Source organism: Anguilla rostrata, chromosome 3 (assembly GCF_018555375.3).
Source record: "Anguilla rostrata isolate EN2019 chromosome 3, ASM1855537v3, whole genome shotgun sequence".
Taxonomy (NCBI): domain Eukaryota; kingdom Metazoa; phylum Chordata; class Actinopteri; order Anguilliformes; family Anguillidae; genus Anguilla; species Anguilla rostrata.
Window position 1 is genome coordinate 35,552,392 of NC_057935.1, and position 288,358 is coordinate 35,840,749.

The following is a 288,358-nucleotide window of genomic DNA, read 5'->3' on the forward strand; positions in this document are numbered from 1 at the left end:
TATAATCTAGGCCACAGCTCTAATTGGGTAATAGAGGGGATGGGCGGGGCTTGTCATCGTTCATTGTACTTACTGTTTGTGGTTTTGAACAGCTCAATGAAAATACTGTTCAGTGCAAGATATTTGCTGTCAAATTCACATACCACACATTGACATCTATGGTGTTAAACCCACTTAAGAACCAAATATGCGACGCAAAGGGATCACAGCAAACAAGCATCCATCTTTGTAGTGAGACCTCGTCAGTGTGACAGCTATCCAGCTGGAACCATGACAGATTTAATAGCTAAAATGCTCATGAAAGACGTGCTCCCCGTAAGTATAGTATATGGCAACGAGTTTCGAGACCTAATGCCATTTATTCAGCCTGGATATAGCCTAATCCTGTGTGATATACTGTTGTGCAAATAACCATCACAGCTCAACTTGATTGTAGTGAAATGGCCACCTCTCTGCGTACCGTTCTAATCAAGCCCCACAGTTTTGTGATGGCCATCTACGTACAGAGAGAATTACCTACGGAGTCATATGTGACTATAACTTGCCACTTCATTGAAGGTTGGGTCATGTGTTAACCTGAGCAGTAAGCTGAAGAAGCATACAGTCATTTTGGAAAAAAATATAGGGATGTACACCTGAGGGATCAATTGGAAAGTCAACTGTAAGCCAGGTCTAATCACCCAATCAGGGCAAGCCAAATTGCACAAGCCATTCATTAATTCTTTCTGTAGTTCAAGTCAAATTAACATTAAATGGAAAAAATAAATCACAGAACCAATTCCAGGATATATTCAAAATAAATAAATCTTTATTAATGTTTCGCTTTAGAAGTCTTCCCCATGCATCCCAGGTCACAAAGCTAAACAGATTACCTTTATTACAATTATATCAATTTACAAATATCCATCAGTTTATATACATCAATTAGTATAGCAAACAAATATAAAGTAGAATTAACATCTTTGTGAAAGACTTCCTAAAAAGAAAATAGCAGGGCAATTGAAATGCCTCAACACTTTTTTAGCTCCACAGCTAAAAATAACACCAGCTCATTATTAAACTCACAGTTGAAAGATACCTAAACTGAATCAGGAATAATTTCGATTAACAATTTCAGGGGTTACTTTTTATGCCTCTAACACTTTTACAACTTTTATTGCTAAATTCACTGACTGCCATGTTGCAGAAATCATAAAAAAGCTATGAATATATTTGTTATACTTTGTATGAAGGGTCCTACATTAGAAGTACATAAACTGCCATCATGCGAATTACATAACACCTTAAATAAACTATCAACAAGACATGCTAACTGATTAAGACTTAGGATCAGAAAATGCATGACTCAGGTCACAGTATGCACTCTCAAAGAATGACAATACTGTAACCAAAATGCCTCAATGATCACTGATGATGTAATACACTTTATAACAGTTTATGCAAGCTAGCATTCACAGAGTGTTCACATAGTACTCACAAAAGTGTATAATGCATTATGCATGCGGGACCCTTCGTAAAAAAAGTAAATTCAGTTCAAGATGAAGACAAACTGCTGAGCTGTGAAAGCTTTAAAAGATTTGAATCCAGGCCAAAGTTTATGATGGATTTTAAAGGCATGGAATGATTAGAGAAAAACTAGGGACAATGTGGTTGTCCGAATGGACTATCAGTAAAACTAGGGACAATGTGATTGGGACAGGTTTTAGTTTTTATCCACATTCAAGACCACTATCAAACACTTCAGTGGGTAGTGCATCCTACTCCATGTCATTCTCCAGTGTATTAACCACTGTCATTCATGCCAACCTTACAAAACAAATAAGTTCATTCAAAATATATACATTTAAGTGACATTAGTGGTGCTTTACATTTGAAAATTCTCTTAGAAATGTGAATTTTAAAAATATGATTTTAAATAAATATGTTTATGACAAAAAGAAAGACAAACAAAAACAAAAATTAACGTTTAAAAATGTCCTGAAAACAGTAGTTACGAGTAGGTTCAAGTTCCAAGTGAAATGCATTGCGTTCCCAGGCACCGTACAGGGATTGGATTAGTAGGCTTAGTTACAGTAGATAGGCGCTCCATACACACTTGTACACACATTTCACCCAGGCAAAGTCTTTTTGAGCTTGTTCACATTAAGCCTCCTCAACATGCACTCAACCAGCATCACTTCCTTAAATACAATCCAAGAACGTCCACCACCGAAGAGAAGTAAAAAGTCTTCAAAAGGATGAGACCGTCCAAGAGCAGGAACACACTTTCCACCTTCTCCATGGTTAAACTGGATGGATAAGTGTAGCACGGCAGAGTACAATGGTATTAATCTATTGAACTGCTAGGTGCGTGATGCACACCAGAACTGTTGGTGTCATGCATTTTTGTGCATGCCCACATGCATGTATGCATGCATTCATGCATCCATGCACAACCACACACACTTGCACACACACACCAGTGTGGGGGGAGGAAGGCGGCTCTCCAGTGCAGGCTTTCACCAGTGTTCAGAGCATTTGTTTTATCCACAGGGACACTTTATGAACTGTAAGGGAGAGAGTAAAAAATATATATAAATGAGCTTGGTGTCGTACTCAATGTAACCTGTGCATAATCATTCCACATTATAAATATTTTTGGACATTACTGGGGGAATTCACTACCGATTGATGTGGAATACCTGGAGGTGTGTTCCTGTATATCCACACCTGTAACATTCATTATACCACCACATGGTGATGTCCATTACCTTGCTCACAAGGTATGCTCCTGCGTTGCCGCGGGTGATCTCCTCGGTAACACAGCTGCCAGAAGATCACTCACAATCTCCTGCCGAATTTCCTCTGTGATACTGCGCTTCATCTGGGGAGTTAAATAGGCGGCCAGAAATGGAGGGTAAGGACTCAAGGTACAGCTAAACCACATATGTTCCAGATACCCACCTGAAACATGACACCTGATTGTGCACAGCTCTAGTGAATTCTAACAAACTTGGCTCTAAGCATTTCAGGCCACCAGATGTATCACATCATCCCTAGTCGGATATAACACTGGGAAACAGGTTCCTGGGAATTCCCGCCCAAACCATTTCCCGTTTCCGGAGAAATAATTGGAAAACAACGGGGAGGGAGTGCTGAATCAACAGGGGTCGTCAAACATCTGATTGAAACAACTGACAAGGAGGGGAATCTTGATCAGTGCATTCCAGTATCTGTAGGCATTGTCATGCAGTTTTTCCCAGCGTCTGGTGATATGGTTGAAAGGCTTAGGCCTATCAGCTACAAACCACACAGCAGGCTTAAGGACAACAGTTACCATCCAGAACTGCTGGAAAACCATGGGGAAATCACTGAAATGGCAAAAACAGGGAAAGTCGTGGAACTGCCAAAAATGGCAAAAATCACATAATCGATGACACCCACAACTTCCGAGACAAATGCCTAGCCATACTAATGACTACTGTATTCAGTGAATGATTGTGGCTGTGTTAATGGCATAAGCCGTTCGGAAGACATTTTAGAGGTTGTTCCTGAGGAGGGGACAAGCAAATCTGATCAGCCCGTGAGTTTCAGTTAACATTCGTTAAGACTTAAATGTGGTGGCCTGGTGAGCTACTGAAATTGACACTGAAGGACATACTCACATTTAACAAAGAATATGTACTGGAGTATTTCAACCATTAACTATGCCTTCATTCCTCTACCCTGCAGGACAGAGAAGCACGCAGGTGCCACTGGCTTTGATTTAAATTAAAAATAAAGTCATAATTTTAAAAAGTACTGAATGTAACAAAGGTCGCACAGCTGGTGACCAATGCTGGCCTTTTCCTGATAGGCAGCAGGGTGCACACTATCCTTCATGAGGTCCATCTAGGTGCCAGTTTCCCTTGCCTCTTTGTGCTGTTGTACATGTTGTATAGGAATGAGCCAAGGAGGTAGTGAAATTGTAACAAATTGACTTTTTGCGGTAAAGGTTGCAATGGATAATCAGTAGAGGATGGTGGTGGATTTCTACTCTCGCTACCTCACCTCCTTAATGAGCTGCTGTAGCTGGGGGTTCTCCACTGCTCCTCCCTCTCGTACTGCTCCTGCTCCTCCTCCGTCCTCAGGTGAAGGACATATGGGCGCGGAGTCCGCCCTCTGCGGGGGCCCCGGCGTCTGCTGCCGTGGCGGTAAGGTGGGGGTGAGGCTGATGGAGGTCCGGTACACGTCCAGCCTCTGCGGGGAGGGGCAGTCGTGCGCAGAGGGGCCCGGGGGCCGGCTCGGCCTGGCAGGGCCGACCGACTCGGAGGAGCAGCTGGACGCCAGTGGTGGGACGGAGCTGGCCCTCCCCTCGAACCCTAGCTCCACCTGCAGGGACAGCTGCTCCCTCAGGAGTTCTGTCACCTGGAAACACACCACACACACCTTACATCCAGAACAAAACGGAGCCCGAAAGGGCCGGAGCTCAGACCCTCGGCCCTGTCGCATGAGCGCAGACTGACAGATACTCACCGGCTCTGTTACATTCATGGGAGGGGTACTGCACCGGCTGTCCAAGCTGTGACCTCTAGAAAGTCCCTGCAGTGGATCAGATGTCACAAACTGGTTTAGACACAAGCTTAATAATTCACCAACACAACCTGCACATACATGCTGCAGCTAAAGTACACGCACACCTCTCATGCACTTTCTTGTTGCTATTTTTCACTTTGCAGGACACATGGCACTACAGAGAAGAGCTGGTGCCAAATGGAGGAAAAGTGTTGAACTCGTCTGTTGACAAAAGAGCCTGGTGAGTTGATGAGAGGACCGGCTGATAACTTAAGCCCAACCTGCCACTCCTGGGACCAGATCAATTATGCCTTGGTGAGAGCCTTTATTGGCTGAACAGGTTTCTCCACAGTTCAGTTATAGCGATTTCTGATTTCATTCATAGTTTCAGTGCTGTTGTTAAAGAAAAGATGCATCTTCTGTTTTTGCCTTCTAGTGCTGTGAGGCCCTTGTCTAAAATTTACCATAATTTCCCTTGTCCCTTCCCTTGTGTCCAGCACTTGACCTGATGTAAATTGGTAAATCCTACTGACGTGAAATATGGTAGGAATATTCAAAAGACCCATAACTTCCATTTCGACAAACAACTGGACAGGAGGTGATTACATTTTACTATATACGTAGGAGACAAAAATATTGGAAACACCACATTAACTTTCACTTGGAAGTAATGAAAACACAATTGCAAATGCAGCTACACAGGCAAGTCATTTAAAGTTCAGTTTAATTTTTGATTAAAAAAGATAATATAAAATAATATTTTTATAAAGCATCACACCAGTCATCCTACTTAAAACAAAAAAAAAACTATGATCTCCCAGAAAAAATATTTTTTCAAAAGCTCAAACGTATGGACATGAAAAAATGCCAAGTGACCAAATCCACATTTTTCCCCCCCTTGTAAACAATTTTTGACTATTTATTTTCTATACTGACAGTTATGGAATGCTTGGTCATATTTCTATTCATAGCACCGCCTGTCAATCTGAGAGAGCGCAGGCAAGGCCCACAGCTGAACGGCAGTCATAGTGCCTGAAGCCAACTCCTCTCTATGTACACTGCTCACCTTTGCCTGTGCTAAGGGCATGCTATGCAGAGCTAATAAAATCCAAACCTCCTCCATCATTTAGTTTTCATTGCCAAAAGTCAAATGGGAAATGGACCATAACAAAAAACCCATATTCTATGCATGTACAAAAACAGACGTTTGTATTCAGAACTCAGATGAAATATCAGATGGCTACATTTATGCCCTGTGGTGTTGCGCCTCCGTCCAATAATTCTGGTCGGAAAAAAATAAATAACTGAATACATAATTAGGAGTAATTTTGGGGCTCTTTTTCTGTACCCTCTGCCTACCCATGAATCTGTTGGCACTGGACTCTTACCAAATGGTCACAAACTAAATGCCTCAAGTAATTAAAAGCAACAATGATGTTAACAGGAAAAGCAGAAAGAATCCATCCTGGATGGACTGTATTCACAATAGCAAATCAAGACCCTGATCCAACTTTCATAAAAAATGATACATGACATAAGAAAATCATATATGGATATCGCATTATGGACATACGATACATTTTTCTAAACTAAAACCCACTATAAAAATTCTGAAATCTGGCAGAGCTCTTGGAGTGTGAGTGATAGCTGTTGCAGACACTCACCACAGGATGGCGGTAGTGGGAGGCGCGCAGCTGCTCATCCAGGAAAAGCAAACGATCCTCCAGCTGCAGCTCCAACTCCTGCAATTCCTGCCTCACTGCAGTACGCAAGCTCTGCAGGTGCTCAGCCTCCTGTCTGCAAACAAGAAAACAGACAAAACACACATGCACGCACACACACCCAAACACAGATGCACGCACACGTGCACACACACACAGTTTCAGTCTCCAGTCCTCAACTATAAACAGTGCATACACATACAGGGAAACATGATTCATGGGAACTGTTTGCTTTACAAATCCCAGACAAAAATTTTCTATACAGGCAACAGATTTGTATGCAAATGTATCCAAATGCTTAGTTAAGATTAAATTTCAACCACAAAAGAAGTCAGGACTACGCAGTATGACATAGAACAGTAATACAGAACCACAGAGAGAAAGCTAGAAAAACCACAAAGCCAGCAAAGCTAGACAAACACACAGGGAAGGCTTTCCATGTTTGAAACCCCACCTGTCCTCCTCTGTCAGGTGCTGATAGACCATGTCCTGCTGTCTGAGGAGGGCCAGCTCCAGGTCCATCATCTGCGTGCGGAACACATTCAGGTTCCTCTTGATCACTTGCAGCTCTTGAATGGTGTCCTGAGAAGGGGGGGGGGGGAAGAATGTCTGAAGAAAGTTCCTTCAGACAACGCCTCACACTGGCTGTATACAAGCTACTACACACTGTGCGTCTCAAACTGGCTATGATATGAGGGGAAAGCATGCAATTTGGTTGCAGTGCTCCTTGTACTGTTAACACAGCAATGACATAAGGAACTGACTATGCTGAACCATAATCTTAATCATATTATCTTGCTGTACGTGGAGCATAGGTGACACATCAGACACAGGGAACGGGACGAAACGCAAAAGGCACACACCTCATACAGGGGCTGAACTGCTCTGTGGGGGTTGAACAGAGGGGTCACCATGTCCTCACTCCGAGATGAACCCTGCGCCCAAGGGAACAAAAGAACTTGTCAAGAGGGACTCACACGAGCTCAACAGATGAGGTTACAGAGAGTGAATGGCTGTCACTGAGCAGACAGGTTTACCCAGAGTGCATCACTGTCATGGAACAGGCAGGTTTATCTAACGAGACTCGCATTAGGTTAATGGGTTCTGTTAGCTTCAAATGTGCTGTCGTCCAACAGACTGATTTACTCTATACTGGAGATTTGCTGCAGCTCAACAGACTGGGTCTGAAGAATTGCTTGCTGTCAGAGGTAGAAAATCCAGAGCTCAGAAAGCAACAGCCCTGCCATGTGTGTCCATGTTCTAACCATGGACTCTAATTTGACTAATTAGTTCTACTTCCTGCCTGGCAAAAAAGAATTGTGCCTATGAGCAAATGCAGGTGATTGGAACAAAATATTGGGGAGGACCTTTTACTTTCTGAATCTGGATTTTCCACCTCTGCTTACGGTCCTGATAAGTTTACTAGGAGTAACTCACGGTATAACCGGAATACATTGCACTTTACTTTACACTGGGAAAGGGAGTAGTGAAATGGAAACAGACTTCCACACTGGCGTGGCAGGAGAGATCTCTGGAGCACCAGCAGCAAGGACGTGTGCACCAACGTGCGCTTCCGCTGGTTACGCACGTGTGTGCGTGGTTTCAGAGGTAATCTGTACCGTGACCGTACGGACCGGCCGGGTCAGGCTGACGCTCCGTCTGGCAGGACGGCACGCTGCTGGGCGGACTCACCTGGGCTAGGTTCTGGACCGCGCTCCGAACATCATGCAGGACCCGCTTGAGCTGCATCTCCGTGCTGGACGGGGGATGGGCGAGGCGCAGGGGGGCCACTGGCCCGCAGGGTGCAGGGTAGGCGGGGCAGCAGTTTGACGAGCACGGGGCGACGTACGGGCTGCTGAAAGGGCTGTTGCAGTGGTTGCTCTGTGGGATGCCGTAATGGTGAGGGGCATTGTGGGGGTGGCCGAGAGGCGAGCTGTAGGGGGCTCTGTGGGGTTGGCCAAGAGGCGGGCCGTAGGGGGCATTGTGGGGATGGCTGAGAGGTGAACTGTAGGGGGCACTGTGGGAGTGGCCAAGAGGCGGGCCGTAGGGGGCATTGTGGGGGTGGCCAAGAGGCCAGCTGTACGGGGCGCTGTGGGTTTGGCCAAGAGGTGAGCTGTAGGGGGCGCTGTGAGTTTGGCCAAGAGGTGAGCCGTATGGGGCGCTGTGTAGGTGCCCCACAGGCAAGCCGTAGGTGGCACTCTGGGGGTGGCTGAGAGTTGAGCTGTAGGGGGCGCTGAGGGAGTGGCTGAAAGGCGAGCCATAGGGGGCGCTGTGGGCAGACAGTGCAGGCATGCTGCAGGTGCTCCAGGAACGGGGCAGGTCACACAGAGGGCGCTCAAGCCAGTCAGGGGGAGTGCTGTGCAGGGAGCAGGAGGAGCGGGTCAGATGGGCTGGAATGTGCAGGGGGTAGGGGGGCATCCTGCTGGGGGGGATGTCCTCTGCCCGCAGCTCTTCGGGGACTTCCCTAGCCTTAGGGGTGGCATTGATGACGAGGGTGGAGCGACAGGGCGCCCCTTCCTCGTCCTCCTCCTCCTCTTCCTTCTCCGCAATGGATCCCGTGCCGTCCTCCCCTTCATCCTCGGGGGTGTAGCGGTAGGAGTATGAGGGCGGGGTGCAGTGACGAGCGCTGCCCGGGCGGAGCTCGATTTTTACGGACGACACCACCCGGGAGGGGCTGAGCAGGGGGTTGGGCAGCGAGCTGGACCGCCTCAGCGGGTACCTGTCCCGGCCCATTTGTAAGTCCCGGACCCTGGCCCAAACCAGCGCACCATGCTCCTCACACGCAGGGGCCGCCTGAGGGGGCCAGCATGGAGCTACATGGGGCCTGTCTTGCGTGTCCTCAGGGCCAGGCTCCGTAGAGCTGCTGGTCTGAGAAAGAGGCTCTGCTGGAGAGCCCGGCCCCTCGGAAGAGCTCGGCTCTACGGGCTTGTGCACGTGCGTGGGGTGAGGGATGTACTCAGGGATGACCTCCTTTACCTCTTCCTCAACAATCTCCTGCTCAACCACCTTCTCCTCAGCAACCTCCTCCTCACCCACGTCCTCCTCAACCACCTTCTCCTCAACAACCTCCTCAACCACATTCTCCTCATCGGCCTTCTCCTCAGCCACATTCTCCTGAACAACCTCCTTCTCCTCAACCAGCACCTCCTCTTCCTCCCCTTTAGGCTGGCTTTGATTCCCACTCAGCAAGTCAGTGTTCAGTTCCCCACTGCTGTCTGGACCAGCGGCCGTTTGACCTTCCTCTTCTCCCTCTGGTTTCTGGAATGCGTGGTGGTCCAGCATCGGAGCGCTGTCTGAGCCAAAGGCTGTTAAACCCTCCTCTTCTCCCGGAAACTTATGGAAGATGGGGTGGTCCACGGCGAGAGGTGTGCTCAGTTCCCCTGCGTTAGACGTCACCGTGGTCTCGCTGTCACAGCTGTCTGAGCTCTCCTGTACCTGAACACCACACCGGACAGGATACACACACACAAAAGACAAAGGTCTCCCTTTAAAGACATTATTTATTTAAGCACTACCATATAAACTGTATGGTTCATCAACATGTTTCCTGATGGTCTCAGAAGATATACAGTGGCAGTCCAGCCCCAAACATGCTCACACTTGAGCAAGTGATAAACAGACAAAATGCAGTCTACCTTCAGATGGTTAGCAGAGCCATCTGTGGAAGGGTCCTCAGCAAATCCGCTGCTGTCCGAATGCTGGCTCGCCATCCTCTGCAAGAGCTCTGCAGAGTAAGAACCAGCACATATAAAAGGTCAGCACAGGGACAGGTAACAGCTTCGCACAGGTGAAACAAGTGCACATAACAGCTCTGCAGGTGAACTACCATACAGGTTAATGACTTGTCCACCTCTGTGACATTACTTCAAAATGCGAACATTACTTGAAATGCGAAACATGAAATTTATGTTAAACAAACTTATTGTGTATCAAAATCAAAACATAAATAAAAGTAGTGTGTATGATGTTGTTGCATGATCCTCTGTTTCTGGTCCTCTGACACCATTGACTGAACCTTCAAGAGCCTTTCCCACTTTTACCAGCAGAGGGCATAGTTGCATTTCTAAAACCTTTGTACAAGGTTTCAAATATTTCTGCAATACCACTTCAACTGACATTAAATGATTCATATAAGCATCAAGTTATGTGCTGAATATTGTTATCAGACCTTCCATTTTACAAGATTGCAGTTTAATAAATCAGCTGTTTTATTCTTAGAAGTGCTCATACAAATTCTAGGATTCTAAGAAATTATCATGATTAATGATTATTATCACAACTTAAATCATAAAAGGCTACCACAGGAAATCATTTTTTTCTTTTCTTCTGTTATATAGTTCTTATTTTAAGTAATTTCATTTAGTACATTCTGGGAACAGAGAATTGTGATGGAGCATCACAATGGAGCAATGAATGCCTATAATTTAATTTTGTTTTGTCACATGGGCAACTTTGAAATAGTTGGGACAGTAATCTCTAAAAAGGGCTAGCAAGTGTTGCTTTCATCCCAAATTAAAATCAAGATAAAAGAAAAGAACCTTCTCATTCGTTATTCTTTTCTACAGATTACAAACGGCTTTCCCCTGTACCCCAAAACTCACCGTTCCCGTCTTTCGAAGAGCTGCTGATCCCGGCAGGGCCCTCACCCTCGTTGCTTTGTACCTTGAGACGGCAGCAGCATTACTCAGCATGTTATCATTAAGCATTAAGCAAATCATAAAGCAACTTCCACGCAGGAGAACTCCCTGTACATTCCCATGTCCTAGCATGCATAATCAAGAGAAACAGCGGCGACCGAAATAGGCTTTTAAATCTGCCAGGAGCGCACGTTCTTTAACGTACTTGGGGCAGTGTTTATTTTAAAAGAGTGCTGCACTCAAGAATATGCAATTCTGTGCATAAAAGGAGAACAGCTACCAAATCTTTACCACAGGGAAGCAGTGCACTGAGCTACTGTAAGTAAGTATAACCAAGTATAAGTAAGTAAAACTAAGTATGAGCAAGTATAACCAATTATGAGTACGTAAGTATAAGTAAGATGGATCTGGAGCGATACCTCTTCCATTTCAAACGAGTCCTTTGCCTGTGAGAGGAGGTGGGAGATGCAGGGGTGGGGTCGGTGGGTGGGGGGCTCTTTGGCGGGCGTGGAGGTCACTGCCTGCTCTTTGCCCCTGTCTGTATCAGGGTCAGCGGAGAGGCTGGAGTCCTTCGCGGGGTTGGAGTTCGGCTCCTCGTCCTCCTCCTTGTCGCCGTTGAGCAGGTCGCCATTGGGCGGGTCGGCGGGCATGATGCCCGTCGGTCCCAGGCGGGACTCCTCAGCCTCGGTCACGGTGGCGAGCGACGGCAGGTCCTTTGTCCTCGGCGACTGCTCGTGCCCGCTTTCGCCCGGCCCCTTCCCCCGCTCCGCCTCAGGATGGGCGGAGGGCCCTCCGTCGACCGATGCGTGCAGGTTGCGCCTGGTGAAGGTCTTCTTCAGGATTTTGGCGGCGTTCAGGGCAGAGTTGTTCCTGTTGAGTGGCGGCGGCTCTTTGTGCTCTGTTTCGGTGCTGCCAATCTTCTGCACGGGGGTGCCCGAGACTTGGGAGTACAGCGAGGAGAAGGCGTTGGCCACGGTGGTGAGCACTTCTATCTGACGGAAACGACCTGCAGGTGAGGAGAGAAGCACTGTATAAACTACACTGCATAAAATCAGCACGTCAGTGAAAGAATGAACAAATGACAAAATTCACAAATTAAAAAATTATGAAGATAGCCGTTAATTCCCAGCCGACGCAACATGGAGCACTGTGAGGGTGCCCCCCTTTCCTGCTTTCTCTTTGCAGAGAGTACAAACTGAGTGGAGCAGGCTGGAGGACTTCAAAAGAAGCCCCTTCAACGTCAAGCTCCAACTGGAGATGCTGTTAACACTGTGCCCTAAATGGGTGTTCTTCTTTTGACCTCTCCACAAGGGGAAAACGAAACACATACAGCTGCAAGCACAACTTCGCGGGCAGGAACATCTCTCCTGACCTTTCCTTATCTGTTTAACTCAACATTCTCAGTTAAAATGCAGATCTAAGCAGAGTGTGAAGTCAAACACAAAAAAAACTCTCGAGGAAAAATGTCTGGATGGACGTCCTGTACCTTCCCTTACAAGGAGCTATTCAGGGATGGTGAATAAATCTAAAATACTTTTAGCAGGAGATATTTCATAATAGGAAACTAATTCCTCTACATTCGAGACTCTTCCTGAATAAAACAGACAAAGTATGAGGCTGTACTGCAAAAAAATATCACGGTACAATGAAGAAAACTTCTCATTTCCATGTTGTTTTATCATCTTAGAGTTCAAAAATCTTACCCCAGAGCATGTGGCCCTGAGAGTACGAGCAAAGAAATGTAGAAACAAAGAAACTGTGAACTACAGAAGGCTTTACTTAAAAAAAAAAAAAAAAAAAAAAAAAAAGATTCAACCTGGTTTAAAGATACGATGCTTCCCTGACATCAGGGAAACAAGGGCCCAACAATTTGACCCAACACTACTGAGGCATCTGTGTGAACAGTAATCTGGGGAAGGTTTTCTTCTGTATTCTAAATGCCCGAAGACAGGCCTTCCTTACTGAACACAGTGTCTTCAGTAAGAGTCTCCTCCTAAGTAGGTTCCTCAGTAAAGCGTCTTTGTGACAATGTCTGTAAAAATGTTATTTTACTAAATTAAATTGGGACCGATTCGCTTTCTTCACTGCACTACTATAAATCATAAAAACACACTATAAATCAGAATGAATAAACATGCACCAAAAAAAACTTTGCTTGCTATATAGGCTTCAAGAAAGCATCTGATTCAATTTTGGCACGAGGGCCGATGCTACAAAATACATTTAACCCCTTAAAGCCCAATGGCTAATACGACAATAATGGAAATGACGACACCAAAACACCCCTCTGAGTCATAAGTAATCAATTCACTCTTTGTACATAGGCTTGGAAAAGTTCATACGTCATTTCCATTGAGTTGAAATCATATTTCAGGAGCGCTTGAAAACAAGCATTTCTCTGTATGTAAATAGAATTTCAAATGTGAATACTGCTGTCTTCGTAAAACAGCAACTTCTTACCAATTGTGAAAAAAATGCTCAGTTAGACATTCCAATGCTGAGGAAATTGCCAGAAAGCAAGCTACTACCTGAAAAAAATAATCTACCCTCTCTATGACCTACTCTTGTGACTTTTACCCCTGCTTGGAAACCCTGTTTTTGTTACAGGAACCTAACAGTCTTGAGTTCTTCAACATCATTTCCACAACTTTCGAAATAAGTTCATGGCTTCCTTCTAGATGAAATAATTGCTGAGATATTCTATTGCGTAATCAGCAACTTGCAGAAAGACAGTTATGCAGAATGCATGCGGTGCAGATTTGTGCACGCACCATCTACTGTTTATAAGGGCCCTGTGCACCGGCGTATGCATGAAAAGCCAAATCATGGTAAGCAAGCTTAAGAAGAAGACTCTCAAGGAGGTATTGAAGGAATTGAAGAGGGACAGTAGCGACAGTGATAGCAACTGTCACTCTGGACTGGAGAGTTTCCTCCTTGTAGAAGTAGCAGCATACAAAGACGGCTCTTTAGGACTTATGAGCCTAAACTTCTTATATTTCCTTTGTACATGATACTATTAGTAGTGTTACTATATTATATAACTTCATTTGTATTAGTATTTCAGTCATCTTTCAGGTTTTAGGCCCACAAAGTTTGTTATTGCGATTATGCTCAGCAGCCTTGTTCGGCTTCTGTGTGCTCCAGTCCTAAGTATGTGCTTTATGTAGCCAATTATTGCATTATGTGTCTGCAAATGTAGGGCTGTGTATTTAACAGACTACCATCCATTTCTGCATGTCCATGCGTGCCGTTACAAACACCAGGTCTGTGACATGCCCTGTTCTGCATCTGTATCCAGTAGCATGGCAAAATACAAACCTTTCACTTATATATTTATTTCTGCTGGATTTGTGCTAGTATTGCATATAATACATATTTCCATTAGAATTAATTCAAAAATATTTTAGTGTTAACTAGCAAATATCGGCTATATGGATGTGAAATATTGAATTCACTCAGTCAGCAAGACTACAGTAACAGGGGAAAAACCTCTGTCTGAAATTCTACATGCGGAATTCAAAAAAACATTGCACAGGTAAACAGGAACACACCACATAATGCATGCATAGCTGATTGAGGCAGCTATCCAACTCATTCAAACCCGGAAAAGGGCACATTTTATTGAGCATCTAAAATAAGACCAAACAACTGAATATTACTTATATTAGAATATTCAAAGGCTCTAAAATCCAACTCGCTCAACTGATTCTGAACCTCTTACACAATTACAAACCTATACCAGTGCTAACCAGCTTCAGGTCAGCGCAGCTTCACAGCAATTGACAACAGAGAATATACACTGGCAGAGTCTGTCAGAGACACACAACAAAGACAGGTCCTGGGCAAGTACAGGCTCAGTGACAACACCCTAGCAACTGAACAAAGGTGGGCATTAAAGTTGTGGTTGCCCAAAGATGAGCATTTATGTGGTCACTAAGACAAGAGAGGTGGAGACAGAAATGCAGTTCTGCCAACACTGAGAAAAATACATTGAAATAAGAAGAATCATTCCAGTTAGATTTTCAAAACTTGAAAATAACTTCCCAGACAAATGAGGAAAAGCTGAAAACCCCTTTAGGAGAACAGCCAACAGACTTATTTGCAACAAAGTAAGTTTCAGCCTGTCACAACCTGAAGGACAGTGAATAATGTCTCGGCAAGACGTACCGCATAATCACTATTAGGAAATACTGTATAATATGTTATACATGTAATGATCATTTATATAATTGTATTTTAAAATCCATCTATAAACTGAGACTTGTCTCTTCAATTCCTTGAATGACAATGTCCCTAGGTTAAACAGTTTACAGTGCTTGTTTTTCCTTCTACTTAAAACTAATTGGATATAATGCTTTGACAATATTTACTGTAAGCATTACAAGCCAATAAAGCACACTGAAATGCAAAAAATGCAGTTGAAAGAGAGCCAGAGAAAGCAAATAAAAGAGAAAGAGCAAATTAGTTACTGCATTTCACTTTTTCTTCCCTGTTCCATTTAAATAGTTTTCTTTCACAATATGTATAAGCACTTTTGAGCTTGTACTTGAGAGAAGGAAAGAGCAAGTTGGAAAGCAATGGAGGGAGAAAGAGAGAAAGTAAGAGTGCGAGAGAGAAAGAGGAAGAGAAAGAGAAGGGGAACTGTAAAGGAACTGGGATTATGTAAGAGAAGTCAACATGGTGCTATGAGAGACGTTCGAGGAGCTCAGGGCATCACTGTCTGATTCTAACAACACAGGGACTCCAGTTTCAAACCCTTACTGGACTGAAAATATCTTCAGACATGAAAGTTCTCCTTAAGCTGCCCTGCACGCATTTGTCAGAGCTGTGTGCATCTGCACAATGCCTCATTAGGCCAGCCAGCTGAAACAGAGCACTACAGAACAGCATGTGCTTCTGCCCAAAACACATTCCAAAGGCCTCCTACATCCAGACAACTGAGATGGGACAGGCTTTAGAGACCAAAGGAGGGACGGTGTGACGGGCACACTGTGACATGCACACGCACAGCAACGAACAAGAAGCGGGAGATTGTCCGCGGGAGACTGTCGCGAGACAGCGCAGCGACTTTCATTCCAGCCGGAGCTTTCACAGAAGACAAAGCGCGGTAGCGCACCATGGAGCGTTCCCCCCTCTTCCCCTCCAACGCACCCCTCCCCGTCCGAGATGAGCTCCCCGCTCCGTCACGTCGCCCCAGGCCCAGGCCCAGGCCCAGTTCGCATGACCCGTGTCAGTCATGCGAACGCCGGACGATAACGCGGCCCGTCGGTGACCTGGCAGGTGGGCCCGGCCCTCTGCAAGTCCGCTCTACTGCGCCGCCAGGCAGCCGCGCTCGCCCAGGGGCGCGCGGGGGGAGGGTGAAACAAAGCCACCCTTGTGTGAACTCGCTCACTCACGAGAGAGCTGTCCCCGCTCGCTCCCGGCAAACAGCAAAGGGCCCTCTGATCAGCGTCCTGAATGAGAGGCGCGAGGGCAGCCTTTCCGAAACGCCGGACTGCAGCGAGCGGCGACAAGCCCGCAGGCCTGCCCAACCACTTCCTCCTTCCTCCACTTTAGCATTTACAGTACAAGCGCCCAGGGACACCATTTCCTGGGTAATGAGGGTGTGCCGGCAGCCCTCGGGGCGACGCCGTTGGCCAGTCACGCGGACCACGTACTTGTCAGGGCGTAGTTGGGGTTCTCCAGCTCCAGGCGCTGCAGCTGGGCTCCCAGGTACACCTTGATGTCGATCCCTCTGGCGTGCGACATGGAGTTGAAGAAGCGGGAGGGGATCTTGGAGGCGATGTCCGGCTCCTCTCTGCCGAAGCCCAGGTTGTAGAGGATCTCCTCGGGGTCCTCCTCATAAAGGTCCAGCAGCTCGGAAACGCTAGCACAGGCAGGCGGGGGGGGTCAGGCATCAAATAAAGAAAATAGGAATAAAGTAAGTCAGAAGGTCTCCGAGCGGGGCCGGCGGGAGGGTGTGGGGCAGACTTCACCCTTCGCCTCACGCTGTTCCCCGCACCCTCACCTGGACACGGTTGTGTTGCTCTTCCCCGAACCCGTGGAGTTCATGCTCCTTCCCTTCTGCTGGAACTGGGTCCGCTTCTCCTTGGCCAGCATCCCCAAACTGTGGGAGAGAGAGCAGAGGTGAGCGGAGGTCAGGTGCAGCCAGGGACGGTGAGAGGCTGGGGGTTGGAATTTAGGAGCTCCACTTACTGTTGCATCTCTGATGGAGTCCCGCCAGCCCGGAGGTGGTTGGCTGGAGAGGCAGAGACAGAGGCAGAATATAACAATCATTCAGAAGAAGAGAGTTTGACTGGACAACTTATACAGAAACAAACTTTGTTAGATTTTTATGACCGTTTCTTGCCGTTCTATGGTAGCATAAATGCATTAATAAAGCAGGCACATAGGGGCCTGCATAGGGCCAATTCACTGCAATCTTGATTAATTATAGGACTTGCAGATGCATCCTCGTTCCCACAATTTCCCAATTACTATTATTCCGCAGCCAGGAGGGAAGTGAAATACGTGCTTTAAAAAGGAAACCCTCTTAGAACAGGGGAAAATGAAGAGCTGGAGGCTAAGCACTCAAATTCAGCTATGAGACTGCAGATTACAGACTATGGACCAAATGGCCCAGATTCTTATAATGCTTTCATCACAGCACACATTCAACACATTCACCATAAAACATTTACCTAAGTATCTTCCAGAGCAAAAGTGAAATTCAGTTGCCAAGAATAACTTCAAAACCTCTTCAGAAAGCCCAATTTTGAAACATTAACTAAAAATAATTATACTCGCCTATACAGCACCACACGGGTTCAATTTTACTACATAGCATCCAACTTATCTAAAATAACCAGGTGTAAAGGTTCGCAAGATTTGTTCCAAATGAATGGTAGTTTATAACAGACTTCATCTCTGCAACACAAATCTGTCTGAGTGGCATAATATATAACAGGTAAGTTAAACAGATAAAGCCAGGTTTTATCTGGCTGATGACTTAAAAGCCGTTTGTCTTGAAGAACTCAAACTGTAGGTTGAGCAGTGCAAAATAGCACAGTTCTGGCAGCCATGGTGAACAGAAATGGGGGGCGTGTGCTTGGAGAGTCTTGGAACTAAACCCATTCAAATGGGTCCAACTTGCGTCTCTCCCCAAAAAGGGCGGGACATCTCTACTGCTGCCAATCAGCGTTAGCCCTTGTGTAAGCCAGTAACGAATAGGCAGCCTTTTACGTACAGATGACTGTAAAAGCAGGTTGTTCCTGCCAGGCAGAGTGCCTGCCTGTGCTTGCTGCAAGCGGCACGTACCAGCAGGACTGGAGGGGATGCGTGGGCGGTGACGACAGGAGAGGACTGGTGAGGACGGCCCACACGCTATCCTGTTCCATACATGCAGGACCGCCAGTCTGAACGCAGCCCTGCCTTTACAAATCCCCCGGTTCTTCCTACACCGATAAACACGGAACGCATGCACCAAAAAAAGACCCAGAATGTGAAACGAGTGTGAAATCAGACTGTTCTCACAAAATTTCAAACCAATTTCAGAGTGGAAGTTACCGTAAGCTTCTCCGGCAGCTTTAAGACCAGCGTTATCACCCAACCCTTATTTATCCCTAACCCAAGACCCCCTGATAGGGATGAGCCTAACCTAGTCCATAGACTGACTGCAAGTGCAAAGTGTAAAGAGATAAGAACAAAACCAAATCTAACTGACTCACTCTTCCAAAGCCATGCCACCACTGAGCTCTTCCATGGGGTAACCTGTCTTCTGAATTCACAGCAAGCCTCGTGAGGAGCTGGCATTGTTGTATTTTTTTTTCCTTTCTTTTTCGTTTCAAAGTTTGTTCAGGTTTGTTCTTGAGTGAGCGAAAATGAAATGAATAGCAATCCAAATAGTAAAAGTTGTGACGCAAAAATAAACAAAAGGTATGTACATAAGCAAGCAGTAAATGTTGTCCCTCAACTTGTCAAAGAGCAACAGGGAAAAACCTAGGAAGCAAGCACATTGCACAAGAACCACCAACACACCAACTTCAAAAATCCCTAACACGCCTTTTTTTGAGTCATGAGTTCACCTTAATAAGAAACCCTCTGGGAAAAGATTGCCTCAGCTATGTCACTTGACTACCGTAGGGTGCCAAAAAACGTTTTTGTGTTGCGTTTCTCAACCGTTCCTAGGAATAGGCCACATATTTGAATAATTTCCTTCTTTGCCCATGGGCAACCACTTCAGCCAAAACCATTTATTTTAACAGGAATAGAAATTAGTCAATCAATTCAGAATTCAGTGATCATTTGATTCAAATCCGACAGGAAAATACCCAGCTTTCGTGTTCACAGAGAGACTGACACATGCACACACCCACGCACAAACAACATACACACACACACATACACAGGACCATTTCTGACCATTTTGGTTCCCTAAGACAGATACCCACTGATACTTCAAAATTCCCCAACACGCCTTTTTTTGAGTCATGAGTTCACCTTAATTAAGAAACCCTCTGGGAAAAGATTGCCTCAGCTATGTCACTTGACTACCGTAGGGTGCCAAAAAACGTTTTTGTGTTGCGTTTCTCAACCGTTCCTAGGAATAGGCCACATATTTGAATAATTTCCTTCTTTGCCCATGGGCAACCACTTCAGCCAAAACCATTTATTTTAACAGAAATAGAGATTAGTCAATCAATTCAGAATTCAGTGATCATTTGATTCAAATCCGACAGGAAAATACCCAGCTTTCGTGTTCACAGAGAGACTGACACATGCACACACCCACGCACAAACAACATACACACACACACACACACACACACACACACACAGGACCATTTCTGACCATTTTGGTGCCCTAAGACACCCACTGATACGTTATCTGCACTTGTTACTAGAACTGTGTTAAAAATCAATAAAATATTTTATTAAAACACACATAATAATGAGATGTAGGTTGGTTGAAATGGGTGTCATGGTGAATTATGTCATTTGGACACAACAACTTCACCTGTGCCTTGTGGAAACACCTGCAGCTGACTACACATATACATAACAAAGTATGTACGACAACACAAACCCAAAGTTTCTTCTCATCCACCCTATTTAAATGGGTTGAACAACAGACATGTTAAAAGACATGGATAATGATCATTACAGGGCCTACTGGAACTTGTCTTTACTTGAGCGCCTTTCCACAAAACTTTACTTTACTTGTATTTACTATTTATCATCAAGCGCCTTTCCACAAAACCATAGCATTCCTTTCACTTTTACTGCAAGGAAAATATCTTACATTTAAAAAATGACTACACAAAATACAGATACTTGCATAAATACAAAAGCCCTTTAAGTACTAGAAGCAAAACCGCCATTAGGAAAGTTAGGTTGGGAACCATGAAGTGATATCAGGGCAGTTGCACTTCTAATTGTCGCGATTAAGGTATTCCGAGCGTGTTTTAAACCTAAAAGTTAATATTATAAATGCAGTCGTATTAATGTAAAAAAAATATATATATATATATGAAGCTGAATGTTTTTATTTAGAAAGTTTATAATGCACATTTTTACGGGACTTAATAGGTATTTCGGCGTTCAGGCCTCTCGAAAAAATAAGAAATTCAAACATGCGTTTGAGGTGGTCGATACACGTGTTCCCCGCCCAACACGCAAATGCTAGGCGACTGAACTCTAAATCAACAACATTCTAGTACAAACTTGGTGTCACATCATCATCATCAGGTACCGCTTAGGTCCCCTGTGCTAAAACGGGCCTGCCCACACGCACACACACAGGCCAAGCCCCAACTAGATGTGGAGATCAGCACAGTCTGACTGCAACAAAATGCTCATCAAACAGTGATGTCATGAATGAGCGCATAACACCTAGTGCCACAAGCTTTGATCGAACCCGTAAATCCACTGATAAAAACCCAAGGCAGTGCAGCAGAAGGAACCTAAACTTTAAAAGAATGGCTCCTTCACACACAAAGTGGAATGCCCCTTAACCATACTAATAAACCAGGACCGTGACCGGGCTCAGAGGAAAGAGTCCCAGACGGCCAGTATCTCAGGGCCACTGCTCTACAGTTATGCAATGGACGAAAACCATGATGAATAATGAAAACCAGTTCTTTCTGGACTTGGCCCCAAGCACATGTCTGTCTAAATACTTCCTAAAGAAGAAAGCCTCATTTTTTTCATTAATACATAGAAAGCACAATAAGATGGAATGGAAAGTAAATTTATGTAATGTATGTTTTATATGACAAATGCCCAGGGCCTGCCCACACCCCCTATGGTGGTCACCCATTTCAAAGAGAAAACTGGAAATACGGCTATACTGAAAGGAAGTGCCTAAAACTCACCCTCCGCTCCCAGGGACAGGTCATCCTCAAAGCTGCACGTGTTCTTTACTGTGCCTGTAGAGTACACAGAAAAGCATGGTGAAACACGGTAGCAAAAAAACCATTCACTCGGATATTTTCAGCAATAGTCCTTGATACTTCTTCTTTGAGAGTGAAAACTCACAATGTTCACATTTCACAATATTAAAAATGGAAAAAAGAACACATTCAATGGTTATGAATATTCTATATCTTCTCAATGTACTAAAAGCAACACATTCCAAGACAAATGACTGGTGACAAATGCTTCAGAAATGTACTTATTAATGATTGACTCGTTTTCATACTGCTATTTCCAAGTCTTACCTAAAGGGCCATTGAACAAAAGGAGACCCCATTTAGTGTAGGAATACCATGATCTGGACAGGAAAAGCGATACTTGGTCTTGACTATGTGTAAGTCCTGGTAAGGATAAGACTCCCTTGCTCCACAGTGCTCTTGTCCATTTTGAAGTAAAAAGTGGAGAAAGCAGAGAGAGTTTTACAGGACATTTCCTTATCTCTCAACTGTTGGTGTGTGACACTGAGCTCCAAAGTTCACTGGGCTCTAAGGTGCGATAGGGTAGTCTGTGTGTGTGTGTGCGTGTATGTGCGTGTGTGCGTGTGTGCGTGTGTACGCATGTGTACACGTGTGTGTGTACATGCTCATGTGCTGCTTGTGTTCAGCAGTCAAAATGCATCTACAGACACCAGCACCATTTCAGCATTCTGTCCAATGCAAATCTCAAATGACCACAGGAGGGAAAAAAAAAAACAAAAACAAAAAAACACACGTACACACTCTCCCTGGTTGGCAGTGTGTTTCTGTGCTAGGGGAAGCTCACCCTTGGTTGGTGTGTTACTCTGTTCGTCCAGAGAGGCCCCCAGGGGAGTCCTGCAAACAGAGAAAGACGTCAACATCCACATCCCCCGCAGTCCACGGTCACAATCTCACTCGTTCTCTCTCACACTCTGTCTCTCCTTCTCTCTCTCCCTCACAAAAATACACTCATGGCCCCACTGAACACAAGCTCCCGAGTGCCCAGACAGCCGTTCACACACTGCAGCCCTGACAAAATGCCCCTGCGATCTGCACTTCTGGTTTTATTCAGAACATTCCGGTTTAAGCGGGTCAGGGTCGAGCGGCGTGTGAACGAGACACGCGCTTAACATCTGCTCCGGAGCCTGGGAGCCGCGTCACTAACAGCCTCGCTCATTCACCTCAGCGCGAAGTGATCAAAACCTTGACACCTACAGAGTCTGCCTCTGGAACTCCCTCCCCAATGCTGCCTAGCTTGTTTTGTCTGTTTCAGAATGCTGTGCTCTCATGCTTGCTAATAAGTGCTTACCCTCATTGTAGACCAGATTTCAAACACCCCACAGAATATTCTTCGCTCACATTCAGTTTCACTGTCAGAACAATGCGCATGCTAATGTTGTATCAAACTCTCTGTAGCATGTCTCCATGGTTTTCAGGCCCTTGGGTGACTTGTCTATAGACACAGGCCACAGTTTGTTCTTAATCTACGCTGGCAGCGAAGCGCAATTAAGTGAACATGAATTCACGCCACTGATACCAGGGATCATGATCACGTCACTTCTTGTCTGGCAGGTATCATGTGCACACAAGTCTTGACGTCGCGGGGACTTCTACAGCCAACTGTAGATTTGACTAAGAAAACAAGCTCCCAGCGTGTTTGTTGAGCACACGGCCACAATCAAGAGGGAGAAAAACATATGATTAAGAACTGATCTAAACTATTTCAGAGGCAAGAACCGAGCTCTCCGCTCAAGAGCCGGAAAGAAAAACATGCTTTGCAGGGCCAAAAAAAAAAAACGTACAAAAACGCACCTTCCGCTGAACTCACAATAACTGGGCTGTTTTCAAGCCAGGAGAAAGCTAGAACACAATCAACCACCGAAGGAACTCTGACCTCGACCAAACCGGTTGCTAAGGAATAAAACAGCGGCGTGGCTCAAATGTGAGCAGACTGAGGGGGAAAGCAATAACTCAGCCACGGTGGACCAAAACGAAAAAGTCTCACCAGCATCGAATAGGGGCCTGAACGCCAGCCATCCCTCTTTGTTTCAGAGAATAACGGAGCCTCTAATTAAAAAAGTCACTAGTCCTCACAAGTGAAGACTTCCATGAAAGGGCCCCTTTCCTCCTGATTCACATGACAGTCAGATGTGCAAACTGGTTAGTCACACAGAGCACATCAACGTGAACTTAAAACAATTTTTGAATAAGAATTCTTAATATTGACAAAGCCAACCTCCAGGCTTCCTTCTATGCCAAAACCTTCCTTTACTCACGATGGCAGTTTGAGGGAAAATAAACAATACAGGATAATACTTGATTTGACCCTACCTGCATTCCTTCAGCCAACTTGCGATCTTGTTAGGTATCCGTCCTAGCGAAAGAAAAAAAAAATCACGAAAAGTTTTCACAAAGGAAGGAGATTATTCCACTTCCACTCGAAAAAAAAAAAAAAAACAGTCAGAATAAACCTGGAAAACAGTTCACCAATTTCTTTTCTCCCCTGGTGAATAGAAGGGAAAGGCTTTGTTGGAGATTTAAAGTGGTTTGTCATGGCTTGCATGGACCTGCATGAAGCTGGCTGTCAGAGAGCCAAAGCACTCTAATTTCCCCCCCTGCTCATCCTCCGGTACTTCACCAGGATCCGGCTTTCAGCATCCGACCGGGGCTCCGAACCTCTCAGCGCGCTCTTCTGGAGGCTCGGGTTTCTCCCCGCGCGCGGGGGCAGAAGCGGGACGGAAAAGCTCGTACCTGGTTCCTCGGCGAGCGGCACTTTGTGCGCCGCAGGCTCCTGCGGCGGCTGCCCCTCGGCGTGCCCGTCCTGGGACTCCGACGCCTGCCAGGAGCCTCGGCTGAGTGCCCAGGCCTTCCTCTTCATGGTGGCAGCCTTCCAGGGGTGCCCGCGGCCGGCCGACCCACACTGCTCCATCCCTACTGCTCCCAGGGCACTACTACAACCGGGGCTGCTTCACCTGCAGGGCGGAGGTCCATGCGTCACATGACCCACCTCATTACAGGCCCCGCCCAGTCCATAGCCCACCCCTTCGCTGTGCTCCACGAGCAGGTTAAATCACTCATAAGAGCAGTTATAAGCCACTCTTGTCACTCTTGAGTTGGGAACCCGCTGATTAATTCATGAACTTTTAAAGTGAAACCCCACAACAGTATAGAGTTACCTCACACAAAGTGTACAGAGGTGTGTTCTGCCACACAAGAGCGTACAACCATGCCATTTACCACACTGCCAATCAAGCAATAATCATAAAGCAAAACATTCATCAACAATCATACAACCATTTCATTTGAATGCGAAAATTGGCACAGTAACGACATCTTGGATAAAGAAAACTGAACACTTTCTTCAGGAAATGCAACCGGATGAATAACATGCGACACGAATAATACCTCGAAGGTTCTTGGCTGCGCAGAGAACAGATAGACTGAACGGTCCGGTAATGAAACCCACGGAGAAACCCTGGCTGAGATGGTGGGAGTTAGAAAACAAGTAGAACAGGAAATGTCTGTTTAGTTAAACGATTACAAGCTGGTGCGGAGTCATTTCCTGTTTTGGATCAGGGTTTTCTGAAGAAAATGGACAAACCCGTTAAAGTGGGATGGATTTATCATTCGACTGTGTAATCTCTAGGGTTCAGAGGGCTATTTTTAGGCTTTTCCCCATTTGCAGAGGAGCTGTTCTAAATAAGCAGAAATGCAAAACAAAGTGGTCTCTTTGGTGACAAAATAAATATATTAGGCTTACGCAAATGCCACAGCAACACCTGAATTCACAGACAGGAAAAGTCTGTAAATACGAAGAAATAAAAAATGGGATTCACAGACAACTGTCCATGAGGCACATAGCCCATCAGCAAGAATTTGGCTGAACAAAATGCCATCTAGTTTTTAAAGGGTACTTTTAAAGATCACATTAGGGTTTTTCTTGGCTCAAAACAGGACTTAGGTGGTGACTTTGTGTGACAGTGACTACGGTCGGTCTGGCTTGACTGCCACTATTCATGCAAGATTTAGAAACGCCAAACCACCAGCGCACAAGGAAAGCCTGCCATTTTCCCTTGTTTTTCCTGATGCATTAAAGCAATTACAAAAGGTCAAAGTAACCTGGCTGAGGTGCTTTACCTGTGTCAACTGACAAGGTGAGTTCCTTTGAGCTGGGGAAACAGAGCATGAGCGTGTCGTCACACACCTGAGCGCACTCAGGCAGAAAGTTAAAGCTACATTAGGTTTCACTGGTTCAGCTCTCCCGAGACACACTTCGCTGCAGGGCCAAGGATCTGAAGAATGAGGAACCATAAGAGCGTCACTGTGAAATGTCAGTTATCAGGGTAGACTACAAACAGTGAGACTCTCTGGTCTAGGGAGTGTCTGTCCCACTTTAGGTCTGGCTTCAATATGTGCTACTATAATTGAAAAGCCAGTACAGATCTTTGGTCCTTCATCATTATGAGTAACTAATATAGTCTGACATTTACACTGTGCCTCTGCTCCATTTTAACCCAAGTGTGTAAGTAACTAATGTAAATACAGAACACCTCATGTCTCCCCTCAACATTAGGCCCTGGTGAGCAAGGCACTAGTATAAACACAGAGCTGCTCCTGGTCTACATTCTATTTTAAACTGAGGGACGCATTCTCCTTTAAAAGGGAACAGGACAGGAATGGCCAAGTCTAGGGAAAGCGTTAGAAAACTCCTGCACAAAACTGAAGATATGAACATGCATACACCGCAACACTGGCTTGTGCCCACCAGAAAGTACCTCTATGCCAGTGGTTCTCAAACTCTGGTCCTGGGATCCCCTGTGGGGATGCTGGTTTTCATTACAGCCAATCTCTAGCTCAATTAAGGCTGTTGAACACATGTTAAAGTTTAATTTTTTCTTTCAACTTGTTAACGTAATGCAGGTTTGGCTCATTATCATGTCTTTGAATTCTTAATTATTTACCAAATGGTTAGTTTTAAAGGCCAGCTGTCCACACATTCATCTATTAGGAACCTGTCGATTCCCCTCAGCCTTTAATTAGGTCAGTTAATTTATTTTAAACTTCTTTTTCTGTTTTTACAATATAGCACAATGTGACTGGGACCTTTATTCTTCATGGCATGCATCGCTATTTTTTTCCATAATGTGGTTTAAGAGGATAAATAATCCCTGAAAACATGAAAAGTACCGAATTACAAAAAATGAACAGCTTGTTAAAATTCTGGGATTACAATTGTGGTTGGAACGAAAACCAGCGTCCCCAAGACTGATTTTGAGAACCACGGCGCTACGCAGAGGTATGGGTTACACACTGGATGTAAAAGTAATCTTGCTACACTGGGGTCTTCAGAGGGAGGGAGAAAACAGCTGTGAGATCAGTTATAGTCTTCATCCAGGCGGCCCAGCTGTGAGGCTCGGAACAGCAGCCAGCCTGATAAGACTTGGCACTGTAAGGTTGCATCTGGACACAAAGGGTCACAAATTGCCACAGCGCGCTGCTTTAAATAGGAGAGCCGGATATAAATTGCTGGGTAATGTGTTCGCTGCTGCTCCGACACCCTCTGAAATCAGCGACCAAGAACGTCTGGCCAGGATATGATAAATAAGTGTGAGGAAAGGAGGGGGAAACAGAGAGTGGGAGGGAGAAAGAAAAAGCAAGAATAAAAGGAAGTAAGCAGTTTGGCAACTCTAGCCAGTATAAATGAAACAGCTAGGTGTGTGACTAATTGCACATTTTAGAAAAAAAAGATTAGGTTAGATCTAGAGAAACACATTACCAATTTTAAAAGTACATTACTAATTTAAACTGTAGAAGTTGTAGGGAATTCTATGCACATTCTGGAAGCTTCTGGTTTACTTTTCCTGTATGCGTATAATTGCATACAGTACTGACAGTCAGAGCCTACACTAGGGAATACTGCGCAGTAAATCGGCAAAGTCTAACTGGAGACATGACACAATGTTCACATTTTGTTCTTAAGCACACTACTACACAATACCAGATGTTTGCTTATTTTTGTTTACAACTAAAAAAACGACACAGCGGAATCAATGTATTTTTAAACCCAAACATTGTGAGTCAAAACCAGCTGAGTCGTCATTTATAAGCTTTAAAAAATATGTCCATTAGAGACAATATAAAATGAAAAGTGCTAAAATGTTAAATGTTTTTTAAATGATAAATAATGAGTGTTCAGATAATCGGTGTTTCACCGACAAAGATTACAGGTAACCAAGGTACCGTAATCACATCAATAAAACAGACATGCCTTCCAGTAGTCTGAAGGTGGGCGTGTGAATGTTTTTGGAAGGGAGTTCTGACCGAGCCGAAGCAGAGACGGCTGGCGCGGCGAGAGCTCTGACGCAGGGCAATGTTAAGTAACAGCGGACTGCCGATCCCTTCCCAGACAGCTTCCGAAACACAAAGCCAGGCGCAGACCTCAGGAACGGTGACCGAGGGAGGCAAACACCTGGGCACCAAGTCTCCCCCGAAAAACAGTCAGGCTCCTTCCTGAATCTCGTCGCCTCTCCAGTTGTGAAGACGTGCAGAACGTCCGCATACCATTCCAAGCGAATCAAACCGATCCTTTTATTATTATTTCTGCGACCCACATCCTTCAAACCTCTCTTGGCCCCAAAATGTTTTGAAAGGGAGCTATTTTTAAATGCTCTATTGCTCCCCTCTTTCCTCCCCCCCCCCCTCATTCTGCAGAGCTGAAGATGTACAGGTTCCCACATCTCCAGCCAAATCCGGCCCACCATCTTCCGCAATCCGCACGTCCCAAACGTCCAGCTTGACCCCCGCGACCCTGAGCGAGGCATCCCTCGTGACGAGTGGGCCTAAAAATAGCCGTGAATGAATCGTCCCACATCAGCTCCGGGAGGAGGGGGGAGGGGGGGATTATGATGGGATCTGGGGGCGTTTTTTTTTTAACTTGTGCACGAGACCGGTAAAGGACTGCACCCGCGCGGAAGAGCCTCAGGGAATGGTGGAGAGCCATGCCGTGCGGCCCGAGGGCCCCACCTGCTACAGTTCGTGCTGGCGCCGTAACACAATCGCCAGAGCGGTTCCCCTTTCTGGCTCACTGAGGGCTTATTCATCGCAAACACCCCTGACCTTTATCAGATTCACAAACGGCTCGCAATCTGGACCCGCGGCTCATAGAAGCCGCTGACGCACTGGCTCCCATTGTAACATTGTTTGCAGAAAGCGGAGCTGGACGTCGCCCAGCGGGAGCGGAGGACGGACACCTTCCTGTGCACTGCCCTCCTGCACCCGACCCCACCCCGCCTCCACCCCAGGGCTCAAGCTGGTGTGGACTCTGAGCGGGCAGAAAACCACGGGCACAGCTGCACCCGAGGGCACCTTGACATGCCCAATGCTCGACTGTGATTAGAGGGAATCAAAGGAGCAATTTGCACGCTGCTCACATGCCCTTGAACACGACCCAAGTTAGTCTACTCCTCCTACTGAAGCCATACTCCAAACAGGACTTAGTCGGGCTTCATCACAGCCGAATAAAAAATAAATAATTTTAAAAATGTGCTGGAATGGAAGTGTCCCATCAGCTATGGAGAACCCACTTAGACATCAAGGGTTAGGAAACCCATCAGCGGCAGGAGAGGAGCAGCCGGCATCCATCACTGCCGTTAACAGAACTGCACTTCATTTCACAAATGTGGCATGTTGCTTATAAAAACCACACATCTGGTCCAGTTCCTATTTTGCATTTCCACCACAGTTTAAACAAAGAATCCGGTGTTTGACGCGGCCACAAGTGACCCGTGCTTCCATGATAAATCCCGTGACAGCTGTGCTAGCTTGGTTCTCAGGGTCCTCCAATAGAATGTATGGAATACCCCTCCTGACTGGCAAAGGATAGAGATGGACCCTGGTTTATAGGGACCTTCAGAGACCTGCTAATGCATGAAAACCTGGCTTCGGCTGAGTGGGTTAGTGAGCCCTTGCAACTGAGCAAATACTAAGGTTTAGCAGAGGATAGAACATTCCTACTACATGGAAACAAGGTCCTCCTAAATCTCTGATTCAGTCCTAGGCTGTTGTGCATGTACCAGCAAATGCCTGTGAGTGAGTGTGTATAAGGATGTACAGGTCTGCACATGATTTTGGATGCATCTATGCACATGTAAATCGGTTTGCACCTAAGCATTCTTTTGCGCATACAGATAAGCGTGCACACATATCAGTGTGTGTGTGAGTGCGCGCATGCAGGTGAGAAAGCTTGTAAATGCATCACAGACACAAGAGGTCCAGATTAAACCTTGTTCATTCGCTTTATCAGAAGGCAACACCAGGCTTTAGCTCTTCAGCCCCGCAGGCACAGACACAGGCAGCAGGGCATGCCACACACCATTGTCCAAACCAACCACTAGAGCACTTTCAGAGACTTACCATGAGGCTAACTAGGGTACTGCAATTTACAGGACGCTGAGAAAGATGACACAAAAAATAAAAATGCAGAGCAGTCATTTTAATCACCATTTAATAACAACGCTACCTGGTAGTCAACACTGTTGACTAAACATATCCGCAGATTAGATGTAAGATGGTCTATGGCACTGTCGATTTCTCATTTTTGAATGTTGCATGCATGGTGTGCGCTAGACTGTTTCTGAAATGTCTCACAGCACTGTGATGCTTGGAAAACACATCGGAATCCTGTACGGAACTGGACATTCTGTGCCTGGTGAATTTTCGCACCTTTCTCATCCAAGGCTCTGCCTAATCATAACAGGGCCTGTGGACAACTGAGGCTGTGCCAAAAATATGCTCTGGAACAGGATAATCAAACTTAGTCCCAGCAGCAGCTCGTCAAGGTACGCCACCCAAGGAAAGAGGCTGTACCAGCCCTCTGCAACACTATCGTTACCTTGTTTAATCATTAAACCTAATGAGGTCAGTGTTACCTGGGCCCGGATTTGAGTACTTCTGACATCACAATGCAATAAACCAGGTCAAGATCACATTCAAATGTAGCCTCAATGGTATACAACACTGTGAGAATCCTGACTGGATAAAACATACGGATATAGGCTATTGTGTTTATGTAATTCAATGGCAAAAACTATTCTTTTCCCTCGCACGCATGCACGCTTCTGCATTCAATTGTATTGAATACAAAAATCTATTTATTTGAATACAAAATAGCACCTGAGGCAGTTCTTGAACAAAATAATGTCTTGTGTAAAGTAGTAATGCATTGTGTTGTGTAATGAATTGTGAAATTTATACCTGAAGATTACAAATTTCCCGAGGGACAGGGCCCAGATTGACATATTGTACCAAGCACATACTGAGGCCTTGTACAGCTGGCTCATAAACATAAATTGGTGACTACTTCACCTTTCAATTTATCCAGAAGAAGCAAGACTTGGTACAATAAGCCAAGTAGTCATACGTTCATCCACACATGCTGAGTGTCTCTATTCACCCATTAATTTCATTCCACCTCTGAGGCATGTGGAAAAACGTTAGGCTACACTCATTTTCCCTACATTTAACTCAGGAAAATGGCTGTATTTGGTTACAGTTGATTGACAACACGGTAAAATAAAAGTGAAATGACACACTGGATTCACTTTACTGAGATGACCATTTTGTTAGACCGATCCCTGTCTATATCTCCTCTCATTGACATCTGAAACATTTCCATGACCTTATGAATGACCTCAGCAACAAAATAAGTGAAATCAGAATAAAAATTAAAACAACAATGTAGGGGAAATAACTATTTCAACAAATTGATAAAGGCAGTAATTCCACATTATCTGAAGTCATCTGCAGGGTCATTTGTCTCTCACTGTTCCTTTTGGTCTTTTTCTGACTACATACACTCTCCAGATTCACTCTGTCCAGAATTATGGATAACCATAGAACGAGGACACTATGGAGAGCTTTGCAGCCAGATGATGCGAAGCCATTCCAGGAGCAGAAATAATCAAGGCCTGTCTGGTCACTGCAATGAACTGGCAGTGAGAGGTAAGCAAGATTAATTTCCTGTGGCCAAGAACCCAAGTTGCCCACCATATTGAAGGCTCTCTCTCTCTGACTCTCTCTCTCAATTCAATTCAATTCAATTCAAATGTGCTTTATTTGCATGACAAGTAAACTTGCGTTGCAAAAACAATCGGACGTACAAAATGACAAACAGACCCCTCCAACTAGGAGAGGGGAAAAAGAAGAAAAAACAAAAGAGTAACAACCCCCATACACATGTGCAAGTAGAGATGCCCGCACACATGCACACACCCAGTTTGAAACTTATTTAGTTTGTGATATAACAATTTATGAACCTATAAGTATTAATAATGATCACAGATGCTATTGTGTACAGTACTTTTTAGTCCACACCCTCTCTTAATTTATGGCAGGCAGAGACATTCTGAGCAGTCGCCTCTACTGCAGGGTTGGAAGGGTTGTAAATCTGGGGTGTGATCTGTTAGCGCTGCAGAGGTCCTGTTTGCATTGAAATCATAGCCCACTGCAAAATATGCAAGGTGATAGGTAGAGTTTCCCTTAGGTTTTTTCTTTTCTTTTCTGGAGAGCTGGCTCATAAAGCTGATACATTGAGGGCCCCTACATTTCTGAAGTTACTTGAGGATGGGTGGGGGGGGACAGGGGTATACCATTATTAATGTAAATACTGGGTATGGCCCAGTGCCACTTTGTTTGGTATCATAGGCTATTGGCCTATCTTGGAAGGTGAACAAGAAATGTCCTAATTATAAGTAGAGCTAGCTAGTTAAGGTAATAAAAAATGAAGTAGCTGACTGTTGCTAATGGTAAAACCAAAAAGGGAAGTCAGCTATAACGCTAATCTAAATCTGATAGCTGATAGTTATCTTATACATAAACTTAGTAAGCAAATTACTAACAACATTCAGCAATTCAAAAAAGTGTATGGATTCATTTCACCAAATAACAAACCACGTGAAGCATAGCATCCAAAATTTCCATAGGAAAACAAAACACAAGGTTGAACTTTGCAAGCTAATGTTACAGCTAACCGGTATCACTTAAGTTGAAATAAAATCATACCATTTGGCCAGTCGTAGTTCTGTGTGTAATAAAGACATAATTTTAAGCTGTTGCTTCATGTAAAAGGCCTGCTAAAAAGGACTAATAATAAATAAATGCTTGTGCATCCCTGCCATAAGTCCTCCATCAGAAAGGGCTTTCAGTGCTGGCGGCAATGTGGTGACATGTCATCCGTCAGCACTCATACCTGAAGCCGCGGGCAACTTTTAAGAGTGAGAGTCAACTACATGCAGAATGATTGATTACTTTTTACTAAATTTACAGAGGATAAATTCCTTGCACTTACACAGTTTAGCAGAAATCATTCAACTGAAAATTAAGTTGAGAGAAGACAACACTGAAATATTTTATTTTGTCATAAAAGATAGTTTACACTGATCACTTTATATATCTGTGTTGATTAAAAAAAAGAAATGATTGGATAATAAAACATTTTTTTTACATTAGCTTTGGTGCAGGAGTTAAAATAAAAATATTATGAGTCAAGACTTAAACTTTCTGGTTTTATATAATCCAAAGTATGATTCTGAATTTTGAAAAATCTATATTGTAATATTGTATTGTTATTGCAATAATGGTGCAAAATATTGTGATATGAATTTTATGCCACATCTCTCACCCCTACTTGTGGATATTTTTTTGAATCCGCAACAATGAGAAAAAAATGAATGCCAACAAATGTCAAGACAACATTAAATATGTTGATCTGGGAGTATCCGTAGCGATTGATCTGACGAAAGCCAACAAATACGTTATACAACACAAGCTAATTACAGCAAATATCAAATCAGAACTTAACATTAAAAAAGTCAATCTGCTTAGATAGCTAGCTAACATGCTTATGTTCAGCTGTTGGCTGGCGTTACTTTGGCAGTTACAATCAGGATGAGAATTGATAGGTCATAACACTTAATAAGATACATTACTTTAGGTATGCAAAAATGTAGGGACCCTTCGTGAAATGGCCTGTTTTGTTTAATCACTAAATCAAAATAAGTTAAAACAACTGCAGGATACAAACTTAAACATGACATAGTTCTGCTCATTTTAATGCACACTTAAAAACGATTGGCTGAATGTTTAATTCAGAAAATAAATTGCAATTGTGCATCAAATTTAGGTGCGCTTCCAGTTGATCCTTTAATACTTTTAAGATGTCAAAACTTGACTCAAGAACTTAAATTAAGTCAGATGAAAACTCCACAGCTTGATACTCTGACCCTTACTATCAACAACCATGGGATCCTCTAAGCAGCTAACTGAGGACCCCGTTATTCTTTGGGGTTGTGTGGTTGTGAGTGGCACTGGAAATCCTTGGAGCTAATCTCTCATCAGTAAAGAAATGCATGCACACAATATTCTGGATATTGACATTACTCCGAATAAGACAGTATTCCAAATATGTTTACATGGCCAATTATAAATTAATTTTCTTTTCATACTCTCGTTCACATGCAGCCGTGAATAGTCCAAATAAGCATAAAATGTCCACATTACGTCCCTTACAATCTTTATTTACCTTTCAAAAAAAATTTTAAGTCGGATGTTGTGTCTTCTTTGCAGGGCCTTCCATCTTTGCATCCTGTGAACTGCTAGCTGTCTGACTCCTATTAAAATGCAATAGGTAGCCTAGTAACAGCAGTGCTTACCGAAAACAACACCCTCAGGCTGTGCGTGTTGCAAACAGTCGTGAAAACCCAGATTGAGATGGATATCCGGAACAAGATGTATACATTCCCAAATAGCTCTCCAATAATCCAAATATTATCATGTCACATGTATTAATTAGAATATGCCATATTCAAAATAAGGCCTTATTCTGGGTATTTAATCTGAATATTCTGCTTGCATGACCCATATATTATTCAGGATATTGTCTTATTTGGAATAATATGAGTGCACATGTAAATGTACTCAATGATCCAAAAATACCACAAAATCAACCATGACTCACTACTAATTAACTACATAAAGGAGCAAAGGTTTAAGGTGTTGAAATGACCATCACAGTCCCCAGACTTGGATATAAATCTGTGGGGGGATCTCAAACATGCAGTCCATGCAAGAAGACCTAAGAATATTTCTGAACTAGAAGGGTTTTGTTGGGGAAAAAAAGTTCCTAAAGCAAGAATAACATAACATAACATAACAATGACGAGAACAGGCCATTTAGCCCAACAACTGCCATTGTCCTAATTAAATTGTACCTAGTGCTATGATTACCAGCAGGCTAGATAGTATCTAACACTATATCAACCCTGGTCTTGAAAACCCCCAATGTTTCTGGCTCTACTAAATGACCTGGAGTTCTGTTCCACACACTGACTACTCTTTGTGTGAAAAAAAATGATACTCAATGTCTGTGCTAAATTTACCTTTTGCTAATTTCCATTTATGTCCCCTTGTTCTACTAACAGAATTCAACCTGAAGAATCTCTTGTAGTTCACTTTGGTAATCCCATTTATGAATTTAAAAGCCTCAGTCTAGGCTAGAAGAGATTAAGTATCTTGAGTCTTTCCTCATATCTTTCACACCAGGAATCAATTTGGTTGCCCTTCTTTGAACCTTTTCCAGAGCCTCTATTTCTTGTAGTAAGATTCCCCAGAACTCCACATAATATTCCAAGTGTGGTCTAACAAATATATTACATAAGTATAACTTATTTGGATTTATACTCAATACTTTTGGCTATATATCCCAGCATCCTGTTGCCCTTTCTTCTTTTTCTTTTACTGCTACCAGCAAATACAAAGAACCTGAAAGGCTTTGATCAACTATTACTCCCAAGTCTTTTTAAAATTGAGCACATTCTAATTTTGTTCCTCCCATAAATAATTCTGCCATCCTACATGTAGAGCTTTGCATTTAGCTATACTGGACTTCATTTGCCAGGTTTCCACCCACTTCTGGATTTTGTTTACATCTTCGTATATTACTTTAGTAGATTCCAAACTGGGGTCTTCCAGTTTTGTATCATCTGCACATTCAACTAAAATACTTTCTATGTCCCTGTCTTACATGTTCTTTAATATTGGCATTATATTACCTTGCTTCCAGCCCTCCTGTATTTCTCCAGTTTCTAAGGACTGTCTAAAAATACCTGGCAGTGGTTTAAAGATGATTGCACCTAACTCTTTGAGTACCCCTGGGTATATGCCATTATGGCCTGCTGCCTTATTTGTTGTTAGTTTATGTCATTTATCCAGTACTTCTTTATCCTCTATATCAATATCTTCCAAGACATTCTGAATTCTGAGTACTGAATATGCCTTCCAGTCTATTAGTAACCTCCTCTTTAGTAAATCTCTCAAAGCTATTTAATACTGTTAGCTGGCCGAAAGAAATGTTTGGAAGCTGTGCAAAGTAGGTGTTACCAAGTACTGACAGATGGGGTACCCAAACTTTTGCACATGCTACATTTATGGTTTTATTTCTTTTCAATCTGTAAAATTTAGCAAGAAATGTAATTACGTATTAATATTTACAAAAACATGTCTTTGTATTTATTTATTTGTAATTTATTCACTGCAGAGGTTCTATTAACAACTCTTTACTCTGTAAAATCAACACAATATTCAACCAGGGGTGCACAAATATTTGCACATCACTGTTTCTGTTGTTAACTGAAGTTATACAGGAGTTTTGGTTATTCTACAAATGGCCAGTTAAAATGTTCATTTAAACAAGAAAACTACTTGGCTTAGGCTCTTTCAGAATTGGCTTTGTCAGTCACCATCAACGCACAGTCTGTCACTGTCTCAATAAAGTGCTCTCTCAATATTTCATTCATTCTTTCATTTGAAAGCCTGGACTTGAAAAAACTACAGCAAGTGCTTGGCAATGCAGTTCAAAGGTTTGCATGTCAAATGAAAGTCCTAGAATGAAACACACATACTACAGTTTCATACAAGTGTGAGATGGATATTGAGTAGCAACACTCCTGAGTCTTTGGGCAACAGTGAGCCATAACTGTTTAATGGTAAGGGAAGCAGTGCCAGGTTGCCAGAATCAAGGGCTTCCACAAATCATGCACAGATACGAAACTTTTGGATTAAAGATGCCTGCAGGCATAACACAGCCAATGTCTTCAAAGTGAATAGATTATGTAATAATTCAACTGCAAAAGAATCCCCCCCCCCCCCCCATAATGACTATTTTGGTAAACAAGTGGGCAAGAAGAGTTCCTAAATAATCCAAATTGTACTTATTTTGGAAATGCCTCTCTCCCAATTAAATCAACAGTCCCAAAAGTTATTCCAAAACAGAATTGATAATTCACAAATGTGCCTCTCCAAACAGCCTCCTCATGAAACTATAAGAAACGGTCAATGATTCCGTCTCTCTCCTTTACAACCAGGAATGGCGGAAATGGCTGCTGTCTAACAACTCCCAGGTGGAATGCGGAGGAACATGTGACAGTTTTGCGGGTTCGCCAATGTTAGCTCAGCAAACACTCATCTGCCAATCAGGGAGAGCCACTCAAACCTGAATGATGTCACAGGGAGTCAAATGTTGGCCCAAGACTCAGTCCTGCAGTTTACTGAAGGCATGGTTGCCCCACTTTTAAACTTTGCTGGTCAACACTGACAAAACAGCAGGAGGAAAAGTGCCTCGTGACATACAAGCATGTGGCTATAGTTCTGCACCCAGTCCCAGCCTCTTTGCTCCCTATCGACTATTTCTAGCAGATGCTCATTTCCTCATTCCAGATCTGAACAGGATGCACAGAGGTCAGTGCACAATATACATTTTTTTAAATAACATACTGGGATCATTACTTCAGTGCCAAAATAATCACAAATAATTGTATTGTACAGCAATATGGCCTCTGTAGCCAGCAGTTTCTGAAAGAACTCTGTGTTTAATTAAGGCAATTTACCCTTTTATACCGATTCCCTGACACTCCCATCATCACAATATTTCAGTGTGGTTAAAATACCTCATTGCTTGGTCGCCATCAGACTACTGATCTGTTTCTGGAATGCACGGCTGAGGTACTACCAAAGGGGATCATGGCAGTGAACAACAGCAGACGTACCTTGCTTCTGCTGATTTTACTTTATTTCAGGGATGAAGACAGAAGGATATGCAAAATCTTAAAAAATAGCCAAAACCATAATTTGGCCAATTATCACCAAAACTCAAGCTTAAGCCACTGTAAACCTACGAAATGAGAACTCTCATGAGTTATACAGCCTGTTTATATTTGCCAGCTAAGACAAGGATAAGCCTTTGTATGTCTCTGCATCATTCCTTCTTAGTTCAATGACAGAGGTTGGAGGTCAAAGGTGTGGGAGTGCATCCCTGTTCCCTGTCTGACCTAAAGCACATGGTCTTTGCAGCCAGCAGCTTTTGAAAAAGATTTCACTTCTATCTGCTATAACCAAGCACGACTGGCAGCTGTTTGAACCAGAGGTCAGCGGTCTGTCACAGAATGTAAATAAACAAATGCAAGAACTCTGCCACTTGCCTCTCTTTACACAAAGATGAGAAGGGAAACAAAACCAATGTGGTTCATTCAGTGGGTATGACTCATGAATAACTTAATCCTTGAATTTTGTTCTTTTAGGATGTTTCTCAGAAATGTTGCTGAGAAGCCATTGCAAAAAACAGAAGAAATGGCTAATACGAACGAAAAGTTCGTATCTGTGCGTGCACGTTTCTGTATTTAAACCGTATGCCCTCGGCAGCCGATAGGTCATATAATTTCCGTATGGGCTCTTATTTCAGCCAACTGGTCAAATAATTTCAATATGTCCTCATATTTGAAAGGGTAACACATACAGTAATGAAGGCATCAGAAAGGACACCAATTCCCATTAATAAACGCAGTCTCATATTATGTCATCGTATTATGAAGAGTGGTTTTAAAAAGGGCGTCTCCTGGTTTCACGCAGATGATCCTGAGAAAAAGTAATATGTCAGTTACTAGCTTTCGCAAGAATGGTGATAATAAACCAGGACCCTGAATCAGAGCCGTACTATGGGATACTGTTGGTAGCCTACTGGGCTCTATCCGCTTCAGGAAAAAAGGATAGCTACTCAAACAAAAACCTTCTGTTCGTCCCTACTTCTAATTGACGGCATTATATCAGGATCGGATCAGCGTTAATAACATCAAAAATTCCGTTTTCGGTTCAGGAGTTTAAAGCAACGTAAAAGGGCATCATATGAACACAATGTCAACAAAACTATATTGCAACACGTGACAGTACAGGCAGCGAAGAAACAAAGCACTGATAACAATAAAAGTAATCACGACAACAAAACAAATTCCGCTAGTGTGCAACACTCACAACTGCGCATGGCTCCACGTCTCTACATTTTATCGATAATTCAAACCTCAAACGAATACTCTTCAGAAGAGTGTTGGGAATGCAACGGTAGGTCTGTAAATGGTAAAGATCCCTCTCAATGTGGACTTTTTGAATTGTTCCTATAATACACGCGTGATACAAAAGAAAATGAAATAACTAATGGTAGCAATAAATACGGTTTCCTTAAAGTAAAATAAAGCGAGACATTACAAAAGAAACACACGCAGAATGACGCCTCTCTAACGTCTAACATGCAACGCCAAAACGTTTGGCTTACATAAAAGTAAATGGCCTTACCATGGTACAGAAATCAGTGGAGGGTTTCGATGATCATACAGCAGCAACTTCGTAGGATCTGACAAACTTCGCCGAACTTCATAAAAGAACAAGGCTTCCGCTTCCGCCTGGAACACAAAGTAACATAACAAGTAAGGGCGAGTCAGTGCAGCCGTCACAAACTGGAATAATCGCTTCCCCAAATCAGCCTGTGCTGCAACCCACTGGAGAAAACAAGGATATTGCACGTATAGCAGAACACTAGCCCAACAAAATAATATATTTGATATGTGAATAAAATAAATGAATCAGAAATGTTTGTTTAAAGAAACAGTCTCGTTTAAGAACATAAATTCATGGATAGCGCCACTAATTTCAAACTAATGCTATTTTTATCTAGCCTACTGAAACATATAATAAAAATATCCGAGCAGCAGTAGCCTAGCGCATGTGCAACCAGTCGTTTTATTTTTACAGGAGTAGCTGCTTACTGTATATGTTGCGAGGATTTTATTTAATTTTACAATGATTGTGTATTTTCCTTTTTCGTTTTTAGCTATCTGTTCATTTAAAACTTTTTCAATGAACTTAGGAAAATTTTACCAGTTTGCATCACTGACTTGGACCATTTAACTTAAATTAAAGAAAAACTGTCAGTATTAAGAGTTTCGGATGCAATGTAGTAATGCTTCATGAGGTCTGCCCATTATAAAAATCCAATTACATTGTATTCAAACTGGCAGCGGTGAAGCTTAAAAGTACACATAGCTGGAAAAAACAATGACCAACATAAGCAGCTCTAGGTTTGTGAAACAGCTAGTAGCCGGTAGTTGGTAGGTATAGTTACCAACTACAGTTGGATGCTGGTAACTAGCTAGAGCTGTGATTGTGGCAACAGCTGGCAACAAAAACATTCAGCAAGTACATTACATCTCAATAACAGTCAAGACAACTACACCTCCATATATATTTTGAAAATGTACTGTTAAGGTTCTAAATGCCGGAGCTAAGTAGCGGTTTTCTTTCAAACAAGCGTAAACAGAACTCTAAAATGCACAGAACTCCCGTACAGGCTAAACATGTGAAAATATGCAACCCAAGATGTGATTACAAAACTAAAAAATGTGCTTGAAATGAGATTCAATGAACCCAATGACATTATAAGCTACCAAAAAACGAATGTTTGAGCCTGAATAGCCTATGTTAATCGTTTAACTAGCACTATACTCATGGTATAGGCTACTTTTAATTTCATCTTCATATGAATTTTATGCTGTGCAGTATTTTTTTTAAACTCATAAGTCAAGCAAAAATGCTTAGAGGAAGAACAATAATGCCGCCCTGCTGCAAATTCCAGCAAGGGCAATCTCTAGACCATGGTTTTGTTGTTCTTCCTCTAAGCATGTTGCTTAATTTATGAGTATCTACCTAACATCATCTATGAATATACTATATTTTGACTTAAGCTTTAGTTGACATACTTTAAATGATATGTGTGTTACAATAGGTTTCCAATTGCTTGTTTTAGACCCAGGCCTACTCGAGTTACTAAAATCACTGTCAGACACACATCTGGTGTCATTTTAAGTTGTTTCCACAAGAGGACACCATTGCATTGTTCTTTTGATAAAATTACCAATGGACTGTTTTAAGTGCAGTGTAATATCTAAATATGCACAGATCCATATGTCGAGACAACCAAACTTAAACAAAACATTTTTTAAACAAATTCATGCACCTCAATAAAGATTAACTCATTGCAGATAATATGAAAAGTGGAGCAACGACTGTTCCACAATCTGTGATAAAGTTCGCGTTTGCTCACGTTAATAATGATTCTTATTTTAATCATAGACAACATACGCCTAATAATTATAAATGCAATGGGCCTATTGGTCAAAATATATAGTTGTTTTCCGTATGCTCTGTTAATGTACACGCGAGTGAAGTGTTGTAGCAAAAACCCTCACCATGTTATTGTCCTCCGAGTCTCAACGGAATTTTAATTAAAATTCATAGTTCGCTATGCAAACAGATGGCCCCGTATATTGTGTTACATGGAACAAATTATTTGTTTTGCCATTTTCCCCGAGGATGCTTAACAATGTGATATATGGGGTGGGTGCCAATTTTATGAAGCATGTTAAATAAAGAAAATAATCGTACAGTGACTTATTTTCATCCATAACGGCTATATGGCTAATGTAACAGGTAGAGCAAGCACTAATCCGATGTACAGCATTCCACGAATAATTATACAGAAACTGATATGTTGTGGCTTCGTAATAACTTGTGACTTAAAAAAAATCTGTCCTCGAATCGCCTGTTGCCAGTTTCAGTTTCCACCAGCTGTTTCGTTGTTTACAATTTAGAGCAATTGGGGCAGGTAGACTACCAGCGTCTGATCAGCCATAGTGCTTCTACAGTGTGAGTGAGACGAGGGATGCGCTCAGACCACTTGCTCTGGCCCAGTCTCGAACGCAGTCTGCAAGGGAAGTGTCAGAATTCTGTACAGTCCTGTCATCACTGCGCCATGAACTGGTGCTTTTTCCAGGTAAGCAGTGTGGCCAGGGGCGTCGTAATGGGGGGGAAAAGGGGCCCAGAATTTTGTGCTACACCCCTGAGTGTGACACCCAGTTGAGAAAAATAAACACATGCCTACTTTGCACCCAGTTGAGGAGAATAAACATTTACCAATTTTTTCAGTAGCCAGTGTCTATTTATTTGCATGCGCAAATTAAATTAAATGGCATGAATATCTTCAAAAGAAACCAAAATATAGAATGCTTTCCTTTCGTTCAAAGATTAATATTCCTATCCGTAACTGATTGTGCGTCTCTCTCTCTCTCTCTCTCTCTCTCTCCTGTGGTTAGTTTTTTGATAGTCTTTCTCTTTATGTTCTTTGTCTATTGTTTTTATTTTTGAAGTATAGCAATTTTCTGTGTTGGAAATGTCCCAATAAAAGAGGTTTTTAAATAAAAAAAATCTCTCTCTCTCTCTCTCTCTCTCTCTCTCTCTCTCTCTCTCTCTCTCTCTCTCTCTCTCTCTCTCTCTCTCTCTCTCTCTCTCTCTCTCTCTCTCTCTCTCTCTCTCCCACCACAAGGTGGCGCTTTGTCCTAAACACTGACAGTGAAAACACATTTTCTAACGTCATGCTAATATAGCCACGACACCTAAACTGATAACTGAATTATCGATAAAACAATACATATTTATTAATTTGATGAAAACTTGCTTTATGCAACCTAACTACAACCCGGTCTGGTCTACAACGAATTTATGGCAGTGGCCGGAAACACCGTTCAGTGTTAAATCTAGTAAAATGGTCAGCGTTAAATGTTGTCTTACAAAATAGGCCTACAGTTTATCCATTAGATTTATATGTGCTCTGTTAGAGTCGAATTGACATTGGACATTGTATTGCGTACATTCATAATTATATTATAGACTGAACTTTAAAAAAGTGTGGTGCAAAGAAAAGTGTCAAAATTTATGTGAGCATGAACATAAATTTAAGATAAAACTTGGATTGCGTTATGTATTTCCCGCAGACTTTTAGTTTAAATTGACTGAACCCATATGTATCTTACTATAAAGGCGCATAAGTAATGCAGCCTATGCGGAAAAAAGACAATAGTAGGCTACAATATAGAAGGTTAAAATTATAATTAAGATGGGCTTGTTTATGCTAAAGAGGACAGTGCGGCAGGTGTGTGCAGCAGGTGGCTTTACTTTCAATGCAAAGCCGCTTTTACCTGCGATTTTCTTTAATATTGAAACCGTATTCCACCCTGAGCCGCATTTGGGTTGTGGGCCAAAAATAATGTCTGTACCTCTCTTCCAGAATGATTTATTCCGCGAAAATACCAAAGAACTAATCAGCAGAGTAACTAATTAATACAAATCTGCATTTTTGCATAAGCAATTAGTGCGATGAGAGCGCAATGAAATGGGGAGCTGGCTCCGTTTAATCTAACTGCTTATTCAAGCGGAAAGGCATTGGGGCGAGACACTAGGTCCCTGTTTTGGGAAAATGTTTTTTGATTAGGAAGAGGAAATGAAAGGTCAGATCATCAATATTTAAATCGCACCGAAACGGGTCTGTGTTTGCAACTAAACTTCGTCCTTTTTCACAGTAGTTAAGTGGTAAATATCGCAAGACAGAACTCAGTGAAACAATGTGAAGGACGTCCTACACGCACTCAAACTCTAGGAACACATGTTTGTCTCCGCGCTGAACGTGTTGTCACGCTCTTGTCATCAGTGGAATGGCATTGTCCTTCCATACTCCTGTGGCATAAAGTCCCATGCGCGTGTTGGAATAGCCAACGTTGATCTCTAATCTGCTCATCTTGTGATTATACGAAGGATAGGGAATCCAGTTTAGTGTTCAGTAAGTACATTATTAATATTGCTATTGGCCTACTTTGCAAAATAGACTAAACGCAGGCATCGAAATAAACTTACCCTTTTTACCCTTTACTTTAAATTTACATAATTTAAAATATGTACATAAAATATGCCCCGTGTATTTTCACAGAGGCCTATAATAAATCAATTAAATATTTTCCGTCACACCAACGTCTTATACGTGGTTTTACATAGGAGTAAGGAACCGAAAAGACTTTCTTTGATATTTATTTATTTTGGATTATTGTCACCGGAAATTCACAGTAGGCTATAAGTCCATTACATAATAATAATAATAATAATAATAATAATAATAATAATAATAATAATAATAATAATTCAATGTATTAAATGTGAATACATCTATTGGCAGAAATGTCGTATGGTTATTTTCATGCATTGTTGTTACTACCGTAGCAAATTCCCCATTTACACTCAAAACAAGTTTTCCATCTAAACTGCTGAGTGTAAAATGTTGAGAAAATTATTTCTGCTGGCCGAATGAATAAATAATTCTTGCTGAAAATTAACAGAGGGAACTGTAAAAAATCACAAAACTTAGTCACAGAACTTCCTCAACTGCCATGTGCTAAGATGCAAAAACTATGTTTAGTAGCTCACAATCATTGGATTCCAGAAGTAACATAGTGATCTTAATATATTAAATGTGTCAATAAACTGTACCGTGCGTACAGTCCCATGCCATAATTAAATTAATTTAATGTCGATGCGATCGTCCATTCAACGAAAGTCGCTGTCGGTGGTGCTGAACTTCTTCACTGTAACTTTAACGCGACTGATACTGTTTGCTCAGCGACAATAACCAGGACAGAGACAAACAAAACATGAAAACCTTTTGCTCCGGGCTGGGAGATTGATCAGGACAATTTGTCGTGTTACTAGAGATCAGTTGTTTTCCTGCTGGTCCACAAAACGCTGAGTTACTGTGGGTACTTCACGGTTACCAGGTTATCAACATGCGGACTTGCACCCTCTTGTATTTAAGCCGGGACATTACCACCAAGTTAAATATAGATGAATCACAGCTAAATAAACACTGCGTGTGGCATTTTTCATGCCTGACCAAGCACATACAGAGACCCTTCTCTCTTACCTGGAACTCGGCGCAGCTGAACTGAATAACAAAGAGACCTTGAAAATAAGACCTTATTGATAGAACCGCGGAATAAATATTAATGAATTTACTGTTAAACTCTGAGTAACTTTTGAATAAAATTCTAAAAGGAAATATCAAAATTTTTTATCTATTTCCTCATTGTTTAATTAATTATTTTAAACTGTTATCCCCCTCCCCACAACAATTAAGAGATTTTAATCTGGCAGATTTTGTTTTGTAGTCATCTGAAACGCGTTTATTAATTTCATCGCTCCTAGGCATAATTTTGGTTTTAGTTCATTTTACAGTGCGCCCATTTTGTTATTGGCCGTCCGCATTTCTTGGCTTCATTTTGTCGTAAGCAGATGGATACAGTGATTGATATGTGCGCGTTTCATGAGAAAAAAATAATCACCAATTTGGGTTCATACTTTTATTTCATTGATACAAATAATCAATGAAATTTGTTCAATTATAAACCCCGGGTCTCACAACTGCTTCTCTAACATAAGTTAAAATCAATTCCTGATTTCTGTCTTTAGGCCTATTGTCTGGTGTTCACCACTTGTTTGGTGGCTGTTCAACGGTCATCACGTCGATTTCACCCAGATATTATTAAATTGAATAGAAAACACCAGATTTCGGACGTTGGATCAGGCTAGTGAGCCGTGAAATAGGCTTTTGTTAGTGCGCGTGCAGCTCGCGTGCCGACCTCAAGTCTGAAAAGAAGGGACTCATTGCTGAGTGGGGCTCAATCCAGACACTACAACTACTGTGTCCAGTGGAGAGCACGCACAATTAGAAAGATTATCGGTGACAGCGACTGGACAATTCCAAACAAGCTTAAACCAGTGCTTAGTGTTGTCTGACCCACTAGCCTACCTTCAGTTTTTTATTTATTTTTATTTATTCCAGGCCCAGGTTGTAACCATAATTTACAAACCACATTATTATTATTATTATTATTATTATTATTATTATTACTTAACAACTATACATCTCAAGCAGGTCTCTTTCATAGATTTAACCAATTAACCTCAGGCTGATTAAACTAAACTGATTTTCTTGTGATTTTTGTATAATAGAGGAAGATTTGCTTGTGAACCTTCATAAGATGATACAAATGTCTACACAATCACGGGATAGAATGTAATAGTATATAGCGCGAGAGATGACTTGGATTTGTTATTTAAGAGAACATGTCCCATGTTTCAAGGGTTAATTTGTCCTACGGGTACAAACAGGTCCGCGGAGTCTCTAACTAGCGACAGATGGCCACTTTCTTTTGGCCACAAAAGGATGGAATAGAGAGCTCTGTTGAATACAAATGGAATATGTCACGTGACGCTGGGGGCCGTTTGCCTGACGTAGTTGACCATATGGCGCGTGCCAGAAAAAGAGGTGGAGCCTGCTGTCAGTCATTGGTGCAAGGGTATTAACCGCAGCAATAGATACATGCTCATCTCTCAGCATCAGCAGCATCACTATATAACCTGAGCATCCACCGCGCGCCCAGTCACAATACTCCCAAGGACCTGTCACGCACCCAGAGGGGCATGAACCGCTAATAACAAGACATTCTGCAAGAAAGAGGTACTTAGTCAGTTTATCTGTCTGCATCTTTATAATATCATTAATACTTATTTTCAGTTTAGTGTTTTCCTCATTGTAGCCTACATGACACTGTATGGAGTTAGATGTGCGCACTGATTTACTTTTGTCTATGTTCTTAAGGAATAGTGATTCGGCAGCCAAGTTCAGTAAGCATGCTTTCAAATATTGATTTGTACAAAGTGCGCCAAAGAGAGATGTGAAAGAAATAAGTAGGCTACTTATATGCTTTCTGTTAAACCGCTAATTAGTTTCTGGACAATAAAAAATGTATTTTATAAGATTGTTTGTTTAAACAAATTTGCTCAAATGTGTAGTGTATTATTAGCACTAATGTAATATTATTATATAAGCTTTATCATTATTGTAAATATATCTTAGTACATTTGCCTCTCAGACAATGCAATTGTCTCTCAATGCAGTTACTTAGGAATGTGCATCCTATGGTATTATGTATGATATACATTTCGATTTTAAGACGATGTCACTAATATTAATTGTAAAATAATTGTTTTCCACGAATCAGATACATTTTTGCCCACAGCCTTTGAGTGCAAGAGTTATAGATTCATCTACTTACAATCAAATCAAACAAAATTGACACAGCAGAATACAATGTATAAGCAGTTGAAGTGTACATAATAATGTACGTTATTATCTTATTATAGTGTAATAATCGATACATCGAGTGTGTGTTATTTTCTGCGTAAACGAATCCGTACCAGGTATAGCCCTTTTAACGTATGCTGTCATTATCTTGACAGAGTTTGATCATGACGAAGTCATACAACGAAGAAAGTATGATGCCAGAGTCCAAGAGCACAAACTGGACGGATGAATGTCTGAATTCCCAAGAGGAACACGACATGGAAAATGAAAACGGTGAGCACGAGGAGATGAGCAAAGATGGTGAGGACGAGGATGAGGAGGCGCTCAATAGATTGGAAGATGACGAAGAAGAGGAGGACGAGGAGGAAGAAGAAGGAGACGAACAGAAACCGAAGCGACGTGGACCGAAGAAGAAGAAAATGACAAAGGCTCGGCTTCAAAGATTCAAACTGAGGCGCATGAAGGCTAACGCACGTGAAAGAAATCGCATGCACGGACTAAATGATGCGCTTGAGAGTTTGCGTAAAGTTGTACCCTGTTACTCTAAAACTCAGAAGCTCTCAAAAATAGAAACCCTAAGGCTGGCGAAAAACTACATATGGGCTCTTTCCGAAATCCTGAGATCGGGTAAAAGCCCGGATTTAATGTCCTTTGTGCAGGCCCTATGCAAGGGATTATCTCAGCCGACCACTAATTTGGTAGCAGGCTGCCTCCAGCTGAACCCCAGAACTTTCCTTCCAGAACAGAGCCAGGAAATACCCTCTCATATGCAAACAGCAAGTGCTTCCTTCACTGCCCACCCATATTCCTATCAAACTCCCGGTCTTCCTAGCCCTCCTTATGGTACAATGGACAGCTCCCACATATTCCACGTCAAGCCGCACTCTTACGGCAGCGCACTAGAACCGTTCTTTGAAAGCGCTCTCACAGACTGCACTAGTCCCTCATTTGACGGACCACTGAGCCCACCTTTGAGTGTGAATGGGAACTTCTCTTTTAAGCACGAGCCTTCGTCAGAATTCGAAAAGAACTATGCCTTTACCATGCACTACCCAGCAGCTGGTCTGGCGGGACCGCAGGGTCACGCCTCCCTTTACGCAAGCTCCGCGCAGCGCTGTGAGATACCGATGGAGAATATTATGTCATACGACGGACATTCTCACCACGAGAGAGTTATGAACGCTCAACTTAATGCTATATTTCATGATTAATTAATCCAATGAAACATTCATGAAGACTTTTTTAAAAGCGTCCACGCATTCGGGTATCAATGATGCAAAAGTGCAAATATATCGCGTTTAAAATTATGTATGTATTTATTATTGTTACTGCCTTTGGGAGATATGGGAATTCATATTCCCATTCACTTTATGTATCATACCCTATAGCGCTTCTATATTAAGGTCACAATGGAAAATTGATGTGGCCACGTTCAGAATGTGTTGATCCTATGATTCATATAACAAAATCACAAGCAATAATTAGGAAACTATGCAATTTTTAATCGAATAATGGGCCAATTAAGAAAATAAAGATATATATTTTTTTCAACCAGCATTTTAGTACTTATCTATCCCATATCGAATTATTTTGTTGTGATTTTGTACAGAATTGTTAATTAACTTTTATAAGATCAATTACATACTTTATCCCATGCAACTCCATTAATGTTTTATATAGAGGAACCTGTTGTTTATTAAAAAAAAAAAAAACAATAATGATGTGAAAGTAATAATCAAATTATTTAACCAGCAAATTATTTAACCACTGTTTAGAAATCAGTTATGTTGCCTTGGCACTTCTTTACCGTAAATTCACGCAAGGTTGCACAACACTGACTAATTCATTACCCCCAAAACGCTGCGAAACAAATAAATAAACAGCATGACTATCATGCACGACTATCATCCGGAAGTTTTATCTCCTCTAGCCTATTTCTTTGACCCGTTCATTCCCAATGCGCTTTATCTTTACATTGGTCCAATGGGTGTGCCCTTAATCCAAAATGATCCCAAAACAGAAATTAAAGACTGGTCCTTTAAATTTCAGATTAATTTGGGACCTGCGACTGGCCAGATTAAGCAGATTCAATCCCATGAGAGTTGCTTAGTAGGCTACATATAGGAATGCTCCACAAATAGCGCAATAGATATTGCATGTACCACAGTCCCAACAAAGTGCTGTTTAAAGTGTGACACTGGTTCAACTTGAATAAATTTGTACTGTACATTTGTCTGTAAACCTGTATAGTATGATGTATTGCCACAGTGCATTGAGGCTTTATATTAAACATCTCCGATTTATTTATGTTTCAGATAGTATTGAACTTTTGGTTGCAGTTATCTTTCAATGTGAATTCTTAGTGTATGTATTTCCTATGGGATTCTTGTTTTTATTTTTATTTTGATAGCTCATAAAGGCGTAACTTATTATTTGTAGAATAAAGTCCCTTGTTATTATTTTGCCCTATTCGTGTGAATCTGTCAATTGTGTGTTAAAACGATGTACCTTTTAGAGTAGTTGATTCTGGAAACATTTATTTTAGCAGATCCAATCAAATCATATTCAGATGTATTACAGCGCAGGCTAAATTATTATAACATAGCTGAGTCATTCCCCTTAAGAATGACTATTTGGGAAGGACACCACGGCGTCACAGGTGGGTTAGAATCTACAGTCATGTCAGTTATGTCAATCTAATAAAACAAATACAGTATTCTATCGGTAAACACGTTTAAAACTCGAACAAATGGGGACAAATGGACAATAAATATTAGATTATTTTTTTATATTAGAGAGGAAAAATATTAAGCATCAGTGATATGTTCTGTCCTTGACAAGAACTCGTCAGTGTCGCGACTTTTCTGTAGTTCACTATCAAATACTACGTTGATAGTATCCATCATGCACATGATAGATCCGAATTCGGTAGGCTATCCGGAGAATATATTCTTTGGCAACATTTCTTCCCCTTTGGCGGTAGTTTAAATCATATTAGCATAATCTGACCCCCCCCCCCCCCCCCCCCCACACACACACACACACACACACTGGCCGTGGTCCTGCAGCGAGAATAGCCGTGATTTTCACTGAGATGCGGCTTTCTTCCCTGAAAAACTGAATTTCTTGTTGTTGCAGTAATAAAATCAATGAAGACAAGACTTGCTACCGGCGATTTAATTAGGAAAGATAGTCTCATGAAGTAGATAAGATGTTAGAAAACTTTAGTATAAATGGAGGTGTAAAATATTAATGGCAAATGCAGACACACATTTACAGATGAAATGGATAAAAAAGAATAAAATAATACTTCAGCTATTTAAACCGGACTATGCCGTAATATGCAATAAGCCGGGACATTAAAGTTTATGTTTGTCTAGCTCAAGGACAAAACGAACGGTTTTCTGCCGCACCATGGATTGCTGTAGTCGTTCAAGAGGCACGGGCATGCCACCATCTTTTATGCAAACCGAAGGAGGCACAGATGTTACTTCTGCAGGGGAGGGTTTAATTTATGAAAATGATCTTATTTATGCATGAACACTCACTGCATAACTCAGTATTTTCATCAGATGGGGAAATATACAGAAGCAATGCCAATGTTCGCAACATATTCTGTAAATGCATTCCCCTTAAGAATGACTGTTTGGGAAGGACACCATGGCCTCACACATCATTTTTCATATGTCATTATTTCAAGCGACTTTCGCCACTACAGGACCTGACCGCAGGCAAAAAAAAAAAAAAAAAAGCACAACAGTGATGAAAACATAACTTGCAGTCATCTGCATCATTTCTGATTTTATTGTAGACTCATAAAATGTGGCATATGCAAATGCCATATATCATCTCGAAGTTGCTTTAGTCGTCCCGATGTGCCACTATTGTGATACAAAAAGTTTTTTAAATCTCCTTTAAGTTATTTCAGTTTTTTAAACTCTCGGTGAAAGGCAACTCATTGCAAATCTTTGGTCGTAATGCCCAAAATACAAGCACACACAAGGCCTCAGTAAATTAACGATGATACATTATTCTAAAGCATTATTGCAAAGCACGCGGATAGATATTCGTCAATGTAATTAGGCATACGAAATAACTGTAGCCTATATTAGGCTTATGTGTAGCTTAAATAGATAAATACATTTAAAATGAATTCTGTGTGATTAGACAGACTAGTCAGAAAGCCCATCGCGCCGTGTGTTATTGGTCATGTATCAAACACTTTTCAGGCTGGGGGCTTTCTTTGGCGTAGGCCCACCATGGTTAAGAATCTGTTGAGTGTCTATATACAGTAGTTACTGAATATGTTTTTATTTTACTGTTTAGTTCTTACAATAATGTGCACGTTGAACCTTTAACTGTGATATTTTCGTTGCCACAACGCCACGTGCGACATGACAAATTAACTCACGTGTTATTGTTGGTACATTTGCTTTGCAGAAAAAAAAGAATATATATTCTGGAACTTCACATTGGGATAAAGTCATATTACTTGAGATTGTTTGTCATAGAGTATTTTTACCGTTACACTGTGGGATTTCAATCAGGAACTCTCCATGGTGCTACGAATCTTAGGCTATTATGCTGTTCTGTGGGGTGACACATTTATAAATATTGAATTCACAAGCAGAGATTCAATTTAAAACGATATCCTGTAGTTTACCTATTCAGTTTGACTTTCGGTCAATTACGCAACAGAACTTTACGAGTGGGAAGTTGCGCAGAGGCACGTTTTGTGTCTGTTCAAATGCATCTACTGTTAATTGTGCTATAATAATAATATTATTATTATCATTATTCATTTAGGCCTATTGTTATAGAAATCATTAACAATGATCATATACCAATTCTTGTTATTGCACACTTTTTGTTTTAGCAATGTTTTTCGCGACTTCTAGTAGTTTCAAAACGCGAAATGCCTCTGGGAAAACTAAATTAAAATGTTTTCCTTTTATCACCATTCAAGACCCCGAAGAAGCATTATTATGAAAATGCCATTTTAATTAGGCTAATTTTAGTGGCCGGCTGCAAGCGGTCTGCGTAACCTTAAAAAACGAAATATTTTATTATGAATATTTTTTTCCCATATATTTGTTTCAGCATATTTCATAGTTAGACTAGAATTGTTCTGCACTGCAACCATAAGCCAAAAGGCTACGTAGCTATACAGGTAATACGTGTGTGACTGTGAATGGGCCGAGACGAGGAAAACAGATTATGAGGCGCGTAACCAAAGCTGAGTACTCACTTCGGGGACGCGCACTACCGAAAGCCTAAACACGCAGGCAGGCCCAAGAGGAAGTTTCAAATAGAACCATGCAATATCCGAAAAGCCGCGGGGGCGCGCTGACCAGCTAATGAATACAACAAGGCTAATTGTGGAAACAACTGTTTGCGGCAAACATATAGGCTAAATTATGTTCGAGTCCCCGCGGAAATCGGTAAAGGTCCTGAAATCTAGGTCGGAGAGTCAAGAGGAGTTACACGAAATGCAACTGGTATATCCTATGAGATCTGACGACCGATACCAGAAGAAAAAGAAAAAGAAGCAACCAAAACATAAAAGGGAGAAGCGGGCTGTCTTAGTTCCGGAAACTTGCGCCGAAGAGTCGCCAGCGACAGTGTCCGAGAAGAGGAGAATAGGAGAGAAATGCTCTGCTATCAGTACGGATGACCCGATAGTCAGGGGTATATTTAAAATAGAGAAAAAAAGCTGCGACGTAGTTCTGACTGCGACAAGGTTAATATGGACTCAAATTCAACCGGAGACCCCTACAGGTGGGTTGCGCTTTGTTTTTACTGTTTCTATGGCAATCAGTGGTGCAGCCATTTTTTGTTCTGTGACAGCAGGACGGCAGTGTAACCAAAATAGACAAACTAGGGAAGACATATTTGGCACATACAGGGTTTACTAATCAAACGATTTGCTAAGAAATGCACATTTGCTCATTTCTCGGAAAAGGAGATTGTATTAGTAACTGGTTAGTATCTGTACAGTTTTGCATGCGTTAGAACTTAATGGCGTTCAAGGAAAAACAGCATGGGAACCCTTGTGTAGGTTACGTTTGCGTGCGTGTAGAGGGGGGAGAAGAGACACCAGGGTTAAGAATGTGCTTCATAACTTAGAACGTGATTTTAATTATACCGTCAGTGTACAGTTTAACGCGGAATGTCAATTATCTGGTAAGGTTCAAGTTAAAACGGTTTATTACGTCCAGAAACATGTCCATATTGAGTTGAACCATTCCCCAACCAGGCACCCTAACCCTCACTCCGAACGAACCTTCTGAAATCTCTGCTCTCTCATATCTTGAAGTTTACTCTGTTATCCTTTTAGTTATGTTCACAAGCGTAATAATAACCCCACACAAGATACAGTGGCCTCTAATATGAATTATTATCAGTTTAAACCATTGATAAAGATGTCCAGAAAAGGCAGTGTCAAATACTCAATAGGAGAAAATTGGAAAATTCTATTATTTTATAAATAAATAAAAAAAACAAGCATTCTGTTTTCCTCAGGGGATGCCACAATTATTCACAGCCCTGTTTTCAGTATTTACTGAACGCTCCTTTTGCAATGATAAGATGTCAGAGTTGTCTAGTATATATATATATATATATTTATATTATGAGATTGATGAACATGTTGTGGGGATTTCTGCCATTACTCCATATTTAATCTTTCATGATCTTATTGAATACAGATCCTTTGGTCTGTGCTTGTGGACTACCCTCTTCAATTCAAACCTCAAATTTTAGCCCGGAGACTAAGATATCTATTGCAAAATGAATCAAAACTAATTTTGTGGTTATTTAACCATTCCCTGGTTGATTTTGAGGTATGCCTGGGGCCAATGTTTTGCCAGAAGATCCATTTGTGGCTAAGTTTGAAATTCTTTATGGAGGCTTCTGGGTTTTGGCCAAAGTGTGTTGGTACATGATAAAGTTCATGCTTCTAGTCACCTTAACAAGAGCCCCAGCACCAGTAGATGTGATCCAATCCCATGACATCAGAGATCCACCTCCATGCTTCACTGTAGGTATGACATCCTTTTCTACATAAGCACCCTTCTTCTCATGCCAGATCCAACACTGGTGTGCATGAAGAGCAAGACCAATGTTGAACTTCGATTAGAACTGGATGTTGTGGTCAAAGGAGACAAAGCAGAATCTTTTGGTCACACACAACTGCTGGGTTTGGCATTGGAAGAAGGGTGCATATGTTGAAATAGCATCACAGTCTCCAGACCTGAATCTGATTGAAGATTTGTGGTTTGCATTGAACAAAGCAGTCCTCAAGTGCAGACTGCAGGATCTGATAGATGTTGAAGGATTTTTGTAGCGAGGAATGTTTAAAGATCCCCCCAATATATACATTAATCTCATAAAGCACTATAGTATGACTCAGTAGAGTTATTCTTGTGAAGGGAGTATGCACACCAAAAGCTAAGAATAGGGTTGTGAATAACTGACACATCTTTTTGTGAAAAAAATAATTCTTGTCAAACAAAATCTTTTTTTTCTGACCCGTTATATTTGCATTAATTTAAAAAAAAAAAAAATTGAGCATGCAATATTGCTCATTACTTGTATTGCTTATTTTATACAGCCTTCTTTGCACATCTTTATCAAGAGTGTGAATAATTTTGGTGGGAATTGTAGATAAATACATATCATTATGAGATCATAATGGCATACTTTTTTGGTCAGAAGCTGTGCGTATTTAAATATATTATAAATTATTGCGCTGCCTAATACATAAAAATACGGTCTAATTATTATCATTCCCTTTGGTGATGTTTCTCTCAGTATTATAGTAGTCTGTCAAGTAGTTACAAAATAAGATAATAGGATTCAAGATGGAGGGGCTGGCGTATGTAACATCCCCATTTATGTTGACATAGTGGAGTGTAAATGAACAGCCATTTGATATGAAATGAATACAGAAGAGGCAACACCGATATTCTTCAGTAAACACAGGGAGCCTCAAAAATATTGGTCCAGCGTTACAGGAGGTAGACTATAGGTTGGGGCATGAACAAGTTTGGGCGATCATTTTACCAAATCAGCTAACATGGATCATGCCACTGGAGTTGACATAGGTCAGCAAAATTATTTCCATTTGAATGACAACAATAACTTAGCAATAGTGTAGAAAATGGAAAAGCCTAACCTACCTTGCTTGTCCAATATTTTTTTTTAACTGCAATTTTACACTAATTTGGGCTGTGGTGGGCCCTCTTTAAAAATGTGCTTTTTTTCTAGCCTGGTTTTAACACATTATTTTAAATTGCAATTAAGAATTTATGAATTTTCAGCAATATGATTCAGCTTTGAACATGCTCTGAATTTCTGTACATTAAAAACATTACATATAGCTTGCTATTGTAAGTTGCTCTGGATAAGATAATTTAAGAATAGAAATAAAATTAAAACCAGCAACAACTATAATATATTATTATTATTATTATTATTATTATTATTATTATTATTATTATTATTATTATTATTATTATTATTAACTTCCTTGTCTTAGGGATTAGCCTTTGCTTTTGATTATTAGGGCTATCACATTTATCAGTTGTTTATTTTAAGTAGCTACATACATGTCGTTCAACTAGATGTGCCCTCCTCCTCTCCCCTCATGACTTTTTCTTATGGTCCATATGCACCATGAAGATTCCAGTCCTTGCCAATCCAAAATGGTTTCCTTCATGTTGATGCCAACATGTATGCATGTATAGCAGTAATCTATTGATTGTAATATATTGATTTGGCTCGATGTCGGCCTTTTTTCTTTGTGAGCGCTGTTTGCTGCATTGTGTTTACATGGATGTCCATTGAATATTTGAGGAACTTCTTTTATGAAAGCACATGTATGATATGATGCAAACCAGACTGAGAAGGGGAGGGTGACAAGGACCAGGGTGCCAAAAAGTCGTGTGTAGCAGATGTGCTGGTAATAGACACCATCCGACTGTTGTGACCACAGTGAACGGGGCATCTGTCAGTCTTTTGGACATTTAGCAAATGTCTGAGTGAACAATACTCCCTGTCTGCTATGTTACGCAAAGAAGAACATATAAATGATGTGCAAGCTTGCATAATCCAGTATACAGTAATTGCAAATCAAATAGCCATTCATAAAACTTTCACATTTTTATCGGACCATGTACAGTTTCTGTGGCTTTTTTTCTCCAAGTTTGAGTTTTATTGAGGAGCCCCTTAATAATTTTTTGCCACATTTGTGCTTTGTATCTTTGTTCTGATTTTGGACAGTTTCCTGTGGTGAGCTTGATCGTTCTAAGTGAAATCACTTCCAGTTTGTTTCCAACACTTTGCCTTGTTATCCGTCCAAGTCGAATTTGGCGTGGAACTTCCATAATGTCCGAAAAAAACAAAAACTGTAGTGTGGTTCATGGATGTCCATGTTGTAATTTAGTATAATTTTCCACAAGAAAACAGCATCTGAGTCACGTCTGACCTTTCAAAGCATGACACACATTGACCTGTTGTTTTTGCTGCATGTTTCTGGAGTTATTCTGGTTCTAGTCTCAGCATTGCTTAGCATGGGTGAGGTTTTTATTTTTTCCTAAGCTTTACAGACAGATTTTCCTGTCTTTGATGCAGGCCAATGTTATTAAGCCAGCACTCTCATTACAGAGCCAGCATCCGTCAAATAACCCCCTATGGCCTTTACCAAATGCTATCACAAAACTGCCAAAAACTGACTGGGAAGCATTGATAAGCTGTGGTTTTCTATTTGACGGTTATGTGACTCTTTTCTGCCTGGGGATAACTTATCCTAATAGTGTCCTCTATCCCTCATATTAAGTGGAAATTACAGTGTGTTAGAGAACATTAACCCTTGTGGTAAGTACGTATTCGATAGGATGATTCAATAATGACCTTGAAATAAATTCTAAATACTTTTTTAACAGAAAGGTTCATTCAAGTGTAGTGAATCCTCTAATTAACTGAAAAATTGAATTGTATCGTGCTAACGTGTAGCTAATGTCTGTCTCTGCTGGGATTCAGGTCAGTGTCATATATCTTGGCTAATGTAAAGTAAATTGGGCAGTAAGAATCCTTACTTCCGCTGCTTTCCATGGAGCAAGCACAAGTATGTTTACTGTGCAAAACACTGCCTCAGACTTTTTAAGACTGTTCTGCCTGACCGGTTAAATCAAGACTGACACTACACTTAATGAAAACACAGATTTAGTTTTTGTAAGTCTTCATAAAACTGCAGGTTTCCACCCACAGCTCAGGTTTCAGTGTTTTTATTACGGCACTTGCAGCGGCCAGCTGGACCCTTACCCTTACTCCTACGTCTCCGTTCTGTGCTCCGGGCTCCTACTCATGGGCATCCATTCCATATTCCTCCCTCCCAGATTTCTTAAATAATTTAAAGGTTGGCCTGTAATATTTTTAAATATTTTCCACACACTGCCTCACTGCACACCCCCTGACCACAGAGAGCAGAGCAGTGTGATTAATGGGTTAGTGGTGTGGTGTCAGTCTGACCGCTACCACCACAGGTTCTCTGCAACCATGGGACATGGAGCAAATAAGTACCACACCTAAAGCTCAGTTTCAGCTCACCAGTCCCACTTTAGGCCTCTCTATTGCGAATATCCTATGTAAATGCTAAAAATGAGTCCCAAAATTATGAACATCAATTGCCATTTATGAAAGAGGAACAGATGTGTAGTACATCACAGTTTTTTCCCCACATATAGGGCTATTAAATGTAGCAGTTGAAATACAAAATGCACACTGGTCACATGGTTAATATATTAATGATTGGTACTCTAAATCTAGATTGTATGTACAGTATCTGCGGCTGTTGCTCATGTTCATATCCAGCCTGGAGGTTCAAAATATTTGGCCACTGATGTCATTTAAAAAAAAAAAAGTATATTATTACTCTGAGCAGGATGTTGCAGTAGGCCTATGTTAGCCTCGCGAGCCAGTCTCTTTTACCACTTCATTCAACAGAGCCTGGCCGATGCCTTGACGTTCTAGGCATATCCAATCAGCGTGCAGAGGGGCTCCTCCCATTTTCCCCGGAAAGTACATGCATTCGTCCAGACTAGGCCTATATTAACTGCAGCCTTGATAATTTTAAAATAAAATATTTTCTGAAAGTCCTAACTGATAAGCAGCAGGTTTAGATTAAAATGACTCGAAAGATGGATTGTATTGTTTCTTTTGTAAAGAGTTTAGTATTGTGAATTTCCATTATATAATTCACTGAGATGGTATGTGCCGTGTGGCCAAGAGTTACGCAGACTTACCAGTAGTTTACCAGTTTTACAAAATTAAAAGTCATTATTAGATTTTTCCACACATTTAGTAGTGTCCATATTATTTAACAATTCTGCGATATTATTTGTAAAGCTTGAACTGACCAGTGAGAGCTACAGTATATGTTGCTCCTAATCCCAGTTTTATCAAGTAGGCAGAAAAATGTAAATCTCGGTTTGCCACACAGTGTGTTTTGATCCTCTTAAATTACAGTGGTGATAATCAGCTTAGGTGTTCAAAATTAAACAATGTGTTTCATAGAAGCTTCCAGTCAGACACATGTAGAAGTGATGAATACAAATTCATTTGCCGTGATTTGCTCTGGCCTAGATAGTCCGTCTCTAATGTAATTACGGAAAAGGTGTGAGCTTTTCCGACTTCACTGAGAAGGAGACAGATGAATTTGATTGCACTTCCGTCTTTTCACCCTTTTTTACACTTTAAGTTTGAACTGAGCCAGAGAGTGTCGTGTTGCTTTGAAGTGTTCAGTGGACCAATGAGACCAGTAAGGCCAGCTCCCCCGCCGTCTATGTCCTGCACAGCCTCAGATTTCACTAACTAATTGCACCGCAGAGGTTATTTGATCTCCTTTTATGGAGTCCGGGGAGAGAAAAAAGTGACAAACATTTTTCAGTCGTTTGGAAGGGGGGAGGGGGGGTGGGGGGCGCTCTACATGGCATGAGCGGGTGAACTCTGCCGCAGCCTCTGTGTCGCCGGCGAATCTGTGCCACACATTGGTGTCACCGCACCACTTTGACTTCCCTTTAATTCAGTCAAAGGATTTGCGCTACACGCTACCTTGTGTTCCTGAATTGTCGCTCTCACATTTTACATCCATGTCAGTTGTTTCCACATTTTGAACCTTACTGGCTGACACAATGTAGTATAACAGAAAAGTAATTGCAACAGGACAACCCATGCAAAACATTTTATACTACCAATAAAGATAAGAACTTTCTATATCCAGAGAAGAGAAAAACAGTTAGGAGTCTGTTCTCTACTCCTCATCCCTCTGCCTCTGATATCTGGTCTACAACCGCTTTCCTTCTCCCATTTTTTTGTCGAGGGTGCATTTCAACTCGCAGAAGTTATGCTTTCTCCAGTATGTGAGAAGCAAAGAGATTTCAGAGTGTTGATGAAGTCTCGCAATGACTTTCAAAGTTAAATGACTGATTTGATAAGTTAGCTTTTTTTGTAGCTAGCTATGTAATGCCTGCATTGTTTTACACCTGTTCCCCTATTTTCTCCTGAATTGGAATGCTTGGTTGCCCTGCAGAGCTGTCAGCCACAGTCGGCAATGTGCCGATTAGATATAAGACTGTAGGGCCCATCCACGCACTAGAACAGTGTCTAATCAGGGTGAGCCACTTTGATTCTTCTCTTACATTGATTACTTGTACAAAATAAAAGAATTAATAAAAAACATAAATTAATAAATAGATGATGTGTCAGGCATTCATATATGGCCTAGCATATTTATCAGATCAGTGTTAAATCAGCTCTTACAGTGCATATGGTTTCTGTTGTACTCTATTAGAGTTGAATTAATACTGGGCATGCTACCTTGTATTTCCATTTTAATACGCTTATTTTTATAAATACAGTTATTGATTTATAAATTTCTGCATTTATTTCATATATATATATATACACATATACATATATATTTTGGGCCTCCACATTATTTCTGGTATGGGAAGATTCAGCTGGTAAAGCATTGTTTCATTATTATCCTCAAGGGAAACTCACTGTCAGAACACGTAATGCTATTTAAAAAAAACACCTGAGACTGGGGTGAGATGCACAGGGACAGGTGGGAGGCTGCAATTAAAACACGCAGAAAGAAAAAAAAATAGTCTATTTTGCCGAATTAATATTTAGTCCTGAATTATCACTCATGCATAATAGAATATTAATGCTACTCTCTGGTAAACATCTACAGTACATTTGTTTTGTTTTGACCTAAACATATGTTCTAATAAAGCTAAGCATGTCTTGCTTTTCCATTGTTGCTAATAAACAGTGGCTAATAAATGGCTCAGATTTGCCTTACATTTTAATTGTCCGTACTATACACGTTTTTGACCCGATGCCACTCACACCCATTCACAGATATGTGTAGCCTAGCTGAAGTTCCACATTACAAAGTGCACATACGGAGAGCTTGCTTGTGTCCAACAGTAAGCCTTACACTTAAAACACTGCATCATGACACAACCCAGTCTTGTGCTTGCCCAGACTATGTGGCTCACCTGGCAAGTTTTTCATTATTTTATTTTATTTTTTATTTTTTTTACCAAGTGGACCACTTGGGACTCAGGGAGCCCCGTTCTCGAAGCAGTTAATGGCACTAAACTGTAATTATCTTGATGGGACTGTAAGTGTAGTTTTCACAGTAAGAGCATAAAAAAGCAACCCTGTTCTGGTTGTTACTGTAAATGAGTGCGCACAGCACCGGTCTGGACACAGGAAGCAAACAGAATGTGTTCCGCCTCCCTCCTGGAAAGCGGCGATAAACGGGAATGGCGGGTTTCGCGCGCATCAGGCGGGGCAGGCAGGCCTTCACAGGCACAGGTGGAAAATATGGTCTCAGGGGCCATACTGAGAACCACATGGCCCCACACACAACATGGGGCAAAGAGCAGCATGCGGACCTGGCAGAGAACTGCTCGCACTTGGACAGCTTTCAGCACGCAGCATTAGCTTCATCCGCGAGAGCACCGTAGGTATCGACAGCGGGCTCGGACGTGAGGAGACAAAGACGGATCCACCCGGACGGGGAAAGTGTGCTGAATACAGACATTTTAAAGTTGCTGGTGTTTCAGAACTGGAGACAGCATACAAGATGAGACAAGTTTATGAATACATAAATAAATAAATAAGCCTGCACTGAATGATGGCGTTCATATTTATTAAGGATATGCCTGACACTTTTTGGGAGTATGAACATTATTCTCTCTTAAAGATCATTATCTCTACGCCATTCTCCATCGTGAACGTAGTGTCATACTGTGGATATTAGATTACTCGCATGTTTTAGATGGGTTTTGAATTGATATGTTTTGTCCATTCATTAATTGCATGATGATATGAAGCCCCGCAACCCCCCCCCCCCCCCCACCCCCATGGCTGCCGCTTGCTGGAGCGGCACTGAGGAGGAAGCTTGTATCCATCTGGAAGCAATAAAGTTTTCTAACAGACTGCACTGTTTTATTTAATCTCAGGACTGCTCGCTGTGGCCCAAATGAAGGGCCGTTCCCATCTCGTCAGTTTAAATCAGCCTCATATCTGCGCTGAGCTGACACCCGCCAGGCAGGAGACCACTGTTTGCTCATCAGTAAAGCCAGGATCCGTCTCACTTAGATAAGCAAGGGAGGCTTTGTGCAGTATGTTACGTGCCGTATATACACGTGTGTGTGTGTGTGTGTGTGTGAAAGAGAGAAAGATATTTTTCCTTGTAAAATTTATTTTGTTAACTGGGTTCTATTTACTAGTTCACCAGATTTGCAGTGCAGCCTGTGAAACATAATATCAGTAGAAGCAACTGAAGGTTTTCTCCTGTTTGATTAGGAGACATTAATATGCAATTGGCATCTTTGGCTCCTATTCATTTTCTTTTCTGGCACTGTTTTGTACCATTGTGCTGCAAAAGCACATCTTGGGTCTTTTGTACTAAAACAAAAAATATTAAAACACTACTCTCGTGTGAAATACAGTCTGTAGTGTAAAGTATACTTTGCACATATAAATCTAGCCCTTGTTCCACACTTGAATATAAAGACATTTGTGGTTGTTGTACATTCACCGCGGATTGCCTGCGTGTAATTGCGGACTATAGCGATAGATAAGACCTTTGGAGCAAAACAAGACAGAGTGTCATGTAACCCATGGTGTCTTCTGACATGTCCTATCGATCCTGTTCATTGTGTCTCCTGCACATATGGGGGAACTTCTGTCAAACTGAACTTGTCTGCCCTGTACCAGACACACTCGGCAAGCAGGGAGATCAGCTTTCCCAGGGCTGAGGCACAGGGCAAAAATTAAAACACTCAACACCTGAGCCACACTCCTTGACATCAGAAAAGAGAACAACCTTTTACGTGAAAATGTAAACAACACAACCTAACTAAGCAATTCTGTCACCTACCCATCAGCATTACATCAGCCGATCACTGACAATTTGTCCCATGATATATGCTGTTTTTATATGGATAGGAATGGATGTGTTTCTAAGCAGGATTATTATGATTTTAAATTATTTTTAAAAATTTTTAAAGTATTAGCTAAAAAATATACAGCTTGTTGAGTTTGATGATCACCACAATTTTTTTTTCATTGACATAAAATATAACATTTGCAATAATAATTCATAAAAATAAAGATGACTGGTGATTGAATTTGAATTGAATTTAGGCTTTAGCTTTTTATTTCAGTGAAAAAAGAGGAGTGCAATATACAGCCTTTCAGAATTAAAAAAACATTTCTGAAATAAATAACTCAAAGGCTGTAAATTCTGAATAAGAAATCAAGAAACCGACCACCTCCAATCACATTGAGTTCTGAATGTGGCCTTAATATGTTGTGGTCTAGTTGTAGCATAGGCCATGATCTTCCATTTACTTTTGTGTGTTAGCACATTCAACACATTCACTTGTATTTATAATTTACTGAATTGTAATATTAAGGATTATTAGCACTTATGAAGCATCAACTGTTCTTTCTTATGTTGGTGATAATTCAAAGGATTCAAGTACATTTTCCTGATTAAACACCCTGTTGTTACTGGTAAAAATGTTACTATACAATAACAGCTTGTTATTACTGTCTGTAAAATATATCTGTTTATATTTTTATATTATTCACTTTACAGTTATGTCATTAGGAATGCTCTTGGCTAACAGCAGTAAAATGTGAATGAACTGCAAATACAACCATCAGTGGTTATAGAGGGAAGGGGCACAGTTAAACATCTGTCTTGCTGCCATAGCGTGTATATTAGTCTGATTGAATGGGTCACAAATCTCACTTAAAATCATGTGACATAAAGCACTTACACTCAGGCATGCTTAAAGAGAGCTCCAGTTCTGAAATCCAAATTTAACCATATGTCCAAAAGTCTTATGTTCAGTTCTACAATCTCCTGTATTACCCTAAATCTGATTAAATTTGATCCAAACAGTCTTCACATATGCTGACCACAATCTCTTGTCTTCCTGCTTATTACTTGATAAAAACCCCCTCGGGGATTTGTTTCCACCACCTGTGCAAGTCTTTTTTTTTTTTTTTTTCTTTTTTTGCTATTGTGTATTTTTACATTGCTGTATTTGTTATTTTTTCACAAAAAAAAACGATTTAAATTAACTGAGCTAAACTGAAATACTGCTCTATTCAAATTATGCGTTTTACCATCGAGGATGCTTGCAAACATCCAAGCAACCTAAAAGAAGTGGCATTTAAAAAACAATGAAAAGTTTAAGTAAAACTGTATGGTAATAAAAAATAAAATGTTTTCTTTAAATGTGCACAGAAACTGCATGATCATAAACAGTCGTAATATAATTATTTGGTAATGATTGTGGCCAGATGATGACACAATAACAAGTACAGGCATAAGATATTGAAAAATAACTCGATGCAAGCCATACACCAGGCAGAAACTAGGTAAAAATAAGAATAATAAGAAATGCAAGCTGTATAAAATCTTAACAAGATGGCATTATGACATGCAGTAGAAGGATAGTTGTGCTAAACCTGAATGGTATTGAACTCGGACTTTGGACTGCACTCTGATTCATTACGTCTGTTTCATAACACTTCCTCACAGTGTGGGGTGCATTCAAACTGAGTCCTCTGAAGTGTGGGGGCAAATTTATACTACTTTATTTCCCAAATAGTCCCCAAACACTGGACATTTCCTCTTTTTATTTGAGCACAAATGGAAACACGGGGAAGACTTCATCTCGGATGGCGACGTCTGAAAGGGTGGACATGTGCAAAAAGTGCGAACACAATTAGCATCAAACAGATAAGTCCCCCTCTAATCCTGTTTACGGTCCGTGTCAGGCAGATGTGCCAAGATTGATTCGGACAGGGTGCCGGCTTACTGTAGTGTGGAGGAGAAGGAGGAAGGGGAGGAGGGGGAGGGGCAGACGAGGCTTGTATGGGGGGCGGGGCAGGGAGTGATCCTCTCTGCCCTGTTCTATTCACCCAGTCTCCCTGAGCGTCCTTTTCCTCTACGCTATACTTAAAACAGGAGTGTGTTGCTCGTCGCTGTCTGCCGAATGCTCCGTCAAGGGAGATCATCTTCATTCCCTGTAATTAAATGGATTCTTTTGTTTTCCCGAGACCGCAATGGGAAGGGCCTCCATAGATAAATAAATAGCAATATATCCAGAACCATGGCTAAACCGTAGCCTGAACATGAGCAGGTGGCGGCGGGTATCTTGCTAAGTAATGTGAGAGGACAGTTAATGTTCTGAAACACGGAGGTGCGACCAGGGCGCCCCTAATGAAGAGAGGGTTCTACATGAGGAAGTGCAGACATATTTAGTGCTGGAGTCAGGGTGTGTGTGGAGCCTTTAATGCCTTCTTGAAAAGTGCTGTTAATGGAGTTTAATGGGAGGCAATATTATATTAATTGTTTTCAGCAGGAAAGTGATGGAGAGCTGGAGACCCAGAGTCGCGACAGCACAGACTGGCATACCATCCTCTAAAAAAAAAAAAGTTTAAACATGTCTAATGCTGAATTTGTTGGTACTAATAAATATTTTCAGACATTAATCTGGGTCTCCATCTCTCTCTCTCTCACTGTCTCTCACACATACACACATGTACACTATTGTATTTACAAACCATGCAAACGAAATATAACTGAATGTATTATATACACACATAGACACACTAAGAGACCTGCGGTACGTAAACACGGAAACATAAACGCACGTACCCACGCACACACAGACCACAGGTGCACTCATGTTCAGCCTGCTGTCTGACTCTTTGCACGTCTCTGTGTTGCTGCAGGTGAGTCGGACGCTCGCAGGCACGAGGAGCACTTGGAGCTGAGGGAGGTGTTCGCGGTGAAGGTGAAGAGGCGCCGTTCCATCGGTCAGCAGACGGGCGGCACGCTCCTGGGCCTCACTCTCTTCCGCTGTGTGAGGAAGGGCCCCAAACTCAAGGACGAGGCCCTCCACCTCAACAACCTGAGTGCAGACCACTGCGAGGTTTGGTTCAAGCACCTGAAGGAGATCATAAATGGTACGAGCTTCTCCACACCTCACCACAGCTACACCAATCAGGACCAAGATGTGGAGATACCAAGTACAGAACAATTCCATGTATCATGAAAGGTTTAGTTGTGTTTATCTGAGTATAATATAAAACCCGTAAGTATTTTAAAGACTGGAATGTACACTATGTGAGACTGCTTTAAATGCATTTCTCATTTTGTCATGCTCACATTCTTTGTGGAGGTTTGAATTATGGCCTATGAACTGTAAAATGCATCAGAGCAAAAGCTATGAGTTTCTAGTTGAGTTATGATCCAAAAACCTTTGGTGCTCTTTATTATGCTGCTCTTTATTATCCTTGAAATAAGTATATGTAAAACATGGCAGGTCCTAACAAACCCATCTCACAAAAGCTAAGTTACCGCTGCAGTGTTTTTTCAATGTTGTGGTTGTGAGAAACCTGCTTGCTCTGATGGGCGTGTCACTGTGCGGTGTTTCTGCGGCGCAGCAAGCCACGGGCTCTGGCTGCCAAGGCCAGGCATGGACCGCAGGGACCCGCCGGAGCTCAGTGGAAGAACAGGTTGGCTCCAGCCACCCTGGAGTTTTGTAATTATCTGTCCTTCTACAAAGATGACTGCCAAGAGAGGCGGGCATGCCATCCAAGGGCCACTGTCCCACCAAATGTGGCAGGTGTCCTCCTCCTGACCCCGAGAGGGTCAGCAGCCGGAGAGGGGGAAGATGGGTAATGGCCTGGTTTGCAGCAACAGTGCATTGTGGGAAGGGACCCATCCTCTGGGTCACTCGAATGTCTCAAAACGCACGGGATTGTCAGAAGACAGAGCATGCATCTTTAAAGGAGCTTTTGGACAAGACAGGGTCTTAATCTATGTTAATCCCAGTCTTAAAACACTGCTGTTCCTCAGATTCATTTCCATAGATTAAGAAATTTCTGGGAATCCTCCCTTGAAGGCACCTGACATACTGCTCATGCATGAATTGGCTGTTGCTGCATTATTGCCGTGTTGCTTAACTGAGTCAGCACAGCTAATGCATTGCAAAGTAGCCCCCCTGGTTTAGTGCTATCGCTTAGCAACCCTGTTGCTCATGGGGAATTAAAAGATGTCATTTCTCATTCACCCACTCCAGCAGTAGCACTTGTTTGGCCTGGCTGTATTGTATCTGTAAGCCTTCATCCCTGCAGATTCTCCTCAGGGAAAGGTACAGTAGAAGTTGGTCAAATTCAGCACTTTTGTCTCGGGCTGTCAGTGTGAAAGTCCTGTCCTTTGGTGTGAAAACGGCACTCTAGAGTCGCGGCTACGTAGCTCTGTACGTGAATGTATTACCATAATTAAGATCTGATGCCTAAAGAGGCCCAGAAGGCCACAGCTTAGACGTATTTATTATCAGGTTGAAAAACGCACAAATGTAAGAATCAATGGCATGTCTGAAAAAACACTATGAATACACCTATTTATATTTACGTCACATTAGTTATCAAACCAGATAATGAGCCTGAAATTCTGCCTGATCGATCGCGTCCATGTCGGCGGACACACAACTCGGAGACATTTGCAACCCCCGGAAGCGCCGAGGACGTCCAGCGCTCCTCAGCTTGATGGACGGGGGGCGCACCTCTGAGCGCGAGGTGATGCGAAAGAAGCACCCTTCCCCCGCTCGCCTTCGTCATAATTATCTGCCTGTTTTCCTGAAACAATCAAGGCCTGATTAACAAAGACATGCCGGCACCTTGCACTACATTAGGTTCCCACATTAGCCGACCTGGGAAACGCGTCGCCCGCGCCACATGTCACCGCGCATGAACGACCGCTTAAATTATACCTTCATGTCCCCTCACAATGGCAAATAAAAGATGGCGCTCCCTCTCCTTCCGTCCGCGGGGGGGATTATCCCTGTTGTTTTATAGGCCGTTAAGCCCCCCCCCCCCCCTCGCCCCCAGGGGACATTCGGTGTGCTGGGTCCCAGGAGCTCCACCAGCCTTCACCTGTTACGCCAGTCCGGCGGGCGCAGGCCCGCGTTTCCCAGGGAGCCTCAAATAGCGTCGCACAATGGAGGGTGTTTCCCAGCTGATGTTCTCTCACAAAAGACTTCGATGTTGGAAAGGAAAGGTAGAAGAGCTCACCTTTTCTCTTTTGAGAACAGGAAAACGGTTTCTGAATGGTGGAGCTGCTCCTCGGCGTTGGTGGATCTTGACGCTCACCTGACGCTTAAACACGGTTACTGCCAACAAAATCAAACCGGTACCGGTGGCACCCGCACGGCTTGAGTTGATCTCCCTCAGCGCAATGCTGAACTCCATTTTCAGAGATTGATGGGCTCGTTTCTGTCGGGCCGATGCAGTCTTCACACTTTTTCCACCTCTGATTGGGCCTAATAACATGCCATGGTGCATGGTGCATTTAAATGATAGGAGTAGGCCTTGTTATCGTTTAGGTGGACAGCCTTAAAGGAGACAAGGTGCAGAGTAAGAAAATCTTTCATTTCTGCAGCATCATCTTCAAATTCATGTGTGGGTTGGAATAAGGCATGGCTTTCAGCTCCGTTTGTTATTTTAAGAACATCTCTGTTAGTTAATGGGACAAAATCCATGCTTGTGTTTACAATTATTGGGTCATAATGCCATTTGATGTTATTACTCTGCATTTGTGAATGTGTATTTAAGATATTTCCATCAGTGCATGGGCAATATCCACCAGCAGCCAATATCCACTGGCAGCAGCTGTGCGGACACACAGTGCTCTTTGCTTATAAATGAGGTCACGTGGTTTCAGCACCTGATTACAGAGCGTTACATATTAACAGGCAGATTTTCCATTAAGTCACCTGCTGTATTCATGGTGATGGTTCCTGACCACATCCTGTTAGCTGCTATCAGCTCATGCAGTTTGGATGATGGAAACTTGTTCAGGCAGCTCTGAACAGCAAAGGGGGCCCAATAGCTATCGAGACCCTACATAAGCAATAAGTTAGGAAACAATAATGCAAAAACCAAGAAGGTCCATCTTAATGAGTATTTTAGTTTTACATTTAGACTTAAAATCTTATTTCTGTTTCTTTTTTTATAAATAAGACAAAAAGATTGCAAATCTGTTTTACCCATTTCAAGATTTGGCCATGGGGTAAGACAATTTCAAGGAAAAAGTAACTTAAAACAAGCTAATATTTTGTACTTGAGAAAAAAAAAAGATTTTATTTCTCATTACCAGGCTAAAACGCTTAAGACCAGACTTTTGCTGTGAAAAGATAAGGAGATTGCGACTGAAGCTGAGTGAATGAGAAACGGCTTGAGAGGAGTAAGAGAAGTAACAAGGGAAAGAAGCTGTGAGAGAGAATGAGACTGTGACTGGGAGATATGGATGAGCTTGAAGGAGTGAACAAGTAGGGGAAGGAGAGAGAAAACAAGTGGATGAGGGTTGGATGGATGAGACAAGTGGCTGAGAGGGAGAGTAAAGTAAAGAGTTGAGGGAGTTAGAGGAACGGAGAGAGGAGAGAGTTAAGGAGTGAAGGAGGAAAGGGAGCAAAAGAGAAAACTGATGGAAAGAAGGGGGGTAGAGGGAGCAAGAGAGTGAGGCACGAAGGAGTGGGGGAGGGGGTGATGGAGGGAAGGGGGGAGAGAGGGAGGGAGGGAGGGAGTGAGGCCGTCTGTTTGAGGAGCTCTCTGTGGAGGTGGAGGAGCTCGGCAGATGTCCGTCTCCGCAGCGGAGGTATCGCAGTGCTATTACTTTCTCAGAACTGAGAGCGTCAGTTTCTCATTCTATTCCCAGAAGACCCCTCTCATTTTACCGTCTGTCAGGCCTAGTTTCGCGTTGGAGGTGTTGACTGCCATTACGCTGCCACAGGACTTCAGTATCTGTGAGTCCACACCTCCTGAGCTGTTCCTCAACATGAGAAACAGCTCTAAGAACACATAAATGTATGATAATTTCATCTTTTCACAGACTAGTAAATGCCAAACTATTAGGCTCTGCTTCTGGAAAGTTCTGGTTCAAAGTAGACAATTCAGTTGGTGTAAGTATGAAGCAAACCAATTTTTATTAAAGGTGAAATATCAGTATATAATTGCATTATTATATTTTTAACGGTTTTAATAATGTGTAAAGCATCAGCTGTTTAAAGACATGCTCCATTAATCTTCCTGCTGATAATGGAGACTGGAGCCAACAGACAGCAAACACTAACCGTTACACATGACAGACTGGGGAGTAATGTTCCAGGTTTGCTTTAGTTCACTCCAGAAGTACAATAAGTACAATTTAGTGCAGCGTCTTTTTTTGTCTCAGAAAATATTTTTTGTAGTTTTTATAGTACTTGCTTTAAAGAAAGTGGAACATTGACATTCTCATTGTCTGACTACCCAGCCACCTCATTTCTGTGAGAAGGTTCTGAGAGAGACACTATGCCATGATATCGCACACCCTGCCCTCACCCCTGCCCGCTTGTGGGGGCAATTCTTGGGCTCCCCCACCGCTAATATGCACTAATGCCAGTTCCTGACACAGGGCCAGATGCCCGGGTTGGCAGAGGATCTGAGGAAACGTCTGGGTGTTCACCCCCGTACGGAGGGTACATGCCCAGGAGGAGGAGTAGGAGGAGGAGGAGGAGGACGCTGAAGACCCCAGGGAGCCCCCACCTCCTGTATGTCGCAAAAATCCCTCCTGGCTACCCCACCCTGCCCAATCCGGCTCTCCGAGGCCCTGACCTTTCCCACACCCTGAAAACCTGGCCCGAGACTAGGAGGGCTCCTGGTCGCACCGCAGCTCGCTAACCGAGGATGGTCACGGAAATGATGGGACATCTGCTCTTGAGGATTACTGAAAATCGAGTGCATGTCAGCAAGGTTGTGCAGTGCATTGCTTTCTGTAATGTGCTGTATGTGATGTTCACCTCCGTCAGTGTACTCTGGTCTGGTGCAATGTCTCTGACAGCGTAATGGAGCTTTCTCCTGTAGGTATTTTCTGAGCAGCATTCAGAGAACAGTTAACAGTTATCAGAACCATGAGTGCCTATTTGTACTGGCTCATTGAAAAACAAAATCCTAATTACAATCCCATCTCCTTCGATTAAAGGGAGGTTACTGGCAAAATGGAAGGGCTTCATTTTCAGGTTTGACCTTCAATCGACCAATATGACAAGTGTCATCATCCTTTGGTGTTTTCCTAGGTATGATGGGAAATGTAGTCCCTTATGACAAGTGTTTCCCCCATCATCAGGGTAACCCTCAGCAGGGTTTCACAGCAGATATGGGCTCCACCCAAGCCACTGTTCCTCTTTCTCCCCCCCATACGATAGGAAGGCTGAACAGATGTGTTTACAGCACCATGTGACATTAAGCTGCCCTAATGGTCCTCTGGAGTAAAACTGTAATCGGACAATGAGTCACCTAGACACAGCACATCCCATCAACGGAAACCAGAGCCCACGGGCAGGTGGCTGCAAGAACCCTCAGAAATTCCAAATGTGCTGTTCATCCTTATAACTGACACTGTCTTCTGGCGGGTAGCGATAGGAATAGTTTTTGTTGGAATACTAAGTGCAAGGGATCTTTGTGCAGAATCACAATAAAATCCTTAGGACTGTTCACATTTAAGTTATTCCCCCAAAAAACGGACACGTAGACAGATTGTCAGTCGGGATTTTGATCGAGTACTATATGAGAGTGTTTGGTCTTTTTAAATCTTTTACCTTTATTTGTTTTCACTGATACCTCATGCCACCTGAGCAAAACCGCGGCCAGAAAAAACCAAGAGAACAGCGAGATGATCCCCCCCGAACCCCCCCGACCGCAAACCGCTTCCCCCTGCCTGGCCTCAGCGGAGGGCTGCCTGTATTGTATTTCAGCGGCTTCATCGGGCACTGATAGAGAGCGCAGAGACCCGGCTCATTATGGACCCGGGATTAGGTACCATGGTAACACCTGGCTGCAGCTGAGCACCTCAGTCAGGGGGTGGAGTTCCTTACTCTGGTTTGCACTGGGGTCACAGTGGAAACACTGGAATGTATGCACAAACATCAACCTGGCCTCACCGTTTGAGTCATTTGGCTTAATTAGCCATCATGGCACCCTTGTAGTTAAACTGCAGAGGGATTCATCAACAGCACAGTACACACCCATCTTATTTTTTTAAGCTATGGATGCTTTGCTCTCTAGTGCAGGGTGTCAAATTCCAGTCCCGGAGGGCCGCAATGTCTGTTGGTTTTCAGTGTGTTTCAGCAGGAGTGATTAACTTAAGACATTGATTGGCTAAAGAGTCACCACACCTTGTTCCCAAGGCCAAAATTAACTGCTGAATGAACGGGAAACACAAATGCCTGTAGACACCGGGGCCCTGCAGGACTGGAGTTTGACACCTGTCCTCTGGTGCCAATGAAGTATGTAAGCATACTATACTTGTATTTTGTGAAGTTCTTGTAGTCAAGCTGTTATCTGTATCTATATCTGTACGTCAACCCCACCTCCACCCACCCTTCACCTCCTGCTGAACTCTGACTCCTGGACTCTCACTTGACCTTGGCGATATTGGCAGTGTGGTGTGCTCATTGGTTAGTTGAAGTGAGAACCTTTATGGGCAGGATTAGGCTTCCATGGACCAAAGACACCAGAAACACCTGAACATGATTTCCTCCACTTGTGGAACGGAAGCCTCATGCTGTGAGGAAATGAGCGGCTTATTGAAGCATAAAATGTGTGAGAGTCTCTGGCACCACATGCTGGGGAGAATACGGAGGAGCTTGTTGCTTATGCACGTTTGGGTAAGCCTGTGTCCTCTGCAAGGTCTTTTCAGGGGGCATTAGTGTTCGCTTCTCCCCTCTGTGTCGCAGGTTACCAGGACAGGCCCAAATCTCTCAAAGTGTTTGTGAACCCCGTCAGCCACAGGAAGGAAGCCTACCAGCTCTACAGGGATGAAGTAGCGCCGCTCTTCAAGCTGGCCGACGTCAAGGCCGATGTCACCGGTAAGCCCCACCCCCCCCGTTCGGCTGGCGCGCCCGCGAGCGCGGCTCGAGTCGGCGCATTAGCGCTCTGCTGGGACGCGGCCGGCGCGCGAGTGTGACGGGCTCCTCCCCCTCAGACAGAACTCCCGGGTGAGCGCCATTATCTACGGCGGAATGTCTGCCCTCAGGCTCCCCTCCAGCCCTGCCGACAGCCCCCTCCCCCCACGGCCACACCGCAGCGCAGAGGGGCTCGCGATGTGCGGCGTCAGGAAAAACACGCTAGTCAACACTTCCTAATATCTGACTCAGTTAGCACATGAACAGCACTTTTCTGTTATTTGAATAAAAGGTTTGCTCAGTCTGGCAGAGTATTTAATTTAGCCAGTTTATTAGCCCTACAAACACCACCGTATCCTAGCATCAGCACCATGTTAGGTGGTGGTACTATAATATTGTGAGCATGCAGTGGTACCTGTGTGGCTGTAATATCACGGTGTGGAATGTCTAAAGTGTTCTACGCAGATAAGAGTAGGGTCTGCTCTTGGGGAAACTTGACCCAGTGGGAGGAGCAGGTTCCATCTGTTGTGATGAGGGGCGGGGGGAGAGGGGGGTGGTGTTGAGGTAGCAATCCCAAACCCCCCACCTCGTGGTCCCACCCCCCAGCCCCAGCAGGCGGGTCTCACATCAAGAAGATCCCACAATCTGGGCACTAATGAACTCCACTACCTGATTCCAAAAGCCATTTGAACAGTAATATAATCTTCTCTCTGGTAATGCACTCCCAGGGGTAGTGGGGTGGTCGAGGTGGAACCATTAAAAGGTGCTTTGCCTAATAGAAATTAAAGATCTCATTCTAGGATCTGGCCTCTACAAATGGAATTAGAATTGAGAAGACACTTCACATTTGGCTTGAACTACAGAATCATGATGGCTTAACTTCAGTAATAATCCTGGTTTGTGGGAATAAGCCTGTTTGATTTCCATCTATTTGGTGAGAAAGTATTTATGCATTGACAAATTCTGTACATTAAATAAAAATTAAAAGCTGAATATAGGCCAGTGCAGTTTTGCATCTGCAATACATTTCTGTACACTTAATATTTCTGTTCTACTCTGGAAGACCTCTAGTATTAAATTATTCCTAATTTTGAAAGCCGTATATGAGATCACAAGCATTGCAGTTAATGTACATTAACTGCATTTAAAAATACATCTGTCCACTACAGTGGGAGGATAGCAAATTAAAATATCTGTAATATGTGTCTTTATTGCAGCAGATGCTTTCTACACAGTGTTGTTCCTTAATAAAACCATTAACTGCCTACAAATCACTTCAGTCATAGTTTTGATTGACAGATTAAGCGTTAAATGAGGTCCCTTTCTGCCACTGTGTCGGTCATTATTTTTACTGTCAGACACTCCCCCTGCAGGTCAATCACACAAATTGCATGACCAAATGGGAACAATGATTTGTGAAATTAGTTTTCGTATCTGTGAGTCACTGTCGTATATCCAGTCATGTATATACACTACACTATACAATTTAATATATAATACAAAAATATGAGTATTTATATTTGTAATGGAAAATGCATTGATTGTGCATGATTTTGATCTATGCCTGTGTTTAGCTCCCTGTTCATTTTCCTACATTTTGCTGTGTGAATACAGTAATGACTTTCCAGGTTTCTCGAGGAACGTACTGAAGTGGATGAAATGTGACCGCTCTAGCACAAATGCCTTTTCAACATCACTGATGTCAACACCAGTGCCCCCTCAGAGGACGGTCACTTAGAATCTAAATCTGTGAATCACGTGCTCTTAGTCAATGTGTGGCGAACATATCACACTGCTTGTGTGAATGTGAGTGTGTGCGTGCGTGTGTGTGTGACTGAGAGTGTGAGTGTGAGTGTGTGAGAGAGTGCGTGCATGTGTGCATGTGTGCATGCATGTACCTTTCATTACATGCATATTTTCTTCAGCAAAAAAACATCCATCAAATCAAATGACCACTGTTGACAACAGTCAGTTTGAACTGCCAATATTATTGGATGTAATTCACAGTTGCTGTTGCTCTGTATAAATAGAAAGCTGAAATAAACTGAGATGTTTAAAATGCTCAGTATAGTTATTGTTGCTGTCGTAGATTATAATAGCTGATGATTATTACAAAAGTTAATCTGGTATTTGGGACAGACAGGCATGAGAAATTCATGTTGTCTTGCCTGTACTGAGGCACATTCTTACACTAGAAGTCCATCTGCAGGTGTCACATCAGTCATTGATAATGTTTGATGGGTGCAGCTGGAGCCTGTCTCTCTGGTGGAGGTGCACTGGAATACGTGAAGCGCTGTGCGGGTGCCATCTGCGACATGCCAGCCCCCCTCCCCCAAAACCCCCGGCCCTTTTCCGAACCTCGCTGGCTTTCTTCTTTCGAGAGGTGTGGAAGGGGAGCCCGCCCGCCCACCACCCCCCCCCCCCCCCCCCCCCCCCCCCCCCCCCAACGCTCTCTGTGGCCAGAGCTTGACCCCTCCAAAAATCCGCTTTTTTTGAAGAAGGTCCTCCCCAGAGAGGATTTCGGTCGTTCCATGACCCTCTCCACATGAAAAAGGGTCCAGGGCACACTTATGACCGCGGTAGATGGCATCGTTGACCCAGTCTCGTTTTTGGAGAAATGATGCCATTCCATGCCTATACTGGCTGTTTGTACAAGTCCTCCTCCCTCCATTAAATATGCAAAGAACAACACAAATATAAATTCTGCTTTACAGCCAGCACCATATGCTCCCTTCCAGCCTCTCTGCGGGCACTAGTTAAAGGTGCAAAAGGCAGTCGCTGCCAGCCTTCTGATTTCACTGCTCTTAAGTTAAGGCACACTCTCCTCTTCTCTTCCCCCAGTTACACAGAGGAAGGGACACGCCCTCTCCGTCCTGAAAGAATGCAAGTTGGATGATTATGACGGGTAAGTCGTCTGCGCTCTCTGCTTGAAGGCTGCGTGAGACTCTCCAAGCGCTCATTCTCCGTAACAGTGTAACGCATTCAGCTTCTCCCCATCAGTGGAGTCAAAGCAAGCTGATTCTTGAAACTTCAGCCTGTTTCTTTTCTTGTTGCTCGGCGCCGGTCAGAAAAAAGAGAGATGTACGTTTACCGAAATGCCAGTGAAGCGCAGTAGCAGATTAAAAGCGAGCTTCATTGGGCCGCGATGCGAGCGGAGGGGGGCGCGGAGCAGAAGCCGAAAAGACGGATCCCGCCTCCCCGCTCTGCCCTTTTCTCCTAAGATGGCATTTAGCGGTGATGAATAAAGCAGGGTTCGGGGGAGCCGGCGAGGTTTAAAAATGAGTGATAATGCTTTGATTAAAATATTGAGCGGAGCTGCCCAGCAGTGCGGGCCTCGCTGAAGGAGCTCTCTCCGGCACAGCACGGCAGGTGGCACTTTAATTACCTATTTGGGAAGCGGTGATGAAGTGCCTCCGTCCTGAGGACTGCTGGCGCCGAGCTTTCCCTCGCCACACCGCCGCGCCCGCTTTAAAGCGCCGTTAGAACCTGGCGAACGCTTCCGGGCCCCGGGTACCGAGCGTCTGCCACGCCGTCCAATGGTGGAGCCACCCCCCACCCAGACTCCTCCCCCTGCCTGGACCCCCTCCCCATCTCCTCAATTGGAAGACCGACTTGCCATCGACGCACACCAGTGTGAGACTTTGTTCAGACGATGGGGTGGGGACGAGAGAGAGGGACGAGAAAAGAACAAACTATGCAGGAGCTAGCAGTGACGGAACAAAAACTACAGGTTCAGAATAGTCATAGCTGAGGGGTGGCACGGTGCAAGCCACGTTAGCCGTTGTTGAAGAAATCGGACTGAAAAAAGCTTGAGTCTTTGAGTGTAGACTTTTCACCATGGAGCCCCCAGGGCACTAATGTGTTCCTGCATAGACCTGCTGTCTGCGCAAGAGTGATCCGGTACGTCAGATTGGTTAGAGGCCCAAGGTCAAGAGGTGAGGATTGAGCCCATTATTCTCCTCTCAGTGACGATTCCTCTCCTGCTCCATTTACGCCGAGTACCTCTTAGACCACATTATGGTTTGTTCCATATACGGCCAGTCCAAGAAGCAAAGGATTTTTCTTTCTATTTCTGTTCTGACCAAAATTTCCACTAATGGTTGCCTATGTGAGAAATGCCTGCTGTGCTGATTTCGGACTTGAGTGACCAACTCTTCAGGGGATACAGATGGTCAAAATTGACCTATTTAAGACTGTCACATCTTTGTCCCCAAGTGGACTAGAAAAATGTTTAAACAGTTTTAGAGCTGAAAATTGAGCTTTTAAAAATTGGGTCACTTGTTTCCGTTTGACTTTATTTCATTATGTAAATATGTTCTCTTTACATCTTCTGTGAGTTTCATGTTGTGGAGGCCAGTATTAAATGTGGAGGGAAAATGAGCCATGACAACACACACAACCTGTTGTTGAGCAGGTATCCCAAGATGCTAAGATGTACAAAATGCATGGTCAGATTGTCACTAGTGGTGGTTCCTCATGAATTTGCCCATCTGTGGAAAATATTTTTTGTGCATGAAGACATCAGATATGGTACAGCATGTGCAGTGTAGAATATCTGGCAAATTTTGCAATTAAAAACAATTTCTTGCCATTTGACAGTACTTCTGCAAATCCAGATTATTCTTGTATTGTATGAAACCCTTGTTTGATTAATGAAAATATTAAATAAATAAATAAATAAATAAATAAATAAATAATTTTCATAAGTAATGTATCACAGTAGTATTTAAAATATAAACACAGACTATAAAATTTACTAATGACTTAATGACAGTGACGATCAGCTACTGATCTGAATCTTTTGGTGTGTTCCGGGTCTGTGGTGAATAGTTTGGTAATGAAAATGATTTTTGTACAATACTGCACAGAATGCAAATGTTGCACAAAATGATTATTTTCAATTCATGGCACAACCTCTTAATTGTCTGGTCAGGATCCCTGAGCTACTTAACCTGAAATACCCTTTTCAATGTTTGTAAAACAGGATCATTTTTAAGATGAAAAATTAGAGTCAATATGAAAGCCAAACAGTTTATTAATTTTTCATAACATTGGCAAAACTGTCAGAGTGCAATTAGTGCACACAAAAGCAGAATGTTTTTATTTATTCATTTATATATTTATTTTTATCAACTGCTACCGTGGTTACTCTTACAGGTTACTAGCTCTTTTTAAAAGGCAGTATCATAATATTTTAAGTAATATACTCGAGTGAAGTATAATGGCATATTGCTTAATTACTGAAAGTAAAGAAGAACATATTTATGAATTGCAACAGGTAAAAGTTTTCTGTACATAATATCACTTTTCTAATTTAACAATGTAATATTGGAAATGTAAATATATATTAGTTGGGTAGACCTGTCAGCCGCTCCTAGCTGAACAACAGCTTCACAACCAGAGGCTGCTACCATTATTTGGAGTGGTTTGGAAACCTCCACCATCTTGGCGCTGAAGATATCATGGACTATAGTCTGTCATAAAGTGTGAAAAGATGTTCAAATTTAAATGGATTCTTAATGACACATCATATTTCACATTTCTTTTGACATCCTCACATTGTCAGTATGAACTACTTTAATGATACTGGCAATTAATGTGATGACAGGTTCACTGTACAAATTTGATGTCTGCTCATTTTAACATACTATTCTGTTTGTCACATATTTTGCATATAATTTCACAAATGTGAAATTCCAAAGTAAGGGTTTTGATTTGCCTATAGGACAGCCACTGACAGTGTAGTAAAAGGTACCGCTAAACACACAATTCTTCAGTAATAGATTTAAATTTTTGAATACTCTCCTGCAACATAAGTTCTTTCTAAATGTAACATGTTTTTTTTTTGTTTAGCATTTCTCAATCAAGTAAAACTATATAGTGTCTACTTTCTTTACCACACAAGAACATGTATCACAATGACAATGTTAAAGTGGTGCCACGACTGCTGCCGTCACAATCATTCTAGTCACACATTAATGTTAATTATCAGCACCTCAAATTAAGAGCTCTTATTTATACATGATTTTTACTGCCTTCCCGCTTCCTGGTGATGGATGGGAAATAGAGTGCTCGACTTGTTAGCAGAATGTATTGCCAGTGCCAGAACATTAGGCCCGGGGAGATAAAGCTGATTGGCTTCCAGGCGTTGCAGGGACAGTGGGCAGCTCTCATTTTGCCCAAAGCCCTGCTTCGCTCCTCTACGCCCGCATACCCTGCAATTTAGCGACACCGCAGCAGTTGCTGCAGCAGCCAGTCGCTGCAGAATGTCACATTCTGGAAATAAGATTTAATTTATTATTGGACCATGCTGTCTTTATGTTGAAGTTTGCCGTTTGTTCAGAAATGGCAATGTGGATATGCTTAATTGCCCATATGACAACCTACTACTGTGACAAATTCATAGTTGGAGATTATGAATGTGATTATTAATGTAATGAATGTATGCTCAAACTGCCAAGAGACCAAAAAAAAAATAGCATTGTTATGTTACTAGCATGGCTTAAAGTTCTCCGGCACAATGCTGGATTTCTGGCATATAGCTGTTTTAGATCAACAAAATATATTCTTGGCTTGTATGACAATTTTCAATAATGCAGCGACAGCCACTGCACATGGATTTTTTTGTTTAGGGTGTCTTAACCAATCATGCCATCCAACGCAATATTCCAATGGTATGCGAGGGGCATAGACATGCATATTTAACTAGACAGGCAAGCATACGGGGGTATTATTGTGTCAAAAATAAATAAATGAATAAATTTAACTGATCCACAAATAAATGTAGCTGACCCAAAAAAATCATAATAATTCGGTAGATATATGTTTTGTAAAATGTATAACTAACCAATATGTCTTGAGTTACATCACTACTTGAGTTACATCACTCTCACTACTTGAGTAATCACATTCACTGTTTCAGCCTGGCATTGCCTACTACACAATTTTGAATGGGTCCAGTGGTAGGTGGAGTCGGTGTGTCCATCTCATTTGCATAAAGTATGAAAATACATTTGTACAAATGAATCTGTACAGCGTAGCTGCGCCTGGCTCATGAAACTCAGATCAAACTGTCAAACTGGGTGTTGTGGATGAAATATGAGTGAAGATTCAGAAATTACATGGGCTATTTCTTACCTCAAATGTTTTCAGAAACATTTCAGTGGTCTGTTTAAGAAAGTTTATGAACAGGCTGCCATCTTTTTACAGTTTGAAAAAGATTGGGCCAAAACCACTCTAGCCAATTTGATTGACATCTACTTGATGTAGTAATACCTCCACAGAGGTACTCTGATATCAGGATTAGGGTGGGGCCATAGTGGAATGTAGAAAGCATATTTAAAATGTTAGAGGGCAGCGCCAAGATGTTTTCTACCAGTTTTTTCAGCCAAATTATATTATTTAAGAAATGTTGAACTCACAGCATGGATTAAAATGTGTCATTGTAAAGTAGGCTGTTACACGCCAGTGTGACACCACTGGGAGGGAGATGCGGCAGTTCTGGGAAACACCGTTGGTTGCTGCATGGAGAGAAAAAGAGAGAGCACACCCACACAAACACAAAATGAAATAAACTAACATCTTCACCATTCCCCCTCATGGGTTACAGGCAAAAACAATAAACTAAAACAACAAGTTTACAAAGACATTACAAAGACAAAAGAAAGTAAAACGGCACTGCCACTTTCCAGTGTGCTGCCCGTAGCTGGCCCGCTTTCCAGCCGGTGCCAGCTTTTCCAACTTTCCAGTGGCGGTTTAATTTTTGATTTGTGCTCCGTTAAACACTCTTAAACACTTTGTTAAACCAACACTAAACAAAGCCACGAAAATCAACAATTTTGTGTGAGCTCCTGGTCTCGGTCCCAAACTGTGGAGAGCAGCACACCTTTATGCACCTGGGCTGATTAGCTAACGCAATCCAGGTGCTTGTGCTGTCTCCACCAGCCGGCGCAGCCGAGACCAATCTGGTTCACCACCGGATCGAATGCAGCATAGGCCTACAAACATGTTTATAAATTTTTTTAAAAGGATCAAAATATAAGACAGTTTCTTAGGTTAGCAGCAGAATAATTTTACAACCCCAAAGGAATGAAGAGACTGTGCACCTCTTTGAAAATTTTAATTAAATTTCACTTGTTGACCAGGCCTTTAGAGGGCGTAATTTAACTTTATTTTGTATGCCATTAGTCATTTTTCATAGCATTCATGTTCTATGCATTTATTTCATTCATGTTAATAATCTTAACTAGTGTATAATCTTTATTCAGCATAGAAATGTTGCACTTAGTTTTTTTTCTTTTTATTAGTTGCAGTAGTTCAATAAAGGATGCTGTATTCGTATATTCACATTCAATTAATGATAAATACTGATATTGCATGCCCCCCCCCCCCCTCCAACAGAATCAAGGGGCAACAGAATTTCAGAATTGATCCATTTTTTTCGAAATTTCATCTATTCAATATGCACAAAATGCGATATCTATTCATTCCTAGAGGCCATGGAGCTGAAGTAATATAATTGCGAATTGGTTCGGGTTTGTTGAAATTCATTTCTGAAATGAGACTGATCAGCTTTGTCCCACAGTGTTCATTTATCACTAATGTGCTTAAACCAGATTAGTGGGATCAGCCTTACTGAAGCTTGATTTCCTCCCTTCGTGGAAAAAAGTCAATTTTCCAATTATTATGCATGTTTCATGCAGCCCTGATAAATCCACACACAATAGTCCATTGTACTACATGTGATAGGAATCATAGTCTTTTGATTAACTGAAATTGTTGTAAACAACAGTAATGTACATGACACTTGCTGCTTTATTTTTGTGGCCAGGCAGTGAATTAACATATTTGTAGGCTACATGTGAGGTGTGTGAGTGTGTGTGTGTTTGTGTGTGTATGTACATGTGTGTGCGTGAATGTGTGCATGTGTTTGTGTGTGTATGTGTGTACAGTATGTCAGTATGTATTTGTCCATGGTGTGTGTGTTGTTCTGGCCCTGCCTGACATGCTGTCCTGCTCTCTCCCACAGTGTGGTGGTTGTCGGGGGAGATGGCTCCGTCGCCGAGGTGGTCCATGGGCTGCTGCTCCGGGCCCAGATGGATGCTGGGAGAGACACAGACTCCATCTTCACGCCTGTCCGAGCAGCACTTCCTCTCGGGGTAATACCAGCAGGTGAGGAGAAAGGGTGCTGACTCACTCACTTTCGCAGCTGTCCCCAGTCCCCTCTCCGACGGGCCTAAGTTTGGGGCGCGTTTTCGCACGCATGCTTGTGAGTACGCATCCCACTGACTCGAGAGGTTGTGGTGCAGGCAAGCTAATTTTAGCCATTAGGAACATAGAAGATCTTTATAAAGACTTGGTCAGTCTTTATTTCAGAGGAGCTAAAGTCTTTAATCGACTTCCTTCCCATTACTTTGACCTTTGCCCCAATCTGTGTAAAGAAAAATGTCAAACGTCACTTAATTCACAACTTTTTGCTTATTGCGTAATAGGTAACCTGTGAACTACAAAGTAATCCAAAACAATACGTCTGTGTTGTTAAGGAAGCCACTCGATAAACCCTGAGGGGTTTCTTCGGTCTTCCTTGGACAGCTCTTCATGACCATAACAACTCATGATTACTTTTAAAATGTATAAGTCCACTGTATATTTTGCATTTTTTTCTTCTTTTTGTTTCCTGTGCTAATTAAATAAATAAATAAATAAATATAAGATGAAGTGTTTCATAAGAGCTTGATAACTTAGTGAAGCGGTTGCATTCAAAACCAGGTCACATTCTGAAGCTCCACTCCTGATAAACAAACACAGACGAAGTATATGATTATCAAATTGATTTAATTGCAGGCAGCTGAGATTAAATTGTAAGGTTATGTGCAGAGTTAATTGCTCACAAGTGCATCTGAAACAGAGACGCACTTCAGCTTGAGTCTGCCTCCTTGTAAAACCGTGAGCATTCATTAGGTTAGCGTCCGCGTAATCGTCGTGGCTACAGAACGCTCTGACATTTTGACAGAAACGTTGAGGGAAAAATAGGCAAAGGCTGCAAAGCGGTCCTGTTACAGAAGCAGAAAGCGAGGAGGGTTTAGGGGGGGGCTTTTATTTTTTTGGGCCAACAATTTGACCTTCACTTGTCATTTCAGGTGCAGCGAAATTGAGTGCCGTTGTTAGGAGAGATGGAAGCCCTCCAACTCCGCACTCCCAGTAAATTGGACGCGCTGAGGTCACTGTTTCTCTTCATTAGCGCACGTGTTCCCCAGGGATTATTTGTAAACAGTTTCCCGTCACAAAAACAGGGAAGATGCCGTCCTCCCTTAAAATAGACGCTTAATAAAGGGATCAGTCTAACCGGCTGAGATAGCTGCTCTAGTTCCCGCCTCTCCACCTTTGTTGAGGCAAATATTTTGTGTGGACGTGTTTTTTAACCAACCATTTCCTTGTTTCAATTCACAGTGGGAATGTAAAATAAATGTTGATGTAAAAAAAATTATAATGAACATACATTATTATTTACAGCAGATACAACAGTTATATACTCCATCTCATATTTAAGAGCCTCAGTTAAGTGACAGTTGAATGCTATGAAACCTAACTGCAATTTTTAAATATTAAATTTGTTTTTGCAAATGGCTTCATTAAGCTCTTTGTCCATCGTCGGTTTAAGTGAGTGATCTCTACACAAGTAGCAATGGAAATATTGTTTAATTGAAGCAGGACTGCCCAAAAACTATTACCACTTACTCAGTAAAATGGGACTCAATAGGATTAGAGTTTAAAAGAACAGATATAACATTATATGTATAACACAGCAAACATACCTAATCAGTGCTGGAGTTTAATGTAGAGGATAATTAAAAACTTGCAAGCATGCTGTATGCAGTATGGTATATATGGCATATAAATTGAGCTTCCAATTAATTTGCCAGGTCTGAAGCATTTCACAGGGACTGTTAATTTCTTTGATATTTCAGGCAAAGAACCAAAATGTTGGTGCAGTTTTTATGAGACTTTCAGATATGCTTGACTAGCAAGTCATTTCATCACATTCATCTGCCTGGGTGTGGGAGACATTAACAGCCTTATGAATATTCATGCTGTCTGCTTAATTAAGTTAATTGTTCTGCAGAAGTGCCTGCACTTCCAAGGACGTTTTTTTTTCCTCCCCCCCAACCCCCCCACCCGCAAATTTCTGCATGTTCACTCTCACCATCCTTCACGCGGTACATGGGTGAGCAGCACGTTAGTCCTCTCCCTAGAGCGACTGGCAGGGCCGGGGGGAGGGGCTCCGTTTTGGGCAGGGAAAGGAATAAAAAGGATTGTGAGTTTAGTGTACTGGGTGGAAATGCCTTATTTTCTGTCTTGGAACTAAAGCTCGACTGGTATCTGTTGCTTATCAACTAGAGCAAACAAACAGAATTATGGGTACCATATCGTATGCTTACCTAATAGGAGTAATTTAATCATACCCTGTTTCTGCTATTAGTAATAAATGTATAAGATAATTCAGTTAGCATTCACTGATTAGATGTGTTCATTATACTGTATTTGAATCCATGGTAAATTTAACTGATTTTCAAATAATGTTAATGGTTATGGAACATGCCTTGCACATTAACTAGTAAATATAAACATATTTCATTAAGCTAGAATATTAATAAAAGCCAGAAAGTGTGTGAAATGATGATCTTGGTTTGTGTTTGTAAAATCTCTCAATGCTAAATTTTCAATCCTTAGCATCCCCAGTCAGCTTAGACTATCTTCAAAATGGACACAAAGTCCTGGACAAAGTATTTCAGGACCAGGCTTGGCACTTTTGGTGTTCGTAAGCCAAGTATTGTTTCATTTTCGACCAGAATTCGTCGCTTCAGGATGGCAAGTGCTTGAGCGCATACTCAATGTGTAGATTTTTATAAACGTAATACAATCATAAAAGGTTATATATTCACGCAGAAAGTAAACATGCTATTAAAATACTAATTTATTGATTGGAGCTACACATTCCATTGTTTTACAAGAAGTAAAACTATATTGTTACAATAAAATAAATAAGCTTTCCTTTCTAGCAAATTTTAGTATTGTTTTTTATTTTTAATTTGGTGGTGTACCGTAACACTTCAGTGTGGAGTTTGCATTGGCCTGGATTCATTCAACATTTGCCCTTGAATTGCCCTTAACTCACAAATAAAAGCAAGTTTTCCTCTCACCAGACACAGTTCAGGTAGTAAAGCAGTCACCGAAATTAACCCTCTGGAGCCGTTTGAAATTTTGAGTCGCAGAAGAGCTGCTGCATGAGAGATTGGACTGTGTGCATCTGGAAAACGGGAGCAGGGGAGGAGCCAGTTCATCGCCCCCTCGTGAACTCATTTACAGGCATTTGTTCTGGTTACCTGTTAATGTGAGCAAACAGAACAGGGAGATAGCCACATGAAAGGAAATGCCCGCTCACCCGGCAAGGGCAGCCCGCTCTCTGCTGTTTGTCTCCGTCAGTAATCAGTACAAATACAGACACCTGTTCTTTCCTCGCCGCTGCCAGGAAGGTAAATGAGTTTAATTGGTGTCTGACAGTATTAAGGTAAATTGATGCCTTTTAAAACAAGGTCCATCTTTTTTACTCATTAACTCTCCTTTACTTATTATGTACATTTTCAAAATGTGCTTTTTATAAAAAGTTATATGCAAATGAAAAAGAAAGAAAAAGACAAGGTGGCTTAAGGTGTGCTGTGATATTTAGAAGTTGGTACATGTGACGAAATTTGCCTCATACCACATGAAGTTCACGCCTCTCTCTCTCTCTCTCTCTCTCTCTCTTTTTCTTTTTCTGTCTCTCTCTCTCTTTGTAGGCTCCACTGATATTGTTGCCTGCTCCGTTCATGGAATAAGACATCCTGTCACAGCTGCAATGCATATCATCATGGGTAAATCCATTTGTCCTTGCTGTGCGTTAAATGCAGTTCCTAAGGGTTTACTAAGCAACACTATGCATTATGTTCATATATCTGTATGTGTGTGTATGTGTGGAATCCATATTGAGACATTATGTACCAGCAAACTATGTACAGTTTGGTTGAGAATAGCGATGCATGACATCATTAGAATATATATTTTTTAATTGCTAATGTGCAATAAGCCTCTTGCAGCATCATTCATTCATGGCTCTGAACTGATTTTTGGGAGCTCGCTCCTAGTTACATTAGTGTAAATGTGATTGGTGTTTATGCTTGAGGCCGGCAAGTTGTCATTTCCCGCTCGTGTGAAGCAGTTTTCGCTCCGCGCCGGGCTGAACCTCGTGTTAGGTGCAGTCTGGTGCTTAATTAGGTCCCTGGATGGGCGCGAGTTCCGGGCCTGTCTCGTGAACGCTGGATGTGGGAACCGCTGCTATGGAGAGGAGCGTAGTCCCAGGGGAGCAGGGGGGCTCAGATGTGAGGGGGACGGCCCTGGCTCGCGCTCTTTTGTCCTCCCCTGAAAAGGAGCTTTCTTACAGTTTCCCTTGACGTCGAGCCTGTTCTTGTGCACAGCGTCTCTCATCGTTAATTCATTCATTTTTTAAATGTATTTTTTGTACACAACAAATTGTGTCCATTGTGTTGACTGTGTAAACTCTTCCAGGCTTTAGTACTGTATGACTAACGAGTCCTTCTGTAGGGATCTGCATGTAGCAAGACTTCCCCAGCAAAAAGCTAAGCAGTGAAATAATGTCTCAAGGAAATTAAAAGGAAGAGTTAAGGGTTATGTTAAATTATGGCTGCTACACCTATCCTGCTCCAGAGCTGCCGCCAACTGCTCATTGAATCACTTTTCTGTGTGTCTTTTTAATTCTGGGCCTGAAAATAAAGAAGGTTAGGACTGGTGGTGGGCCAGCTCTATTAACACCGTTATGAGAGATGAGAGATGTTCTGTTAACGATGAGTGGAGAGATGTTCTGAGAAAAGCCAGTGAAATGAGTGATGTCCACTTAACAGTGAGTGAGACACAAGATGTCCTGTTAACAGTGAATTGGATGGTTGATGTTCCATTAACTGTGAATGAGATCTTCTGTTTGGGTGAACAGTGAGTATAAGTGGGTGATGTTCTGTTAACTGAGTATAGACAGGTGATGTTCTGTTAACACTGAGTAAAGACCGATGATGTTATCTTAATTGAGTTTATAGACAGTTGATGTTCTCTTAATTTTGAGTGTAGACATGTGATGTTCCTTGTACAGCATGAGCGTGCCCAGGGATTATAAATTTAGTTGGTTAACTTCTCTAGTTTCACATTTTGTCGGTCACATTGCAAGATTTAGAGTATTAAAATCTGTGCAGCCTAACTGCCGATCAGTCTGTACCGAGTGTGTCTGTTTTATCTCACGTAAATAATTAGAAAGCATTTCACTACTCACAGTCTGCCTCACTATCTCTGCCTTAATCATACATTGCACCACGAAAAGTGTAAGCTTGGATGAAAGCGTACATCAGAGGCTGCTTCCTTTGTCTTAAAATGTACCTTCTCGTCGCTCGCAGGCGAAAGAATGTAAATAAAAATAATGGCATCACACAAGACATCTAACAGGAGCGGGGTGGGGTGTTTATCCAGCAGGGGCCAATCTAGGGCGTATTAAATTCTAATTAAGCGAACTTTACGCATGTGAAAAAGGCCAACTGGCGGGATTTTCTGGCCTTCATGAATAATGCATGAGGCGCGAGGAGCCATATATGGGTGGCACAAAAGGAGGTCAGGAATGCGGGCGAGCACAGGGGACCGCTCTTCCCTCGGCACAAAGAGCAGCCAATAGGGCCACCAGGCCCATGGGTGCGCTCCAGGGGCCCCGGCTAGTGAGCAAGTTTGAGCCATTTAAAGAGGCCGCCTGAACTCCCAGTGCTGCAGCTCGACGGTCCTTGCTTATCCCCCAACCAGTTGATGCCAGTCCTCTCAGAACTACTGGGAAAGGTTCAAACCTATAACAGGTAGAGCTTCTTCAGTCATTGATGTGTAAATTCTCAGGTAACCATGGTTACTGTACAAGACCTAGATGTTCATTGAGTAAATTTGTGGATGGATGCGTTTATGTTGTGACAGGAGTATGATTGTATAGTGGGGGGGGGGGGGGGGGACTGTTAATTGGTGGCTGGGGAGAAGCTGGCATCCACTGGCATTGTTGAGGAGATTAATAATGTTCTCCTGGCCCCCTCCCCCACCCCTATATAAACTACAAATTATGGACAGATGGATTAATGAATGGACAAGAATATAGGTAGATTATGCTACAAATGCAGGAGGGATGGATGTGGCATTGAGTTGACATATTCAGGGGGGATGATAGATTGATTGACAGAAAGGTGTTGGTGTGGTGTTGGCTGTACAGACACAGGAGGGTTGGATAGATTTTTTGATGGAGGAATAGGTGGAGTGGTGTTGGGTGTACAGATCTAGGAGGCATGTCTTTGTTCTTTGTTCAGGGCACCACCAAGCCGTGGATGTCTGCAGCTTCAGCTCGCAAGGTCAGCTGCTGCGTTTCGGATTCTCCGCCATGTTTGGCTTTGGCGGACGTACGCTGGCGCTGGCCGAGAGGCACCGTTGGATGCCACCCAGCCAGCGGCGGGAGTTTGCCATGATCAAATCACTGGCGAACCTGAAGTAAGGCCGACCAAGTTTCAACCTGCCCTCTCCCTTCGCACTGACACGCACTGTCACCTCCCACCACCGCACCACACTGACCACACCCACTCCAGCTTTCTTTGTCTGTCTGTCTGCCTCAGGCCTGCCCCACCCATCGACAAAAGTTGGGTTCAAGGTTTCCGTGTTTATGCCACATAGTACAGAATCTACCAGAAAACGCCCATTTGTCCCCAGCCCGTCTGACTGCTGAGCTCCCTTTCATCTTAGTTTCTGTTTTAACTTGCCATATTAGCAAGTCAGACATACATTTGTATTTTATATTTGCCAAAAATGCATACAAAGGAAAGAATAATGTATATTAAAGTATAATGTAAAATATTAGAAGGAGGAATAGTATGTAAATCAAACAATTAATTAGATAAGAAAATATATAATTAGATACTCAATTAGAGATAAATTAGATATAAAGTAATGCACCAAAGTGAAAGTTCAGGAGAAAGATCTGCAGTGAAAATGTGATTTACTGCTTTTTCATAAGTGTTCTTTCTGCAGGCCTGAAGACTGCGAGGTATCCTTTCTGCTCCAGAAACAGGCACAAGGAACAACGCAGGAGCCAAAATGGTAGGGGACAGTAAGCTCTCTCACAGCCACCCGTGCCCCTTTCCCCTGACTCTTCTCGGCCGCAAAAACTGCCTTTATTTCAACAGCATTGTAAGCATACCCCCTTGCCGATGTACCCCTTGGGTACAGACCAAAAGAGCTCAAATGCGGAAGGTCAGCCTGTAAAACCAGTTTCTAAATGACTCGCTTCCGGAACTCTAAGCATTTTGTAGCCACCTCAGGTATTTTTCTTTCTATGGTCAGATTCGTCACGCAAACATTTTCATATTTTCTGCCATCATTTTCATTTTCATTTATTACTATTCATGCCTTGACAAGCAGTTGAATCATTGATATTTTCATAGTGGTTTTTAAAAAGCTGAAGACTGAGAAGACCGTAATTGGACTACATAAAAATCAAACTGATACCGGGCCTCTCTTGCAGTGCGGAAAAGGTGACGGACATTGGAGGCGGAGCCTCAGGTAAGTGCAGAACCCTTTACATTAAATGGACTGCATTTATATAAATGGACTGCATTTATATAGCGCTTTTATCCAAAGCGCTTCACAATTGATGCCTCTCATTCACCAGAGCAGTTAGGGGTTAGGTGTCTTGCTCAGGGACACTTCGACACGCCCAGGGTGGGGATTGAACCGGCAACCCTCCGACTGCCAGACATCCACTCTTACGTCCTGAGCTATGTTGCCCCTTACATTACATTACATTTATTTGACAGATGCTTTTATCCAAAGTGACGTAAAATAGGTGCATACTGAAGGTCATTGGAACAACTACAAAACACGGGTCTGATAAGGTACAATACTCATTATGCAACAGTTATTCATAGCCATGAACACATTAAGTTCAGTTCACACAGTAAGCATAGGCTAGGTCAGATAGTAATGTTATGTCAAACTAGGAGTTATGACAACAAGCTACAACATCAACACAATGATACAAGTGCAATATAAGTTTTGAATGGAGGTACATGTAACATGACAGTGATACAGGAGGTACAGTACTTGTGTGATAATATGAAAGTACAGGAACAAAGTAGAAGGATACAAGTGATAAGAGTGATCTTGGATTGAGAATGCCCTGCAGAGTGGTGATAGTGGTGGTAGAGATACGTCTTCAGACCGTGGCAGAACCCTTTATTACAGACTGCAGTTTCTCCAGGCCTTTTCTCACTGGCACCCTCTCTGTGTGGTCTGGTCTAGAGGAAGACAAGGAGTGGCAGACTGTCCAAGGCCTCTTCCTCAATATTAGTATCATGGCGATACCCTGCATCTGCTCCATGGCTCCCAGAGGACTTGCTCCCACCACCAGGTCAGCCATTTTAGAACTGCGGTTTGAGGTCAAAGTCCCAGTTGCCACCAGGGCCACAGCACTGTGAATCCACACTGTAGCATCAATCAAAAACCTAAAACTGCCATTTTGTGTGTCTGCATTGTATTGTAGCATTAAAGTCTGAAAACCAGTATACTGTGTGTCTGTAGCAGAGCCTGAAGCTTAGTGTAGAGCCCGAACACTAAGTGCTAAAGACAAGTATGTAAGGAATATCTGGTTGTTAAGGCCCTGAAAGCGTGTCACTGTATGTATGGATTGTTGGATGGTGTTAAAAACCTACAGTGGCACAGCAGGTGTACAGTATGTGTGCGGGTGGCAGTACAGGTCTGTATATGTGCGGATGGCAGTACAGGTCTGTATGTGTGGAGATGTTGGTACAGGTCTGTATGTGTGCAGATGGCAGTACAGGTCTGTATGTGTGCGGGTGGCAGTACAGGTCTGTATGTGTGCGGGTAGCAGTACAGGTTTGTATGCGTGGAGATGTTGGTACAGGTCTGTATGTGTGCGGGTGGCAGTACAGGTCTGTATGTGTGCGGGTAGCAGTACAGGTCTGTGTATGTGAGGATGGCAGTGCAGGCCCTACTCCTACAGCAGGTGTGTGTGTGTGTGTGTGTGTGTGCATGTGTGTGCGTGAGTGTGAGTGTTTGCGTGCGTGCGTGCATTGGCGTTTGTATCCGCCACTTTGTGTGTGTCACTAAGCCCCAATACCAGGTTAGTGTGCCTGAGGCTGTCTGGATTAGTTTAGACTTCCTGGATTATAAATCCCTGTCAGACTGTGGCCTGGGTGTTCTGCTGAGGGGGGTGTAATTCTGTGGTCTGGAATCAGTGGCAGAATCAGACTGCCCAGGTCAAGGCTTCTAACTGGACTAATCAGCAGGTAATTACTGTGATTAAACCGAGTGGTCATTGGGATTAGCGAGCCGAGCATCTGTCCACTGCGCTCTAGTCATGCAGTGTCACGCAGCTCCACAAAGACACACAGACGCGCTGCTGATCACCTCCCAGCAGAGCGCGTAGTGCAGGGCTGCCGTCACCCGGGACTGAGCCCAGACCCCATGAGGGTGTAAGCAGCGCACATCAAAAGCCTGCTCACCAGCCTGCCTCTGCATATTCATTTAGAGGGTCACAGTGAGCTGGAGCTGCAGTCAGCAGGCATAGAGTGGGAGGTAGGGTACACACACACACACGTGCACACACTCACCCACATGCACACACACTCACACACACACACACACTCACAGACATGCACACACACACACACACGCACACACACGCACACACAGCTAAAGCACTTAAACAGCATGACATGGAACCATGGAGACAAACTAGATGAAGATCGGTAAACATTGCAATTAGCAAAGAAAAGGTTTAATCTATTCTATGATAATGGTATTCTATTGGTAATGTCAGTATGAGACTCTCTTTGAACCCTGTCCTGTGATGGCCCCCACTGCAGGCTGGACAATGGTGGCATGGCCCTAATTGCAGTCGGAAACACGTCCAAATCAGAGTTCATCAAACACCTGAAGAGGTACAGCAGTGTAAACAACGAGGTGAGGCGTCCTCATGAGCAAGGCCAGCCCCTTGACTGAATCCTCAGGTGATGGCAGTCTTGATGAGCTTTTCAGATTAAGCACATCTAGTACACTGTCAAGACTAATTATTCACCGATTTTCAGATCCCAGTAAAACACTTTTCAGACTAATGCAGATTAGCCTCTTTCCCAGCTGGCCGGCCTCCTTATCGCTAAGAGCGCCATTCAGTCCTATTCTCCAACCTGGATTCTATATATACACTCTCAGTGTAGGAGGTGGCACGCTGTGGCTGGAAGGAGTGCAGTGTACCAGTGTGTGTATTTTAAACCAGCGTGGGCTGGAGATGTGCGTTTAGATTGTTGGATCTCAGAAGTAACAGTGGGAGATGATTTCTACTCAAGCTGACAGCTTTCCTTGAACAATGCAGAATTCAACCCAATTTCCACTCAGAGACAGAAAGAGGAGAAAGTACTACTGCATGACTCACTGGTTGTTTAATATTTTGCTGGTTGTTGAGTAAAATTTTTGAGGATGACTATCACAATAGAAAAAAGATTATGCTGTAAGTCAGACATCCAGAGAAAGCAAAGTTCAAAGTCAAAACTAAAATTAACAATGTATAAACAGCGAAACAAGTTTGGAGTGGTAGGTAGTAAATAGGTAGGTGTTGTCTTTCATTTAAACACAGTTACAGTACCCTTTTTACTGTAAATGCTAATGTAAGCAAATGCATGGTGCAGTTGTCAGTGAATGGTATTATTACTTGCTAATAGGCTAAACCTTGACCTGACAGGAAGTCAGGGGGTCAGTAGGCCCCCCGCTGGGCTGGTTCAATCAGAGGGCCAATTCCAAAGTTAACCTTTAAATTCCCACGGCCCTCAGGAAGTCTTTGCGCAGTGGCATAATGTCACCAAGCAGTCAATCATGGGGCAGAGGCAGGAATTGGCAATTCCTTCCAAATTCATTTTTTAATTCTTCATCAGTTAAAGACTGTTACCTTACCTTTAACAGTGAATGGGATGCCTACACTATGTGGGGCACAAGACATTTGGGGGTTCCTTCTCCTTGGGACTATAATTGTGCTGGCAGTATACTGTTTGTCAATTCCACACTCAAGGACATTGTACTGAAGTGTCCTAAACAAGTTGGCTATTCTGACATTGTTCATGGAGGTGTCAGGGATGCTGTTCCCACTATGTTCTCTTCGGTACACTAGAAGCAGCCATTGGTTTTACCATCAGCTAGGGGTTATTTCCGGGCTGAGGTGATTAACCTCATCCCAGTAATAGCCCATAATACAGGGAGCATGTCTTTTCCGACTGACTGAGGATTGGCTTAAGGCTTAAGGGGTATCTCTGTAACACAGAGTAAGGTACCTTTGGGACAAATGAGGTGTCATTTTACCGAATACTGTATTGCTGTTCTTCAGCACCCCCTAGTGGTTACAAAGATTAGACATCAACACAAACTAACTCAAACCAGGCCCTGGTTTAATTATATATATATGTGTGTGTGTGTGTGTGTGTGTGTGTGTGTGTTTGTGTGAAATGACTGTTGACATTACGTATGATATTGAGAGCCTTTCTTTATTTTTCTCCCATAGTTCAGTTTCACCTTTGTGGAAACGCACTCTGTCCAGGCAGTGAAGTTGCGGCCTCGCTTTCGAGGCGGCTGGGCTGATGAACCATCAGAGGAGAACGGGGAGTTTGACTCAAAAAACAGGCCCATAATCTCCTCTGAGGGAACCTACCCCTGGAACATTGATGGTGACTTGCTGGAGCTCCCCTCTGAACTGCTCATCAGGTAGGGAGTGCCCATGGAGTTGTGGGTAATGGCAGTCAAAAATGACCACACCCCAGTGACAGGCCATTGGTCTACTGCATTTTTGCTGCTTCTATACTATCCACACTATTAAGTGATTATTAAGTGGTTTTGGAGACCACACTTACACATTATGATCTGTTGTATTCAAACAATTGTACAGTGAGTGTCAGACATCATCCCGCCTACTTGCTCAGCTGAAATGGGGTGTCTTTTTCTGCAGGGTGCACCCTCAGCTTATCACACTTTTTGGGGTGAACATGGAGGAAACCGAAGAGTCCCCGATCAAGTGCAGCTGCATTTAAGCCACTGTCTCCACGGCAACTAACCAAAGGCTTTTCTAGGCATAATAGACTTCACATGCCCACTGCTGTGCACAGCTCAGCTAAGGTCATTACACTGTGAATATCAGGATGTCATAGTAGACAACACACTGTTTGCATACACAACATGCAGTTCATTTAAATGCAAAGGCAAAATACAACCTTCAGACATTCCAGTGCATACAAACTCAAAGCTAAATTGAATGTAATCTGTAAAACATAGCATTGTTTTTACAAACCTTTAGTTTTTCACAAATCACACTTTATGAAGTACAAAATATTATTTAAAAAATAAAGCTATTAGATAAAACCGAAAGCAGAATGTGTCGAATGTGTTGAAAAACAAAAAACATCTTGAAGAAGCTCTGAAGAAAGTTTTACTATCATTATTATTTCCGGGTTCAGACCTCCTAAACTGCAAAATTTGGATAACATAGTTTAATTTGCCAAAATCCACTCCCTTTGGAGAATGTGGATATGCTGTTTACCATACTAAAATCCCCACATTTACATTAATTTCACAGAAGAGCGGCCAGCACAAAAACATAACTTTTGCATGGATACACAAAAATCTTATTTTCTTAAACACTTGCAGACACAACACAACAATAGCTTTACAAATGATTTATTACCTTGGCTTTATAGAGTGTACATAGTTAAAATAAATAAAAATAATTGCATTGTCATTTCTATGGTCCATTAAAGGTAGGAACACGTCAGTGCCACTGTACACATGATTCTACCTGTTCTTAATACTGTCTTAATTAGAGACAAAATGTGATCCCTTCATTCACATATGTATATCCAGTCCTGAAATCACTGGTGAAGTCAGGCAGGGGGGTTGCTGTGAAAATACTCCACTGAAAATCACTCGGCCTTTTCCTGTACTGGTGGAAGCAAGTTCAGTTGCTGGCTAGGAAGGTGTCTTCTGCTCTGCCCCTGTGTTGTAAATGGGCCTCCTGCTTTGCAGTGACAGCGTGATGCTTTCCCCACAGGGGCACCGCACCACCAGCACCGCACCGCGGCACCCAGCTGCGGCGGCACAGCCTGGCACAGCACGGCTGCGGCACCCGTTCCCTCGCACACCGCACCGCTCCCACGCGTTACAAACAGGGCCTTTTATCCGTCTGTCTCTGTGCTCGTCTTCACGCTCGGTTCACCTGTCATCTCCTTTACCTTAGTAAAAACAGGTTTTACTCCACTTATGCAAAACTGAGAAAGAAGGCATCTGAGTGAACTTATGAAATCTAGAAAAACCGACCAGTAAACCCAACAGAGTATGAACCTGAACGTAGCATGAAGAATTGCGCATTTTAAATGGTGTCCTACCAAACTGAGGATCCAGGCAAGGAGGGTAATCAGACATAGAAGCCAGTAACAACACTGACAGAGTTACAGCGGTCATTGGCTGAAATGGGAGAAACTGTCCAGAGGACAGCAATCAGTGTAGCACTTCATAGATCTGGGCTCTTGGGGAGAGCGGCAAGGTGGAAGCAACTTGGAGGCCATCATTAAGCCAAGCCTGGGGCCTCGTTTATAAAATGGTCTTATCAAATTATATCGTAAAAGGTGACTTACACTGAAAACCATGATTAAGTCCTTATTTATAAGATCCCAGGTTGACATGAATATCCTATTTCTATGTAAAATTTACAATAGACATTAATTACCTGCTGGTTATGTGGAGGTACACCAAGTTTGAGCGCTACACACAAATCCCCAAAGTGAGCTATGTGCCCACTCTAAGAATAAAACTTAACTGATAGTCCATGCTCGCTATGACTTATTCCCTTATTTAGAGGGAAATTGCTGTTATTGGCTGCATTCACAAGACAGTTCATTCCAAAGCAATTTCACATGCGTTCACATTGAAGTTCATTTGAGATTTTTATATCACGCGTTTGTAAGATACAGATACGGCATTTTAAACCAACATTAGCAGCTTTTTGTCTCAATTATTTTTATAAATCAAGTATTAGAACAACTTGGGAAATCATTTTAAGTTTATGTTTAAGTCAGAGAATCTTTGTATAAATTAGGCCTGTGGATCTTACCAGAAGGCATTTGTGACAGATCCTGATGCCATGTGTAAAAAAAGATGTGTGGCCTGATGAAACTAAAATTGAGCTTTTTGTTCTGAAAGCTCATCACCCAGGTAACACCATCCCTACCATCAAGCATGGCAGTGTCATGTGTGACAGTGTCATGCTATGGGACTGCTTTTCCAGGGACTGGGAAGTCTGTCACTTTCGGGGAAAAGACAGAAGGAGTGGAACACAGGCAGAGAACCTGTTTCAGTCGAGAGGAGATTTCAGATTCGGGCAAAGGTTCGCTTTCCAAAAGGACAATGCCCATTGATAATCTGTGGCAGGACCTGAAGGGACCTGGAACAAATTATCGTGATGGAAGGGGGAGGAATCCAGATTTGCAAAACTCACACTGACATATACAAGAAGACTCAGAGAAGTAATTGCTACCAAAGGTGTATTTGCTTAGTACTGACATGGGGGTGGAAAAGAAGATGCAAATGCTTTTTGTAAATAATACATTTAAGTTTTTCAATTAAAAAAAAGGATTAAGAAGAAACAATATATATTTGCACCATCAAAGTGCAAAGGGAAGGCACTTTCAATACCCCATATAGAACCCACCCTGCTTAAACCCCATACTGACATTTTATGAAGCAAAAACATGTAAAATTCACATACAGTACAACATTTTCAAGCTCAGTCATTTACAGTAAAGTGCATTTGGTCCGTACTGCAGCCAATGCATTTAAGATAGGAACTTAATCCAACTAAGGCTTTTCTACTGGCACTTTGAGAATAAATACTGTAAAACTGTAAAAAATGTTTTCAAGTAATTAACTTTCAAGCTTTATGCTAAAAAAAATTTCATTAAATTATCATTTTGCAAACACAGTCTACACATTTTGGAAACCTAATGTAATGTCTAATATAATGATTTTTTTCATTGTATGACAACAGCCAAAGGGCCCACTGCCGCCTTGTATTCTTTTTTGAAAATGGATTTTGCATTTCGATCCAACAGGGCAAAATCTGCAATGTTGGTCTTGCTGAAATGTGTCTCCAGGTGAAGAAGCTAAATTACAGATAGAAAATTCTTCTCTTAGCTATCATTGTGCTCCTTCCTCCCACAGTGAAGACATCCATGGTCATTCAGCCCCTGCTAGGACAGCCAAGGTGCAGCAGACTTCATCTTACATTGAATTTCTATAAATACTTTGAATGTGTTTCTTCATTGTCAAAATTCATATCCTTCACCCGTGTCCTGAGGTTCATCGAGCAAGCTGGCTTGCATCAATATTATCTTCCTGTTAAAGAAACCAACCTGTGACAGAATGAAACATTACTTGCAGTTAGGGGTGTAATAGAATTTTGTGACACTGACAGACTAACAGACATTCAGTTATCAAATGACAAGCTCAGAAAGAAAAAGCATGGCAACAACCACAGATAAATGAGAAAGTAAAATTGTACATACTGTAATATTTGTAACTATTTAATAGTTTTTGGGACCCTATTTACATTATAATTTATTTAAAAATAAAGGCTAATCCATGATGACTTGATCATGTCTTTTTTTTGCTTTAGAAATACTGCAGGAACCCTGCATATTCAAATGGCTAATTCCACACCGTAGTTACACTAGTCTTGAAATAAATAGTGTCGTTGATGAAACTATTGTTTTTGATCAAACAGATTTCTGGGAAACTGTTAATGGTGTGCAAACCCACCTTCTTGAGGCAGATTACAAGAAATGCCAGTGTTGCACCCCCGGTGAACAGACTCGTTACCAGGATGACAGCTCTGTCATGAACTGACATCTGGCCACTATGGCCCCTCAGAAAAACCTGCACCATTGGGAAAAGTATTATAAAAATGGAATTGGCTGTTCCATAGCAAAGCAAACAGGCTAATATGATTCAACCCTTACAGGCAAGAGGATTTTTCTGATTTTATGAAGCAATATAATTCTGTAAGTACTCTAGTATGGTTGTTACTGCCTCTGAATTGATGGTGAATGCGATGTGAGTGGTGGGCCTACAAACACTTGTTGCCTATAATCATTTGCTGTGACTATGACTATTAAACAACAACAACAACAATATGTAAACATTGAAGGCATACTGTCCTAAGCATACAGTAAGAACCCTGGACTTGACTTTCATGAGTCTCTCCAGGCTCATCACTTACACAGGCAGCCTTCTCTTCCTGTAAGTCCAGGACATGCAGGTCTTTCATTGGTGATGCAATAGCTGCGCTCTCTATCGTAACAGCGATCTTTCCCTGAAACCAAGAGGCAGCATTAGGTTTTCACGTTAAATTGGTCGATTAATGGTGTTCAAGGGCTCTACCCCAATTCTGTGGCTCCGGCCTATAAGAGACTCTATTGTACTGCAGAAACTGCGCAGGCTCTTACTGGGTAGTCCTGCAGCACCGTGGGGTTCATCTCCACTGCCACCAGCACATTGGCCTCTTTCCCCACGTCCATGTCTCCTAACATGCACGTGATGTACAAGCACATTTGGTCGTTCTTCATGCAGTACTGAAGGAAAGAGAGGACATTCATTCAGACCTACTCATTAGTGATGAGAATGCTCCAAAGGTTACAGTCACAGCCAAGCTGAGAAAGGAGAGTACAATACTCACCATATGCCTTTGCCTTTGTTCAAAAGGGGGGAATACCAGGTATTCAAAGATGAAAGGTTTTGTCATTTGATAATAATCGTCAGTTATATTGGTGGAATTTTTAATGTCACAGCTCCCAAGAGACGTCTAGAATATAAACACAAACTCAGAATAGTCGCAGAACCCATTTAAATATGGATGAAGAAATACAGTATATGACTCCCCTATTGAAAACAAATAGAACTTCAGGAATATACATTTTGTTTACTGAGTACAAACAAATATGTAGATATATTTCTACCTTTCTATTATTTATCTATTTATCATCTACATACCAAGCTACCAAACTAATGTATGACATAAACCATAACATGCAAATGGAATGGCATATCAGGGGTGGCATATATTCTGAAGTGCAATATATTGTTATATATGCACTGGCATTGAGTGGAATATAGCTTGTATCGCTATTATAACAGCCTTAACAAAGGTTCAGACAAGTGCAATACTGTAATCATCATGTACAAAATATTAATGTCATACTGTATCACAGAATTTTCACTTGTGTTGAATCATTGTGTTTTCTTGTGTAACCAACTTATTCTTACCTTTACATGCAAAATGTTGAGTAATATGTGTTGGTATGGTACCATATGTCTGGGGATATCTATTTCAACTTTGGCTCCTAGAGCTTTGCTCGGCCCAACATTCACAACCTGCCAACACCAAAAATCATAGCAAATATGTCATACAGCAATTGAGGAATGACTACAGAGCATTGACATTTTAGCCGCCAGTGATGACAGCCATAATGCTTTTTGCAATTGGTGCATAAGGTACGCAGTAATACAACAGAACAATCCACAATAATTCTCCTCTTTTTTCCATGTGAAATGTTTCACATTGGCAGTGCGACATTGTTTATTCCCCACCATTTTCGTCTTTGGTTTGCAGTCATCATTGACCCAAGGCTATAGCACATGTATCCCTGAAGACTGTGCACTCCTCCAAAGCAACTGCTTGCAAGCCAGTGACTACTTTATATATATTTTACAGGCCACAAAATTATCTGTAATGGTCTCTAATACAGAAGTAATTAGGCAGTTAACTGTCTCGTGTAAAACTACCCTGCCTTTGGTGGGATGAGGCAGACTGTGCTACCCTCCAGGTCACAGTCCAGCAATGACATAACCCAGGCCTGAACCTGTGACTACATGGCTTTGCATGAGGAGTGACCTTTACTGAAATGAACTGTTGCAAAACCCAAGTGAGCCATTTGGAAGCCTATGTATCCATTACCCTGCAGCTACGCAGTGTGTGACCTGACTGAAGATACTGTACTTTGACAGTGCTGTGTGTGATGCTGCAACCTGACCAGCATTTATCACAGATATGATTAATCCTTTTTCTGGCACATCCACTGGGCCCATTGCAAGGCTTGGTCAGAGTTACCTTGAAGGTAAAATTGAACTTCTCTGTAAATCCAACACTGCTTGGCTTATGTCCAAAAATGAATGTAGATGGGGTAACAAATCTGCAGGCAAAGAAGAGGGGACAAGGCCATTTTAACTCAGACAATATGGAGGGTTATGAAAGACTGCAGAGAAAGACTGCACATGCCACCATGCTGTGATCATTTCAGAAGCAACTAAAAGCCGCATCTGTGCAGTGTAATCTTTTGATGGTTGAGAGTGGTTTCTGTGGTTCCACCTCATAATTACTCATCTCTTTATCAAAAGTAACCCAAGCCTGATCTGAATGTTTGTAGATGTAGCCGTTCTTATCTCTCTCCATCATAGGCTGAGCCATTCTCAAACATACTACTTAGCAACAAATAATTAAAAACCACAAAATAAAGGAAATTTTATTTGGTAACTGCAGGCACAGCAATGACCAATGGCCTAGCAGTGTGATGTTCTGTGCAAGGACCCAAACACAGACCAGGGAAATCCAAAAAATGTTGTCTTTATTCAGTCCGAGGTTCGAAGCCAGGTAATCAGAGAAAGGACGGTGCCGAATCGAGTTTCCAAAGAATTGTGATAAACAGGCAAAAAATCAAAAACCAGGAGATCAGAGCGGCGAAGGTACAAAGGGACAGGCAAAAGAGAAGTCAAAGCAAAGCAAAGGTCAAACCAGAAGCAAACAAACCAAAAAGGGGCAGGCAAACTCGAAGTCGTTCAGAAGGGGTGTCTCAGGAATCTCGATAAACAAAGGCTTACTAAATATCGGCACAATGAATTCGATCAACGTTCTGACCGGGAGCTGGTGGAAAAGTCTGACATTTATACACTGGGGAAGGTAACAATCAAGGAGGGGTTAAGTGAGTGAGGGCAGAGTAACAAACAACATCCAGGTGAAGAACATTAGGATAACTAATAAAATGACAGGGGACTGACAAAACGCGGACTGGAATCACATAGACAACAATGATAATAGACGGCCTGGGTTTAGCAGGTAAAAACGCGTGCAGAGAGAGAGAGGTGCAGGCAATTGCAGAACTCAGCGTTAGAGCAGGCTAGAAAGAAAAGGGGCGGAGCTACAGCGCAGCATGGAAAAGGGGAGAATGGTTAATGTATTAGTATAGTGATCTAAACTATCAAAAACCCAAAACTAGAGTGTGTTAGTCCATTAGTAATATTCACAGGTTAGTATATTAATGAGGTTAGTACTTTACAATCTATAAGTTAGTAAGGATTAGTAGAAATTAGTAAAACTAGATATAAGCAGGAAGTAAGTAAAACGAGACTGGAAAGAAGGGGGGGAAACCACGAAAACCCGAATAGTGAAATCACACAAATACAGGGGAGTGAAGCAGCTCAGGGAACACAGACACAGAGACAGTACTGGGGAGACAAGTGACCGGGAGATACAGACTACAACAAGCAGTATGCAAGCAACACCATATAAATATTTTTTCATTATTTTATTTAAGGGTGTAATGGCATGTATTCATACCAAAGTATCAATGACACTTTTGTTTCAGATATGTATTGAGAATGACATTTACTTAATTGAATGTAGCTACAATAAGCAGCTCCTGTAGCAACTCCTGTAGCTTTCTCCATTCAAGTATCTAAGCATTGTTGTGGTACAAATATACTGAATAAATTATAATACAAATAACAATGTTTCAAATACTGCAAGTAAGATCTAATCTACTGTGTCAATTCTACTGATGCCTGTATAACATGCTTCATGATCCCAGAGTTCCTTAGTTCTCTTAAATGCATCCTTCATTTATTAACCTTACTTGACCAGATTGGTCAGCTGAGAAAATATTTCTCAGTTAGAGCAGTTCAACTGAGAGAGGGAATTTGACCAGGGCACTGCAGCTAACATTTCAAATCTTTCCTTAATTAACATCATTTTAATGACCCAGACCAGGGCTCTGGTGTCAGTTTCTCAATTTTCCATCTGAAAGGGAGCGACTCCTACAGCACAGTGTCCCAGTCGCTGCTGAGCACTGGTTTTCTGCTTGGTCAACAGGGAATACCGCCCCTACTGGCCCACCAATTTTACTTCTAGCAGCAAATGAATTTTCCCAGAGGTCTCTTATCCCAGTAGGAAGGAAGACCAACTGTGCCATCAGGCAGAAAAGGGCTGCAGGGTGGCGTGGCTGATGGCTGGTGACCAGATATCTGTGATTATGTCAATAAGTTTCAGTCATGCAGTGATCCATGAAAACATGGACCATCTGTCTGTGGACACTGCTGCACAGCAGGAACACAGCACTGTTGAAAACATTTTTCATATAATGTCATAGTTAAATTCAGTTTTTTGTCAATCTTTGAGTTTCTAAACCATAATACCAAACAGTTATAATAAAGACAGTGATTTTTTCCCTCCCTGAAACCAAAAGTGAATACAGTTTTTAGGGAGAAAGCTGGTGAATTTTAGAGAACATTAGAAATATGTTATGGGCTAAAAAAAATGTTTTGTACATAAATAGTGCTTTTTTCATTTTTGTATAAGATAAGATTATATATTGCTTTAAACAGTAAAATCTCAACCATTCTGATTCAAAAGCAGTTTCTATGAGTCTAGTTTATAGAAACATGGACGAGAAGTATTACTCTAAAAGTCATAATTTAGAGCCTGCATAACCCATTCAACAAAATATGTTCTGCACAAACAAGAAATTACAAATAAGAAATTTAACAAGCATACTCCTTCAGGATAAACAGCTTACCCATGGGTAGTAAGGTTGACACCATATCTCAAAGGTAACATCAGTCTGGCAAAGTTATCATGGAGAAGGTCTTCATTTTCAGAACTCCGACTGAGAATAATAACATTCACAAGATTTAAAACCAGGGAAACTGTATGCATCACAGTGTTAACTGTGTGTAATTACACAAGAAATAAAGAATGATTTAAAAAATAACCAATTGAATTTTGGTCAAGATGAGTGAACATGCACTTCCATATCCAAAGCAGAATTAACAAAGATTAACACACACATAATTAATTTGACCAGTTATGATGGCACCTGCATTACTCAAATGACCTAGCTTCATTCATTTATATCATAATGCTCATCTCTCAGGTACCCCCAAAAAGTATTTGTTCTCCCTAAAAGCAGCAAGAGAAAGTTGGTTGTCACCTGACACAAACCACATCTGTTGACACTCACCCCATCGCTGAAGTAAGTGCTAGCTGCTTAAGTCCCGAACATTAGTGTGATTTTATGTGACCTTAGAATGTCACATCCCTATTCTACGTGACTTGTGTAATGGAAGTAAGAATTGCAGGTATAACATTACAGTTATCTGACTTTCACTCAGACCTCAGCAAGTGGCTTTTAGAAATTCAAGTTTAGTAAAATCTGAATGAACAAAATGTGTATTAATAAAATGTTCACAGATCAAATTCTCCTATAACTAAATACCCTATAACTAGCTACATTAATAAACAAGCATGAAACCGTGCAGACACACGGCGCATCTGTACAAAGTGTCACGAGTAAAACTTGGCTAACTATATATCTAGCTATAGCATGTCCTCACCTCTGTAACGCTATTTGTTGTCCTCCGTGTGTCCATACATCTGTATCGGTGGTACGTGATAAGTAGGTTAACTAAAGTATGCGAAACGCTAACATGTTACGGTTAGCTAAAGTAACGTTAGGCGATAAAGCTGTGCTTAAAAATCTCGTGCCGTTCGAACTGGTGATTTTGGGAGATGCACCTGCGCATGCATCGTACTAAATGAAGAACCACCTGCACATGCGTCCCACAGGTCGTCCGTGAGTGAGTGAGTGAGTGAGTGACCACAATTTGCCATGCATAGCAGTTCCTGCGCGCCGTGGGACAAATCACTACTTCCATGTAAGAATTTAAGTCATCTATGACACAGAATTTGGGCCTTTCTCAGATCACACAAATCTTTTTTCCCCACCAAATACTGCCTGAAACACTTGTCTTGGTCATAATTTTACACAGAAGTTAAAAGAAACTGGAGCACTCCAAGGTACATTTTCAGCAATAATGCAGCAAATGAAGAAGCTCTGCACTGTTACTTTTTTGCTGACCCTTGTGTAAGATTCAACATGCAGAGGAAGGACAGTATTTACCAGGTAGCGTTGACTGTGATATTGAGGTCTCCTGCATTACTGCTGTGATTAACATCCAGCAGAAAGCTGACAGTGTGCTAAAGGCAGAGGGAAATGCACCATTAGAGTGAGGTCTTCTGGACACTGACACATACCAGGATATCTTTCAAAGGAGAAGAGTCATTTTGTACATACTAATTTCTTTCCTGTCTTGGTTACATGCATCATGTGCTGTAATGATACTGTAATTGCAGGGCTCAAGAAAACCCAGCTAACAATTATGGCTTCCAGAATATTCTTGGAAAGATATGGCAAATGCTCCCAATGTGTAAATTTGTCTGGTCCCCTGGATGTTATTAACTCAATCAGGTGCCAATGTATTAGTGGTTGTTGAGGTAAGACTACCAATACTTTCTAAACTACATTTGTAAAATGTCTTGAAAATCCTGAAAGGCACAATATTATTATAGAAGCTATGGCCCAAAATTGTACATGCTACACAACCCCTGCATGGAAACACAATGTGAAAATAATGGGCATCATAAATGGATTGTTGCAGAACTTATTGTTGGGAGCCTTGGAACCATGTCTGCAATTCCAAAATAGGATGAATAGCAAATTTCAGACAAAAGGCACAGTTCACTTAAGTAATGGAGCAACCATATTTGCATATGTTAGCATGTATTATACCTTTTCCAGAGAGGTAATAAACAGGTTCCCCACACTGCAGTCCAGCCCTGTGAAGGCTTTGTCTTCCTTGGTGAGTTCACAGCTCACATACTTCAGCTCCTGAAATCACACCGGTATCTTCAGTTGGATGACTCTGCATGCAATCAGTGCATGAAGCAGCAAACATCAAGTTCAGGACAGCCTCCCGTCTGAGCATCTTTTCAGAGTGTACTTTACCGCATCAAGAACTTTGATAAAGAACAGGTTGCTGGGGAACCTCAGGTAAATCCTGGGGAGGAAGGCGTCATCACCGCTGTTGACCAGAGTCACGTTCAACATGACCGTCTTCTTCTCCCCCAGCGCAAAGTACTGCACATTTTTGTGGGACCTAAGGGAGAGTTGTGACATGTTAGAAAAGAGAGGTGAGATTTCTGTGTATCAGAGAGAGGTTTTGAAGAATGCCTGGATCTCTTTCCAAAGTTGCTTTAGACCGGAGAGGACACACTGGAGAATGAATATCCCTGTTAGACACAGACATGACTAGAATTTCTGAGCAGTCTACTAGAGCATTTGTCACAGATCCCCTCAGAGACTAAAGCTGGCATCTGGACAGGATGCAGAGGGTAAGAAAAGACAGCCTTTCACAATAAAACCCAAGTAAAGCTATGCACAGGAAGCTTTTCATCCTTCCCATTTAAAAGACAGAGATAATGGCAGCACTACGCTGCAACTGCTTTTTAGAGGGACGGTGGGCCTGTGTTTACTCAGACACAATGGCAGTGTTTACTGCCATTTCCATACCACCAGGAAGGCTGCTGCTTCTCAGCTCAAAACACCAGGTGTACATCTGCGAGTATGACATGCAAATACACACAAGCATGCATGCATGCACACATATATTCCTGACTTATGAATAATCAGACCTGATGTTCCTAGCACAGTGTAGAAAGAGATTCAAACAGCAGTTCATTCTAACGGCAAATGTCTACATATTCATAGTCAGGTATGTATTTATATGCTAAGAAATAAAATCTGAGATAAAAACTTTACTGTTAATGAAGACAAAAAATAAATAAATAAATATATCACATAACCAGAGTTTGTTAAAACTGTTTGAAGACATTTTTTAAATTATTAAAGCAGAGGAAGTGGGGCTCTAGAACAGCTCTGTTAGTAAAAGGACTTGCCACAGGTGCAGGTTGGGCCCTACAGCTAGACATTGTATATTTGAGCCCAAGCTATGTAATTAATTGTCAATGGTAAGCCTGTGAGTCATGTTAGTGAAGTGCTAGGGTCAACTGGAAGAAATGTTCATCTCCCACTGATGACAACTGAAAGTAGCATTGGGGTCAATTCCAAATCCAAATTATGAACTGGAAAACAAAAATGCTCACTATAGGTATTTTTTAATTGGTGGTAAAATGTCACATTTGGCTGCCAAAACTATTATTTAACTGGCTATTTCCAGTAACAGCTGGGTCTGTAGTGACCAATTGCACAGACTAAAGTCAACCCCACAGAGGGAGAATGGAAGAGACGGGACATACTGTGGCAACACCAGGCTTGCAGAAACCTGCAGGTTCGTTGAACAGTTGACCCAGGCACAGTATCGGGCAAATTCTGTCTGTGAGAGAGTAGATAAAGCATTGTACAAGAGTCCTAAAAAAGAGTTTGATAGCCTATTCTCAAGCTAACATGTCAAACCATTATCCCGGTTACACCACCCAAATCGCCATTGATAAATTAATGACCATAGTATTAAGCACAGATGACAATTGACAGCAATGTTTACAAGCAACACTCACGTGTTAAATTCAGTCCAATTGTTTAGGACAGCAAATACTGTACAGGGGATGAACATCTAATTTGCACAGAAAAAAATACATAAATATATAATAAGGGTATGCAGGTATATTCAAAAAATGATACATTAAATAAAAGTGGTCGGTGTCAATATACACAGTTCAAATGAAAATGAAAAAGCATCAGAAGTATGAATGTCAAAACCTTTTGCATGCATTACTGGAGAATGTGGCTGCTTTTGTTCACCCTAGAGCCATGGTGGAAGATTTCTGCGATTCTTACTAGGCCCTTACCCAGAAAACTGGAGGAAAGTCTTGCACAGAAAATTGACTCCTGCTGCTGTTCCTACTTGGAAAATTTCTGGAACATTTACAGGTTAAGATGCATGAGTGAAAGGGGCTTATAACTAGGGATGCACCGATTGATCGGCCACAGACCATTATCGGCCGATAATACTGCAATTGGTCATTGGTCGATAGTATGAAAACAACCGATGGTCAGCTCTGATTATGTCCTGTCAATCAAAAGGAAAAAATAGTCTATTGTTGATTTGTAATTCAAGAGGTGGTTTTCATTTTCTTGTCAGACACAAAATAATGCTTGTGTCGAAAGTGCTGTGACAGTAACAGCGATAGATTTCGCTTTCATTCACCTCTGTTCAGAATGTAAACTAGTCAGGCATTTTTCGTGGTAAGAAAATTTTACGACTATGTGAGTCTGGCCAAAACAAGAAAAAACTCCAACATGGGGGACGGACAACCAAGTATTAAACATTTTTCTTCTATGTTCATGATGTGCTAATATAGGGTTAGAGGATGCCAACATTAAAGTTACAATCTCGAAGATTTCCGTTTCGTTCTCTTTGGCGGTACCAATGGCGAGAAGCGGTAATTGCAGGTGTGTTTTTGGACCTCAATTCCCATAGATCCAACCGGATCCAACCAGTGTCGCCTGTGTGACGTCAGTCAGTTGGCACCTGGGCCACACCAACTATTACATTAATTATTTACTGAATAAAAAATGGTTGTTATACAAGTAACGTTATGTACATACTCATTCATTGTCTAACATTAGGCTAACTTAAAGGAGTACCATGGTGATTTTCACACTTTCTCGGTTTTATGTGCTATTTGCACAAGAGGCATTGAAGAAACACAATGAGCAAAGTATTAAATATGTCCGTTCTGTATTTTTGGAGAAATATGCGTTTTAAATTCATCGTCCTATTTTCAACCGGTTGAGAAAGTTGTCATTTTTCTACGTCACGAATACAGTAACCACTCCTATTTCCACACCCCGTAAAGAAATCTGACAGGACACACCTTCCTGCTGTTCAGACAATGCAAATATTTGACTAACGTTAGGTTCACTTAAATTAGAGTGCCTTAGCTAACGTTAGCTAGCTAGGAGGTTTGCTTTCATAAGGCAATGTTATCGATAACGTTAGCTTGCTAGTTTGCTTTTATGAGGACGTTATAGTTGTGCTTTTATCTTCATTTGTCTAGCTAGATAGCAAAAATTATAACTGGATATAAGTCAACTTCCTTACCTTAGCTATCTATCGATACTTGATATACTACTAAGCTAGCTAGCTTGTGAAAATTCAGTCTCCTGAAGAGGGCGCGTATCATGGGGGTAACTATGGTAACGGGGCACGGTCTGTCAATCATAGCTAACGGACAGTTCTCATTACCACGCCCAGACGGTTCGGGTGAATTTTTATAGTGGGAAATTTAGGCTTAGAAAAATACGTTGTAAAGTACATTGAAATGACTTAAGAATAAAAAAATTATGCACATTTGTTTTGTTGTTGCCTGAAGACAACTGGGAAGTGTCACGTTCAACCACCATGGTACTCCTTTAAGCTGTCTTTACACTGCCGAGCCGGGTTAAAATGCTGTAGCAGACCTGGGGTAGAATTAGTGATGATCAATTTCCACAGACGTTCTTTATCCACCTTGTGCACGGTATGAACATCTTTACACTGCAGAGAAGAATTTGCGGGATTTGCTGCGGCTTGTACAATTATGTATCTCGTGCACACTAAACAGTCTTTCTCGTGAATGATTGCTGTGTGATATTTTTGAAACAACTGCCTTGCAGAATGTTACCGCTGGTGTTTCTGGTTTTGCTAGCAAACTGTTCGAGAATAAAGCGGAGCTGGGTGTTAAATTAGCAATCAGAACAAGAAGAATAAAACAAAAACAAAGGAGATTTCACCAAAAAAGGGTATCAAGGCTGAAGGAGGCGTAATAAAATAATAACAACGCTAATCCATACTGCCATATTCTTTTATTTAGTTTTCTCCGGCTTGACATCTTTACACAGAAATCAGACCCGCTCTGCTGCACCTATACCCTGGCTTTATTCCGATCAATATATTGATGAACTTGATGGCAATGTAAATAACGATAACGTTAAGGCCAGTTCAGATCAATGATTCGCAAAGGAGACAAAACGGTTTTAGAATGTTGCAGAGAAAAATTGCAGCGGTGTGAACTGGTTAGTTGCAGAGCGTCTGAAGCCGTTGCCTGGGGTCTCAAAAGACCCACCTTGTCAAATCGCTAAGTACAGTTTTAGAACGTTTACAATGAGACATCTTGGAATTTTGCAGGTTGCATACACAGTCTCGTTGCGAATCATTGATCTGAACTGGCCTTCAGTTAGCTACATTGCAAGGTTGCAACAAGGTAGCATTGCATTCGATAGATGGTTTGCAAGGTCGGTACCGGTCGGTAGTGTTAGCTATCGTTTTTTCTAATTGTTAGCTGACATTAGGTTGTGTTAATTACATTAGCTAGCTAGCTAACGCAATGTTACCTGATATGAGAGATGGATACTGTGCGCAACGTTGTCTAAACTAATGTTGCCTTTCTTGAAATGGTCCGGTAGCTAGCGTTAGCTGTGCAAATAGCTATGCAATTTAGTAGTAAGAAGTTACTTAAATACACTTGATTAAAGATTATATTTTTCATGGAAAGAAGTGGTGGTCTTTTTTATTTGAGAACACAGCATCTTCAAAGAGGTATAGATTTCAAATTATACAACATAAGAGTAATTGTCTGTGTTTGCAAACGTGTGCTCCCACTTAATTTGGTACTCAAATGGCAAAGGAGTATAAGGCAGGGCTGCAGATAAGTCTAACCATCAAGTTACACAAACAATTAATTCCTAGAGAGAGAGAGAGAGTAGGTGTGTGTGTGTGTGTTTTCTCAGAGTTAGGACTAAGGGGTCAGGATTGGCCTGGTTTTTGAGCAGCTGTTTGAAAGAAGCAACAGTAAGGGTAGGCCTAAGTGTTATCGAAGTCTGACACTTGATAATAAATAAAACGTATACATAGTGATACAATTATATTATTACATTATCGGCTCCTATTATTACATTTTTAATGATTTTTTTTAACCCAGCTAATAATGTAATAACCAGTCAATAATCTAATAACGTATTACATTATGTGCAAAAAGTTATGTTATTGGTTCAGAAATTTTATTACATTATTGGTAAGTTATTACATTATCGACTATTATTACATTAAGAACGGAAAAATTATTACGTTATTGGCAGTTATTACATTAACGGTAGTTATTACATTATTGGCTGCTACGCTAGCAGACACTGGAAAAAAAACAGTATGTCGCTCACAAACAAGTGAGTTCAAGAGCGAGCCTGTTGCGTTAGCTCCGCCTACCCTCTCTGGCGGACCAACCACTGATGGGTGATGGAAAATGCGTCACTAACTATGCACCGCTTGTGATTTTTTCCCGGGAATGTCGCCACAGACACCCAGTTCTTTAATCATAAATAATAATAATAATAATAATATAAATGAATATAATAATAGGCTCAATCACCATTGTGTTACCTAATTCAGTGATAGATAGTGACTTAACAGACATTTATTTTAATGAGATTATTACTTTAATGCACAAGGTGCATAAAACCTTGGTAAACCCCCCAAAATAATGTCAGATGTATCCCTATTTTTTCCCCAATAGCTATGCTTCAGACCCAGCAACACCCTGATGTAAAATAATTTATTCAATTTTTTTCATTGAATGTTCTAAAACATATTCTGTCAGACAAGTTTATAACATTGTTAAAGATGCCATTGTGCAGTCTTAATCATAATGAAGCAGAAGTTACACAGCTATTCTTTCCTTGTGATCATTTTAAGTCTATATAGAGCAAACAAAAAGTGTTGTTATATGTACTGACATATAACACATTTGAACACACTGACAATAAAACAGCACATGCCTTACATCGCAGGTTCAGCATCACAATTAGCATCTGCTCATGTAAACCAAATACATGAAGTTGCATAGAAGCTGCGGTAAGTATACCTGGTTGGCAACCTGATTACTGTCCTCCCTCCTCTGCTGGACCGGTTTGAGAGGGGGGAAGCTCCCGGTCACCTCCTCAGGAGGACTGTGCTCTCCCAGCTCATATTTCAGCTCAAACTGGATTGGGGTGAATATATCTCGGACATCTCGCTGCAGGGGAGAAGAGAAAACAGAAAGAGTACTAGTTTAGCTCATCATGTACATTAGAGGTCCTGACCAGTCTCTGCAGACTGTGGTTGCTGAATTTCAAGTGAAACAATATCAATGAACGAATGAATGAATGAATGAACATGAGGCTAAAGTTCAGACTATCAGCTTTAATTTAAGGGTATTACATCCATTCCAGGTAATCCATGTAGGAAGTACAGCCCTTTATATGCATACATTGCCCTCCTAAAGTATTGGGACAATAGATTTAAATCTGTGACTGTCGACTGAAGACACTTGGATTTGAGATCAAAAGATAAATATAAGACAGAAGTACAGACAATCTGCTTTTATTTCATGGTATTTACATTGTTATATGTTTTCCCATTTTAGAGAAACATGTTTTTGTGCTGAGTCCCCCATTTTTATTATGTGTAAAAGTAAGTTAATGGATGACTGACAAGTGTTAACTGTTGCTCGGGTGTTTTCTTTTGCATGGATTGTTCACATATAAAAGAGCAGCATTTTAGCCTTAGTTTTCATCTGTGGAGAATGCATTTCGTGTCAGAGAGAGGTATACACCATCATGAAAACCAGTAAGACTAACTATGGCTGAAAAACAACTAATCTGTAAGCTGGAACAACAGAAGAATTAAATAAAACAGCAAGGAAAATGTATATATAAAGTACAGCAGTTTGGAAATTCTTGAAAAATAAACAAACCACTAGGGTTCTCAGAAATGAAGTCGGTCAAGGGAAGCAACCACAGATGATGACAGATTTTTAAAAAAGCTGTGAAGAAAAAATCCCCTAAGATAATGGTCAGTGACATCACCAGCAGCCTCCAGAAGCATTCTAAAGCAGTTAAAAATTTATTTATTGCTGTAAATTGCTAGCAAGCCAACTGTTACAATAGCCCATCATACTTGCAGCAGTGTCAAGAGATGTGTCCATCTTCACATAACTTTTTTTATCGCCTACCATAACATAGTCTTGCAGCATTAATTTTTTTCTTGCCAACAAACCCCACTATGTGGCTTTACAGGTAGACTGAGCAGTCTGTTAGAGTAAAAGTGCTTCTCACCAATTCACAAGCTGATTGCCAAATTCACTTTTTGTATAAAAACTTTGTAGGTAACAGGAATACTTGTTTGGCAAAGAGTGCAGAACCAAATAAACAAGGATTTCTCCAAATCAGAATGCAGCTTATTTTGATCAAGGCCCTCAAAATTGAACCATTTATCTTTCACGCATCCAATGCTTGGGTATGGTTAGACCCAACACTGCATTTATATTTATGTTTTTCCATTGCCATTTACCCTACCCATGTAGGGAAGCTACTTCATAGCTGGACGTTTGTGAAAAATAAAGCACACCTCCCAGCCAATCAGAATTGAGTATGCAACCATGCCACTATATAAATGCAGTTAAATGCAAAAGTACTGGGTGCATAAACTAATTACGCAAAGATGTACAGCTGGCCAAGAAACAGCCAAGCAGCCAATTGCCCAATTACTTTTGATTCCTTAAAATGGGGAAGACTGTATAAAAATGCAATTCCTACACAGATCACCCAATATGGATGTAAAGAGCATATACAAATACATATATATACATACACATATGCACAATGCGCAGCTTATGATTTGGTACATATATCGTACCACTTTCTCAATGTTTTCTCTGCTGTATTCTTTGCCCTCTGCATTTTTTTTCTGCCATTGTTAATGGTGGAAAAGTTCTGGAGAGGAGTCTGGCAGGTCCCAAATCTCAGGGTCCACTGACTGTGGTGATGGGATCCCATCCCCTTGGGCCTGAGCTGGACGACAGCGCGATGCATGACCTGCATTCCGCTACAATGTTACTGCGTCCCAGTAAAAGAGCTGGACTCTGGCCACCGCTATTGGCCCTGCGGACCAGCGCAATCCTTCCAGCACCGAGTGGACACAGTTGGGCGGCACAGCTCAAAGTCAAAGCTGGGAGGTTTGCCCTTTATGGTCCTCAAGGTGGTCGAAGAGAACACAATATACGGGCAAGGGATAAGTGCTTCAACAGATCCACACACAATGCTTTTCACTTCTGTGTGAATTTTTTAAAATATTTATAGCATCTATTTTTTAATCTCTCAAAAGGGAATGCCATTCAAATTTACATGCATACATGCATGCATTACATGCATATTACTAACGCGGTAGCCATAAAAAATTCTGATTGGATCTCTAAATGATGGTGAGCTTCACTTTTCGAGGTTGCCAGTTTGTGGTGTCACTAAAATTCAACCCCACACAAATTCCCCTGAAAATAAAACATCATTATAAAAAGAAAGGGGTGGGGTGCAGTTCTCACAGAGCAGTGAACGAGTGAGACCGGGGTTATCTGAACCACCTCCACCGCATGTTTACTGGAAGTGGCTCCACGCCTGGGTTTCGTCTGCAAAAACAATGCTGTGGTTAAAGCGTGATGCTTTTTCACTGGCAGAACGGTAGACCTTCATCAACAGAATATCATATTTCACTCGCCTCCGGCCGGAGACCCACAACGCCAGGGTGTGTCAAGATCACCTACACAGCGACTGAGCCATCTCCTCAGGCGTGTATGCATATACAAGCAGGATGTGTGCGTGTGAGAGTGTGTGAGTGTGAGACTGGGGGGGGGGGGAACAAGGAGAGAATAAGGAAAAGGAAAAACAAAAGAGGCACTGTGAGGGAGAGAGGAGAGGGATGGAGGGATAGAGATAGCCTGCTATTGTTCCTCTGCATTTGCCATGTAAACCTGCAGTTCAGAATGGAGCACTGAACTGAGTCCCCCTTACCTCTGTTTGGTATGACTTTAATTACTCAAATTATCCATTAATTATTCGCAATATAAAACATATGAAAAGCACACCTGCTTTGATGGGAATTCTGAGGGCATTGTTTATGGACACCACAGTCATCGTGGCTTTAAATAATGATTTGAAAACAGGAGGGAATAATTAATTACTCTCTATTAACCATGAGATGGATCGGATGGCCCTGAATAGCATGAGCCAGAGATTAGAATGTAAACTCACACCGTAAACCGTTATAATTTTGTTGTAATTTTCTCTCCTTTAGAAAATGATACGCACTCTCAACTTTGTATAATCTCTTTCCTTACTCTGGATGAATTCATGCCTTATGAATTAGTACATTGGACAGTGTCTGGTTACGTTTGATGACGGCCACACTACACGGCTTGCGTTTCCATGGCGTGTACCCCAGGTCGGTGCTTCCGTTTGGGGCTGAAGATGTGGTGGACGCTCACCCTCATGAAGGCTGTGTGAGTGACGCAGGTTAGGTTCTCTGGCTTGACCTTGCTCCGCCCGGTCGTTGTGTTGGACGTCCCGTTCCCAGTGAAGTAGAATCGAGAGGGAAAGGCCTGCAAGTGAGTCACGTCTGCAGTGAGGACATACAGCAGTCCTGTTTGGCGGAAGAGAACAAAAGTCACAAAATATCTAACATGGCTAATAAAAACAAGGGAGGGCACTCATATCATGGCATGCCTGAGAAATCAAATACTTTCATACTTTTGTATTACCAAATACAAATAGTCTTCAGCTAACCAGAAAGCAAATAAAGTAAGCAAGAGAAATTGCACACCCAAATTTCTGGGTTTATTGACCATATATAAAATTTGAAAAGAGTTTGCAAACATTGTGTTTTGATTTTAAAAATGTCATCCCAGGGAGGGCATTGTTACTGCTGATATCACCGTGTATAGGAAAAATTACGGTTTCAATTAATAATGACAAACATGGAAACTGACTTCGCTCTGCAATATAGCACACAATCTGAACTTCAAATCTCTACATAATCTTCTGAAATCAGTCATTATAATATGAAATCCCTCTCATCAGCCACTTAAAGTATCTTCAATTGTTTGCCTCATGGCACCACTTTTGTTTGTTTGCCTGGTGCACCACTGTGCCTCATTTTGTCATTTCCTAAAAATGATCCATCTTAAACATTGCATATAAATGTTACTGATACATGTCACTAATAAATGTCATTGACATCAGGAAATATGTCAATGACATATATTTCTGAAATAAGTACTCAAAATTTGCATCTTTCTTGGGTAAGCAAAGAACTTGGAGGGCTTTGTGTTTATTTCATTATTGGCCTGTAGAGTTGTAGAGAGCCGGTCGAGAGCTGTTTCAGGCTTGGGGGCATGTGGACTGCAGGAACTAATGTGCCTCAGCTCAAACATCTTCAGATGGAGACAGTAAAAATAGCAACTGAGGCACACTAGCTTGAGTTCAGTAAACTGTTGTGGTTTGTGGAGAGATCAGTGTGTGAGAGCCTTCAAAATTTTCAGGTAAGGTGTTGCAGAGTTCGCTAACTTAGTCTTCCATCTCACACAGAGAAGGTGAAGTAGAGACAGCCATGTCTCAACCTGATATTCTTCTCAATGAGTGCATGCTGAGAAGAGGTAAAAATGATGCCCAATTGGTGATAAACCACCTTATAATTCCTGCATGAATAGATATGATCTATAACTAAATGCATGAGTCAGTACTGATTTATGTGAATGTCATGTTATCTGAGAACATTGTTACCCAGGTCTAGCAGCATTGCTTGAATTAATCCAGTGAATGCAGTTATGTTTCTCCAATATTGAAAGTCACTTTGGATAAGAACATCTGCTAAATTAATGTAATGTAATGCTGTCCAACGCATTCACAAAAACCTGTCCACGATGTTACTTTTAGCATCATCTAAACCTGTAGTGAACAGGATCTGCCCCTGCATGAGCCCATTGACATTCAAAATATTTCTAGTGACAACATTTAATATTTTAGAGATTGAACAATAAATATTTAAGGTCTGCAATCAGTAATATTTCAGCAAGCAGAGTGAAGAGTTGGAATGTGTAAATAATGAGATATTACTTTGTTTTGTCCTACCATAAATGTTAATATATTAGCTATTTGAAATAATAGTGAATTTACCCAACAGGTGAATGCACATAGGCAGTCAAGTACCCATGGTCTGTTGTAGGGAACTAGAAGCCTACTACAAGACTAGGGTGCCCAGCACTGAAATAAAAGATATATAGAATCCACACTCAGTTGCCATTTAGAAACTTCATAGTACTCTTTTTTTGCAAAACTTTGGTGTGCCCAGCCATGCTGGGTAAGGTATTTAAGATTTAAGCCACAGGAAAAAGTTTGTTGTGTTACGTTTGGTTTCGGAGCCTTGAAGAAGAAGAGTCTTCCTCTTTTTATTTTGGTGGTGGTTCCTTGGTTGTGTGCTTGTAGCTGGTTTCCTTTCATCCTGTGGTGCTTATACTGGATGTGGGTGATACTTTGGCAAGGTCTGGCTTATCCGTCTCTCTCTCTCTCTTTTCTGGTATTTCTAGATTAATTGTTTAATGTTTTGTATTATGTCTTCTGTTGTGTAATTTAGAAGTACTGTGCCTGCATTCAATAAAGAATGTATGTTTTCGATTCATTAATATAATTGACTGCTTCTTATTGAATTCAATAATTTAATCTTAACACCTGGTATAGAGCTTGTTTTGACTTGTTGGTTGATTCCACCAGTGCACTGTAGACTGACCTATCAATGAATTAATTTGGTGATTTAATTGATAATTCTCATTTTAAATAATAATTATTTAATTAAATCGCATAAAATATATTTTACATGTAGGTTAAGTGAGGGGTTCTAGCATGCAATATCTCTTGTGTTCAGTATTCAGAGTGCTGGACATTTTATCAAGGGCATTGCCTGTTGGAACCGCTGGATTCAGAAAATGAACATATTCATAATTAATCCTTGCTTGTCCAACAGGGTGCTACTGGAGTTGCTCATATTGTTATATGTTCTGCAATAATCGTTTGGCATCAAAATGGGGCTGGCAGCACAATGGGGGTCAATAAAGGCATTTGGAGTTGTGCAAGTCTGGTGGTGAATAATGAATCTGCATTTTAACCCATCCAAATCACTTTTTAACTATGACTGGCATATAGTGCTCTTTCAAATGTGCACAAAAGAACAGTAAACATAAGGGGCAGACAAGCAATCACATAATAGTGTGACTATTAATGACACTAATTTGACCATAATCAATTCAGAATAATTTCATAGTAAGTCAATTTTCTTTGTCCAAGATATGCTACTCTTAAATAAATGCAGTATACATTAGGTATGCACAGCAGAACATCTAGAATATACAAAACATCTACAAGATACAAAAGCATAGGAATTGAAGATGTTTCTATTCCACATTTAGAGAATTTGAGTATTTTTACTGTAAGTGTTACATTACTGCTGTCTTATTTTTAAATAGGCTACTAAAATTTTTCAGATGAGCACATTAATTTAAATTAACCAAAAATCACACCTCATCTCATTAGACCTTCCTGTCAAAATCCACTTTCTGAAAATACACCTCCTTTTCAGTGACCTGCTATCTTTGGCTTCTTTTGTGAATGGTTTGATATTATTCCCATCTTTCTTTATATGTGGGAAGCAGTGTAGTGTTTATCAGTTGCACCTAGCCTTAATATATTCTACCTGACGGGATACAGTGACAAGCTCAAATGTGTGCAACATAAAAAAACACAAACAATTAATACTCAGTTACCTATAAACTCATAAAACAGTGCCCATCCTCCTTACTGGAAAATCAAGTTGTAGAAGGCTTGTAACAGACCAAATATATTTCCAGTACTCTGATTTGTGTGTTTCCGTGGATAGTTATTTATTTGTGTTTTTTGGATTACATACATTTGAACGCATTTAAGCTGCTGTGAAATCCTTGGCAGGTATTACTAATAAACTCTGAACTGATTTTTCAGACTGATCGCACTCTCAATGAGACATTTTTTATAGCAAACACTTTTATTCTTTAACCATAGCACTGAAGCATAAAAATCATTTTTGGCTTCTATCTGGCTAAATAACTAGCACAAGCCACATCTTCATACTCAAGTTAGCATGTTGCCCTGATATTTGCCTGAGGCTTTTTTGAGGTGCCCTAAATGAGCATGTTGTGACTCTGCATCTCCCAGGTAGGTATCAGACGTGCTAAAGCTGCCAGTTCACTGTGGGCTTGAGGCAGTGGTATCAAAGGGAAAAAGCAGTCAAGCTGGTCCAAACATCCACCACAAACTATAGATAATTTATTCCTCTTAAACCAACCTCTTTTACAGTTGCACCACAGGCATGCTACAGCCTCTAGCCACAAAATGACCTAAATTGATTTGGACACTCCTCAATTCTCCTTAGTTTTACTGTAGCGCATTGACTGCAAAAATAGGGCCCTAAATGATTACCACCCCTAAATAGCACAATAAATGATTAAGACGTCAGTACACAGGCTGACCAGTAGTAAGAGCCTTCATCATCGTAGAGAACAGTAAATGGTATAGAGGGTCATGGGTGCATTAACTAACCTATTTTTCCAGATATCCGTCGACCTTGCACCTTGAAGCACACACTGATATTGACACAGACGGCAGGCTGGCCATTCTCAGAGCACAGAGGCTGGCTGCGGTTCACGCTGACAGGCAGAATTATGAAGGCCTCCACAACGACCACAGCCCGTGTCCTGTCAGAGCAAAGGAGACTGCATCAGCTAACACATCTGTTTCATGGATCCCACAGAAATAAACCTCCACTGGCCACAAGCTATCAAGGCTAGTGCTCTTTTAGTGTTCATTTATTGTTCAAGGCAATTATATTAGTGAGAGCCTATGCTTAATTGGAAATTTCTTCAAGTTGTCCTTGAAAGAAGATCCTTCAAAACATCACCATGTCTTATGAACAAGAGCGCAGTATTTGCCATAGCAGGGTTCAGTTGCATATTGATTTGCCAAGCCTTCGTATAGAAGCTATTATTGGTTATCCATTCCTTGTGAAAGTCTCACCTGAGTATCACTGCTGAATCGGACAGAAAGGCCCCGACTGCAATATCTGTGGGCAAAGGCAGATTTATGGATGTCACATCTGGAAAAGCATCCCTTAAATTTAGTGGTTTTCTCAGCACATGCACCAGCTGCAGAAAATCAGTTCCCTTCATATGTCCTCGACACTATCTATGACAGTCTGTTGAGACATCCTCCCTGCTCACTTGCCCTGAAAAATCACAGGGGCATGATGCCCAGTGGCAGTTGGGGAGCTGAAAATAGATGGGGTGGAATCATTGGTGTCAACCTCTTTTCGTTAATTTTCCTCAAGTAACAAGTGTGCTAACAATCTGAATACTTCAAGCAAAGCAACTGAAATTAAGAAACTGGATATGTGTGATCTTTAGATGGGCACACTGCACACTATATTTCACAGAATGCCTGCGAAAGCTTCCAGAAACTTCTCCTTCCCAACACCCCGGGCGCTAACCGACACCATGCCGCCCACAGTATGCTTATAAGCTGCCAGTGAAAAGCTTGATGGGCCCTCTCTTCTCTACTGTGAGAGTGCAGTGACAGCGGAGCTCACCTGGGTAGCCATTTCCATCCACGTCGATGCCTCCAGACACAGACTGACCAAACATCTTGAAGGCATTACCCAGCATGGCCCCAGTGATGCGCTGATGGTCACAGGTGAACAGATTCACATTAAGTGAAGATTCAGAAAATGTTATACTGTTCCATTTCTGCAACAGTGCACCAAATAAAAACAAAAATATTCAATATGCAGAGAGTTGCAAGAGTTATCTAAATAAACTTTTTTCTTCAAATTCCTGGAGATATTTACTTTTTTCCTTTGCAGCATTAATTATGAAAATAGATTATTGTTTCAATTAACTGTTTCAATGAGCTTTGGCATAGACCAACAGCTTTAGGAAATTACCACCTGTTGCTAGTTTCTTGCAACTGCCTGTATGGATGATTGTCACTATTGTGTGGAGAACTAGGACAGCCATCATAGTACAGAGGAAAGCGTTGGTCAGGGACTGGGAGGAACTCACCGCCCCCCCCCCCCCCACACACACACACACACACACTTCCAACCCCAAACTCTCAGGATCCTTTGCTACCACTTACTTGGGAGAAAGTCTGCATGATCCCTCTCCTCCTCCCGTTGTAGATATAAATAGCCCCTCGCAGATCGTCCTCCTGTGGTGCCCCAACTGCCACATCTGTAACACATCCACAGCTGGTTGCAGGGATATAATGAAATGAAGACCTCCCTCCATCCTGCATCAGCTGTCTTCCGTTTGTGTTCAAATCCACAAGTGACGCGGACTTTCCCCTTAACAACCATTCTGGCACGCAAATCTTCTCGTCCAAGACGAGGACGTGCTCAGCAGTGTTCCCAACGTGGAGTATTAATTTGTACCATGTCTCTCTGTGCTCCTGTGGTAGGCCATCCGTCCAAACCGCCCCCCCCCCCCCCCCCCCCCCGCACCCCTGGCTACTGGCTTTAACAGACGCTGCTGTGAGGAACACCATGGCTACGTCAGCTGCAACTGAATAATATGGGGCCTGTGGGTTTCACTCTGCAGCTGGGAGTATTCTGTCACTCTGACCACATCCTGAACAACGTTGAATGCCAGTACATATTATTAATCCATTACATCCATTTGCAGTGCTCACAGAATACACGTCGAAATTCTCAAAGTTACATGATGCATAAAAAATGGGTGAAACGTTCCTAATATTAAGATTAAATTACCTGGGTAGCCATCGTCATCAATATCTCCAAGATTTGTGATGGCTTCTCCAAACCTTGCTGCATAGGTGTCACTACCCATCAATACAAACTCTTCTTCCGACATATTAGCCTGGAAAAAAGCCCCAGGATTTATGTTCCTTTGTAACAGTTCATTAATACAGGCATTCCGAAGCTATTTATTCTTGTCATGCAGAGTTTCCTGTTCTCAGCATTGTAGGGGAAGTTTAGCATATCATGATTGTCATTTAGCATACTGTGTTTCAAACAAATGTCATGAATCTAACTGCCAGGCACACTACATTTATCCCAAGACAGGAAACTCTGCATAATCAAAAGTAGGGTTTGTGCAAAACCTTGAACTCAGACCTGATTTGATAAATAATGAGATAATACTGTCATACACTCCATAATTGAGTCATAAGTAAAGAAATAACCAGAGATACTGAATTGTTAAAATTGTATGCAGCAATGGGTACAGCTAACTAGCATGGGTTGACATATGTAGCTTGAATTTACAGGAAGTATGGGTTACAATTATCCAGCCTATCTAAACACAAAATCTTGTGGAATGTCTCAGCAGATCCCAAAACTGATTTTCCACATTTCATATTCTAATAAACATGACTAAAATAGCCTCAGTTTAATGCAGGCCACTGAAGCGAGATGTATGGGGATGTAAAACACTTTCTGACACTTGCATGCCAGTCTACTGTGAGCGAAAACTCATTTTGGACATAGAGAAGTCACTGTAATAGATACAACTGAGTGCCAAACATCCCTTCTAAAGCTCATCCACAAAGTAAGCCCAGTCTGAGAGAAAGCACCAGCTGCACACAATGATGTGTCTGAATGGATACAAAAAGTCATCAGTGATCAAAATCTTCCACAATGGAAAAATTAGCCAAATATGGTTTCTTTCATCAATATCAAATTTTAAGAGCCCTAAAATGGGCATTTTATTGATATGGGGGGTTATTCAAAACTGTGGAATGACTATTTTTCACTTTGAAATTGTTCTTTAGACTTGCATGCCGACAATAGAAAGCTATATTTAACGTTGTAAGTGAAATGCTACTATTTGAATACACATATCATGGATGAGTGCACACTTTAATTTCTTTGGAAAGTGTCAACTGTCAAAATGATTAAATTATAAATTAACTTACACCCTCCATTGGCGCTTATGCATCTGTTACAGTTTTGAATAACTTATTTTAGTTTAGACCAACTCATTTAAGTCCTGGCCATAGTCACCATAGTCAAAACATTAGTTCATTGACATGAGGGCCCAGAGAGGATGTCACCTGAGGCCCGCAGGCATAGAAAAGAGCTCCAATGCAAAAAAGCACTTTCATGAGCCATTCCAAGTCAGTGCTGAACTGTATGGGTACATTTGTAGACAGCAGTGAATGTGACTTAACTCACAGCTCCATTGTTCATGTAGATGTGCACGCGTCCTTCTTCCCGTACAGTGCTGTACATGGGAGCTCCCACTAGCAGGTCAGAGAGCCCGTCTGAATTCAGGTCAACTGCACAGACGGCTGCGCCAAAATAAGAGCCCAGCTGCAAACAGGAAAAGAAGTGACCTCACACATTCACACACATGGAATGGTCATCCACCCAATTAAAATCAATGAGCATTTGGCTGTTAATGCCTCTCACCTTCTTGCCTAAGGTTTCAAAGATGATTTGTAGATTTTTAGATTCAATTTTGAATATCCACACCTAGAACAGAGAGAGGAGGTTGAGGCCATAAATTCACAAGATTGGCAAGGCCCAGTTAAAGTCAAGATACAGTTTCACTGTAAAAAGGGTAAAAATAGAAAAAGCAGGATTCTTTTGTAAACAAATGTAATTTCTTTCCAGTCATCTGAATCTCTATAATGGTTGAGTATCTTTACCTTTCCCTATAGGAAAATATGAGTTTTCAAGATATTCTCACATATTTTAGTGCAGAGGCCAAAAGAGACAGACTTGGAATGCATCCAAATGTCCTAGATTATTCTCCCTGTCTGCAAATAGTCTTTCAATGTCAGATGGTGTAAATGTTAAAAATGCCGGCTAACTAACTAATTAAGGCCAGAAGTTGGCACAAAAACCAGAAACATATATGGCCCACCTCTGCACTAGCTTTTGCCAAAATTCAAGCAAAAAACTGACAAGACAAAATGTTAAAACTCGACGAAACCCATTTGGAAAATATTCTGCACATTCACCACGAAAGTCAGGTCAAAATATATTGATAATCTTGCATTTATTTATTCTTTCATTTGCATATATAAATAGATGATGTACACCAGGGGTCCTCAATCTTATACAGAAAGGGCCGGTGTGGGTGCAGGCTTTTGTTTCAACCAAGCAGTAACACACCTGATTCTATTAAATGAGCAAAGACTCTAGTGGTTGCTTAGTAGGAGCAGGTGTGTTACTGCTTGGTTGGAACAAAAGCCTGCGCCCACACCGGCCCTTTCTGGATACGATTGAGGACCCCTGATGTACACAATGTGTGAGTGAAGTGAAAACCCTATATCGGTGTAAAAGAACACACTGTATACCATTCTAGCCACTTCATTCCAAAACTATAGTTAAAGACAATTACATTTATTTGGTTAAGAATAATATATTTAAATTAGCCGAAACAATATTCCAGGCCAGAAATGGACAGAATCACATCACATCAACAACAACTGAACTTTTACTATCGAGCACTATAAATTGCTGGAAAATACTCCCAATTGGACAAATACAATAAATTAATTAATTAATTCATTCATTATAAATAAATAAATAAATAAATAAAAACATGCACATTTCCTGTGTCCACAAAGACACAGAAGAATTCATCTGAATTCAGTACTTCTTATTAGTTCAGCACCAGATATTCTACAGATGAGTATCAATCAATCAAACTTTATTTATAAAGTCTGAGTAGTACGCAGCTCACATAACTGAGCTTCAGAATTAATGTGAATTAAAAGTGATTTTGACAAAATCACTGTCAAAAGTACAGGGCAAAGAAATTAGCTATAAGAGCGCTAGTTCTGTGAGATTGATGGTCACATGAACCACGGCAAGGTACACATGCATCCTTCTCACTATCACATTCCTCATGAGCCACACACACGAAGGCTGTACTGAAACCTCGCTAGTTTTATTAGAATGCAATGCTTGGGCATTTTGAGCTGCCATTCCTCAGGACAGATGAGACAGAACACAAAATGGCAAATGTGAGGCTGGGCATACTAAATTCAGTGTAGTCCCATGCAGTCCATCCATAACGGGTAAAAATCATAAATATACTTACTTTACCAATCTGCTCACTCTGCGGTGCCCCTCCCACCACCTCTGTTCTGTTTGGGTGACTGAAGTGGCCTGCCCCAACAGAGTATCCTGTTCAAGGATACACCATCCAAAATTAATAATTAACTGATAATAATAAATTGTTATTATTAAAAATAATAATAATACACCGGCTCCCATTACACAAAATAACATCACTCAGGCTGCCATTGCAAAAAGCATCATACAGTTATTACCAAAACATTCTGATCGCCTTTTTTTAATCTTATTTTTCTGTCACATAAAAATGGTTTTCAAACACATTAAGCTGGTTTATAGCCATCAAAATCAGACAAACGTCAGTACAAGCTGACTGTGTTATTTTAAGACTGAAGTGTAACATTTTCAAAAGCCATTTTATTTCATTGATGTAGGACGTTTGGCAAGAAATTATAACATTTCCTCCAAATGTGTTAGGGCATTAGCAGTTACTCCCACAGATGAAGCTATGCCAGGCTGGTTGCATTCACAGTAAGACCTACAAGTGCACATTCACTACTGAGACGCTGGTTACTAAACATGTTGTGCCCAGTGTGTACAGTGCAGTAGCATGGGAAATGCACTTTACCTAAATAGCTTCCAGCATGCACAGAGCTCTCTTCTTTATAGAACACCGGTAGATTATCTTTTGATGTGTTGTAGACCAAAACAGAGCCAGCCCAGTGAGCAGCCCCAGGGGTGCCCATAACAATCAAGCCCTATTGCACACAGACATGACCATTACAATCAATGTAAATGCAGTCATACTGCAGCACACAGCTGTATAAAACCAGTAAAGAGCACATTCTGACAGCAGAGCAATTGATATACCTCCATCATAAAATTGGATATTCCAGCTTGGCAGAATTCATATTCATCATCCTGGCTTTTCCTGCGATCTGAAACAAAATGATGCACCATCGCAAAATGAATATGGGCATTTTATCTGAATATAATGAGATAAAATATGCAGCCATTCAGTAAAGTAGCTTCTCTCTTGTCATCTATTCTCACTGATTTATCCAGGGTTGGCCAAATCCTAAACCAATGTGTTGGTAGCACTCTGGGCTACCAAGCAGCCAAATCTGATAGCCCAGTCAACTTTTTGCTCAGCCAGGCTCAACTGGTAAATAGTAAATATAAATGTAACACATAAACACACATAGTGGTTGAAAATAAAGTGCACCCTCTTCCAATTCTATGGCTTCCCATATTAGGACCATAACTAACACTCACCTACTCCTCACAAAATCCTAACAGGAGATAAATCTAACCTGATGTGATAAATAACCACACAACAAAAATGTAAAAGCATTCTTTGAAAAAGTATAAAATACATATGAATGTATATATACATTATATGTCTCTGCATGTATACAGAGAAAAGTTCTAAAAAGAAAATCTTTCTGGATTTAAAGATTCCGGGGTATCTAGAAGAGAAGAGTGAAGAACTTAGCTCTTGTTTCACATTAATAGTTTGATATGGGTTATTTACAAGTAAATGTTAATGTTGACTTTCATGATGTTTATGCTTGAGTTTTATCCTTATTTCTTAACTGCATGTGTGAAGTTTAAACAATGACTGTTTGCCATTTCTTAACATTAGCATATTCATTTATCAATGCAAACAGGAGTCATGATTTCCTGAGTGTACAATATGCGTCTTAATCGAACAATATGTATGAAAGTTATCTCTGACCAATCACATCTACCCATGCTATGTCAGATGTTACTAATTGCCCTTTGCACAAATGTAATTAGCTAAGAACTCAAACACTTGTCATGTACTCTTTAGAGTTAGGAAGGCTACTTGTGGCCAAAATGTTTGTAGCACTGTTTTTAACAGTTTTACTTTGTACTTTCACATTTTTTTGACCATGAGAAATTAAAAATAAAGCAAGAAAAAGTGGTCTTCCTTGTGCAGTGTAATCAAACTTTTCTCTATGACTGATGGAATCCAGCAATGGCTTGGTCAACAGCCTTGATTTCAAAAGACAACACAAGACCTCATCCAGTCTTTAAAACTATTTAAACATTGTTTTCACGGGGAACCCTGTTTATATTCCTACAGACAACAAAAACTAACATGATTTTACCCTATGGATCTACATAGCAAAGATGGGGTTCTTGGAACATTTTAAATATTATATCTCATTGTACCATTGTAGCAAGGGATAAACTTCTCTGAGTGCATCAAATTTGCCTCCAATTTGTAGCACAAACCAAGTGGCAATTTTTTTGAGGAATAGATATTTTTCCAACGATGTCCACAGACCTATAAAAAGAAGAAAGGCAATTTTCAAACACAAAATAAGGCCATGATTAAAGCCGGGCACCCACCGCACGCGTATCGACCGCGAGCGCACTACGCGCGTATTACGCGCGTAACTGAAGCGTAGTTGAAGTACTATTATTACAACGGCAGCGGGCGACGTCGTCTCCACCAGATGCGAACGCGTCGAGTACCGGCTGCGAAGCTCGCGCGACACAAGCGAACTGAAGCGTAGTTTTTCGCTTCTGTTCTATTTTTTCGGCTTGTCGCGCGTCACGGTGGCCTGTTTATACACAGAAATATGCTCTAAAATGCAAGGTATACATGCTCTGATTTATATTTCATCCTTATATTACTGGGGGTGTGTCCCTAGTTACCTCCCAGATATTTTATAAGCAGCAAAAAAAATACAAGCCTTTTCGTTTTGTAAAAATAAATAAATAAATAACTGGAACCTGGGGAAAAGGCAAAAGGGTGGAACCCCACCCCCTCCGCAAATTTTGCGGAGGGGGTGGGGTAAATTTGAAAATACACCACAGAAAATCGTAGCCTATTGAATGACGTAGAAGTGAATGCACCGAGCAGCGGTTTGTTAGCTCGAGTGTTGGAAGGTAGTTTTTAACCAACCATTGCTCAGCCTATTTGACTTCTCCGATGTCTTCGTTCGCCGTGCTTTCAAAAAGGGCTTGTTAATAAAATGATCATTACATATTCTTCATGAAATTGGCACGCTTGTTAACCAAGCAAATAAATTAATACAGTTTGAGATTTGATTGTTTGATTGTTATGCAGGCTACGTTGCAATTTAAGTTTATGGTAATTCCTGAAAGCGTTTACTTTCTCACGTATTTACGAGTTAACGAAATATTACCAAATTAACAAACTGAAAAAGGTTTCTCACCAAAGTATTCACTTAACCCATAATCAACAAGTCCTGAACAAACGTGAAATACACGATGTAATCCCACTGCAGACTGCGAGACCTACTAGGAATATATAGCTTTTACGCAAGCCTTTGCGCGACACAAACGGAACCAGTGGAGACACCCTACGCGTCGCGCCGTGCTGCTTCGCCCTGCTGCTTACGCGGCGCTTACGCGACGCGTGCGGTGGGTGCCCGGCGTAAGACTAATAATCAATTAGCTTATACACTTCCAATGCAGGAGCAATTAAGATTGCAATGATAGATTAAATGCAAAATGAAATTGAAAATGAAAAAAAGGGCTAGGGTTAGCAAAGCTATTTGGAAATATTCCATTTGAAAAATCATTTTTCAGTAGTTTGTAGTTTTATTTTGAAATAAAACCTGTACAATATGTTTTGTAGTAATAACGAGTGGTGTAGACATTATCTGTTAATGAGTGGCTGGTTGTTTCAACACAAAAATATAAATTCTGGTGGTAAAATTCACTGAAAGAGGCTTTATCACAGGGCGTCCGGTAAGGGTGAGTCATTTTTGACCCTGTGGACACGGGGTGCATACATGCTATGAAGATAACACAAGGCATAATAAAGTATGCCTGTTCTCAACTTGGTCAGGACTTCAATTCATTATGTGAATTGCTAAGTGAAATGTTTCCTTCATATACATTATGTCTTACAGAGGTAAAGCAATAACATCTTAAGTGACTAGTGGCCTTTGGCTCTGGAACGCGGTTTGATTTCCTTTTAGTCAGTTGGTGAAATGCTGTTTGGATTACATACCAATATGCTTCCATCAGCCTGCTGTCTGGACATGCTCACGCCAAGCCACTGATTGTCGGTTTCAGAATTGCAGTATTTCCCACAATTCCTGTGATTTTGCATGCCTGCAAAAAACAAGGCACTCACATTTTTTATTCACAAGGTCAGTATGTCCACTAAACATGCACCTTGTCAGTTGTGTAGCTAATGTGAGGCTGGTGACAATGAATTTCAGGCCATAGGCATTAACAAATCAATTATTACACCAGAATGTCTTCCAAAGTCTGACCAATTTGTAGCTTGAATTTGAGGTATCTAAATATGAGTATTTTCTTTTAAATCAGACTATAAAGGAAACTACCAAAAAGGAGTACAATAAAGCATTTAAACAAAAAGTAAAATTTTCATCAGAATGCTTGCACAGTGTTTATGAGGCTACACTGCACTTGAATAACTGTACAGCACTGCACTTTTCTCAGTAGACACAAGCCAAAGAAATACATTTCAATGTTCATGTTGCACTACAGATTGCAGCCATTCACGTCATGAGTGCTTCTTCATATCTTCTTGTTCAACTTGTTACATATAGCAGCACACTTAGAAGATGGCCCAAAAAGAATTTAACTGTAATAATGAACATATATGTATGTACTTAAATGAATCAATTCACTAAAATGAGTCAGATGACCTACAAAGCATTAAGCCCAGGAAAATACCTAAAACTTTTAAATCTTGGATACAAATTGCAGTGATACTATCTAATTACTATCTAATAGCATAAGTCATATTCCTAAGTGATGTCACAATTACAAATAGAAACAACAATTGAAAAGTTTAAAATATCTTAATTGTTCATGAGTGCATTGCTGATTTGAAGGGCTATGCCCAATACAAACCCATACGAATCTCCTCACAGGACGACTCATCGGTGATTTTGCACTTAAAAATTGCGCCCGGACTTCTGGCGCCCAGGTCAAAACTGGAGTTTGCAACCGGTGCTCCCACCAACATCCTAAAACAGACAGAACGTGGCATCGCACGTTATAACCAGCGGTGCACATCAAGGGCCGATCCGTTTCTTTATTTTGTGCCCACTTCTGCCGTCATTTAACTAGCTCAATCATATATTGATCTGACATGTGTATAAGCACCAGCTACAGCCACCTATTTTAACTGTATCCTAAAGATTTTACTATGCTCATGATTAGGAGTGAAAAAATGTAGTCTAGAGCTGCCAGAAATCGAAGGTAATTGGCTGGAACAAAATACAACACGTTCTAGGACCGGAGTTATGCACCCCTGCGTATAGCAACATACTTTTAGCAAACAAAACAAGCAAATGGAAGTCCGAAAGAATGACCACAAATATGTTATCCATACATATAAACTGCTACTTCCGCCACAGTAAACGGTAGTAAATAAATCTTCAGTTGGACCTAAAGTTTTTTAGGTTATTTTTTTTAAATTATTATTTATTATTTTTTTGTTAACAATAAAATCAGTTTATTCTGTTTTGGTAGCAATCGCACTGTTTTTGGAGGCTGTGTATAAATCTACCATAACTGTGCGCTTTTGCAGTCGGAAACGCGTCCTAATTACTGCACACATTCTTCAACTAAAGTAATGTTGATGATCTGTTGGACTCTAATTTGGAGAATTACAATCAAAATATAAGTACTTAAGAAGTGCCCAACAGCCTCTTGACGTTTCCACTGTCCGTAAATTAAATACATACCATGTCTCGTTTTCATGTTTGTGAAGCAAAACCGAATATCCAAATATTGAACCGCTAGAGCCAGTGAAATTAAGAAAGTGGTCCGTATCCAAATTGTAGCTCCGGGTGAAGCTGAAGAGATGCCAAAAGTAAATGAGTGGACTAAAGATGCTGATTGGACAGTTAATCTTCCTGGGCTTGAATAGTTCCATATTTTAGAAAACTTTGCAAGCAATTTATTAAGTTATACTGAAGAGTCTTGCTTTGCATTAAACATTTGTAACCCTACAAATCTATCGGCGTTGACTCCTGCTGATGTGCTTTATGCCTCCACGTTCACGCACGAGCGCATATGATCGTTCTAATACCCGTCACGTGAAACTTCAGAAACTCACGAGTTTTGAACTCCCCGTAGACACACATCTCATCATCCATTGCTGCAGCGCTCTTGTAATTTGCCTGTTGTAGCCAAGTTATAATCTCATATCCCAAAATTTGAGATTTTATTATTTCTAAAGATCATACATCCAGCAATTATATAAATGTTTTCTTTTTATTAGCTAAGTCTTATATATTCATAGCACCTAAGTCACCAGGGGAATGAACACCTGTTACAAGTAGGTTACAAAAAACAGTTTTGGGGGCAAATTAACTCTTGTTAACTATTTGAAATGGTTTTCCTGGGTGTTACAGATATACTCCTGTTTCTCTATTAATACTGATACTAATTTACCTTGTGAGCAATTTACCACCTATCAAAGCCTTTCAAACTGTTTTTCTTTGAACTGTGTGATTCTTCCACAGAGTATGCTATAAACCTTTTTTTGTGTGTCTCTTTATTTATCATGGAATTGGTGAAGGAGCTCTCACTTAACTGGAACTGTTTTTGCTGCGAAAAACACAGAACTGTTTACTTTCTTATCTCACATACAGTTTTTTTTTTTTTCTTGGTTTAGCTCTGTAAAGGGTATTTTAATACATTTTGGTTTCACCATGTATAAATAATAGCATGTTTATACATAGCTCCTCCTCCCCCTCCCATTTCTGGGAGTCATAATGTTTGCAACAAATGTCTTCACACGTGTTTGATTACTCGGGTGTGTTCAGTTGCTCACTTAGTGCAATTATAAGAAGTTTCAGTATCTAGTCTTGATTCTAGGTTTTTTTTTTTTTTTAGCTGCGACCACAGCTCTATAGCTCTGTCTGTCGGTCGGTCGGTCGGTCGGTCCACAAAAAGTGTCCCACCCCGTAGCGGCCACAGTTTTCGCTCCAGAAGGCTGAAATTTGGCATGGACGTTGGTCATGACCGAAGGTAGAGCTGAGTAACTTTCAAGGCCGATTGGGGCGTGGCCTATCACAAAAAGGCACATAACTCCCGAATGGATTCACAGATTTGCACAAGATTTTGTGGAAAGGTTGGTCATGAGCCAAAGAAAAGGTCATGTGTTTGTGTGAGGGTGTGTGCATGGATGCATGCACACATGGATGCATGCCTGTGTGCGGTTGCAGCTATTGCAGATTCGCGCTTGTTGAATCAACCACATGTAAATTGTTTGATTAAATCTAAAATTATGGAGTACAGAGCCAAATCAAGAAAAAAATATGTGCCAAACATTATGAACTCACTGTATATGATAAATAATTTTTACCTGCCCAAAATTAAGGTTATTGTGTACTCTTATAAACATGAGCAATAGATAACTTAAAGAGAGTTTTGGAGAAACAAGATGAAAATGAATGACATGGTTTCATTATCATTTACATTAACATTTACACATAGTTTATGTTTACATATGTCAAATCCAATGTGCACATTTCCTTTTTTTCTGATTTTCAGAACAGCTGGACAACATATTGACTGTGAATCCTGTTGGAATTCTAATTCAGTGAGGATGACAGAATGTTAAAAAGTTGGCTTGTGTATATAATGTTTCTCTACTTATTTCTTTCCAGTGATTAAGTGATGATGAGAAATGTATTCCCTCAAAACCAGAAGGAAAACATAATAACAGAAATGATGAAGTGTATTATACAGCTCATTTTCTTGTCTACAGTATGGAATGTATATAACTGTGTGATTCCTAATCTGAAACCCTCCAAGTCTTGATGCTCTCTTTTCATGATCTGGGTTGTGGCTATCTACTCCATTTATTAACCAGCCATAGGAAGAGGTCAGATATATCTTTTGTACTTCTGAGGCTGAAAATACAGACCTACATCATTCCACAGGAGGAAATTTCTCCATATAATAATTTTCCTCATCTGTCAAGTGCATATCTACCAAATCATATTCATTCATTATACTTCTCCTTCTGTGCCTCTCTATACTCAATTATACTGCAGCTATATCACTGACAAGTGCCCGTCCCTAAAAAGCAGATTAGCCTTTAGGTGGTTTCTCTTTGACAATCGATGGAGATTGGAATGTATGTTTTATAGGTTGAAATCATGTAGGTCCAGGGGTAGGTTCTCCTTTACTGAAATGACAAGTACAGCGCAATACGTAAGTATTCAGACAGTGACACAATTTTTTTTGGTTTAACATCAGAAAAGTGTTAGATCAACACTTTCTTAAAGTAACACAATGACAGTGTTACTGTACCAAAACTTATAGTGTAAGATGTTAACACCAACACAGATAAGAGGAACACAAATATAGAGTTGGGTGTAGCTCCACAAGCACTAGCAGTGTTTCTGTACATTTTACTCTGTCCTGGTTTAGACCAAATGTCACATTCTGTGTCTAACGCCACCTATGTAATTATACTCATGATTGTAAAGATGAGTCTTTACACTCATCTCTGTTTGTACTGGGAAATTTGGTTTCCTTTTAAGTCAGGAGCTTAAAACAATTCCAGGCCACAACAAACTGAGAATAATAATAACATTTCATGTGGTAAATTTAGGGGGTATGGTTTTTTGTGTAGCATTTATTGCACTTCTTGTTTTCTATTTCATTATTCATGTGCATAGCTGGCATGATTCTTAATCGCATATTTTGCTGTAGGGAACAAATAATTGCTTGATTATGTGTGGAATTGATGATGTGTACGCCCCCATTATGCGTGAGGGGTGGATACTTATAGGTGTGCACGCACCTGGAATCACCATCACTACTGTTGATCGGCAAGCAGGAATGCCCCAAGAAGACTGTTATAAAGAATGCCCACAATAAGGGCATGGGTGTTATTTTCTGGGCTCCCCTTGGTGAAAGTCTTTACCTGTGCTGGTGTGGTAAAGACTTTTCTTCTTGTTGAAGCCCTTAATGTGGACCTGTGAGAACTCAAATAATACTTTATACTGAAGAAATGCAGGTTAAGTACCTTGCTCATGGGTACAATGGCAGTGTTCTATCGAGGAATCTAATCTAACTCCTTACCCATACCCAACTCCGTACCAATTATACTACACTGCCATCCCAGTTGGCAAGTTGTATTAATTGATGAGATTAAAGGGGATACCAACAGCCTCTGAGAAACTTCTTTCTGACAGGTATGAAGAAGACCATTTCAGGGTTGTCCCAGTAATGCCCACAGACCATCTAAGCCTTTAAATCAGGATACTGTGGTCAATAGTAACAAAAGATGCACTAAGCAGCACCTGAACTGAGCATTCTCCTGCATCAGCACACATCATGATGCCATTAGAGTTTCCAAGACAACTGTTAACTCTTTGACCATGACTTTTTCCAAGATTTTAAGAGATTGGAGATAGGCCTGAAATCTTTTAGTAACCAATCAATGACTTAAATTAATCAATTGTGTTGAAACACATCAGACACTGCAGGCCTCCTGGACTAGAGTTTGACACCCTGCTTTAGAACATGAATCCCAAAGGCCTCATACCAGCCATTTTCAAGCCTCCAGATGGGCAGAAACTCCTGTAAATGTCTGAAATGTCCCTCATAACTCACAAAAGCTATCCAAAGCTATCAGGGCTGAATCTGAAAGGCAAACAGTGATGATGGGTTGCCAAATGGTAATCGTACCCAGAATCAAATTCCATACAAAAGCCAGCTGCATTCCAGGTATGAGTTGCCATGTGCTGCCCCAAGAGATGAGTTTCCAAGTTGTCCCATGAGAGTCGAGACGCTGGTTGGGGAGGAGGCTGTCTTCATTTGATCCCTATTCCCCTTCCTCCTCTTCTTCTCATTACTGAGCTCTCTGTATATACTTTTTTACTTTGTACCTCCCTAGTTCTCCTCCCCTGGATTTTGAGGAAAAGGAGGTGCTGCCCGGGAGATAACGATACAGCTGGTGGATGGTTGAAACAAAGAAGCCCTCTTTACTTCGATGTATGAATAGAGGTGTTCCTAATGGTCAAACTGTATGCATGCTATCAGCATAACATATTGTGCACATTTGCACAGCAACATGATATGTAAAGCCATCCTGAACCAACCATTGCTTAGAGAATATAAATAAGAGAAAACAGCATCTTTGAAAACTCCCGGTAAATGTCATGCAACATTATCTTTGAGATGACGGCAGCTGGAGCCAAAATATTGACCTCTGTATCAGTTGCTCTCTCACAATAAACAGCCTAAGAATCATACTTCACAGACCTACTTTCTCCCTACGGTTCCCTCAGATGGCCTCACCATGGTTCATTAGGCCATTCACATACCTTAGTGGCTTTGCCATTTGTCTTCATTGCTATGAGTACATAGCGAGGCTTTTACTAGGATTGTACTCTGGTGCTGTGATCTTTAGCAGTCAAAAGTGGTGTCAGTGGAACCCCTGCATAAAAAGCCATGACTTCAGATGAAGAACTTAGTAGTAACACATCAAGAAACGCAAACGCAGCATCATTGAATTATTCCCTTTAACTGAAGGATATGTTTCTATATATCTTTACTGTAAATAGTTTCTATTTCCAATGCAAAACAGAATCTCTCGATTTATAATACATTTTTTTCTGTTTCTGATTGTTCAATGTACCCCAGTTAAAGGGGGGGGGGTGCTGGGGTTCAGACAGTTCATAAAACTTAGTTTAGTTAAAAATAAAAAAAAGAGAGAGAGATGAAAAGTACAGTATGAGGATGTGGAAGTATATTTCATAATGAATTATATACCATTGCATTGCCAATGAATATTAGGTTAGAAAATACAACATTTGCCTGATTTAACGTGACTTCCGGTATAAACCACGCCCATGTCCTGTCTTCTGTCCGAATACAGATACAGATAATTTTGTTGGTTGAACAGATACAGATACAGATACAGATAATGACGTCTCTGCACACCCCTACTGGTCACTGCTCCTGTACAGTATCTCTCTTTGATTTTTTGCTATTTTTGTGTGTGTGGGGGGGGGGGGGGGGTGAAATAGTCCAGGCTCAGCTCTTCTCCTGGGTGACTGTGGCTATGGGCTGCAGTAGAACTGGCCTGAAAGAATTACAATGATTTTGCTTTCATTAAATTAGACATTGTGGTCTAGGACTCCCCCTCATTGTAGGGAGAGAATGAACAGTAAAGCAGTGGTCTCCACTCTTGCCTGAGCACTGGGGTACATCTGCCCTCTCCAGGGGGCTACTTCACCCCAGTGGACTGTTCAGTGGCAGGAGTACAGAGCAAGCAGAATGGGGAAGGGGAAGGTGTGGGCACACGTAAAATGTCCGTGCCAAGATCAGACACAGCAAAGTAGGTAGGAATCACCAACTGCCCATCATATACAGTACCTGCACCATCCTGTGCAGCTTAATTGGCATTCAGTTGGTTGATAAATGGATTGGCTTAATGGGACAATATAGTTGACATATGCAGGGCTCTCCTGAGGAACAGGATTCATCTTTTGTACTTCACATGTCGACATGCTGCAGATACCAACACAGACTCCTCCAACAGCTGTGCCACAGCCAGAGACACCCCCGCCCCCGTGGCCCCAGCCAATCAGCTCGCTGCCAGGTTTACGGCCCAGTGCCTCTCTCAGTGGGGGCACAGCTTAGCAAGGAGAGGATCCCACATGCCACACCATACTCCCCTTTTACACTCACAGTACTCCACTTTGCGGTTTATCTCTATGCTGTGGTGTACTCCACCTTCTCCTTTATCTCTCTTTTACAGCTTTCCAGTTGATGAGAAACTATTAAGACATTTTCTGTTTTTAAACAGTGCCCATGTTCATTTATTGTACTGCTATATCATTGGTGCCATTGTGTTACATTACATAATTTTCATATTGTATGTCAGAATTCTGTAAATGGCAAATGCCATCATTTAAAAATAAATAGAAAATATATGAACAAGCTGAAGCTACATTAAAACAGCCAAGGCAACATTTGACACCCAGGGGACAGTGAATAACAATAAGCTGCATACCCAATGAACATGGTCACATCTGCAAATGTGTCGCACCCTGGCACTTTTTGAGGCACATCACCATGGTGATGACTGACAGAGTCTCCCTGGTACAATAAATGAGGATTCTGTGAGTGTATGTGTGTGTGAGTGTGTGTTTCACCAATCCAATTAATTACAAACAACAATAACACCGCAAATCAAACACAAATATGAGCACCACTGGGTATCTAAAGTCGTCCCTCTCATCAAAGTCCCACTGCTTAGAAGCACCTCAGCTTAGTGTTCCCAGAGAGAGGTGAGATCACTGATGGCTTGCAACCTTAGAAACCCTTGGGTTCAAAGTTCACGGCAGGCACTTGGCCTGGGGCCCTGAACCAAAAAGCACCCCCACACCCCGGTGGCCTGATGTGCAGCTGAATAAGCAGAAAGACCCTGGACAGGAATCAGGGGAACTGACCTGGATAATGGCAACATATGGGGCACAGGAGACATCACATCGCCCCTTCTGGGCCAGACATAGAGGTGACCCGTCCTGGACAGACAACAGCCCAATGGCCTGGGATTCAAATTTAAGCTGACTGAAAGTATTATTATTATTATTATTATTATTATGCTAATAACAACTGTATGCTTTTCATGCTAACAAAACATATTGAGTTTGAATTGAATTGAGAGTTTGTGAGAGGAAAAATGAGATGAATGGAGAGACAGGACTGTGTGACAGGTTCTAATTACAACACAGAAACAACATATGGAATCTTCATTGTCCATTTCATCCCTCAGTGTGTACCATCAAGTTGCATTTCTTTTGCTCAATCATGTTCTCTGATGCATTCTGAGCTGCAGAGTTTGCGGGAATGGAATATCTGGTGCGGGCCACTGTGTTTTAGCGAGGGGGGGGTAGGGTAGCATGTGGTGTGGGCTGCCTGATGATGTTATTTACTGGAATTGTGAGTCCACCTCATTAATTCAAAACCACATTATGGTCTACTAAAATGTTATGCAAATGTAATTTATACTTGTTAAACTCAAACATTTTAACAGTGAAATGTGTCATAAATTTAGTACATAAATTGAAGTGTCTCTGGTCAGTTAATCTTTGATATTTTTTAGACCGGTATTATTGAAATTGCCATTTTTCGCCTAAATATTGTATGATCCATGAATAAAATTTATTTTCCCAAGTTCACTGCTGTTATTTTGTGATAAAGGAGCATGCCATCAGCATGTAGACATATTACATGTACATACTGTAAAATGTTTGTTGAAGTATGTGTAATATATATATATATTGTTGTCCTTGTGAGAGGTTAATGCTATTGAACCATCTACATAATGGACTATATTTCTTATCGTTAGGGCATGATTATACACATTATAAAAATGTATATTTTAGTTCATGACTGTCAAAAAAAGAGCTGCTGGTTTTCTGTTTCAACACAAATTATTCATTTATGTCATGAAGTCACTAAAGAATCCACAAATCTTGGCTGCTGGTTGAAAATAAGTCACCTAAATACCTGCATATAAATAAATAACTGCTGACACTGTGGCCCTCAAGGACTTGACACCCCTATTTTAGTTGGTCATTTTCTTGCCTTTCACTCATAGTAATTCTGTGTGACTATACCAATGATGGGCCACAATGAGAAGTCTTTTTTGCCAGCGTATGCAAGAACCAAAAACAGTGTTGCAATGGGTGTGAACTGTCAAATTTCGGAAACATTCACAGTCCACAAACAGCAAACATGCAGTAAATGCTGTTCTCATCATACTACTACTCAACAATGCCACGCCTCCCCATAAGCCCCCTCAACCCCCCTCACATCTCCAATACCACCCCCTCTGGCCACCACAGCACTGCCAGTTAATGAATCAGAAAAAAAAGCTGGTTACCAGATGTCTCTGCTTATTAGCATGTACAGCGACTGTAGTGCACAGACTGTAATGGCATTCCATGAGCAATTCACACAAAGAAACAGAGAGAGGGAGGCAGAGAGAGAGAATGAGATAGAGAAGGAGATAAAGAGAGAGAAAGAGAGAGAGAGAGAGAGAGAGACAACAACTTGGTAACTCAACTTCCTACCAATTCTATCTATCTATCTCCACACAAGCTATACGTTACTAGCTATCTTGCAGCTAATCCATAGCTACCAATAACATGATATACTGTAGGATTAGATCTAGTAGGCTATAGGTGGCAGTTAAGCTACTACATATGTACTTAGAAAATGTTTTTGCTTGCATCATTCTAATTCTGCTAGAGATTATTATAAAAAATACACCTTTGATGAAAACTATATAAATTATTGACAACTAAATACAGTGCCCTTCAAACATATGGTAACAGTAGAGTAACAGTTTGGATTTTAATATGAGACAAAAGTGCAGACAATCATCTTTTACTTCACGGTATTTACATGCATATATGTTTTACCATTTTACAGAAACAAGTGTTTTTATGTAGAGTCTCCCTTTTTTCACATATTGATTGTCTGATCTCAAATCAAAATATGTACAGCAAAAAAAAATAATAATAATAATAATAATTTTACTCTACCGTTATCATGCTTTCGGGGGCCACTATATATGTAGAAATGGCATTTAAGTAAATAGCCAAGAAATTATTTGAACCATGTTCACTTTAAATCAAACTGAACAGGCAACAACACTGGTAGCCTCGTAAATAGTGCTAGCCACATAATGAACAGTACCATTTTGAAAAGCAGTGTGTTGGAAAGCACTCTCATGACACAGATCAAGTAATTTACCTGTTTAATGCTGCAACTTTAAAAACAGTATATTTATTTCTCGAATTTGGATTTTGTTTTAATACTCAATATTTGCATAATCTGCAAAATTGGAGATTTTACATAGTGAACACTTTATAGAGGGTGTGAGGTAAACTCGGATCAGTCAGCTCAGGTAATGCATTACTTTTTGCAGGCCTACAAAAAAAAAAGAAAAAAAAAAAACTCAATTCAATGGCTGCAGGTGTGAAGCCACCTGCAGCCCCTGGTGTTCCATGCTTAGCCCACACCTGCTGCTGTTACAGAAAGGTGCTAGACCTGGCTTTTGCTTTACTCCTATTTTTATTTATTTTATCACATGAAGCACTTTGGGCTTCAGTTCTTTGTTTGAAATGTGCTACTGTACATAAGTAAACTTATTAGTCTGACAGCAATGCAGATTTAATGGAAGTATTGTAGAAAGATACATAATTTTGATTATTAAAAATGTTTTAACCCAGTGTTTAAATACCAAATTCTCAGAAGAAATTGTTGTCATTGTTTTGAATTATTATTCGAGTCGACCTACATTAAACTCAAATATCAAATCACCTGAAGTCTGACATGTAAACTTATCAAATGCTCTTATCAAAAGCAATTTACCATTTTTGATGCTACACGTACAGCTTACTCAAGTCAAAACCTTTTGACAGTGGCAGTATCCCTCTAAAGCACCAATCCAGAACATGAATGACATGTCGATGCAGTTTACATGCTCATGGCGTACATGCAACTTCATGTCTGGTCAATGCTGTGTTACCTTCTACACACCTTTAACGTTTCACTGGATGCTATCTTTGTGTGTATGGAAACCTTTATTCCAATATTCCTCTTTGAACCATATAATTCTATTTGGAGATTAATGAAAGTGTGGGTGCCCTCCCAAACCCAAAAGTCAGAAAGACGCCAATACTGGTACACAGTGCGTGTGTCTTATTATTAGTTTATCATGTGACAAAAATATTTCAATATTTCATTTCAGAAAGAATGACAATGTGGCGTAATGGTTACAGAGCTGAATGTGCGGTAAGAAGGTACATCCATCATATCTTTTCGCACCTAGTACCTCAGTTAAGCTGGATAAAGTGTAAGAATGTGAGATACGTAAATCACACCAGATAATGGTGTCTGGAAAGCAAATGTATAATTAAAAACATGGAAGACAAATGTAAGGTTAAGATAAGGTTAAGCTGCATGAATTGTGACCAAATAGATTAACAAAAGAAACATCAATTGAAATATAATTCTGCACTGCCGGTTAACCATGTTGCATAAAATTAATCCAAAAGAAATTGAATTGACATCCTGCTGCTGATTAAAGCCGAGTACATCAAATGTAATACTTTGCCGGCTGACTGTACTAAAGCTTGAATAATTGAGCGATTTTTTAGTTCAATTTACAAAATTGGTGGGGGGAAAGTAAGGAATTATTTGTGCTAATGAGAGTGCCCTGTCCATTGTTCAGTACAGGGATATCATTTTTGAAAAGCCACTGTGGCAGCATTCTCCCATATGCTGTTCCCTAATTATAAGCACATTCATTTCTAAATTAAATAATCGTGCTTCAATGCACACAGTCATTCACCCAGCCTTTAAGACTCAATATGATCAACAAATTATAATCACTCTTCATTTGCTGCTTTTACTAAGGTCAGCCCCTGGTCATTTTACCCACCTAAAACAGAGGCCTATTCAACCATCAAAACCTACAGGACTAAGCAGCAGACATCACTGTGGTATACAGTATCAGGTGTGTATCGATAGGCCACTAATGCAATTGTTATCCTCTTTATAGCAGTAAGAGCTGCGATAGGAAGACCATACATCAACTGTGCACCTGCTAAGATAATAAATCTATGCTAATCCAAGTTGTTCTGCTGAAAAAGCACATTTAATAGCTAGGGAGTAGAGACCAGAATATGTTTGGCAACATTATGGTGAAACTTCATATTTGTGTTGGGAACCCTATTGAAACCTATTCAAAATGATGATATTGATCTGCAATCTTGGTGTGCAAGCTGATGGTTGGCTTATTTGGCACTTTTCCTATGTGCTGACAGCCATATTATTGAATGAACTGGGTGGCTCCAGTTGCTTTCACTTCTTAATTGAAGCACATAACTTAATTGAAGCATTATGGGTGGACACAGCTAACTAGTTAGCCAACAATAAATGACTTGCAGCTGGCCAGCTACCTTGTTTGCCTTCTACCTAGTGGTGTTCAGAGCTTATACCTAAGCATATATGATTAGCTAGTAGCTAGAACTGTCTTGCAGCTAGGTAGCTAGCTATAGTAAAATTTTGAGCTCATTACATGTATTGTTCAGCTTATTCATTTTTCTTTGCTCATCTTTCTCTGCTTATGCAAGGATGTGAATAATACACTGTATTAGATACTAATTAGCAGCAAATACAGAAGATAGCAAAGCGCACTGCTGCAGAATTGTTGTCCACAATGTATTACTTGTAGTTTATATTAAAGATTTGCAGTTTGTAAGCAAGCTTACTGGCTATCCAGAAATGTGCTACTTGCTGGCTACCCATTTAATTCTTAGTCTGGTACTTAATACATAGCTGGATATAGTTTGCAATACATCTGTACTGCAGCTTGCCTGGTACCTGCTGCCTAGTCTTCAGTGCATGCTAGTGGCCTAATGCACTATATGGCCAAAGGTATCTGGACACCCCTTGGTCTAGGTCCATTTTCATGGTTTGGGCTAGGCCCCTTAATTCCAGTGAAGGCAAATCTTAATGCAATGCTATTCTAGACAATTCTGTGCTTTCAAGCTTGTGGCACTAGTTTGGGGAAGACCCTTTCCTGTTTCTGCATGACAACATTCCCAGGTACACAGTGAGGACCATACAGAAATGGTTTTGTCAAGGTTGGTGTGGAAGAAATTGTATGGCCTGCACAGAGCCCTGACCTCAACCTCATCGAACACCTTTGGGATCAATTGGAAAGTCAACTACAAGACCTAATTGACCAATCAGTGCCCGACCTCACTAATGCTTTTCTGGCTGAATGAAAGCAAATCCCAGCAGCAATGCTCCAACATCTAGTATAAAGCTTTCCCGGAAGAGTGGATGTTGTTACAGCTGCAAAAGATGGACCAGCTCCATATTTTGGTGATAGAGGATGACATTTGGAGATGTGGGATGTCAGATTTCCACATACCTTTGGCCATGTAGTGTATGTAGTTGGGTAGTTGACTAGTGAAACCTTGTTGACCTGACATTGTGACAAAAAATATAATAAAACAAAAATTATGAATGTAGATGCAGTCATTGGGCAGTTTACTTTAATGAATGATATATAATTGATTTTGACTGATGACAATCGAACAATGAGACCAAAAAAGGGTTTTAGCTAAAACCTGTTTAATGGTGGGGATCACTTTCAGCTAAGAAAAGCATCCCATATTGTATATATCTGCCCAACACATTTTTTACCATACAATGAAAAAAAAAAATGAAAAAAAGAAAGAAATCCAGCTTGGTGTAAAATAACCAAACACACTGGACAAAAAATCCACCCCATGGTTAAAATCTTACTGCTCAGCATGTTGATGGTTGAGCAAATGAATAAAAAATTGAGACAGAATCTACCATTTGCAGCCTCCCTCATGATTACATTACAAGATGAGGGAAAGTTCTTTGCACATGGCCTTATTGTGGTGTGCCACAAGATAAGCTAAAATTCTTATGATGGTGCCCAGCAATACTATGCTCTCAGCCTTAAATTGTGCTTATGATTCATTAATATTAATGTATTAATTGTACAAATCATACTCCAGCCTGTGAGTTCATTTCAACACAATGCAAAATGAGACACATCGTATACTATCAGCCTGATTAATTTTCTATAATTTATTTCAAAACAGCACAGTGCAAATTTGCTAAAGCATTATTCATTTGAGCGTTCATTAATTATGCAAATGAGTTGCAATTAACTAATCTGTTCATAAGACGCTATTTGCATGTTAATGAACTACATGTTTGGGACATTATTTAATGGAATATATTTGTTCGTAACAAGCGCAGTGTGTGATGCTCCTGCTGTTACACTGAAACACTCACAAACTAAAGGCAGCAGAAAATGGAATCATTAAAATGTATACAAGACCAATATAATAATGTGCTCTTAGTAGAAATTATTGAATTAAACAACTTGATAAAACCGTTTACTGTGACTGGAGAGTTCAATAAAAGTGATGAAGAGAGGAAGATCCTCAGGAGGTCCTCACCAATGTGAGAACACCAGAGAAGGAGAATGGGTGGAGCTACTTCGGTGGCCTTCACCTCAACTTTCAGATTGACTGTTGAGAGTTTCGTTATGTTTTATTTGTCATCACTGTCATTACCAGAATAAGCAGAAACCAGTGAAGCTACCTACCAAGTCTGCTCTAAGAGGTCCACCACACAAAGCATGAGTTTGTAAAAGGTAGAGGTGTAAAATATGTATTTTACAGTTTAATGTTTACTGCTTGCTGCTTGTTCAATGCTTCATTGTTGTGCATTTGTAATGCTGTGAAGCTCAAACACAGAACTGCTAACAGTAAGGGATCCTGCTGAAAGATTGGAAAATGAAATCCTCAGCCTTGAGAGTCATGCGTGATTAATCTTTATGAATAAGGCTCTATCCTTATTCTTTATCAACTGCCGGACAGTTGCTGTCCGTCTATTCACGGTCAAGTCTTATCGGACACATGAAACATGGCAAGCTCCAGCTGTTGTGATAATCAGTACTCAGCGTATCTCCTGTGCTGGGAAGAGTCATCATGTCTTCTTACACTACCAGTGCTTTAACTGCCATCTCTTCCCATCTTTATTGTGATGGTGTCTCTCATGGACTCACACATGCATGCACAATCAGTATATGCTGGTCTAATGCCTGCTGAGCTAAACACCTCGTGCAGTACAACACAACCACAGAACAGGAAGCCGCCGCCAGAGCTCTCTCTTTTTGCAGTTTACCCAGCGACACATCACACGGTCTCTGCAACGCAGGTGCGGTGGGAATGGCTGTGTGTTCACACCTATCTGCTCCGTGGGCCACCACGTGCTGGGATCAGGCCTGAACCACCTCGCAAGAATAATGACTGCGCTTCTGCTACGCTGCGACGGAGTGTAATTAGCAGCAGCGCAAAATGGAAGCGGTATTAATTATTACAATTAAAATATTAGCCATGCGAGTCAGGGGCTCGGCTCGCTCAAACGGCCCACCGTCTCTCTGACCTACAAACCTCCTCGCCAGAGCACCAGGAGGAGGACTCTTAATTGTGTTTCCACTTCTTTGTGAGATGCTTGTGTAATTAGCTCATGTCTTTCCCAAAGAGGGGGGTTATTTGGAAGGCATCCAAATTGGAAGCCTTAATGAAAAAGCAGTGCTGGTGAAGGGTAGTCTGTCAAAAAAAAAAAAAAAAAACGGCTGTAAATTTCTCAGGGCAAATGCATTGGTGTGACTTGGCCGCGTTTAAATGGGTTTTATTGGTTTAGTGTGGAGCTTGCGACAGAGCATGGACCTTAGGGGAGGTCTCAGGCAAAATGAAACAGATTTTAAGACAAGGGTTTTTTGCAGTTAAAGTTTAATGAAAATATTCAAGTGAAGGATAAGACCATGCACAAAGCCCTGGAATCTGCATTTAATCTTGTCTAAACCAAGTTGAGAACCTTTGAGAAATGTCTCATCGCTTCATTGACAAAATGTCTTAGCACATGTCTTATAATAAATTGGTTTTATTTGTGTAAAATGTATGCTCACTTGAGGGAAAATGCTCCACTCAAATCATTATTAGCACATTTTTACAATTTATACTCTATACCACCTGAAAGCTCAGTCCCTTATATTGCCCTAGAAGTTATCAGTGATCACATTTTTTAGACTACATATATCAACTTTAATGGTAAGTATGCTGAATATCTTGAAATCCATAGCATTGCATGAGAAAATGAGAAGGCCCAATGGATGCAACTGTGACCCACAATAGGCCCAGTGTACACAGATGTGAAAAAATGTACATAATTCCCTTCTCGTTTTTGAAAGTGGTCATAGAGACGGGGTTTGAAGTGCAGCATAGTTGCTGAACAAAAGCATCGGATAAAGGATGAGTCCTTTCTCTGCGTGTGCTCTGCACGGTCTCAGAGTGGTGCACTAATGAAGACACTCTAACATAACCCCAGGTCCTCCAATTCTAACACCTGTCAATTAACACTCCTTCAGTAGGCATGCAGTCTTCCATTGCCAATGAACTGAGTGAGGAAAACATTGCTACTGGTATGCCGTAATGGAAAATAACTGATGAGCTAAAAGAGTATGATCATTCTACAGCAAGGAACACAGCAGCACAAACTGTTACCTCAGGTCTCATCCAAAATGCCTTTGAAGATAATTAAATTGGCTTCCAACCGACAATTATTCATTAACAATTCATTCTTTCCTCAGTGATCTGCTGCACTTCGCCAGCATCTAACAGCAAATGTGCAGTGGAATAAATTAAGCGGAGGAAATGGAAATGCAGGTACATCCATCTGTGGCTTGCCAAGAGACTGCTACCGAAAGACAACAGTCATTTAGAGCTGAACCAGTCATATTTACTGTAATGAGAGAGACTTGTACTGGGTGACAGTTCGTGAGGGTGAGGTTTAGAATATCATTTGGTATTATATTACTTAATCACTTAGCCAGAAAGAATATTTCACTCTACGACGAGGCTATACAACAGCCTTCAGGCTTGACAAAAAGGAAAGTAATTTTTAGAAGACATTAAAATGTTTAGTTTTTTTTTCAGGCTTGCCTCAACCCTGTATGCATTCTGGACTGTTGGAAAAACAATTTAGAACTAACATATTTACAGTTGGCCTGTTTTTTTTCATTTTTTATTATATTCTTATATTTCTGTGTGATTATTGACACATTAGGCTTAGGCTGGGTATTTTGTAAACGTACAACTGTTGGTAATGTGTGTGTGGTTGGGTGGTGTTACCTGGACAGACATGCCTTGTTGTTTTTATTATTTTTTTAATTCACTCATGTAGCATTTTGAGATTGTTCATACAATTGAAAGTGCAAAATAAATCATATATATATTATTATTATTATTATTATTATTATTATTATGAACAGGGTATCTGTATATCATTAGTATCAACATCACCAGGAAATCAGAAGGTTTATTTATAAATTTTGAGAGCCCTTCCCCATTGCAGTAAATCAGTGGTAACCTACCCTCTCCCTGGAGATCTACTATCCTGTTGGTTTTCATTTCAACACTAATTTGACACACCTGACTCTACTAAGCTATGAATGAGCTGTAATTTGTTAGGGTTAGAGTGAAAACCTACAGGATGGTAGATCTTCAGGCATAGGGTTAGTTACCACTGCATTCACTGCAAGTTCTCATCCTGCCTGTCTCTTTAAAAACATGAGAAATGTAACATTAAGATGTTGGCCAAACCCTCTGCCCCAAGGCTTGCCTGGAAGCCAAGTGCTGGTTCTGTTTCAGTTCTCCAGAACTATCTCCAATTCTCTGCTTGTAAATGTGGGTCAGTACACAATGAGCTTCTTACTACCTGCAGGCCCCAGCAGACTTGCAGTCATATTCTCCACTGCTCTTACTATTACAGTACTACTCTAACCTGACCTTGTCATGACTTTGAGCATTACATTTATTAAGAGTATTGCACCTTAATAGATGATATTGAAATAGGATTCAGGATTAAACATGAATGGTAGATTAAGTGGACATTCTACTGAAAAACATACATTATTTAAAAACCAAGGGAATGTAGTTCACTCCAATTGCAACCCCCACCCTTACAATCATATATCTGTGTCTATGTTTTTTCAGCTATTTTTGCGGCAAGCTCTAGCTATCTCCATATTCAGGCACCACATGGACAACAATGAGACTTCTTTATTTCTGAAAATACTTTGTCTAAATGATTGTTCTTGTCAGGTAGGGTCAGCCAAATCCACCAGTGACAGATGTGCGCACATTCTGCAACTGCGTTCCAGCCACTGATCCTTCTTCCTGCGGCTCCCTTTGACACTGAAACAAGGAGGACGTGTCATCCTCTGATCTGGGGTGAGACAGCTTTGACACACCGTGTCGAATGTGACATCTGAACCGCACCAGAATTATGACATCTTTCAAAATCCATAATATTTCACAGATAGGAGGAAGATGATAGTTGTGTATGGTATTGTTTTTTTTTTGTTTTTTTTTAACAAAACAAACAAAAAATAATTTTCTTACAAATGGCCAACGATAATTTAAGAGTCTCAAAGAGACCTGTTTCATCTCTAAAGTGCAGGCCATCTTCCATCCTCTTTGGAAGAGCGGCCATTCGCTTTTTGTTCACTTATGGTTGTATGTTTTAATTATTGAGTCCCAGATCCTCATATACATTAATTTGGCAGGCACTCTTATATAGAGAAACTCTTACAATAGTGAAACACTGTAAATGATGATACAAGACCTGTGCCTCTTTTGGCTCTGTACTCTAGCACATTGGATTTGAAATATAACAATGACTATGAGGTTAAAGTGAAGACTGTCATCTTTAATTTAAGAGTATTTACATTTATATAGGTAAACCATGGCCCTTTTTAGGGACAATCCCCCATTTTCAGGGACCAAATGTAATTGGAAAAATTGACATAATCTTAAATAAAGTCATCATCATTTAGTACTGGGTTGCAAATCCTTTGCATTTCATGTCTGCCTGAAGTCTGTGATCCATAGACAGCACCAGACACTGAATTTCCTCCCTGGAGATGCTCTGCCAGGACTGTACTGCAGTCATCTTCAGTTCCTGGGGGATTTGGGACTTCAGTCTTGCCTACAGCTGGTGAAAGGCATGTTCAAATTGACTTGGCCAGTTGAAAACATTTCACTTTTTGATCCTGAGAAACTCATTGGTTGCTTTAGCTGTGTCTTGCTGCAAGGTAAATTACGCATTTTGTTGGATCAGAGAAGATAAGATGTTTCTGTACACTTCAGAATTCATCTTGCTGCTGCCGTCAGCAGTCAAATCACTAATAAAGACAAGTGAGCCTGTTCCAACGGCAGCCATACATGACCAAGCAATAACACTACCACCACCATGTTTCAAAGATGAGGGGGCTCTTTTGGATTATGAACAGTTCCTTTCTTTCTCTAAGATGTTCTCTTTCCATCACTTGTACAGGTTAATACTCATCTCATCTGTCCATAAGACTTTGTCCAGAACTCCAGAGGTTTTTTTTGTAACCTGTAACTGTAACTTGCCAAGTGTAAGTGCTGAGTGTGTCAGTGATTTTGTGTCAGTGTTGTGTGTGTCAGTGACTGTGTCAGTGACTGTGTGCCTGTGTTGAGCGCGTCAGGTGTCAGTGAAGGAACTGTGGGAATGCAGTCATCTGTTTTCCCCATCCCCCCATATAATAACCTTGCAATTGATATAAGAGAATAAACTAGTTTCATTTGGCTATTGCAGGGAACTATTGCGAAAGAAATTAGGAAAAGTTATATTGTTATGAGCCTAAAATTTATTTGCCTGTTTTTCACCAATACAGAGTGGTTGTACCATGTCAATGACCTTTCCATTTAATTTCTGGTGTCACAATTATATGAAAAAGTGGTTTCAGTTGTCTTTGTATGTTGTCTGGTTCAGGAATTATGAAAATCGGTGTTTTTCGCCACTCGCGTGGACATTAATTCAAGATTGCCACCAAACGAACCCCATGGGCTATTAGTTGACCTTGGCAACATGAAAAAGTCTTTACTAGACACCAGTAGGGTTCTAAAAAAACAGGTTACAAAAAAATGCCATGTGGGAACTTACTTCCCCTGCTAGACTACACCGCTTGCGGAGACAGTCCCCTTCTTCCTGAATTCTTGTAGAATTGTGTTCCTGTCCGTGTACCGAAGGAGTTTGAAGAAGAAGGGACGGGGCCTAGAGTGGATTGATGAATCCCCGCGATAGACTCTGTGAGCTCGCTCAACTTCGATTTCTCGGTTGGCTAATGATGGAAGCAATTGTGGAATCAAGCGTTTAATAAAACCAACCAGATCATCTTTTTCAGCACCCTCGGGAAGCACAATAAGACGGAGGTTGTTGCACCTGCTTCTATCCTGTAAGTCAACAAGTTGTTGTTCTAATGTTTCTATTCTGGTTGTGTGGTCGTTCAGTGCCCTTTGCTGTTTCCTCTGTTCGCCCGTCATCATATCCATTCTCGCGCACAAATTTTGTTTGGTCATCATGTGTGCAGCGAAATCCGCTTGAGGGCCGTGAGCTCAGATCTCAGCAACTGTTCCAGAGCCTTGCTAATGGGATCGGCCACATTGGCTAGCTCAGTTGTGGAACTGCTTTTCGGTTTTTTCTTGGAAGGTGACTCAGCAGGCAACGTGGGATGTGGCTTCTTAGGAGTAGTCATTGAATAACAATGTATTTCCAAAAAAACAAGAAAAAATGGGAGAGAAATATATCAAGTAAAATATATTAGGAGGGTGAGTTAGACGGAGCTCTAGCTGCGTGCGTGTAAGCCCATGACCAGATCACGTAATCTCCATTTATATCCATTTACCACATTGTAAAAAAAAAAAAAAAAATTGACAAAAGGATTCCAGTAAATTACCGTAAATTTATGGTAGAAGAGGCCTACCTTAAATATAAAAATAAAGATAGACTGCAAAATTAATTTTCAGCACTTGAATGAGGTTAATTACCATTAAATTATTGATACTGACTTTACATGGTGCAATTTCGACATTGAATGTTATACATGAAGTTTTGTGAATTCTTTGATACAAAGGCCCACTTCTAAAACCAGTTCAGCGATTGACTCCTTTGAGAGAATAGACACACTGAGAACACAAACACACATATACACACACACACACATGACCTTTGGTCTGATGAGCAGAAGTGCTTGGGGAAGGAAATGAGAATGTCACAGTAGAGAGAAAAGCAGGAAGTATATAGTCACAGTCACAGTCTGAAGGGCAGTTGCAGACTTGAACTGTTCTATGAGTTGTAATTCAGAAATCGATAAAGAGCAACACCTTTGTTTATAGTAAAATTAATCATAGCCTATTGAGGCCCTGGAGTACTAATTTAGTTGTGGCCAAACTACTGCCCAATGAGTTAGCATGAAATTAATAGTTTTGACACCTGTGAGGGTCTCATTCTTTACTGATGTAGCAATAACGTTAACCCCAATGACTCCAAGCAACAGCACAGCCACACACTCTGGGTCTGGCTATGTACATCAGGTAAGTACTCCCCCCAAAAAAATTAAAATTAAATATTGTCCAAATTCTGATAAGCCAGCCCACAAAAATCTCTTGTAAATGCGGCACACCCTTACAGAGGACCAAGCTGAACTTTTGTCCAAATTTTCTCTCATGTGGGAAGGCCCAGTTATATTTGGAGATGTGTCCTTATTTCTATGCCTTCTGCCAATTGGGAAGAGTGCAGACAAGTACACACTATTTACAAAGTATGTCAGGCCAGCAGCTGCTTGTTTACTTTCTGAGCTGTGGAGCTAACACTTGAGCATCTTTCCCACTAAAACCATCTTTCCCCAGGTGATGCCCTGGAAAAGTACTTGTTACCTCATAAGTCTCCCTCATTAGAGTCCAATCTTTTCCAGAAAGGGCCATTGTGGGTGCAAGTTTTTGTTTAAGCGCAGCACTATGACACCTGATTCAACTAAATACATAATCATGGTCTTCAATCATGTCCTTGCTGGGTAGAATCAGGAGCATGTCACCGGTGGTAAAAGGTAAAAATACTTTATAACTGTACTATTACTGTATTTTTGTGGGGCATCTGTACTTTTCATGAGTATATTTCTGCCAATACTTCACTTTTAATTTAACAACACACATTTTCTAAATGAAATGCATATATTTACTCCGATACATTTCCCCTCAACACCTTTGTTACTTGCTTACAAAATAAAGTTTTAAGATAATGAATTATGTTAGAAAAAAAGCCAGATATGTGGGTGCATTCACAATTGGTGCACAGCACGCAGTTGGAGCAAATCTAAGTAGTGCTCTAAAGTGAAAACCCACCTGCCACTACCTTCCATCCAAACAAATCCAGCAGATCCTAGCCTAACAGTACTGCTGTGATGGCAGCATCAACCTCCGGCAGTGATACTACCCCATCATCTGCTTCAACCAAGACAAATGACGATGATCAATTGCAAGAAATGTTTTGCTCTGCGCTTTGGAACATGGAAAAACCCTATTGCATAAAGTGTCTCCTCTGTTTACCAAAAGTTAATATTAGCGTTCAGGAATTCATGATCAAACCAAAAAAAGCCAATAAGGTAAGTAGCTAGAATTGTTATCTTTGTAGTTGGGATAATACATCCCAGTCCATGTTTTCTAATCTATCAAGCAGTCTAATGGTCAGTTATCTAAGCTAGTTCACTGCGCATACTGGCAGCTAGTAGCTTGCTTAGGAATGTGGTCATATTTTAGCAAGCTAACAGACTGCCAAAGACGTTTTATGTAAATAGGCTACCTCTTGTCTAGCCAGCGGGCAAACTTAGCTTTAGAATTGTAGCTAACACCTTTTTCCCCTGTATAGTTCATAGTTATTTTCTTTAACTACATAGACTTCAAAATAACTTGATTGAAAATAACCTGCTAGGTAGAATGAAGGGAGGGATTGGAATGCATGGAGGAAGGAATGGAAGAAGGGGAACTGAGGAAGGAATGGAGGAAATAGGGAAGGGATAGAGGGAGAGAGGAAAAAAGCATGGAAGGAGGGAATGCTCACTGCAGTATGGTGATAACACTTGCAATTAATTTGATTGAAATATTTTGAAATCCTACTGTATCATTCATTCGTTCAGCATTTCATAGATAGTTTTCATTTACATTCAGTTGTTTTTTCTATTTAAAGGTCAATTAACATCAGGTTCCTATCTACAATGACGGCCTCCAATACAATTACATCAATTCAAATGTCCTCATGTTCCTACAGTATGGTTGTGTGTAGTTCTGTACATGCAGCTTTACTCACTTACATTCCATTGAATTACATTACAGGCATTTAGCAGACGTTCTTATCCAGAGCGACTTACACAACTTTTACATAGCATTTACATAGCATTCATTTATCCAGCTGGATATAGACTGAAGCTATGCAGGTTAGGTAACTTGCTCAAAGGTACCTTTAGGTTAGGTTACAAGACCAGCTCCTTACCCGTTAAACTACACTGCCGCCGACAATCCTGTTGCTACCTTTGAGAAAAAAACTTTGAGAATAAAGCTCAAAGAAGAAAAAAGACTTCAGTTTACTTTTTTTTGATACTTAAGTACATTCAAGATCAGGTACTTTAAGACTCTTACTTTAGTAAAATCTGAATGGGTATCTATACTTTTTACTCAAGTATGGCTTTTGGGTCCTTTTTCCACCACTGCATGTCACTGCTCCAATGACTGAGTGCTTTAGCTGGACCCACCACTCTGGAGCCCCTCAAAGGAGCCCTTTTAATACCAAGAGGTATTTAGAGGGACCGACTAAGAGACAAACCAAAGCGTTAACAATAGGAGGGGGCAAACTGAGTTGTCTGCTGACTGTCTTTTCTTTTGCCATTACTTATCATTTTCTTTTAAAAAGTGAGAGAGTGGTCAAAGGCCCAGGAGGTCATGATTTTCTTCCTGTCACTGAATATGTTTTGCGTCTTGGAAAACAAGGTCTGCAGCCACACTTTCAGAAATCAGGCATTTGCAGATGAAAATGGTTGTGTCGGCATAGGACTTCCTGTTGTTTCCCTCTGCACTAAGCCAAGCACCACACATTAATCTCAAATCGGCACGGCAGCTGTGAGTGGGAAGGGCATGGCTGCCAGCAGCACCCGACCCCATGTACCCAGACTCCCGAGGGCCTCAAACAGCTGTTCCGTCCAGAGGCAAGAGGCGGTTCCTGCGTTAGGGAGGGAGGAGGGACTAATGGCTAATGACACCCCTGGAGCAGGACAGCAGTAAACCCTCACTTTAATTAGTGAAGGAGGGGCTGTCACTCACTGCCTCACTGTAAAACTGTGGGGCGGGAGAGATACAGTCTGCACACACATTTGTCCACAGCAACCTATGTCCAGAGGAGAGGCTGAGAGGAGAACATTCCAGCTGCTATATGTTCACTGGAACGGCAATGGGCTCATGGGAGGAGGTAACTATTGTCTCTGGTGACTGTGAATGAGAGAGACATACTGTCTGTGGATTTGCCTAACAGAATACCTGTGTACACAAAGGCATATAATGACATGGCCACTTCCTGTATCCACAGACAGACAAGATAATCTCCTCTGCCCACAGTAACGTGACAATCTGTTTCGTCTACAGAGCCGCAAATGTATCTCAGGCATCTACATAGCCAAGTTATGTTTTGTGTCCATGGAGCTGTGTGTCCTCAAAGCTACATATAAAACTGGCAATATCCACATAGCCATATAAACCCCATCCATTTCCACAGGGCTATATTAAAGTAAGTGCTACTGCTAATGATTACCATCTGAAATGAGAGAGAAAGAGACAGCAATCTTAAAACTACACCCATGAACTGAGAAAATGTTGCAGTTTGCACATTTGACCCCTGAGAGAGACTAATTATTCTGTCCTTTTGCTACACCTTCTTTTTTGAGTTGACCACTTCCTCTTGTAAGTAGAGTCCTTTCACTGCACCTTAAAATAATCAAATAATTAAATTATTATTAAAACCACCAGACTGACAAGGGATTTGCCTGCCAGGGGCTTTATTGGGTTGATTAGACATTTAGAGCACAAGAATGGAGCCAGCTGGTACAAGTAATTTTTCCCACAAAGATAAACTTCATTGGATGAATTCTAAATACAAGATACAAGTGATGACATCATACAAATGAGAAAGGTATAAAATAAAAAAGGCTGCCATGAATAAACCAAAGCCATTTATAATCCTTTTTTGACTGATAAGCAGAAAAGTATTCTTTCAACAAAGCTAAATCTGCTACAGGATAGAGTTACTCTCATATAAGCTTACAGAGGGGCATTATCACTGATAGGTTTCTCCTCAGTCAGGTCTGTTTACTGCAGAATGAAGTGTTGCTTTATTTTAACACATTGCTGCCATCAATAAAATGACTTTACTAGAATGATGACCTAAACATTCAATTTCACATCCATAGTGCTGGATCCACATCCACATCCATCACTCTTTTAATCAATACATTTTGTTTGACTATAGGACCATAAACCCAGGCAGCAGTCAGTCTTCAGACTCTTGGATGCAGAGTTGGAGTCTGCCTTAATTATCTGTGGCACCCATCTTCTTAAGCGCAGCCAAGCAAAAGGGGAAGTTTCATTGTGAGAAACATTGCTGGGCAGAATCAAAAGTCTCAGCAAAACTCAGAAAATACCTTACTTTAACTGCTGAATCTGTGCAAGCCTGAGTGTTGTGTATTTTTCCCCGTGGAAGGTATCCAATCCATTAAGAGGTACCCCCTTTTTAACACAAGCCTGAAAATGACATACACCAAAATAAAATGGTTACTGTTCTTGAACCCTTTTGACTATAGGCATAATCCCAGTCTTTAATGAAATGTAGCGAATGAGAGTTTGTTTTCCAAGAGCAAGAATTACTCTAAATATTACTGAAAGAAAAGAAACAGAAGCTTGAACACAGTAGAAGTGGTTATTTTATCACCCAAAAGATTATTTTTGAGTGGATACAGATTCTTGTGGCGGTGTCTGGCCAGTTTAGAAACACAATTGAGCCACAGCTGAAATGCTAGACAAATTATGTTTTTTTAAAGATATGTCAAGGTGTATTTCCCTAAAGGCCATCTGGAGACTCCAAAAGGACACTTGATAACCAAAGAATATTATTGGTCTTTAAAGGTTAAAAATACTATATATTGTATACTATATGCTTGGGGAAGAAGTGTGCTGAAATTAGCTCCCTTTCCTCCTGCCTGTCACTTTTCCCTCTCCTTCTCCCTCTCTACTTCCATTACATAACATTACATTTATTTGGCAGATGCCAAATAATCCAAAGCAACGTACAATAAGTGCATACCAAAGGTCATTGGAACAACTACAAAACACAGGTCTAATATGGTACAGTACTCATTTTGTACAGTTATTCACAGCCATGAACACATTAAGTTCAGTTCACAAACTGAAAATTACTCTGACCTAACCTAAGCCAAGTCAAACTAGGAGCTTGATGACAAGCTACAACATCAATGATACAAGGCACAATAAGTGCTGGATGGAGGTACATGTAACCTGAAAGTGGCACAGGAGGTACATGTGTAGCGTGAAAGACGGGAATTAAAGTGATAGAGATGATCCACAAAGTGGTGATAGTTAGTTAGTCCAGGTATAGTCTGAAAAAATGAGTCTTCAGACCATGGTACAACCACTTCCCTCTCCTTGTTCTCCCCATGTCACCTCTGGCAGCAGCAGGTCTGGAAGACTGTAGAAAAAACTACATTAGCTATTCTCCTGTGATTCGTGTCATCTGTGGATTTCCAAAATGCATAGAAGGTGAGGATCCCCAAGCCTGTTTTGCCTCCCCACATACAAAATAAGGAACAATTGTTGCTAAAACATTGGCATTGTTTATAGAGATAACATTGTGAATTTTAACACTTTGAAATGGCATGTTGTGCGACTAGAAAGAGAACTTCAACATAAAAATATATAATGAATGCAAATAAACCCAGAAATTTAAAGAAGTTTATTCCACAGTTTCCTGAGTTTCTTCCTGTCCTGTGCCAAGCTGATATCAAAGCCACTCCTGACTGAGTACAATAAAGAGAGATCAGATGCCTATGGGCCTCACACCAGATAGTAAACCCAAATAGCTGCCATTTAGATTTGGTTCTGTCTTTTCTGCAATTAAACACACTACGCCATTACACAGATCCACACACACACACAAACACATGCGCGTACACACTACGATTTTTGCTCTAGCTGCAATATTTCATGGCCTATTCCCACTATACACCATTTGTACACTGTCGTCAACATATTATCCCCATAACATTAGCAAAAATGCAAAAAGCAACTTGCCACAAGCTAACATTAGCCAATTTGAACTTGATGATGTTTGAACATGTGAAGTCAAAATGTTGAATCGGTATTTGACTGCTTATTCTAAACATGCAGAAGCTGGCTAGTTAGCGATATAATGAATAATAGTACAGCACTTCAGCTTAGCTTTGTTTATACACTTTATGGGATAGGGTAAAAGACTGTCTTTGTATAGGACATAATGAAAGTACATCATGAGCGCAGTAAAAGCTATGGTCATGTGCCTGATCATGCCTTGCAGGTCAGTTTGATACTCTAGATCAAGCGCTGCTTGGTTCAGTTAAAAATAAGATGATTCATATTTGTTAATCTCCGTGGATGCATCTTTGTGCATGGAACTTGATAGCGTAACCAAAACAGCTTGTCAGTCTTATTATTTTTAGACATTAAATTACCTTTCAGAGCTCCCATACATTAAGCTACAAAGTACATTGCTGTGTTCTCATGTTGCGTTCTCAGGTAAAATGTTGAATTAGAAATTAGACTGTATTTACCACACTTTTTTGTAAAAGTGCAGAAATTACTGACACAGTAGTGGTAATTAAGCTTTCAATGTATTCTGTGAGTAGGAGCACATAACACTATTTGGAGGGCAGTTCAGTGTTGCTTGTTTATATTTATGCTGAAACCAGTACTGTTGTGGTTTTTGGGTGTTGGCTGAAGAATGAGGAATCACATGACACAGCAAGAAGACTCACTTCTCTTCTTGCAAAGTGAAGGGTGTGACTTCATCTTTGAGGTTGTTCTTATTTTATCACAGCTTTCTTCTTAATACCACATTCTGTTTATTGCTGGTAAGTAACCTTGATGACACTGTCTACAAAGCAAGATGAAATTCATGGGTTCCCCCAAAAATCTTGTAAACAGTTGCATTTACTTCTCAATAGTGAAGCAATAATGTCCTTGAGTAATTCTTGGGGAGCAGCCAGATGAATTTAAATACTGAAACTATGAATAAGTTTTGATGTCTTCCTCTTCCCCTTTTCTGTATCTGGCCCAGATGAGTGGCCTGTGCACTTTTTCAACTGTCCTTGTCGGACAAAAATGAGCTTTGACTTTTGCAGACCAGAGTACAGTAATGTTATTGACAAAACAGAAAGAAAACATGTGTCTCTTTTGTAATTGACAGGTTTTCAGTGGAGATGGAGATGAACTATATCTGTCATTGCATGGTTTGGAAACAGACAGTAAATCCACAACTTAATTATGTTTCCATGTCTATTTTTAGCACGTTTCTAGTCAAACTGAATGATTCATCTAGCAAAGAAATCTGTGCTCAGTAAAAAAAAAACCTACTTACCTACTTGTGAAACTGAACAAATGTTAATGGCATGACACCGATTATATAAAACTAACAGTCTGGAACCTTAGTTTAGTTTAGTTTAGTTTAGTTGTTTATTTAACAGGGGCCATGCACAACACAACCGTTGGGCCAGAGTTAGCTATATAGCTAATTTACATCTGCGGTCTCTGGGCAGGAAGATATTAAAAACAATACAGTACAATACAAACAATACAATACAAACAATTAACCTAAAGGAATCCAATACGTTTTAAACAGAATTCAGAAGTGGTTGGAAACCTCGCAAATTTCATTCAATATAACTATTGTAAATATAAAGTTCTACAGGTACATGTGGGGAAATAAAAACATAAGGCAAGGCTACTTTATGGGAGGAACAAAACTGGAATGTTAATTTGAAAAAGACTTGGGAGTAATAGTACTGTAGATCAAAGTTCTGGGCGTTGTGCTGTATCAGTAAAAAATGTTAAACAGGATGTTTGGATATATAGCCAAAAGTATACAGTAAATCCAAAGAGGTTATACTTATGTTATATAATACCTTTGTCAGACCACGCATGTGTGCAGTTCTGGGGACCATACCACAAGAAAGATATAGAGGCTCTGGAAAGGGAATTAACAAAGTAGAACAAGGGGACATAAATGGAAATTAGCAAAAGGTACATTTTCACACAGACACCAGGAAGAGTAGTCGCTGTGTGGAACAGCTTGCCTGGTCTTGTAGTAGAAGCAGACACTTGGGGGGCTTTCAAGATCTGGCTTGATACAGGTGCTGGATACTATCTAGTTTATGGGTAAACGGTGAGCACTATAGGTACCCTTTTGTGCTAGGAAAATGGTGAGCATTGTTGGACTGAGTGGCCTTTTCTCATCATGTTATGTTTTGTTATATTTTATTCTGTTATGTACAGATAAAACAGCAGATCTTATAATCATATAGTATAATAGAACATGTATTAAAAAGTTTTATGCATTTTGATATGACAAATGTTCAACCATATGATTGGGGGGGGGGGGGGGGCATTTTGCTGGCATTGTTTGGGGCAACGAAGGGTCACTACAAATAAATACAATGTTATTCACCTTCATCCTATGATGAAACATTTCTATCCTGATGGGAGTGGTCCCTTCCAGGATGACAATGCCCCCATCCACAGGAGGGGTCACTAAATGGTTTGATGAGTACGAAAATTATGTGAATCATATGCAGTGGCCTTCGTAGTCACGAGATCTCAAACCAGTTGAATACCTATGGGAGATTTTGGACTGATGTGCTAATCTATGCCAAGGCGCATTGAAGCTGTTCTGGTGGCTTGTGGTGGCCCAACACCTTACTAAGACACTTTATGTTGTTTTTTCCTTTAATTTGTCACCCGTCTCTATAAATAATGGGAAATGTCAAGATAATACATCATTAGATACTAACGAAGCCATTTTACACAGTTCAGAAGTGGAAATGTGGCACTGCAGTCTGCGGGAATGGAACAGTCATTTCTGTTTCCTGGTGACAGTGTGTGGGCTGATCCCCACCCCCAGACCTTCTTTCTCATCTCCATCAGCCTCACAAAACACATTACTATGCAAAGTATCTTCAATTCAGTTGTGTTCACTAGGCATATACTGTATATATCATACTTCTGGCATGTTCTGAGGTGCTTTTAATGCATTTAATTGGTTTGTGGTGTTAGGCCCAAGTCTTACAGAACACCTTACATTGAAGTTCCTTGTGTAGATTCATAATGTAGTTATAGAAGACTTGTCACGCATTATTTACTGTACAGCCACACAAGAATATCTATGCATCACAGCCCAAAGAATGCCAATGTATTCATAATACATTTACAAACAATCCAATAAAGCTTACATAATAGTGATAGTATACTGTAGCTGTGGTTAGTTCGTGGATGTTTCATGCAAATGGTAATACTGAGTACTAATAAATTGTAGCTGTGAGATGTTGGAGGACTGAAATTTGAATCAGAAATGTGGATTGTTCCCATAGTAACCTCCATTGGCCAGTGCTGTCATGGTTCTGGGGTGTAGTGGCCTTGTGCTGCCACTAGAAGGCACCTGACCTTTGAGAATTTCTTTATGTGTTCCAGGTATCTGATTTCTCAATTATTTTCACCTGGGGAGGTGCCTTTATAAGCACTGCCAGAACACCCATCTGCGCTTCTGTGTAAAAAACCTCATTATCACAAAGCCGGTACGACATTGGTATAGGTGCTCGTTGGACGAATTACAGAATTGTGTTGTGGGTTGGTTCTGTGTCCTGGGTTAAGGCGATTCAGTCTCTTAGCGCTGTGTGCGCATTCTGACGCCTTAAGAGTATTCAAACTTTTCTTTTGAGCTCGTGTGAGCCGGTGGGTATTGGGACGTTGTCCCTGGTGTGTATTTTGTTTGCGTTTTTCTGAGCTGCGTCTCAGGTTTTTCTTTCGCTGAGTAAGTTTTGCGACTCAGTTGTCTATTTTCTTTTAAGACCAGTTTTGGGTTTGGTACCAGAGCCTCGCCTCTGTACCACTGGTCCTCTTCTTTTTTCGCCCTGGTTTTTACGGGTCGCTTTTGGTTTCACAAGCCAGTTTTACGGCTGGACAAGGTGGTCCTTCGGAGTGGCTTTTTACTCCGTGTTTTTTGGTTCTTGTTTTTGATCCTTTGTGTGCGGGAGTTACTCTCCCTAGGATCTTATTTGTTTTGTGTTTTACTTGTGGGTGTTCCCTTTCCCTTTCCCTTTGTCCTTCGGGACTTTGTGGCTAAACGCTTCCGGTAGCGTTAGCTTTTCGTTCCCCTATATTAGTCGCTTCTGGTTCTCCAACACCCCCACACCATTATAAGTGCAGACAGTATTTTGCATTAAAAACAATCTATAGCACTTCTATGCTTTGTGCATCAGTACTGTTTCAAAGTGTTTTTAACAAACAGCAGAAGTGACATCACTAGCCACGTTTACATGCAGAATATTTAATCATTCAAAATACATTAATTCCGACTGAAGATTCCAGATCAACTGTGAACATGCACGTTGATTTGACTTTGGTGTGCGTTTACATGTGCAAGCATGTAATCAGAAAAAACAGTTTTGACATGCGAAGAACCCCAAACTCCAGCCAACTTGATCTGAAGTTCGAGCATTAGGGATGGTGCCAAATACAAATACCATATTCAGCAATAACGCATTCCCCCCGAAAGTCTTCTCTTCTCGAATTTGGTCAATATGATTTGAATTCGGTCTTTTTTTCCCACCACTTTGATGTGATTGACTCAGAAGTCAGCACCAACTTTCAGAATTAGACATACACACACACACACACACCTGACGGGAAACAGTGTGTGAGAGTTTCCCTTATCTCTAGATAGGCCACAGCGATGCCATTGAGCTTGGGGACTTTAAAATTAAAATTACTCCAATGGCGTAAATGCTATACAGTGGTCTCTCGTTAATCGTGGGAGTTACGTTCTAAAAATAACCCGCAATAGGCAAAATCCGCGAAGTAGTCAGCTTTAATTTTTACAATTATTATAGATGTTTTAAGGCTGTAAAACCCCTCACTATACACTTTATACACTTTTCTCAGACAGGCATTAACATTTTCACACTTTTCTCTCTTGTTTAAACACTCTCAAAGTTCAAACCTTTGTAGAAAAATAAGTCCAGTATTATAGAATGAAACCAAAGATCAAAACCTGTTTTCAGGCCCAAACATTTGTTTGAGAAATAAAAATATAAACGTTTTCCTATAAATAATAATGATGGATTTTAGAACTAACAAATTTAATTTTAACGATCAACCTACGAGGTTGGACACATAAGAAATTATTAATAGTGACTCACGAGTATTTCACAGTTCCTCTGACCGCGCCTCTTCGTCCTGGCGCCGCTTCACTGTAGCGTCTCTTTCCACTGAAGGCCTCGGTGCAGGTGTCTTTTTCCGAGTGAAGAACATAGTTATGGGTAGTTGTTGGCGCTCTTTTTTCTTCTGGTCGAGAAGATTCTTATAAACAGACATGCCACCTTCGATTATGTTTGAGAACTGTAATGAACGAAACATCAAAGGGTCCCATTCTTGCGCAGCTCGCTGAAGTTCATTGGCCATTCTCACCATGGTTGCCAAGCGATCAAGTGTTAGTCCATCCTCCTCGTCTATATCAACACTTGCTTCCTCTTCATCCTCTTCTCCCTCGTCCTCGCTTGGTGGCTTTATCATCTCTGCCAGGTCTTCATCAGTCAGCGGTTGTGAGTGGGCATCAATCAGGGCATTCATGTCATCAGGAGTCATATCATTAAAGCCATCTCCCCCGAGCTGTTTAGCCAGATTCACAGCTGTATCTACCGCAGAGTGATGGATCTCATCAAGAGAGCATTCGGTAGGGTTGTGCACTGCCTCTGGCCACATTTTTCTCCAGCAGGCATTCAAAGTTTCAGTTTTCATCTCCTGAATGGCTCTCTGAATATTTTGGAGACATGATGCAATGGTGTATTCACGCCAGTAGTCCTTTAGTGAGAAATCTTGATCTGAGTCCATAGCCTGAACAAGATGTTGCAGGGTGTTGCGCGTATAGAGAGCCTTGAAAGCGCGGATGATGCCTTGGTCCATGGGCTGAATCAGCGATGTAGTGTTTGGCGGCAGAAATTCGATTTGCACACCATCATACGACAAATCATAAGCGTAGCCTCCGGCGTTGTCTACGAGCAGAAGCACTTTAAAGTCTAGTCCTTTTCCTCTCAAATAACGCTTGACCTCCGGGATGAAACACTCTTTGAACCAATTCAGATTGAGCGCTTTTGTCATCCAAGCCTTTGCGTTGTGCATCCAGTAAACGTAACGCATTCTTATTTTTGTTTTTTAGGGCTCTTGGATTTTTTGACCTATAAATAAGCCCCGGTTTTATCATAAAGCCCGCGGCATTTCCACACATAACCAGAGTCACGCGATCTTTTTGGGCCTTGAATCCTGGGGCTTTGGCTTCGTCCTGCATTATAAAGGTGCGAGAGGGCATTCGTTTCCAAAATAAGCCTGTCTCATCCATATTAAAAACTTGTTCAGGCTTATATCTCCCTTTCTCGATGATCGCTTTAAATTTGTTGTTCGCGTATGCCTCTGCTCCAGCGGTATCCGCAGAGGCGGCCTCTCCATGCAGTGAAACACTTTTAAGTCCAAAGCGTTTCTGAAATTTGTCAAACCAGCCCTGGCTGGCATTAACCCTCCTGTTCTGTTCATTTTTTAGGTACAGCAAAAATGTTCCCGGGTCAATCCCCATACAGGGGGGGTTTGCAAATACATGAAATGAACCATTTTCATTTAAAATGTTGATTACACTAATTAAGGCCAGTAGAAGAAGTTTCATACTGAAAAAATAATTTTAAGTATTTTTCCTAGATTTTCAAACTTTAAAAAGGGTCAATTTGACCCGCAACATAACAGGAGGGTTAAATGGGCTTGGTTCTGCGTGAAAAGCACTCGTCGATGGCCTGGGCCTTGATCCTCACTGTCATGGACGTCATCGCTGTCAGCAAAAGTTTCATAAAGCTTTTTAGCTTTTGTGCGGATAATGTTGGTATCCAGCGTAATGTTCTTTTTCCTGCAGTCACTGATCCACAAAGCTAAAGCAGACTCCATCTTTACGATGGTCTTGTTGCGGACAGTTACAACCCTTTTTGCATCCTTGTTGAAACTTATTGCTGCTGTCGTCCTTATGTTATTTTCCTCCTTCTTTATGTAACGAACCGAAGATTCATTTATTCCGTAATGGCGCCTTACAGCTGCGTAACTTCTACCTTCCTTTAGCATGTCCAGAAGTCCAACTTTTTGTGCGATGGTTAGTATCTTCCTCTGCCTTTTGGGTGCTACCGCAGGTGCCTTTGACGGTGCAAAACGTTTCGTCGACATTGTTGGGTTTGTTGGGGAGAAAACTTACAAACATACAGTACAGCACTTCAGAGTCACACTGCTAGCGATCAAAGATTTATGTAAATTTGACAAGCTGAACGCATTCTGTACTGTACAGGAGACACGGCACGGAGGAGATTGATTGACAATGGTCTACAGCCAATCAGGACCCAGAACACAATGCGCTAATCAGGACGCAGAACACAATGCGCTGTAAAAAAAAAGCATGCAAAATTGCACTAAAAAAATCTGCGAAACTGTGAGGCCGCGAAAGGTGAACCGCGTTATAGCGAGGGACCACTGTATACACTTCCTTCCATGACTTTCCTTAATATGTGGGCTTAAAATAACTATATTTTGAAAATATTAAAAATCAACTCAGTATACATTTACAGGCAGTTTTTGACATTTGCTTAACAAACCCCCCCCCCCCCCCCCACCCACCAGACAATGGACAACAGGTGCTTCTACCCAGGTGCTTCCACCCCAGCCCGCAGTTCAGCTGAAAGATCTTGGATAAGAATTTCCCAATCAAGCATTAACTAAACTAATTTTGCACATATAATCACAGAAAATGTATTCACTGTAATCATTTGATGAAGTTGATAAAGCCCATGGGGTGGGAATGAATAATTGTCGATGCTGCAGTTATAGAAATGATAGGCTTATAACTCTGCATAGTTAACGGCACCAACGTATTTTCAGGTTTTCATTGAAACTGAGACCTTGCATAAACTGAAAGGAGCAGTTACATGACAACTGCATGAAATGTAACTGATTTGTGTTTGTGCGGTCCCAGCAACCACCAAAGCTGTGAGTTCTCTGTGGAATTGATAAGAGTAGAGCGGTGCATAGGCTATGTAAAAGCGCACTCCAAGGAGAAGGGAGGAAAAGTGCTGAATTATTTTTGCCTGAAGAAATTACTTTTTTTTAAATATTGCACTTTGTATTTCTTTAACTCCTTTTTCCATTTTGTGTTTTGTCATGCACATTTTAGTGCTTTTCTCAGTGTTCCTGTAATATGACTCGCTACATCTGGCCTTAGCCTAAATAACAAAACCACTATAATTTAGAAATACAAATGTTGAAATTGATTCGGTTGTGTCCTTTATTTCAAGAAAATAGTTTTGCAATATATGATTTGGTAATATTTATGAAATTTGGTTGTTGCTGGAACAGAAATCGATGCTGTAATGCAGGATACGTCTAATGCGACAGTCCAGTATGGCGGTAATATGTATTAAAAAAGGTTGTTGGCTAATGACACACCCTGTACTAGATTATGTGGCTCTAAAATATCTGCCCCCAAATTTGTGTTTCCTCCAAGCAACTGCTACCAGTTCATGTGCAGGAGCATGTCTTCTCAAATTACAACTTGGGGAGGTTTGAGTAAGAGCATAATAGCTGAAGATGTACTCCACCCAGGGAAGCTTTTTGGTTTTTTCTTTAATTTATCCAAACTTATGCAAATCAAACATACAGGTAAAGTGGGGCTTCAGCAAAGGGGAGAAAAAAGTATTAACAAACAAAAAACAACAAAACATGTTAGCCTTACATTCTGTCTGCCTCATTTTGGACAGAAACTGTTTTGAGCGGTGGCAGAGCTGAATTCAGATATAATTATATAATTATTTTGTTTATAGTTGTTTTTGCGTGGTCTGTCGTGTTTATTTGAAGTGCATTTCTTACCCAATGCCATAAAAAATCAATATTATATAAACGTCTTCCATCATGTTGTGTGCTATGTTTTATCAATAAACTCAATATGTCCTTTTCTTGGCTTTTCTGTCAATTTACCATATTATAGTCTCCTAACATGAATCTACAATAAATAACAGAGAGGGCAATTTTGTACTGAAAAAATTATATGAAAAAAAAAGCAAAAATCAGAGGGCCCCCCAAAATGGGGAAACTAGTGTAACCAGTCCCACAGAACCACACAAGCATGGAGCATACACACGGTTTATTAAATACATGGACCACAATACTGTCACTGTAATTGTGCTGGTTTTTGTTGTCGTTGCTGTTGCTTTGCTGTCCGTGACCGTGTGCATACATCATCCCCGGTCTCACTTCAGGACAAATAAAGCACAAATAAACGTTAGAACTAATCATGTAACTGCCCACAGCTGCGATTGCCGGCCAGCTAAACCACACCCATCTCTCCGCCTGCAGCTGGCACCACAACCACGCTGCCCCCTCATAATAGATCCTATACCTCTCAGTGTTAAATAACATACAGAATTTTTTCCCCTTGCTTATCTCCTGTATTTACAATCAAAACTGAATTGAGTGAAAAATGAAATTTGTCTCTCCAACCACAGATATTAGTCTGTTGTAATCAAACTACAGTCATATCCAGAAAATAACTGTGGCACAGAAGGATTTTCAGACTGGTAGACTCAGCCCCTATTACCTAGCTAAAGATAGCTAGCTAGCCCAAATGAGCCGACTGGATTGGAATCTTATTTGACTGAATTGGAATCTTATTCTCCAGCCATAATTTGTTACTTTGTAAAATATAAGACCAACAGCAAATTCTCAACCCCTCTTCGTCAGGCAGTTAATGTTAATGCCAAACATAACTGAATTTAGTTACGTTACCGAACAGAGCCCAGCCAATTGGTTAGCATTAGGTTAGCCACAAAGGTGACCTTATCATTGGAGCACTAACCCAGCTGAAATCACACCACTGTAGTAGCCAATCCATACATGTCCTCTTTGTCTCCTTCTATTGGCCACATGCTTTTCAGATACAGCCCACAACGAAAAAAGGGTCACACCCAGAAACAACCTGAACACTTTAGAATAGTAAATACAGCCAGACAAGCAACTGGGCTGGTCAGAAGTGAAGACAGATTGCTAATACAAAGCACAAACCAATTGTTTTTCTATGTATACAAATATATCACAGAAGTAAAGCTGACATTACTTTCGATTCTAAATAATTACATATTATTAAACAAGTTTAAAACCACAACCGAATACACTACTGAATATGCTATAATGATTTAATACTACCACTAGGATGCTAGTTAAATAAACTGGATGAAATATGAAAAAACATTTTAACAATAAAAAGAAAAATGTAGAACCAAGGCATTCTTATAAAGTTAAAATAATAATACAAGGCTTGTTCATATTAGAACATTAAAAACTCCAACATGTTTCGGCCAAGCGTCGGTCTTCATCAGGGAACAAAGGGGAACAGATACCTACACAACCTGTATAAATAGAGTCTGTAGAAACAAAAACACCATAATAGAAGGTGTGGTCTTGAAGGAACCAATCCAAATATGGGCCGGTTCAGAGGCAGGAGGTAATTCACCTAGAAAAAGGTACAGCGGGGATGAGGCAGAGTATCTAGACAACACTTTACGTAGGTAATTAGACAACATATGGAAAGAAAATTGTCAAAAAAGCATAAACAGGCAATATAACAATCAGCATGCAATCACAAAAACTGCATAAAGTCCAATGAATCATTAACCCTTTAATTTAATTTAATTGAAGTATTCAATTGGAGGCTTCACTTCTGTGGCTTGTGGGAGACCGCCTTTCCATTGTGGGACAGGAAGAATGGTCCTACAGTTTTTCCACTCTAGTCCCTTGGCCCTTTTTGGTATTTCTTGAAGGGGAACTAAAAAACAAACAAATATCCTAAGCATGCTATGAAAATATCAATAAAATGCAATACATTAAGAATAGGTGAAAAATGGTTATCAATGCATTATACACCCTATCTTATACTGGTAATACCTGTTGCTGCAATTTCACCCATCTTCATCCTCAGGCTCATTCTCACCCTGTGTGTAAAATATAAGCATATGCTCTGCAGAGAGGACTCACAAAGTGCACTGTTATAGTAGACAATATAGTCTAATAGCCTGAACTTTATTACAACTAACACTATCAGATTTATCTAGGTTAATTTGTAGAGATAAAAATAAAATTATGATGCTTTTGAACAGTATATAAACCTAAATACACAATACCAAAAAATGTCATGGTGGAAATTCATAATGGTACGGTGTTACTTCAAGGCAACATTTGCATTTTAACAAATTTCCATTACTTAATTATCAAATAAAGTACATTAAACGATTAAAAATTAAACTTTACTCACCTATTATTGTGAATCCGATTTTTTCCAGATTGTAAAATGACACAAAAAGACGTTTTAAGACCAATTTTGTGGAGAGAGATGATGGAGCTGAACCATGTGGCAAAGGCTGCAGAAAAGGGATTCAAAATGGCCTCCAGAGAGTCACGTGACAAATTAAAACACTGCTATTGGTTTCCTTAGGGCCCTGCCTCTTTTTCAAAGTATTGCATCATAATTGAGGATGTAATGTGTGAGTGTAAAAGGCCAAAAATGGGTATGTTACCTAGAGGCAACACGATACCATAGAGGGTTAAGACCAGGATGTTTAGTGGCCCACAGTTTGTCAATCCAATAAGATTCTTTTTGGTTTAATAGCCTTTGGCAATCACCTCTTCTCATAGTGGATGGTACATGATCTAGTCCACTGGCAAGTTTTCCGGTTCCGCCACTGAGAGGACGACAGCTTAATTTTCAATCTCCCTGACAGTTTTGTGAAATAACTCAAAAAAAAAAACTTTAGTTTTGCCAATCCCAGTGAATATTTTGTCTAATAATGGAGAAAAGGGTTTGTGGTAGAAATTACCTTAATTTCCCCCGGTCGGTGAGAAGAGTCTAACAGAATTACACACAATATTCAATTCAGATACCTTTATTCGGCTGAATAGCAGAATCCACACAGCCCCACACGTCTGTATGAACAGGTGAAAAGTCATTCATTTTATACAGTTAAAAGTAGGTGAAAGGCGGGTTCTGGAATTTTCTGTCTCTCAAACTGCACGTAGTGCAATTTTTCAGCTCGTCTCTGATTGGTTAAAAACATTGGATTTCTGAGAAACGGGCTTGTTTAGATGTTCTGACTTCTTCAAGGCTATCATGTCACAGTGACTTAAAAACAATGGAGAAATACAGAGAGTTTTCTGGGGAAAATAGGAACACGCGTGGGAGGGGCTATGCACTCCCAATAATTCTCTGTTAGACAGAAAAGCAATTTAAAATGATTTCTTAAGGTTATATAAAAGCAAGTAAATATGTAAACTCATTTTTTCCCTTCCAGGTTACTACTAGAAGTAGGACAACCACGAACGTGATAGAAAACAAACCAGAATTGAGGCAAGGAAGCCGAAGCAGCTCTTCGGGCTCATACCCACATGGCGAGGATGGCCCCAAAGTTAGCCTGCAAAATATTCTCAACAAACTCCGGGAGTTCTGAAGAGACAACAGGGTACAGCTCACCGACATTAAACAAGAACTGAAGAGGGCAAACGACAGACTGGACAAGGCAGAGGGGAGAATTGATGAAAAGGAGACCGTGCTTCAAGCAACATCAGCATTAATCAAGCGGCTAACGCAGCACCAGGCTAAACTGGAAGCCAGGCTGATAGACCAAGAGGGTCGAGCGCGGAGAGATAATTTAAGGATTTACGGAATACCTGAAGATGGGCACCGATATGGTTGGTTTTCTGGATAACTTGTTGAAAAGCGCGCTCGACTTTCCCCGTGACAGGGAGCTCAGAATTGAGCGAGCACACCGAGCACTGGCACTGAAACCCAACGGTTTGCAGGCAAAGCCCTGATCTATAGTGGTCAAGTTCGGGAGCTACTGGACGAAAGAAGAGGTGCTCCGGAGAGCGTGGCAGAAAAAAGAAGTGTTCTGCAACAATGTTCACTTCTACGTTGACCATGACCTCCCCCCCGAAGTGCTTAAGAAACGCGGTGAATACGCTTAAGCCAAGAAAGTACTGAAAGAAAAAGAAATAAAGTTCCAGACGCTGTATCCTGCAAGGATGCGGGTCTTCTATGATGACGGCATCCGACTATTCCAGGATGTTGCGGAGGCGATGAGGGACATGGTTTCAAAAAGGTTTCCAGTTACTGTGGTGAGGTCCTCCACTGCTCCGAACCAAGAGGAGATCCGGCTCCTGTCTACTTGATTCCTACAGTTCTATAATCTATCTAATTAAAGGAGTCGGGACTTGTTAATTGGCGAATTATCCTCGATTTGTGAGGATATTTTTGAATTTGGCTAGCATGCGGCCACATTTTAGGGCCCCACCATTGTCGCAACGTGGAACTTTCCCTTATGGGGGCTTTGACTTTACAAAGTCGCTGCAAGGCTCTTTTGAAACGAGCCTCAACATTGGAAACAACTGTTCTAAGCCGTTTTGGTGACGTTCTGTTAAAAACTGTTTAATCTTTGTTAGGGGTCCAAGCAGCGAAGCTGGTGGAACCCTATTGTATCTGTTAGGATTATTAGGGGTCCAAGCAGCAAAGCGGGTGGAACCCTATTGTATCTGTTAGGATTATTAGGGGTCCAAGCAGCAAAGCTGGTGGAAGCCTATTGTATCTGTTAGGATTATTATTATTAGGGGTCCAAGCAGCGAAGCTGGTGGAACCCTATTGTATCTGTTAGGATTATTATTATTATTATTATTATTATTTTTCTCCGCTAAAAGTGTCCGAGGCTCAGCAACCATAATTCCTAGTGCAACCAAAGTTGGCAGGTGGGAACTAAAAATCACCTATGTCGGCCAGACGGTGGCGCTATAACAAAGGGTCATGCGTAAAAGGCCATAACTCCCACACCATAAGTTAGATCAACACAAAACTTCATGGACCTATGCATCTGGACGTGCTCTACAACTTTGCTATTGGGAACACCTATGTCCACCGTATTGTTTGCCCGCCATTTTGACTTTTTAGTTAGGGCGTGGAAGCTTTCTCCATTAAAATGTCTGAGGCTCAGCAACCATAACTTGTACACCAACCAAATTTGGTAGGTGGGTTCCTATGGCCCCCCACTACTCAGGCACTACAAATCACCTATGTCGGCCAGATGGTGGCGCTATAACAAAGGGTCACGTTTAAAAGGTCATAACTCCCACACCTATGTTCGCCATATTGTTTGCCCGCCATTTGGACTTTTTTATTAGGTGGGGTGCGGAAGAGCTGGAGCTCCAAATCTAAGTGTTACCACATCTAGTAAACTTCTTTACGGCAAGCGGCTAGAAGACATCCATGGCGACGCAAGTAATCCAAAACCGTGGGGTCTAGTTTTCATTAGTGAGGGGAGGGTCTGACCGTCGGGGAAGCAATGGAAGACAGTGCCAGCCAGAGTGCATGCTAGGCTACTAAAAGTTTGTTAGTAAAATCTTTTTGAGAGGATGAATAATTACTTTTCTTTGGCATGGATCCATTTGAAGACAGTATCGGGTGAGTTCGTTTAGTCTTTGAATCTGTCATTATGCTGAGAAATAGCTAAACCATTTTATTGATAGTATTTGAGTTTTGTGCAAATGCACGAAAACACGCTGGTATAATAAAACATTTGATGGCAATACATATATAGTCCGCTTCGTTCCGTTGCTACCATAACATAACAAACTATCTTGTGTCTACAGCTGCAGTTTCTCGCTGCAATTACTAATATTGAATATAAACAAAAGACGCAATTTATGCTGTAGTAAATAATACTACTTAAATAAATAATACGGTACTCTGAGCGCAGTACGCTCGTAGCAGGGATGGTGAGTTGATATTTCGTTTTTTGCTACTAAAAGTTTGTTAGTAAAAGCTTTTTGAGAGGATGAATCATTACTTTTCTTTGACATGGATCCGTTTGAAGACAATATCGGGTGAGTTTGTTTAGTCTTTGAATCCGTCATTATGCTGAGAGAAATCGTATTCTCAATTGAATCTCTATATTGACTGTAAGCTTAGGGTTGTAACTAGGTAGCTGTTTCGTAGGTGACTTAATGCACTCGTCTTAATAATTGCTTGTATTTTTGCATAGACTGTGTTGTTGCTGTTCTTGTTTGTGTTAGTGTTAATCAGTTTAACCTACAGGGTCCAAGTTGAACTATGCTGTTGTTCCCTGCACTCAGAACGGTACTTCTCTCTAGGGTTTTCGACACACTTGTTCCTGGTTATGGTTATACACTTGGTTGTACGTCGCTCTGGAGAGCATCTGCCAAATGCCTGTAATATAATGTAATGTAATGTAATATTCCGTAGCAACAAGATAAACCCGACAATAGCCCTAAAATATGCCAATACAGCAGTGAAAACGCTGCTCACTGAATAACGAAATAAGCAAGACTTTTTTTTTTAGATTATACCATGTCATTCTACAGTCAATATCTGGGACTAAACATTGAATAAATATATAATCTTACCATTGGTTTTACGCGTAGGTATGTCCCTTTTGCGACTGAGTGGTCATATATTGTCTTAGACAATCCATTTGTGAAATATACGCGCATTTGTGATGCCTGGGGTAGGCTACCTTCAAAAATAGCTGTGCGTAATACCACACCTGTTGCTTACGGCGTTGTCGCCCTTTTTAGTACAATTTGGCTTGATTGACAATTCATTTATTCAGTAGGTGAGAGTATAAACTTTCTAACAATGTATAACATGTCTGATTTTGCTTTTGGAATAGCGTTTTATAGGTCAGCGTAACCAAAAATTTTCCCATCTGCCATTGTCTAAATAAATAATACGATAGGCTACTCTGCGCACAGCACGCAGGTCGCGAGTTGATATTTTGTCTTTTGTTTCCTTTTTTCTCAATGTCGTATTTATTATTTGAAATGTGTATTTGAAATATATTTATATGCGTTATTCTATCTGTCTCTGAGGCGCTCTGAAATGTGCATTCTCTGCTAAGCTGAGCAATGGATTGGAATATGTGTGTGACGCATATTTTACTTGCAGCATGGAAGCGCTGCAGCTCTACATACACGCCGGACCATCTAAATGATGTGCATAGTCTGCATAGTTTCCATTGTGTGTGGCACTCGCGAAGGGCCAAATCATTTGTGCGGCATAGTAAAGGCCTTTACGCCTAGCGGCTAGGAGACATCCATGGCGATGTTGGGTGAAGGTATATGATCATAAGGACAAAACCATTTAACCCTCCTCTTATGTTTGGGGTCAATTTGACCCCATTCAATGTTTACTGTCTCTAAAAATATGGTTACCATACTTTTTTTTCAGCTAGATATTTCATGACTTTTTCTAACTTTATGGGGAAAACATTGCAAACATGAAATTAACTGAAAAAAATATTTTCAATGTCCTGTACACATGTTGTACGCATTGGTGTTATTATGGTCATTTTGACCCCAAGCTCTATTGTTATATAAAACCATTATTTTGATCTTGTTTTTGTTGTTGGCTGAGGGCACTTTCACATTAATTTGTGCGTGTGTGTGTGTGTGTGTGTGAGAGAGAGAGAGAGAGAGAGAGAGAGAGAGCATGTGTGTGTGTGAGGAGAAAACATAGTTCTCACGAGATCTCTGATCATTATCGCAACATGGGGGCGGGGGCAAACTTATAATAAGGGCTGCACACACAGCCCTCAAAACCATTTCTCTTTGCATTTGTGCCTCAAATACAGATTTTGAAAATGACCACCAGACAGAGGCGCATATTTTCTGCCACTGAGGTTCTGTCACAGATCTTGGAGGGTGAAAGTGATTTAGATGAGGATATGTCTGAGACTGAGGATAATGTTGAGGAGGACCCTGACTGTGTGGCATCCTCCTCTGATGATGAGAATGAAGCCTTTGAGATACCACGTTCTGCCCCTCCTTTTGTTTCTCAACCACCACTAAATCATCCTGTCATGTCTCAACCACCAAAAGACCCTCCTGTCATCTCTCAACCACCAAGAAACCTTCCTGTTGCCTCTCAACCACCAACAAACCCTCCTGTCATCTCTCAACCACCAAGAACTTGACATGTTTACTTCCAAAAATGGAGAACTACCATGGTCTGGATCCCCAGTTGAAAGACAGGGTAGACTTAGTGCTGCTAATGTCATCAAAATGGTTCCAGGCCCCACCAGATATGCTAGCAGTCATGTACAAGACATAAAGTCTGCATCTGAACTCTTCATAACACCATCAATGCAAAAGTATATTCTTCAGATAACAAACTTTAGAGGGGAGGCGTGTGTATGGTGATAATTGGAAAGAGCTGGATGTGACCCACTAGCAATGCTATATTGGGTTGCTTATTTTGGCAGGTGTGTACAAGTCAAAAGGTGAAGCAACAGCAAGCCTTCGGAATGCTGACACTGGTGGAGCAATTTTTCCAGCTACAATGTCTCTGGAGACATTTCATGTTTTCTCCCACATTATACGCTTTGACGACAGGGAATAAGGCAGGGACGACAGGAGCGTGACAAAGGAGCGCACCTATCTCGTTTGAATGAAGAATTGATACCCACGGGTACCTAGTTGAGCTGTTATGTTCATTTTTTATCAAAACTCAATTCTGGTGACTAATTTACTTTTTATTGGTGTTTCTTCATTATTGAATAACTGTTATATGTTACTTATTGATGTTCTGAAGTGTTTTCTGAACCTAAACATTTGAAACGTTTGACATTTTTAATATTTTTTCCTGGGGTCAAATTGACCCCGAACATAAAATGTTACTATGCTTGATAATAAAAGGTGTGTTTCTTTCCAAATGTTTTTTCTTTTTTAATTTTTCTTTTTTAATGATCACTTAATACCAACATAAAGCCCTTCAAACACCAAAACATACTTTGTTTTCAATTTTAGGTCAATGAATGAGATTGTACAGTCATTTGCATATTTCGCAATAGTCATATAAAATCAATTCTTGATGTATAAGGGGAGGATGGGGGGAGTCATGTTTTATTTACTGGGCTATTAAGATGGTCAGTAGAAAGGCCTAAAGTAGCTGAGAGAGAAACTTGGGTAACACTTTCAATGGAATGGTACTTCTCTCGGGTTTTCCACACACTTGTTTTGGAAATCAATTTGGCTTGATTGACAATTCATTTATTCAGGAGGTGAGAGTATAAGCTTCCTAACGATGTATAACATGTCTGATTTTGCTTTTGGAATAGCATTTTATAGGTGAGCGTAACCGAAAATTTGCTTATCTGCCAATGTCTAAATAAATAATATGGTAGGCTACTCTGCGTGCAGCACGCAGGTCGCGAGTTGATATTTCGTCTTTTGTTTCGTTTTTTTCTCAATGTCGTAGGCCTATTTATTATTTGAAATGTGTATTTATGTGTTATTATTCTATCTGTCTCTGAGGCGCTCTGAAATGTGCATTCTCTGCTAAGCTGAGCAATGGTTTGGAATATGTGTCTGATGCCTATTTTAGTTGCGGCGCGGAAGCGCTGCAGCACTACATACCCGCCGGACCATCTAAATGCTGTTTTATAATTTGCGTAGTCTGCATAGTTTCCATTGTGTGCGACGAAGGGCCAAATCATTTGTGCGGCATATTTCACAGGTTGCGCAGGCCACGTAATTACATTTTGTTACTGACCGTTATAGTTCAAAAGACAACACCTTCATTCATATTTCCAAACCTGCAATATACTGCACCAGTGACCACAAAAATGCTCAGGTAGGTGTAACTTGTTGCAACGAAGACATTCACCTGACAAAAGCGCTTTTAGTCGCATATTTAACGTTGCCTATCGGTTTCGTGAATTAACTGTTATAACCTGTTTATCAGAGCCATATGCCAGTGACCTCATGTCAGCAGTCAACCAATCATCTTCTTTACGGCGTATGCGGGCACTGGTTACTAACTACGCGGTTTTAATTTCTTGAGGAGGTCTGCGTCTTCAACGCGGCCGTGGTCTGCAACCGTCGCACATGCCGCACATTGCGCACACCCCCTACACAGACCCATTTTTACGTGTACTATGCGGAAGTATAAAACAGCCTTTAGTGTTGCATAGTAAAGGCCTTTACACCTAGCGGCTAGGAGACATCCATGGCGATGCAGTAGATATGTTGGGTGAAGGTATATGATCATGAGGACAAAACCATTTAAAATTGTGCCAATGCTTGGACCCCTCCCAACGCCGCTTGCGGCTTTAATTTTTGTTTTATGTTTGTTTCTTGGGAGAGATCTAGTCTAATGGCAATAAGAGAGGAGTTTGTATGATGATCATTAAAATGCTTCACCATAGGATAATCCATGTTACGGATTCTGATAGCATATTTATGTCCCCCATTTACCAAAGAGCACCTTCAACTACTCTACTGAACTCCTACTACTTTTGTATGTGGTAGCACTCTATTTAACTATTTCGTTTCGCACATTTTTTTGTCACATTTCAGCATTTTAGCTAGATAATTGACTAAGCATTTAAAAGTTAATGGGCGCTTGTGTAACATTTCCCATTTCCGGTGAGCTGCCCTGGAACGTCACAGATACCTCTGTGTGCTTTGCACGTTGAGGAGGATACTTGTGCATGTGGAGTCTGTTCCCAAGTATCATAAACAACTAGAAGAGTGCACTCAGTAGAGCGCAGATCTCCCCCAGGCATGTTAGCTTTGCTGATGCAACAATAGAGGCTACACAATCAATGCAACCAGACAAATACAATATTACAAGTTTTCACCATGTACTAAATCCCAAAAATGCCAATTCAGTGAAGTAACGCTAAAGGTGGTGACATATTAACAATAATTTCATTCATATCAGCCACGATGTGTTAGACAGAGCTAACGTTGACGTTATAGTCTGGCACTTTCGTTTCAAATCCGGACAGGAACAATCTGGACGGGAACAATTCCAAAAGAACAGCGATGTAAAATACCAATTCCAACGTGAAATTCCAAATGGAAGCAGTTGTTGATCACTTGCGGCCCCTCCTGGCTGGTTAGGAGAAATGAGGAGTTAGAACTCAATGTATTTTAATGGACAATGATGGAAAATAATTCAAATAAAACACTTCTCATTGATCGATTTGCAAAATATTTGAGAATTCAGGTCCTTGGCCTGCTGCCAGCATGCACAAGTATTAGGCTGATCGGCCCAGTAGAATGCGAGATTAGCTGCGAACAGATACACAAACGCACGCACACACACGCGTCCAAACGCATAATCAATCCCATCCAGGCTCTCACCTGACGGAGATAAAACTGGGTAACTGGGTAAAACTAAAACCAGGGACACAGCAAATACAAGGGTACCTGGTTTTTTAAAAGTGAAGAAAGTGGATGAAACAAGCCTGTTGTGGATGCAGGCCTGTGTTAAACCTGAAGACAATGACTACAAACTCCCCCCAGTAAGTGAATATAGCATTAGTTAGCTTTCTGTCATTATGCTAGTTGGGTAAAAATGTGTTAAATATCAATTTAAATATCAATCTGTGGCTTTGTTGCATAGACAGAATTAGAAGCACTGTGAAATGTTAAGATTGTGTCGTTACCCATGTACCACATTAGCAAGCTAGGCTACATTTGCTAGCCCTTTCTCTGTCTGCCTTAAATTTTACAGATAAATAGGTCAAAAAGAGCTTGTAGCCCTTGTCGAGCTTCAACTGCCTCACATCACCCGGAAATTAAACGACATTGTGAAAACACACAATCCCTGGTTTTCAATGATTGAGATACAGGTGTCCCCAGCGACATAATAATTTTATCACACCTTCTAGGTCACCATCTTGTGAAATAGGCCTATTAAGAACCTTAATTGCTTTCTAGCTAGCCAGTAGCCAGCCCATTAGCTGTTGCTGGGTAACACTTGGTCTTCATGGCTGTCTACTGTTAGTACATTGACAGAAGTGCTGAGAACCTGAGACGCATTAGGTTCTCTTTCATCATCTCATTTCGAGATCCACCTATGGGGAATGACATCCGGTCATGACTCCTCAGAAGCATCTAATTGCATCACGTCCGGCTCTGACAGACAGTAGCACGTCCAATGCTACAGGAGGCACCGCCCTCCTGTAAGAGCATATAGGATGCTGCAGCGCTACTACCCATCAGTTGACATTCGCGTCTCGCGATCATCCAAAGTGAGCTCACAGCCTCGACCTTGCATCTCACAAGAACCTTATCACTTAACTGTCCGTAGGAGGAAATATCCTCGGATCGGCCTCCACCGGATGTGAAAGGTTCGAGAGTTCGGTCAGTGCTATAAACCTCGCTAGCTTGCCGCCCTCACTTGCTAGTTTCCTTCTATATCAGGCAGCCCACGCCTTCGATATACCTCCCTGCTCGCGCGAACGATGAACAGGACTGCTAGCAAACCATGCTAGCCTGTTAGTACTTAAACCCACCGCCCACGCTGCCTTTCTTCGCTTAGTCAGCCTGCTAGCTCCCTGCTACATGTCTAAGCCCGTCTCTCTCAAATTGTCTGAAGAGCTACACTCACGAGCCTGCCGGGCCACTTGCGGTGCTCTCATTGCCGCTGAAGATACCCATCCTCTCTATGTCATGTGCTTGCATTTTCAACATGCCCAGGATGCCCTTGACACTACGAAGAGTTGCAGCCACTGCCTGGTTTTGCCCAGGAGGTTGCGGTGGCGGAGACTGAGAGTTGCTGCTACCCAAGGCAACAACCTCGGTCAGGAGGACTCTGATAAAGAGAACGACAGCACTACGGCCCCTCGGCTCCCGCAAGGCCCTCCGACCCTGGGCTGACCAGTCCGACCCAGACATGTTGGGCCTTCCCCTCCCTCTCTCCGGTACGCCTATACTGGAGGGAGAGGTGCCTGAGTCGGAGCACGACGACGCGCCAGTTGCATGTAATGACTCAGGCGAGGAGAACGCCATTCCTTCTGCCCAGTTAGCACCAGCTATGGGGACTGCTAATGCCCAACCCCACACTCTGCTTTTGGAGGTGTGCAAGCTGGCCGGCGCCCGTCTCCACATCGAATGGCCAGCTCTCCAGTACCCCACCGATGAGGATGGGATGTTTACGATGGGAAATTCCTAGGCCCTCCCCTGGGCCCTCGGAAACAGCTTTTCCCAGTCCTTTCTGCCTGTGCTAAACACATGAAGCACCTTTGGAAGGACCCCCTTGACTTCAAGCACGGCTTTTCCGGCCTATAAGTCAAAAACATGGCCGCCCACGCCATGGCTGTCGAACCCTCCATAGCTCGACACCTGAACCCCACGCAGGGAGGGCTTTTGGCACCAGCAAAGCCCACCCTACCAAATAAGATGGACCGCTTCACAGCCTTCATTCACCAGGCTTCCTATAGGTCCTCAGCCCTCGCTATTCGAGCCCTCAATGTCTCCTCTCTACTCTCGGTTTACCAAGCCGAGCTGATTGAGGAGATGGGGAAACAGCTCGAGAAGGGGAGCCCTTCCCCCATACTGTGGCAAGAGATTGTCACTATTAACGACCTGGTTCTGCACAATGCTCGCCAGTGTGTCCAGGCCTGTGGTCGCTCCATGGCTCTGGATGTAGCTGGTGAGCGGGCCCTGTGGCTTAATCTTTCTGGTCTGCCCGACAGTAAGAAGAGGCGCATCACAGGTGCCCCAGTTGAGCCAGGCCAGCCTCTTTTCGGCCCTTTGCTGTCTCTCATACAGCAGTGGTGCGATGATAAAAAGAAAGAGGATGAGGCCTTCAAACTCTGCCTCCCCCACAGAGCTACGCCTCTGCCACCACTTTCCATGCGGCCCCCACAGCCTCTGGCTGTGAACCGCCGTGCCCAACCGGGCCAGGGCAGAGCCAAACCCCAGGGAAAAACCCTTGGCCAGCAGGGTAACCCCCCTCCCAGACCTTGGGGTAACATGACCTTCGCTGTGGCCCCAGCTAAGAAACCATCACCCACCCCCGCTGACCCCAAGCAGAAGCAGCCTGCCTGACCGGCTTCCACGCTGGGGGGGCTAAGTCCATGCTCTGGGGCGATCAGTGCCGTGGACACGTTCGTCTCTCCTCTCCAAGAAGAGGAGACTTCATGTTCTGGGGGACGGCCCCTCTCCCCCCAGGGGTTCCAACCCCTACGTTCTCTGTGGTCAGGGCACCAGTTCCCGTGTCCCCCAGCCTCAGTCCCCCCTCTCAATGCCCCGAGAGGGAGACTCTGTTCTAGCCACACAGGTAGTGTTACCCACATTCAGTGTGCAGAACAACATCAGGCCATTTCTAATAATAAAATATTATTAGAAATGGCCTATTATTCGCCCTGAAAGGCCAAAATTTTTTAAAAAAAACAGTGTGAAAAGATTCTCTTTAAAACACACAAGGCCTCCCCTGGTTTCGCCACAAAGTGGAGCACTGACACCATTATTTGTTTTAGCCTCACCTGGCCAAATTTCCCCGCGGTCCTCTACACCGGCAGGGACACTCACAAGCCACATCGTAGCTTGGCAGGCTGTGTCAGCCCTAGAATGGGTCCTGAGCACAATAGCCAAAGGCTACAGACTCCAGTTCAGAGTGAAACCACCATGTTTCAACGGAGTCATTTACTCTCAAACCAAAGAGAGTACGGCCCATGTTTTAGAGGAGGAAATCTCTTCTCTCTTACACAAAGGGGCTGTGGCAAGATGAGTGCCACCCCTCCTACCTTCCACGGGAGACAGACAGTTTATTTCAGCACTCTGTGCTCGTTTATTTCAGCCGACCGGCTTTTATGACAATTTAAACAAACACGGGTTTCTCCGTTCGTTTCTCTTGTTACAAACATAAGTCTTTTCTTTCCGTCGTCAGCTCTCTTCAAGACTCCCAGTCTCGGCCTTTTAAAACCCCAGGCTCACTGTTGAAAACAATCAGAGGAAATCAGCGCAATCAAATAATTAACAATTATCGGTACTGATTACCTCCGCCATACAGTTGTGGCGATGGATCCGAGAGCCGCTTCTGTCACTCTCTCTACAGCCGACGCCAAACCACTCCCACCCTACCACAGGGGCGATCCGTGTGATTCCGCGATATCAAGCCGAACACGGCTTTTATTCTCACTACTTCCTGGTTCCAAAGAAGGTGCTGAAGAAACATTTGAGGCAATACAACTTGTTAACGTACAGCACTCTTCTACGCTCAATACGTCAGGATGATTAGTTCACATCAATCGATCTGAAAGATGCCTTTTTCCACCTAGGCATCTATCCCCCTCACACAAAATTTCTCCGCTTCGCCCACCGCGATGTTTGCTACGAACACACAGTTCTACCCTTCCGCCTCTCCCTAAGCCCATGGGTGTTCTGTCTTTGTATAGAGGTGGGTCTGGCTCCGTTGAGACTAACAGGAGTCAGAATTCTGACTTATATTGACGATTAGCTCATAATCGCCAATTCGAAAGTCAGAGTTGTTCAGGACACACAGCTACCTCTGACACATCAGTCGTCTCTTGGTTTCAGAGTGAACCGCCCCAAGTGCAATCTCTCTCCATCCCAGAATGTAATGTTATTGGGACTGGACCTAAACTCTGTGTCGATGCGATCTCGGCTATTAGCAGACCGCATCTTATCACTCAGAGTCTGTCTCTCTCAGTTCAAACCGGGCTCAGTCGCACATGCCTCAGGCTGCAAGGGCTGATGGCTTCAGCCTCCCAGGTTCTTCTAGTGGGGCTATTAAGAATGAGGGGCTTTATGAGGTAGATTTCATCCCTCCACCTCAGCCCTGTGGGCGATCTCCATCGCCGCCTCTCGGTGACACGCGAGTACTACCAAACTCTGCGTCACTGGGAAAGCACAGACTTTTACACTCAGGGAACCCCTCTCAAGATCGTTCTCATAAGGAAAGTTGTGACAACAGACGCATCCCCCTCTGGGTGGGGTACCACTCAGGAGGGACATATTATGAATGGGACGTGGCCAATCCAGCTACGCTCAGCTCAGCTCACATCAATTATCTGGAGCTACTAAGCATTTGGATAGCTCTCAGATATTTTCTACCCCGTCTAAGGGGACATCATGTGCTAATCTGCTGCGACAACACGACTGTGGTTGCATTATATCAATCGGCAAGGTGGCATGCGCTCCCTCCAGCTCCACTGTCTAGCCCACAGACTGCTGGTATGGAACAGCCGTCACTTTCTGTCGATACGTGTGACTGTTCCAGGCATTCTGAACACGGGCGTGGATCTGTTGTCAAGGGGAAACCCACTTTACGGGGAATAGCGGTTGCATCCCCAGATCGTGGAAATGCTGTAGCAGAGATTCGGCCATACGGCCGTAGAGCTCTTCGCCTCGCACAGAAACACCCACTGTCCTATGTATTTCTCGCTACGGCACAAGAATGTGGCCTGATGTGCTCCTTTATGCGTTTCCTCCACTCACTCTCATCTCTCCCACTCTAGCCAGAGTGAGAGAACAGAGATTGACACTGATCCTGATAGCACCCAGGTGGCCGAAATCGCCATGGCTGGCAGAAATTATCCCTCTCCTTTATGCACAGCCATGCGCACTCCCGTTATGCACAGACCTACTGTCTCAGGCAAATGGGAAAATACACCACCCCCGCCTGGAGCGAATAACTCGCTTGGCCAGTGAGAAGTGTAACCTTATTGTGTTAGGGGGTCCCCTCTTGTGTGGCTTCTACCATCCAATGCACAAGAGCGCCCTCTACCAGGTCACTTTATGAAAATAAGTGGCAGGTATTTGAAGGATGGTGTGCCTCTCGTCAGTCAGTGCCTTACCTGTGCTCTGTTACTGATGTGCTGTGCTTTTTACAGAACCTTATGGATAAAGAGAAATCCTTTTAAACCATTAAGGTCTACCTGGCAGCTATCACTGCTTGTCAGGTTGGTTTCAAAGAACTATGCAGTGGGGCAACACTCCCTCATTTGCAGGTTTATAAAGGGGGCTCGCCATTTTCTGGCTGTTGCTAAAAAGCACATCCCTTCTTGGGATTTATCACTGGTGCTGGAGGCTCTGTCTCCACGGCCATTCGAGCCTATAAATGAGATAGAGTTAAAATTGCTGTCTCTCAAGACAGCATTGCTGCTCGCTCTAGCTTCGGCTAAGCGAGTCAGTGACCTCCTCAGTGCATCACTCGTGCGCAATGTTCTCCCCTAAAATGGATAGGGTTTCTCTTAAGCCCAATCCAGCCTTCATACCTAAAAGCTTCCCAGCTTTCATGTGTCTGGTGTTGGAGCTTGCTACTTTTCACCCATCGCCTTACTCCTCTCAAGAGAGTGCATATGCTATGTCCTGTGCGTGTTCTCCACATGTATATGACAAGGACTAAGGCTTTCAGAAAGAGCGACTAGCTCTTTGTCGCCTGGGGCAAAGGGAAAGCCTGCAAAGGGAAGCCATCTCTTAGCAGCGGCTGTCTCATTGGCTTGTGGAAGCTATTGCTATGGTATTTGACTCAAAGCGGATAACACCCCCCTCGGGGCCCATTCTACGAGGGGCATGGCTGAATTGTAGGCCCTATTTCGTGGGGTCTCCTTGCAGGAGATTTGTTCAGCTGCAGGCAGGGCATCTCCACATACCTTTGCTAGGTTCTACTGCCTAGATGTCACCAGGACTCCGGTAGTCCACGCAGTTCTTGGGGTGAGCTCTGTGTGAAGCTCATGCATCTCCCATTACCTGCATTGTGTTTAGTACTTCCTTACATGGGATGTGCCAGACATGCCCTCCCCTCAAAGGGGGAGGCTGCCCTTGCTGGCCTGACAGTTTCTCAGCTGTGAGCATAGAGCAATCTGGGAGTTGTCCATATCTCCCCATAGGTGGATCTCGAAACGAGATGATGAAAGAGAACTTTAGGTTATTATCATAACCCCGGTTCTCTGAAACATTGAGTGGAGAGATCCACCAAGACTGCCCTGCTTGCCGTGCAAGAGAAGCAAACATGTTCACTGATGAGTAATAGCGCTGCAGCGTCCTATATGCTCTTACAGGAGGGCGGTGCCTTCTGTAGCATTGGGCGCACTACTGTCTGTCAGAGCCAGAATTGGTGCAATTGGATGAGTCATGACCGGATGTCATTCCCCATAGGTGGATCTCTCCACTTGATGCTTCAGAGAACCGGGGTTACGATAGTAACCTAAAGTGTTGGATCAAAATAACAATGCTTCCTTCATTCTGTCATCATTTAAGGAGACGGCCTGAGGGCAGTTCATCAACCCTGCAAATCCTGACAGAAGCCAGGAATATGCATTTATTTATGCCTGCGTAATATTATATTAGCCAGCAAAACACATAGCTAACGAGCAGCAGCCAATTCTATCTCTCTCACTAGCTATTTAGAAGCTAGTTAGCTAGCTAGACACCCAGATAGATAGATAGAGATCTGTGTAGCTCTTGCTAGCTAGCTAGAAATCTATCTTGCTAGCAAGCAATAGCTAATACATTCACAGCATTACAGCATCTAAGGAACACCTGGGTGTAGGGTATATGTATTTCCAATAGTCTAGCTAAGATTCTTCATATTTTAAATCATGTTCAAAGCAAAACACAAGCAGCTACTCCTGCATAATTTCAGTGGGACACGATGACACTGTGACTATGCACAGAAAAATAATATAATAGGCTAAATTTAAGGGACCATTGTTTGTTCAGTAAATGTTCTTTTCCAATTTTAATTTAAAATAATATAGATATTGATCCAGTTTTACATGATTTTAAAAATCAGTTGGATATTGTCATGAACTTTACTAGAGCCTGTTGTTAAGGTGATCTGTTCCACAAAAAAATAATTATTTTTATAAACCCATTAACTGTAATACAGAGCAGTTGGTTGTTATATTCAAATGTTTTAAAAATCTAATTGAAAAAATACACTATTCACAACAGAAACAGTTGCCTTTGCCCCATAATCTGCAAAACTGATGATTTCTGCATCAGCCTTGGCCAGATAAAGTGCCTTATGGTGAGGTGAAATCAGGAAAAGAAGCCTGGGACTTACACTCTTGTGGGGGTGGGATTTAACTAAGCAATGACAATCAAGCTTTTTTTGGTCAGTTGGCTGTCCCCTGACTATGCTGAGCCTGCTTTTTTGAAGCAGGTGACATGCAAGTTTTCTGATATAAAATGCTATCTAGAAAACTAAGGAAGTTTATGGTATGTGGTATGAAATTAGTACCCTAACTTTTTTAGTCATTATTCTAGCCAAAAAATAAACCAACATTTGGGTACCTTCTGTGGAAAAAAAGGTAAGTGAACTCCATAGAATACCTTCACTTCTTAGCTGAATCATTTATATTAATTTGGTATGAGCTGAATATGTAATATTATTATTTGGTTAAAGTGACCTGTTAATGTGTAGTTTCATAATAATTAATTTAAGTATTAATTTAAATCGCCAATTTATAGTTTGTATATTTCTTTAATGAAACTGATTACTACATTCTGGTGCCACCTCAAAATGTATATCATCAACGTTTTGGTGCCCCATATGAGAAGCAGAGGTATGTCCCTTACAAAATGCAAAATGTTTACTCCTTTATTGATTAGAATCCATTACTGTAGCCTTATTTTTAAATAGACTATTCTCATTTGGTAGCAGTGAACCTTAGTTTAAATTCACCACTAATCAAACTAGCAGTAAGGAATTCATTAGAGCATTCATTAATTTTTCATTAGCTAGTAGTTAAATACATTAACTAATGTATTAGTTACATGACTATTTATAAATTAGCCTAACATAGGATAAACTTACTTAGTTAACCATTAACAAATATATTAACTGTTTTTTTTTTCATTAACTAATGTAACTATTAACATTAACGACGTGCAAATACATTAACAAAGCTATACAAATTAACTTTTCAGTAGTTAGTAGTGACTATCATGTGACCTTGTTGTAAAGTGTTACCAAAATCCTTTTCAGTGACCTGCAATCTTGGGCCCCTTTGTGATCAGACACATAGATTCTGGTGATGCAATACATTTAAGTCAGCAGTATAAAGTTTCTCAACAAATGTAGCATTTGGGACAGCAAGTATTTTATTTTACACATTAAATGCTGAATAGTATAAGTCTCATTCATGATGGCCATTTGAAAATTGTCAGAAAATAAATTGTAAAGAAATGTATGCTTGCGTTTTATTTACATTCTGCAAAGCATCAACTTCAGTTTTCAGGAAAGATGCATATAATTCCATAGACATTCTAGATTTCCCTGTGCATAATACTATAATTATCCATTTGCTACAGCATTAGTCAATGCATCTAAAAATAATATGATGTGTTAATTACTGGTTTAATATGTCTGAAACAATTCAAGAAGCAATGTGTGTCTGTTTCCTGTTCCTTTCTGAATAATTACCCTTATCTCACTGTCAATTTTAAATTGCATCAAAGAAACACAAATAAACAATTTTCTAGTTTTTTACTAATAAATAATGAAAGGACCAAAATGGAATACTATGACGGCAACATCAACATAGTACCATACAGCAAAATATGCATTAAGATGTTTATTTCCCACTTTTGTATAGGGCATTTGAAATGATTTCATGGAACTGATTTTATTAAACGGTCAAGCTGTCTCTACATCAAATCCTTCAGGCCCTTCATCACTGCATGTGGCTTGTATTACTATGGCAATGGTTCTCAACTCTTTATTTTGTTTCAAACATGCATCTAAGCAAGCATCTCAGCCGGCCTGAATGGCATCTTGAGCTGAAGATCATCACTTTAAGCTCAACTGAGCGAACACTGAGGTGCTCTACGTCCCTCAGCCCCTACAGAGCTACCTAGAAGAACATTTTCATGTGAAAATAAAAAGTTCTGTGAACTCACTCACCAGTCAAACCTCTCAACAACCTCAGGGCACCTGACTTCTCCCTCTCTCCGATCACATTTTCATGTGAAAATAAAAAGTTCTGTGAACTCACTCACCAGTCAAACCTCTCCACAACCTCAGGGCACCTGACTTCTCCCTCTCTCCGATCCTGCACTTCCCAATCACATCTGCTGTCTGTTATGGCTCCTTGGTGGTGGAATGAGTTTCTCACATTAATCAGAACCACAGACATATTGGCCATATTCTGACTGAAGACCCACCTCTCCAGACCCTCTACCTCAGCCCTCTCTATCACTTCTACCAATCTTCTTCTCCTGTTTTCAGAGCCTGCAGTTCTTTGGGTTGTTTTGTTCTTATAACTTAGTTTAATGTTTAGTAAGGTAGATGACAGGTTGTCAATCAAGACTACACTGTCTCTGGGGTCCTCTCTAGGGACATACTGCAACATTAATCAATCTGGATGAGAGCATATGCTAAATTTTCGTCAAGTAAGTCCACAAACCATTAATCTTGAAATCCAGTTCATAAAATATGATATTAGCATATTAAACTCCTTTCATCCAAATGGTACTTCTATCCTCCTTATCCAATTGTGTCAGTCAGTGGAGCAAGGTGGACCCAGGCACAGAGAATCACACAAGACGAGGGATAAACGATCTTGAACACTTTAATAAGGAGAAAACCAAAATAACAAACAGGAAAAAAACACAAAATAAGAAAGGAAACCACTAGAGGTGAGCCAACTAACACAGGAAATAATAAACCAGGATTCACAAAATATTGGAATGAGAAAGAAGGCTGAGGATTTGTGAGAAGGCAACAAAAAATTGAGCAAAGACTGAACAAACACAGCAAACTAAAATACAGAGAACAATCAAGTGGGACTAATGACTAATGACACACAGGTGGGGAAAACTAATCAACCAATAACAGAAAAACTAACAAGGGAACAAGTTAAACAACCAGACACACGAGGAACAGGTAAGAACACCATTAACAATTAAGGTAAGCTAAATATGGGAAAACATGGGGAGGACTAGGATGGGGGATGGGGGATTTCTGGCATCCAGGAACCGTGACGAATCGTTGGTGTGGTACCTGAACTAGAAAAAAAAATATGTGTATTAACATCCTTTGACTATTTATTGCAATAAATGAGTCACTGTCAGACCATTACACAGTAAATAAATATGCAGTACATGCTTCTAATTTTATAACCACACTAATGGAAAGTAGTTGCAGTTAAAGAAGTGTTTATATTTTAATGCTGTGATCTGTTATTTGTTGTTTCATGCACCAGAGCCCACATGATAGAAATTACAGTGATTAAATGGCTTGGTCCTTTAACTCTGCAGAACTCAGTGGTAACCCACCCCAAATACAGTATGGAAACGTGGTTTGGTGCTGGCAGGGTTGCAGGTAAAATAAAATAAAAAATGTTGAAGCAAAGGTCACTGAGTAAAAAAATGTCATTCTGCCTACAGTGTGAGTTTGACTTTCAGTGATTTACCTTCTTTTGTCACATGAAGCCTATGTGCAGAGGTTACGTTATGGACAATGTACAATTAGTGAGTCAGTTGTTAATAATTCCTCAGTTAAAATAAGTCCTTACAGGGTGATGTGACCCTGATTTGAAGTGAGGAGGTCACCCTACATGGGCTTGTTTTCAAATATTTCACTGCTCACTCTAAGTAATCCTGCTTGTATCATGGCTAGTTGCCAAAGAAAAATTAATCAGCTGCAAAAGAATAATATTTAAATTGATTTTATTATGCAGATTTATCCACTACTAGATTCCACCACAAAATAGTTCCAATAAATAATGACTGTTTATAGTATTCTGGCAACCATAAACAAGCTTGTTCACAACATTTTCATTTTGCGTAATTCACACTATTTACAAAAATTAAATTGAAAATTTCTATTTATGAATGTAGATGGCCAGGCTTTTTACATTCTCTCCTTCTTTCAAAGCTTTCTTTTCCCAATATCGCCCAGTAAAATGTAATGTTACGATAGATACTGATAGGAGAGAGACTTTGCACATAGAAGGTATTGGGGCTGCATCATGTGCTTTTGTGAGGGGGATTTGAACATTTATTTAAGAATGGAAAAAAAGTGTCACTGTCCTTGCGCGACATAGCTTCGGGCTCACCTAAGATTTTCACCAATTTCCAAATGATTGTTCCGAATGATCATTTTTGCTCCTCGAATCACACAATGTAGCTTTAAAGGTTAGGTGGATTTAAATTTGTCAGTGTATAAAGTCCACGTGAAGTTAAATCCACATAGTTTTAAGGTGCTTTTTTTAGCTGGCTTGCACTACATCTGTGTAAACCACATCTGTGTAAAACCACCAGTGCCATATATTTCTAGCTATTTCTAACTATTTAACTTGGTTAACATCAATATATGTTACCATAAGTTATTTTAAAGGTATTACTTTTCAACTGTGTTGTGTTGGTAACATAAGTATTTACAACTCTGCCTAAACTATTATTCAGCAAAATATCTGGCTGGTTTAAAGACTGACTAAATTAATGTTAACATTTGTCCTGCATTGCATTGGAGGGTATACATCCTGCCTTGCCTAATTTATCTGGAACAGTCAGTCATGTGTGAACAGATTTGACACTGAATTTTTCTTATGTGTGAATGGAAAAAACCACTACTTGACCTGTATAATTGAACCCAGCAATTTTGTGACTTCCATGTGTGAAAGGTGCTTAACATTTGTACTCTTAATACTGAATTCCCCCCACGGAGTGTTATCCTCTCTGTAGTTCACTGCTGACCTGGCAGAATCCATGAAAAACAAGAGGCTTATTTCCGGCTTTGTTTAGGTCAGTGCCCCAGGACAGGTTGGTCTTCATGCTGATTCCTCATAGTAGACCCTCTACGCCCCATGATGCAACTCCACATCCCAGTGTGTGTAAACCCTACCCTACCCCACCCCCACCCTCACCCGCTGCAAGAGCCCTCAGCAGGACTGATTCACTTAACATTTACCATCATACAAATTGAAGCAGCTCTTCAGGGTGGAGGAAAGACACCCTCGATATCAGACTGCAGGGGGAATGGAGCACAGCAAACAAGAAAAGGGCTTCTGCACTGGGGATTGGTACAGATATACTGGAACTGGATAAAAGTGCTTTAAATGACTAATTTCAGCTGTGGTGCTGAGGATTGTGGGCCAAGCCCCCCACAGCGAAATGAGCTTTGAACATCTAAATCATTGAAAAGTCCTATTGCTGACCAGGAACAGTATCATCTGATTATTTTACCTGCCACAAAGATGTATGACAAATCTTGTCATGATATTGTCATGCAACACCGTGATAATGTAAATTTATTACTCTGATTTAATAATCGCAACATAAATCATAGCTCAAAGGCAAAATTCTCAAAAGTACTGTGAATGTCAACAGCAATGTGCTGCCTTGTCAATTCTGACAATAACAATATAATTGTGTTAATTCATGTGATGCAAAATCTTAAAATGGCATTTTACCCCATAACGTAAGGCCATTTTCTTTGGATAAAAACAAACAACCTGAAAAGAACAGGATTCTATCAAACAGAAAAGTCACTGCAAAACAGCTGTATTCTTCTGTTAGAAGCATCTATCTGTTCAATTGTAAACATGTACAATTGTATAGACTTTATAGGAAAGCGGCACTGTTGTGATTCCTTGAATGTGTTTGGGTGTAGGTACAGATGGGATGCTACCTCTGAAAAGAAGCACTTGTAAGTCAGACTAGAAATCCAGAGCACATGGGTTCCATTTTCCCAAGAACGCTGATGTAAAATCTGTCCCCTATGTTCAGTACATATGGAGTAATAAGAAGCCATACAAATCACGTACTGATGAGATTAATCTTTACCCACATCCTCATTTGAGACACTTACATGAATATAACTGCCATTATATATATATATATATATATATATATATATATATATGCATTTATATATATAATTGCACTGTGTCTTACACCATGTAATGAATGTCAGTTGAAAGTTTATGACATCAGCCTAATGTGTTATTCTTCCTAATGTCAAACCAAATCATCACTAGATAAAAATATGCATGCACAAGGGTTGAGTTTCAGCAGACTCAGCAGTTCTTTGTTTTTTGGTGTGCGGAAGGGCAGTATTCATGACTGTGTGCTGAGGGAAAGTACAGGGGACAGTTGTGAAATGTAAAGTGTGGAAGTGTTGTAAGGTGCAAATGAACAAATGCAAAAGAGTGCCATACTGCCTGGGAAGAAGATCAAATCTATTTTATTCGTATAGTGTTTTTTACAGAAAACTGTCACAAAATCACTTTACAGAGTAGCAGAAAAAGGGCAAAAAACAGAGCAAAAAACAAAGCAAAAAGTGCAAACCCCAGGCCTGAACTCCCAAATAGCAAACACATGAGGTAAAAAAAAAAAAAAAAACTCCCAGTGGGGAGAAAAACCCCAAAATAGTGGTAAGAAAAAACTCCCCAATGTGAAGAAATCTCGGGAGAAACCCGGCTATAGAGGGGGAGGGCATCCTCCACTGGCTGGCCTGGTATAAAGCAGTGGTAGAATTGATGTAACAGAAGCGTAATAAGCAAATAAAATGGGTTGAGTAGGTTACATTTGACATAATAAACTAACTGGAATAGTAGACTAAATTGTATCATTCAAATCACATACTGATGAGTGAAAGAGAGAAGAGCCCAGTCAAAATTCCCGCTTTTATGCACCAGGACACACAGGGCCTAGGTGCATCAAAATGGCACTAACAATTCCCTGGTCTCCACCTGCCAAAAATACAAAACAGACAGGCTGGAAAACCACGCAAGAAACACCCAGCAGGTGGAGACAGGGAATGTCACAGCAGACTTAGATACGTTGCATTTTGGTTTTTTCTAACCAAATAGAGGGAAAATATTCCATTCTGAAATGGTAAGGTTCTGGGTATGGATCATTTCACATTTCACACCTTTTGCATTCACATAATTGCCAAGTGAATCCTTGTTCTCACCTTTATGATTAGTGACAATATTCATGACTGTGATGTGTTGGCTAATATATTGTTGCAGAATATAAAAATGTAACACTACTTAACAGCTGAAGAGACTGCAGAGACTGCAGGTGCTGGAAATCATATAGAGACAATTAGAATTATCATAATTTGTCATAATGTAATTAGTTTAGCTTAGATTGTACAATAGATTTTTCACTGTTTCAATCAAAGTTGCCCATCTGTCATATGTAAGTATGCAGGTAAAGAAAGAAAAAGTCATAGGGAAGATCTTGATTTTAAATGACAGGCTTAGTTGTGCTTAGAGGGTGACTTAGCCTAAACAGACAATAAGTCCTCAGACACTACACGACACCCCTCTGGGTGCATGTACAAGGGGCTACAGGGGTAACTTCTGTCTACAGCTGCCAGCTGACCAGAAGTGTCATTTATGGGGGCATGGGTCTACCAAAATGATAAAAGCTAGTAAACAGCTAGTTTCAGATATTTTTGCATTCAAGTCTACACCTCCATTCATTATTGTGTCATAGATTATAGATGACTGTCCTATATATAATATAAAGTGACTACTGTCAAAGTGTTACTGTCACTGTTACTGTATTCCATTTTATGGAATGATGTGGTGGCCAGGAAACAGAAATGTCAGCCAAGAACGGCCAGTCATTTAACCAGTGTTCAAATGTATCAGTTAAAATGTATAAAATGCAATGTGAGTCAGGTTAATTGTTTTGAAGGGCGGATGTTGTTTCTCTCAGTTCAGCTAACTATGCATTTTGAATGTTAGCACACCACCTGTACCCTACAAGCAACGCATAGGCTTGTCTGTTGATATAAAGAGCCAGCTAATGTTATTCTTGTTCACTTGGACGCAGCAAAAGAAGCTAGATGTAGTTAGAGCCCGACCGATCTATCGGTTTGGTTCGGTTTTGTCACTCGTGCCTCATCCAATATTCTGCACTGCAAGACTTGTCTGCACAGATTCAATTGCCGCAATAAAGGTGTGTATATTTAGTGAAAGTTTTTAATTAAACGCGTTTATACGACCACTATGTTTATCAATCCTCATTATCAAGCGAGCGAGCTAGCTAACATATTTGGTTCACTTTAGCAAGCTAGCTGGCTAGCAAGCCTTTATGAAGTGGCAGTGAGCACATAAGCAGCGTAGGATCTACATTTCCAGAGGACATCGCTGTATTCTCAAATAAATAACCAGCCAAAATAAAATGGTGATTGAATGCATCACACATTTGTTTTTTTTATCTGAGATAATGATATTAGCTACTATATTATGCTGTGTCAATAGCCAATGCGTTATTGCAAGCAAGTGTCATCTAGTTATGCGTCATCGTAGCAAGCCAACCAGACAGTAAAAACGCTGATAAAACACTTCTAACATGGATCATTTTAAGCCATGTTATCTAGCTTTATCGTGATAACATGAGAGAAGGGTTGCTGTTGGAGAAGTGAATCAACCAACAGTTAGCAAGGGTAACCTGCATGAAAGCGCATTGTAGTTTTTTTTCACGTATTTCATCCAGTCAATTTAATTTCATCTAACGTTACACTTGATTCACTCATTAGCTCCGCTAGATAATGTCTTACTCTTTGAGATCATGTAGTAGAAATAAAATAAGAAAATATAAGTCATTTAACTCTCCAAAATCGGGATCGGCATCGGACCCAAAAATCTGGCATCGGTCGGGCTCTAGATGTAGCATACTTAATGCAGTGCAAACATCATTACAACCTGGTGCAGGTGACATGGAACCATAAGTTGGATGTAGGTTTGCTGCATACACAGCAAAATTATCAGTGTTAAATGAACTCTAACATAGTTTATATGAGTCCAATAGGGACCAGGTTTATTCTATCACAGCTGATTTTACACAGGAAATTTTGCTTTGTATGTTTATGCTAGTTACAGTACAGATAGTTCAAATCCAAAAAAACTGCAGTACTGTAAGAAAATAGCTTACCCTTTTCTGCTGCCATTTGTTCTGTGGGGCAGTGAAAAGGAGTCCGTTTGGATTAACTGCATTCATCTGATTTTCAATATACTTGGAATTTGTAGTTTCAACAAAAAACAAAAAATAGGTTGGTATCATTTGGAATGGTGTTAAAATCCTATATAGAAGTGTCCAATATTTACAAATATAAACTATTACAACTTGCATATCATATTGACAATCAACTTTTATAAGAAAATATGGTTGCTGTCTTAGGTAGAACATATTTGTAAAGTGAAATTCCATGCCCTGCTGTTTGTGGTTCCCACATCTGAGGTACATGGAATGTAGCAGGGCAGATGTTATCCATTACTCTTACGAAGTCACCAGCATGGCAAGACTCCACAGCCCCTTGTGTTTGCATGTATCCTCCTGCTGTCTCTACAGTAGTTACAGCAAGGATTTTTAGAAGCAGGACCTGGGGAATTTGTAGTTTAATTTATGGAGGCAGATTCAATAACTCTGGAGGCACTAGTGAGATCATAAAATGAAGCAGAATTGGACTTCTGTGGTCTTGAAGGACTGAGAGTGTAACAGCTGGGATATTGCATATATTCTCTGGCACTATGCCAAAAACTATGGGCTCTTTGAAATTATGAATTGTAAATTTTGCCCTTTTTGAGCCAACTAAGTACCTTCGGGTCATGTTTTGACATTGAATGGTCAATTCGATTCTTTCTTTCTCAAGAGCTTTGAAAAAATATTTATTAGTGACCATTCCCAAAGAATTTCCCTTTGGCTCAAGGCCTAGATAATGAAGAGCCAAAGATAACACTGAAAAATAAATAGTGCATTTATGTCATAAAAATGAATATTTCTATAAATGAATATAAGTAAAAATGATCTTTCATTCAAGTATAATTTGGTCTCTTCAGCATAAATATATTCATTTCTTATTTATCACAGATGGAATGTCCATTGAGTTTATTTTCTCTTAAAGTTGCTGCCAATTAAGGCTGTTAAAGTTGCAAAAACAATGGACAAGAGCCATTGTTTGGGTCAAGGGTGAATGTGATAAAGTGTGAAGAATGCATGTACTTCAGTATGAACAGTAACATGAATAGAGACGTGGCACTTTGAGGTAAATTGCTGCCGCATTGTACTAAGAGTCGAAGGACACAAAAGACAATGATGTTTTTTTTTAAATATACTTCTTGTTAATTTAAAGTGATCATTTCTAAGCTTAACAAAATTGTCTATACTAACTCATTTGCAAATTTGAGCACATTCCCAGTGTCAGTTTAGTGTCAGTATGTGCAATGTGCGCCGTGTGGGGCCACAGTGGGCCACTATGGGATGAAGGGTGGCTCCAACCCCTGGATTTGAGCCTAGGATGTCCATTTCACTCTAGTCCATGACTGAGGACTGGGACAGAGAATCAGAACCACAACACACTGTTCAGGTCAGAGAGCATTGCTTTGTTTTTCATACAAGCACAAGGCTGTTTGAGGGTACATTTCAAATGTTGGAATCCATCAGGCACAACATCAAATTATCAAAAATTAACGTGGAAAATAAAAGCAATTGCTTGCTTCGTTTGCAGATGGTAAGTAATAATATGGTTGGCATGAACATTGCAAATGTTTCGTATAAAAAGGGTGCAACATGATGTACATTTACCTGTGTAAAATTGGAATGCAAAATAAAGGTATTTTTTATTTTCATTACATTATAGCAACCCAGTGCTTCAACGGCTCTCAAAGGTTCGACAAAGGTTATGTGTGGACCAAATGTAGCCAAATGAAGTGTAATTTAACCAAACATCTATGACATCTATGAACTGAGATCCTTTCTGTTATACAGTTCTTAATTTTGATAGCCCTTGTCATTCACAGGGATTTTAGAGAACATAATGAAAGGGACAATGGCACAATGTAAAAGACTGCTGTGTTGCACTGTACTAATATCAAAGGCTCCAATGCTGCAGTGTTTTTGTTAGTATTCTGGCTCCAAAAATCAAAAAGACAATGTAATGATGTGAAAAACAAGCAAATGACCTGTTTAAAAAATTGTACATTAAATGAGGGATTCATATGTTAATTTACAAAATAACAACTGAGGAACAGGGAGGATTGCCAGTGCTCCAAAACAGAATTGTATTGTCTTCAGTGAATTAAAAAGATATCTCACACAACAAATAAAATGACAATGCATAATTATGAATGCTATTTTGGGTAAATGCATCTATGGAAAGTCACTATTACAATTAGTCTGTTTCCATGTAAAGAACTGTTTAGAACAGGAATCTAAAGTGCCCCATTGCAAGATCCCCCCCCCCCCCTCGCCAAAATACCACCCTACCCTGCATATTAATCAGTATCACAATTTCACTCTTGGAACACAGCCTAAAAACTTGTGTTCTGTTCCAGACAAGCAGCGGAAAAAGCATCGCTCCGCTCTTCCCCAAAGAAATGCCTCATATCGTAGCCAAGCACTAATGTTCATTTACATGTCTGATGGGTCGTGTTTAAGATGTGATTTTCACCTTTTCAGAAAAAGATTGGCAGTGTTGCTGCTGAACAAATCAGAGAGCATTAAAGTTGAGGGACTGGGGGGGGGGGGAGCTGGAGGTGGCAGGTTTATTCGTCAAAAACTGAATCGAAAGGAAAAAAAAACCCTGACAGATTCATGCCGACTCCACTACACCCATCCACTTCCCCAAAAAGGTGCCAAGGTTTGCACCTCATCTCATCTCATCTTCTCAGTTCAGGCACTTTTGGCACTTGCACTGCAGTCTTGGTAGCGATGCTTGCCTGTCTCACTTTATTTTCGCAGGAAGGTGTCAAGGTTCCCACCGTCGGTCTGACACAGTTTGCCAGCAGCTCAGAGCTGCCGTCGGCCGAGATCCAGTCGGAGGTGGTAATTAATGGACTGGTGCAGTTATTAATACAGTAATGTGAGAAGACGTGCCACCCGTCATTTATTGCACTTGGTTTGCTGAAGCCATTATAACGGAGTGGTGCAGAATGCCATATTTCCATAAAAGGGTTCTGATTGCATAGCCTGTTCTTTTGTCAACTGCACAAAGGAATGCATTAAATGATTAGGGTGCCTCTCATTGCGTCTTGTACACTGCTGCGAAGAAGTATTTGCCCCCTTCCTGATTTCTTCTGTTGGATGTTTGTCAGACTTAATGGTTTCAGATCTTTAGACAAAATGTAATATTAGACAGGGAACCAGAATAAACAATAAACATATTTTAAAATGTTTTATTTCACATTATTAAAATTATAATTATTTGTTATTATTATTTAATTTATTTAAAGACATTTTTTAATTATTATTTCATTTATTTAATAAAAAAGTTATCAAACTCCCATATCAACCATGTGAAAAAGTAATTTCCCCCTTAAACTTAATAACTGGTTGTACCACCTTTAGCTGCAATAACTTCAACCAAACGTTTCCAGTAATTTGATATCAGCCTTTCACATCACTGAGCACCAATTTTAGCCCACTCTTCTTTGCAGAACCGCTTTAATTCAGACAAATTAGTAGGTTTTTGGGCATGAACTGCTCATTTCAGGTCTCGCTACTTCATCTCTATTGGGTTTAAATCAGGACTTTGCGTAGGCCACTCCAAAACTTTAATTTTGGAACTTTTCAGTCAGTCAGATGTGGACTTGCTTTTGTATTTTGGATCATTGTCTTATTGCATAACCCAATTACGCTTCAGCTTCAGCTCAGACAGATGACCAGACATTCTCCTTAGGAATTTTATGGTACAGAGCAGAATTAATGGTTCCTTCAATAATGGCAAGTCGTCTAGGTCCCAAGGGAGCAAAGCATCTCCACACTAACACCACCACCATGTCTGATTGTTGGTATGCTGTTCTGTGAAATGCTGTATTTGCTTTATGCCAGACATAATGGGACCTGTGCCCAAAAATGTCCACTTTTGATTCGTCTGTCCATAGAACATAAGCCCAAAAGGCTACGAGATCCAGGTGCTTGTTTACAAATGTGAGACAAACATTGATGTGTCTCTTGGTTAGCAGCGGTTTTCGCCTTGCTACTCTCCCATTAATCCCATTTTAGTTCAGTCTCTTTCTTATTATGGAATCATGACCATTTGGATGTTGCTCTGGTATCTTTTGTGACTTCCTGAATGAGTTGTTGTTTTGCCCTTGGTGAAAATTTGGCAGGCTGGCCATTCCTGGGAATATTCATTACTGTTCCAAGTATTCTACATTTGGAGACAATGGTTCTCACTGCAGGAGAAATGGTTTTATAACCCTTTACAGATACATTTCTATAACTTTTTTCTCATGTCTTCTGGAATTTCCTTTGAGCTAGATTGCATCATTGAGTGATGCTGTACACTGCTGCCTAGGCAATGGACATGTGGACTTTCTAAAGCCGCTTTGCTGTGAATAGTATCACAAAAAATTGGAAAGTCACTCCCTCACCACTTAAAAGGTGGTTAAGACAAACCTTTGGAAGAAGTATGATACAATGAATGCCACATTAATAGTCAACTGTGTACTGTTTCAATCTGGAGTCAAAACAGAACAGAAACTAAGTCTCAGCTAATTATAATTGTATCTACCAGCTTTTTCACATCAGGTTAACCCTTTTCCCCATAGATGAAACAGCAAAATTAAAGTGAGACAAAAACAAGAGAAAGATAAAGCAACAACTACAACATATTGTTAAAAAATGAATGGTAACCACAATAAAACAACATTTAACTGAAAACAGGGCTTAAAACTAAATTGAATTTATTTAACCAATGGGTATAATTCTGTCTCTTGTTTAAAAAATAAAAAAAATAAAAAGACGTTAGCCAGTTTCAATTTGAATGTGCGACCTTTCAAAGGGTAGTTCATCAGTTTCACGTTCTCATTTGTTTTCCTGTTTGAGATCAGGTTAAATGCATACGTCACTTAAAATTTTTTTTTGGACAGTTGGGTAGTACAGATCATAGTAACTAAAGGGCTGGCATAAAAAGATTCGAAGGGGACACGATGTGGAGCATGTTCTGCAAAATAAGGAATTAGTACATAAATAAATACATTTATGCAATATAAATACATTTATTTTATTTAAATGTGGATAGTATGATGCATATGAAATCCATTTTCCATATATTTTGTGTGTGTGTATAATAATAATAATAATAATTATATATATATATATACATTTATATATATATATATCCTAATCGAGAGGCCCATTGCATTTACATTGCCAACCTCTTTGGGCATTTAAACCATGGCCATTTTATGATGCATACAGCCATACCACTGTGTACCCTATTCTAAGGTTTAAGGTTTTAAGGTTTATTTATTTAAGAAATGACAATGCGCATTAATAAAACATGAGAACTTAGATGCACCATGTAAATGTTCCAGATTTAGCCATACTGTTGTAGTCTGTATTCCCGGTCACTTGTCTCCCCAGTACTGTCTCTGTGTCTGTGTTCCCTGAGCTGCTTCACTCCCCTGTACTTGTGTGATTTCACTATTCGGGTGGTTCCGGGTTTTCGTGGTTTCCCCCCTTCTTTCCAGTCTCGCTTTACTTACTTCCTGCTTATTTCTAGTTTTACTAATTTCTACTAATCCCTAATAACTTATAGATTGTAAAGTACTAACCTCACTAATATACTAACATGTGAATATTACTAATGGACTAACACACACTAGTTTTGGGTTTTTGATAGTTTAGATCACTATACTAATACATTAACCAGTCTCCCCTTTTCCATGCTGCGCTGTAGCTCCGCCCCTTTTCTTTCTAGCCTGCTCTAACGCTGAGTTCTGCAATTGCCTGCACCTGTCTCTTGCTCTGACTGCACCTCTCTCTCTCTGCACGTGTTTTACCTGCTTCACCCAGGCCGTCTATTATCATTGTTGTCTATGTGATTCCAGTCCGCGTTTTGTCAGTCCCCTGTCATTGAATTAGTTTTCCTAATGTTCTTCACCTGGATGTTGTTTGTTACTCCTCCCTCACTCACTTAACCCCTCCTTGATTGTTATCTTCCCCAGTGTATAAATGTCAGTCTTTTCCACCTGTTCAGTGTCAGAACGTTGATCAAATTCATTGTGCCGATTGTTAGTAAGCCTTTGTCTATCGAGATTCCTGCGACACCCCTTTGTACGACTTTGAGTTTGCCTGCCCCTTTTGGTTTTGTTTGCTTCTGGTCTGACCTTCGCTTTGCCTTGACTTCTCTTTTGCCTGTCCCTTTGTACCTTCGCCACTCTGATCTCCTGGTTTTTGACTTTTCGCCTGTTTTTTCACTATTCTTTTGGAAACTCGATTCGGCACCGTACTCTCTCTGATTACCTGGCTTCGAACCTCGGACTGAATAAAGACAACGTTTTTTTGGATTTCCCTGGTCTGCGTGTGGGTCCTTACACAGAACATCACACATACAGGCTAATTTTCATCTGTAGTCCCTGGGCAGGTTGATGGTTTAAGGAACATAAAAGAACATACATAACACATAAGCACAGACAAATGAGTAAAAAATATGCAAACATCAACAAGAGGCATTACAAGCAGCATAAAAGAGCATACAAAACACATAAGCACAGACAAGTAAGCATCAACAAGTAGCATCACAAGCAGCCACAAGCACATGGGAGCACATAGAGACAAGGAGCCCGGCAACCATGTGACCTTGGCTGCTCGCGACCCCACCTGCCATTGCCCGCCCGTCTGTGCCTACCAGCAATCCAACATTCAAGCATAGCATAGGGAAGATCATACATCAGGAAACACATAAAGCATAGCACAGGCATCTAGATGACAGTACCGTAAAGCATGAGAACACATCACAACGAACACAACACTTCATGACATCACAATATGACATTACTATTAACCTAGTTTCTGTTTTGAGAGAATTTTTGACTGCCCAGTAACCACTGTTGTATAAACTTGGAAAAGGAATTAAGAGATGTGATGTTCCTTAGTTCTGTGGTACAGTGTTCCAGGTATGTGCTGCTCGATAAGAAAAGGCTGACTGCCCAAATGCACTTGTTCTAAAAGGTATTTTACAGTCCCCTCTGGTTACAGCTCTGGTGGATACGTTTTGATTTTTCTTAATGAATTCACTGAGTGGAGGGGGGCCAAGCCATGGAAGGTTTTATATACAAGCAGAATGTCTGAAAATTTGATCATGTTAAGAAATTATATTCATTTAACATTTTACAGTGATGATATGACCTTGGCTTTTTATCCAATATTTTCAGTGTTTGCTTATAAAGTGTTTCAACTGATTTTAATGCCTGTGTCCAGCTAGTAAGACAGTAGTTCATGTGTGAAAAAATGATAGCGTCGATGTACAACTTTGAGGCCTCAGTAGTTAAATTATTCCTAATATATCTAAAATTTGTCAAATTAAATTTGATTCTGTTTACAACTTTTTTAACTTGTTTTTTGAATTTAAGTTGTAAGTCAATTATTATACCTAGAAACTTAACCTCATGCACTATTGCGAGTCTCCTCCCTGTCACAAAAACATCAAGATCTGGTGACTATTTGTGGACTTTGAAAAGAACATACACACAGTTTTGCTAACATTGAGATGTAAACAAGAGTTTGTTAACCAATTTGAGATATTGACCATGGAAGCTGATAGTTCAGCTGCAGCTTGCTTCTTATTTTTAGCATGCAAGTATAAGACCGTGTCGTCGGCGTACATCTGGCAAGTAACAGTAGGCAGGCAAACGTCAGGTGGATCATTACAGACTAAATAATAGAGGACCAATATCAATACCAACTGTTTCTGATGTTTTATGGTCTACACGAACACACTGTTTCCTGTCTGTAAGGTATGATTTAATCCATTTAATTACAATAGGTGAAAAATTAAACTTTGATCATTTGGTAAGTAGGACCTCATGATTCACCGCATCAAAGGCTTTCTTTAGATCAAGGAAGACAGCCCCTACCATACCTCTCTTGTCCATTTTAGATTTAATATTTTATAGAAGGAAACAATTTGCAGATTCAGTAGAATGATGTTTTCAAAACCCAAATTGCATAGGATGCAATGCGAAGGAGCTATTATTCAAATGTGATATTATCTGTTCTGCAACCCATTTTTCAGCAATTTTAGACACTACAGGAAGAATGCTAATAGGTCTGTAGTTACTAATGATCATGTGTTCACCTGATTTAAACACTAGTGTAATTATTGCAGTTTTCCAGGTATTTGGGAACACTGCTCCTTTAATGGGCCAGTTAATAATTTTTGTAATAGGAGGAGTAAGTACCTCTTTGTGAGTTTTAATGAACACTGTGTCCATCCCAATTCTTGCAAAACTTCTGAAATTTAGCAGACATGCACTTGGTTAGTACTTGGATGGAATGCTGCTGCAGGAATAGGTGTTGGGAGGGTAGTAGGGGGCACTCTTTCCTGTGGAAAAAAAATGGGGGGGAAATGACCCAGCACAGTGATGGGGGCTCTGTACTGTAGAAGGTGTTGTCCTTTGGATAAGACATTAAACCAAGGCCCTGACCTGCTGTGGCCATTAAAGATCCCATGGCACTTTTCAAAATAGTAGTTGTGTTAATCCTGGTGTCCTGGTCAAATTCCCATAACACACTGGTTCTCCTCATCTGGCCCCTATTCACCACCAACATCTGATTGGCTACGCGATCCTTTGCCACCCCGCTTTCACTCCCTCAGCCGTTACTGCAAAAGAGTTTTCAGTTGACCTACCTGGTTAAATAAATAATAAAACAGCAGGGGAAATAGCGGAAAATAAAGTTAAATGTATGAACTGTCATTAAATGTTTACAGATCTATGTGTAAAGAATGCTATAAATACCTTATGTTTGTGTACAGTGACACATTATACTTACTTACATTTTTAATTGGACTGTTGACCTTGCCAATGCCTAAAATTTACAACAAATGTTGAAGAGTGAGGGGCCTTTTCTCATTTTGGGTGCAAATTAGGAGATGGCATAATTAGGGGAGCAGGTCGGAAAGATGGAATGTAACCCTAGCTCCCCATTTACATTTGAAATCTTGATGAGCCATTTCAAGCATCTCTCTCTGTGTTTTTCTATTTGTTTCTCTGAATCCACTGCTAATTCACAACATGCACTTTTTCATAAAGGTTAAGGGAAACTGGGAACCTCAACATGAAGACAGGTTTTTTAAATAATTGCTATCAGTGCTTCAGTCACAGTCCCCCCTGGGTAATGCTGTCATTAGTTAAGCTGTCATTTCCGTACAATGCAAATGCAATGATCTGCCAACGATTTCACAAAACCCAACCCCCCAACCCCCCCCCATACACACACACATGCACACACACTGTTACACATACATGAAACCCGCACAAGCACTGCACAAGAGAGCAGTTCTAAAGTTCTAATAAGATTTTAACATCATGTCCATTAGCAGATACAAGCTACTGTTCAGGGTTAGAGGCAGCAAGCGTGAAAATATCTTCCACTATCTGTTTAAAGAGAGAAAGAGCCTGAGGCTCTAATGTCATTATCAGCAAGTGTAGCCAATGAAGGGAGAGGTAATTAGGGGTGATGCTGTTGCTGAGCAGAAACAACTCCTTTTTGATTTCTTTTTTGACAGGAGAAAGAGGCTTAAGGAACTGCATTATGGGTGAAACTACCACAGGACCTCGTGTACAACTGGACAATCATTTTCATAGGAAAATTATGATAGGTCGAGATCAGCAAATCATTGATAATATGTGACAGATCTATGCAGCTTTGGGTTAATGAAGTTTCATTTCGCCCATTACTAGCCTTGATGTAGTGAGATTTGTGGTTAAAGATCAGGTCATTTGTGAGGTCAGGGCAGAAGCAGGGGAACAAAAGAACCCGAGTATATTACACTAACATTGTATTGCACTCGTACTCCATTACACTAGCTGTGCATTACACTAGCACTGTATTACACTGACACTGTATTACACTGGCACTGCATTACACTGGCCCTGTATTACACTGTCACCCCATTACACTGAGCATGTATTACACTAGCACTGTATTACACTGGCACCCCATTACACTGGGAATGTATTACACTAGCACTGTATTACACTGGCCCTGTATTACACTGTCACCCCATTACACTGGACATGTACTACACTAGCACTGTATTACACTGACACTGCATTACACTGGCACTGTATTACACTGACACTGCATTACACTGGCCCTGTATTACACTAGCACTGCAGGTGAACTGCTTATCATGAGGAAATGTATGGGTTTCATTTATTTTGGAAAAGGTTGAAATACCTGAACTGAATACATAAATAAATAATTGTATGACATAGAAATTGCATGAATACAGAATCATTGACACTTTCTTATTTTAGTCGTGCCATGGTCATGAGTCATCAATAATTGTTCAAATGAGTCACAGCTCTTTAACACATAAAACAAATATAGCAGCAGAAAAAGCTAGACTTGAAAACCAGTGCTTCCACAGCGATAAAAAAGGTATTTCTCCCAAATGTAAACCAGGACAACAGGATAACATTCCTAACAGTAGCTGAGTGAAGTCTCACATTGGCATCTCTCAGTCAAACTGCCATTGCTATGCAATCCCAGAGCACATACACAGCAAGTAGAATTACATAGGCAAAGCCACCCACATTTATATCATGCAACCTGAAAATGTATGACTGTAGTGCCATCTATGGTCTAGGAACATCTATGGTATCACACACTGCACATGCATTTACCGCAGAGGACAGGTAAACTTAGTACCCTAGCCAGACAACTCACATACAATGCTGTCCTATATTATTGCACATTCACGGTGAATGGTTTCAGACTTTTACACAAAATGTAATGTAAGACTAAGGGTAAACACAAAGCACATTTTTTTCACTGTTTAATTTGTTTAATGAAAAAAGTTATTGAGTACCCATATCACCCACATGAAAAAGTAAATGCCCCCTTAGTTACTAACCGAATTCAGTTCCAAACTAGATTCAGCTGGTTGAACACTGCCATGCTTGATTGCAATCAGCCCTGTTGAATTGGAACCTCTCTCATATTGAACCTTATCATGAGTGTTAAGTAGTTGCCACAAAAATTATACAAAATTATACAAGCACACTATGTCATGTTCAAAGGAAATTCCAGAAGAAGTGAGGAAAGAATTTGTTAAAATATACATCAGTCTGGCAAGGGTTACAAAGCCATTTCAAAAGCTCTGGGACTCTACCAAACCACAGTGAGAACCATTATCTGGTAATGGAGAACACTTGGAACAGTGCTGAATCTTCCCAGGAGTGGCTGGCCTGCCAAAATTTACCCAAGTAAGCAGCGACAACTCATCCAGGAAGTCAAAAAATCCCAGAAGAACATCCAAAGAACTGCAGGCCTCTCTTGACTCAGCTAAAGTCAGTGTTCATGACTCCATAATAAGGTGGAAGCTGAAGAGGTGAAGAGTGAGCATAAATTCTTTGAGCAGCAGCACAGGAGAGGTCTGACAGTTGGTTTAAAAAGGCTCTCCATTAGTGACGTGTGCATGTGATAAGTTGAGTATGAAGCCATGTAGAGATGCATGTGTATGTGATTGGTTGAGTATGACAGCATGCGTTTGCAGAGGTCGACCATTGGTCGGCTTCAGCAAGAGTTCCCTGAGCGTGCTATGCGCATTCCATGCGCAGTGCTCATTGATAACACATTTGGTTGGGAACTCATTCTCAACATCCTGTGTGTGTGCATGTATTTATGTATACACGGTGATGCACTCTGGTGACTACTGCCAAGAGCCCAGTGGGCCATATTTGTCCGTAGGGAAGGTTTCAGTGTTCAAGGTATTCCCTACCTAATCTCTCAACAAACTCCTTTGGGAGACTGGCCGTCTGTGATCTTCGTGCACCAGCTGTGAGACATTGCACTGCTCAGGCTTTGCATTGCAGGCTTTTCTCATTTTGGAAGATTTGTGTGCCTTCCTGAATTTATAAAGGGTCCCGCAGCAATGCCACAGTTATGATTGGGGATTATGATTCCAAATTAGGGAACACTTTCATATTTCAATCTTTTAATGAATGACAGGAAAGTCTTCAATCAACATCATGGTCAATAATATATTGCATTGGCCGCAGCACTACATGGCCAAATTTCACTCTGGGAATCCCACAAGACTGGATTAATGCAATTAGACCTGGATTCTGTCCTCCTTTGTTGTAGTTTTCCACTGAACAAGCTGCTTTGCAGGTACCTGAAGTGTATTTTCTTGCATTAAACCACAAACTTGTGAAAACCGCTATACCAGTCATCATAGGCAAGTCATCAGAAACTTCAAATATCCCTCATCGCCCACAAAAACTGCCTGGGCCAAAAAAAAAAGTGAACTAAAAATGAAATTAAAAAAAAAAAAAATAAATAAAAAACTGCAGAAAGTTACGGTGTAAAAAAAATGTAAAATGTAATTTGCAGTTTTGACAGTGCCACACCTACAGGCCTCCTGCTGAATGTATGCCCTGCTGATAAAGAAAACTGTTCCAAAAAACAACAGGAAATTTCCAGTTGGAAAATTGGAAAACGACGCGAGGCAGGCGCAGAAACAGCCCCCTGGTCTCTGCAGTGGTTCAGCTTATGCCATTTCCGAGAGCGATCACCGTATGGAGAGTAATCCACGGCTCACTTCATCTCAATTAACTCATTGTGTTTGCCACTTGTAAGGCACCCTCGCCACAGGGAACAGCTCCACAGAGGCCAGCAATGGCACACTAAGCGCACTTGAACCTTATGCCTTGATCTCTCTGCCAAACACAAACCCTTTGTGGCAATAAGGAATAAACAAATAGAATGATGCTAAAGGTTAGCCTCGACAATTTATATTTTTCCAGTATGTGGCACCTCACTCAGCTGCCACTGAGATGTAATTATTCATCATTGGGGTTTGGTTAGATAAACAGGAAATTCCCTTAACATACAGTGCAACTACAGCCCATTCATTCATTCATTGGCGCAGCAAAGACCTGCATCTGATTTTAAAGACGTCGTACCAGGACTGCAAAACTCGGTCAACGCAGTGGTTAGTTTTAGCCAACGCAATAAAGCCTTTTCATTGACTGTCACATTTGATGCTGCAGGCACGAAGTCAGGAATTCCATCAGGGTAAATAAAGATGGTCTACCCAAACTTCTGGGAAGATGGGTACTGTGCGTTGGAATCTCATTTCTCACCCTGACAGGCCGCTCAGTATTCCCTCTGTCAACATTAATCAAAGATCTCGCGGCGCACTTCCCTTTAGAAAATTCACAATGCGAGGGCAGAGGTGCAAGCAGCCACGCTCTCACTTGAATTCCGCTCGGTCGAACGGCGAAACCGCCCTCATTACTCATGAAGTTTCGTGGGATTTCAGACACACAGGTTCTCCCGCTCCGGTCCAGCTGCTACGCCGGGTTGAACATCAGCAGTTCCTTCCGCAGGTTTGCGCAGTGGGCTTTGGGTGCGTTTCCCGTAGTAGTTTCTCACCAGTACCGATTTAGAATCATAATCTCGACCTTTATTCTCTCTGTGGAAGTACTTTATCTCCACTGAAAAAAAAAAAAAATCACGAATAAATTCTTCAATGTTTTGCCTACTCGGGTTTTAAATACTGCATCCAGGCTGTTGTTTGAGAGCCCCCAATCCAAAGTACTCTGGATCTCGGCCAAGGATTCTCAAAGGCCACACAAGCACCTTTTCATTCCGCATCAGCAATTACTCACTCTGACAGGCGGAAACTACATTTATGAATAACATCCAAATTTGATTTAGAAGAGCAATGAAACCGAATGACTGAATAAAATATCTTGAAATTTTAGTGATATGCCGGTGCGAAACAAACTGGCTTTCCTTGGGATAGTGGTTCTGTCAAAAACAAAAATAAATTAATGTATTAATAAAACAATGTTTTTAAATAAAAACAAATAACATGTTGTCCCCACTTAGTGAGGACAGCAAGGTTGCAGTTTATTCTTGGAAAAGGGTTTTGAAACTCAGAATCACCTGGAGTTCCTATGCTGTAAACAACAGCTTAATAATAACCACGTGGTTATGTCTAAAAACGGTGCCAGTTGGACTGACCACATATAACACAGTTTAAGGACAACATACACAATAAACTATAGCTTCTGAACCATACACATTTTTTGCAAGCTTTAGAAAATAATTTTAAGCAAGCACGATAAATATTTATGTTGACTAATAAACGGGAAACTAGCAATGTGACTCGCAATTCGTGCTTATTAGAAAGCAAGAACCACAAAAAGAATTTAAACTAGGCATATTGTAGTTGAGTAATTTGTATAAATAGCATGCCCGAAGCTATTGGTGTAATGGATTGAGTCTTTTTGCGGATGTTTATGATGTGATGCAAGGGCGACATCTAGTGATGAAATGTGTCAATACACTTTTGTTTTAAATCGTGTCTGTTTAGTAATAGATTGAAAGATTGCATTCGTGCAACACATAAACTGCAAGGCACTTGTAATAAAACCTTACCCTCACACGCAAACCTTGAAGGCCAAAAATCCAAAAACTGTTTCACTGTATAAATAATTACGGACTGTACTGTAAATATTGGAAATGTAGTACCTTTACAAGCACGTTTCATAATGTAATCTACAAAATACAGCCATTCAGTACATTAGTGTATCTTGAAACTATACACCTGATTCACATTTGGCAGTACACTTCAAGGACAATCTGTGATTGATGTCCTGGGAATTCTAAGGCCTACACAAAGTCAATATTGTTTCAGCATTAAGCATAATTTCCAGTTGCACTTTCATTTGTCTTAATTTGACATATTTGATCAAACTGTGAATCTACTTAACACTAAATTAGACCAGGTAGATTGACGTTTTAAACATATTCCCAAGTTTAAGTAGTTTATTCACAAGCCTTCACAACGTATTGCTTAAGGAGGGATATTGCTGAGTGACTGGGGATTTTGTCTCCATCGTGTGGCCACTTAGAGTCGGGACACCCTACTCATCACACACTGCCTCATTCAGCCCTGCCTGAGATCTTGGTATATTCGTTTGAACTAATGCACGCAATATTTCACAGACATGCTCCAGCTCCACATCGTACTTATCTGCCAAAAATTCTCTTTTCCCGTATCCAGTATTATTTAGGCTACTATTTGCCATAATTAACCCATGAGATCATTCAACGGATCTGCACTCTCACCATGCCGCCAATCAAAGCAATTCACCACGATCCAGCCGGATGTACTTTCAAATCCACATCTTGAGTGCAGTCAGGCGGCTGACTATCATGTGAATTGCCACTTTTCTTCAACCATTACTCCATCTGATTTGGGGGCATATTTTAAACACACGAAAACAGTGGAAACCATTGTTTGACATTTTGAGAGCTGTAACATACCACGGTGAGGGGAAAGAGGATGCTGGGAGTACTTACCATTATGCAGTAAAACATAAAAAGAATAGATCAGGCCAAATTCATTGTAGAGGTCCAAGAACAAAATAAAGAGCACTTGGATCATTTTAGAAAGGATCATCCACAAAACAGTTTTATGAGGACAATTTCAAAAAGACGGATTGCAATGCCATTGCTATTTTAGCATCTTGTAAAAACCAATATCAACAAAGAATAGTTTAGCCACAAAAATGTTGCCAATTCATTACAGTAGAAGTAAAACGAGAAACAAACCAAAGTGGTGTATGCTCTAAGGCAGGCTATTCTACCCATTCAGTACAGAGCACCCACTCTTACTCTACCTCTGCAGTACAGAGCACCCACTCTTACTCTACATGTGCAGTACGGGGCACCCACTCTTGCTCTACCTCTGCAGTACAGAGCACCCCCTCTTACTTTACCTCATACAGTACAGGGCACCCACTCTTACTCTACCTGTGCAGTACAGAGCACCCCCCTCTTACTCGGAGGACGGAGGACGGAGGACGGAGTGTAGCACAGTGGGTAAGGAACTGGGCTTGTAACCGAAACGTCGCAGGTTCAATTCCCGGGTAAGGACACTGCCGTTGTACCCTTGAGCAAGGTACTTAACCTGCATTGCTTCAGTATATATCCAGCTGTATAAATGGATACAATGTAAAATGCTGTGTAAAAAGTTGTGTAAGTCGCTCTGGATAAGAGCGTCTGCTAAATGCCTGTAATGTAATGTAATGTACTCGACCCATGCAGTACAGAGCACCCCCTTTTACTCCAACCATGCAGTTTAGGGAACTCTCCTTACTCTACACATGCAGTACAGAGCACCCCCTTTTACTCTACCTGTGCAGTATGGGGCACCCCCTCTTACTTTACCTATGCAGTACAGGGCAGCCCCTCTTACTTTATATATAGGGGAGACATAGCTCAGGAGGTTCGAGCGGTTGTCTGGCAGTCGGAGGGTTGCCGGTTCGATCCCCGCCCTGGGCGTGTTGAAGTGTCCCAGAGCAAGACACCTAACCCCTCACTGCTCTGGTGAATGAGAGGCATCAATTGTAAGGCGCTTTGGATAAAAGCGCTATATAAATGCAGTCCATTTACCATATATATGCAGTATAGGGCAGCCCCTCTTACTCTACCCATGCAGTACAGGGTTCCACATACTGTAATTGAGAAACATATATATTGGATTATTTACCAGGATTGTGTCACTAAAGTCAGTTTTATTACTTTGCTTTTTGAGTTGGTAAAGAAAGACAGACCAATAACCTTAATTTATGTCTCATTATAGTAGAAGTGACACCAATATGATATTTTTCCTTTTTTCAGCAGCACGCAGCTTACAAAGGGGCCACAAGGGGCAGCATATATCCTGAAGAGGACACTCAGTACTTTGCACTGTATCTCCTTTTCCCCATGTGCACAATTCGGACAATTACAAGTCAGCATTAAATACAATACTCACTGGTACTTCTATACAGCCAAATAAATATGAGTCATAAAAATAATGAGCACTATGGCACACGTTGTTTAAGAAACATTAAAGAAACTCAGCTGAATTATCTTACAAATTAAAGATTGTATAAAGATTGTAAAATCAATGTTAACCTGCCTCAGAAATAAACTGTATGGGAAAAAAATATCAAAGCCTATAAGTGACCATTTATAACTGGACTTTAAACATGACTGCCCACCGGTACAGTAAATATATCAGCAAATATGAGTAGAGTAAGCATGAGTTTACAAAGCACAAGTGACCGAGGGGAAGGAGTTTATTGTGTTTGGGTGTTACAGTGGCGGATCACCTTCGCTTGGCTACAAAAGGTTCAATGAAATCTTTTCAATACAAACTGACAAAGGTAAAACAGAGTTCACAACAGCATGTACCACATAACTGGAAATGGATCTGAGTTTCATATAAATGACATAATTCCTAATAATCTACTGCTAGGTTCTTTTTTTTTTTTTTCCTTAACTTCATACAGATAATGGATTAGGCTAAAATGCACCATAATATTTGGTTGACTTTAGGAACAGTTTCCTTATTACATCACAAAATACATTTTATATCCCAAAGAAGCAAGACTTGCAAGTAGGCATTTAAACATAACTAAATCTACAGCTACAAAATTCTACTCCGGTAGCCTTTACCTGTGGGGATGGGCGGGGCCATGTCCTCCCGATCTTCAGAGCGGTAAAAGCACGGAGCAAAATCAGTATAACATATACACAGAAGTCCGTATTGTAAAGGCTATAAAGATTTGTTGCACGTTGTAAAGTCGCCTCCGTGAGCTTTACACTGCGGCGGGCGGGGTCGGGGCCGGGCGTCCTCTCGCTTATGTGGCGTACCTCTTGGTCCACTGCCGGGCTATCCTGTCGTGCTCCGCTCTGTTGGTCAGGTACTGGGTGGCTATGCTGCCCACCAGGGGGTCCGCTGTGAACAGGAAGGGGAGGGGCAGAACACGGGGCGTGGGTGAAGCTGGCCGGGCGGCACCTTCGTCTGCCCTGCCTCGGCGCTGCGCTGAGGCTTTCTGAATCTCGTTATGGGCGGGGCTACCTTGCGCTGTCAATCACTGACTTGAACCAATCGAGAGGCTGTGCTCTCCATAGGAAGAATGAGTATGCTGTTTAGACACAGTGACGAATGCGTGTGGGCATAAATGCCTTGCTTGGTTCTGGTCACTGAGTGACTAATAATGTTAACCCCACCCATTCTGGGGTTTGGGACCCTTTGTTCTATCACTAACAGAACACAACCTCAAACACAAAACAATACTTAATCATAAACCACACACATCTCATCAGTATCACATAAACCTGATCTAAGTCAAATGCCAGAAAATATGTATTATAGGCCATTGCCGTTTGACATTTGCGTCATTCACTAATCAGATGGAACCATGTGCTCCTGAACTGAAACCACAGCTGTACACGTTCACCATCTCGAATGATCCGGAAGGCTCTACTTACGACTCTCAGTGCGTGATGGTAATGTAAGGGGTGTGCATGCAAATGATTCTGGGAACAAGTCTGCCTTTAGGTGCTGGTCTGAGGTGAGCTTCCACTACCAAGTTCAGCTCAGAACAGGGCAGAGGGCGTATGCAGGAATAACAGTTCCTTTTTACTTCAAGGAACAAAATGTATGAAAGTATGATCTGTGACTTCTGAATAATTGTTATCCAAATATATACACAGAAGTAAGAACATTTATGTAAAGCGTCAAACCTTGAATGCATCATTTCCAATAGGGTTTTTCTCAATGTTACTTTCAGTAATGTTACCAATCATGTAGTGCCACACCAGAATGGAATATTACCTGCACTTTTAATGTCAATGCATTGTGGCACTATCAAACCACAAGGAAAACTATCTCCCATGTCCTACCAAAACAAACTGCTTTTTGTTACATTGTCTTAACTTCAGCTACAGCGTCTGTGCTAGTAATCTGAGTTTCTAGCCATTTGAGATGCTCTCAGAATGTAGCTTTAGAAGGCAGCAAAAAATGGTCAGATTGCAACCCCCATATTACAGCAGATACACATAACACTCAGATATCAGTCACTAATATAAATATCCCCTTTGCTGATAGCGTTTGAGGATAATAATTTGAACATTTTCAGGCAGGGTGTATGGTCCCAAAATATGAGGCCCCAAAAATTTGCACAGGCCATGGTTTAATTTTTGGGAAGCTGATTGCCTTTAGCAGGTACTGAAAAGACAGAAGTTAAGTTGAAGGAGTTTGTTTTCTTACCGAGGTCTCATGAGGGCATCGAGCACTGCGGCGCTAAAATGGAACTTTGTATGTTGTGCAAATTCTGGTCCTCCAACAGCCCTGATTCGCGGCAGTGCTCTCATTACACAAAAATAGCTTGCATAACCACTGGCTAACACTTTCAACGGTCCAAGATGGGAGCCCTTTCTGCTACTGAAGCACCATTTTTGCTGACAGAAGTGATAATAATAAGCTAATCTTATTCAAGCAGTTCCTTGTTTCAGAGTGAGTAAGAGACATGTAAACAACATTAGAAGCAGAGAATTCAAGAACTGCGTGCAATCATTGTGACACGTATTTAATCTGCTAAACAGTTGATTTTGTTTCTGCAGGAATGGGGCAGACTTTATTCACACAAGTGAAATGGAAGGGCCAAAATGGATCCATCCATCAATAAAGAAGCAATAACACATTCACATGCTTCTCTTTGAAGCCTGCCAGACACAACAAGGGGATAATTATTATTCAAGGAACGTGCATGTTTTATCGTGCACTGACTGTAGAGGTAAACCGAATTTAGACGCAGTGTATTATTTCAGGGATTTTAGAGACCAAAATCTGTCAAAACTAGTGAGGGACAGATATTCTTTTTGTCAGTTTCAGCAATAAACAAAGTAAAATATTAAAGCTGCCGTGGAGAGGAGAGATGCACTACCTGTGACAGATCCCCGATACCTGCACGCTGAAACAGCCCAAGCTCTCCCTAATCAGAGGAGACAGCTGCTTCCCTCGTTTCTACTTCAATACCCGAGCACCTGGGCTAAAAATCTAATCATATCTTCTGAGGTGATATTTCTCAGGATAATAACAGCACACTCTCTCATAAGCATCTTAAAAGGAACAATGCTGATGTGCTGAGGAATCTGTCAAAATGCGGTCTCTTTCTCCTATTTCTCATGTCCACACAATAAAAAACATTATAAATGTAAATAAAAATGATAAAAGCAATTCAGCGCTTTTTTGTTTTTTGGGTGTGTTAACTTAGTATTCTTTTATGTGACTTTATATTAGGGTAAACGTCCCTATTAAGCCCACGTACCATATAAGCCCACTTGCAACTTCTGAGTTAAATAAAAAAAAACTACATCATCATTTTTTGCTGTGTGATGTTTTTTCGAATGAAGCTGCTTGTTACGTAAATGACACTTTTTATTGTAAGTCAATCACATTTGTCGATATTGAGTTATCGAAGCATATGTGTGGCATGTGCCTGCTGATCCCAGAAGAAGTTGCAAAAAAACTTAGGTGATTTTGGTACCCTCAGAAAATAACATTTTTTGTATATTTCTACTCCTGTTTTTGGAAAGTACTCACTTGTTATCAAAATTTAAGAGATTAGTGTTTTGAATGAGACATGTGTTAGAATATTACCTGAATTAGAAATATTGTGTCTTTTGAAATCAAAATATGAGTTTTAGCACACTAGCAAACAGACCACATGCTGCATCAATACAGTAGCTACATAGTATGGTTCATTGCAATGACATAAAGCATGATAAGCATGTATAGTTTATATTTTTGTATGCAGTTTATTATTATACTGTTAAATAGACAATAAATGTGTATGTTTATCTTTATTTATTTTTTAATTAACATTTTTACCTGGTGGGCTTAAAGGGGACTCTAGCAAAAAAATCACACTGACTGAGGTGGATGTAAATGAGTATAGCTAATTACTTCTCTACATGATCAATTTATACTTTTCATATTATGTTAGTGCACCATATATAGATTTATTTCATACAGTTGTTTTTTTAATGTCATGTGAGTAGAATCAAATATTCAGTCTTTAACCATAAATTCACTGATGTTCCCTTTAAGCCCACCTGTTCCCATTAAGCCCACTTTACTGTGTTTCAATGGGGATTTTCTCCTTTTGACCTCTGAACCATTTTCCTCCCTAATTTTGACCTCACCTGATGAATCAGCTCCATAATTCAGATAATTAATACCCATATTTAAATATCAGTGATATTGCATAGGTCAATTCATTCTGGATAGGCCTGTGTTCTATCTTAACATTAGCAATAATTTTTTAATCTTTACTTTTCAGATGAGTTTTAGTTTAAGATGACTAAAACACGAAAGAACTACAGTTAATGCCCACGCATGATAGAAGCGCAAGTTCATCCTCTGCAAAGCAGGGCTGTAGGGACCTGGACCATTCTATTTGCGCAATCATGAGGTCATTGAAAATCTACAAAAATAAGATGAAAGCCATGAACGACTTTCTAGCGTAAGACTAAGACAACCACAACGTGGGCAAAAGATTGAAACAAACAAATAAAATAAAGCTTAGACCACCCTATAACCTGTTATGTTACACTACTAAGATGGAGCATGGAGCAAATAATAGCCTTACTAAAACGATACAATCACCTCAAAGAGCATAGGCCTACGTTTAGTCTAGGAGAAAGTAGAAATTGCAGAAATGTTGACATCTTTCTTGTTTATTTTGTTTAAGTTATAGGCTAATGATACATGAGCTTCAATATGTTATGACTGATGTCTCCTCATAATGAACTGTATGTTTTAATGTTACTCCACAATGAACTGAATGGTTTTAAAATGTGTTTTTACAATGTTTTCAAACTACTATCCTAAATCTGTTTAACATTTAAAAATGTATTGTTTAATTGTAAATCATGAAATTGACTCATTTACTATCCTTAGAACATTAGTATTGAACTTGAAATTGTTTTTCATTCAGTCAGTCGGTCTTCAGAAATCTTCATAAAAACACCTGCACTTTCAACCAGCTGACTGAACCAGAAATTATGACCAATTTCAAATGCCAACAGCACAACATAGGATAGAGATACAGACAAAATGACAACACATATTGAAAGATGAAGTATTGAAGAGTAATATCCACTATAGTTTTGATTTTGTTCGTAAATATTTTTTTGGCTACATTCCAAAGAAGACATGTTGTAAGTTTAACTTTTTCCGTGTTGACAACACAGCAAAAAGGCTGGTCATGCCTATTTCAAATGCCATTTACAGGCCATAGGATAGGAGTGGAGACAAAATGAAAATAGCTATTGAGAGCTAAGAGATTACAGATTTGAATAGAACAAGTTTGTATTGTTAGGATTTTTTAAATATTTATTTATTTATCAACAAATCATGAAGTGGGCTTATTTGGAACACCCATGGGCTTAAAGGGTACGTTAGGTACCCATTAAGCCCATGCCAGACTTTTGACATATTTTGACAAATTAAACAATAAAAACATTAGAAATTGGTATAAATGAATTATTGACACTTCAAATGAGAGATTAGACTTTCATTATAACTAAAATGTTCTCACTTAAATTGGGGCAGTATACATGAAAAATGTCTGAAAAGCGGATTTGGTGGGCTTAATAGGGACGTTTACCCTATTTGAATTGAACATTTTTTTAGTTTGCACTCAACCTAACGTCTAGCTAAGAAACTCGCTCTCCACCCATCCACAATATTTATTCTGCATTTCATTACACCAGCATGTGAAAGGACAGCACCAATAAGCTAAATAGACATGATACACTATATGACCACAGGTATCTGGACACCCCTTGGTCTGGGGCTGTTTTTCATGGTTTGGGCTAGGTCCCTTAGTCCCAATGAAGGCAAATCATAATGCAACAGCGTACAATCACTTTCTAGATGATTATGTGCTTCCCCAATGGTGTGGAGAAAACCCTTTCCTGCTTCAGCATGACAGTGCCTCCGGGCACACAGCGAGGTCCATATAGAAAAGGTTTTGTTGAGAACGGCGTGGAAGAACTCAACTGGCCTGCACAGAGCCATGACCTGAACCCCATCCAACACCTCTGGGGTCAACTGGAAAACTAACTGTAAGCCAGGCCTAATCACCCAATCAGTGCCCGATCTCACTAATTATCTTCTGGTTGAATGGAAGCAAATTCCTGCAGCAATGATCCAACATCTAGTAGGCTATAAAGCCTTCCCAGAAGAGTGGAGGTTGTTGTAGCAGCAAAGGGTTGACCAGCTCCATATTAATGCCCTAAGATGTTGGATGCCAGATGTCCACATACTTCTGGCCATGTAGTGAAGCCAATCAGTTTAGCACAAGGTGAAGAGACACCCTTTTGACACCTGACCAGAAAATATATCAATATGCATGACGTCCTTACAACTGTATTGTACCTAAATGAACCTGGTGTATAAGCGAATATCCAAGTTTCTTGCATATAATAACATTGGCCAAACCATGCAGAGTGGAGGTGGACACAGCCAAATTCTCCAACAGAAAACATGTGCATTATGTCCGCTTCCAGAGAAGCTGTACTCTGCTATACTCTGACCTTGCCCACTTCCCATAAATCATTATCTCCAAATTACACTGATTACATACTGGTTGAATACACTGTGGGGCATGTGCGTGTGAGTGTGTGCCTTCCTGGAGTAACTGAGGACGTTGGTAGTGATGGGACAGCCTTTAGGGAGTCTGATTGAAATTATGTATAGCTTTATCATTCATACTGGTTGGCATATCTATCAGATACTGTCATGAATTAGACTCAGAGGCTGGGTGAAAATAACGTCACAAACAGGACATTTGCATACAAATCTTTTTAGTCTCTCCAAAAGCATGCGACACTGTGTTCACTGCAAAAGAGCAAGGCTATCAGGCCATGGGGCTTCTTCCAAGGAACGGGCAACGCTCATTAGTCAGGAATTCCTCTCAAACAATAACCCCCTTCAAATATAATTAAATAATCGCACCATTCACACAGAACACACTTAACTACACAGGTTTGAACTGAGTAGTTTTTTTCACCATTTGAAAATAGCTGGAATTTCACTACATAATTACAATGATATGGAAAAGGTTAAGAGAAGTCAATTTTCAATAATCTTTAATATGCCATTTGTGGACGGTTTGTTAACTGACTTCAGAATGCCTGAATATTATAAGATTGACCACAAAAAATGAAATGTAATTTTTTAAATGAACAGTACTGCAATTCATTTATTCACATGTTCCTGGGATGAACTACCTTAAACTAGTTCATCCCAGGAACACAGTGACTACAGTGAAAACCTAAACTGGACAGTAATCCACCTCTATTACCATATGCAGCAAACCCCATAAGTCTTGCAAAAAGCCCTGTCTGACTCCAGAAACTAACTCCCTGCAAATGATCAATGGGCTGTCTGCCTGACAGGCTCCGCCCCTCCACTCACCTGGGTTGCAGTCTGTCAGGAGGGAGCAGATGGACAGCAGGACCTTGGATATTGTGAGGGCGGGGCTCCAGTTGTCTTTCAGGATGTCCAGGCAGATGACGCCCTGGCTGTTGATATTGCAGTGATAGATTCGTGTGCGGAAAGTGACCTGTGGGGAGGAAGACCACAGAGGGTGGGGGAGGGTGGGGGGGATACCCGTTAGCTGGGCAGCGGGATGACTCAAGATGGCCGATTCCTCAGCTGTCTGTCACTCCCTCTGGATTTACAGACAGAACAGGGTAATCTTACTGCTCTACAGAGGAGGAAACAGCGCTCAAACTGGCTGTGAGCAGGTGCAGTCAGAAAATATATCAAGAATTGATAGATTAACATATTTAGATTTTATTTAATCTGTCTCTATACAAATTATTAACGTTTCGACCTTACTGTCTGGCCTTCATCAGAATCTTACCTCTCTGCAAGTAAGCACCAGCAGAATTTCACAAAACAAAACCATTTCTCCATTTATCGTCTCCCAGCTTATTGCAATACACATCATGCATTCACAGATGAAGTTAAGTAAATAAATAAAATGGAAGCTTTTTGTCTGCACATTAACCCACATGAATCCCAATATCAGAGTCAAAAACGGCAGTGATAGCACTGCACTCAAGCCGGTGTGCTGGGGATTGCGCTTGTGAGCGGATCATGTGACCTCCTCAGTGCCCTTGCGGCGGGAGGCTCCTTCAGGCCCGAGGCTGCAGCCGGCATGCCTGCTCCGCTCAGCCGGGTCACGCGTTAAACGGCTGGGGGTCAGCGGAGAGGACGACCCCGTGCGTACGCCGAGGGGTCTCCGTCTCGCTCAGCTCCCGGAAGCTAACGAGGGCGTCCTGGCGTCGCGCGGCTAGGAATCGGGGCCCGGCGTGACCCAGAGCGGCCCTGTGTGCAATGGCTTTTTTGAGGCCGGTGTGCGATCGTACTGAGCTGTGGCTGGGTGAGGAGAGGAGGACGAGGGAGCCGCACTCTACCCAACAGTAGCGATGCTCTATTCAGCTTTGGACCAAACTGGCTGGGTAAGGATCTCACAAAACGTCTTTCATTTGAATTCAGATACCGCTGCGTACGACATTTGTATACAGGGATATAAACTGGTTATTCAATTTGGCTTCAGAGTTAGGGCATGAGGGATGACCATCTTGTGGAACCTGGGGAAACCAACATTTATCTGCTAGTGTCAGCTCAAACTGTCTTTTTAACAACCAAAGAAAATGAGATCTAAATAAATCCTATGGCCAAACAAAAAAAAAAGGCAGTAAACATTCAACTGTATTTCCTTTAACAAACAGAATAAGTGTTCACAAAGCATAAATGTTCAGGCTTGCTAAACTCACTAAGGTTTACAGAAAAATTCTGATATCCAAATTCTTTGCGTGCGGTCCCATTTCATTTCATGGCAAGAATTTTATTCCTCTGGCACATGTAATTATATCACTTAAAGGGGAATTCCACCATAAAATGAACTTTTACTTGCAGGAGAGTAGCTGTCATCCTGATTAAAATGAGCTCTAAGCCAACTCTCTACCTGTATTAAGTGCAGAGATATAGCCCCAAATTACTGCAAGTGCTCCGGGTACCTGCTTTACTAAAGACTACAACCGAAGAGCTATTACAGTCCAAGGGCGGGCGTCAGACAACGCCAGTCACAGTTTGCCATACCTACTGAATAGAAATGGAGGTGCTGGGCATTACTACTGGGCTGCAGAGAAGGTAATGTTATTCACTAGTAAGCTAGCCACTAAAGAAAGAAAAGATGGGTTTATGTGTTCAAGTTCACTGTATTTCTAATAAAAAGAAAATGTTGCATCAGTGGGGCAAATTGCACGAGGCTTAGCGTAACTACGATTAGAAAAAAATACCAGTGGTGAGAAAGAATGGGGAGAGTAGATGAAGGTAGTTAAACCAGGCAAGGAGAAATGTACAGTCCACATTCCCTCATTCAAGAACTCGTATTCTTCATGTCTGCGCATTTCAATAAATTATCTGACAAAAAATATCAAGCCTGTCTCTTGTTCATTCATTGCCATATATTGTTTATTTTCCAAATGAAGCATCAACAGTGAAATGACCTTTTTGACTTCAATTAGCAGTATTACCGGTTCTACTGCCTGTTGAAAACAACATTTTTTCAATGTAGGGTTTTAACCACTTCATGTGTAGTTACACCACCTATCAGGTTTGGGTCAGCTACCTCAATTTGCACTGTCATTCTACCGCAAGCACGGACGTAAATGTTTTCAGTAAATCATTTTGCAGCAGAGGCAAAACAGCAGTACAGTAAGACAATACAGTAAAAAAGTAGCGGTAAGCTGTTATCCAACTTGTTGGAGCCTGTTTGATTAAAATGTGGAATCAAAATGTGGTGAAGGTTGCTAGCTGGCAAAATAATTAACAATAGTTGGCCTACAAATTTTTTTTTATAGTGCTGATGTGTCTAATGTTGGGTTTGGCAGACATTTTTTGATGATCAGTGATTTCACCACAGCCTCTGGCCTACCCTGCTAATGTGCTCCTGTATCCGTACTATGGATACTGTCCGTGTTCCCCACCTCATCCAAGGACACTGGATCCTCATCCAAGAGCCACAGAGAGCACAGAAGAGCAAGTCCACTATGCTAGCTAGCACACAAGCTAGTACTGTTTATAGCTGGAACAGCAGCGATGCAAAATCTCTCTCTGATGTGAGTTTGGGTCACTTTGCCTACATTAGATGTATCTCCAAATTTAAATTACCCACCCACTGTAGGCTAATTCTTCAAAAATGAGGAAGAGCAGAGGTGCGTGTCATAATGACGTACACCTCGACCAAAATTTGCACCTTTTGCTGCCGATATTTCTACACAGCGATTGCTTCGGCCAGCCACACAGAGAGAATGAACCAGTTACGCCTGGATTAGCTGAATGTCGTTTTGTGATGGAATTGCCCTTTAAAGATGACAATGCATAACAGAGCAGATACAGGCTGACTCAGAGATACCAAGTTTTCGTATAGACGGGGAAGCTTATTCAGTGTCAGTAGCCGCTTTGACACCAGAAGCAGCTCGTGTGCAGGCATTGAGAAGCTGGCACTGCCCTGGCCGCTGTTCACACCAAAACAAACATGCACACAGCTCTGCAGTCACAGGTTATGTTTCGCCATTATTACCATAAAACTCTCATTAGATGGCAAGTCTCTAATAAAACCTGGTCTCTAATAGAAGAAACACAGAAATGCAAATAAAGATTGGTGTCCAATCATACTGTGTCACTGGTGACAGGGACATGCATGGGTTAACACGCGGCAGCTAGCCAGCAAGCAGTGCCAAAGGGGTTTAGCTAAACATGAGCCGTGTGCATGACTCGAGTCTGTAAAGTCAAAGGCACAAGGCCATGCTTTGCTTTCGTTAATTGCCTTTCAGCTCAGAGGCCATTTTCCGGCAGGAGCGGCTCTTGTAAGGAGAGTTTCATTAGGTGACACTGATGAACAGCGCAACCACAGGCAAAACCGTGACTTCTGCTGCAGTGAAAAGCACAAAGTCCGTTTACACCCCATTTGTTTCCAGAGCCCTCTAATCTCATCTTTGAAGGCTTAATTCCATTGCTTCCGAATTCCTCTGTACCCTTGCCGCTAATCTCCCGACTTGAATAAATGTGTTGTTTTTTTTTTTACCTGGAGGACAGCTGTATGGAGGGGGGGGGGGGTGTTTTCTTTTGGAAATGAGCCGCCTACCTTTGGTGGTTTGAAGGGGTAGTCTGAGGAGAAGGTGATGTCCAGGAAAAAGACGCCTCCTTCATACACAGAGCCAGGGGGCCCCAGGATGGTGGACCTCCATTCGTATATGTTGTCTCCTTTTGGCCCCGCACTGCAAGCAGAAGGAAGGAAAACAGAGGAAGTCATGCTTTCACAGTTAAAGGCAGACATGTTTCCTCAATAGTGCACAAAGTGCGAACACAGCGCTACACAGGCAGGCAACGGATCTCACATTAAGTTCATTTAAGGACTTCTTTGAACCAGGCCTGCTAGAAAAGTAAGAACTCTTCCAACATTAAAACAAGGTTTCATTCCACATTACACTGTGTTTGAAAAAATATTCACCTTTAAAACCTGGGCGCTTCTGCATGAAGTGTCTCAGTGTAGGAGTGCTGATCTAGGATCTGTGTTGCCTTTCAGCTCATAGATATGGACAGTAGAAAGCAGAAAACTGATCCTAGATCAGCACTCTGCTTTGACACATCGAAAAGGGGCCCTGGTTTACACGCATGAAGAGGCTCAGCATCGTTTAAAAAGGTCTTTGCTAGATTTAAGTAAATACAGGTCTGTTCTGGTCTAAAGACTAAAACCACATTGGTGTACATTACTGAATTATGGGAGCATGGCAGCTAGCAAACATTTAAGCTAATGTTATGCCTACCCACATTTAAGTGGGCTGCTTTATTACATTTAATTCACAACTTGTGCATTTAATCATGTCCGGTCACAGAGTGCGAGTGCGATGCAGTAAAACTGAGAAAATTGATAGGGCTATTTTGCATTCACTTGGCACATCCCAGTAATAAGCTTCGTGTGAAGAGAATCAGCTATACTGAAGCAAAATAAAATGGTATCAATTTTTAGTTTTTAACACAATGGTTCAGTAGAGCTAGGGAAGGAACGTTTTAATGTTGCATTTAATGATATCATTCTGTGACATCATTGCCAGGGTGCTGTTAGTGTATTGTATTCCTAGCCCATGATTATTCTAATTTTACCCAACACGCACTTCTTTCATTGTAACACCCACTCCATGCTGCAGTGCAGTGGACACTTAATAGAACAGTAAATGGAAGCGGGTCTAAATGTGATGTTGATTACTATGTATCAGGCAGGCATTCAGGAAAATAAATGCACAACAAGTTAAAATTATCCTGTGGTACCTTCATGGACCTTAATTCTAAAGTTTGAGTTTGTCAGTTGAAAAACTGAGGACTATTACATAGGCATATATGCACGGGTCTTCATCGCTGGTGACTTGCAAGTGAGATGGCCTTTTCTCTCGGGCTTTTGTGAGAAAGATGGCTTTTTCAAGGCTACACGACACAGGTCTTCCAACTAACTATTTACAAACCATGTCCTTACACTAGCTATTCCTTTCAATATAAATCGATTAACTGCAGGCCTTTAATGGAAATTTCCAGAAGATTCTACAGTATTGAGCTAATTTGTGCAGATGCCAAATCTGGCCAATCTCCACACATTGAGTGTTCTATTTAAGGCTTAATAACTCCAGATGTGAGCATCACAGAGACTTACAGTTTTTTTTTCTTCTTTCGGCTGTTCCCGTTAGGGGTCGCCACAGCGGATCATCCTAATCCGCATATTTGATTTGGCATTTTACGCCGGATGCCTTTCCTGATGCAACCCTCCCATTTATCCGGGCTTGGGACCAGCACTATGAATGCACTGACTTGCGCATCCCCAGTGGCTGGGTTTTGGGGCATTGGCCGGCATACGGCATGGCAGGCGGGAGCTCTACCACTGGGCCACCAATGCCCCATCACAGAGACTTACAGTATGAGGACTTAAATGAAGACAGTTTTAACAATTTTCAATACTAACTTAGATTATATTCATAATTTAGGTAGAAATGAATTTCCACAAAAATAATTATCTTGGCAAAAATGAAAAAATGAAGGTGTTCTCCTTCAGTTTGAAATTAAATACGGACAGATCACAAATATACTGCAGGTAAAACTATATATGACCTGTATCATAAACACCTTGACCACAAGTATGCTAAATCTGAGGGTGATATGCAGAACTACTAAACATTTATGAAGCAACAAGTAAGCAGTGTATCCTGGTGTCTCTAAATATATCTAAAATGTCTAAATGTCTGAAAATCATAACATACTCATTTATTTCACTACAAATCAACCTTATTCACTCATTAAACTCACATTTCAAGCGGGAATGACTATCTTTTCACCAGTATAGGGGTCTAAGATATCTAGGGGTCCAAAAATGTATCCAAAGCCTCTCCAAAAATGAATACAATGCTATTTGCCTATCATAAAGAGTATAAATTTACCCATTTATGATGGTTTAAGGTGAAACATTGATATCACATAGAAAAATAATGCAAAACATTGAGACACATTGTGGTATAGGCCTACATAGCAAAATATATAATCATTCACACTTGTCTGTTCCTCTGTACTTGTTGCTATTATGATCACTCACAAGGGAAATTTTACCTTCAGGCTATTGTTGGCTTTATTTTTTTCTATGATGAAAAGGAAATTGTTGGTGATGAAGGAATATTTTTATGAACTCACAGATGGAAGATATTGTTCAGTGTGTTAGGAAGGTGTAGTTGCAGATGACACTGCAGGGAAGGGGCACTTGTTAAATGGACGACCTAAGTGACAATGGTGGCAGTCAGAAACACATTTAGCATTGTTGCAGTGTATCGTGTACTAATAAAGCTAAAATACAGAGTTTGTCATTTCGGTTACAGGAGCAATGAATGTCTGAGTTGAGCAATCTCAGCACACTGGCATCCCAGCCACTAGGGGGTTTGCGCAAAGGGGTTAACCGAATGAAAACCACATTCTCATGTACCAAAAAAATCTCCCCAACACCCAGAAACGACATCATAAAATTAAACATTGAAAATTTTATGAGTGCAAGTGAATTAAATTTAGATTTTTATGAGGATCTCCTTCACTGAAGGAGGCTTGAGGGTGAGGGAACTGACTGTAAATGCCATCACAAATGATTCTGAAATTAAGGTGTGGGACTTTTTTTTTTTTTTGTATATTAAAAAAAAGAATTGCCATAGTAATGGGCCAAAGCATACTCAGCCTATAAGTTGGTCTGGAACACAAGAGAACATAAACCATTAACTTTGTCCTTTAATAAAACTGGCTATATAATGCTCCTTTGCACATGGTACAATCTATAGGAGCAACATTAGCCTATATGACAGGGTCCATGTACTGCCAGTCACGCTGTGTCATTAGCATATTTTTTTACTATATTCATAATGATGAAGAAGAACCTGGATTATAAAAATAAATGTAATCAGCTTTCAGGTTTTTGGAACCAAAGTGAAGGCTGAAAAGGTGCACTATTACTTTGTAAAATTAGAATGTTCCGGTAAGAGACAAACTGCCTGAGAGCTCATGCAAGGGATTAAGCTTTGATGATGGACTGGCCGTACTGTAGGACAAAGAGTACCCTTGACTTGACACTTGAATAATATCTGAGTTGCTATCTGAAGCCAGTAAAGGAAGATGATGAAAAGTGAGACAAGGAGACATTTCAGGAGGTTGAAGAACAGCCAAGCAGCAAAATTACAAATAGAAGTGACATGAAGGAAAAGTCAGGGAAGCCAGCAAGTACTCGGCTGAATAAGATGGAACAGAGGATGACAGCTTTACCTCTACAGACCAAGCATGTCCTGGAGGGTAGCCTGGGGAGTGGAGACAAGTGTACATATCCTGCGTGTGTGTGTATGTAAATTTGTGTGTTCACAATTAAATATGTAAACATATGTTCTGATGATGTCCTCAAAGAAATCCTTGAATATTACACATAATACAGGCAAAAATGTTGAAAATTGAAAGTCTATTAGCAGGTCAACTGACCTATTTTCAGCGGCAAACTTCACAAATTTCATACAAATGTTTTTGTGCTGCCTTGACAGTAAATCTTGTTCTAGGTTATTTAAAAAATAGCATTTGGCTTTACAGCTTCTTGTGTGATAGATGGGAGATCCATCAATGGAGAGACAAAGGAATGAGAAAGCCAAAGGAAAGAGATAAGATACAGTATCAGACTGTTTTTTCCAAGTGGTTCTTTCATCTGGCAGATCAGGATTTTCTACAGCCAGTCTGTGATCTATGCAAAGAATTTCCAGAATGTTCTTACGCAGAAAGCATATAGCACCTCAACATGCATTAATTACACACAATTTGTTCCAATTTAAAACATATTTTTATAGATATAGCAACAAACAGAAGATTAAAATGGAATAATTTTAAATTTTCCAAGTGTGTCCATATATTTGATAAGAAATGATTATATTGATTTAATTGTATGTAGTCACAAAAAGCCGTCACCACAAGGCCTGCAGCACCACTTACAGGGTCATGTAACCCACACATGCCATCCCTTTGATCGGATTTAATTTATTCTGTTTGTCATTGTTTATTGCCCCTGTCATCGCTACTCTAAACACTTGCGTGGTTTATTGAGCTGTGTGTGTACTGTCAGTGTTACATGGTTGGAGAGACGCTCTGAATGACTGGTCTGTTTTGTGCTGGTAACTGATGCTCGGAGAACAGCACAATAAACCCAGATAATGGAGATATAACAGGGCTCGCCTGGTTCTCTGCTTCCCCTATTCAATCTGTTTGACAGACACGTGCAAACTCAGTTTCACCAGTCCCACTTAACGTCCATGCAAGAAAACCCAAAGACTGAACTCATCCGCACCAACGCACTGCTGTATGGTGTTAATGGGACACGTGGGTGCGTTTGCAATGAGAAATTCCCCTTTAAACAGTTTAATTTCATAATCAACCACAATTGTGGTTTGTGGGCTCTTTGCAAGCCTGAGCTACCTAACCTATTTTCTGTAAATTTGTAAAGTAAAATTACCTCAAATGCATCTGTACATGGCCACATCCTGTTTCATACAAGAGAGAACATTTTAATCACCACAGGGGACTTTCTATCCTTTTACGATGAAGGGGTTAAAAAAACTGTTACTACTATAAAAGTCTAACAAATGGGCTCTCAAACAGGATTACAGTACAGGCTACAGAGGCAAGCATTCTGTTTAAAAAAAATTAAAAAAAAACCTAAATAAAATCACTCTGTAGCTTTTTCAGCAGTCTTTTCCTAAAGGAAATCCACAAAAATTATGTTGTTACAGACTAAGAACGATAATCACCGAACAAAAATAAACATGGCATAATGATCTTTCACATTTCCATTCACACAGGCTGTTCCCTGAAGCAGAATCATCATTTTTTAATTGCCTTGTAAAGTTCTTTTCCATTTGCTGGAAGGCCTCCAGACACGAGCACTTAATCAAATAACAGCACAGAGCCTTCAGACTGGGGAGCCCGCGTTCCCAGGAGCCTTTCCTCCCAGAGAAAATCTAACTGTCCGTCGGTGACGAGCTAGCACGCAGGCGGCAGGCTTTTTACAATGTCGCCTTCCTTCGCAGAAGGCGCAAAATCAATCCACGGCTTCCAAAGGTGCCTGAAGAGGAGGCACAGGAGAGAACTCAATCCTGTATGTCTCAGACAGCTTCCTCAATCATTCACTCCTGCCAAAAACAAATAGGTTATGTTGCTTGCAAAAATCTTTTCCAGACGCTGTAAAGTTAAGGTCTGTCCTTTAGGAGAGATAAAGACAGGATTTTATTTGAGGACAACCACTTTTGGCAGTGTGCTTTGCTGAAAGCACTTCCAGTGGCTGAATTCAACTTTCAAATAGTGTTTGCGCTGTAGGAATATCATGATAAATGCATCTATCTACACTATCTATTGCTACACTAACCCTGGCCTCAGCGTGTTACAGCACCTAAGACTGTCCATCCTTGTGATGCAACACAAACAAGCAGCTACACAGAGCGGTTGAATATAAATCTGAGATGTTAAAACCATGGTACGTGTTATTTCTCATACTTGCCCAATAACACAACATGTAAATGCCCAGACCTGATAAAATAGGCGACATCAGATGGACGACACATTGAACCTAATACAACAGAGACACTTAGCCTACCTGGATACACTGATATCAGCTCAAGAGTTCGCCAAAAACTTTTTATTCCCTCAAGTATCACAGTCAACCTGGTGATGAGGTTTTCATTGAGCTCCATTTGAGTGTCATATTCTATAGAATGCATTGTTAAAATCCCTTAAGTTAGGTTGAAATAGTTTTAATGGAATTCAAAATAAGTGTTTTTCTGTCCACTTTGCACAGAAATAAGATACTAGGGTCTAGACCGTTCCCTTATCTGACAACAGTAGTGTAGTCACAGGCAGCACCATAATTATGCTGGTATAACATGATGGATGACAACCTCTTAAAATGTCAAATCTTGCCCAATAGGTTTCACACACACAGAGCAAGCACACTCCCATAAAACACTGCAGCCTCTGAAAAAAGTTCTTCAGCGCTGCTTCACAGTAGGCTTATTCAAGGAGGCTATGTGCAGTTTGGGGCTCAGCAGTAACATTAACAGAAAAAAGTCAAGGGTTACCTTGAATTGGTCCAGAGGTATTACACAGCAGTGATAAAAATACTGGAAATTATATATGGCAAGCCATAACCATAAAAATAGCACATAGGCAACAAAGACTCATTTTGCAGGTTTTCAAATGGTTATTCTTAAACTAGTGTGACCAGATTCCCTGGAGGACCGTTTAGCCCACATAATGCAATGAGAACCCATGGTAATGGCGGCTGCGGTCACAGAGCCCACTGAAATATGGTACAACTGAAATACGGGACGAATCAAGATGTTCTCTGAATGAGTCGGGACACATGAAAAGGGGCTGAAATGCAGGGCCGTCCAGGAAAAACAGGATGTCCGGCCACCCTATCTTAGACACACAATTAACGCAACTTCCCCTGCAATAACAGCATAGAAATACGAATCATAATCCCATCTGCAATTGCTTAAGACAAATTCCCACAGTCAATCCATTTTCATGCAGTTTACACACTCATTTCCTGAATCACGAAAGCCAACATCGTCAGTAAAACCACCATTCACAGCCCTATCGTTCTTTTCACCAATCAGGAGTCACACCGGGGGAAGATACAATGACGCAGTAGTAAAACATGTCGTCCATAATTTGATTATTGGACAGACGTCATGTTTGATGGCTCCTTCACTGCTCCAGAAAAATATATGCCATATACAAAACTGCAGAAAAGAGCTGCCAGAAAAGTGGAAGAATCTAAATCAAATGCTTCCTCTCACAGCTGTTGAAGGAAATAAAACTGGCCTATTTTTATTTAAACAGACGCACAATTTTTCAATAATCTCAATTTTTCCCAGATGGTGACACTTGAGCTTCTGGTGGCTGTAGCTCATGTTCCATGCATGCTGACATGTGCCTCATTCGCCAGAGCAGGGCACGCACAGGACGACTCAGACCAATAAAAACGTATTCTACGTAAATGACTTTTGCCATAAAAAATATTGAGCAGGCTTTACAGGACAAACCATTACGGCAATGGTATCATTTTTATGATTCCAGCCATTCCCACAAATGCATTTAAATAACCAGGCATAACAAATACCATAAACATGCTCAGTGATAAACATGTACATTGTCCCCATTGGAAATTCCTGAAAATGAATTTTAACCAGTGAGACCGCTGGGTAACAGAGGGTGGAACAGCTTAATTACCACGCAAATAGAGGTGGCCGAGCAAGCAAAGGTCCAGCGCTGTAATTACTATACAAGGTTAAACTGCAAGGGAATAACAGCAATTGAGACTTTGCTCGTAGGCACAGCAGAATTGCTGAACCGTGAAAAAAATTCAGGTGCTGACTTTACTCCAAGCATTCCGCGTTACGTGGGAGCTGATCGCGGCAAAACAAATGATGCTACAGCCCATGGAATGATGTGTCTCTGGAACGCAGGAAATTTCTAAATATGCATTTCACACTAATTAACTTGCATTCCAATAAAAATAACAATTTTTTGTCAAAATATGCCAACTCGCAACAAAATACTAAATGTAGCCCATCTCCTCTTCAACTTTTCATTCAAATTGAGCACTTTCTTTCTGAATCTCGCAGTGCTACCAATGGCTGTGTAAATATAATGGTAAATACACACCACAAAAATCAGACACCAAAAGACAACTGGCTCAAAGAAACAGTAGTAAATATTTTGTTGTGGTTCAAGACGGACTCATCACCTCAGAATACATGCGTCTATAGAACGCGGCATTTTTTTTTCTATGTGTTTTGGCTGTTTTTCCATGTAAAAAAATGCAGAATCCTCCGTTGATATGACCACTGGGATAAGTGTTGGAGTCCTGCCTAAAATGTTACCCATTTGAGGGACAGTAAAGTTCATGCACAGGGAAGCTGAAGAAAGTATTTTTCTTAGAATTGTTGCTGCGGATCATCCAGTGGTAAAAATGGGTTTAAATGAGGTCCCATTGGTCATTCTTGGTCTATGGTGACTTTGCTCTGCTGGTGGTGAGTATTCCGTGTCGGCTGAGAAATGTGAGGATTTGATGTTCTGGCAGGCTTGAGAGATTCCATTATGCCTGGGAGACATACAAATGCTTGTTGCATTGGTACATGTTAGCGCCGAGTTTCTCCCTGCCGTTGTCTGACAGCGAGAAAGCGCATAACAAGGCAGGTTGAATCCTCCAGTACTCCGATTCCACTGGCTCAGTGAATCCACTATCAAAAAAGTAGCGGGCTACTTTAAAGCTTCTTTAACGACCGTCTGTGATAATGATCTCCTTGGCCCGAGAGTTTTTGTTCTTCAGACTGCATTAGGCAAAACAGTGGGGCTATTCTACTGAACCTGCTGTTCAGTGGTGCGTACTACACCACTCCATACAACAATTTCAGTAATCCTTCCATTTAGGAGACAGCCTGCTTGTTAGTGTTATACAGCCTTTACACTTACCCTCCAAAAGTGAGCACATTTCATGACGTGAACATTACTGTGTGACACGTCTTAATTCCCTCTTACTCACTCTGAGCCCCGGAGGAGTCAAACTCCCGTTCTGTAGACATGAGTAAATGTTGCTATGCTGACAGAGAATGTTTTTTGGACAGGAGCCTAATAGCAAAGCTTAATACCAGATAAAATACACACAATACCTCGGGCTGAAGGTTGTTTGTTTCCCCGGCTAAAAAAAGACCAAAAATGAATCAACTGGGAGTTCACTACTGCCCACAAAACAAACAGTATGCATTATTTTATTTCCTTATCTTAAACTCATCTACCAAACCGAATTAACCATTTAGAATTTGGGGTGGAGCACTACGACCAAATCACGGTACCTTCAGTAAAAAATGAACAATTGCGGTATCGTTGAGCAGTAACTTGCATGGCTATGGATACGTGTGCTTGACGGCTTCAAAAAAGTGTGTGTTACTTATCTTGGCAGCTGATGGCAGTATATTATTATTGCTGTTATTATTACAGGACTCCAGACGCTCACTGTTAAAGCACTCAATCCAAAAACCAGAAACTGTTGTGACATTTATTTCCTGTTGTGGCCAATACTTTCATGTCCCAAGTCTTTTCCTCCGTATCATAAAAAAAATTCATTTGAAGTAATGAAACCATTGGAAAACGACTCGTTCTCTTCTAATTGTTTAACTGAATGCTTCTTTGGATTCTTTTCAATGCTTTTTTTGATTGAAGAATATATGGCAATAGCAACAAATCTACTGTTTTCTCTACATTTCAATCACAATAATGACATAACTGAAGGAGGGTTCTGTACACTGTTATGAGCTAAAGTACCATATATGGTGCTACAGAAATGAGATCAATGAATTATTCTATTTAATTATTCACAAAGCAACTGTACAAATTGTACAAATACATATGCGATTGATGTGTGCATGGGTGCGTGTCGGTTGCAATCCCACCCGTGTAACCCCCCCCCATATAAAAAAAATGTCAGCTGCCTAAGCAAGTAACACAAACATAGTGACAGCATTTTTTACTCCTCGTTTCATATTGACCTTCCAATCAGCACCCATTATTTTCTCGAGGAGCGATTCTATATTTCACACAGATGGATTTTCCACAAAGAAAGACTGCGCTGCAGAAATCAATCGGAAGCTTAGGCCTATATCCCATTAGCTGTCAGCTTTATCATGAGAAATTGCATCAGGGCAGTGAACTGCAAACACATGTGACATTAATCACAGACACCATCTACATAAAATGTGTCTGCAGAGAAAATGAATTGTTTTCTGCTTCCTTTCAACGCAAAATGACAGCAATTTAGCGTTCCCTAGGCGACCGGTATGCATTATTCACAAGCGCAAACTAATGAGTTACTCTCTTTGTTATCAAACAAACACAAAATGACAGCAGCTATTAAGAAAGGTTTTTTCATGGTCCTAAATATTTTGCAAATATAAATGGCAGCAAACAGATGTGCATAATTACCTCAAGTATTCTCAAATATTCTTTATCGCCTCTATTGCGATTCTACACAACTCACTGGTTCCAGCCTCCCTAGACATTTGGGCATTACACTTTGTTATTGGAGGAGAAAAATGATGAGTAAACCATACACAGCTCTGTGACCTTTCTCCACAGACGGCTTTAACAGGTACAGTGGAGTATCAACGTAGCTTTATGCTATTTATCCAGCCCCAGTACAGGGGTGTTCTCAGATTAGTACGGGACAATTTTTATCAGCTTACTGTTAAAATGCAACATTTGGCCATTAAAACTACTCTGCATGCAGTAAATTTACGTTCTTTTGATTAACAAAACAGTGTGCCACACTGAGCATATGATCCATGTTTGTTTTGCTATATCAAAAAAAAAAAAAAACATTTCTAAGAAGGCATTAGCCTACTAGGCTACTGCGCTACTGTTTCTTCCTGGTGATACACTTAAGAGGTTTTATCTTATTTTATGTTTCACCATACAGACAGACAGACACACACACACAGAAATGCACACACTCACTCACTCACACACACATAATTTGCCACACAGCATTCTTAAAGCCATAGTGTACCACTACTTCAGTACTTATTTAAATAAATTTGCATGTTTGTTTTTGCATGCACCATTCTTCGGCTAACCGAGAGAAAAGAAGAAGAGCATCCCTACTGCAGCATATGAGACAGGGTGAGAATGTGCTGACCAACAGGACCGCTGTCGGGGAGGGGGACAACCGGGTACATTGTCCCAGGCTCTGGAGGAGACGGGCCCAATGGCCCATGAACTCATGTGGTAGATATTATTGTCCCCGGTCCGGGAATAATATAAAAATATCATTTTGCCCAGGAATTTCAGCCAGCAGTCCCGCTGACCAAGGGCTGCTCCTCAGTGTTAAGACTGAACACGCCTTCAAGGACAAACAAGCACAGACACGGAGTCGCTCAATGAACGCAGGCACAGATACACAAAACAGCGGTGGCATTTCTGGTCTGAGCGCAGTTCACTGGAGCTCCTGATGATGTCACGCTCAGGCTGGAACGCGCAGCAAAGCCACTTTCACATGACGCCGCGTTCAACGCCAAGTAAAGGCGGTGACTACACATGAGAAGAATCGAGTGCCGCCAGCTGTTGAAACCTGACGTCATCCATCCAGGAAAGCTGTTGGTTTGGAAAACTGTAACAAGCGGTGATAGAAGTAGGTTGTCTGCAGTATAAGGCTTTTGGGATAAACCTCACTTTAAACTCACTTTGTGAAACCTAAAATCCTGGGTTTATCCAAAAATGTTCTTCTATGTTTACATCGGCCAGCTTCATATAAAGCTGTGATGTGATTGGACATGCTACAAAAGGTCAGCTTCAAACAAGTTCAAACAAGATCATGTGCAAGCAGCTTAAGGGTTCAAGACGAGTCCCAGTCGGCTGGAGAAGCACCACTGCCCCAGTGGCCCATACTGGCCCCAGACACTAAAGCCAGAACATGCTGATCTGTAATCAGCATGTTCTGGAACAGGCAAAAGCTGGAACAGGCAATGGAAAACTCTCTGTGGATATTTATTCTCAATTTGGAAAATGCTTTGGACCTAAAATCAGTTGATGGAATGAGATTACATGCGGTACAGCGGGTCCAGGTCAAATCCAAAATAACTTGGGTGGAAAGAGGAAAAACCTCAGCAGGCCAGGCACAAGAAATCTCTTCATGCCCAGCCATGCTCTAATAGAGAAATGGTCCCCTCAACAGCCTGAAAATAAAGATTCCCAATTTAGCCATGTAGCTCACTCTCCAGTGTGTTCTTCCTCAGGGTGTAAAATTAACTTTTTTATGCACTAGCCACTGTGTCTGGTAGATTCTCAACTTCTACCGCTCACCTTTTTTACCAGCCACTTTTTAAAAATCAATATTAAAGCAGAGGCGACTGAGCTGAAAATTGGTGGGGCGCAAAACTTTCCTTTAAACTAATCATTGATCGTAACTTGTTTTCATTCATTTTCCTTTATTATCAAGTGTGCCAACGATCGGACTAATCAAATGGCAAGTAGCCTAACACATGGCGTCTTCATACTGTGTTAGGGGGATTAAATCATAAATTCAATTTATCCGTTAAAAATCCGTTTTAATCACCAAGTAGTCTACACTTAACAAACAAGATACACCAGTCTGTTATCTACCGTGTTAGCTTATAGAATAACTAGCAAAAACAAAACCTGCACTTCAAGATTGTTTACAATCTAGGCTACACATTGCAGATATTTGCCATGAATACGACTGCGGAGAAAGAAGTGCATGTATCCGCAAATAATGTTGATTAAAAATGTGCACGATTTCATACTGCAAATGAAAATAAATGTAGGCAATAAGGCCTAGGCTACTCGCTAAAACTGCCTATTTGGGGAGAGCTGGCTATATATGATATTATTGAGCAGCCTATTTAGTGGATTAATTGTACTGATACTCAAGGAAATTGAGGGGAAGTTTCAGCCACTGCTTAGTGATTAAAACGGATAAATCGCATTTATCATTTAATCTCTCTAACACAAAGCGAAGAAGCTGTGTGTCACTTTCCAATTGATTAGTCAGATCGTTTGCATGCTTGTTAATCACTGAAAATGAATTAAAACAGTTTGAGATCAATGATTAGTTTAAAGGAAAGTTTTGCGCCCACCAATTTTCAGCTCACCAGTCGCCGCTGAAGGCTAAATACGACAGTGGCACTGGGAGCAATACTTTTTGCAAGACGGCTCGAACACCTGATCATGTCGACACTTCTCATTGAAATATCGTCTCGGGGCCATGACGCGAGATGGGTTGCCAGGTTACTGCCATGTAAATAACGCAATAATACAGTACAGACAAAGTCCGCCACCGTGGAGTGTGAGCCTCACAAATTCACCAGCCACTCTGCAAAATCACCCGCATTTGGCGGGTGGTGGGTGTTAATTTTACACCCTGTTCTTCCTACCTCTGTAGGGCCAGCAAGCCAGTGCACTTGACGGGCCACAAGCTCGGCTCCTCACTGCCACAGTAAGCTGTCAAATACCTGCAGCTTCCCGCAAAGTAAAACCATTTCAACAGAGTGATAAGATTAGCCATGTTCCTTACCAGGAATCCATGCCATTTCTTTCTCTGTAGTACACGTAAAACAAAGCAGCACGCCGAAGCGGCTTGCATATGCGTGGTGACTTGTACAGCAGGGTTAAGCAGCTGATGGCCCAGAGGCCAAATGTGGCCTACTGCACATACTGTATATTCCTGGCCCTTTGATAATTGAGGGGAAAAAAGATATGATGAAGCATCAAAAAACCATGACTGTCTACGTCCGCGTGTGCACAGTGTCAGCTTACCTCTACGAGTGACAGTATAATATGTGAATGCTACCCATATTTTAAGAACACATTTACTCAGCACTCACAATACATTGCACATTACACATTGTTAAACAATTGCATTTGGGAAAAACTCTCTTTGGCCCTTTTGTTTGATTGTTAAATATAATCTGGCCCCAATGAATGAAAGTAGATGAAGGACTCCGGTGTGTGAATCTGGATTAGGGCAACCCTGCTACCCGAGGTGTATCGTTACAGGTTTAGACTGCTACGCATGTCAAGCAGACAATGCTAGACTGGCTGCTTGCACTCAAAATGTGAAATACTCCGCCTTAAAGTCTGATGAACTCACATAACCTCACATACAGTGGCAAATGGCTGAGACAGACACAGGAAAGAGCGATTTCAGAAGAGGTGGCAAAAGGCCTTTAGCAGTTGAAGTGTACGCGTATTCTAATACACCCGCACATTAAAAGGCATAATCAATCAAACCAGTCTTACTCAACACGGCTTAAGTCAAGAAAATATCGGCTCGAGACAGTCCGGCGTTTAAGCAGCATGGAAAACGCTGGTTGCTCAAAACATACCAGTTTAACAAGTCATCAAATAAAACACGGAATTTGTTCCAACTTTCCACCGAAACCACCCAGTGGTTTCACCAGCTCTGTATCATAAGAGGAAAGACAAAATGGCCTTTCACTTGAACAAGGGCAGATTTGATTTTTGGGGCATGAAACCATAGTAATACATACTCTTGTTCTGACGATGACTGAACATGGTGTCCACTGCAATAGAAAATACAGGCTTAAGTTGCAATACTGTGTGTCGAGGAAGGTGAGTCACTCACACCTCTTCACTCTTTCACTCTTAATAGCTCAAAGCCACCACAGATTGTGCCAGCAGTTAGCGACAAGCAGAAGCTTGGTTGGCTTTTTCCACCAGATATTAAACACTGAGCCAATCAGAGAGCAGACACATGTCACTGGGAAGACCACAGGAGCTTCAGTTTGTGGTAAAAGTCTCAGTAGAAGCAATGTAGGCCTGTGCCATATGTTTACTTAATACACCTTATGAATTTGGCCAATATCCTTTGATATAAAATAAAAGAAATGGGGAACATTTTCAAAAACTGAATATTGAATAAAGAACATTCATGCATTTGAAACTGACAGTCTTGTTTGAATGTATACCAAATTGTTAATTAGGCTTACATCCTGCACATGGACAAACACATACTGGACATGCCTATATTAAGAGTAAATGCAGTTATGTTCAATATAAAATCTATCATGATTTTTAACAGTAGCATTTCTATATTTTGTTTTCAGATATTCAAGGTCCCAAAAATAATGTTGAGTGCCACAACATAGGCTAGGTGCACGTCACCCTCCAAATCATAACGGTGTCTTTCAGTGACATTAAAACCGAGTTTACAATTCAGAAACAGTCTGAATAAAGGTGAGGTAATCTAGAGTCAATGCCCTCTTAACCTGTGCTCTGCAGTGTGTAATCAGTGATTATGTCACAAGGTCTTCTCTGACACACTGATAAACCACAATGCGGGCTGTAAACGAATCTTGTTCCTGAAGCTGGGAGTACATGTGATACGAAGGCAAACTCAGTCAAAATCTAACAAGACACCACATACAAATGCGTGCACTCATTGTGGCTTCAAACTGTTCGTTCCGTGACGCAGATTAAAGCTCTGCAGTTGTGATAACCATGGGAAACACGGAAAGTGAAAACATTTTCTACACAAAAAGTGAAGACACAGAAACTTCGGCCGGACGGAACGGAGAGTGTGTCAATTTCACAAACAGAAACTAGGAAATGCGGCTAACCATGTGATATTTTAGACCAATTGCGGGCGCATCTCTGCATTGACATCGGTGTGCGAGCATCTTTGCTAATTCAGCCAGGAGGGATGTGCACACGGCGGTGACTGTCAATGCAGAGTTTCGTTTCCTCCACACTGTGGATGAAAGCGCACACACACCTCAACCGTGATGTCCACGCTTTGTATTCAAAGCATACCAGAAGAGCAACTCAATGAGTTCACTACAAACATCAATCTAGGATATGAACAGGCTGTTTCATGAAGAACAGACAATCGAGAACTTCAGAGACAGAGGGATACTGTGGGGAGCATTTTTTGTATTCTGGTAGTTTGGCAGTCACCTGTATATCAAATTTAATTAAATGGCATTAGATCATGTTGTCATTGGTAACATTAACACCAATGATTCAGTATGAGAGAATGTATTGAATATAAGGAAAGGCTATCAACCAGCAAGTGTGAGAGAAAAATAAACACATATAAATGGTAAGGAAGGACACGACTGTGCTATTTAAGTGAATATTTTCTTTTACTGGTACAACTGGAATGTATCCTCTGATATCACATTTTCGCAAGCCTCTGTGTCTATTAAAGGACTGTGCGCCTGGGTCTCTTAAACCGGCACCAGTGCAGCTTCTTCTAAAGACGTATGCTTTAATGATATACAGTCACAATCCCGTTAGTCAGAGCATCCCAGACCTGAGGGCAATAGGGAAAAAAATGATTTGGAGGCATTTGCTAATACAACGGGGATTGCTTGACAATAACCACAGCAGAAAAATTCAATTATCTCTGACATTTTTATTTTACCCCCAGCATAACTGTGGGTGTTCATATTTAAACAAATCAAAAGCCATAATGTAAATACAGGAATTAAATGTCAACCACATATACAAAGTAGGCTATCATTTACATAGGATGTGCAAAAAAATAATAATAATGCAAGGAAACACAACCATAACCTCATAAAGATGATCAAATATAGATGTATATGTATTGCAGTGACCACTTGCTTTTTGAAGCTCCATTCAGTTTAACAGATTAAACAATAGTGCTTAGACCTAATAAAGTGAATTCTGACAACAGTATGCTTGTGTGGCGTACAAGGGGTGTTTATGACTTGCTGCCATTATGGACCATTCAGATGAATACCTTTAAATATTAAGCCCAAAATCCAAATTTATCACCAGCCAGTTACTTGTCTGCAGTTTAATGGTTTCATAATCTCGTCAGTATCTGCCATACACCTGAATGAAAAGCAGGGCTGATTTTTTTTGGAAATTATATAATATTTTTATTCTTCTATTCCTATAGCAGTCGTGTTTTTTTATACTGCATATTGAGTATTTTTACCCTGCCAGGTGATCTTTTGAGCTTCACTTAATGTATTTGCGATATGTCCCCTGCGTATCTTGGCCATTTCACTAGAGGACTCCACACTTCTTTTCTGTTTGAAATGAATGTCATTCAGGGATCCCTACAGGCAACAGAGCTTACACACAATCCCTGTTACCCAGTCCTTCAGTGTCTGCCAGAGGACGACCGAGGACAAAGCCTACTGCGAGCGCCTGAGAGAGCGTACAAGCCAACTCATCATGTCTTCACCTTGTTACTCGAGTGCTTTATGAGCAGTCGTTTAAAAATACATAGCAATAAATATTCATTTGTTGCACCTGCTGTTCCTTCCTCTTTTTCGGTTTTAATTTGGCTCGGAGACTGCAGTTCATTTCTCCACCTGCGATTTTCTGTTGCAAGACGCAATACTTTCGAAAAATGCTCGGTTATGACTTTGACTGTTTTTTTCCCCCCATAAAATATGTAGAATGTGATTGCGCTAACAGCCCGCTTCAAGGCATCCTGCTGCTATTTTTACTGAATGGAGACAGACACCAGATCCGCTCATCTGCATCGCTGGGAGACACTTGAGTGGGCAGGGATCTAAAGAGGTGTATGGCTTTTGTGACCCAGAGACCTATTCATGAAGACAAGCAGATCACAGATGCTTAATAACTGACACCACTGCTACCGCACTGTTCCACAAGGCTGGCTGTAGGGAAATGCATCTCACAGATGACCAAATGGTACTAAGCAGTTCACCGTATGCTCAAACATACAAATCATTAGAGTTCAGACAGTCTGCCGGAAAGAGAAAGCTACACTGCCAGCAGAGTTACTGACCTTTCAGAGCTCCACCAATGTGACGAAGCCACACTTTAGAGCCAAATTACACCATTAACAATGTGAATAAAAATTATTGAGTGAATAATAAGCTTTGTTAAAATTTGCACAGTAAAAATACTGAAACCGCACAATGCAGGTTGCCATCCTCAAATATTATGCATTTAAAACATACTTCAGCAGCTGCTATCCTATAAATATCCCAAAACATACAATAAAGATTTTAAGAGCCTCAAGAAGGAGGAATGTCCCCATTAAGGAGCACTAAGTGCTCTGTTATTACTAAGTGCTTTGCAATACTCGTCATTTCACAGGCCTTTAACCTGAAGGCTTCCGTGCCTGAAATATACAGTGACCTTATATCGAATATGCTGGAGCGAGTACACCGATTGGCCCAAACTGCATGCGACATAAATAAACGCAGAGTCCTACACTTTGCCGACTTGTGATTTGTGCCTATTTTCTGTAATGGTGCGAGGCGGCTCACGGTTTCCTGGCAAGGGGCAGCGTCGCTCTCCTTTTTAAGTGCGGCTGTGGTGGTGATCTCTCTCCTCCTATTTCGCAACGTGCGTTTGAGGAAGTGGCTTCTCGAGTGCTTGCAGTTAGCCACCGAAGCGAGCAGAACGGCGCAGAGCAGGCTGCCGGCGAATGCAGAGCTAAGCCACCACAGTTGCAACAGGACAACGGCAGCGTCTGAGGTTTCCGATAAAACTTTGAAGCTCTTAACTGAAAGCGCCACACCTTTCCTCTTGTGATCTGGGAGGAGCAGGATAAAGCTTTTAGCATTGGGCTACGCAGATGGGAGTAAAATCTACATCTGAACATCAGCGAAAAAACTAGAAAAAACACAAGCGGTAACCTAACGCTGCATTCACATGCCTGGGATTTCACTGCATTGAAAGGCCTTAAGCATTCATGATGTTTGGTTTACCGTGAAGCTAGAACATGGCCAACATTTTTCTGACAGTGGAATATTATTTTATTGTAATCTTATTGTACATTTAGGATATTAGTATCTCCATGGGGTATACTCATTCAAATTTAAAATGTGCTGGATGAACGTAAAATTTTCTTTGGAGTGATCATAAATTGTAACACTGTAAAATGTCATCCCATTCCCATACAACAAGATATTACATATTGTAGAGTATAGAAAACATACAAGAGTGAACGATTACATATTTAGGTATGTGTATCACAGTGTGTCACAATGTTTTTGCATTGTTTTTTTAATGTGCTATCATTCATTTAGGGAGAGGTTTTGGATAGGCTTCTGGACCCACAGATACCGTATCATAGACCCCTACACTGATGAAACAATAGTCATTTCCACTTGAAAGTGATGCAAAAGTGAGTTTCATGAGTCAAAAAAGTTTATTTGCAGTGAAATACATGATTATGATCCAGGACGTAATCTCTCCGCATTTCATTTCAAATTGAAGGAGAGCAACTTCATTTTGCATTTTCACCAAGATAATTGCATTTGTGGAACTTTATTTCTTCCAAAATTATGAATATAAACTAATCCAATGTCTAATGTCCTCCTTCACTTAAACCATTTTCAAAGTCTCTGTGATGCTCGCACCTGGGGTTATAAAGCCTTAAATAGAACACCCCCTAAATGGGTGAGCATTGGCCATATTTGGCAGCTGCACAAAGGGATTAATATCTCTTTGTTAACAGGAGCTACATTACAGCGCAATACCTGAGACATTAATGCTTGACTGTTACTTTACATCTTGAACTATAATACACAGTTATTACATTTCAAATGATCATTGAACTACAAAATGCTATGTGGCTGCAATTTGTGCAATTTCTGCAATGTGGCACACACAATCTTTGAAAAGCCCACCAGGAGCAAAAGTGGTTAAAACACGGTTATGATACCACCCCGGCCACAAACCTTTTTTCCCTATTCTCGAGATCAAGGGTCAACGGCCCTTATCCTCTGAAAACAGGAAACTGCCCCCAGCTGCAAGTGACAGCGGTAACTGCAGCCAGCCAGAGTAAACAAAGAGGTGCGGGAGCTTGAGCGGGGCTCCCCACAGCACCGGTATGAAGGCAAAACCACGGCAGACGTAGAACCCGTACAGAATGTACAGAGAGCCTGAGGAAATCTGAGGACAGCGTGCACGAGCGGTGACAGAATCCTGCTAGTTACCGCCATCGCCGTCCGCGAGCCGCTCTGCAAAGCCGCCGCTCCGCTCACGCGTCTGGTGTGATCTGCCAGGGCTTCTAATTGTGTATTACCTCGAGGTAGATATGATATACACACATGAAGGCATTCGCATCACAGTACATGGTGATAAAAAGATGATTATTTCCCATCACTAACGGGGGCGAAAGGGGGAATGCTTCTGCCAGGACAGATACGGTTGTTATCTACTCAGACGGGTATTTCGCTTTTACTCAGAGAGAACGCAGCTTTCAAAACACCCCATGCCATTTGACTCTGGTTATCATTCCGTTTAAAGTCACACTTCATTCCATTTTATAGACCGTTTTGAATCAGGTTGCTTATAGTATTAATTAACTTTCTTGGAGCTCAACCCTGACAAGTGTGATAGATTGTCCTGTCATCCTCCAGCCACAAAGCCAGGCCGTGTTCACCAGGCAGAGCTTAACGGAGCACTTTGCGATAGTGCTTTTTAATGGCCGTCAGCTCCCAATAATGGGGGGCTGTAAATCCTTAGCCAGAATAATTGAAACCATTTCTGATACCACCTCAGAAATCACCGACACCTCTACAAATGAGTCACTGACACTGCCTCGGAAATCACCACGAAGACCTCAAAGGAGTCAGTAATGACACCACTCATGGAAGGATGTACTGTACTGATGCCACATATAATTAGTCACCAATGCAACCTCAAAAGAATCACTGATACAAACTCCAATGAGTCACTGACACTACCTCAGAGAAAGCATCGATACCACCTCAGAAACCTTGACTCACAAGCCCTGTTGAGTGATGCAAAATCTCAAGCTCTGCCCGCCATAGAGTGAAAAGGCATGAAATGACTTCCCCTGTACACACCTCCAGGGATAAACTGTTAAACACCAGTACTATGTTCCACTTCCCTCATACTCACAAGCACAGACATAAGTTTAACAGAGAGAACAGACCAGGATTTCCAACATTCAAAGCGTCTTTCCTTCCCCTACAAGCCCTTCTAAGCTACACCACGTGAATAACTCTGTGGAAAAATACTTCCTAAAAATCAGAGCAAAATTTAACTAATTTAATTTTTAACTACGCCCTACTGTTCTGCTGTGAAGTTTGGCAGCAAAGTTGTGGTCTTACACTGGGGGTGCAGGGAAGGAAAGGCATCGCTTCACAGGCGAGCATAATCATCTCCGGCTGGATGTAGACTATTAAAATTTCAAACAGACATCCAAAGTCAGGCGGGAGCGCGTGTAATTAGCGGAAGGATAGACGTTTTTCCTGTTGATACATAATGAGACGCAGCCAGAGAGAACAGAAGAAACAGAATTTTAAATGTCGAAAAGGGGCCGGTGCTTGACTTTCGCCAATTTCCTGGTGAAATAGGTGACAAAGGTCGTCTTTGATAACCCGTGCAGAAGAGAGCAAGGGGGTCTCTTTTTGTCAAGTTGGAAGCCCCCCACCCCCACCCCCCCCCCACTCCCGAGCGGTCTGGGCACTTTCTTTCTGACAGCGAGGTGCACAGGCTCTCCTTTGGATGCTCGGTCTTCTTCCATCCGCCTCCACGCTAGTGTGAATAACGTGACACTTGAAGATGCAGTCGAAAATAAGGCACGGAAGAGGACCAGGCGGGCTTTTAGAGTGCCAGTGTATTTGACATGCAGTAATGGATCCATTTTGAAGTGAACCACACCACTGAGCAGAAGACAAAATGTGCAAACGTGTAAAGAAAGGGTTCAGATGATTTCTGTTAATGCACGACCGCAGAAAATACCCACGCAAGGTTTTTTTCAGTTTGCATTTCTAGTTAGCGCCACAGAAGAGCTACAACTGTGCCGTACTTTGTATGCAATTTCATATTTCTGACACAGATGTAAATTTAGTTTACACTACTTTGCAACCATAGACCTGGTAGAGTACACTGCACGCTGCTTGCAGGCAAAGAACAAAAACTGTTATTTTAACACATTGTCTAATGTCATGAAGTGGCCATTCAGTAAAGTTAATGTTTACAGTGCAGTAAAAATCATTCATTTCCTCAAACAAGCTTATAGCTTCTTCTTATACTACGGTCGTGATGTCGCCGCACGCATGACCTAGAATTAGTCTACGGTAGCCAGGGCTGCAGGATAGCAGAGCAGGCTGAAGCACCCGTGAGGAGCGTGTTGTTGCGTTATGAGGCCTGCACTGAACGGACGACTGATCCCCCGACTGAAATAGCGCTGACCGTGACCGGGACTCCCATGAGCACGTTCAGCCACAGAGTCGCCCAGAGAGGGACAGCTCCATTTGATCCGGAAGCCAGGGATCGCCGGCGAGCCCTCCGGTCGATCGGCCGCCCGTGAACGCGCCCGGCTCGCTCTAACGAGGACGTCTCCGCAAAAGAAAATTTCGAAAAAGGGGCACGATAAATCTGTCGTGCCTTTCTGCAGCGCTGCATTAAAGGGCCGGAGAGCAGCAGCAGCAGACTGAGAACGCGTGGAGGATCGCAGGTGAGCATGAGGAAATTCTGCAGAAGTAAAGCGCTATGCGGGGCACGCACTCAGCCTCCGTGATAGGCAGCACAGAAACAGCGCGTGGCAGCGAGTGGGCGGAGCACCACGCCAGTCACTCATCTTTAAGGGACGTCTGCCAGAGTCCACACAGGTAGAGGAACAGCACTCCCGTTCAATAAACATCAACTAATTACGCTACGGGCTGTATAATGTGTAAACAATACATAATTATGGATACAGGTTTGTTCACAGAAATCGCCCCTCTGGCATTACTGAAAGTTTCTTTTTTCGGTAAAGATTGGTGGTTAGATTCCATTGACTGCAATCATTTTAAATGAAATTGCATAAGGCACTTGGCTACATGGCCTGTAACCATATTTCTGACCCAGTTGCGTTTTCCAATCCGAAAACCAAAGCAGGTGAAGTTCTACCGCGAGAATCTGTGGAGGATACAGTGGCAGAAAACAGACTCCGACGCCAAGGTACTGCAAACGACCTGAATGAAACAAGCAAATAACGCGCCGCCGCCACAGACTATTTGATTAACTGAGGGGGGAAAAGGAAATGAACCTCTCACAAAGCTCCTTTGATGCTGTCCAGCAAACCTGAAATAACCATGATGGTTATGTAAAATACAGTTTCAAAGGGAACTAACCGTTCTCTCAAAGGGAATCTCAAATGACAGTGGTCACCAAAACACTTCTATTTTCTGTCCTATTTAACTGGACATTTGAAAAAACAAATAGCTGCTTTTCTCTGCTTACAATAGTGGTTTTGAGAAACGGTGTTCATCTTCCACGTACCCATTCATCAGTAATACACAGAAGAGAGGAAAATGAAAGGGCCTGCATATTCCCATTTTGGACTCTCGCTGAGAGGATACTGGGCTAAAATAAATGAGGGACAGAAGAGCTTAACATATTTTAAATGACTAAACCATGTGATCCCAGATTAAAACACTGGGTCAGGATCTGGTTCATTGCATTTATCTGCACAAAAATAAAAATCAAATAACTGAAAAGCGACCAAACAACTGGACGAAAAAACGCAGAAACGGCGAGACGGAGCGCTGTGAGGGGGCGAAGCCCTGAACAAACGAGCTAACGAGTTTAGGGCTCGCTGCGGGCCGAGTGCGCCGGCGGGTGGCCTTTCAGCGCCGAGCTCAGACGAAGCGCGGCTCCGAGCGCCGCGCCCCGGCTCTCCTTCCCAAATGGAGAGGCCGCGGAAGAGCGCGCAGCCTGATCGGACGGAGCCGCGATCAACAAACAAGGCGGCTGAGGGGGCCGCGGCGGCGCCGAAGAGCGTGGCGTGCGCACGCTAACCGCGGGAGACGCGCGGGCGGCGCGGGACAAGCGGGGGTTGTGCTCGGAGAGGAGCGCGAACCTCAGACGCCGCAAACGCAGACTAAGCCCGGTGAATACGGCACACACGCTCACACGGACACACGCACACCCTCCCCTCGCTGCCCCTCTAACGGCATCGCACGGGGAGCGGGGGGGGGGGATGCGGTGTTCATCGCCGGTGCGCCGTGTCGATGCGGTCCGCTTGCGACTGCCCCGCGCCGCCTTCTCCGGCAGGCTCTCACAGCTCAGAGGAGGGGGAAGGGCGGGGGTGAAACAAATAGATGGCCTTTCCAACAAGGGTGCGCAGAAAGGAGGAGTGGAGGGAGAGGGGGAGGGGGGAGGGGGAAGGGAGAGGGAAGCTAGCAGCGTGAGCTCGGGCCACTGTAGATGGCTTAACAGCGAGTCCAAAGATACGTAGGCTCCAGGGCTCACCTGCAAAGACGAAGTCAAACAGACATTCATCTGGGATTTCAGAATTACACTGTAAAGATTCTCTTAATCAACAGTCACTGCCATAGAACTGAATATCCCTGCCAATGTTACACTGCGTGCATTACATTTGGTGCAAAAATAACTGTGACTGCATGCAAGAATACCATCCGTACTCCCTATTCCTAATAATATACATACACCCTATTCCCAATGTAATCCATATTCCCTATTCCTAATATCATCCCGATTTCCCTATTCCTAATGCCATCCCTCTTCCATGTTCCGAATTCCATGGTTATTCCCAATTTCTAATGCCATCCCCATTCCTACTGTCATCCCTATTCCATATTCCTCGGTTAATAAATCCAGACAGAGCACAGAAACGTGTGACAATATGCGCTATTCGGTACAGGGTAAGTAACAGATACAAAGCGCGGTGGATATTTCCAGCCTTTTTACTCTGCTGTCAAGGTTACACAGCGGGATATTCGCTCAGGCCGCACCGCTGGGGAGACCCCGCCTCCCTCAGAGAGCGCGCGGCGAATGAAAGCCGCTCGGGCGGCGACGGAGCCCGGAGGCCCGGGCGCTCGTCCGCATCGTCCCGTCTGCCCCGCAGGCGCACGCGTCTTCCGGCCCATCCGCCGGATCGCCGGTCGGCACTGATGCCTCTGGCGGTCGCGGTCACAGCCGCGATCTCGGGCTGCGTGGGGCTACCTGGCGGTGGCCAGGCCGACGGCAGGGGCGCCTGGCTCAAAACGCATCGGAAGAGATTAAGTGAAATCGAGCGTTTCCGTGAGGGAGTGGGGGTACAGTACCTGAGCTGACGCTGCAGCCCGTGACTCCAAGATTACATCACATCAAGGTTTCCATACAGCTAACAATCAAATAGGTCTATTAGATTCATGCTTCATGTCTTCCAGTCAAATGTTAGGCCTATGCCACTGAATTAGGTCTAACAGCATAGTCGCACATTATCTTTTATTCACACAGCTGGTAAGCAAGCTGAAACAATGACAGAAGCTAATCAGATTTACAGAGCAGTCCATGATTTTTTCCAGCTAGCTACTGACAGACACCCATTTAAATCCAATTAAAACACACACACACACACACACACACACAAATACGCATACAAGCAGTTTGGAGGTATGAGCAAACAGCTCTACCACAACAAATGTACCCAGCGGATCTGACAGAGAAGTCAGAGGGCGGTGTGTCACTGGTAGCGCCCTCTACAGCACCTCAAAAAGCATTTAGTCCATTAAAAGCCATTTTTAGAAGATAAAATACTAGATTATTTAGGTAAATAATGCAGCTGCCTTTTTATCTCTGGAATCAACAATTACACTATCAGTCAGAGAGGGTTGCTGTTTATTGTATTTGCTATGCCAGACAGAAATGTTTTTAATCAAAACAACCCATTTAAAAACAATTTGTCCAATGTTATTTCTAAAAAAACAAAAGCCAAACAGGAGCGGGGGAAATGGGTTCCAACTTTGCATTTAAATTAACTGTCGTCAGCTGCAACACTGCAATTACACAGAAATTCATAATTAATTGATAGTATAATCATTATTTGAACAACTGACAAAAAAAGTCTTGTTTGCATATTCCCTTCTTGTATTTATTTGAAGATTATTTTACAATAAAAACTATATTTATTAATTAAAACATTTATTAATAAGTGATTTATTTATAAATAATTTCCATTCAACTCCTAATTCAACAATACATCTAAACAGGTATATTGTTTATGTAATATTTAAGTTAACCAAAAATGTTTTGACTTGCAAATCGCAATGATGCCTTTTCCATCCATGGAATGTTACAGTACACATGAAACAGTTAGCCTATGTGAATGTTATAATCCTGTTAGGCCTATATGTTATGTTATAATCCTGAATGCTTTAAATCAGACAACAGCCCTAAAAGAGAGACCATTCAGAAGTAGCTAAACCCAAAAGGGAATCAGTGTTTTACCGGCACAGAAAAATCTTTGACTTTGCCAAAACAAAATTTGCAAGCGCCAAAGCGGAAAAAGGGGAAAAGACATGGTTCAAACTAGACTTTAAATATTATTTATTTTGCAGGACAATGACACAAGGGGGGGGGGGGGGGGGGGAGAGAGAGAGAGAGAGAGAGAGAGAGAGAGAGAGAGAGAGAGAGAGAGAGAGAGGGAGAGGGAGAAAGAGAGAGAGAGAGGAGAGAGAGAGAGAGGAAGAGAGAAGAGAGAGAGAGAGAGAGAGAGAGTGAGAGAGAGAGTGAGAGAGAGAGAGAGAGAGAGGAGAGAGAGAGAGAGAACATGACAGCAAGACAGCACATTTAGGGGCTCTGTGGGCAGCACTATCACACGCAGGGACGCTCGACTCGGTGTTGCCACCCACTAAGATCAGAGCTGTGAAGGTATGTGCCAGGAGAAAGCAAAGGCAGACAAAATCCTCTTCTGTCCTTTAATCAATGATCCCAGAGTTAATAATATTTTAATCCAAACCATTAGGATGCACGTTCTATTGTTTTCGGTCTAAGGCTGCAACGGTCATTTTTGTGAAATCAAACACGGACAGTAGAACAGAAGAGCCTTTTTTCTCAAATGGTTTGTAACCATTATGATTTAAATGAGCATCTCTCATTGAAACTTTGGAGGAGAAAGATAATATTAATATAACAAGAAAGCTGAAACTCTTATATAAGCCAAAAAGTTTTTTCTGGGTCAAAACGACTCAAAATGATGGATGGATGGAAGGATGGCATTTTTAATAAGTAGAAACGACAGCAGAGACTAGCCTAATTATTAGACCTGCCATGTTTCATCCATACGCTGTAAAAGGTTTCTCATCAATTAGGCTAATCTTATAGCTGCTTTATGCACAATTCTTCACAGATTAACATGAAAAGACAGAAACAGATTTTTTTGGTAATGTTCAGTTCTATACTTGCAAAATAAATTTTGCCAAGCATTTTAGACCATGACTGTCATTAGGGGCCAAATTAGAATAGCTCAATGCTAACAATGTATGATGACCCTACGTGCATCCCCAAGCGCTGGTCCAATCATGGGGAGCACCAAAGACCCTTTTCATGCCAGGAAAAAACCTGGGGAATTCCTCACTGTTTTCCGTTCAATAGCACATTTCCTTTCAGATTCAGCCTCTGCAATGTGTGACAAATCTTTTCCACGGTGAGGTATGAAGCCAGATCATAATTTGTGTCTCCGACAGATTGCCTTGCGGATACGTTTCCCAATAAGGCGCACGCATGACCAGATCGACGCGTCCGTAAACGGCGTAACAGGACACGAGAGTCGCGGATCTCTGCCGCTCGGTTCTGAAGCCGAGGCGGTCTCAGGCCACAGAGAAACACTAGAGCACTCAGGGGCACGCAGTTACGGGAGGGGCGCTCTTCTGGCCCTTCCTGTACGGAGAGACCAGAGCCCAAACCCAGGGCCACCTCCGTGGCTGCAGCTCGCCGGTGCCGGTGAGGTTCTCAGGCTCCCCGGCACTGAAGGACGGGAGGGCGAACCCCGTCCCGCTGGAATTCCGAGCGGGCGTGCACGTGCGAGCGCGAACCCGCGTGACGCATGAATAATGCAGGCGGGGAGAGCAGTTTGTCAGGAGCGCCCCGCCGCTAGCTGTAAAACACCTCGCGGCTTCGTGGGCGCCGAACGTAAACTCAATTACTGGGGAAAAAAAATGGGGAAATAAACAGGATAAATCAAGACGGAGGCGCTCCCGAGCCCCGACCGCGCCTTTTCATTTCGCCCCTTACGAGTGCGTAACGAACGCCGTTAACTCCCATCAGACAGCCGTTCGTCCATCCAGCCCTTCTGCGGGGGTCGTAAATGCTCGTCCTGATGTTCTTGTCCTCCACGAGCCGTTTGAGTTAGGCTATATCGAGCCCCGCAAAACCGCGAGGTAAAGCTGCTTGCGGCGAACAGGCGGAGCGGGGAGGCTTCCTCGAAGGTCAGACTTTAATCTGGAACACGACCCCCCCGCAACTGAGACAAGGCGGGCGTAATTAACGATCTAATTAATTAATTAATTAACTGGCTGGAAAAATAGCCAGGGCTCTTTCGTGTCGGTCGTGCAATACAAGCCGAAACAATCGCTCTGGATGCCCAGATTTCAAAACCTAACCAAGCATTACTCTCCCACAATAAAAAAACCAAAAGGCACAATCCTAATCGCCTGGTTACGGATTGACACCCTCCTGGCACTGGACTCCTTCCGATTCATATATCAGCGAGCGGAGCGGTGTGGGGGGGGATGGGTGACACTTGTGCGGCGCCTGTGCTGGGATCTGACAGATGCAGGCCTGCAGCCAGGCGTTAGACAGAGCCCACAGCTCCCCCCCCCCCTCTCTCTCTGTGTGAGGGGTCGCCTTCCGCAGAGCCGAACCCCAGAGAAGCGAAGCCTGGAGGGACCCCGGACAGCGCCGGCGCGGGGGGAGGGGGGAGCCGAAAGTGGCGGGACTGGGCCAGCTCTCAGCTCTGTGTCTCTGTGGCAGGATCCCGCGTGCGACGCGTGATCGCGGTTTAATCAGCGCAAAGCACGGGCGGGGGCGGGGGCGGGGGCCTGGATAAAGGCAGCTTGTGTAATGCGTGAACCATCTCACCCGTCAATGAAATTACCCTCCCTGACTCGCATACATACGCACAGATACACACAGATACGCATTTTAATGACACGCCATAGCTGGGATATGCTCCAATCAATGTATAGACAGAAGGGCAAGAACACACATCTTCGTTGTTTATCTTGTGCTGCTCCTCTATAGATTTAATGAGCGGGTAAATATTGAATTGCGATCACGAGCATTTGTACGCTACGCCTCTCTGACCAGACTCAGCGTTACGGGCACAGGCTCCAGCACATTTTCATACTTGCTGAACGCGGTATACCATACTTAACTGGTCTTGGCCTATCTGGGGAAGTGGACCTTGAAGAAAAAGCATTACAGCATGTCGCACCTTTCCTGCTCCTCAAAACATTCTTCCTAGAGAGCTAGTGACAAAATGGTTCATCATATCCGCTGTTCTCCAAAGAAGAACAATGAATAACAGGACAGGTACAGAATAAGGGCCGCGATGCAGAACCTAAAACCCACCGGGAACGCTGGGAAACGCGCTTACGGAGATCGGCGCGGTGGCGATTTCGTCCCGAGCGGCTGCGCAGCGCCGTTTACAATCTCCACGGCGTCTTCGCTGGCGCGGCCGCCCTTAACAGCCCGGCTGGCGGAGTCATAAACCCCTCGCGCTCGCGCTCGCGCTCGCAACAGCTTACCGCAAAGAAAACCCCATAATGACGCGTAATAGAGATTCACTGCGCCTTTTTTTTACGGCGGGAGAACTCCGCCGCTATTATGCACGCTCCGGCAGCAAATACCAGGGCTATAAAATTGCTTTTTAAGGAAGTGAGCGAATATGCTAATCTAGTCCAGACGCGGGATGGATAAGCCTTTCGCCCGTCAAGCGTATCTGCTCTGCTCCGCAAATAGTGTCTTGTTAACACGCCGTCGGTGCCGTGGAGTTTGTTAGAGGGGTGACTTTCTCTCTTTTTTTTCCTAGGCTGCTGTTATTACAGGGGGAAAGGTACATAAACACAATAATACTATGATCCTTGTCGCTAAGCCAGCAGCTGTGAAGAATTGGTACAATCAACAAAGGTTTTTTTTTTCTCTCGTCTGCATAAATTACACTTCTGCGGCTCCAGAACAAACAGTGTGAATCGGCAGATGACAGTTCCTCTAAGAGGTAACTGTGTTACTCTTAAGAACAAGATTTTAAAATTTTCTCCACTTCATTTTCCACATTATTGGGTGTAGCAGTGTCACACGCAGGACCATCGCCACTCAAATTCACTCAATGCGTCTGTATTTATTCCACCTCATCGTCACTGACTGCTCGGTGCAACTTCTCCCGCGGCCCTCCCCTGATTTACATGCACACAGCACCGCGTTAAGATCCAGACGCAAACATCCGTGCCAGGATATAGAGTCCCAGGTGATTTAAACGTTTCAGCTGAAGATATCATTTTCAGTTACATCAAGAAATGTATGCATATTGCTCAAGTCGTATATAATGTCAGATTTAAGACATCACACCTAGCAAACAGAGTCGCTTGCCAGATATTTCATTCAGTTATCCTCATTAGGTAGACAAGGCATATCAACCCAGTGAGCGCCTCCCCACAAAGGAAGTGCTTCTTTGATGAAACCGTGCAATTGGTTCTTTCCTCCTTTACTGCAGTTTTGCCGTGTGTCCAGCACCGCGTTAGCTTTCAACACGTGACCACGTCCGTGCTACCGTGGAATCTTAAGGCAATGATGCGGCTGTGGAATTAACAGGTTTAGTGATCTGAGGGCGAAGGCTGAACGGGAGCTCAGCCGTGTTAAGAACCGTGGCCCATTAACATTAGCAGGAGGCACCGCGTCTGAAGCGTTCAGCACCGGCGGCTGTAAAGGTCCGTGTTGTGCGGAGAACCTCAGGACACATTTCAGAGAGGTTCCAGCGCGGCGGCGGGCTGCAGCTAACTGCGAAGCGCTCAAAAGGAACCCCTCTTTCTGAAAGCCAGCCTCCGTCAGGCCCAGCGGTCACAGAAGGTTTGCTTAACAGGAAATAAGTCATGTGAACAGCGGGATGGGGGTCTCAGAATGTAAGACCTCCCCCCTGTAAGCCCCAGGTCATGAAAAGCAAACAAAGATCATATGCTCCAAAGTTCCACAAATGACTCCTTAATGTAAAAAAAGTGAAATGCCCCGCTTGGTGATTACATGCACTGTGACATAATACATGATTACAGTAAGCACTATGGAGAGAATGGAGCCCTCAGGATTTATGACAAACATATTAACATGAATTATAACCACTTCATGGTTTGTTACTACAAGGTTATTAGCAGAAAGTTCTAGAAGCCAAAAAATAATGTTTGTTAATGAGAATCCTGATGGGAAATTAAACAACACACTGATCAACAGAGACTGAAATGGCAGGTATGCGATCTGCCAAGTTACAGCATACCTACACAGCACCGAGAGATTGGCACTTTTCAGGGTTTCCTGCAGAAATAACCACAATGACCACAGACTCTCAGCCCTTAAAAACATTAATTTCTGTACCTTCTGTCCTCATGTCAACACACAGAATTGACTGAGTCGATAGAGCAAGTGTAACTGCATGAGTGAAGAGGGCACCAAAATGAAGCACCAAAATCTGCATTGCGATTCAGTCCGGTAGGTAGGCATGCCAGTCGCGTGGGAACCGGCGCCATAGCACTTAGCGCTACTGGGTTTCGCTACCCAGCCCTATTCATTACTCACACAGCTACATGACTGCAAGGCAGGCCCTAAAGCCTGACTGCTATTGTAGGCATCGTCCAGCCATGGGCTTGTTCTGCGGACTTGCAGCTGGGTACTACTGGAGTCCTGTTGCAACAATACATGCAGCGATCAAAATGCTCAAGCGTACAGGCAAGATAAATGACGGTCAATTTCACTGTTCATGGCCATTTCAGTAAGTGTTTATAACTTTATTGCCTTATGTAATATTGACATTCAAATGATATCAGAATGTTCAATACATTCATTTAGGAAAAGTCACAAAGGGGAAGCCATATGGAATTAATGACTGCACATTTATTGATTTTTCTTAAAGTGATCATCTACCAACATAAAATTAGTAGGTCTATTGCATGTACAATAACCCATTAAAAACACCATAATCAATTTAAAAATGACACTTTCATTTATTTGCAATTTATGGTAAAGGAAAAATGACTGAATCCACACCTATGTGTCATGTGGATTGGAGCTAGATTTGAGCCTTTGAGCTAGAATATATGTGTTTTCTTGTATGTATGTATGTATGTATGTATGTATGTGTGTATGCATGTCTCTCTGGATTTAATTATCATATGGTTCATACATTAAATGCATTATTATACGAAGCACGCATATAAAGCAAATCTATCTGTAGATAGGGCTAAAATCTGTAAATATAGGGCTAAAATGTTAAAAATAGAATTTACATTTAGCAAGTTTTAATTAATGACTTACAGACAGTGCTTTGTATGTGTGAGTAACTTGGGATTTTTTAAACCATGTTTTTGTTGATATATTACATATCACAACTGGGACAAAATGCTTGACATCCTCATAAATCTCTTCAAAAACAATTAATGTGCGGACAGCTTTTCAAATCAGGAGAGAGCTCTAGAATCTTAAAACTTAATGAACTGTTCAGCGAGAATTGGGCTGGCTAGTCAGTTGTGTTGCATATGAACCCAGTGCAGTTATGAAGTTCAATATTCACAAGACACCAAGAAAAAATATAGTGCTTATACTAGATGACAGATCAACTTCCCAGCCCAACATAAAAGACCAGAAACAGCATGAAAAACTATAAATGCATCGCAATAAGCAATCACAGTTTCAATTCTCTAAACATCATCTTACAGCTGTCAGAAATCTACAAAAATGATTTCTGCTATATATGCAAATTATGCATGCATGTCTGTGTTCATCAATTAAATAGATACAATGAAAGACAAGAGATGTTTGTGAGCACTAGCAGAAAAAAACACTTGCACGAATGCAACAACTATTGCATTATTAAATAGCCACATAACACACTATAGGAGACCATAAGAAATATAAATTATTTACAACAGCAAACTGCTGACTTTCTCTCGCAATAAGCTTTGAAGAAACCTAGGGAAACATTTTACCAACATATTATTAATGATTACAGCATAAGCTCAGTATTTACATGCATTAAACATGCCAAAACATCAGGGGTCCTAGTGCACAATCAGCGCAAAAACGGGAAAAAAAAAAAAAAACCCTTCACATACCTGCAGTTCGGTGGGGGATCCAGAGTAATTTCAGCTAGCTCCTTTTGAATTCTGTGAGAAAATGAGGAAAGTGAGAATTCGAAGCGGTCGGGGAATTACACTGCCCTCTACCAGTGCAGCGTTTAATGCACGGCTGGCTTTCACTTCGCTACAGCTAACATGGCTGCTTCCTCTTTGTTCTCGGAGGCATAACGCGATTCCCACAACAGCAAAACTTTGCAGTCCCCGTTCTCCCCCGTTCTCCGACCCAACACCACGCTCTCAACGCCGACGTGAAGCTCTCACTCCCAGGCTTCCATTCCGCTAACGATCAACGCGTTCATGTCATTGTTAACGCTAAAGATTTTCTTTTAAAGCTTATATGCAAATGAGGAAGAGAGGGAGGGGGGGCGCTGAGGCATGTTTGACATGGGCTTTAAATCGGAGCTCCAGAGTACAAACTAGGCTACGTGTAGGAGAGGAAGAAGGGCAAATTTTATTAATATGCTTTAGACGAACGTTTTCTGATCTACCAAGCACATACCCTTAACTTGATACTTTTTTTTTATTTGGATGCATTTCTATTTTAAGCGTGATCTTTACGGTGTTTATCCAGTGGAGAAGCCTCAGTCATCTGCCTCCTGTTCGCATGCCGGAGCAAACCTCCCAGTTAAAATACTTTGATACAAATCGGAGAACACTGATTATCGGCATAACATTTGTGTATTTTCTCTCAGTTTAGTCAATCTTGATTGCTATGAACTATAACGTTAAATTAAAGGCTCTAAAACGTTGTACGAAAAGGCTGTCGGGTAGGGAAAACGTATCCTGTGGTAATTAATAAGGTATGTTCCTGGCCAAATAAATCACTTTCTTGAAAAAACACACGTGCTTGTATAGGATTATTACTTTTTATTAAAAAGACGAGCACACAGTTTATCTCTCCCCATATTTATTACCCACACACTTATTAACCGTGAGAGTTTTGTGCACACAACTTATTTTTCCAAGTATAAATACCCAGAAAATGTCATTTTTAGGCTACAACTGCTCGTAAGAAATTCTTCCAAACACTTGACTCAGTGACCAGCAAGGAAACAAACTTCTGGCGCTTGAAATGCAATGGTGTGAGTTTATAGCCTATAGTCCGTGACAAATACGAACCATTTCAAAATGAATAAATGTGACTCGAGTAAAATCATTTTTACTGGCACAAGTTTATAATCTTTTCTCACTGATTTAGGATTCACAAAGTAGAAATTGGAACTTAAGGCGCAACTCTTTGAGAAAGAAACACAAACAGTCTATTTGAGTTTAAGAAGTATGTAGCTAAAATATCTAACTAAGAGAGTACATGGGAAGAATCAAGATTTGTCACAGGACAAGAAGAATGGTTAGGGCATAATCTTTACCTTTTAGCACTGGTGGACAATTTTGCTGTCGTTTTGCTGGACAATTTGGTACTTTTCTTCTGTTGCTGAGTCGCTGAAGGTTGTTTTCTCTCTTCTTGCTCCTCTGGTTCGGGTACCGGAGGGTCTCTCTGGTCTGCATCAGAGCTGCCGCTGCTGGTGCTCGGACTTTCATCATCTGATCGTTGTCTGTCACTTGACATTTTCCCCCTTCAACAGCAGTGGAAAAAGTTCTGAACTTCTGCTGGATCGAATTCAACACCTTTCACTCCGGGTAGCTACACACAAGCATTGTCAGCCTACAGTAGATGCTCTAACAGGTTAACTCACTGGTTTAGGATGCGCAACTGAATCGCAACGAGTAAAGTTACAGTAGCAAGTTAACTACGTTAATACGTTACAATATGGCACGCTGTTGGGGACTGGTTAAGCAGCTGATTTGTTGCGGTGTTAAGCGAAACTCCAGAAATTCAGAAGCTGGGACAAAATAGAATGGCCAGCAACAGCGCTCGTTATTTGGACATAATTGTCATGAAGACGCGCTTGCTACCCAAGCTGTCCACGCATGTTAAATGATTAGATTAGCCAGATAGTGATATGGCTCAAAATCAACAGCTTGGAAATGTTTATCTAGCTACCAGGCTACACAGTTACTGAGGACGTCATTTACATATTTGACAATAGTGAAGTAGCAAGCTAATTTGGCAAGCCGTTTACCAAGCTAGGTAGCGCAAGTTAGTCTAGCTGCTTACACGGAGACTGCTAACCAGCTAGATTGCAAGCTAGCCAAGGAGCTGACGATAGTAGCTAGCTACTGCTGGCTAATTTTAAAATTGCTGGCTAGTACAGTATTGTTAGCATGCTATTTAGCTGGGTAAAGTAACCTGAGTTTCTTTCTTCCTCTAATCGTGAGCTAGTTATAAGACTGTTACTAAAAACGAGACAGCCATCTAGCTAGCTACAAAAATACGACTGTTTAGCTAGACATCTACATCGCCAGCAGCGCACAAATATTGGAGTGACTGTGAGATAGTAGAGCTGCAAGGGAAGCATAATTGCACCTTTTCGCGGCGAGGGGGGTAGCCAGCTCGTTAAATAAAACATTTCATGTTTCGTTCACTTTAAGAATTGACCGCAATTTCACAGACGAATTGAAAATTGAAACTAATTTTCCACGGTCTGGGAGAAAAGTAAATATTGCAGACCTGAGCTTTAAATCTTTTGTAGAACGAAGAGGTTTGTTATGGTATGAGACACTCCAGTATCAGCATGGTGTACCAACTGATGCGTGAAGTCAGTTTCTGGCTCCCTCTTTGGCGACAGCCGCTGAAAACACTAAGAAAGGACGATGTTTCCCCCCTTTCCCTGTACTCGTAACATTCCTGAAAGCTTTCTCTTTACCTTTAGCGTGGTCCTATCTTGATCTGGCGTGGTTTGGAGTGTTAAAAATCCCGTGGAAACGGAGCCGGGGAAGACGACAGGCTCCGGCCGAGCTGTGAACATTGGAGAATCGGAAGAGGAGGCACTGTAATTTTGGGTTGGATTCGCCAGGTGGCGCTGGTAAGCGGACGAGTCTTAAGACTCATGGCTGTTAGGCTGGGGTGGCTCTTCCATGATTCCTCCCTCCGAGGAACATTAGGGCTCAAAAGCCAAGTCAGCGTTAAGTCTTGCTCTACCATTGATAGCTGCACTCTTTCTCGCTTTGGAAAGCAATAGCCTACGTAGCCTAGGACTTGTAAAAACATATAATGGAACAACCGAGCATCGTCATCCAAAGTCTTTGGTTTTAAGGCACCCGTACCTATGAGATGGCATCAGTTTCTGAATGATAGGCTATCCATCCTGGAGAGCTGCAACATTAAATAGTTGATTGTATTTGATAGGACTCGCTAGGTGGATATTTCAAAGACAAGGGTTTATGGGACTGCAAAAAAAAGACTAAACTTTTCAAAAAGAGATGTGAACTTCGATAGGCTAAAGCATTAAGAAGGCAATTGGCCAAGTTATTTTCTGCGTGGCAGATCTTTGGCTTCCTTAGAAAACGAAGTCAATACTATTGCGTTACCATTTAAAATCAAGACATCCAAAGGACTTATTTAATTTATAATGGTTAATTGTTTCCATGAAATTAAAACATCCATGGGAAACTAAAAAGCGAGAAACTAACTGGAACTGCAGAAGAAACGTCATCTATTTCAGTGTGACAGATTGTTAAAGTTCTGATCATTTATCTGGAGTAATTCACATCATTGAAACCACGGATGGAACATTTTCAAGAAGCACGTCGAAAGGTAGAATGTAATTCATAATTAGTGGGCTAACGCTCTGTAAGACTACGTTTACTGGTATTTATCATTTCTTTTTACTTCGCTTTCAAAATCACTATCAGTATACTCCCTTAAAAAGCGGAATTAAAGAATGTTTCTGTATTTATTTCCTTTTAATTTGCTCCTTATATTTTATTTATTCTGCTAGAACCTGCTCAGTTTATTATCTTACAAAAATGTATTTATTTGAAAGCGGTTATATTAGCTTGCTGTTTCACTTTTACACTTTGAATATACTCTTCAGGAATATTTTGACATGGCATCACAGGAAACTTCACAATTCCACTTACTCTCCTCATAAAGTGACTGGCTGCGAAGGAGAATTTTACTCATCTAGGGTCCTGCATTTGTGTTATTTTATTACCGTGAGCATGTTTTTATAAGTCAACGAAAAACGAACTTTAATGAAATTTAGTATTAGAACCCATTTGTTTTAAGTATTAAATATGATAGATAGTATATATCATAGGTCGTTTATGTCACATAATACAAAATCCCTCCTTGCTACACTCAATGGATCGTTGTGGCTGATAAGTTACACCAAAATAGCCTTTCTGTCCAACCCAGAGCACATTTTAATTAATTTGATGTGTATGTTTTAATGTGGACATCTCAGCTTTGTACTGACGCTGGTACAAATTCAGAGATGTGACATTAGTACACCAGCCCCTGCTTCATCTTGTTATCGGGTGTTTGTGTGTCACTGCTAGAATGGTGAGTTGGACAGCCAGTTTTTCTGATAGGTATGCAGACCCGTCACTATATTCAGGCCTGCAGGGACCCCCCCCCCCCCATCAAAAAAGAATCCGACCATCCCACTGTCGGTTGGTATGCGACTACTGTGTCAGTGTTGAAGGAATGCAGTGTATACAAATAACTTAATTCTGCCCATCTATGACAGTTAATTTCCCTGCCCCCAAATATTACTCAGTACAACTGCCTGCATAAGACAACCAGTTGTACTGAGTAATATTGGGCTTAATCATATCCACTAGTGGGCGACATGGGGGTGCAGTGGGTTGCAATTTGCCTCACAGCAAGAAGGTTGTGGGTTTGAATCTCGGCTTGGGGCCTTTCTGTGTGGAGTATGCATATTCTCTCTGTGCCCACATGGGTTTCCTCCAGGTACTCTGGTTTCCTCCCACAGTCTAAAGACATGCAGGTAGGCTAATTGGAGACTCTGAATTGCCCATAGGTATGAGTGTGTGAGTGAATGGTGCGTGTGCCCTGCGATAGATTGGCGGCCTGTTCAGGGTGTATTCCTGCCTCTCATCCAATGCACGCTGGGATAGGCTCCAGCACCCCCCACGACCCTGGTCAGGATAAGCGGGCATAGATTGGTCTACAACCTCCCCCAGACATTCCCATGTCACCCCCCTGCTCACTGACCTCCACTGGCTGCCTGTTATGGCTCGCATCAAATTTAAGACTTTGGTGCTTGCATACCAGGCAGCTAAGGGGTCAGCACCTGGATACATCTAGAGGATCATCAGACCCTACACACCAGCCAGACCTCTCCGTTCTGCCACCTCTGGACGCTTGGCACCTCCCCCTCTTCGTGTCTGTACTTCCCGTTCGCGTCTGCTGTCTATCCTGGCCCCTCGCTGGTGGAATGACCTTCCCGTGGCGGTCAGAACAGCAGAGAATCTGACTACCTTCAAGCGCAGACTAAAGACTCATCTCTTCAGGCTGCACCTCTCCCCACCCCTCCCTAGCCTCTAGTTTAGCTCAGTGTACCTAGTTAGGCTGATGCGATCTCGTTAGTTTTGCATTTGGCATGATTGTTTTGTTTGATTAGGCAAGTGTGATTTCAGTGCTAGTTTTGTACTTGGCAGGATTGTTTTGTTTATTTGCTGAACAGGTTACCCTACAGGGTTGGAGTCCTGATCTATGTGGTCACTTCTGGCACTATGATCTTTACTTCACTCTAGTGTGTTTTTCTGCACCTCTGCACCTTGAACTAATGCACTTGATGTACGTCGCTCTGGATAAGTGCATCTGCTAAATGCCTGTAATGTAATGTAATGTAGATAATGGTTGGATGTATGGATATCCACTAGTGGCCCTACAACTGTTGCCTCCATTGGATGCCATTGTAAGAGTGGAATAGCACTGCTTCTCATACCTATGGCTCGCTTCATTTTCTGGCATGCCTTGATACTCCATTGTCAAGAGTGGGGCTTCAAGATAAAGTTTTAATCCGAAACACTGGACTTGTGTGATTTTTTTACTTCTGTCTACCTTATCTTTTTTTTACCACAATACATGAAAAAAAAAATTGACATTTCACAGAGCTGTATTCTATAATGTGTTGCACAATGTTTTACTTGCTGGCTCAAGTTCAAATGTTCTGTGTGGTGGAGCATTATTATTTTTGACATGCGAATATGACCTTTAGCCATGAGATCTGTAGTAGAGCACACTCTTATTCATTTTGTGGCATTGTGTGGTGTGTTGTTAAATAGCATATGCAGTAGATATCTGGTAGAACATATACTTTTATTAAAGTGCCAACACTGAAAGTGTATGTACTCCAACAATGAACTGTAATACATGAATGCTTGTGCACCTTCTCAAAGGTATTCCTCAAAAGTTATGCCATTTCTGGATTAATAAACAATGGAAGTTTTGATATGCAAGAATGTGTATTCATATAAAATGTGAAATTAATTATAAACTTTCACATACAAGGGTGCATGAGACTGAAAAAAGAAAGAAGAAATAAAATTAAGCGAGACCAGTTTGTTAAATTAAGAAGGGAAAGTCAAAAGTGAGTGAGTGAATGAGTTCCCTGTCTATGTCATATGCAATGATGTGTATGGAATTCCTTAGGAAAAATACTGCTTATGTGAGGAGATATTTTAAGTTCTGAGAAGGATTGAATGACTTATATTTACAGTGTGCAGCCTTTGAGCCTCTGGTGTGGCAATACAGAGAGGTTAGGATTTTGACAGTCCTATTTTGAAATGATATACAGTAAATTTTGTCACCCCATTCTGTTGTGCCAGATTTGATTAAAAATAGCTGTTACTCATGAATGCTCATAGTAGCCAACCCTTTAAACTGAATTATTTTTTTTAGAAATATATCCATTGTATTAAATTATTTGTTCAACTGCAAGTTGAGTTCTAAAATAAGCACAGCATAAATTTGTAATGTCTACCCCAACATATCAGAGTGATCCAATATTACATTTTGTGGACTGTCACCTCCTATAAAGAAAAGTGGACATTTTACGAACACTGGTCACCTTAATATATTTTGGAGGTTAGCAAATACAACTGACTTCCTTGCTCAATTATCAGGTTGTAATGCACACAGAGAGCACTGCCATCAAGTTTTGTCTTGATTTCTGCCCCCATAGGGACAATATAGTATTGATATAAAGTCAAGTCAACTTTCCACTTGATAAAAATGATCCTTCTATTTTTGTCAGCTTGAGTTTGTTCTCCATGTGTTTTTGCTTCTACCCAAAATCACCTGCCCAAAATGTGGAAATTGCACCGCTCTACGAAAACAACCATATGGACAGGAAATATTGTACTGTTGCCCATGACTATTTCTGGCAGTAAGTGGCTTTTGAGTCTATGACTTTTGGACATGTCATGAATTTTACAAATAATTGTTTCACAGCACACTTCTTATCAAACAATTTACTCAGGCTATACAGTTACTATACAGATGTTACAATGAAAATAATTTTTTCTATTTTTGAAATTAGCTGTACCTGGAATGATAGTAATATGGCATTTTATTGAGACCCGTCCCTCAGCATACAGCAGCTGAAATGGGCATTAACGTTTAATGCTGCAGATGGTAGCTCTTCATTTCAGGGAAGCGCAACCAGAACAGAGGTTCACTTTTCAAGCACCAGACAACTGTGTCTAGAACATTTGTCTGAAAAACAATTTCCTTTCTGTCCTTTCAGGAAATAATTTGTCCCAAGGTAAAAAGTACTGAGTTTTTCATTGAACTTGCATTCTGTGTGTACTTCTCTCTGTGTGATCAAAATCCATTGTATATGATATATTTATCATATTAAAACTACTACTGTTTATTATCAGCTCTCTATGCAGCCAATCTGCCATTTGAAACCATGAGTGGCCAATCAGGAATTAGTATCTTCTTCAGTTTTTGTGGCTATTTTATATTTGTTGATTGAAACTACACAAGGGTGTGGAACTCTTTATCAAGATGCATTTCTGGTACATTTTTAGCTTTAATGGCAATAACAGCCCATAATTTCCTGAAAAAAACATTATGTGAATTCATTAATCTGTGAAAGTCATGCTCTCTCGTGTTTGTGCAAAATGTATCTTTACATAATTTCCATAAATATTGTATTGCTGACTGAAATTGCAGTAGTTTATATAATCCACTTCATTAATCCCTCATGCAGTAAATTAAAAATAAAAAGTTCCCATTGTTTATACTAAAAATATATTATGTCTTTCTTCAGATTTTGTGAGTCTAACATCTGGAACCAGTCCTGATATTCTTTGTATTTTCTTGGGCCCTTCTTAAACTGTTGTGTGCAGAAATGGACACAGTCCCCTCAGTAAGGTCTGAAGAAGACCTCATAACTTCCTTCGATTAATTCTTTTTGCTGTATTTTCTATGTTCTATGTATACTATGTACATTTTCTTACTGCTCTGGAACAAGAGAATGATTCGCTTAACCCAGGCTTGTGTTCACAATGTGTTGACTTGTGCCGCTTGTCCTTTTAAAACCTTGTTGAGTAGTTCAGCCATGACACAGCACTGTGCTCATAGTCACCAAGATATTTGTAGACTGCAGCAGGAGCAAACACCCCAGGGCATTGTTTAAGACTGCTTCGCTTCTCTCTGCTTTACAGTGGAAGGAGACCCTTCTGTACAGTGACACATTTCTTGCCGAAGTGAGCTCCCAGGTGATTGTTAACACATTATGTCGTGGGAGTTCCACTGTCACACACTCCTCACGTGAACCTGACTTAATCCCAAGCAGTATGTTACCACATTCTTCCCTGCTTGTATCTGAGTCAAGTGTGATTCAATATTTATAGCTCCAGTTATGTGATAATTATTTAGTGTTTATACTGTATGGGGAATGAGAATGCAGAATTCATCAATGCATGAAACAAATAAAACTGGCACAAATTTTTGATGTAAATGTTAACCCAGTGATTAAGATTATTCAGATATATCCTCCAAAACCGACACCTTTTGCTTCACCTCAGTTTTAAACAGTATATTTATCTTTGTGAGTGGTATTTATATATGAAGTGGTTTTGTCTTGAGTGAAACTGATTTAAAAATTACTTTTCAATAAACTGATCATATACAAATGGATGCCATGTTTCTTTCTATTACAGAATATTCTGTATTATGATTCCCTTCACTGATTAGTTGTATCAACGTGAATAATTATTTCTTACAAAGTTGTGCCTTGTTTTATTGACAAAAATTGAGTAAAAGTAGCCAGTGTAATTTTAAGAAACAGTGGGCTCTTTTCGTTATTTGGCATCTCCATGGCTTTGGTATAAGCCTGTGTCTCCAATTAAATGACTTTGTTTTCTTCTGCTGTTATCATGACTTGTTTCCAAAGTGTTGCATAGATCTGTAGGAGAGCTGGTTTGGCTTAAAAATAAATTGCTGTGAAATATTTCTTATAACGTTTTCAAAAATTCAACATATGTTAATATATACGCCATCATATTCCATTTCTGTAAGGTGCATCACACCCCTTGGGGGGTTGCTCAATACCAGGTGACTTTGGAATCGCTGTGGAGCTCATTGGAACAAAGAAGGGGTATACAAAATGGTTGTTGACGAGGCAAAACATGAGGTAGTAGAGAGACTGGGAAACAGAAAGGGAACACAGCATCATAGTGGCATGGAGGAAGCAGGCAATCTGGAGAAATGCACAGCACGGTTGAAAATGTGTTGGGATGAGGACGCCTGTCCTGTATCTAACATCTGAGCAATGCACAGCGATTCTCTCAGATGGTTTGATCTCCCTCATTGCCTCTGTTGTATGTTCTCCTTGCCCAGTCCTTCCTTGAGTTAGAATGCAGCAGAAATGGAATTTCTCACATGAATCATATTCATTGACTGTTCAGATGGATTTCCCTCCTGCCCTACACTACTACTGCCTTCTGAATAGTTTATGGCTCCCGATGTAGGCTTACTGTTCCCCTGGAGCTGGAAAGCTAATGGAAGGGGGTTCCTTGTAGCTTCATTGCACATGTACTGTACAGTGAAGCTTCAGCAGGGATTCTGCCCTTATTTTTTAATCATAGCCATCTGCTGTCAGAGCCGGCTTAACTGCTACCCCCTGCATATCAAGCACATCGTGGTATCCTGGATTTATTTTTAGGATCATTCAATCCAAGGAGATAATGATTATGTTCTTGCAGTCTAAGCAATGGAAACATCTACTTAGACATAGCGATGAAGGTCCTGAAGGGCTCTATCAAGGGCTCTACAGTCAGATAAACTTGAATACTTTAAATAGGTGGTATTTTAAACTCACACACACTTGTTTAAATGTAAAATTGAATGACATTGATGAAAAAAGAAAAGCATAAAAAATAAAGTAAGGGTGCTACAGCCAAGCACTGTGTTGTATGGACGGTATTGAATTTTTCATAATTGCAGTTATTTAATCATTTTTACCTTTGCCAGTGTCACAATGTCAAGTGTTATTAATACTCTGGTGGCCATTTCTTTCCACATTTGAAAATATAGGCAATGGCCCAAAAAAGTGGAAACACTTGTGTTAATAAGAGACTCAAAGTATATTGAAATTAAGTGCATTCACACAGGTGTGATTTTTGAGTCATTTAAGAAATTCACTTTCCAGCATGCCCAAGGTTGTGTACAAATGTGTTGGGTAAGCCTGGTTGCATCGAATTAAGGCTAACTTGGCTTGACTTTAAAAAAGGGGTGATTGTTGGGGCACGTTTTGCAGGTGCTTCAGTGATGAAGACAGCTCAACCTTCTGATGTTTAATGAGGAACAGTATCTTGGGTAATGTCAGCATGGCATTCTGAGGAAAAGATGTGTTCTACATGAGCAACTGTGGTCAAAATTGTTGTCGTGTCCATTATTTGTGTGTTCTGCTGAACAAATCAGAGCATAGCATCTGGATTGACACAGCATGTTAACACTTTTTCACATCGGCTACTGCAGGGGCCACGGCTGCATTGGAGGAATGAAGATTTAAACATGCTTCCGCCTGCGCTTCATTAAAATACCTTCACTCAATTAGAGCAATTCAAGCTGCAGGCAAACCACATAAAACTAAAGCACAGCCTATTATGTCTGTTTAAGTGTTATGGTAACTTGATGTTTCTGTAATCCTTGTGTTTATGAACAGCCTTGATGTTGCTGTAGCTGTAGCCAAGCCTGCCCTTGTAGAGCTGGGCTTTCTGAGAGATGAAGAGGAGCACGTCCTTGTATTTTTTTTTTTTTTTTTTTGAAAGGACATTTTGGTTTCTCCTCACTGCTACGGAGGGCTCTTTTGTGTGATTTCACAGGCGTTAGGAACAATGGAGTCTGACCGAGGAAGATTACGATGGATTACCTCAGAAGAGCCTCTCCCATCAGCATGAGAGGTTCCCCCCGTTGCAGATTTAGTCTGGAAGCCTCTGAAAAGCCTGAGCAGTGGAAGAATCGGCTGTTAGTTTCTTTGCTGTATGGGACTGGTGGCCTGCTTCCTCAAATGATAGCTTTTCTTTCCCGACTGTAATTGTAATTAGTCTGGCTGTGATATATTGTTTCCGCACAATCTTTGGGTTTCATTGAAAGTGTGAGGGTGGTGGTGAAGGACCTCTGTTATCTTTGGACTGTCTAAGGATATTATTTCCACTTTGTGCCACTGGAGCCTGAGGCACCAAAAGGGATTAGAGAACACACAATAAGAGCTGATTTTGTGTCTTATTGTGCTTTCCTTTTTTATCCTCTTTTCCTCTTTTGTGTTCAAGCTGTGCATTGATCTCATTCAATAAAGCAACAATGCATCATGTATGCTGTACTGTTAAAGATAATATGATAATAGACTTTGCATTGGGGAAGGGTTTATGGTGCAGTCAAATGAACAGATTAATTACAGCAATCAGCTTGACATTCCAATAATGAAACTCCTTTTTCTGCTGATTCACATGTTTCCTCTACAGAAGTACACACCTCAAAAATCCAAACAGAATAGTGGATATCTTTCATTTGGAGGATATAATCTGTTTACTACTAAAAATGAACTTCACACTTCAGCACTACTTTCATATTCAACCTTGGTTGAAAAAGTGTAAAAAGATCTCTTGTCTTGATTCATGTTTCAGCCTGTCACACTTCAACCCATTGCTTGTACATCTTCTTTTTTACGTTTGTGTCATGGATTATTGAGTGTGTGTGTTGGAATAAAAACTGGTATGTTTATCCTGAAAGCTGGTCTGGTCTTCCCTTTGCACCGATTACCATCTATGCACTATGCTCCACCTTCAGTCCAGAGGGTTTTCTTTCATCTTGTTTTCTTATTTTCTGATGTAGGGAAGGTAAGAAAATTGTATGTGGTGCACAGTACACTGGAAGGCTCTGAGGTGAGTTTAAAATGCTGTGAAAGCAGGTTGCACATGCCACTCAAATACAGAGATGCACTCCAGACCCACAGCAGCGGAGTGTTTCTGTAATGCACATGGCAAAAAACATTTAGGATGAATCTTCTGCTCTGAGATACTTAATACAATTTAAAGTATCTGGACACCCCTTGGTCTGGGGCTGTTTTTTGTGGTTTGGGCCAGGTCCCTTAGTTTCAGTGAAGGGGAATCTTAATCCTACAGCGTACAATCAGATTCTAGATGATTCTGTGCTTTCACAGCATTTCGGGGAAGGGCCTTTCCTGTTTCAGCATGACAATGCCCCTGGCCACACTGCGAGGTCCATTTAGAAATTGTTTTGTCGAGATTGGCGTGGAAGAACTTGACTGGCCTGCACAGAGCCCTGACCTCAGCCCCATCCAACACATTTGGGGTCAATTGGAAGACCAACTGCGAGCCAGGCCTAATCGCCCAATCAGTGCCTAACCTCACCAATGCTTTTCTGGCTGAATAGAAGCAAATCCCTGCAGCAATGCTCCAACATCTAGTATAAAACTTTCCAGAAGAGTGGATGTTGTTATAGTAGCAAAGGGTGGACCAACTCCATATAAATGGCCATAATGTTGGATGAGATGTTGGATGTCAAGTGTCTACATAATTAGGGCTATGTAGTGTATCACCTATTCAACGTCATGAAGAGAACAGGCTGAGCTGCTGTAAAGAGTTAAACCGAAGACTTGCTCGTGCAGCTCAGACTCAGAAAGGTGGTATTTGTTGGGGAATTCCACAAGTGTGATTGGGGGCAGACAGCAGGTAAAATTTGAGCAATGCATTTATACATTTAAATGACAAAAAAGATGCATTAATGTGCCTCAGCTTTTAAAAACCGGTTGTTTAATGCAATGGATGTGTGTGTGTGTGTGTATGCACGTGCACATGTGCACACTGCGGGACCAGCTTTCCTTAAAATAGTAGAACATTGCAGGTCTCCCTTTAACCGCTTTGCCTTACAAACGCACAACCCATCTGAGTGTGTGCCTTCAATTCCCTGGCACACAGTAGAATCCAGGGTATCACGTTTCTCTCTGTAATCCAGCACGTTGCTTATCACTCCCACAGCTCCACGCTTTACCCTGGCAAGTTCATTACAGCCCTGCTATTCTTCTCTGCCCGCCCACGGCTGGACTCCACGTATCTTCACAGTTTTATTGTGAGGCCGCTGTACAACTCCCCCCCCTTTGTCTGATGTGCTTAAATGTTGCAATGAAATTTCTTCAGTGTGAAACCACAAGAAAATTTGTGGTTAAATTTAGTTGGGGGGGGGGCGGGGGTTGTGTAGGATGCATGCATTATATGTAAGTAAAGTGTAAACAGGTAATGTAAACATAAATCTGTGTGTGGTCTTCCTTACCTATCGGGCCTGAGGTTTATTAGATTCTTGGATATTTGCAATTCAAATGTTTCCTCAGCGTATTATAGCCTCTTGTATCTTAAACTGAGCATGCCTGTGACCTTGGCCCTCATGAATAGTTGACTTAAGGTATCTGGTGTATAATGGTATTACGAGGAGGTGGTTACATGTAGCACTTGTAGCAATTATGAGGATGTTACATGTAGCTCCTGCAGAAATCTGTGCCTACTGTACAGGAAGTGGAAAGTAACCTGTTTGTTGTCATATCCTGAGGGGATGCTTCCATCTTGTATCGATCACTGATGAAACCATGAAAATTCCACATAAGGCATGTAATTTGATTCAGCAATATAACAACAACGATTCATGAATGCAGATGCATGATGAATACTTTAATTGTGGATCTCTGATGATATACTGTAAAGTGATGATTCATACTTTAAAATCAAAAATCTAGAAATCTCAGTGCAAATAGACATTAGCACTGCAGTCACAAGGCTCTATTTTACATTAATCAAAACGCAAATGACAGATTTGAGGCTCATGCAGCAGCATGCAGTTTTCTGAATGGAAAATTGACATCTTTTTAAAAATCTGGTTGACTACATCAATATATATTCTAGATTAATGTTTCAGTGTGAATAGAGTCTCAACTATCTTTAAAGAGTAATACTATCCACTAAGGTTTTTGATTAAGACAAATGAAGGTTTTGTTGACAGCAGGTTGAGAAGTGTCGCATCTACCCAGGACCTATTTCTGTACTGAGACTGATTCCGTTTATTTTAACACATGTTAACTGTGCCCCTGCCACATGGCAGTGCTCCTTGCATTTCTTTGGTGTTGGTAAATACCCAGTCCTTTGTTCCATGTCGAAGAATCACATAAGTTCATGTGGAGTTCACCAGACAGTGTGACGAATAAAAATCTGTCTCTGTGGTTCGACCTCAGTGTTGCTGGTTCATTCCTGCTCAGTCAATCAGCTCACGCTAATGCGGGGATGTCTGATGCGGACTCAAGGTTAAATTGAGTATGTCTCACCATCTAATTATCATCCTTATGCAAATATGGCCTTTTACTTATAAAATGAATGCACTTAGTTATATCTAAGCCAACCATCAGGACTTTGTCAATAAACGGTGTTAATTGATTGGTTATTTATAATGTATTATATATAATGCAAGGTTTGTTTATTTTACCTACTGTTTTTTTTTTTTTCACAGGATAGTTGTTTTATTTTTCTTCAATAAGGCTAGAGTTTAGCTATGAGAGTTTAAAGTCAAGTCAAGTAGCGCTGACACATAGAAATGTATCCTCTTGCAAGGAAAAAGGGTAACAATGTGATAAGCTGTTGCAAACATAAAATCTAAAATCAACTGGCCCCTCTTAAGATTAAAAACGGGTATTTTAAAAGCCATATAAAGAAACACTGCAGACAGTGATTTAGCCATGACACCCGCACAATCCTAGAGAGCAGTTTCAGCCCCCCCCCCCACCACACACACACACACACATTCACACAAACACACGATGGGAACACATGATGGGGTCAGTGGACCTGAATCCACTCTAAAAATACACCCTGCAGAAAAGGAGAGCGCTGTGAGACACGGTTCTCAGATTGCGCTCCAGCAAATCTGCCCTCCTCACAGCCATTCCCAGGCGGACATCATCCCAGTGGTGAACAAGCACGTCTGGCTTTTAACGGGCCTGCAGGACACTGAATTTTCAAACATATTATGTTTGTGGTGGGAGTGCTGGAGGGTAAGGGGGGTGGGGGGGTGTGGGAATTCCACCCCAGCTCAACTGCACCACAGCTGCAATGCCCTGTGGCATTATGGGTAATCATATTGCAAAGCTTGGTTCACATTGTGGGGTCACAGAAGCTGCTGATGTGATTCGACAAGATCTTGTTCTATGTTTGTAATATCTCCTTAAAATTTTATGTGTTCTTCTGTTTTCATTTATATGTAAAACAAAGCAATTCACTGACAGCAAATTATACCCTATTCTTGTTAATAATGTACATTCGATCCTATTTGTTGTGAGACTTGACTAGGTACTTGGCACCTCTTGATTGGTTGATCTTGTTAAAACTGAATTGCAGTTTGCTAAGCAAACTGAACTCATACTACTTGCTCTTGCCATTTAGTGTGGTGAATTATGAGCTTACATCTGTCCTGTTCAGAATTATTTTTAGGTCCCATGTGGAATGTGGAAAAGATATAATTATCAGATTCAGCTGGATGTATTATAATTATCCAGCAGAATGACTGATAACAGCCTGCAGGCTATATAACACTCACTATGAAAACCTTGGAGAAGGGTATATTTACTGGCTGTGTAATGTGATTTCTTTAGCCTTGGCTCTGAGGTACTGTAATAATAATGTAAGTCTGCCTCTGTGAATTTCAGCCAGCTGGTGAAAATGACTGGCTCTCTAACACCATGCGTCTGCTCAAGATCTCAATCAGTGGTAAAGAGAGAAGAGCTCGGATGGGACCAAACGCAGCAGCAACACTTGCATTATAGCCACACTGTGATGAACAAATCCTTCTTAGACGACAAACAAGCTCAATGAAACTGGCATCTGTTTTCGGCAGTAGAAATCACATTGTTTGTCAGTAATGTGCTTTCTGCCACATTGCTATTATGTGTTGAGGTGTCTTGAGTGAAGGAACCTCATTGGATTTCTATTAGCCTAAGCACAAACAGCATGCACAGGTCCATAAAACAGCATGTTCTGTACTTTTTTTGTTAATATTTTGGTTGTACTTCTAAAGAATTTATTCACTGTGAACCGAGCATGGAAATCAATGAGCAAAAGTCAGTTTTGAGTGCTTTCGCTTTCATTCACTGCCTGTGCACAGTGGAGAAAATGAAAGCTGCCCCAAGGATATTTTTTAAGATTTTTTAAGTGTGCAAAAATATGCAATTGAGTAACGCTAAAGATCTCATTCCGGAACCATAAAGTCATGAGTGAAAGACAGCTGATTTCAATAATTTTAGATAGAATGTGTGAACAGCATCATTAGCGCGGTACTTTGCCATGCCCTTCACAACAGGTATGAGCAGTAAGCCTTCATTGTGTCACAGCCGAATAGCGTCTATATCTATGTCGCGCTCCGTCGGATTGCCAGCCCTGAAGGTTTCCGTGTTGTGACTGATGAAGATGAAATCTCGCCTGGGAAGAGGTGGATTACCTGTCAGTTTATGACTGGCTGTGATTCCCACTGCTCCGGTATGGCTTTCACACTAGTCTCGCCTCAGTGTGAGAGACTGAGAACTGAAGCAGCCCAGCGCCCTGTGCGAAACGCTCGGTCACCTCACTGACATCACCAGGGAGCCCGCACGAAACCCGACTCCTCGCGTGTCGGGAGAGAGGGAGGAAAGCGTCTGTCTGCCTCATTGTGGCACAATGCCAAATGGAGACCTTGTACCGGGCGGCTGTAAGAGAGAGGAACAGCTGGACTGAGAGCTGGAGAGAGGACCTGGGGTGGAGCTGCACTGCCGTACCGCCATACCGCCCGGGAGCGAGGGGCCGAATCTGGAGGTCCAGCTGGTGCGATGAGTCAGGAGAGAGTAATATCTGTCCTGCCGGGGAGTGGGGGAGCCGTTTTCGCTCACGGTGGAGGGGTGTCTGCTGAGGGGCGAGACTGGGGCTCCTAGCTGTCAGACACAGTGACTTGTCCATCCTTTAAACTGTCTCACTGTGGACCAGCAGAGAGACAAAGAGCTGTGGAGAGTTGAATGGAGCCAGAGGAAAGATGTGCGCTGTAACCTGTAACGGGGACTGGGGGGAGGGGTCACAAGTCTCTTCCTGCTCTTGACCTAATTACTGTGATTAAAGGTGGGAAGCATGCGAGGGAGTTCTGCAGCTGGACTGCACTGACGGTGTCCCTCCCCGACTCCTGTCTGACCGCATTGTATTACAACGTCCCCCACCACAGGGACAGGTCGTTTAGTAGGTTGGTGGTATAATTCTTTCAGCTTGTTCTTCACAGACAAAGGCAGGAGAAGGAATCCCTGTGAGAAGGAGCGGATCCGGAAGAGGGAAGGGTGACTGGAGCTGATGCCAGAGTGCAAGAGAGCCGAGCGGGTCGAGCCCGTTTAATGGGAAAACGGATGGCAGAAAGCGCCGGGAGCCTCAGGCGAGGTAATTCTTCTTCTGCAATCAGAGGCAGTCAAACGATTTTTTATAGGAACAGGGTTCTCCCTCAACCTGTAGAGACAGAGGGGCCTGAGCTGGCCGGAGGTACTGGACCAGATCCATTTACTGAGCAGAGTCTACCCGTGTGTCAGAGAACAAGGGGATTCTAGTGTATGCACCCATTTACTGATTACTTTCACACTGTTTTGCATGAAATATGTCTGATTGTGCTGCTTATGTGATCTCTGATATGCTTATTAGTATAATTACACCAGTGATTGTTCATATTATTATGCAGATTCTGCTTCTCGCTTGCTAGTGGCAAAGAACCCCAATACTGCTCAAATAAAAAATTTCAGAAAACAGAGCCATTAATTTCCTTTATTTTGGTATACACAAAGCATCTTTTGCTGGTGTGCCAGAATGCAGATTTCAAGTTTTAAATGCCATTGGCCGGGAATTCAAATGAAGCCGAGCTGTAAAAACGGTTCAGTGGAGCTCAATTACTCAATAACTGAGCACAGTAACCAAACCCTCATTAGTGTCTACACGTGCATGTTTTATATAGTATGTGGTGTAATGACCTTTACCATATGCTGGGAGACCCCATTACAGTGTTAAAGTTCAATTCACTCTTCACGTACCAGAGAACACTGCATTACATGACAAAGGTGGATGCTCCAAATGTAGGTCACATTTGAGTTTGGTCACTTAAGAAGGGCCCATAGTCTTAATGCAAGCCATCTGCAAGGTTTCAGATGAACATAAATGTTTTTGTTTACTGTTTGTGAGGACCAATTACCTTACATTTTCCTTTAGGGAGCAGCAATAAACCAGCTCCGGCAACTTCACATAAATGCAATTTGTTTCAGCATTGAAGACCCTGGCTATCGCTGCTGCACAGAGCCTGACTCCCATGTTAAATGAGAGAAAAGGCACAGAGGGACTGCCTGCAAGCAATAATCATCAGTGCAATTTTTTACTAGCGAACCGCACACACGCGATGAACTGAACTACAAGTTGAATGACTGCCCCGTGGGTAATTGTTTAGTCTGTTTTATAAATGGTTTTTAAAGTGCCTTGCATAATCTCCTTAAATGTATAACACAAGAATAATCAAGTGCTTCGTAAGCAATGGATTAGCAGCAATGCTCATGGCAACTCTGTGCGATTAGTCTGCACTCTTTTGCATCCTCTCCCTCTGGGTCTGTGTTGAGTGTGCAGGAGGGAGACTGAAGGGACTCCAAATACAAATGCCATACCTAGAATCAACTGAAGACTTTCTGTTAGCATTCTTGTGCATGTACTGATGATGCAAAGACACGCAGGTGGCCAAGAAACAGCTGAGCAGTCAATTGTCCAATTACTTTTGCTCTCCTAAAATGGAGGGACTATGTACAAAGGGTGTTATGTTTCCTATCCTATGCTATAACATGATGTCGCTATCCTTTATTAAAGCATATATTGCTTAATTGTGATCTAAAGTGTTTTTGCATGGGATTCTACCATTGGGGACTCTAGTCAGACACAGGCCCTGCAGTCCTGGTAGCATCTGTCCCTCATGCTCACATCGCCCAGCTGCTGGACTTCCAGGCCCCTGTTCCACTGTCATTCAGGGGAGCATGAAGCCGCATTCTAGCTGCAAAGGAGCAGCCACCAGGCGCAACTCTGTTCCCTCCATTTTCAGCACAGCTCCACGACAAGCTGCCGTAATTTCCTGTTGTCGCCTCCACATCCAACGTAGAACTAGCCGGCAGCCAGTCCACCGAGGAGGAAACTGCTTGGTGGGGCCAGGGATGGAGAGGGGAATGTTTCCTTCACTGTTGCCATGGTGCCTAATTGTCAGACGTGTTGCAGTTAAGAGATCCCTGCAGTACAACACATTTGTTGGAGGGCATTGTCTTCTAGGGAGAGACAACTTAAAACAGCAGCAATACTGGGCTGTGGAGAAATCAGAGAGAGTGATATAATTGTAAATTCTGTCATTCCAATAAAACATATTGAATTGAATTGAATTGAATTGAAAGATATATATATATATATATATATATATATATATATATATATAGAGAGAGAGAGAGAGAATTAAAATTTTTTAAATTTATTTATTTATTTATTTATTTTAATAGAATGTTCAATACTAGTATTCCACTGTAAATATGTATTTTTTAATTGATTTATGATGCTTTGGCAATATGTACCTATGTATTTCCTGCCAATAAAGCAATTTGAATTTGAATTTGAATTTGAGAGAGAGAGAGAGACCTATGACCTATGTTCAATACTGATGGGTCTAAGGCAGTGGTTCTTAACCTGGGTTCGGTCGAACCCTAGGGGTTCGGTGAGTCGGTCTCAGGGGTTCGGTGGAGCCTCCGCCGCAGAGGTCCACCCCTCAGTCTAGTCTGCATTATTACACTATTTTTTACTAAAGAAGGGTTCGGTGAATGAGCATATGAAACTGGTGGGGTTCGGTGCCTCCAACAAGGTTAAGAACCACTGGTCTAAGGTTATCATAATGTTATAGTTGAAGGTTTTGGCTTGATGCCTTAATGATAGCTATTCCTAAGTGTAATATATCACTCATCAAAGAACTGTATGCTAATGGAAGAAGTACTGTATTTAAACGAACCTGGTCTTTAAACTTCTGTTCAGTCCTTTTGGCAGCCTACAGTCCAACACATGAGGGGTCACACCTCATTCACTGGTGCACCAGTTGGACACTTTTCCATATGTTCACTCCAATGATCACATCATTAGCACTGCATAGTTGGAATGTTTTCATTTCTGTTTCCTCTATTCTTTTTGCCTTGGATTCACTCCTGCAATAATGGCATGTGCTCTCTGCTGTTCATGTTCAACAGTTTGTGTAAAAAATTAACTATAATTTTTTACACAAAAGGCATACACCATACAGTACCATTTTACAGAAATGCATGTGGTACATGCAGGGGTTAAATTGGGATTTGGGAGGTGGGTGGACCCTGAGATCCGGTGGGAGGTGGGTGAAAAAAGGTACAAACCAATGAATGTCTCAGCTCAAAATAGTTGTATCTTTAATGTATTGTGCACATAATTGTAATTAAGGAAAACAATGTTTTAAAAAGAATGTATACTATTGATGCAAGCTTTTACATAATATATTTCAGGTTTATTGAGTGTCATTAATACTGAGAATTTTTTTACCCACAAAAATAATCGGTCATCCTCCTCTTGTCCTCACTTTCTTCCTCCTTTATCCATCTTTCTTAAATTGGTGAGAAATTTCCTTTAAACTACTCATTGGTCTCAAACTGTTTTAATTAATTTTCAGTGATTAGCAAGCATGCAAACATCTGCCTAATCAATTGAAAAGGGACACAGCTTCTTTGCATTGTGTTAGGGAGATTAAATGATAAATGCGATTTAGAAAAATCAGTTTTAATCTCTAAGCAGTGGCAGAAACTTACCCTGATTTTCCTTGAGTATCAATACAATTAATTCACAAAATAAGATACTCAATACTATCATATATAGCCAGCTCTCCCCAAATAGGCAGATTTAGCGAGTAGCCTAGGCCTTATAGCCTACATTTATTTTCATTTGCAATAAAAAATTGTGCACATCTTTAATCAACATTATTTGCGGATACATGCACTTCTTTCTCCGCACACCGTATTCATGGCAAATACCTGCAGTGCGTAGATTGTAAACAAAATTGAAGTGCAAGTTTTGTTTATGCTGGTTATTCTGAAAGCTAACACAGTAGATAACAGACTGGTGTATCTTGTTTGTTAAGTGTAGACTACTTGGTGATTAAAATGGATTTTTAACGGATAAATTGAATTTATGATTTAATCTCACTAACACGATATGAAGATGCTGTGTGTTAGGCTACTTGTCATTTGATTAATCCGATCGTTGGCACGCTTGATTATAAAGGAAAATTACTAATGAACTTGAGATCAATGATTAGTTTAAAGGAAATTTTTGCGCCCCACCAATTTTCAGCTCACCAGTTGTCGCTGAATAAAACGTTATGTATGTGGGAAATATTCAATCCTAGCTTAGCTGCTGACCAGCAACTTGCTGATTTTGCTCAAGCAATCAAAGTTGCCGTTAATAATAGCCGGCGTTCGTGGGAGCTGTTTTTTCACCTCTCTTTAAAATGTTGCATAGATGAAATTACATGTTAATGAAATTAGCTACCGCGTCCGCTTCCAAACAATCAAGACAATCAACTATATTTTCTTTCTGTGCCTGTCTATATAAACGACTGTTCCTCCTGAGTTTTTTTTCTTCGGATTTTTGATTGGTTGAGCGAGTAACTGGCTAGCGGGAACACATGGACTGGAGCCTACGAAAAATGGACTGGATTGTCATAGTTATTTGTAAAACGGCCGGTCAAAATTATTGGGTAGGTGGGTAGACGCCGTCCACCCGCGTCCACCCCAAATTTAACCCCTGGATACATGCAATGTGGTGGGCGTGGAATATGTATGATGGTGTGGTGATACCCAGCGCACCCCAAGGTCAGCACTTAATAAGAACTGTGACCACACATTGCACGCACCCACCTCAGCTGACGTGGGGTGGGCGTGAGGAATTCAAATAATGCTGCACATCATGGAGGATGATCGAGTGGATCCTGCAGCACCCGCTTAAATTAAACGTGACCCAGGCTTCATTACAGTGACTACAATCATGACAGAAGTGAATCAATTTGGTAGCGCCTGCCTTATTGAAATGAGATTAAAAGCGTATCCTGAAGCAGCGACACGGTGTAAATCTGATGCATGTCCTCTTGTGGGGACACAAAGCCTGATTTGATTGACTGCTTAAAGATTAGGCCGCAACCTGCCTTGCTGATGGCAAAAGGAGATTCCACAGTGACACACAGAATGCACAAAGAGCACAAAGCTGTACACATATACACAGACATACACAAAGGAAAAAACAAAACCAGGGGATGTAGCTTCACCCCCGCCACATTGCCGGACATTCCGAAATAAAAAGAAAATGGAACAATCTCCATTCCTGCTCCGCCTCCACTCTAACTTCTGGCCACACTCTAAACAATACTCTGGTGGAGGGAAGCACACCACTGTCAGCCCACGATCACCCGGTCAGGCACGCGTACCCACGGCAACCCTGGCTGGCACAGGTCCCTTACATGCAGAGAAACATTTCCTGGAGGAGCAGTCAGGATTCTGCTCCAGGATTTCCACATCACCGCGGTTCACCACTACGTGGTGCTGACCATGTTTCTTCTTCTTTATCTGCAAGGATTACTGTCCACAGGTTGGACAGCAGGTAAGCTTTGTTGCATACTTGTTCACGCTCACACCATTCACCCAAAAAATAACGTTAAGCAACCATTTCTACCAAGATATTCCCAGTCATAGCCAGTTATCCCAATTAGTGTGTGTGCACGTGTGTGTGTGTGTGCGTCTGTGTGTGCGCATGTGTGTTTGTCTGTCTGTATGTATGGGTGATATATTCATTGTATCCTCTATATTTCTATATTTTCTTTTCAGACTGAGCTCAGCAAGCCCTCAGATCTACCTTGACAAACCTGCTAATTACTGAAAGGCATTAAAATTCCATAAACTCTCTTGACCCAATGCTGATACATCACACAATGTAGCTATAAAATGTGTGCATAGCAACTTAAATATGGCAAGAAGGGCTAGTGAAAATGAATAAGATTGGATATTCTAAACCCTGAATGGAAATAACTTCTCCACTGAAATTACACGACTTTCAGTGTGTGCCTCAGGGCAGTTCAAGTTCCCCAACAGTTCACCTCAGATATGAGAAAATGTAATAAGACACACTTCTCTTGCCAAGAGTCTAACTGGAAATGTGTACATTCTAAAGGGTGCTTGTCATTGTTCTGCAAAAAAATATACTTAGGTTTATAGTCAAAACTGCTTGACAAAAGCCATAGACTGAAGACATCAAGGGCATTTTAATTACATGAAGACAGGTCTGGGGCCAGAAGAGGAGAGAAGTCAAGTTTCTATTTTCTTTAGTAGAGGAGGCAATTTTGCCCATGCATAGTCAAGCAGCAGAATATTCAAAATGATACAGGTTAAGGAATTAATTAACTGCTTTGTAGTCAGTTTGAGCCCCAGCAGTAGTGGGTATTTTCATCTACAAATTCTAACCTTGGACTGAGGCCAGTAGCCCCACAAGGCAGTGCACAATCTCTCATAAGCTTGCCTGATAGGGAAGGTATCCATTTTGAGCAGGACTGCTATGGTCAGCGGTACTCGCCTCAGCTGGTGGACTGTGGGGTGAAAATAAGCAGCAGCTGGCTGCGCATACTTCAAAAGATGTGCAGGCTTGTCTGCGTTCCCCCCCTTGGTGGGAATCAATGTTATTCTGTATTTGGTTTATTAGTTTTCATTTTTTAATCAGTGAAACATTCTTTTAATGTGTAGTGAAAATTGAATCAGTTTATAAAACCTTGAAGAACAGTGCAATACATTTGCTGTCTTCATTTTGAGTAATGTTTGGAGGCAAATTAGGACTGCATGCTGTCAGCATTTATAATACACTGCAGAAGTAGGTCTTGGGCTTTAAGAGTACCTGCTGATGCAGGGCTGTCTATCAAAGTGCTCCCTACCCCCCTCAACAGCACTGATTTGGGATCAGTATCCAAACAAATGATATGAACCTGCATTGATATGAAAGTACACTGTAGTCTGCAAGCTAACCATGATGAGTAATCTTGAGTAATATGAGTTTATACTCATTAATTCATAAAACTGCTGTGTCATTGCTTTGTCATAGAGGCAGGATACATAATCGGTACAACTGAACACAGTTGTTGTGACTTCAGTGGGAAGCCCATTCCACCCCTGGGGGGCCATAACAGACAGGAGACCTAGAAATGCAGGTGTGTGTTTGGGGGTGGGGGGAGAGGAAGGATAAGGTAGCAGAGCGGTCTGGTAGGTGTGTTGGGTCAGATGATCTTTTGAAAATACAACAAAGTTGTCACTTTAATTTCCCGATAGGGAACCAAGGTTTTGAATTTGATGTGAGCCAATATAGTTTGCCAGAGGAGGGAGATGAGAAGGCAAGTGACATAGCTGTGTCTGGGGAGGCAGTAGCTCAGACAAGCAGCAGTATTCTAGATGAGCTACAGAGGTATGATGGCAAATGCAGGAAGGCCAGCAAGGAGGGAGTTGCGGTAGTCCAGACAGGAGATTATCAGTGCCTGATCTGAGAGCAAAATATTTATTTATATACACTGAGTGGCCACTTCATTCAGGACACCAGTCTAATACTGGGTAGGACCTCCTTTCCCTCTAGAACAGCCTAAATTCTTGGTATGAAAAGGTATGAATACAAGGAGTTGGAAACATTCTTTAGGGATTTTGGTCCTACTTACTCGATAAGATCAGATAAGATGTTTCAGCCACACATTCATGCTGTGAACCTCCCATTCCAGCTCATCTCAAAGGTGCTCTATTGGACTGATATCTGGGAGCTGTGCAGGCCATTGGAGAGAAATTAATTCACTGTCATGCTCATGGTACCAACTTCAGATGATGCGTGCTTTGACATGGCATATTATCTTTCTGGCAGTATCTGTTTGAAAAAGACTGTGGCTATAAAGGATGGACATGTTCAGCAACAGTGCTTAGGTATGCTATTGAAATGGTGCTCAATTGGTATTAAGGGACCTAAGAAAACATTTCCCACACCATTACATCACCAGAAGCCGACATCATTGACACAAGGCAGGATATATCCATGGTTTCACTCAATTCTGACCCTACCATCAGCATGTTGCAGTAGCAATTGAGATTGTCAGACCAGGAAACATTTTTCCAATATTAATTTCGACCAGTTTTGTTGATTATGCCCACTAGCCTCATCTTCCTGCTCTTACGTAGCTGACAGGAGTGGAACCCCACGTAGTCTTCTGCTGCTGTAGCCCAGTCACTTTAGACTTTGATGCATTGTGTATTCAGAGATTCCTCTCGATGCACCACTGTAATGTGAATGGCTATTATTTGAGAATTTGTGGCCTTTCTATTAGCTTGAACAAGTCCCATTCTTCTCTGACTTCTTTCATTGGCAAAGTATTTTCACCCACAGAACTGCCACTCACTGGATGTTTTTTGTTTATTGCACCATTCTCTGTAAACTCTGAAGACTGTAATGCCTTAAAATCCCAGGAGGTTAGCTGTTTCTATTATGCTGGAATCACCGCATCAGGCATCAACAATCATTCCAGTCAAAGTCACTAAGCTCTTACTCATTACCCATTCTTAATGTGTGGTTGAACAACAACTAAAACTCTTCACCATGTCTTCATGCTTTAGTTGCAGCCTCATTATGCACTGTTTGGAGGGGCAAGCTATTTGTGTTAACAAGCAGGTGTACCTAATAAAGTGAGTGTATTTTTATTGAAATACATTTAAATGAAAAATGTACAAAATATTATTTATTATAAAATAATGTTTTTACATATCAGATGCAAAGACATAAACTAACATCATAATGTTCACCAGAGCAACACATCGGACGGATGTGGGTGTGTGTGTGTGTGTTTGTGTGTGCGTGTGCGTGTGTGTATGTGTGTGTGTGCGTGTGCGTGTGCGTGTGTGTATGTGTGTGTGTGTTTCGGAAGGGGGTACTGTGTTACAGCATGGCAGGAAAGAAGACTTGAAAGTATAATATCTGTGGCTCTGGTGTGATTTGCCATGGTTGGATGTACAACTCACTTTCTCAGTCATTGTGCAATTATCTTTGATATGCATTTTAGCTGGTTTGTGTGTGCTCTACAGCAGTAATGTAATGCATTACCCTCCTATAATTAGTGTGGGGCTGTAGAGAGCTGATGATGATTGCACTGGGATTTCAGGAGGCAGTTGACACTTTCTCTCCAAACCCTGGTTATTCCCCGTGGGAAACGCACGATGCTACAGCAACAGTGTTTCGTCATGTTGATTGCATGATTTGTGGAAAGCATATTTGTTTGCTTCGTGTTTATTAGTCATATGCAATCATAGAGCCAATAGTTACACAAACACAGCATAGCAATGTGATTAAATTGACAGCCAGGCATTTGAGCAGGGGAGCAAAAGCAGCTAAAATCCATACTGTTTTGAATGCAAGGTCTCCAGTGAATGGGTCCGGGTGCTTCGGTTGCCGCCGAAATAGACTGCATGAAATATTTATGCTGTGAAGTAGAGTGCATCTGTGGGGAACAACTGCTACCAGGCAGAACTTTATTCTCAGAGATCACTTCAAAATAAAGACCAGATTCAGGGAAGCTCTTATCATGGGTTATACACTGATTCAGCCTGTACATTTGCTGCTGTTCCATATGCTGCCGCAAACATGGCATAAATTAGATCAATTGAAATTTTTATGATATTAATAGATCAATTTTAAAGTAACTGTGGAGCTCTGTCTAAGGACATTACCTGATGATGCCTTACATTCACACTTTGATTACATTTTGACATTTAGCAAATACTGTACTTAGACATGTTACACTTTTACATGCAGTCCATTAAAGGTGGGAGTATAGCTGATAAGGTTGACTCAGAATCAAAACACAGCAGAACACAACACAGCATACACATTTGTGTCACTTTAGTTGATTTAGTGCTGCAAAAAAGAAAAGAAGAAAGAGAATATGGTACTGTGTGATCATCCACTCAATAAGATGAGGACATAAGGCACAGCAAATGCAGCAATTCATGTGCTATTTTAGACCAATTGCAGGCTATTTCTATACTCATGTTGATGTGCAAACATCTCGCTAATTCAGCCAGGAGGGATGTGCACATTGTGGAGTTTGTCCGGGCAATGTAGAGTTTCATTTTCCATACAATTGTCATTTTATATTTTAGTTTGTATTAACTGGCCAACGTTTGTTTCTGCAGCAACTGTACCTGCAGCTGGATATTCTTACGGAAGCAATTCAGCTTACATGTCTTTCTAAAGGGTACAATGGCAGTTCCCCTGCTGGTAATCAAACCCACTACCTGAGTTCTAAGCCCAGTTTCCCGGCCATTATTCTGCACTGTCGCCCTTAAGTAACTCTGATCTCAATGCTCCTCATTATTCAGGGCTGGCAGCACACCCCCCAATTTTGACTAATTTGAAATTCTCCAAGTGATTAAGGACTTAGTGAGCAAAGTGACCTTCAAATCAGCTCCTCTGTGAATTTTCCTGTAAGCTGGTAGGCCAGTTTCTGTGAGATTACTTGTTTTTACTCTCAGATTGGCCCCTTTTGAGATGAAACATGGTGCGGATAGGTCTGAAAATAATGTATTTTCGACTGTAGCCAAATATTCTAAATATCTAACTGTGCATTCACCAAGATTCATTTATTAACCTGTATTCTCTTTGACAGTAGACAGTATGAAATAGGGTTTGTGCAATATTTTTGGCCTACCACTAAACAACTTAATTGAGCTGCACTGTGACCAAAACAAAATTAATTTTCCTCACAGGCTCCCTGAAAGTTATTATAGGGTTTTTTTCATGAAGGATGCCACATCACACTGAAACATTCCGGGGTGCTTCATGTTTAGAGTAAAAGACCTCCGCCAAGAAATTCAATTGCAATGTTCTCCCATTGTTTTCATTTTGATGGTACAAAATACATAAAAAACACAATATGCTGCATTGCTTGAGTATAGCTCATTTCATTTCTTTAAGATTGAGGCCAAAATCTGAAGTTAAACATCTAAAACTAAATGCACATCTGCTGTTATTGGGACTTCTGAGCTGCTCATTCCTCACTTTGGGAGGTTTAGCAATATCAAAATTTAAAGACCAATTTCCATTTGTATTGTCACAAACTGGAACAGCACTTGAAGTTTATTCTTTCCCCTAGTTTGTCCTGTGTGTATGGTGAAAGAAAACAATCAACAAATAGCATTGCAATTTAAATAGACCCACAGGCAGGACCACTGTGCCAAGCACCGGAATGGAAACAGGAGTTCTCTTTTCGCTTGCCCTGTCGCATTCACACGCTGAGGTGACTGAGCAATAAATCACTACTTACTCATGCTGTCAACTACAAATAACACGTTGAGTAATGACTAGAGCTGTAGTATAGGAAGACTTTGTCTCAGAGAACAAATCTCTTAAATGACAAGCGCATATGCTGCTGAGGGTATGTTGAGGGGAATCTGTGCCATCCTTTTCAGTGAGTCAGACGGAATGAGCACTCTTCCGCCTTCCATCAGCGGCAAGAGATAATTAACTACAGCCTACAACTGGATCCTGACCAAGTGCCCAGTGCAAATTTAGCAGCTGCGCGAGAGACTAAACAAATGTTTGAATTGGATGTCACATTTTATTACTGACCAGGTTTGGCCCTTGGGGTAAAACACACACATAAAAGCACACACCTCAATGTCAGTGATACAGCCTCGTCCAAACATGGAACATATAGACCGGAAGGTGTTAATGACTGCATGAAGTAGATTTTTTTTACATTGCAGCCTCTGAAAAAAAATCCCAGGAATTTAAATTACTCCAACAATCCAGTAAAATGGTAGCAGAAAGAGTAACAATTTCCACTACTGCTCCGTGCATTCCTTATTCCAGCTGGGGCTTTCATTGCAGAAATTGGTATTACCTGTTCCCTTTTATTGGCTAAATAAATATCTTATCTATTACTAAATAAACGTCAGTAAAACTAACAAGAAAAAGTTTCCATCTCTGTAGTGATCGTATGGTTACTTTTATGTTCTGTCATTCTGCTGTGATTTATTGCTCTTCTCTTGAGGTAAAAGTATCTCCTAGCCTATTTAATTATAAGAGGATTAAGAATGCAGTTCTGAGGCATTAAAGAGTTTAAACATTTAACTAATCAAATCCAAAGACAGAATTTTTGCTGACATGTTAATGCACCTGTCACATCTGCTCATTGTACAGACACAAATGAAATTATAGGAAACAATTATGTGACTGAAGCAGAAAAACATGAAAGAAAATATTAGGAAGTCAGTTATGACAACAATATACTGTTAACTATTATTGACAATTTTGCAGGACTCATCTAGAAATCTTTTTCATTGCCTTGCTACTACATATGCACAAAGAAGTAAAATCAGACACAAAGTATGTGACGCAGGAAGCCTTCATCAAATGGATTCATATGAAAATTTTATTCCATATGAGGTAATAAATTAAAGGTAATAATTTTGAGAATTGTCTGTGTTCGCTCCCTTCTAGTTCTTTATAATAATAATAACAATAGCATGTGTTGTAGTAGTACTTTCTTCAATGTTCAGTTCTGAAGATACCAACTGAAATATAATTCAATATATCATATAATAGAATATTCCAAATATAAATCTAAATGGAATGGCCTCATGGAGATGTTGATACATTTGGAAACCCTCTATACCCGCTTGTGCAGTAAAAAGTTTAATATCTAGCAGTAGTCTCTCAAACTCTTAGACAAATCAAATGGTTTCAGGTCAATTTCTTTAATACATATCAACCCAGGGGGAGACAAACTGAGAAGAGTGCGTGCCTAAAACATATTCCAAATATTGTGTGCTCTCCAGTCCCAGTCATGTTTAATTATTTCAGCGAGGGATTGTGGGGTAATGATGCACCATGAAGCCAAATTGTAGCATTTTCAGGTGTTTTCCTGACAACACAGATGCTAGATGCTTTTTGCTAAATGGAGAGTTGAGGCCGCGTTTGATGAAGTAATCAAGTCACAGTTTCACTGAACAGGACACAGAAAGCAGCCAATCAGAGCATCCGTTGCTGCCATGTTTAGGTGTCCCCTCCCATTGCCAGGGATCAGTAAGATCAGCCCTGTCTGAGTCCATCTTCCGTCCATTCCCCTTCAACATTTGGATTGACGGCACTTGTGCTGATGTGAGATCAGGTGCACGTGGGGATCTCTTCTAGGCAGTAGGCCGTGAGCCATGCATTTCCTATGGTGCAGTGAGAATCTGTGCTGCCATTGGAAGTGTGAACAGTGGGTGAGGGGGCGGGGTGAGACAGGGGGGCGGGGTTGCTGAAGGGATGCTGATGCCCGTGTGAAGGGGATGCGTGGTGGTGTGCACAGGGAACCCGTGCAGGGGGGCAGCTCAGTGGGGAGACTCCAAAACAAGGCAGCTCTGTCTCTGCTCAGTCATTGTGTAATTCGAGCAGACAGTAATCATTGCGCTTGGAGGGATTAAGCTGATTTGTTTAGCTGACCCCTGGCTCAAAGACGCCCACCATGATCAGACTTTTCCAGGCTCCAGAGGCAAATCGGGGACGGGTGAACCCGCTCGCCTGCCACAAGACAGTCTCAAAGAAGTGTACCCCATGCCAGGGTGGAGCCTGAGAGGAGATGGGAGGGAAAATCAAAGCCCGGATCCTTATTCTCCCCAATTTGGAATGCCCATTAATGCTCACACTGCATCGAAACTCCCATTGCCGAATCGAGAAACAAAAAATGTGTTCTCCTCTGAAACACATGATCTCATCACGCCATAGTCCACAAGTCGGGCTCACACAGATATGTGCCAGAGGACACTTCCTGTACAGTTCATCAAGGAAACTTGATGGGCTCCTTATCGACCAGTAGGGGTTGCTGTTGCAGACAGAAACCATCCTATTTCTAAGCAACGCCAGAGGCAATTGTGCATGCCCTTATAGGTTGGGATTTGATGCCAAACTGTGGGGCCTGTCCATGAACTAGGACCTTATCAGGAGTCACCCAGCAGCTCCTCCTCTCCCTTTTATTGCCACTCCCCACAGCACTTTGCCTCCTGCTGCGAGGAAGGAGTTAGCTTTGTCAGCAGATAAGATTCTCGGGGGCTCTCACTGAGAGGAAGTTGGCAGTGATATTCGTCAACTATAAAACTTAAAAGAATGACAGAGCAAATCACTTTAAATCATATTAAATGAAAAGGTATTGTACTTCTGCCAGGCTGTTCAATCTGATTACACTATGATGAAGAACTGGGGCAGGCAGCACACAACACATGCAGCAGGGAAGCAGCATAACTGGAAATAGGAGACTACATTAATTGATCTTGCTTTAACCTGCATTACTTTGTACCCTGATTTTGCTTCTTCTTTTCTGTCATATAGCGAGTTGTTTTCCAGGCTTGTCACTTTGCAGCATTCTCAGTCCTTGGTAAATTCAGGAGAATATAGCTACATGGTTTGGCCTGGTTTAATCTCTGAGAATAAGTGCATGCTGCCTACTAAAAAAATGAAAATGTGTTTCATGCATATGTGTGTATGTGTGTGTGTGTGTTTGTTTGTGTGTGTGTGTGTGTGTGTGTGTGTGTTTGTGTGTTTGTGTGTGCATGTGTGCATGTGTGCATGTGTGCGTTTCATTTTGAGAGGAAATAAGTGACTCATTTGACTTGAGGTTTGAAATGTTTAGCATGTTTTTGTGTTTTGTGTTTTTTCTAAATAAGCATAATATTAAGCAGTGCCCTCCAAAATGATACTCGTCATTGATAAAGATGAGAAATTAAGGCTGAATACCAGTAATGTTGCATGCTTGAAAAATGTGATAGTTATATTCTCATATATTCTCATACCAATACAGCTGTTCAGGGAAAAATATTTTGTTTAACAAGCATTTTTTCCAAAAACATGTTACAACAATGTCAGAGTACAAGCAATGTTTTATTTTATTTTTTTTTTTACAGTTTTGACAGATAAAAGGACAATTTGTTAGAATCAGTATTATTATCATACATAAGAATAAGTGTTGGGCTACCAGACAGGGCCGGCCTGTGGCATAAACGGTCTGTGCGGTTGTTTAGGGCCACAAACGCTAGGGGGGGGGCACACGACCAGGAGGGGGGGCCACACGATCCCCCCCACCCCCCACTCTACAGAATGCAACACAGAATGCCAGTTGTGCACAGGAAGACAGTAGATGGCCGATGTGTGATCATCAGAGGTGGGTAGAGTAGCCAAAAACTGTACTCAAGTAAAAGTATTGTTACTTTAAAATAATAATGACTCAAGTAGAAGTAAAAGTAGTCATCCAAATAATTACTTGAGTAAGAGTAAGAAAGTATCTTGTGAAAAGACTACTCAAGTACTGAGTTACTTCATATAATCTGATTTAATCTTGAAATAAGCAGAACAAGATGAATGTAAAAATCCAAATGTCCAAAATATAAAATTGTAAATGCTTGTCCAATAGAAATAAACAAAATATAAAATAGCCATGTGAAAATTCAAATATGACCTAAATCATATCCCTTTAAATAAAACAATACACAGGAGGTTCGTCAGAAGAGGAGGATTTTCGGTTTCTGTTGTACTCTATTAAGTTTGTATACCTCATCAGTTTGTTGGGGTGAACCCTCCGTTGACAGAAAAAATATCAATGAGGCTACAGGGGATTTATCCATTAACTTTATATGTGGAAAACATAATGCTTTGTCGCACCATTATTGTACCTTATGATGCACTTATCCACAATATTCCAAAGTCCCATGATGCCTTGCGCGGAATATGTGCAGAACTTCCGGTTTAGCATAAACAAACTTTATGTATGCTATGCAATGTTCCAGCGCTCACGTCATGACTGTTGCGTGCTTCACAAAAACTATTACACTACTAACTAACGCTTACATTACAGTGTGAAATATCCACATTAATACCAGTAACCTATTTAAACACACTCAATTTCAAAAATAACGTATATAACCGAAGTATTTTGAACAGTAATAGCCTACTTACATAGCAATGATGAAATCTTATCTGTGTTCAGTAGATGGAGACAGAGACAGTAAATCAACAATACAGTTCAATCCGCTTCTGTTTTGCTCTAGAAAGCGAAGTCAGCTAGGTCTATCAGCAAACATGCGGCTTAGCTATGCCCAGAAGTCCTCAATAATAATAGTATTTCCCAAGAAATTCCGAATAATAGTTGACCACGTTTCGTGAGTGAATGCATAAGTGAATGCGATGATAAGAAAAATTTCGGTTACGCTGACCTAAAAAACGCTATCCCAAAAGCAAAATTAGACATTATACATCGTTAGAAAGCTTATACTCTCACCTACTGAATAAATGAATTGTCAATCAAGCCAGACTGTACTAAAAAGGGCGACAACGCCATAAACAAGGCGTGTGGTATTAGGCACAGCTATTTTGGAAGATACCCAGGCGTCACGAATGCGCGTATATTTCCCAAACGGATTGTCCAAGACAATATATGACCACTCAGTCAAATAGTTAGCTATCCACAGCCAAAACTAACCTACAACTTACCGCCACATATTTTCTCAAGGTCGAAGTTGAGTTCTTGTAGGCTGAAATGTCCACATTTCTAGGCAGACAAAGAAGGCAGCGCATAATGTAACTACTGTTTTTGGTAGTCTGTAAGTAAAACATAGTTTGAACGTGAGGCCAGGGGTGTTCTAACTCCTACGAATCACCCGCCATTGTTTCAGCCATTGTTGTCGCCCGCTCATCCTTCTGTGTGCTGTGACTGGCTACGTTTGATTGGTGAAACGGAGTCATTTGGGTCTGTGACAGAGCCAAAGCAAAGACCAGTCAGCCTCTTTGGCTGAAGTCTCTCTGAGAGAATGAAACAAACAGAACGTGCATTGAATAAAAAATGGGTAAAAAATAAAAGTAACGAGCGGAATGTAGCCAAATATAACGGAGTAAAAGTTACATTTTTTCTTCGCAAATATACTCGAGTAAAAGTGAAAAGTATGTTGCATTAAAACTACTCTTACAAGTACAATTTATTCAAAAAGTTACTTAAGTAAATGTAATGGAGTAAATATAACGCGTTACTACCCACCTCTGGTGATCATCGTGACCCTAACATGATGATCACATAGTTGACCTGGTGTCTAGTGGCTTTGGAGAAGAGTGCTTAATCTCTGTTTCCCCAAATTTCTGAATTACACTGCAAGGACTTAGGTTAATAAATAGGTATTTCAAATAAAAAAATTGGGGACAAAACATTTTATTGTAAATATAACATCGTTTTGTTTATCTGCAATTAGATTCTGACAGCTGATTGATAAATTATGAAAACAGGGATTACAAATATGATATACAATGGGATTTTATTGCCTGTGTTTATCAGTTGAAAAAAGGTTTTCCAAAACATACAAACACTCAATACTTTTTTATGACAATTGTGTTAAACATGGAGAAGTGTGAGAAGCATTTAGAGAAAATGTAATTTGGAATAGCAACTTGAAAGAAAACAAGCA

General features: G+C 41.3%; 5 protein-coding genes and 1 long non-coding RNA gene across 11 annotated transcripts; 2 read left to right on the top strand and 4 right to left on the bottom strand.

Moving 5' to 3' along the window:
- Positions 1 to 786: 786 nt before the first annotated feature.
- itprid2 (ITPR interacting domain containing 2) lies at positions 787 to 39,122 on the bottom strand. Of its 2 annotated transcripts, none has more exons than XM_064327319.1 (19): positions 38,974 to 39,122; positions 24,052 to 24,272; positions 23,632 to 23,674; positions 22,106 to 22,155; positions 21,244 to 21,297; positions 17,087 to 17,129; positions 16,899 to 16,997; positions 16,549 to 16,757; positions 11,311 to 11,897; positions 10,856 to 10,916; positions 9,890 to 9,978; positions 7,947 to 9,689; positions 7,118 to 7,189; positions 6,709 to 6,836; positions 6,198 to 6,330; positions 4,495 to 4,560; positions 4,030 to 4,386; positions 2,751 to 2,863; positions 787 to 2,546 (listed from the first exon to the last, which is right to left on the bottom strand). In XM_064327319.1, the coding sequence occupies exons 2-18, from the start codon at positions 24,227 to 24,229 to the stop codon at positions 2,756 to 2,758; spliced, it is 4,020 nt and encodes a 1,339-aa protein (XP_064183389.1). In that variant the 5' UTR covers positions 24,230 to 24,272; positions 38,974 to 39,122; the 3' UTR covers positions 787 to 2,546; positions 2,751 to 2,755. The 2 variants fall into 2 exon arrangements, with proteins under 2 accessions (XP_064183389.1, XP_064183390.1); XM_064327320.1 differs by lacking the exon at positions 38,974 to 39,122 and adding an exon at positions 24,706 to 26,235.
- Positions 39,123 to 45,948: 6,826 nt separating this feature from the next.
- Positions 45,949 to 49,156, top strand: neurod1 (neuronal differentiation 1). The gene is made up of 2 exons (XM_064327323.1): positions 45,949 to 46,072; positions 46,857 to 49,156. The coding sequence occupies exon 2, from the start codon at positions 46,864 to 46,866 to the stop codon at positions 47,908 to 47,910; it is 1,047 nt and encodes a 348-aa protein (XP_064183393.1). The 5' UTR covers positions 45,949 to 46,072; positions 46,857 to 46,863; the 3' UTR covers positions 47,911 to 49,156.
- A 2,645-nt stretch (positions 49,157 to 51,801) lies between these two features.
- Positions 51,802 to 97,054, top strand: cerkl (ceramide kinase-like). 3 transcript variants are annotated; one of them, XM_064327325.1, is made up of 14 exons: positions 51,824 to 52,477; positions 65,036 to 65,269; positions 65,750 to 65,821; positions 72,079 to 72,210; positions 75,088 to 75,151; positions 81,275 to 81,417; positions 85,083 to 85,157; positions 87,678 to 87,855; positions 88,390 to 88,458; positions 88,883 to 88,920; positions 89,659 to 89,767; positions 91,245 to 91,341; positions 92,927 to 93,126; positions 93,368 to 97,054. In XM_064327325.1, the coding sequence occupies exons 1-14, from the start codon at positions 52,117 to 52,119 to the stop codon at positions 93,447 to 93,449; spliced, it is 1,854 nt and encodes a 617-aa protein (XP_064183395.1). In that variant the 5' UTR covers positions 51,824 to 52,116; the 3' UTR covers positions 93,450 to 97,054. The 3 variants fall into 3 exon arrangements, with proteins under 3 accessions (XP_064183397.1, XP_064183395.1, XP_064183396.1); XM_064327326.1 differs by lacking the exon at positions 65,750 to 65,821 and having other exon boundaries at positions 51,839 to 52,477; XM_064327327.1 differs by lacking the exons at positions 89,659 to 89,767; positions 91,245 to 91,341; positions 92,927 to 93,126; positions 93,368 to 97,054 and adding an exon at positions 89,030 to 89,223 and having other exon boundaries at positions 51,802 to 52,477.
- On the bottom strand, positions 95,935 to 129,626 carry LOC135250721 (integrin alpha-4-like). The gene is made up of 28 exons (XM_064327324.1): positions 129,285 to 129,626; positions 128,446 to 128,561; positions 127,571 to 127,674; positions 125,755 to 125,869; positions 124,426 to 124,493; positions 124,184 to 124,313; positions 123,581 to 123,666; positions 121,939 to 122,001; positions 121,702 to 121,839; positions 120,277 to 120,385; positions 119,646 to 119,740; positions 119,098 to 119,188; positions 118,530 to 118,575; positions 118,056 to 118,210; positions 113,918 to 114,072; positions 110,486 to 110,635; positions 105,887 to 105,963; positions 104,577 to 104,727; positions 104,361 to 104,459; positions 103,692 to 103,768; positions 102,309 to 102,398; positions 99,572 to 99,653; positions 98,728 to 98,835; positions 98,141 to 98,266; positions 97,911 to 98,036; positions 97,685 to 97,777; positions 97,225 to 97,341; positions 95,935 to 96,818 (listed from the first exon to the last, which is right to left on the bottom strand). The coding sequence occupies exons 1-28, from the start codon at positions 129,473 to 129,475 to the stop codon at positions 96,732 to 96,734; spliced, it is 3,045 nt and encodes a 1,014-aa protein (XP_064183394.1). The 5' UTR covers positions 129,476 to 129,626; the 3' UTR covers positions 95,935 to 96,731.
- Positions 129,627 to 164,274: 34,648 nt separating this feature from the next.
- On the bottom strand, positions 164,275 to 167,252 carry LOC135250723 (uncharacterized). The gene is made up of 3 exons (XR_010328990.1): positions 166,750 to 167,252; positions 166,383 to 166,429; positions 164,275 to 166,263 (listed from the first exon to the last, which is right to left on the bottom strand). It is a non-coding gene; the product is annotated as an uncharacterized LOC135250723 (long non-coding RNA).
- Positions 167,253 to 209,299: 42,047 nt separating this feature from the next.
- On the bottom strand, positions 209,300 to 256,278 carry LOC135250724 (ubiquitin-conjugating enzyme E2 E3). 3 transcript variants are annotated; one of them, XM_064327330.1, is made up of 7 exons: positions 256,118 to 256,266; positions 255,922 to 256,051; positions 254,720 to 254,926; positions 253,329 to 253,379; positions 220,259 to 220,391; positions 216,514 to 216,661; positions 209,300 to 209,979 (listed from the first exon to the last, which is right to left on the bottom strand). In XM_064327330.1, the coding sequence occupies exons 3-7, from the start codon at positions 254,917 to 254,919 to the stop codon at positions 209,882 to 209,884; spliced, it is 630 nt and encodes a 209-aa protein (XP_064183400.1). In that variant the 5' UTR covers positions 254,920 to 254,926; positions 255,922 to 256,051; positions 256,118 to 256,266; the 3' UTR covers positions 209,300 to 209,881. The 3 variants fall into 3 exon arrangements, with proteins under 3 accessions (XP_064183400.1, XP_064183399.1, XP_064183398.1); XM_064327329.1 differs by lacking the exon at positions 255,922 to 256,051 and having other exon boundaries at positions 256,118 to 256,278; XM_064327328.1 differs by lacking the exons at positions 253,329 to 253,379; positions 254,720 to 254,926; positions 255,922 to 256,051; positions 256,118 to 256,266 and adding an exon at positions 238,533 to 238,846.
- Between the last annotated feature and the right edge of the window lie 32,080 nt (positions 256,279 to 288,358).

Bases quoted from the DNA above. Each gene is read 5' to 3' on its own strand.
- cerkl (XM_064327325.1), top strand. From the start codon at position 52,117: ATGTTCGAGTCCCCGCGGAAATCGGTAAAGGTCCTGAAATCTAGGTCG. The intron at 75,152-81,274 runs GTAAGTCGTCTG...TCTCTCCCACAG, and splicing joins AAGTTGGATGATTATGACGG to TGTGGTGGTTGTCGGGGGAG. The intron at 91,342-92,926 runs GTGAGGCGTCCT...TTTCTCCCATAG, and splicing joins ACAGCAGTGTAAACAACGAG to TTCAGTTTCACCTTTGTGGA.
- LOC135250724 (XM_064327328.1), bottom strand. From the start codon at position 238,831: ATGCTAAAAGCTTTATCCTGCTCCTCCCAGATCACAAGAGGAAAGGTG. The intron at 216,662-220,258 runs GTAGGCGGCTCA...TCCTCCCCACAG, and splicing joins ACCCCTTCAAACCACCAAAG to GTCACTTTCCGCACACGAAT. The intron at 209,980-216,513 runs GTGAGTGGAGGG...TCCTGTTCACAG, and splicing joins CCTGACAGACTGCAACCCAG to CGGACCCCCTGGTGGGCAGC.
- LOC135250721 (XM_064327324.1), bottom strand. From the start codon at position 129,475: ATGGAACTATTCAAGCCCAGGAAGATTAACTGTCCAATCAGCATCTTT. The intron at 121,840-121,938 runs GTGAGAGGCATT...TCCTGTTTGCAG, and splicing joins TTGAAACCTTAGGCAAGAAG to CTGGGCTCTTATTTTGGCGC. The intron at 119,741-120,276 runs GTAATTTAATCT...GATGTGTTACAG, and splicing joins TGATGACGATGGCTACCCAG to ATGTGGCAGTTGGGGCACCA.
- neurod1 (XM_064327323.1), top strand. From the start codon at position 46,864: ATGACGAAGTCATACAACGAAGAAAGTATGATGCCAGAGTCCAAGAGC.
- itprid2 (XM_064327319.1), bottom strand. From the start codon at position 24,229: ATGGAGCAGTGTGGGTCGGCCGGCCGCGGGCACCCCTGGAAGGCTGCC. The intron at 21,298-22,105 runs GTGAGCTTCCCC...TGTACTCTACAG, and splicing joins GAGTAACACACCAACCAAGG to GCACAGTAAAGAACACGTGC. The intron at 6,331-6,708 runs GTGGGGTTTCAA...TCTTGTTTGCAG, and splicing joins CACCTGACAGAGGAGGACAG to ACAGGAGGCTGAGCACCTGC.